The sequence below is a fragment of the Manis pentadactyla genome, chromosome 1, assembly GCF_030020395.1.
Source record: "Manis pentadactyla isolate mManPen7 chromosome 1, mManPen7.hap1, whole genome shotgun sequence".
NCBI lineage: Eukaryota > Metazoa > Chordata > Mammalia > Pholidota > Manidae > Manis > Manis pentadactyla.
In genome coordinates, this window is record NC_080019.1 from 21,209,655 (window position 1) to 21,498,012 (window position 288,358).

Here is a 288,358-nt window from a genome sequence, read left to right on the forward strand (position 1 = left end):
ATCGCTAACATTTTTTGGTTAGAGTATCACGTGTTTTTTAGTCCAGCTTTCTCCTGGTTTTGGTGAGGCCATGACTTAATATGACTCTTGGTAATTGGCTTGTCTGAAGATTTCATTCTAATAACTTCCATATGTATTCTACAGTGAGCTCCAATGCATGAGGTATCCTGAGAGAGATTTCTTTTTAAAAAACAAAGAGTCAGTTACACAAGTAATAGATTAGGGGTAAGAACTGAAAAAAATGGAACACCTGTCATGTAGATCCTGCCTCTAATCATGACTAGTCTCTGTGCTATGCATAGATTCTGAGGGAGCCTTCAACTATTGCTCCCTCACTTGCTTCTGCAATCACATTCCTAGAGGGATGGTTGGATGGATGGTTGGATGGATGGATGGATGGATGGATGGATGGATGGATGGATAGACAGATGGATGGATGGATGGGTAGAAGGGTGGATGAATGGGTAGAAGGGTGGATGGATGGATGGATGGATGGATGCGTGGATGGATGAATGATGGTTAGGTAGATAAAATTAAATTCAAGATTATTAAGGAACTTGTGTTAGCCACTGTGCTTCAGATCCTTTCTGACCTAAGACAGGTACCTCAGGAATACTGTATATTGACATATTGACTCTCAGTTTTCACTTCAGAATGAGCACTGAGAATAGGGGAAAATAATACTATGACTACACTAATAAGTCACATAATTTAAAACATTTTGAGAAGGCATTTCCAAAAAATTTAAGTGAGTTTTTAAAAATAAGATCTTTAAAATTTCTTTATGGCATTTATTGGTAACAAAACAAACTGAAGTCCAGTGAAAGGAATGTCTGACCCTCTATGGTTTCAACTTCATCATGATAAAACAGGTGTTTTTCAGAAGATCTAATGAATGGTTCATCCAAGGATATTATAAATTATAAACTTACTTGTTGAAATCCTTTGAATATGTAAAGATGCTTGTCCTTTTTTTGCTGTTGGTACAGAATTAATCTATGTCCAATGTGAGCCTATCTCTGGATAGATAGGTTCAAGTGCTATGCTAACAATATTGTTTGAAGAAAAACATGATTCTACTTCTCATGATAATAATGTTGTCTCATTTTCCTGTCTCTCATAGATCTGGATACTAACTTCCCAACAATCTGGATATTAGCTCTTTTGAGTATTGGATGTCCATTCACTGCAAAACAAAACATATAATCACATTAACACATTTTCAATTAATATGACAGAATGTATAATGCTTTTGAAATCATAAAATATTACAGGAAATAAATTACGGTTGTGTTAAAACATACAAAAGGTTTGACTTGGGTACATTTTCCTCAGGTGTATTGCCCTACATTATATATCACGTCAAAAGACTCAGCAAGAGCTGCTATTGGACCAGAGTTGAGAGAAGAAATGGCAGAACCTGGAGTCCACCAAACTATAGAGTCCTTGAGATAAGTTAGATGCAACCTATGTGTGACCTGAAGAACAACAGTATTGAAATGTTTTGCATTACAATATAATCAAATTCTGATATTGATAATCAAATCAATATAAACCATGATTTGTATAGATTGCTTATACTTAATCCATCTTTATGTATCAAATGGCTTTCCAAATAAGAAATAAAAGCCATAGATTTACCATTGTAAATTGTGGCCACCATTACACAAAGCTCTAATTTACAAATAAGGTACTATATTTTTGCCTTTAGGACCTGTTATTGTTATTAAACAAAAACATAGCTAATTGCCAAAAAACAAAGTTTTGAGAAGAACAGTCCATATTACTAAAAGGAAAGAATGACTTGATGGGTTGTAAAAGATGCAGGGCATTTTTGCTGTTTTTATGTTTTATTGTCATTTGACAAGGAGCAAGGCTTATAACAACAAAACTAAATTAGACTATATTCAGAGTACTTACAATATAATTAGCATTAGTAATTACCATTGCAAATGTATCTTAGGGAAAGGCAACCACCAACGGGTGTTCTAATCTAGTAGTTATGGAAAAATAGGGGTAGTTCTAAAGATGAGAGCTTAGGAGAAAATGATTTCTTACTGTCATTTTTTTTTTGATAATATGTCATACCAACCATACATTTCATCAGACAGAAAACAGCTGAAATACAGGAGGTAAAATAGAAGGAAAAGCGAATATAATGGTCCAAACTCTTGTTCTTGCATTTGTGAGTGAATCCAGATTTAATACTCAATCTTTGTTTCCTTGCTTTTGAAATGGGATAGTATCTATCTTGTTTGGTTGTTTAAAGGACCCAAAAACATGTATCAAAAGATATATGTGTAAAAATAATGTATTAATATTAAATCATCAACTGCTAACAAACATACCACACTAATGCAAGGTGTTTTACATAGGAAATGGGAGGAGGGGATGCAGGAGAAGGCATATATGGGAACACTTGTACTTTCCATGGTGTTTCTATAGACCTAAACGCTTCAAAACAAACAAAAAAATGGAGTCTATTAGTTAAAAAAAAAAGTATCTGATATTTCATAAGTATTCAAAATACAGGTATAGTATTATTAATGATTTACACTGTGATGTTATTATATATGGCTTTATAAAGAAATCTCACTAACAATTGTGTGAGATAATAGAAAATGTATTTATTGGTCTCTGCCCCTGGTTCCCAGCACTGAGTTCCTAAAACCCTTGTAATTTCCCAAGTGATAAGAGCACTAGAAATATCTCTTGTTCTAATACTTGGTCTTTGACCCCATCCCTGGCACAAACCCTCGTGACTCCCTCAGTGGTAAAAGCACTAAGAGCATCTTTGGTTTTAATGAGGCAAGTCTGGATAGGCTCCTGGATGTCTCCTGAGTGTCTCCTTGATGGGGGCTGGTCGCCAGAAAAACCAAGTCATAACTAGAAGCTTGGTATTTTTCAACCCCACCTCCACATATACATGTTTCTCTGGAGAGGGGAAGGGCATATAAATGGAGTTAATAACTGATCATGCCTAGTTGTGGGAGCCATCCTAGAAATCTCCGTAGTATGGAGTTCACAGAGTTTCCAGATAGAAGAATATATCCACGTTCCCGGAGGATGATGCACCCCAACTCCCCAAGGACAGGAAACCCCTGGGTTCTGGGACTTCCCAGACCTTGCCCTATGTATCTCTTCATCTATCTGGTCATCTGTGTCCCTTATGATATCTTCAGTAAGCTGATAAGTGCTAAGTAAGTGTTTCCTTGAGTTTTGTGAGCCAGTCTAGCAAATTAAACCAAAGAGGGGATCTTTGGATTTGACTAGAAACCTCTGATTTCTAGTCAAATTGGACAGGATAACCTGATGACCTATTACTAACCTACTTGTGATTGGCATCTGGACAGCTGGGGGCAGTCTTGTAGGACTGAGCCCTTAACCTGTGGAATCTGATGCTATCTCCGGGTGGATAGTGTCAGAATTGAGTTATAATTGTAGGATACCCAGCTGGTGTCTGAGAATTGCTTGTTGATATGGGGAAAAAAGCAAACTCACGCATTGAAATTAGTGACCAGGATCTTAGTTGGTGATCAGAAGTGGAATTGGGAGCAAAACCTTAAATTGTATGAAATCTATTATTTTATAAAAATTTCAATTAAATCAAGGATCACTTAATTTTAGGAAGGATAAAAATGTAAATATACATGACATAGTTTTTAATCTTTCAAAGTAAATAATTCTTGACCTTCATTTTTGTCAGACGGCAGAACAGATTCAGAAAACAATCTTTTTTATTAAAGCAAATCAAATCCTGGATGAAATATTAAATGTATTTTAACTGCATGGCTAAGCTTGTCAGAGAGGAAGAAAATACAGAGGCTAAAATTAAGGTAAAATCAGTAACCTTAGTCATTATTTGAGTGCCAAAGCCAGTTTTTTTTGGTCTGAGGTTTTCTTCTGAGCCCTGAATTTCTGCACTTCAGCCTTGTGAGGGGGGCGGGGACAGGAGGTAAAGCCTGGGGTCCACCCAAAATGAGAAGTTCAGCATGTGACCGCAGTGGAGGGTCGGGGCCCCAGAGCACTACACTATCAGAGTAGGCAGGAAGGCGTTAAAAAAAATTGAGGGAAGGGGAGAGAAGGCAAGACTTCAAAGAAGACAACAAGGAAATTTTCCTGTTTCTATGAGGCTGTGTAAACAGAGCAGAATCCCAAAGATGGTGTTCCAGTTCATGTCACCCTGTGGTTCAAAAATATCTCAAATAAATTTAGTTTGTTGGGCTTCAAGAACAATTGAAAAACCTCTCTAGAGGAAAGCAACTTTAAACAAGGCCTTTAAAATGCCTCACAGAAACATATTTTAATAACCTCCCCATATGTTACAATATAGTTTTAAATGGAAAAGTGGATTATAAAGCAGTATCTACAATATGACCCCAGGGTGTTTTTTAAAAAAGTTATATGCATTAAAAAAACGCATACAGTATTAAATACCAAAATATTAGGAGTGGGTGGAATTCTAATTTAGCTTTAGTTCTTCTTTTCACTTATCTGTATTTTCAGCAAGAGAGATTATGTAAACACATGACAATATTAGAGATTTTCAGGTTTCTAGATTGGAATATATGGTTGAAAGTCATTTTTATTATAGATAATGAATATATAATCAGAAGTTAGATATCTCTGCTTATGCTTCAATAATTTAAAAAATGATTTCAAATTGGGAAAATGTCCAAATAAAATAGATTCTATGCTTTATATGCATTTCTTAAGGGATACTTAATTTTTTTCAAAGTTTCAAAGTATGTTTTTGCCATTTTCTTTAAAAACATCTCCAGATTTCCATGTCCACAGACTGTTTTATTAGCTTTCATGCAATTTCCCTGACCTCCTCAAGGTTATATCTACGCTGTTGGCTACTTCTTGTGGATGCTTCAGTGTGAATCATTGTAATGCAACTTTGAAATAAAATGAACATGGATTGTGTAAAAAATAAAATACACATTCAGGTCATTGAGCATCTGTTGAGTCCTATTTGTTCAGGTTCATGCTAACGGCAACAGGGTGAAGTAAAGGGCACTAGCTGAGACCTTTCTGAGTCTCCATTTCCTTGTTTAAAAACAAACCAAAAAAACCCAGCAAAAACCTGCAATTATTATGTAACTCATAGAAATTTAATTAAAAAAAGAAAACCTTCCTAACACGTACCATGGCTCTGTCCCCAGAAGATTATCATAGTCAACATAAAGCAAAATTATAGTCCTAGGTAACAAATAATTAAGGATATACTTAAGTGCTTACATTTGATGGTAGCACATAGTGGGGGATCCGCATGTAAACCTACTTTGTGCACGTTAGAACTCCAAACAAAAGTATGTCCGGAAGACAGGCAGAACAAATCCTCTAGGGACCTCTTTGCAAGGAAAGATCAAGAAGCCCTCTTGGGGAAAAACTTAGTATGAGTAAAGTGAGCTGAATATTTTTATCTTGGTCCAATGAGACTGGCAGTTGGCAGGGATGGGTGATTTTATATACTCTGAGCAGCCTTTTGCTAGGATGATTTTGCTTTGACTGTCCCCTGCCCTCTTCCCTGCCCTCCCTTGCTCCTCTCGGGAGGTTCTAACCTACATGTTTGTGATTGGAAAGCCCCAATAAGAAAATGATTCAAGATGAAAAAGCTGTTTTGCTACACCATGTCCTCGGGATGCTGAAGCACAGGGCATCAGTGCTCAGAGATTGAGCAACTGAGGTACAAAGGCCAGGAGCAGAGCTTCGCCCTTCAGCTGGTTGCCTTAGGCCTTTGTGGAATCAGCCCAGCAGGGCCTGCACAGGTGCTGGTGGCACCTTCAGCAGCAGCTAGACCCCCTCTCTAGGCTCGCTGTGCTTCAGAGTGACAGCGGCAGACAGCACTGTGGGGGTTATGGGATTCTGTGCTGGGGGATTGCTTTCAAAGAGACCAGGGGTCACATACGAGTAGGTAGAAAATTCTGTGTGACTATTTTTGTAACTATATATGTACCTACATATACATGTGTGTATATGTTAGTTGGCTATTGTTTTGAAATATTAAATGTTTGCTTCCCACTCTTTACTGATTCTAGCTCCTAACTCTGCCATTCAAGCAATAGTAATGGTTTTCTTGAGGGTGAATGAAAATAAATCACATCATTTCTGATGCTTACCAAATTTGAAACAAGGAAAAAAAAGGAAATAGCTAATACAATATTCCATTCTTGAGTTTTAAAATAATCAACTTCATATTCTGTAAATGGTAGAAAATGGAAAACACATCTTTAATAAAAATAGCTATTTAAAATGCGGTGAATAATTTTGTGGCATTCCATGTATGCACTACCCTCCAGCAGAAAAACCCTAGGACAAAGAAGACAATTACATTTCAAGAAGGAGGTTTTAAAACACAAAGTAAAAACAGTACTTTCAAAAGAAAGGCTACCGCTTGGAAGAGTACAGCTTTGCTCAGAAATGCATAGCATTTTAGGAATCCAAGAAGCCAACATCTGAAGAATTTAGCACATGAAGCCATATGGTAAGACATATTATGTGTGATGTCATGTGAACTCTTTCCAACTTACAAGGAATAAGAATTGGACTAGCAGACTGGTGGCAGAATGAAGAAGGAGATCTTAATGGGCTCTTGAGAAAGAGTCAGGAGCCTTACCCCTTGTACTTTACCCTGAGGGAATGGAAAAAGAGAAGCCTCAATGATGGAAAGCACATATACTTTGTTCAAAAATCCTGGAGTACAGAATTTTTGTTGAAGGGGCTGCAACCTGTTTGATAAAGTCAGGTGGCCGATACGGTGCTGCAGCAATAGCTGTGGGCAGTGTGTAGGTGAAGGTTCTGCAACCTTGCCCGATGTGGTGTGAGGAGAGCTACTGAGATTGTGGAGCTTTCCAAGTGGGCGTGAGAACTCTGAGAAGGCTAGCTGACTGGGGAGACCTAAGGTCAGGACAGAGAGAGGACAGTTTATACATTTCATTGCTGGAACTGTGGCAGATATTAAGACTTGATGCCAATGAATGGCTCCCAAAGGCCAGGTGGCATGATTTGCACCACAGGTGGCCAGCAAGAAGAGATCACATCAAAAATGTTCCTCACAAGATGAAAGGAAATGGGAGAGCAGCCCTGTTATAAATGGGTGCCTGGCACAGAGTAAGTTAAGAATAAGGTACAAAGTCAGATATTTTATTTATTTATTATTTTATTATATATAAATAAATTATTATAATTTATATAATTATATAAATTATAAATTAATATAAATAAATATTTATTTATTTATTACCATAAGAACACAGCATTTATTACCATAAGAACACAAAAGTTAAAAATGAAGCTTATGGAATATGGAGATGAAAGAAGTCAGTCTGACTCCTCATAGGGAAATATTTTCTATGTGGAAGACTTGAGCATGAAACTACTTTCTGTGCAATCAAGAAATACCGGCTTTATCAAAAGTGTTATCAACTCACTGAACAGGGTTGGGAAAAAGGAGCGGACCTAAGTAATTTTAGAAAACAATGTTTTGGCAGGAAACCAGAAGAACAGACACAAATGGAAAGATACATAAATAACTGTAACTATATTTACAAACATGGGTGAGTATTAACATATATGTATTTCCTAGATCTGCCCATGGAGGGAGCCTAGAAATAGTAACACCTCAGTGGCAATTAGCACATCCAGTGCCCAGATTTTGGTTTCTAAAGACTGTTCCCCAATGAAAGGAACCCAGATTCCTTGAAGAAAAGGCTAGTTCTAGGGCTAGAGAAGGGATAGTACAAGATGAAGCTTGTAGTGCCAGAAAGTAAGGAAGCACTCAAAAAATAAAAGGGTAGGGGCATGTCAAAGGACTGAGAAGGCAACCTGGAAAATCTCCCAATGTCTAAAGCTGGAACAATTTGAACAACAATCACACAATAATAAGCATTAGATTATAACTCAGAGTATACAAGAAATGTATAAGAGCACTGATGTAAATAAATAAATAAACAAATGGGGAAGAAAAAAATATCTTCATTATATAAGAATTCTTAGTAATTTCTGTAGATATTCCCACCTCCAGGAGGAAATTTTTAATACTCCACTCCTACCTCAAGTGTGAGCTGGACTTAGTTATGTTTCAAAAAACAGACTGCAGAAGGTAGGAGGTGGGAAAAGAACTTACAGTGATTGGAGAAACCTGCTAAACACGGCCTTGGCCAAGTGATCAAGGTTAGTATCACCCAGGGATAATCAGATTGATAGCATGTTCCTGTTGATAGAATGGGATGAGAAGGGCACTTTACCTCTGTGACAGTCTTTCAAAAAATATATAACCTTAGCATTTAAAAAACAATAATAATGACAATGAGAATAACAGCTTCCATTTAATAAACATTTATTCTGTGCCAGACCCTGCTGAATGCATGACTCACATTATCTCAATTTCTCTTTCTACCAGTAACTGATGCTATCATTATTTTTATTATAGAGAATTAAGACACCTGATGGTGACATGTTTCATTGAGCTAGAGGCAGTTCTTAATCCACATATGGATTGGAAAACTTTTTTTTTTTTTTACAGCAACTCATTGGAAACTATACTACTGTTTATATCACTCATTTTAAAAATAGGTCTGGGTTACAGTATACTGTTGTTTGCCTTTTTATGTTTGTCTTGTATCTTCAAACTATCAGTAATTCATTTCTTTGTCTCACTGACCTAATCTCAAAGTGTCTTACAGCTAAATGAGTGTTTATTAAATAATTTTGATAATTCTCATTTTTGTCTTATAAAAATGTTATGATACTTTTTATATTTTGCTTTCTTCACTCAAGAAAAATTCATAGAAGTCCCTCCAACCTAACATAGCTCCAATTCATTATTTTAAGTGGTATATAGTATACTGTGATATGAATGAACCACAATATTCCTGTACAGATTAACATTAACTTTGCTCCTCAGTTTTTCCAAAAAAAAAAAAAGCATACTAAAGTAAGAATTCTTGTTTAGTTAGTGCTTTTGTTTTCCATGTGATAGGTTCACAAGACAGAGCACAGAATTGAAAGTATATGCATTTTAAATATTAATTAATATTGCCAAGGTGCTTTCTAAAACACTGTGAACTTCCTGTTTCTCTCAGGAATGTGTAACAGTATTTCTTTGCTCATATCACATCCAGCAAGGGCCGTTACTGTTTTGTTCTGCTTAGTTTTGCTTTTGGCCAGTCTAAAACCTGCTATTCCATTGAGCTTCCTCATATACTACAGACTTTGAGCATCTTTGCATATACTCACTAGCTGTGGTATTTCTGTTTTGTGAGTGGTTTCTCTACATATTTTGTCTATTTTTCTTATTTACATTGCCCTCTTGTTCTCAATTTTGAACAGCTCAGTGTATTAAACCTGTCTTCTAAAATGCAATTCCACTCCAAATCAATTTTAAAAAATTTTTAAATAGGTTCGTTTATGGAATTTTTATATAGAAATGCTTAAAAAATTTATAAAGCCATAGTTACTTTTGATTTCTTTATAATTCTTTAATGAGTATCTTTCCTGCTCCTAGCTTGAATATTCAGCTCTCTAGATTTCTTTTCAGATTTATTTATTTGCTTACTTAGTTTCTTGTTTTTTAGTCTGGTTGTTGAATTTTAGAAGTACTACTAAAAGAATACTTCTTTTATTATCTATTGATGCTATCATAGAACTTCTCTCCCTTAAAGTTTTGATGTAATAAACTATAGGAGTAGAATTACTAATCCTTAATATGGTATTGTCATTATATTTGGAACAGAATGTGTTTGGCCTTAGTGTATTAACAGATGGCTGGGACAACTTACTTTTCACAAAGTACTCAGTACTCATGACTACTAAGGCAAAGAATGCCAACCACTTCCACCTCGTTAGAAGGTGGATCTTTCAGGCCCAGTTGTAAGAAATCCACTCTCAGTAAGAGCCCCTGCGCCAGGTTTACATACAAGTGACCAGAACTGCTTCCATTACTTGGATCTCATTCTCTGCCCAGTGGCTAAGCAATGAAGCTTCAAAGCAAAGACAGGAAAGATGAAAATACGAGAGAAATTTTAGAGTTTTCAATTGGAAACTCTTCATGGTATGTTTAAAAGGAGGGTATGCTAGAAAAAGACAAAGTAATAAAGGCTAAAGACTTTAGAATCTATGTAAAAGATACAACTAAGAAATTTCTCTGAGCTCAAGTAGATTCTAGTATTCCAAACAAAAATATGTGATTAACCGAAGGAGGAGTCCCATCTAGAACACACAATTTGAAGCCTATAAAAAATGTGTACAAATGCATTTTACCCTAGATATTCTCCGTGACTTAGTATATTTGACCTTCATTTGCTTTTCATCTTGTCAAAAATGAAAGTGGTATGGTATGACTACAATATTCTACCAGGAAATAGTCCAAGCAAGTGCTTCATTATTCACTTTAGTCTATGTTAAGACAACAGCCTAGTGAAGATTCAAATTACCAAACTGCCTCAGATAAGAAACAATCACAAAACGATTCAAGTGTTCCCATATGTGTGTACAATAGAGAAGAAAAAAGAAGGTTCAAACCATTTGTATTATAATCTATTGAGCTCTAACTGAAATGCAATTGATCTTAATGGCCTTTAGATAAGGACATTTGATGGACAAACTTTTCAAAACAGGATGGTCAATATCTTACCAGGAAGGGATAAATATTCTTGTGACATTTCTAGCACAGAGCTAAGAGCCTGAACTTTGGTATCAAAAAGACCAGAATTCAAATACTGGCACTTCTAACTTAGCACCTTTGTAATCTTAGGAAAGATGAACTTTCATTTCTTAATCTGTAAAGTGAAGATAATAACAGTACCTACTTCAAAGGAATAGCCTAGGAATTAAATGAGAAAACATACATAAAGCACTTGATTTCAATTTGAATGCATCGTATTTCTTATATTATATGTTATTATTCCCCTTCTCTTCTTATTTGTCTTCCACCGAGATGGAGATTAATTTGTCACCATCTTCACTAGCATATTTATTTATTGGAAATATAGATAGATAGATAGATAGATAGATAGATAGATAGATAGATAGATAGATAGATAGATAGATAGATAGATAGATAGATAGATAGATAGATGTAATACACGCAGATATACTTAGTGTGCTTGCTAAGTGAATGCCACTTCCAAGCAAACAACCCTCTCCCGATAGACCACCAGATTGTTTCCTCTAGCCTTTTCCTATATATCTGTTCTGTATTTACTGCTGATGTACAACATTCTGAGGTGAAGACCATCAAAAAATATAATTCTCCCCCCATTCTTAACTGGTTTTCAGCATATACATCCTCCCAATCCATATACATATCCCAAGTTAAATTCTGAGGAATATAAATTCTTTATTTTGCTGCTGCTTCTTAGATAAATCAGATAGATAAATCCATCTGGTATATCCAAGAGGTCTACCAATACACAGCCCATCTTTCTGTCCTCCCATGACTCCCTTGTATATGAGCACGCCTCTGAAATCTCATTAAGAGTCTGTCTGGCAGAGTGCCTCAAATTTCCTTCTTCCAGGCCTTGAAGCTAGGCAATGACATCTTCTAAACAAGCATATTTATTAAGGTGAGTATATAATCCCTTTCCACACAGGGTCCACATCTTTGGAAAGGCTTAGAACTGGGTATGTTCGCAGTTGTACTTTACCACTAGATGTCGCTCTTTGTCACAGCTAAGCAAATGTGGCGCCACCTCCTACCATCCAAATGCTCTGCTGTCCAGGCACTTGTCCCATGCCAAAGAAATATCTAATAGTAACATTGACTTTGCCACCCTGAAAGCAAATTAATAAAGGATTCATCTCCTATGTAAAACCAAGATGGCTCTGAGTATCCTGTGATCAGGACAGAAGAACCTACTTATCTCTACCAGCCAGGAGCTCATTTAATAGGTATCCATCTCCAAAGGAATGCAGTACACTGGCAATTTCTGTGTCCCAGAGCATCCACCTTCCCAAGCTCCATCACGCCAAAATCATTTATTTTATCCCCTCAGATTGTACTGGTTTACTAGTGACAACTCAGATGGGCCTCTGATTTTGTGATGAAAACCAAGGTCAGTCAATACATCTTTACCATATAAAACTGCTATGCGAACATGATCGAATGGTTCCTGATTCTTCAAGATTCATTTTACTATTGCTGACAGTTCGTGGAAGTAAATTTTCAGGCTGAAAACCCAACATTTTTCTCTTTCTCAGATATGCTCACAAACTGACCTGAGAAATTCCAGCAACTATTTCTCAGTAAGTCAGTCTGCCCACAAACTTTTTTTGTGGAGCTGAGTCCATGGAAAAAAAAAAGTTCTAAACCCTCTAGCTACACACTTAGCATTTTCTGTTTCCAAAGGTGGCCATCCCTAGACATTCAGTGGCATGTTCTAACCATGACCAAGTCTTTTCTCCATTTGATACTTCTCATTAATTTCTCAAGTTTAAAAAAATTATGGTAATTAGTCTGAACTGATTAAAAACAGTAAAAACAACAAAAACTTGCTTAATTGCAAGTTCCACAGCAGTTGGCACATTCTCACACTCAGAGGTCCATGTTTATCTGACATGAACATTCTCTGAACAGAAGAATTTTAAATCCTTCAGAAATTAGCTCTTCATAGAGAAACTTGGCTGAAAGTCATGTCTGGTTGGAAATTTAATAAAGCTCTTCTGTAGCCTCACTCAATTTAGTAAAGTTATATGGTGCTGAATAAGTCTGCTTCTCTAAGACATATTTTGTCTTGGGCAGGGCATTCTACACATAATTGTAATTAGCATGAGTTCAGTTTTGTTGATGTTCCTCTCCTTTACACCATGCTTTAGGTGAGAAAAAATAAATGGTGAAGTGTACACTTGACTCAAGTACAGAGTAATTATAATGCTGAGCAGCAAATTGGATTTAATATTCTGGATTATAAAGTCTACAATGTAACCCAAATATAAGTCAGGGATCCATGTGATTCCATTTCTGGCATAATGATAAAGAATTCTAATTTGTACAAGGTCTCATAATAAAATGCCCAAATGTAAATTCTTAAAATTATTTTAAAGTAATCTTCAGACACCCTTTTCTTAACAGTGAATATTTCCACACACCCATCTGAAGAGCTCTTAAAAATTTCTTGGTTTATCAATGCTCCACAACATAAATCCTGTGAATATTTTTCATCGTTGTCCACAAAATTTAACCACACATGGTAGCTATGAAAATATCTATCTTTCTCTCTCTTTTATACAAACTTCAAGAAGGATCCTCCTGGTCTTGATCCTTCCATATTTTCTCTTCCTAGTCCCATGCTGTCAGAATATGTGTATGCCTCTGAAATGCTGCCTTCACCCTACATCTTTACCTCCTTCATGCATTTCTCTGGAAAGATATTTTCCGTCTACTATTTTTTTTTAAACTGAAGTGTAATTTTCCCAAGATCCCTGGAAGGTAGTCCCCTTGCAGAATGGAGAAAGTTATAGCCCAGAAAGGTTAATATATCTAAAGTCACACAGACTACGTGGCAGAATGAGAATTTGAACACAGATTGGTTTTTCTGATCACAATTTCCACTAACTTGAGCAGGTTTCCAAAGTAGGTATTGTTTCTTAAATTTGCCAGTTATGACTTTAAATTTTTTTTCTTATACACAAAACTAACTTTAATAAAATCAATCTAATCATACTCTTAACTGCATTTCTTTTTCTTAATTTATTTTATTTGCCATAGTTCCCTGGTTTTGAGAGACAAAATTAGTAGTGTTATGTCCTGCGTTTTTTAACATTTGGCATCTACTGTATATTGGTAGTGAATATTTTACATATATTATCCATCACATCATAATCTGGATAGCACATGAATATTGTGTACTGGTTTACACAGCTTCATGCCTAAGACAATTTATAATGCAATTTAAATTTGTGTCTAAAAGATATAATAAACATTAGGTTTATTCTGTTTCTGCTCAGAAGGACTGTAAAACTGAAGATTTTGTGTTAAATCTTCAGAAAGAAAATGTTGACTAGACTGATTGTGTTAAAGTAAGTTCGATATCTAAATGTAAGATACTTTCAAAAATACCCTGGATCTTATTTAGTGTCAGACATTGTTCTAAGCAAATAATACGTTCTATTTTATTTATTTCTTATCACAACCCTATATGACAAGTACCATTACAGTGTCAATTTTATGCAGGAGGAAACGGGCACAGACATTTTGAGGAAATTTCCCACAGTCACTAGTTAGCAAATCTTATCATTGAACTTCAAACCCAGAGAGCCTAGTGAGGTGCCTGATTCCAATATATAACAGTAACAACAGTGGTAGCAATTACAGCAATGAATTAGTTACTATTTAAGCACTTTTCATGTATATTTTCATTTATTCTTAATAATAACCCTATGAGATGTTACTATTATAATTCTCACTTTACAGATGAGAAAACCATAGTTCACAGAAGTTAAATACCGTGTACAAGATCACATGCTTAAAGAATGGCAAGATCAGGACTTGAATCCAGTCAGTCAACAGACTTCACTTTTTGCCTTTTGTCTGAATATAATTATCTGCATACATACTTAATTGATAGATCTATTTTAATTTTATCCAAATATTTTAGCACATATTATGATCCTAGCTTTGGAAATTTAAGTATCAAATAATTATGCAAGCGTTTATAAATATTTTCTATTCTTGGATATTGACTCTGCAGTGGATGTTGTAGATTGGCCCCTCTCTTCAATCTTCATTCCAGATCTAGAGCAACTGGAAATTAAAAAAGAAAACAAACTATGTTTCTGAGATTCCTTGAAATGAAGACTCTGGATGTTAATTTCTACCGACTATCTACACTTCCATAAAATTCAGAAGGCAAAAGTGATGTGGTGTCTCTTTTCTCTACCCACCCCCTTTTCAAATCTTCCTGCTAGCACAGAGAGTGGACTAATGGTGGGTGTGTCCTGCTGCAGTGCTACAAACACTGCTGTCTAGATTCTGGGTGACGAGAAGCACTCGCAGCAGCAAGAACGGCATCGCCATGATTTCATGTCCTGATTCTGGGGTCAGCCATTGGTGTGTTCTTGGATTCACAGCTCCTGTGGCAGCCACCAAGGGGTAGCTACACAGGCTGGGAGGTCTTCCTTGCCCTACTGGTGTTTCTTAGAAGACAAAACCAGGAAACACCTTTCACCCTCCAACAATTTTTTAAGTACTTAATTTATTGTATTAAATCATTTCTTCTTAAAACTTTTAGTTTGCTTTTCACTTCTTGTGTTGAGCCTGGATGGATAAAGTATTCACTTTATAATAAATATAAATGTATATATAATATTTTATATAACTATATATAATATTGCATATAAATACACTATATATTATATATATCATATGATATATAACATACATTATGTATATTATATAATATATATTATATGTGATAATGTATTATATCAATAATAAATGAATACACATATGAATAAAGTAGTTTGAACTGCATTACTGCTATTTGCTAGGAGGGCATAGTGCTGATGCCTTTTAGAGACTGTGGTGCTACTGACAGTCTTGTCTCTCCGAGCATTCAGAGCATCTCTACCTCATCTTCCTTTCCTTAGTAACTCTGTCTCTTCACTAGGTCAAAACCATTTATGAAAGCCATTTTGTCAGTCAAGCCTAATATATTCTTTGCTTCCAGTTTAGAAATATCAATGTCATTCTGAAATATAAAATAAAATTCAGGCAATAGAAGGTTCAGATTTTGATTGTTTTAAGGCACTTACAACAATAATGCTCCTAAACGAAGTTTTGTTTGTTTTTCACCACTTTTCAGCACTGGTGCTCCACCCTTTGTTGCTGCTTCACTCTTGTCCTGGAAATTCGGTTTCAGAAATGAGTGTAGGTACTGTGCTTGATACTTGGCTTTGCCACGAAATATAAATGTCTTTAAGACGTGTATAAAAAGGAGAGGTCAAGATCATGCCAAGTCCCTTGTCTCTGCCACGGTTTTGTACAAAATCCTTTGTGCAAACCTTAAGGTTTGAGAATCCTAACTTTTTCTTTTTTAAGGATATTCTTTATTAGCAAAATGTAGCCTATGAGTAGCCACTGAGGAAGTCCCAAACCCATTCAGTTAAAAAGCTCTATAATTTCATATTGAAAAATAAGTATGGGTACAGGAGCACCTTGCTGAATTGTACTCAGCTGCACACTGAAATAAATACCATACATATTTATACATGATGGTTGTTGGGAAGAATATCAGAAGGGTAAACAACATTTGGGCAAACCAACAGCCATTTGTTTCTTTGTACCTGACCAAAAATACATTCAGCTGGTATTTGTGCTACTACATAGATGGGCGCCTACAGCCCATCTGATTCTTCTGCTCTTACCCTCTTTCCCTGCAGAAGGCAGGGAGGAGATGGAGATCAGTAACTATGCCCAAGTCCCAAAAATGCCACAGCCGAAACAGAGAAGCCCAATAACAGAAAAAGTCCACGTCACCAGGAACTCAGTTAGTTCCTATTTTTTGGTTTCTGGATGGCAGTTGAGAAAGGTTTTGTTTTTTTTTTTTTTGAAGAAAAAACAAATATGTAAAAGACAATTCTACTCTCAAATTATTAACACTAATTTAATTATTCACATCAATGTGCTTCTGAGGAAAGAACTGAGACTTTTTGCACTCTGATTTCTTTCCAGAGCTTTTACAAAAATATACGTATAATTCCCATTACTACTTTCTTGCTGTCCCATTGTGTTTTTCCCCCATCTTGTAATTCATTAATTCTTCCACCAGTTTGTGTTTCTTTAAATTCAGATTGGAAGTAGGAAATTTCCTTAGCAAATCATATTTGATGCTTCAAGATTATTTTAGTTGGAATTTATTGTAAATAATCATTTGATGAAACAAACAAATGTCTATTACATTTTCACTGATAGAGCCAGTAGGATAATATCTGAGTATTTTGTTCCCAATGATTTCTTAAAAATATTTGCAAATATACTAAGCATGTGAAAGAATTATATAATGACATAGCTTCAATAATCAATATTTTCATGTATTTTCTTTATCATGTATTTCTCCATCTATCCCTCCTATTTGGGGATTTTGTAATTAGATAGATAATAAGAGGAAATCAGCTGAAAAACATTAAAAAGGGCATAACTGAATAGAAATCTTCCCACCCTTAATAATGTTTTCAACATTTTGACTCTGCTTTTTCCTCTCTAAAAATTACTGTAAAAATTTGAAGACTGTTTGAAGTGAACAATGGGATTATGACTCATATCTCAAGCTTTCTGCAGGTTTGCCTATGTTTTTCAATAAAGTAGGGTTTGTTGAGCAATAGAAGAGAAAGGGTTATCACTGAGAATCAGAGTAATATATAAAGCTCCTTACATGCCATCACTCTGCCCTCGATTTTTAAATAATGGGATTTTATAAAGAGGCTGAAAAAGGACTCTAAAGTGATAAACTACAGAGAGATACAAGATGCTATTGCCAAAAACCAGATAGCACTCAATTAGTTTTTTAAAAGGCATTCTTATCACATCTCCTCCTAATATTAGCTTTCTCAATAAACAATAGCCTGCTGCAATATTGCCAGGGTTGCCCAGCTGAGATGACAATGTGCAGTGACAGATGATCTGGACCATCCGAAACTGTTGGTGTTATTCAAAAATGGCATTCACTGGCCTTTCAGTTTTTAAGACTATTCTCTGACTCTCACATGAAACCAGATTAATATTTGTGTAGTAAGAGAGATAAGAAATGCATTTTCTACAATAAAAAAGGAACTAAACATATTTTGTGGGCCCATTTTCAGCTACTAACTTTTATCTAAGTTAGATGTGAACCAGAAAAATAACAAACGCAAATCTTTCTGCTTTTTAAAATGGCTTTAAATTTCATATGTCTCTTCAAGACCTTAGTTAAGGTTTTCAGATTGTATTTGCTACTAATGAAGGCGATATAGGTAAGAAAAAGAAAATTCTGCAATATAATGTAATAATGCCATCATTCACACTAGGTTAAGTCATTCTCTATTTTTAAATACATGAATTAGTACAGACAGACCACAGAGACATTGCAGGTTTGGTTCAGACCACTGCAATAAAGTAAATACGGCAATAAAGTGAGTCAAATGTATTTTTTTCACTTACCATGCACGCAGCACTTATAGTCACACTAATTGTTGTTTATTAAGTGTGCAATAATAAATCTAAAAAATGTACATACCTTAACTAAAAATAATTTATTGCTAAAACTTTCTAACCATTATCCAAGCTTTCAGTGAATCATTAGGCTGCTGGAGGGTCTTGCCTTGATGTTGATGGCCACTGGCTGATCAGGTTGGTGCCTGATGAAGGTCGGGGTGGCTATGGCAATTTCTTAAAATAACACAACAATGAAGTTTGTCACCTCAATTGACTCATGCTTCCACAAACAATTTCTCAGTAGCATGGATGCTGTTTGCTAGCATTTTACCCACAGTAGCACTTCTTTCAGAATTGGAGTGCATGATCTCAAACCCAGCCACTGCGTTGCCAGCTAAGTTTGTCATAGTCTAAATCCTTTGTTGTCATTTCAACAATCTTCACAGCATCTTCACCAGCAGTAGTTTCCATCTCAAAAAACCATTTCTTTCCTCCTCAGTAAGAAGCAACTCTGCATCCATTTATTTTTACCACGGGATTGCAGCCATTCAGTCATATCTTCAGGCTCTACTTCGAATTCTAGTTCTCTTGCTATTTCTACTGCATTTTCACTTAGCTCCTCAGCTAAAGTCTTGAACCCCTCAGTCATCCATGAGGGTTGGAATCAACTTCTTCTAACTTCTGTGAATAATGGTATTTTGACTTCTTCCCATGAATCATGAGTGTTCTTAAAGGCATTTAGAGTGGTGAATCCTTTCCGGATGGTTTGCAATTTACTTTGCCAAAATCAGAGAAATCACCCTCTATGGCAGCTAAAGTCTTACAAAATGCATTTCTCAAATAATAAGACTTGAAGGTGGAAACGACTCCTCAATCCATGGGCTGCAAAATGGATCTAGTGTTAGCAGGGATGAAAAAAAACATTAGCCTCATTGTCCATCTCCATCAGAGCACTTGGGTGACAAGGTGTATTATCAATGAGCCATCATATTTTGAAACAAATCTTTTTTTCTGGGCAATAGGTCTCAAGAGTGGGTTTTAAATATTCAGTAAACCTTGTTGTAAGCAGATGTGCTGTCATCTAGGCTTTGTTGTTCCATCTGTAGAGCACAGGTGGAATAGACTTAGCATAATTCTCAAGGGCCTTAGGACTTTTGTAATGGTAAGTAAGCACTAGATTCCATTTAAAACCACCAGCTCTATTTGCCTCTAACAAGAGAGTCAGCCTGTCCTTTGAAGTTTTGAAGCCAGGCATTGACTTGTCCTCTCTGGCTATCAAAGTCCTAGATGGAATCCTCTTCCAAGAAAAGGCTGCTGTGTTAACCTTGCAAGTGTGTTGGTTAGTGTTGCCACCTTCACTGCTTATCTTAGCAAGATCTTCTGGATAACTTGCTGCAGCTTCTTCAGCACCACCTGCTGTTTCACCTTGTGCTTTTTGTGGAGATGGCTTCTTTCCTTAAACCTCATGAACCCACCTCGGCTCGCTTCCAACTTCTCTTCTGCAGCTTCCTCACCTCTCTCAGCCCTCATAGGCTGAAGAAGTTAGGGCCTTGCTCTGGATGAGACTTTGGCTGACAAGAATATTGTGGCTTCTTTGATCTTCTATACAAACCCCTAAAACTTTCTCCATATCAGGATTTCTTATCATTTGCTCATGTATCATTCAGGTGTTCACTGGAGTAGCACTTTAAAATCAAGAACTTTTGCTTTGCATTCACAACTTGGCTAACTGTTTGGCATGAGGGGCCTAGCATTCAGCCCATCTTGGCTTGGACATGCCCTCCTCACTAAGACTAGTCATTTCTAGCTTTTGATTGAAAGGGAGAGACATGGGACTCCTCCATTTACTTGACAGTTAGAGGTCATTGTAGGCTTATTAACTGGCCTAATTTCAGTATTGTGGTGTCTCAGGGAACAGATATGCCCAAGGCAAGCGAGAGAGGTAGGGGAACAGCTGGTTAGAGAGGCAGTCAGAACTTACAGCATTTACTGATTATTAGGGTCACCACTGAATATGAGCATAGTTCAGAGCATCCTAGAACAATTACAATAGTAACATCCAAGATCACTGATCACAGATCTCCATAAGAAATATAATAACAACCAGTTTGAAATATTGAGTTACCAAAATGTGACACAAAAACACAAACAATGATGATCAATTTGAAATATTAAGAGAATTACCAAAACGTGACATAGAAATACCAAATGCTATTAGGAAAATGGCATGGATTGACTTGCTTAATACAGGGTTGCCCCAAACCTTCAATTTGTAAAAAAACACAATTTTTGCAAAGCACAGTAAAGAGAAGCTTGATAAAATGAGGCATGCCTCTACATTAAACTATAGGTCAAATTAAAGTTTAAGATATTTTATAATCTATTTTTTTCTTCCCAACATAGGAAATTTCTACTTTTAAAACAAAAGAAAACATTATTTTAAACCTGTTTAAACTTTGGAAAGTGTATTTTCAAGATATTTTGGCACACTGGCCAGTTTGATAGTATTGAATTATTTGACCTTATGAAAGGACATTAAATTTTATTTAGATGTTAGAACTAAGTAAGACATATTGAAATCATTGTAGCATTACAATATTTCCAATTCAAGACATAAAGCAATTACTTGCTTATGATAAAGAAAAATTTTCTTAACATTATCTATGAGGCCTTGAAAGGTCTGGCCCCTCCTCCCTTCCCGTCTCATCTGGACTGATGCTCACAGGTTTCCCACGTGAGTCAACACTCTTGTTTTCTCCTGCCTTAATGAGCTTCTCAGCCTTGTAAGGATTCTTCCTCCTCCTCTCTTACCTGGTATCATATTCTGCACCTCGAACACTCCTCTATCTTCACCCTCTTGCTGTCCGTACCCAATCCACGTCTGTAAATATCAAATTTGCTAATGGTAATCAAATTCTTATTTCCAGCTTCAGTAGCTCCTTAGGCTCCAGATTTGGTGTGAAAAGGGGCACTATGCTCTAATATGTATTGGGGGGAAAAATGAACCCTTTCAGTGATGCACTGACTGGGAAGAGCAGATTTTATACATCTCTTCCCAGTTATGCATTTAGTGACATCACATTGGTGGTCTGAAATTGGCCATATTGGGCATATGTAGCCCATGAAAATCAGCAAATGTTACGAATCTCCATGCCCTCTGGAGCTACTTTAGCCACACACAAGCGCAATGACATTCTGGAGAGGATCCTGGGTAATTAAAATGCTCTTTTGTGTGTATGTGTGTGTAGGAAAAGATTTACTTATTTCTTGAAGATCATTTAAAAAATCTATTTCTTTTGTTTCTCTATACACACAAAGTTCCAAATCCTGATCAGCAACTACATTTGGTGGCCTTGGGGTATTTAACCTATTCATTCAGATGGAATAACAAGGTTAGGGCAATGGGTGCAGTCAGAGAAAACTAATTACATTAAGGAAAATTCTGCTAATAATTATTATCTAGATTGTGATCCTATGATACTGATATCTCTAAGCCCTTCCTCATCCAGATATTGAGATCCAGAAGGAGCTACTTAACATAAGTTGGATAATAAGATTTTTTCCTCTGGAATCTGTAGGCCAGTTAGCTGTTGATAGCCAAATTAGAAAGTCATATGTGTATATTCTGTCTGACATTGCTGCTGTGAAGAACAATGTGCTATAAAGCAGAGGAAATCCGATAGCAATGGGGAGAATAGAGCAAATATGTAAAGAGAAACAGTGCTAAGAGATCTTGTAGTCAGGAAAGAGAGGCCAAGTTTGACAATCCATAACCCATAATCTCGTGTAGCTTGGCTATATTGCCTGCAGTTGAATTTTATGTACTTCCATTCTGTTCCTTAAATAAATACTCTTTTTGCTTAAAATTTTTTTGTATGTAAAATTGCCATTAGTGATTTATTGAGAAAAAATATTTCATTAACATGCAGAAATGGTATCATTGACCCCATGCAATCATCAGTTAGATATATAATAGTCATCTCAAAATTCACGTCTGAAACTGAACTCCTGAAGGTCACCCAAAGCTGCTTCATTCCATTCACATGTTTTCTTTAGCTCAGTAAACCTATCATTTTTGAGTTGTTCAGGCTAAAATCATGAAATTTTGACTCCTTTGCTCTCACATAACTACATCCAATCCAATAGCACATTCTGCTGGCTCCACCTTCTCAATATATTCAAAATTTGAAGCCTGCTCATCATCACCATTGTCACCAGCTTCTTCCAAAGCATTATTCTCTCCTGCTTGGATTACTGCAATAACTCTTAGTAGCCCCAGTTTCTGCCTCTCTCAGCCTCCCCCCTGCCCAAGTCTATTTTCTACACAGCAGCTAGAGGAATTCATGTCACTCTTCTGATCAACAGTCCATTAGATACACATTTCCCAAGGGCTAAAAGCAAAAAACTTTCAGATGACCTCCCCTTTTTATCTCTGTAAACTCACCTCCAAACATTCACCTTCTTATATATTTCTGTCTACTATATGAGCTTCCCTGCCATCCCGAAACATTCTATACTCTCTCCGCTCAGGTTCGTTGATTCTGTTGTTCCCTTTACTTCTTAGAATTTCTCTTCTGTTTCCCACTTGGCTCAATTCTTCACCACCTTCAGTTGTTTGCTCATTTAATTTAAATTGAAGCACCACCTACCCCAGGATGTCCTGTCCCCTTTCTAGTGCATTTCTGTCTCATAATATACAAGCATGTAAACTCTTTGCTGACAAAAAGTTTTGGCTATTTAGATCACAGCAGCATCTCCATGTGCCTATAATGGTGCTTAGCACATAGTAGTTGCTCAATAAACATTTTAATAAGTGAGTGAGGAAATTCATAGAATAAATAAAAATACTGTGGGGGTGAATTTGGGGAAATGGCTGAATTACACAAACTATTTGCCTCCACTGCCCTAATTCAATGGAATATTGCCAACTAGTTGTTTTGTTCTATTTAGATTCTGCATCTGTGTAGATTCTGTTTCCAAAATTTGGGGATGTATAGCAATTTAGTCAGGGAAAAAACTGTTTCCATGGATGCCTGGTAAACTGATTACAAAGAAATTGGCACTGGGTTCCAGTTTTAATATGATACCATGGCATATTATAACTCTCGATTTCCACTATGAAGTTTTTCTAGTGGCGGAATGGGTACTTTCCCATGTTCTTTTTTTTTTTTAACTGAACTTAGATAAAAAGCTCATTTTATTTGGCACCCAAGCACTCACAGCAATCTTCTCAGATAAAAACACAATGCCAGTGAGAAAAAAAGGAAAAATGTCCTGCAGAATAGAAGGGAATAATCCCTTGCAAAACTGTCTCTGGATGCAAATGAACCAACAGTAAAGATCCTATTATGGGGTTGTTTTGAGTGATTTTGTTCACATTAAGTTTCAGTGATGCCAACAGCAGTTGCCCTGAGGCTTGAATGTATCAGGACAATGACACATATTTAAGCTCATCAGTCTTAATAATGGTTGGTGTATCTAGTTTAGACCAGAATGTAAAAATGGAAACTTGAGTTTTCATTTTAGTCTTACTTTGACATTATTGATCATATTCCTAAGCAGAAAAAAAATAATTTTATTGAGGGGTCAGTGCCCTGAAATACACACAAACATAAATCCTAATGAGACAACATCAGCATTAAAAGTATGTGGAGGTCCACTGCCCAACCCCAGGTTGAAAGAGTAACACTAATTGTGTTTGTTTGAATTTCTTGTTTCCTCATATTCTGAGAGTTTGAAATCTGGTTAGATTGGTAATTGTTTCCATTGCCATATGCAGATTCTTTAAATAATGATGTATGTGATTCAAAGTGGAGACAAAATGCATAGTCAATATATTTTGCTCATAAATCTAGGAAATTTAGAGGATCTTTAGTCCTTAACTAATGTATGAAATCATAAGTGGATAATGATACCTCTATGGCCCTCCGAGGATAATATAGATTTCAGATGAGACACTAGAATTTTATACCACATGAATGTGGTACTGAGATTAGATGGTTAGCATTTGGCATATGTAAAAAAGCACATTTGACACAATTCTGTTTTTTAAGTGTACAATTGGAATTGTGTCACAAACTGAGTAGCTGGTTTTGGAAATTTTTAAATCTTCAGCTATAAAATTGAGTATTAAATTTGAACAGCTGTCTACTGAAGAGATGGACTAATCTCCTCCATCATTAATCCTCATTTTCTCTATAGAACATTCTGGAGAATATACTGTATTAGAAATTCTTATAACGTTGCAGTTACTATGAATGTGAAGATCACGTAGGACAGATGATGAAATGTATGTCTTTTAATGAAATTTGAGGCCTAAGAAGATCACCTTAACTCAGTTTTTTCATTTTACAGATAAGCAGAGATCCAGGAAAGGAAAGTGATATGGTTCCATATTAGTAGCTAAATTGCATTATGTGGCTGAAGGGAATCCTAATATGCTATCCCAAAATATGTCACTTTGGCAAAAGGATTATTTTGAGCTGAAGGCATTGAGAAGAAGCAGATGCAGGAAAATCTCTCTGTAGTCCCACTTTCTGCCTAAAAGCAGGGCATATATTTACCTTTGTGAAGGTATTCCCTTCCCCTGTCCTGTAACAGGAAGGGGAGAATTGCTTTTAATTTCACTGAGGATGCTACTTACTTGAGTCTGCAAAACAAACCTTCCTAAACAACCCTTATGTCCCATTAGTTTCCCCATTCATTTACCTTCCCACTATTTCCTATCCTTAGAAGCCCAAATCCTTTCTCCTTTGTCTAGTCCCTTCTCCACAATCACTGTCTTTTGTTAAAATGGTATGTCAACCCTCAGGTTTAACTACTTCTTTGGGTTTTTCATTTATTTTCTGTGAACTGCACCCCTCGAACTGTGCACATAAAATATTAAGATCAATAAAATATTTATGCTTTTTCCCATTAGTCTGTCTCTGGTCAGTTTAATTTGCAGGCCTTCATCATAAACCCAAAAAGGTACAGGAAAAATTTTTCCTCCCCCACATGACATACTTGATTATTTGCCACTTGGTTAAATAGCTAGAGTATTTTCCCCAGAAACAGCTTTGTCCATAGTGTGTTCATAATGCAGCTATGGTGATTTTGCTTTATTACTTGAAAAAAAAATTATACATCCTTAAAATTTTCAACACTACCCACTTCAGATAACATATTTATTACATGTTTTGTTGTGTGTGAGGAAGATATGAGATGGGGTTGCCATTACAATTCATCCTGATATCTGTTTTAAAATTATGAGAGGGATAGGGAGTCTACTGTTTTAATGTTGTGACACTAGCTATATTCCAGGATTTAATTGATAAATGGTCTTTATCTGCCTCTTTATTTAATACCTTTAACAGAACTAAATGCCTACAAAGTGTCAGACACCTGCTAACAAAGGACAAGTCGTGATGCTTATCCTTGAAGGTCTTACAATCAAATATGTGAAGACAGCTCAAAAAACAGTGAGAACAAAGAAGGGACTATAGGCACAATGACAGATGTCTGTGCCAGAATACCAGGGAGGCAAAGGTGGGAGCAGACAACTGGAACACAGCACAGGTTACAGAACTTAACAAAGGAGGCCCTGAGCTCATGAAAATTTGCTTATTAAGAGGAGGATAATAAGTAAGATATGCTACTTTAATATTGATGCAACAATCATAAATTTATCTTCAAGACTCCTAGAAGCCAACTGCCCCCAAGATACTGACCTAAATATCCAACTGACTTGACAAATCTATTAAGTTCAACATGTTCAACATACAATTCATCATCTTTTCTTGTAAATCTTGTTTTCAGCATTGTAGAGATCATCCTGTTTCTTAAGTGAGAAATCTGAGTCAAACTTGACTTCTTCCATTACCAAACCATTGTCAAGTTCTTTCCAATTAATTTTACCACCAATATATTATTTAAACAAGTCCAAGCCTTTCAATTGTCTCCAATACCACTGTAATTCAAATTACCATCATCAATCACTTCTATTACATTACTTGAACAATTATAAGCATACTTAGCATATACTAAATGCTCAATGAATATATTAGGATGTGTAAAAGTTGACTGGGCTCTGTTCACTCCCTTTGCTCACCCTCTAACTCATTTTCCAAAGGGCAATCATCTTCTCAATTCTTTAATATTACCATGTCTTTCTCCTGCTTAAAACCCACATGGTTTTCCATCACTTTTAAGGGAAAAAAATTAATAAGCCTTATAAGGTCCTGCATGAGTGGCCTGGTTAATGCTCTATCTTGTACAAAACAAGATGAGAAATGTGAGTCTGTGCACTTGTAATTTATTACCACTGTATAGGATTTGCTCTGTGATGTCAACCTCTACATTGAATAATTGGGCACTCTAAGGTGCCATACTTCAGTGGATGCAAGAAGAGGGAGAGGAGTGGGGGAAAGGTGGTGATCCCGTATGGCACATTTTTCAAAGTAAGATTTTTTATTATAATTTTCAAACACAAAGTAAAAAGAGTATATAATATAACAGATTCCTCATATTCACCATCTAATATTTTACATTCTTTTTGTAGAGCTGAAGTATTTTGTGGAAAACTCTAAACCTCATGCCCCTTACTTTTAGTATGTTTTAATATGCATCTTTAAAAATCTGTATACTCTTCTGCAAACTACAATGTCACGATCTTACCTACCAAAAACAGAAAGAATTCCTTGGTATTATCTAACTGAAAAGCCATATTTGGAAATTTTCAATTTTCTCAGAAAACTATCTTCACATATGAGTTATTAGAATTAGGATCCACACAAGATCTAGACATTGAGTTTGACTGTCTCCTAAACCTGAATCTAAAGCAGACCCCTTCTCCTATCTTTTCAAAATCTCATCCCATTTACTTAAATGAACTGGGTTAATTGTCCTATGTTCTAGATGTTTCAGTTTGATACCTTGGTGGTCTCATTTAACTTGTTTTACCAGGAAGTTTTCTGTAAATTGTAGGTTTTCTCAAAAAACCTTTAAAAATTCAGGTTTGATGTCCTCCCATATCTTCTCCCACCAAAAACGCTTAAGTGATGTGTATTGCACATAGCACCACAGAGGAGCACATAATATCTAATTGTCTCCTTAGTGATACTAAAATAGACATGGGTTCAGGTGGTGACAGTCTGACCACTCCATTATAAAATTACCAATCAGACCTTTACACAATAGCTTCCTTCTTTGATGACCTTTGAAGTAGTAATTTTAATGGTTACAAAATGGTGATTTTTCTATCAATTCTTCCATATTTATTTGCTGGAATTCCTCTGTAAGAAAAAACTTCCCTCCATCAGTAAAAGCTTCTTATTTAACCTAAAATGTAGCTCACTCAAATAAGCAGTATTTTTCTTAACTATTTTCCTGTAACTGACAATAGATTCTTGTCCAGGGTCTGGTTTGTGTATGTTTTTTATGTTTTTACAGCTTTATTGAGATATTTCACATACCATAAACTCACCTATTTAAAGTATACAGTTCAATAGTTTTTGTTATATCCACAGTTATGCTATCATCATCACAATCGAATTTTAGAACATTTTAAACACAGCCCCAAGGAAACTCATGCCCATTAGCAGTCACTTCCCACTATCCTCACTCTCCAGTATTAAGTAACCAGTAACCCAATTCCTTTCTCTATAGATTTGCCTGTTCTGGATATTTCACATAAATGGAATCACAACGTGTCACCTTTTGTGACTGGTTTCTTTCATTTAGCATAATGTTTTACAATGTTAACATTCAATATAATGTCATCTATATTGGACTAAGTATCCACACTTCATTCTTTGTAATTGCTTGATAATATTCTGTTCTATTTTGTTTTTCCCTTCATCAGTTGGTGGGCATTTAGGTTATTTCCTTTTGGGTGCTATTATCAATAATACTGCTATGAACACTTATATACAAGTTTTTATATGAGCTTGTGTTTTCATTTCTCTTGGGCTGATACCTAAGAGTGTAAGCTGGGTCACAGGGTAATGCTATGTTTTTTGAGGAACTGTCCACTACTTTCCAAAGCAGCTGTATCATTTTACATTCCACCAGCAATTTATGTTACAATGTCTCCACCTCTTCATCAATAGTTACTATTGCCTGTCTTTTATTTTAGCCATCTTAGTGGATATGAAGTAGATTTTAATTGCACTTTTTTTTTCATTTCCCTAATGACTAAAACTGCTAAGCATCTTTTCATATGCTTATCAACCATTTGCGTATCTTCTTTAGAGAAAGGTTATTCCAATTCTTTGCCTATTTTTAATTTTGCCACAGTCCTATGTGATTACGGCCCACTGTTATGACCTTATTTAACCTTAATTGCTACTAAACATCTATGTCTAGATACAGTCACATTGGTGGTTAAGGTCAACATATGAATTTGAGAGGAACACAATTCCACCCATAGTAATCACATTGTCTTGATTACTGTTGCATTATAGTTTAATTTTGAAATCATGAATCCTCCAATTCGAGTAAGTTCTCCATTGTTTTTCTATTCTTTAGTTCATTATTTCCTCCCTAATCATTTTTTTTTTAACCCCTTCTATTTCTAGATTCTTAGGGTGGTAAGTTAGATTTTTTATTTAAGATGTCCTCCCCCCTTTTTTTTAATACAAGCATTTGCAGCTATAACTTTCCCTCTAAGTACTATTTGAGTTCATCCCATGTTTCAGTATGTTATGTTTTCACTTTCATTCATCTCAAAGTATTTTCTGTAACTTCACTTTTGATTTTTTCTTTGATCTACTGGTTATTTAGCAAGATGTTATTTTCCACATATTGTAAATTTCCCAAATTTTCTTGATGTTGATTTCTAATTTAATTATCCTATGGTCAAAGAAGATATGTTGTCTGATTTTAAGACTTATAAATTTACTGAGCCTTGTTTTATGGCCTAGCATATTCTCTATCCTATTAAGAGAATGTCCTAACGGGGAGAATGCCTGAGAAGAATGCATATTCTGCTGTTGCTGAGTGGTGTGTTCTACAGATGTCTGTAAAGTCTACTGAGTTAGTCATGTTTAAGTTTTCTACTTCACTGTTGATCTTATGCCAAGTTGTTCTGACCATTATTGAAAGTGGGAAATTGAAGGCTCCAACTATTAATGTTGAATTGTCTATTTTTCCCTTCAATTCTGTCAGTTTCTGCTTCATATAATTTGAGGTTCTGTTAGTAGGTGAATATATCCTGTAGATATTTGGCAGGTATTCTTGGTAATACTAGCTATTAGCTTCTATTACAAACTGAGAAGCAATGACTCTGAAATTCCTGTAATCGATTCTGCTAGTATATTTCTCACTGATTCTGACCACTTTTTTCCTGATTAATAAAAATTAGTCACGTTCTATTATAAATCCCAAGTTTCTACACCCTAATCAAATAATTTTAACTGGGAAATATATGAAATGTACTTTGTGACAAATATATCCAATTCAACCTTATTCTGTTAAAATAAATTATTTAAAATAATCAAATTGGCATGTAAATGCAAAATGCCACTATCATATGAATATTTTAAGGCTGAAGTAGTGAAATGAATATTAAAGTTTATCAAAAATATACATTAAGCTGGGGAAGAAATCATGCAAAACAAATGTAGTCAAGAAGTGATAACAGAATGAGGGGTGGACCACCTTTAAAAGGAGTTCATGCCTGAAAACTGATGCAAGCATAGGCTTTAAGAATACTTTGTAAATACGTGATAATTAAAACACTGGAATAGTGGAGAACAGGAAAGGGGAGGCAGAAAACTCATTTTCCTTAAACCTGGACATTCTATGACCCCCTACTTAAGTAATGAAAATGCACATGGGACAAAAATTAATAGGGAGATATAAACAGGAATGATAGGCTGAAGACAAAGTTAGAGCTACACAGGGGTCACTTGTTATTTTTATCATCTGTAGCTAATATCCACAGCTGTGAACAGAAGACACGAGATAAGCCTTGAGCTTACACTAAGGTGAAGAGTTGGAATTACTATCTCCGTATAATAGTCTATGTATTATTTCCATATATAGTTCCACCTCAGTGAAAGGATGGGCTAGAAAGAAATTTGACTATGGGAGAAAAGAAATGACATAGAAACAGATATGACATAACCTGGACACTAGGCAGAAAAGACATAACAAAACAAAAACAACAAATCCATTGAGAATTTATAACTGTAGTTCTTCCTTCACAGGGTTAGGATTAAAATTTATACTAACCGCATGGTTCCAGAAATTCTAAAATTAGAAATTAATTTATAGGAATTCCATGATGGGGGTGTCTCAGAAATCTGGAAGGAAGGCATGGCAAATACTTTCTATGGGATTTAGACTCATAATCCAAAACTTACATAATGACCCAGGAAACAGTAGAACACATACAGCAGATTTTGACTCCCAAGAATTTCATATTTTAAAAATATATGATATAATGAAAATTAAAGCTTCAAGAAATTGGACTGGATAAAAAAGATGAACAAGTAATAAAACACTATTAAAATATCAAGTGATATGGAAAATAACTACATAGATTGCTACAAATGAGAAATAATTGAAAGTATAAACTTCCACACTGGTGAAACAGCAAAATATATACTGTTGTAGAAGAATGAGTCAACTAGAAAAGGTTGAAAAACTTAGCAAGAATGTATGAAAGATGATTTATGAGATATGAAGAAAAGAATTGAGAGTTTCCAATATAAACCTACTAGGAGCTTTAAAAGGAGAGAGCATAATGGAGAAGATGAATGTTCTAAAGAATAGTGGGTAAGAATTTTTAAGAACATAAAAAACATAGAAATTCAAGATTCTAGAATCCTAAAAAAAGACAAACATGTATCCACATCTAAACCCCTTTTAATGCACCTATAGGGAATCAAAGACCAGGAGAAGATTTTTAAAATAATCAAAAAGGACAACAAAGTCACATAAAAATGAGTGACAGTAAAAACGGCTGCAACCGTAGAAGAAAACTGATACTGGTGCTGAGAGAAAAATGACTATAGACCAAGAATTAAACGTCCAGCTTAACTATCATTCATTCATGACCAAAATGGAAATATAATTTCAGGTGAATAAAGATAGGATTGTTTACTGTCAACTAAAACAATGTCTAAAAGACCTACTTCTAGATAAAAAAAGGATCCTAGAAGGAAGTTAGAGATGCAATAACAAAGAAATTGGTAGAAACAAAAAAATCCAAATAACTGCTCAGTGTATAAAACAATAAGCAGGTGGATCAAACAATACTGAATTATAGTTTCCAAATCAGGAGTTTCGATTTCAAATGCATTTCTCCATTGTCCTCTCATCATCAGTGATGTTCTTGGCATTCCCAATACAATTTTTGCTCAAACTGACTTGAATATAACCTCTATTTATTTTATCTTCTCTTCATGAGCTTTTGGATAATTTAACATTACATAGCTTAATGAGTGTCTTACTGCCTTTATTTTGATGGGTACACTGAGAGCTTATATCATTTATTCTTATCTTAAATATTTTGAAAATTTTCTCCCATCATTTCTTTGATAACATTCTCCCTTCATTTTCTTCTAACTCTACTTTGTGAAATTCTAGTATTTCAGAGTTGTACTTTCTAGATTAATCCTCTAATTTTCCTATATTTTGTTACTATTTTTTCATTTCGTTTTATATTCGTTGTGTACATCATCCTTTCTATGGAGAAATTTCTTTATCTTGCAAAGGTTCTCTTTCTTAAACATTTATTAAATTATTGGTTTCTAAGCAATGTTTGGGTTCTCTGCTGTTCTAGGAGGTACACAGCACCTCCTTAAGTTTGTTCAGTCACATCTTCCTCTTACTTGACTACTCGCTTTATGGAAAACCCTGAAGGGCCATCTCAGTTTCTTTCCCAGCACACTGAAGTCCTTGGCCTCCTTTGGACGGAGGTTGGCTTCCATGGTTGCCAGGGCACCTATCACAGTGGGAGTCCTGCAGATTGGACCCCCAAGTCCTGCTCAGTTAAACCCAATCCTACTGCTTTCAAACTAACCTGAAGCTCACAGGCTCTGGCTTCTGTAGCAGCAATTGCATTACAGATGCTGAAGAATTTATCTGAAAGATCTACTCTAAATAGTTTTGTATATCTAATCTCATCTTGAGAAAGGACTAATTTGAGTATTTTTGCCTTGTTATTCCATAACCTGTGTCAGAGAAAGGGACTTAAATCAAATGCTTCTAGATAATTTGCTTGATTAAGCAATTACACTGCCCTGAGGTCCACATCACTGCCTCCAGACAAGCTTATTTTGTTTTTTAATTGGCCTGTAATTTAATTAATGCAGAAGACATCATAGAAGTAAACCCCACTGAGCAAAACCAAGCTAAGGGAGTAGGAAGTGCACATGTCCACAAATAAGTACCTAAAGCTGTCCCAGTGAAATCTAAGAATTTAAAAGAGGCTGATTCAAATGGAAAAGATGTCACAAAACAAAATACATAAACATATCTATAGCTAGCATTTGTTTTGATCACACGTTCCTCTAGGAAACACATGGCGACTAGGAAGAAAATCCTATTTTCATTGCCAGCAGTTAAAGGGCTAACCTGCCTTGGAATCCAAAGTAATAAGGGTGTTATATGTGTTTTAAACTCAGCAAGTGGCACTTTACACGAATGGTAAAGATTCACTTTTGCAGTAATGGTAACTGTTTCTATTATAGAAATACCAGTTGCTGAATACAGTTTTCAGCCAAAAACTGGTATGTGAATTAATAGATTTCAGGTCTAATTAAGAGCTGCTCTTTGAATGACATTTACATATTGGTACCTTAGATTTAATGTTTTGTTAAGCATAGTTTGTTCTGAAAAACAAAGGATCAGAAATACAAAAGTATAAACTTAGGGATCCCAAGCGATTATATATTGCTTCTTTTTAACCACTGGAGAATTATACAACCCACCTGTCATAGGCTTATCTGTTCTTTGCCAAAGAATAAAGGTGAATCTTAAAATATTCCAAGTGGCTCACCTCGATTTCCTACAACCATTTCCATCAGGAATCAGAAAAGTATTTTCAGAACAATAAAGTGCTATGCAAATTCAGGTTTTTATAATTGGTATTAAGTTCTGTTCTCTATTCCCAGAAGGTAAAAATGACTAGACATTTTGTATTTTATAAAAATCCTCATGACCTTGAAAACACTATATGTTATTCTTAAGCTTTCTCTTTACAAATAAAACTCACATTTGACTTTTTCCTAGTTAGCCTTACTTTTCAGTCTGATTTCATTCTCCGTACTGGGCAACTACAAAACTTACCATGCCATGATTTTAAAACAAGTAGTCAATTGGCAAAAACTGGGGTGATTTTTGCTAATTTTTTAATTTTTTTAACAGATAAATGTCAACAAACATCTAGTTCACATCTTTAATATTTACATTTTAATTTTTTTAAAACTTTTAGTTATGAATATTTAAACATGAAAACTGGAAAAATACTACAAGGAATACCTGTATCACCAGGTGATCAATTTGATGCAATAATTATTAGCTTTTTCTCATAGTTGATTATCACACACCCACATGCATACACACATAATTTGCAAAATTATTTGAAAATAAGTTTCAGGTGCTACATAATAGTAATACTATTGTCTCAGAAAAACAAAATAACAATTTCCTAATCTCATGCAATGTCCAGTTCATGATCATATTGCTATAGTTGTCCCCTAAATGTCTTAGTTGAAATCTGTAGGTAATTATTTTAATTTGTTTCAGGTTTAGCTCTCCAATTTTTTATTGAAAAAATAAGAATTTTATATATAAAACATTCTGTATGCAATTCTACACCTTGTTTTGCTCACTTACATGTATCCTTGTGATCTTTGTATATATACCAGTATATGTTGGTCATCTTCATTTCTCTCACCTCATGTGGTTAGTGTGAGTATGGGTTAATATATGCAAAGTGCTTAGCACAATGCCTACAAGATAGCAAACTCTCCACAAATGCTAATTGTTGTCTTTTTAGAGAGATTATATAAATCTGAAATTTATGGAGAAAAACACCCTATTGTTTTGACAGGATATATATATAAACACACACACACATATGCAAATAAATTTCTCCAAGAGATTTACAAGTTTAATGAAACATGATTGCAGATTCTGGATTGGCTATCTAAAAGCAGTAGCGACACCTTTGTTGCTTACTTATCATCTTTCATTTTAGAGGCTAAAAACCTCTACTATTCAACTTTGTGGTGTCCACTACAGCTAGTGAGGCCATGCGACATGATTCCGGTCAGTGAGAGTAGGTGAATCTCAGAGATCCTCCTCCCATAAAGGGGCAAAGTGTCACTGGGACACCAGGGATAGGATTTGTTTGTTTTTGCTTTTCCCTCCATCTTTTTGCCTAGAACTCAGACCTGTGGTCTAAAGGTACATGAGCCTAAAACCTTAAGGCAAGAAGCTTGGATACACTCTTACAAATTAAGGATGGAAGGATGGAAAATGGAAAAATATCCAACTCTTATGACACCATGGAGCTGTTACACTACTAACTCTAGATTGTCTACATGCAGATTTCAGATTATTGAAACAAATATATATATATATATATATATTTTGGTATATTTTTTGCTCTTTTCAGCCAAATGCATTACTAACTGATACAGACAGAAATCAAATCAGCATCTTAACAGATTTTTCTGAAAACAATGTTTTCATTCTAAATTCCATTTTTGATCATTTGTAGTTGAGAATACCAAAGAATATTCAGAAAAAGAATGATGATGAACACTAATACATATCCACCTTTCTGTATATGCAGGTACATTTGAAGCAAAGATCACTAAATTAGTACATCGCTGGGTGAGAAATAAATGATAGATTAGTGGAGGAATATTTAAAGTCAGTAAATATCTAAAAGTATTATACATGATAAATAAGACATGACCAAAAGATGGGGAAGGACAGAAGTACTCAACAATTTTTAAAAGTTGCCAATTTGGGGGAAAAGAAAGGATTTGTCCACAAACCTTCTCATGTAAACCCTTAGAGGTTAATTCTTGCGGTAGACTGTCTACAGAGAGAAACCAGTGTGCCCTGCTCTGTGAAGTTGTATACTCTTTGCTGTAGCACTTTTCACATGTTAGAAATATTGACTTGCTTACCTTTTAATATGAAGTCCTAAAACAGTATCTGTGGGCTCAATAAATGTACAATAAGTAATTCAATGCATATCTCTTTAGGTGTTTCTGGTCATGCCAAGTTTATACGAATAATGCAGACCCACCCTCAGAAACCTCGCAACCTGCAGAGAGGATATGATGATGTAACTCTCCAAAAAAATACTACAAGAAGAAAATCATAAATATATTTAGGTGGATGTAAATAAAATATTCTGTAAACTTCCAATATTCAAATGGAATCAAGGAAGATAGATCGGAATGTTTGTTTTAGTCAAATATGCAAATAAGCATAATTTTAAGACATGTATATGTTATTCGGAACAATGTTTTTATCTATTATGAGAACATATTTTGTAGTTAAGCCTTGATCAATATTTATGCAATAAGTAATCTGATTATGTCCACATGTAAACTAGCAAACATCTTGTAGGAATGTTTTTTCTAATAGGACAGGAACAATGCTGCAGATCCATAATACAATGAGTGTATGCTTTAAAATGCAGGTATCAAACACTACATTCCAATGGTTAGGGAGGCGTTTTGCTTGCAAAACAGGTTTGTAGAATATAATGATTTCAGAGTGATGAATTATTTGTAAATGGTTACTTTTCAACACTGCTAATGAAAATGACAACTTTCCCAATGATTACATCATCGTCATGAAAACAGCACAATTTAAAGGTTACTTTTACAAGTATAAAACACTTGCAAGGAAGAAAGAGGTTGATGCATTGACATAATTATTGATTTTTTCATGATGACTACATTATATAGATAATTTGGCCCGAATGATAATGATTTTGTTACTGTTGTTATTGCTGTTGACAGACACATACATCCAGGTGCAGAAGGAGTAGGAAGACATCTTGGAAGTTTAGGACTCACTTAGTGAATGTCATTAAGGCAAAAACCAGTTCTTAGTTCCTTGGGTTTCTCTTCCAATAGCATCTATTTGTCCATATTCCCTAACAGAAAAACACTAGGTGCTATTGTGGGGTTCTCGGAAAACAATTATTCCTCATGATCTTCTACCCATCGTTTTGCAAAAATTCAAAGCAGAAGAAGTAGAGAAGGAGGTCTAAGGGCACAAAATACATGGGAGAGTTTATGCTCAGGTGTGTTCAACTGAAAATAACTGTGTCTCAAATTAGCATTAGCACATCTACATGTTATTTTGGTGGATATCTATTGGTTCTGAAAATGCTTTTTTGAAATGTATATCTAATATTAAACTCCAGGCCATCATTGACTTCTTTGTCCATGAAAGCGAAGGGAGGAAGGGCTTGACTTAGAGGATCAAGGCAGAGGGAGAAAAGACAACCAGAGACTCCATAGCGCTTGTCATGTTCAATAAGCCACGCTCCTTTTCTCATGAAATAATTTGGGGTTCAATACAAAATAAGCAAGAATTAGAAATTAACAATGTGTTAATCAACATGTGGAACTATGTGGTTATAACATATTTCTTAAGACACTAGGAATTTTATTTGCAGTATCCTATGTCAGTTCTTTTAAATAATCCTGCCTTTATTTGCATGGTGCTTCACAAATGACAAAGCCTTTTCACAAACATGGTTATATTTAAACCTCTTAACTTTTGAGTAGTTCACTCTATTTTACAAATGAAGAGACACAGGATTTTCAATGGCATTTGCCTAGTAAATGGCCAAGCCAGGATGTTAATGAAGGTTTTCAATTCTATCTGATGTAATTTTCATTTCAACACAGTTACTTGTATTTCATGATATGTAAGATGTACTGGTTTTTACATTTTTCATTATGAAATAATTTGTCATAACCCTCAGATCACGTTCTTATTTGAAATTTCAACAACAAATACATCCAGTGTAAGCGATGTAATTTTTAAGTGAAAAAGTGTAATTTTTAAGTGAAAGGAGTATTTTGATCACCTTAAGCATTTTATTTCTCAAGACTGAATCTGTTGGTGTTCAGTTCTCCTTAAAAGAGATATTTATAGATCAAAACTACCTTTCCAGACTGCTGGTTTCTTTCCAAACAAAACTTCTTTTTGCTTTTTTTCCCTCTGGCACAAGTTTCTGCATGTAACAGCAGGAATACAAATTATGTCCAAAGCACTTACGTGGTTGGCAGAAGTATTTTCTCTTCTGCTATAAATTTATCAAACATTTTTCAAAACAGTAAATCCCTGAAAACAAGGGCTGAATTCCAAATCGGATCATCATAGCTATGCCATTTACAATGTTTTAGTTAAGAGAATCTTCAATTATCTATGTAAAGATCCTAAGTTTGAGAGCAATAACAATTTGCTATGGGTCTGAACTGGCAGACTAATTTTCAGCTTCAGCAACTCTATATTTTTTTCTTGAAAGTTTAGGCCAATTTTGCACTATGGGAAATGCATTGCTAATTAGTGAGCAGTTTCTGCCTGGATCTTTTCATTCAACCTACGGATATGCATGTCACTGCCGATGGTGGCATCGTCAGCAAATGGGAGCACAATGGGACAGATGGGAGAGAAAGGAGGAGCTTTCAGGAGTCAGAAGACAGAACTGAGTGCCTACGACATCATTTATAATATCTTTATGTGTGCAAATTCAATTAGAGGCAAAATATCGATTAGGTAGTTGATGTTACAGCTAATGCATTATGGAAAAGTAATTAAACATTTTCAATTTTTCATTTTTTAAGTATTCGCATCAGTAAAGCATTATTAAAGATGAGTTACTTAGGAAGTACATGGTGCTGATGAAGGAGAGAAATGAACTGAGTATAGACAAACAGCCAAATGAGGTTTTTTTAAATCATCAAGTATTCAACAAATATTAAGTGTCTAATACTTGCTAAGCACTCCGTCAACCAAAATAAACATAAAGGTAGACACAGAGAGTAAGACATAGCTCCTTCCCTCAAAGGGCTCTCACCTCTTGAGAACAGACTTGTCCTTAGAAATACCTTGCACCATTGCTATAAGTCACCTCTGGGTATTTACCTGAAGTTACGGAGAGATAACTAAGTACAACTCCAACTCCCAAATCTCTACTGACCAATCAACATAAAAAACTTATTAGTACAGTAGTGCAATGGTCACTATCAAAGCATGGATTTATTAAGACCTTTCTAGACTTTGCATGTTTGACTTTTGTCTTCTATGTCTAAACTGTGCTTGGAAATATTAACCAGATGGAACCTCAGAGCAGAGCTTCTGGGCTCTTGACTGTCTATCTAATGAAAATATGCCCTGACACAAGCTTGAAGAGTCATTACTAAAATCACGAAAATACAAAGGAAGTGGAGATGAGATGTCATAAAAAAGTTCTAGTTTATGAACATAAAAATAGAAGAGAATATAAGAAATACACATAGAGAAGGTAGTTATTTCTTGGGGTACAAAATGAAGTCTAGCAGCTGGTGGAAGTACAAGGAAAAAAGATAGATATGTAGCAATAATCAGTATAGTTAGCAATGATAGATAGGAAAGTGTTTGGAGTATATAAAAGAAATAAAAGAATATGGTCTCCAAGGGTAAGGAGAAAGAATAGTACAAAAACTATAGGGCTTTATAGCAGATTTTTATGGGAAAAGATGAATTAACCAGTCAACAGCAATATGCCCTACTATAGAGAAACAGAGAAGCATATTTAACAGAGATACAGACATCAATCTGTATTTTATGTAGAAGAATAATTAGAATAACCTAACAAACTGAAATTTTTTGTGAAAGTTTCTCATTATAGAGAAGCAACAATTCAGGAAATATATAAATAAAATCCATCTTAAGACAGAAAAGTATGTTTTGGAGTAAAATGACATGTCATTTATCTTGGGGTCTTGTCTGGCAAATATGTATGTTCAGAAGAGAAAGAACATTAGGCAATGAAAGAAAAGAGGAGGAAGGAGGAGGAGGAAGAAGAGGAGGAAAAGGAAAAGAAGGCAGCTTCCTAGCAGCCAAAAGAGATTATAAAATAAAAGTCTTTACACACTCAACAAACACTTCCTAGTACAGTGCCTGGAATTTTTGTTGATAGTGTATTAGTCAAAAAATAACTTCCCAGGCCCTCATCCTATGGCCACTTAGCCCTTATTTTGCACACTTTTCTAACTTTGCTGTCTGTTTCCTTAGCCCATAAGAGATTAGAGATGGAGATAAGCAAGCAACCTGATAAGAGTAAGAGCTGACCTTCAGACACTGAAGGGGGGATTAAGAAATAAAATTTGAAAAACCCTCAAGAAAACTCAAAATCAGTCACTTAATGTTGGAATACACCCTTGGAACAACTCTGGAGAAAATGTTGGGCCAGACAAATTATTGCATACACTCATGAATTTTTTAGTCACCAATATTTTCAATATATATTTATTGGTCACCTACCTTCAAGATTTCTTAACCCCTTTTCCATTTTTACCCCTTTGAGAGTCTTTTTAGACATTCATATTTTTCTGAACCACTCTCCCCCCATCCCTGCCATGAAAATGTAATACCACAAATACAGTATTTACCTTCTTATGTACTGTGGCCCCTTGGAGGGGCTCAGTCACTATAATAGCTAGGATTATTTCACCAAGCTGTGTCCCTTTGAAGGCAACATTACCCCCATTGAAGATGCATGCTGTACCCTGAGCCAGGCACTGTACCAGGCACTGACTTATTTAATGGGGAGCAAAACAGACACGGTTCCTGCCCATATGCCAACTCACTGGCTAGAGAGCAAGATAATTAATATGGGCTTGGTATAATGACAAATACAAGGGTATATTTTCTGAACCATATTGCCGGTAAGGAGGTAAGAAAAGGTTTCCTTGAGAAAATGGCACTTGAATTGAGATCTGAAGGATAGGTGGGATTATCTAGTAAGGAAGGGAAGGAAAATCATTTAAGGTAGAGAGAACAGCATATACAAAGGTCCTGTGGCAGGAAGGAGTATGGTAAGAGTAAGAAATTTAAGACCAATATGGACAGAGCAATGAGAATATCAGAGAGCGCAACGTATGACGACACTGGAGAAGGAGACGAGGGAGTTCCAGGTCATATTAAAGATTTTAGTCTCTATTTGAGCAAGGTGAAAAAAATGAGTGGCTTTAAGCAGAAGCAGTCTGTGACACAATCAGATTCACAATTATCACAGGCACACACAAAATGAATTATGTTCACCGTATTCTGTTTATGAACGCCTGAAATTATGGAAGCTGTAAAATTTTCAAGGCTTTCCATTAAAATGACTGTGGTCTGAACACTGACGCTTCTGTGGTAGATTTCAATTATCTAGAAAATTAGATTGTATGAAATAGTTAATTCTCAACAATCTCAGGGAAAACAGGTATTTTTCTATCTAAAATTGGACCAATTCATTGTGACATATGGAGTAATAAAGAAAATAAATAGTGTATGTATGCAACAGATGATTATTATGTTTAAAGTGTGGCAAGAAGATTGGTTACAAAATAATTGATGAGTAAATGCTGTTAAGCAGCATAGGATAAGCCATCCTAAAAGCTGTAATATGCTTTCCTGGACTGACACACTATGCCATGCTTAAAAAAAAACACACAAAACAGAAGTGCTTCTTTCACCTTTGAATGCATTTGTTTCCTAACATATAAGAAATTCCTATTGGAAAACAGGCAATTTTAAGAAATAACTCTAACAGTCACTCAATTTCTATTCTTTGGTACTCTAACAATAGGAGGTGAGTCTTAAAGAACTCAGCAATTTGTTTAAATTTAAGGTTCCTCTAAGTTCCAAATGCTCTTGGATCACAATGCTCAGTATGTTGGGGTTTGTCCATGTGAATGTGCATATAACATTGAATATTAGGTTATAAAAAATAAAAAAGTATCCTTTCAGGCTTTTCTATATTTTAATTTTATTTTTTTCAGATAATACCACAGTAGAGAAACACAACCGTTGTTCTTCAAAAGCAGCCTATGTTCCCCAATTGATGCTCTCAAGCTAACCAGGAAGTATATATATAATGAAAGAAAGGCAGGAAGATATAAAAGTTTGTTTTTTATGCCATTCCAGAAAAACCTCACCTTGCTTCAACCTAGCTATGGACCATTTGGGTCAGATACGTGCACGCGACACAATGTTTGACAAAATTACTTACTGCAGTTAACTTTTATTTTCCCAATGAAGTAGAGTTATGTAAAATGATCAGCAACCTTCCACAACTCCCCTGCAGAAGGCAGAACTGCTTGCTCCCGCCGTTCTGGACTAAGACGGGCCGTACCAACAGAGGCCCTGAGCCAGCCCCAAGGTTCTTGGAAACTATTCAGTGAGAAGCCAGATCAGAAAATATTTACTGAAAAGATTTACAGAAGGTCAGTGAAGATGGGGCCTCCAAGGACATTACAAATGACTCCGAGAATCCCAGGACCCGCGCATGAATTGAAGGATTGAAAGGACTGGAAGGGGATTAGACTGTCCTCTATGCCAGTCAGCCCAAAGCCCAGATATTCATGTCCTACCCCAGAACAGTCCCCACTCAGACATCCTGGCCCTCCCTCTGGCTGCACACTGAGTCATAGGATGTGGCAAATAGTCCAGCAATTATCATTCTGGCATTTCCCAAAGCAGAAATCATGGGCTTGCTTTTTTTCTGTTTTGTGGGGACCAAACCGACAAACAACAGAACAAAAGACGACAGGGAACTTTTTTTAAGTTTCTTCACCAATCCCTCTTTGAAGTCAATTAGAAATTTGTGTGGTGGCATAGAGCGCAAGTGTTTTTCATAAACAAAAGGAAAAAAAGCAGTCTTGTGAAAGGCTGCTGAACAGCTCGCTTAATGATCAGGATTCCCCCGAAAATGTTCCTGTTCTTCCCCGTTTATGAAGACCCTCCACCCCTTTCCGAAAAGAAGTGCGTCTCCGCAGGGGCGCAGGGACACGGAGGGGCTAAGCAGGCAGCGGTGACAGCCTTTCCCGGGGCTCTCGCTCCCCGGCTGGCCGGCCCTGCGGGCTGGCCCTTCCCGCTCTGCGTCGTGTAGCTCACCCAGGCACTCCAAAAGAACCAGATCTGCAGAGCCAAGAGGCACCAAAATGCTCCCATTTGTACCCTAGGACTCCTTGAAACCGCAATTGTAACTACTGTAGTTTTTAGTATGATATTTACATGGCATAAAATGTGGCTCTAAGTTATTAAAATAAGCTCTCCTTTCTATGGACAAGTGGTTAAACAATTACATAGCAAGCTAGCTAGCACATGATAGAGAAATATTTTCAGATACAAGATACCCATATTACATAATCGTAGCATATGACAGATATCATAATATATAAAAATAAAATTTACATATGTAAAATTTTCATTTTGTAGTTTGTAAATAACTGGTTGGTCATGGAAAATTTGCATTTTTATGTACCGGAATTCAAGACCAAGATTAACAGTAGCCTTCACACTGTCACACTTTTTTGTTTTTAAGCAGGCAAACTACTCAAGTATCTTTGCCTTAAGAGCTATTTTCAATGACATTAGGCTAAAATTAGCAAAAGTCAGACTTCTCTCCATCTGTGTATCTGAAGAGGAAGTTTTGTGGCTCTGACCTTCCTTCTTAAGGAAGCTATCTCACAGCGGGCCAATAGTTTCCATAGACCAAGGACGTATTTTCAATCCCTCGAAAGAGTAGACTTTATTGACTCATTTCACCTTGCTAGATTCTAATTTTTATATTGGAACTGTGTATAATATCCTAATAAACAAATGAGCAAAACTCTCCTTTATTGTTGCTTTAAATTATGGGGAAAAAAGAAATAAAGAAAACTTAATTATCTTAACATGTTTCAAAAGCTAAGGGGTATACTCCCTGTTACCATGGATATGGGTGTCCTGTTTATAATAATGGTCTTTTCAAAGAAATTGAAGCTCATTAAAACCACCAGTTACAAAGTAGTACTTCTGTTGCAGTGTCCCATTAAATTTATGAAATTTATGTACCTTCTGTATTTTACTTTCAAAGAGTCTTTAGCAGCAGTTTTTCCTACAATATGTATTTCAAATGTCATTTTTAAATGATTAATGTTTTAGTATATTTTTAAACAAAATACGGGTTCTGTTCATTAAATTCTGTTTGAGAAAACACAATTGTTCAACAGTTCGAAATATGTTTGTATTTTTAAACATAGTGAGGTCATGAAAAATAGGTTAAAAATCTGTCAGTAAAAAAAAGTCAATTGTAACTAACATTTTTGAAGTGCTCGCTGTGTGTCAAGGCTCCCTTTCAGTAATTTGTACCTATGAACTAGTCTGTATTTTGGAATGGAAGTGTATCTGGCAGCTTTAACAAAGGCTGAAATAAGCAAATCATATTTTGACTATATAGAAAAATAAAATATATTGATTAATATTCTCCCCAGAGAAAGTAAAGGAAAAGACCTGAGATGTTTTTCACTAGGTTAGTATGTTTCTCATTCACCCTAAGATCCATTTTATTAGGTTAAAAAAATTAGTTATGTTTACTAGGAATTAAAATGAGAGTAGCTAACAAATACTGAGTATTTTTTATCAGGCACTATGCTATGTTACTTAAATATCTTACATTATCCAATTCATGCAGTTCCCTTTTCAACATTTGTACTGTGCATGTAAGAAAACTGGTGCTGAAGAAAAGTAAATAATTTGTCCCAAGGCACACAACTAACACTGATGGAGTGAGACTGAACCCAAATGTTCTACTGTTCCACCCCAGAACCCAAGGTCTCAACTAACTAAATCATATACTTTTATTCTTATACACATAGTATATAGTCTTCCTTTACAGAAAATATATATTTATATATTTTCATATAACATAATATATATCTTAATACATACATATATATATATATATATATATTCTTCAGCCTCTCAGTCTGCAACCAATCGTGTAAAAACACAATGAAGGTGTCCACAGTGGATATCTGTGGACCCTATGGCAAAAAAGGAAAATGTGAGCCCAGTTCACCCCAGGTCTAAGCAATTCCTCAAAACTTAAAAATAACAAGGTTATTTTCTCCTCTAGAATAGTTAAGCTGTAATGTTTTTATTTTCTGACCACTGAAAAATACTCAGCTGTGGGTACCTAGAACCCTACCAAAGAAACCGCACTCTTACATTTACATTCTAACATCTTGAGCCAATGTAGACTGACTAAATTTAAAGCCATATATTCATTCATGTTTAGTGTTGGTTATAAGCAGTAGTGGTATCTACGTAATAAAGGACCTCATTTCTGTTCACTACTGAGTATTTACTGAGAACCTGTGATATATCAGACAGTGTGCAAGCTACTGTAGATGCCAAGATTAATAAGAAATGGATCCCACATTATATAGCTCAGAGTAGAATTTGGGAGATATATATAGATCTAAATTATAATGTATTGTGCTAGGTGTTTTCAAAATGTCTAAACAAAGGTCTATGGGAGCTCAGGGGACAGAGTGATTGCAGAAATCTGATGTTTCATACCATTGTTCCATTGGATTTAATGTATGTGAGGAAGGTTTCCAATCAAGACAGCAGGGCTTTTCTGTACATGGGAACCTGTGCTGAGGCAGGTTAAGTTCAGAGTGCCAAGGAGTTAGGAAAGCTGCAAGCGATGGGGTGGAGAGGTAAGTAGTGGGATCAGACTGAGGGAGCTTGAATTTTGTTCTCGAAACCAGTCATCTCTAAAATCTTTATTACACACCTCTACTGGCATGAATCCCTCAGTCTATGCATATTTATCTAAGTATAGTGAACTTATGGGTGTTATAAAACACATATTAATAGTACAAATTCAAAAGTAGGATATGAAAAAAAAATCAAATAGAGGGCCTGATATTTTCTTCTCCCACCCCAAGGGATCATTATGTAACCCACATTTTTTTTGGAAATATCATTGACATACAGTATTATATTGGTTTCAGATATACAACATAGTGATTTAACAATTACATACATTGCAAAATGCTCACCATAATTAGGTGTAGTTACCAACTGGTGCCATATGAAGATATGATATTATTGACTATATTCCCCATGCTGTGCTTTTCATCCATCTAACTTAATTTCATAAATGGAAGTTTATTTCTCTTTATGCCCTTCACTTACGTCACCCACCCTCCCACCCTCTTTAGCAATGACTTCTTTAGGCAACAAAAAATTAAGAGACTCAGAAACAAGAGAATGATGCCATCAGCCTTGCTTTTTAAGAGACTAGTTCAGAGAAGAGCATGGAGAATGGATTGAGAGATGAGGAGGAGTCACTAGCGATGGAGGGCTGCTGGGAACCCGGGTTAAACCTGCAGCAGAGAGCAAAGGCTGGGACTGACTGGACCCCCAGTGGGGCAGGGGGAGTGCCAGGACCAGGCTGAGGTTCTAACTACGCATCTGCCCGGGCTACTGAGAGCCAATATACACACACAGTTCCCCAGGGAACTCTTCTGCATGCGTTATATCAAGACCTGGTTAAGGAAAGAGAAAGAAATGAAATAGACAAGAATTAAAAAATAGAAGCATATAAACAAAAATTTAAGAGTTGCCTCTGGGTAGTGAATAAGTGAGTCCTCATTATATTAGTCTGTATTACTCTAGAATTTTGAAATATTTTGAATAAATAAAAACATAGCTTATTTACATGCTTATATTTTTAAATCAGCTTCATTAACAGAGAATTTTGATATCATGACTATTAAACACTAAATTCTCCTTACAGGAATGAAGCGGTTTTGCTAACTTCAGTGAAATGTTGACATGTGAGAATTTCTTACCTTCCAATGACTAAACATTTCATACATCTGCAGATAGGTGCAAAATTGCTATCAACTCCCCTCTTCTGTTACAAAATTAATGAGAGTTCAGTGAAACCATAACAAAGAATTTTCCTCTAGGCATGTTATAAAAACATTTCTAGTTCTAGTATGAATGCAAAGTCTTCCCTGAAATCCAGTGATTTAAAATATGCACATTTTTGAAGATAATGAATGCCACAAAGTAATTCTTTTGATTTTTTTCTCATATTTAAAACTCCTGTCCTACCTTGTCAAGTCCTATCTTATAATGAATGCTTTCCTTAGGGAGAATTGAGGAACAATTAATGATTAAATTCAGAGCGTTCTCATTTCTTCCGACTACTTAAGGACATGTAGTTCCAATAAATTCTGAGGATCACTGAAGTACTTAATCAATACTACTGTATCTTCTTCATAAAGGATGATTTTGTCTAAAACTGATACCTCAGATTATCTCAGGAGTAAAGGATTTGCTTTCACTATGATCTTTTTTCCACGTTGTATAATAAAGGTGTGGACTGAATTTCAGTCTCTGATTTATGGTACATTCATTTTAGTCTCAATATAAGGGAAAAGTAGACTTGAAAAGTGAGATATAAGATGGTGAAGGTGCATAGAGTCACAGAGTCACAAAATAAATAATCATTGATGCACTCAGAGTTTGTCCATTATGCTCCTTATGATAAAAATCTAGTATCTTGGTCACTTCATCTTTTCCCCCTGCCTTTTAAAGAGACCCCATGAAATTTTTTCATATTTTACAGACAGTTCTCAATTACATAATTAACATTTGTCATTAATCTTTATAATTGAAAAAATAACAATCCCAAAATATTAACAAGCTGAGGACTTCTCTTTCTAACATCAGTGGTCCTAACTAAGAATTTTATTCCCACATTTATAGACTAACAATCTCAGGTTTCAAATGTAAAATTTAATAAAATATTTAAAAAACTAATGGACTCATAGAACAAGTCACAAGAGGAAAAATGGCAACTATCAGAATTAGTAAAGCAAGAAAAACCCTGTGTTTTGTACACTCATGGAGAAAATGATATCCATCAAATCTAAGTAAAAATATATTTTATAACATGGACCCAACTATATGTATGTTTTCTTTTGTAATTCTTATTTTTCCACATATATTCCATAGTACTTGTATCTGGTTGAAAATTCATTTCGCACATCTTCTAAAAAACGTCCATCATGTTGGAAAAAGAAATGGATACTTTGATTAAAATGCTATCATGCCACATTTTCATCAAATTTAAAAATGCATGCAGAAAGAGACAGCCTTGAACACTTGAAGTTTTGAGGTTATCTAAAAAAATGACACTGCAGTCATTGGTTTGTGAAGAAGGCTCAATCACCATGTCCTGCTCATCACTCTTTGTGATGGATGCAACCACCACACGGAAGGCAGACTGCCATCAACTGCCTGGGATCTTTGGGCGAGATGTGATTCTTTAAATCTCAGTTTTCTACTCTGCAAAATGAAAAAAAAAAAAAAGTCTACCTACCTATATATCTATTTATCTATTATCTACCTATTACTTGTTTCAGTATTATTGAAATGATCACAGTGGGCAGTGTGTTTTATAATGCTTTGTGCACATCACCTAACCGCACATATTCCCAAGGAACACAACAGGCACATGAGGTCTGTCCTCGCTAGAACACTGAAGGGTTGTGTCTCTGCTTAGTGGCTCCTGAGGTCTGAGAATAGCCAAAAGTACTTTTCTACATTCCCCAACCTAACAGTAACATCCATCCTACATCTATTCATATTTACAATCATGCCAGGGAAAAGAAAGGAAGGTTGAGGAAAGGGATTAATGCCATCCTGGGATGTGTAAGATTGTAGGTAAAGTAGGAGTAAGTGCTGCAAGGAGGAGCTTTTCACAAACTCACTACTCAGAGTCAGAGAGCTGGGCAGTGAGATTGCTGAACTGAGTAAAAGCCTCCTGGTAAAGTCAGTCTAGGAAGCCTCCTAATCAGATGGTTGTGTGGGTAAACAAGGAGTCAACACTAGCACCAGAGAGATTTTTCTTCATTCAGGGATGAAAAAATTGGAAACAATCTCTGCCTCTGTCCCTCCCTCTTTCTCTCTACCAGTATGGACTTAAAAATAAATACTGCAGAACCAAAGTGCTCTGGAAGATGCAGAGGAATGACACATTCCTGACAAATTATCTATTACTGTAATCAAAATAAAATTTTTGGAAATTTTGGTACATGGTGCCCACTGATTTGTTTCAATAAAGGATACTGTGTTCTTTATACATGACAGGCATTTTCATAAGGCATGGTTCTCAATCCCTTGTATGTATTAGAATCATCTGGGAGGTCTGAAAAAAATTAATGAGGCCTAGGCCTCTGAATGCAGAGTGTAGTACTCAGTGGTGCCCAGGTGATTCTAATGTGCAGCCGGGGCTGAGAACCACTCCACGAGAAGTGGAGAACACAGCTGTGAACAAAGGGACACAATTCCAGCTGTCATGGAGCCATAGTTCTTGAGGTAAGAGGTCATAAACAGAGAAATAACATAATTATAGACAGTGATAAGAGCTATGATGAAAACAAAAACAGCATGGTGTACTGGAGAGAGGGATTGAAGAGCATGAAACAGGAAATTTAATATCAAGAACTAGGCTTGTAAAGATCTGGGAGGCAGAGCTTCATAGAACACCTAGTGTAAAGGCCCCAAGATAGTATGATTTTGATGGAGGTGAAGAAGAGAGGAGGCCAGTGAGCATGGGATGACTGGTGTAAAGGTGAGAGAGGCAAGCCAGGACAGATCAAAACACCCTCCGAGCCAGCATAAGTGTCCTGGTTTTTAAACTGAATGAGAAGGCACAGAAGATTTTTGACGGGGGAATGGCATGATCCGATTGTATGTATAGTTTTAGGCCATTTGACTTTGTGTGGGAAAATAAACTGTTAGGTGAGCAACAGGGAGATTATTAAGAGACTCTAACTGGTCCAAGCTTAAAATACTATGACTTGAACAAGAATAAAGAAAATGGAGAGACAGCAAGGAATGCTCAGAACATTTAGGAGAGTGGTGACAACTAACGAAGCTGGGAAGGAGGTTTACTAGGCTATTCTATTTTGGTCTCTGTTGAAAACTTTGGTAAAAAAAAGTAGACTACATATAGAAGATAACAGGAATTGCTACAGGTTTTTGAGGGAAAAGATTTTGACCTAAGAATTTTATATGCTTTCTAGTGTTATGAAGGGAACAGAAAGACTTCCATGGGTATGTGAGGACTTGAATAATTTTCAAATTATTTTACACAGACTTTGGCAGAAGGAGAGAGTAATTGAAACTAAATTCCAGAATGGAGAGCTTGGGTATAATAGGCTTTTCTGTATTCAGTTTGATGCCCAAACTCAAGGTTCCTGTTGGATTACACATTGCCGGAACGTTTGTGAAGACCAATCGGGCTTTTTCTTTAGCAGGATTCCTGCTCTTACTGTTTTCCAGTCCGAGGGAATGTGATTCTTCTACCACATCTTTTGACCCACCATTTAGATGGAATTTGTGGCCAGGTTGGTGACGGCTAAGATCTTTTAAGACACTCCCTAAAACTTGGAGGATAGATTCCCTGAAATCTGTAAATCTCAGCATTCCTCCGTTTACACATGAGTTTTCACCTCCTTGGGTCAGCTCAGAACCAGGATGCAGCTTGCATCCCAGTGAGACTTGGCACTCAGTGGCCTAGTTGTTCTGGGCAGTTTGGTACCACTGGAAGATATTTCTGGGTGTTGCTTCATTCAGTTAGCTTAAGTCCACAGGATTTAACAATAGACACTTGTGATGCATGTGTCACAGAATGGACATTAAAAACTGTTAAACTCAAAGCCCACAATCTAATACTTAAAATTTTATGATTGAGTCATCCCCTCTATGCTCTACAGGAGAGAGATGGACTTTATGGTCTCCTCTCTGGTGATTTGCCCTTCAGGCTAAACTGTTCCAAGCTACCAAGTATATGCTGAGATATATGTTCCCTATATATATATATATATATATATATATATATATATATATTCAACAGGAACCTTGGATTTGGGCTCCAAACTGAATAAGGAAAAGCCTATTATATACAAGCTTTCCATTCTGGAATTCAGTTTTGATTACTCTCTCCATCTGCCAAGAAAGCATTCCTTATCTCGTTTTTTACTTTTTAAAAAACTTAAGGCACTTTGACATTTGCAGAAATAGAAACTTGAAGACTGAGGCAGTATATCAGTAGTCATTTCAATTCGTGGGGTGAATTAGTCATTTTCTATATATCTAGCAAAAGCAATGATGAGTTCTGTTATCTTCCAGAACTTCTTTAAATGGCTAACTATTTACACAGTTGGATACTCCGCTGAGAGAACTGTTATTTTTTTTTCCTTGAATATAAACAGAGGACCATAGAGAAACAGATTGGCCATTTTCTTTATAAGGAAATATGAACGATGCCTTTCTGCCTCTGTTAGACTCATGTCAAATGACCGAAGTGACTCAGTTATTGACACAAGAATGATTACTAAACTGTCCCATAGCTAAAAGTATCTTTCCATTGTTTTTTCATTATCACCTTCCACTCAGACAAGTGAATATTCCTGGCTTAACTGTGATAAAAATCAATATATACAGATGTGTTTAACTTTATAAAATGTACAGTTAGTGAAATGTCTTATAATTCATTATACAACTATGAAATATACACAAAAATGAACAGAGATTATTTCTAGAAGGTGGATATCTCAGGCATTTTTTATTTATATTTGCATATTCTAAATTTTCCATAATAAGTAGGCATGACTTTTATAATTTAAAAAACCCTGATTTTAAAATTCGTGTGTATGGATTATAGGATTAAAGACAGCAGCATGAGAGGTGAGATAAGCCTCCTCCCAAAACCACATATAATGTGAAAATATATTTAATACAACTAATCCTGAAAGAGAAACAGGAAAGAAGACTGCACCAGACTGCATACACCTGGAGAAAAGAACAGTCCTCACGGAATAGGGTAACAGACCAAAGCTAAGATCTGGTGGGATTCAAGCCCTTCTGCCACCCCAGCTCACCAGCAGGAAGAAGAGAAATGGAGCAGAAAGTGGGTGAAGGCTTAGGACTGCCAAACACCTAGTCCTAGAGATCTGCTCTGGGAGCATGAACATACATTGCATAGTGCTCTGGAGATTAGTGGGGTTGAAAAGCTAAGAGAGGCAAAATACTTGGAGAGACTGAGATTTCAGTCACTTGTAGAAAACATGGATCTATATCTGGCTGCTCTGGGACAAAAGAAAGGCAGGCAGTCTGAGAGATTTCCTAACAGCTAGAGGGCAGCTAAAGGAGCAAAGATTGCACAGAGCTTGCTGCTCAGGGAAAAGAACAGGTGGACAAAATTGTCCAGGTGCACTATTGCCAGCAGGTTGGGATCTTTCAGGAGTTTCAGGAGCTCTATCCTCCTGGTTGGCTACTAAGCTTCGAGGCCCCCCACTGTGATACACAGCCTGCGGCACCTCCCTCTCAGCTACCCAGCACTGGTTTGCAAATAGGCAGCCCCTGCCCTGGCATCAGGTCATCCAGAGGGAGGCCCCGCCAATGGCAGTTACAAACACAAAGCATAGAGGCTTACACCTGTGTGCTTGGCCCACTGGTTCTGGCAGTAGAGACAGGCACAGCAGCCAGGAAGCAGAAAACAGCTCTTCCCTCCCACCAGGCACCAGTGGCACTCTCCTGCAACCCCCAACATTGCTCAGGAGGATGAGCAATTCCAGAGAGTAGAGCTTCTGGCACTAGAGAACATCACCTATAAATAAGAAATTTGAAAGGAACCTGGTTCAAACCAAAATCCCACAAACACCAGAAATAGGGCCAAGTGAAACTGGACTCATCAATCTTCCTAAAGTGATTTCAAAATAAAAATCAGAAACATGCTCACAGAGCTACTGAAAAATATTCAGGAACTCAGAGAGGAATTCAGGAATGAGATACAAATGTTCATTATCTAAAATGAAGCAACAATGGAAGGACTTAAAGTACATTAGGTGAAGTAGAAGAGATAGTAAATGGAATACAAATTAGAGAACAGGAATACAAAGAAGCTGAGGCACAGAGAGAAAAAAATGATCTCTAGGAATGAAATAATATTGAGAGAACTGTGTGACCAATCCAAGCGGAACAATATTTGCATTATAGGGGTACCAGAAGAAGAAGAAAGAGAAAAATGGATAGAAAGTGTCCTTGAGGAGATAATTGCTGAAAACTTCCCCAATCTGGGGAAGGAGATAGACTCTCAGGCCACGGAGGTACACAGATCTTCCAACACAAGGGACCCAAGGAGGACAACACCAAGAAATATAATAATTAAAACACAAAGATCAAAGATAAGGACAGAATTTAAAAGCAGCCAGAGAGAGAAAAAAGATCACACACAAAGGAAAGCCCATCAGGTTATCATCAGACTTCTCAACAGAAACCTTACAGGCCAGAAGGGAGTGGCATGATACATTTAACGCAATAAAGCAGAAGGGCCTCGAACCAAGAATACTCTACCTGACAAGATTATCATTATTTGAAGGAGGGATTAAACAATTTCCAGATAAGCAAAAGCTGAGAGAATTTACCTCCCATAAAGCATCTCTACAATGTATTTTGGAGAGATCGCTATAGATGGAAGTGTTCCTAAGACTAAATAGCCCAGAGGAAATACAACTACAGTAAGAATAGCAGAATAATTAATTACTAAGCAGATGCAAAAATCAAATCAACTACCCCCAAAGTCAGTCAAGGGATACACAAAGAGTACAGAATATGATACCTAATATATAAAGAATGGAGGAAGAATAAAAAGGAGGGAAAAACAGCCTTTACATTGTGTTTGTAATAACACAAAATTAGACTGTTAGATAGTAAGAAAGTTACCCTTGAACCTTTGGCCACCATGTATCTAAAGCCTGCAATGGCAATAAGTACATACCTGTTGATAATCACCCTAAATGTGAATGGTCTGAACGCACCAATCAAGACATTCAATCACTGAATGGACAAAAAAACAAGACCCATCTATATGCTGCCTACAAGAGACTCACTTTAAAGCCAAAGACATACACAGACTAAAAGTGAAGGGATGGAAAAAGATAATTCATGCAACTGATAGGGAGAAAAATGAAAGAGTTGCAGTACATGTATCAGAAAAAATAGACTTCAAAAGAAAGAAAGTCACAAGAGACAAAGAAGGACATTACATAATAATAATAAAGACGTCAGTCCAACAAGAAGATGTAACCATTAAAAATATCTATGCACCCAACACAGGAGCACCCACATATGTGAAACCAATACTAACAAAATTAAAGGTGTAAATAGAATGCAATGATTCATTTTAGGAGACTTTAAGACACCACTCACTCCAAAGGACAGATCAACCAGATAGAAAATAAGTAAGGAGACAGAGGCACTGAACAACAGATTAGAACAGATGCACCTAACAGACATCTACAGAACACTCCACCCAAAAAGCAGCAGGATACACATTCTTCTCAAGTAAACATGGAACATTTTCAAGTACTGATCATATACTAGGCCACAGAAAGAGCCTCAGTAAATTCAAAAAGATTGAAATTGTATGAACCAGCTTCTCAAACCACAAAGGTATGAAAACAAAAATAAATTACGCAAAGAAAACTAAAAAGCCCACAAATACATGGAGGCTTAAAAACATGCTCCTAAATAATCAATGGATCAATGACCAAATAAAAACAGAAATGAAGCAATACATGGAGACAAATGACAACAATAATTCAATACTGCAAAATCTGTGGAGCACAGTGAAGGCAGTGCTAAGAGGGAAGTATATTGCAATACAGGCCAACTTCCAGAAAGAAGAACAATCCCATATAAACAGTTGAAACTCATAATTAACAAAACTACAATAGAAGAACATATGAAGCCCAAAGTCATTAGAAGGAGGAACATAATAAAGATTAGAGCATAAATGAATAAAATCGAGAAGAAAAAGAAAATAGAAAGAATCAATGAAAGCAGGAGCTGGTTCTTTGAGAAAATAAACAAAATAGATAAATCCCTAGCCTACTTATCAAGAAAAACAGACAGTCTACACATATAAACAGAATCAGAATTGAGAAAGGAATAATCACTACAGACACCACAGAAATACAAATAATTATGAGAGAATACTATGGAAAATTGTATGATAACAAACTGGAAAACCTAGAAGGAATGTAGAACTTTCTAAATATATATAACCTTCCAAAGCTAACCCAGGAAGAAACAGAAAATCTGAACAGACCAATTACCAGCAATGAAATTGAACTGGTAATCAAATAACTACCTAAGAACAAAACTCCTAGATCAAATGGCTTCACTGCTGAATTTTATCAGACATTTTGTTAAGACCTAATACCCATCCTCCTTACAGCTTTCCAAAAAGAAGAAGAGGAGAGAATACTTCCAAACTCATTCTATGAGGCCAACATCACTCTAATATCAAAACTAGGTAAAGACACCACAAAAAGAGAAAATTACAGACTAATATCACTGATGAACAGAGATTCAAAAATCCTCAACAAAATATTAGCAAACCAAATTAAAAAACACATCAAATCAATCACCCATCATGATCAAGTAGGATGTATTCTAGGGATGCAAAGATGGTACAATATTCAAAAATCCATCAATGTCATCTACCACATCAACAAAAAGAAGGACAAAAACCACATGATCATCTCCATAGATGCTGAAAAAGCATTCGACAAAATTCAACATCCATTCATGATAAAAACTCTCAACAAAATGGGTATACAGGGCAAGTACCTCATCATAATAAAGGCCATATATGACAAACCCACAGGCAACATCATACGTAACAGTGAGAAGCTGAAAGCCTTTCCTTTAAGATCAGGAACAAGACAAGGATGCCCACTCTCTCCACTGTTATTCAACATAGTTCTGGAGGTCCTTGCCACAGCAATTAGACAACACAAAGAAATAAAGGGCATCCATATTGGTAAGGAAGAAGTTAAACTATCCCTGTTTGCAGATGACATGGTATTGTACATAAAACACCCTAAAGAATCTACTCCAAAACTACTAGAACTAATACCTGAATTCAGCAAAGTTGCAGGATACAAAATTAATACAAAGAAATCTGTTGCATTCCTATATGCTAATGATGAACTAGCAGAAAGAGAAATCAGGAAAACAATTTCATTCACAATTGCATCAAAAAGAATAAAATATCTAAGAATAAACCTAACAAAGGAGGTGAAAGACCTATGCCCTGAAAACTACAAGACACTCATGAGATAGATTAAAGAAGACACCAATAAATGGAAATACATCCCATGCATCAATAGGAATAATTAATATTGTCAAAATGGCCATCCTGCCTAAAGCAATCTACAGATTCAATCCAATCTGTATCACAATACCAGCAGCATTCTTTAATGAACTAGAGCAAATAGTTCTAAAATTCACATGGAACCACAAAAGACCCTGAATAGCCAAAGCAATCCTGAGAAGGAAGAATAAAGCAGGGGGTATTACGCTCCCGACTTCAAGCTCTACTACAAAGCCACAGTAATCAAGACAAGTTGGTACTGGCACAAGAACAGAACCATAGACCAATGGAACAGACTAGAGTGCCCAGATATAAACCCACGCATATATGGTCAATTAATATGTGATAAAGGAGCTATGGACATACAATGAGGAAATGACAGCCTCTTCAACTGGTGTTGGCAAAACTGGACAGCTACATGCAAGAGAATGAAACTGGATTACTGTCTAACTCCATACACAAAAGTAAATTCGAAATGGTTCAAAGACCTGAATGTAAGTCATGAAACCAAAAAACTCTTAGAAGAATACATAGGCAAAAATCTCTTGAATATAAAGATACTTTTTACTGAATGCATCTCCTGAAGCAAGGGAAACAAAATAAAAAATGAACAAATGGGACTACATCAAACTAAAAAGCTTCTGTACAGCAAAGTACACTATCAGCAGAACAAAAAGGCATCCTACAGTATGGGAGAGTGTATTTGTAAATGACATATCTGACAAAGGGTTAACATCCAAAGTATATAAAGAACTCACATACCTCACATACCTCAACACCCAAAAGCAAATAACCCGATTAAAAAATGGGTTGAGGATCTGAACAGACAATTTTCCAAAGAAGAAATTTAGATGGCCAACAGGCACATGAAAAGATGCTCCAGATCACTAATTATCAGGGAAGTGCAAATTCAAACCAGAATGAGATATCACCTCACACCAGTTAGGATGGCCAACACTGAAAAGACTAGGAACAACAAATGCTGGTGAGGATGTGGAGAAAGGGGAACCCTCCTACACTGCTGGTGGGAATGTAAATTAGTTCAACCATTGTGGAAAGCAATATGGAGGTTCCTCAAAAAACTAAAAATAGAAATACCATTTGACCCAGGAATTCCACTCCTAGGAATTTACCCTAAGAAAAGAAGTTCTCAGATTCAAAAAGATATATGCACCCCTACGTTTATTGCAGCACTATTTACAATAGCCAACATATGGAAGCAACCTAAGTGTCCATCAGTAGGTAAATGGATAAAGAAGATATGGTACATATACACAATGGAATAGTATTCAGCCATTAGTAAGAAAAAAATCCTTCCATTTGAAACAACATGGATGGAGCTGGAGGATATTATGCCCAGTGAAGTAAGTCCAGCAGAGAAAGACAAATACCAAATGACTTCCCTCATTTGAGGAGTATAACAATGAAGCAAACTAAAGGAACAAAACAGCAGCAGACTCACAGACTCCAAGAAGGGACTAGTGGTTACCAAAGGGAAGGGGTTGGGAAGGGCAGGTTGGGAGGGAGGGAGAAGGGGATTGAGGGGTATTATGATTGGCACACATGGTTTGGGGGGGTGTCATGGGGAAGACAGTGTAGCACAGAGAAGACAAGTAGGGACTCTGTGGCATCTTACTCCACTGATGGACAGTGACTGCAATGGGGTATGGGGACGGGACTTGATAATATGGGTGAATGTAGTAACCACACATTTTTTCATGTGAAACCTTCATAAGAGTATATATCAATGATACCTTAATAAAATAATAAATAAATAAATTTTGTGTGTATGTTTAGTTTCTATATACCCTGCCATTATAATTACAGTAGTCCTCCCTTACCTGGGTTTTGTTTTCCCAGGTTTCAGTTACCTACTGTCACCTGCAGCCTGGAAAAAGATGATCTTCCTTTTGGTGTACCATTAGAAGGCCAATCATAGCCTAACCCTACACATCATAACCACAATGCCTATGTCACTCACTTCATCTCATTATGTATGCATTTTATCATCTCACATCATCACAAAGAGGGTGAATACAGTACAATAAGGTATTTTGAGAGAGACATCACATCCACATAACTCTTAGTAGAGTATGTTATTACAGCTTTCCTACTTTATTATTAGTTGTTGCTGTATACCTCTTACTGTGCCTAACATAAATTAAACTTTATTTTAGATACATACTTATAGGAAAAAATAAACTATATTTAGGGTTCAGTACTATTCATGCCTTCAGGCATTTACTGAGGGTCTTGGAACATATCCCCTGTAGGTAAGGAGGGACAAGTGTCTTTTGTAAAAAGAAAGCAAAGCATAAAAATACGGTATAAAGTTAAAACTAGTTATTTCTTGGTAGCCTATTTTATATGTGATCTTAAGCACTCAGCAGATATTTGTTGAGTAAATGAATACATTTCCTTCTTTATCCTTTCAAATTTTAAACAGTTTTTGGTAACAAGCAAATGCTGCATTCTTTGTGAGAAAATAATATCAATAAAATGTAACACTGATTACATTTGGCCCATAAGAACTCATTTTGCCTCCCACCCCAAAAAAAGATTTTATTGATTACTTCCACCTAAAATTACCTATAAAAATATTATATCTATTTACAAGGATTACCATGCAAATGATTATGTATAATTGCCGGCTTCTTCTTTCTGAACTACTGTTTGAGTCTTTTATTCTGATCTACTTGTTTTACAGTTTACCTGTTCAACATCCTACATTACTTCAAATATTTTGAAAACATGGGGTGAAAAATCTGACACTCTGGTTTCATGTCATAACTACCATTTCTAGCATTGCATTTTTAGGTATATTGTCTCTATGATTCAGCGTTCCTGTGGTACATGGCCCACTGGGCTTCTATGAGGATGAAACAAGACTAATTACATAAATTCAGGTGAATTACTGAGCACAGTACTATACATATAGGACACATTTAATACATGGGAAGCATAATTATTTTTCTTTTATTTTCCTAAGAACACAGTGTCTGAAGCACAGTTCTACTTGACTGAACAGGTGATGATTGCTTCAACTTTAAAGAATTCTGATCAACCTCAAACTTAGAGTGAGGAACCAGAATCATGTACACCACTGTTTAAGGTGATTCTTAAATAGGGAAAACAGATTGAAGAACACACTTGGTTGTTTTCTACAACATGGAAGAACTGTTTTACTACTAAAATATATAGACAATACATTATATAACCAATTGTTTTAAAAGATAGAACTAGTTCTATTGACTTCTCCCCATACCTCTGACAATGCATAGTGAGGTTTTTGCAAATAACTAGGCACTGGCATCTACTATAAAATTCCTCTCCCCCACTCTTCTATACTTTTTCCTCCTCTGCCTTTAAATTTTATTCTTAAACTCTCTAATTGGTGCCCACTAGACAGACTGTCAGATGTCTAAGTTAAAATGCATAATCATGAAAAGTACAAATGTTTGATGGTGCCAAAACATTCTATGCTTTGCATATTTTCAAGTTCAGAGTTCCCAAGAGTCCACCTGTACACTCGGTAGAAAGAAATCCACTGTGTTTAGCCTGCTGTATGATTTTCTTACGCATCTGCATTGCTACAGGTTCCTCGTACATAGCACCATAGTACGCACTTCATGATACCCACAGAATGAATGAATAATAAATACATAAATGAAGTTTAACCTTTTCTTTAAATAAGGTGAGATGGGATAGTTCATATTTTGCACAGACATGTCAAATTTGCTCTAAAAACAATAAAGCAGGCCACACCATCAAAAAATGGACAGTATACAATTATGACTTGAATGTTTAAAAACATATATGTGGTAGTCATGGTCACTGAGTCCCCATGAATAAAGGAAGTACAATTAAAATTGTTCAAGGACCTCTCTTGTTTGCAACATGCCACAAAGTTAAAATAATTTAAATAAAATTATAAGTGCTTTATATAAGCAGCTGTCAATGTATTTATTAAATAACTCCAGTATCCAGGTGTTTACATACCAAATGAAACCTGGGAGCCTCTACATTTTTAAAATTCATCTCTCACATTTTCCCACAATATGCAAACAGTTAGAAGCTAAATTGTATTTATGGGTTGTTTTAAAGTCTAAAATATCTATATTTATATAGAAATATCTATGCTCCAAATTTTAAAGGCTTTAATAGGAAAGATAGCTATAGTTTTAGTACATGATTTATATACTCGTTTAAACTAATGTTAACATTAAAGGCATTTAAAATGTTCTATGCCTTCCAGGGTAAGCTTATTTAACAGGTTAATTTATTCTAATATTATATAATCAAAACAGGATTCCGGCAAACTATATTTGAACCAAGATTAACATAATGACATACCTTTAATAGAAAGTCTTATCAGCTCCCTACAATTATCAAATGTTCTAATTTAGCTGACAGTCAAACAATAGAGAGGACAATTATAAAAATTCCAAGTATTGTGAAAACATTTTTACCTCATTATACTTCAGTCTTGGGGTTGGGGAGATGTCATCATTCTCCCCTATGGATCTTAAATAATTTTCAGTTTAAAGTTTACATCTAAAAAGGATCAGTTTTGTTTTATGTTAGTTTTCATGATGAAGTACTATTTCCTATTATTAAATATCTGTAGTTAGAGAAGAAAAGGAATTGAGCTAAAAATAGTCATGCAAATAAATATTTGAGTGGCCAAAATTGCACAGTCTAAGCTTTCTGAAGAGGTTGGGAGCCAATTTGTCCAGGGGAGGTAAGAGCTCTGCAGGGCCAAGCTGCCTGAGACACAGGCCTTTGCCTCACCTCCAGTCCCAAGACAGAGAAAAGGGGAGAATAGAATGAAAATATCCAAAAGACAAAACTAACAGCCAACTTTGAAGCTTGAGGAAATCAAAGAGAAAAATATGGCTAGTACAAAGATAGATGTGGTGGTGCCTACCTTGCCCAGCAAAACTACTTTTCACAAAAAGTCAGGATGGTTTGGGGAGAATGTGTGTGGTGATGGTGGTGGTGATGGGGAGAGAGGTGATGGCCCCGATGAGGCTCTGAACTTGAATCATCACCTAGCTGTAATTACGGTCATGATCTGGACCAGGCCACTTAGCTTCCATGCCCTCGGATTCTCAACTCAAATGACCCTCTTTAAATACCTTGTAAACCAGCTCTCTGTAAAAACAAAAAGGGAATTGGGCGAAATGGCATGTAGCATCCCTGCCATGGCTTAAAAATCCTAGTTACAAGTAGTTTTACAAAATAATGGGAAAAAATGCCAAGATAATAAAAAGTTAAATTAAGGAAAGTAAACTCTTAGTAGCATTTTCCTTCTTACAAATTTTATAAACTTCCTATAATTCACCTTTATATTAAGTTTATACAAAAAAATATACATGTAAAGGACACTACAGTGGATCACTACAGAATGAAGTAGTGCTTATTCCTTAGTAAACAGTGCGTTATTTTTAATTTTTATTTTAGAAGGGGCAGTTAAGCATACTGTGTGTTTGAGTTGAGGGAATTCCCTTCCTGAGAGCATGAATTAACTTTCGAGGTGTCTTCACAGTTCTCCAAAGACATCTGGAGTCTCTGCACCAGGGCTCAACGTTTCTCTTATCTTGCAAAGCCCTTTCTATGCACAGGCTCTTCAGACTGCTTAACAGAACAACTGAGAACTCAATAGACACTTGTTTTATTTTACATAACTCATCACTTTATATCTTCTATTGTAGCCAATTGTGTATATGTGTCATTTCCCCCATCCTCAATCATAAACACAAGAGGGAAGCGATTTTATTTACTTTTGAATTGCTTTTCACATCTATCACAGAGTATTGAACACAAGGCTTCAATAAAGACTAGTGGAGTGACTGAATACAATCTTATTACCTCGGATTTTTGCTTCTATAATGTTTAAATTATATTTTATTCATTAAATGAAAAACTAAATATTAGAGAACTGTGCAATAATTATATATACAGTAATCTCTAAAGGAATCCAGACAGAATAAGCAAAAGTAATTTTGAGATATTAATGATGTAAAAAATGTATTTTTAATATAAAAAAGTTTAAATGCTGTGGTAATACTTCATGTATGCATTCATAAAACAAATAGTTAATGCATAAATGCCTACCACACACTTAAGAAATTTAGTGTGGGAATAAGGATAGTTAAATAGAATATGGTTTGAAAAGCTTACAGAGCTATCAGAAAAAGAGATATTCCAAATAAGTATTATATTTTCATGTCTGAAATGTAATTTTAAATGTGAAACCATCTTAAATGGTTTTGAAAAATAACATTATAAAGTGGTCTCATTTATTTCTCCTTTTCTTGAAATGCTCTATTTTATTTTGATATGACAATGATACTCTTTTCACTACAGTTCAAATAATACAATCTCATCAATGAAGAACAATGTAAAAATAGATAAAACTTTTTAAATTAAAGAATATGGCATACATATAGAAGTTCAAAATTATATTCTTCAAGTCCTTCATTTTTTTAATTAAATAAGGAATGTATAGTAAAATTTGTAGAAAAATTAGAAAATTCAGCCACTAAAAATTAAATAAAGTCCACTGGAGTCATACGACATAGAGATTAAAATTCATATGTTCTTATATTCATTTTATACAACTATGTGAATATATATGCCATGTTATTCTGCAATCTTTCTTATTGGAAATTTATTTTTAATATTTCCTTGTAAGTAAATACCCAGTAACATAATTTTCAAGGTCATTTAGGATTACATCTTATTCATAAACCATAATATATTTAGCCATTCCTGTTACTGGAAAGTAACATTGCTCATCATGTGCAGTGATGATAATATTGTGATTATTATCATATATAAACCTGAAAGTATTATTTTTTTAGGAAAAATTATTATATACAGTTCATTGAATTCTCAAAGAAGGAACCTATCATTCTGTAATACTGATTCCAAATAAGTCACCACATTTACTGCAGTATAGAGTACGGTGGTAGGTGTTCGCTCTAGGTTCAGAATATCTGAGCTGAAATCCTGGTGACACCACCCATTAGCTGGATGACCTCAGGCAAACTGTTTAGCCTTTTTAGATCATAATCCATCCTCTGTAAAATGAGCTCAATAATAGCATCTATCAGACAGGTTATGAAGATGAAATGAAAAAATTACATAAAATGTATAGCCTTTACTTTAGTCTTATAAGAATACAAAATGAGTAAATACTAACTTTATACTAACCATACCATTTTACAATCATATCAATCATAGTAGATAACAGGACTGCTAAGCTTTTCAACTCTATTCAACAAACTTCTTACTCAAGAAACTCAAAAAACTGATTTTCAGTTTTAAAATGCGATTTACATCTATTACATACAACTTCAAGATCTGTGTGTTTCTATACTGTATGTGTATACATAGGCACATGTACATAAAATTATTTGCATATGTATTTCTGTCAGAGGATCTCACCAGGATGGACCCTGGTGGTCTTTAGAGGACCCTCCGTTCTGTCTGCCATGGTGGCCGCACTGACTTGCAGTACCAACAGGGCACAAGGGCTCCTTTTTCTCCAGTCCTTCCCAGCATTTGTTATTTCTCGCTTTTTTGATGATAGTAATTCTATCAGGCATGAAGTGGTACTCCACTGTGGTTTTACTTCACATTTCCCTAATGACTAGTAACATTGAGCATCTTTTCCTATATGTGAGCAGATATGAAATATATGGAGTGCCTTTCAAGTCAGGATTTTTTTTTGGGGGGGGTGTTTCATTTTACAACAATTAATCTTACAAAACACCTCAAAGAATGGGTACAAAACTCAACTTAGTTTTAACAAAGGTAATAAAATGTGTGTATGTTCTAAATAAGTTAAGGATAATCAGGATAAGTCAGGACAGCACATTTAAGAAGGCAAAATAAATTACCACAAATCAAATAGCTACGAGAAAATACAGCAAATAAAGGAGATAAAAATGATGGATAGAAATCCAAGTAAATGCTGAGATGTGTATTTAAAAAGCCTAAAACAAGTGCAAAGATATAAGCAGAACATATAGTAGCTACGATTATATTCACAATAAATCAGATATATTTGATTATCATATCTTACTCTGAGTTCCATAACTTAAAAGAAATAAGAAAATTTGGAAATTGTTTAGAGAGAAGTGTGAAAAGACAATAAGGATTAGAAAAGAAGACTTCTGAGGAATAATACTGTAAGCAGCCATTTTTAGAATGAAGTAAGATTCTTATTAATCTATGCATAGCCTTGATTTTGTGGATAGTGTAAACTTACAACTGCAATGAAAATTGTGTAAGAAAGAAAGTCTTACGTAGCAAAGTAGAAAATTCTGACAGAGCAGATCAAAAAATCAGATTTGACTGTCAAGGACAATTGTGTAACTGCCAGCTTCTAAAGATGGGATCCTCATTTGGCTAATGTACATCTTGTCTTGCCTGAAGGCAGTGGAATAAACTGCATGTCATAAAAAGATTCCTTGTACTTTCATAATGGGTAACAAAATAGTGATCAGGCCAGGAAATCAGGTTCCAGTATTAATTACGTAACTTAAGTAACCATATGTTATGATTGCAAGTAAAATTTACTTTATGAAGACTGGATATATGAAAAAGAAGTAGTAGAGGTAGAGGTCTTTGCTCATTACTCAGAATCTGAACTAATTAGAAACCTTACATTAATACAAGTTCAGTTAAGAATGGACTGTGGGTTTGAGACAGTAATTTAATCATTCATTTGTATTTCCTAAATGATTTTCTTGAAAGATAATGACTAACCTACCCTTTTCAAAGTATTCCTAGTAGAATTCCAGGGGTTCCTTAATACAATCTACAGCTTCCAGGTTGCAAATACACCAAAGTCACAAAAACTTAATGAAGGATAGGGATAAGGTCATTATATTTGTGACAGGCCCAAAGGGCACAGGAACGCAGAGGCAGACAGGTCATAAGGGAAGTTAACTACAGACCTGCTAAAAGACTAGCTTTCCAAAATCGTCTCTCTGAAAATAAGTTTGACAAGACATGTGTTCCTGGAAAAAAACATGAAGACCTTCTTTTTTACTTTGTGGTTGTCTAAGGTTATAAAATTACAATTCAGAAGAAATACTTTGTGCATATTAAGTGATTTGAAATTATGACATATGCAGCATTCCAGTTATAGTCAAGCCACTGTGCTAGGAACTATGGGATATAAAAATATGGATATCCTGAATATTTTTAAAGTATGTATGGCCCTGATATTACATAATTTTTGAGCAACCCATGCTGCCTATAGAGCATTTAGTAACTCTGTTAACTACTCCTCAGTTCTTGCTGAGAGTACACTGCTAAATCTAGATTGTGAAATCAATAAACAGGAGTGCCTATATTGTGGAGTATTAATGTTGGAACACATAATAAATTCTCAGAGCTATCTTCCCTAAAATGTTTATAGTTGAGGAGTTAGTGATTTTCAGGAAGCACTTCTGTAGTAGACATCTTTTTCAAGGCAAATGCCACGAACTCTCTTGTCAATCAATTTAGTAATAACTATAATTCAAAAAGATGCAAGGCCTTGGTCACTTACTCAAAAGGGGAGAGATACACATAAAACCTCAGCAGATGGAGTCCTCAACTTACAACATAATGCCACTCGTGTATTTCCTTTCTACTTGTTCTATTTGAACTAAATGTTCACAAATGGGCTATGGAGAATGAACACACATCTTTTAGAATTATATGGGTCATATTCTGGTAATTTTCAGGTGGAAAATTGTAAAGAGAAAATAAATTGCGGTCATATCTTAATTCTTCTTATAAAACCTAAAGCTTTCACCTTTCTATTTCATAATTTTCTTTCTCTCTTTCCCTTCTCTTCTTCCCCTAGGTGACCTGTCAGAACTGAGCACTTAAATATACCACTGTATGGACCAGCCTGATGGTAATTCATTAAATCTGTGACTCTCTGCAGACATGCTTTAAAATGCTCATTTACAACTTAAAGAGAAACCATCTTTCAAAATATTATCAAAATACTAAGTTCACTACCTTGGTTCTTTATATTTTGTTTGTAGCTCTATTTTTTATAGATTTACTGAAGTACAAGTGAAAGATTGCCCATATTTAAAGCATACGATTTGGTGAATTTTGACATATGTATATTTCTATGGAACCAGCAGCACAATCAAGATCATATGCCCTTCCATCACTCCCAAATTTTGTAATCCATTGCATCTCACTTCCACTCCCCACTCCCGTCCCAAATATCTCCCGTCCACAGATCTACTTCTGTCATATGGCTTATTTTGCATTTTCTAGACTTTCATATAAATGGAACCACACTTTTGTACTCTTTTTTTTTTGACTGTGTTCTTCTACTCAACATAATTGTTTTCAGGTTCAGCCATGTCATTACATGCAGCAATGCTGTCAAAGTTTGTTCTTTATATCGCTGAGTAGTATTCTGCCTGGCCTGGATATATCACAGTTTGTTTATCCTTCCACATGCAGAAGGGTATATGAGTTGTTTCTAGTTTGGATCTGTTATAAAAAAAAGGGATCTATGAATGTTCATTTACAAATCTTTGTATGGACATATACTTTCTAAGAAAGTGTCAAACAATTTTGTGAAGTGTTTTTACCACATTACATTTGCACTGGCAGAATATCAGTATTCCAGTTGCTGCACATCTCTGCCAGACTTGGTATTGTCACATTTGAAAGTTTTATTTTAGTATTTTTAATAGGTAAGTAGTGGTATTTCTCACTGTGGCTTTAATTTGTATTTCCCTAATGACCAACAATATCGATCATATTTTCATGTGCTTATGTGCCATTCTTCATCTATTTGATTTTTCCAAAATACTGTTAATTCATAGAAGAGTAGTCTCTTCAGATAATAATGTTAGCACATGCAGATATCAAAATGTGAAAAAAAAAAACCTTCAAACTATATACCTTGAGCCATGTACAAAAAAAAAACCCTCAAAGCAGATATATGCTCAAATATTAAAACTAAAAGTATAAAATATCTAGATGGAAAACTTGTGACCAGAGGTCTGACCAATATTTCTAGGCTGTAACAGTAAAAGCACAAGTCATAAAACAATACAGTAGTATACTAGACTTTATCAAACTTTAAAACTTCTGCTCTTCAAAAGATATTATAAGAAAGAAAAGTCACAAAAATGGGAGGAAAATATTTGCAAAGCATATATATATATATGTATATGTATAAACATAATTTTATATATATATAAATTATATATATATAAATTATATATATATATATAATTTTATAATTAAAGCACTTATTAAGTACTCAGAATATTTGAACAGACACTTCAGCAAAGAAGATATACAAATGACGAATACATGAAAAAGATGAATATCACTATCCACTTGAGAGATGCAAATTTTTTTTTAAAACCACAGTGGAATACCAATACATACCTATTAGAATTGCTACAATTAGAAAGACAGGTTATAGTAGTACTGATATAGCTGTGGAGCAAATATAACTCTTAAATCTCTGCTGATGGAGAATATAAAATGGTACAGCCAATTTGGAAAACAGTTTAGTCAGGAGAAATACAAGTATATATCTACGCATAGTTCTGTACACGAATGTATATACCAGCTTTCCTTGCAGTCATGTTTTTTAAAACAACCCAACTGTCCATCATTAGGTGAATGGATAAACACTGTGTGTTTTCACTATTCTAGTGGAGGCACCAAAGTGTAAAATAGCCACTGTTAAATTGCAGGCATAAAACTTAAGACCTGGAGGGAATATTTTATAGGGAGGGCCTGTATATCGCCCTACATCATTTAAGTGATGAATAAGGGTTATATAAAGTAAAGGGTCATTTCTTCTTTATTATAAAAGAAAGTAATAATATTAAGCATCTTACCTATATATTTATATCCTTCTTCTCCATTCACTATGGGTCTCAGCCAGGTTGATCTAACTTGCACATTACTATGCACATGGGCACCTTGAGGAGGATAGAGCGTAAACAACATTTCAATTGCATTGGACTTCTTGATGATTTCAGAATATTTTACAGTGTCTTCTGTAGAAAGAAAAAGAACATTTAAACATTTTAAAATTTTAGAAATTTTTATAAAATGTCTAACTTTTTAAGGGACAAAAATAATTTCATCCATTATTCTAATAATTTCAATGCTAATGGTTAAATTGACAATGGATTTTCTTTATCTAAAGGTACTTCACCAACAATCTTACTGTTCAGATAATTTTTAACAAAAATTAAGAGTAAGGGATTTACTAACATCATCTTCAGACATTATCAGTTTAAAGCAGTGTTGTCAATAGCTATAGAAAAAGTAAGATAACAGTAAATAGCATTCATATTATACATACTACAATGTTCCTATATATTTTTTTAATTGTCATTTGACAGTGAAATCAGATTAATCCTACAAAAATGTTTAGTAAATTGAAGTTCCACAAAGTGGAACTACTGAAAAAATAAGCATTCCTACAATATGATATTTAACAAAATATAATAATGCATATACAGATATTTATATACCACTTATGTGCAAGAATTTATTCCAAGAGGGGCATTAATGCATTTAATTTTTATAATACATCTATAAGATAGAGGCTATCATCATTTCCATTTTACATGAAGAATTTGAAGCCCAGAGAAATTAAATAACTTGCCTAAATGTTGAAGTCTGTAAGTGATGCCATTAGGATTTAGATTCTTTAAGGAAGTTCTTTTTTTCAAACAAATGCTGTAAAACCAATATGACCTGCATTAACTAGTAGATGGGAAAACTGGAATTAAAAAATAATTTGAATTGTAGAGTGAAAAATCTCTGGTTATGCCTCCTGGACCTCCAGTTTGTAATTCAGCCTTTCAGTTGATAAATCAGTGTCCTAAGCCTCAACAAGGCAGTCTCCTGGGCAATAAATTCTGTGACTCTACCCAGAAACATTTCAAAGAAAAGAGAACTACTGATATAAATCTCCATTTATAACTGTTACATTTTCTTTTTTCTTCTTAATTCCTTTCCTTTCCTTCCTTCCTGCCTTCCTTCCTCCCTTCCTCCCTCCCCCCTCCCTTCCTTCTTTCCTATTTTTCTTTATAAATTTTATTAAATATCATATTCCGTGGCATAGTAAGTATAAAGCAGGATGACATATGATTAAAGATTAAGAAAGTAAGTTTTTGGTGAGCAGTGTGCCAGGAATCAATCTGTTGTCTCACTCCAAGTCTCGTCTTTAGTGCCCTGTTTGTGAGACTAAAACACTTCTCCCTTGCCACATGGCAACATTTTAAGCATTTTCCATAAAGGGCAATGGAGGGAACTACAGGATGAAGGGGCTCTTCCTGGTTCTAGTTGCCTCTCTTGGCCAGCTCCTAACAGTGCACACTGGCCAGCAAGCAGGGCACCTACTCAGCTGTGTTCCCTGGAACCTCAGCATAGACATACTGGAAACTTCTAGCAAGTTCTGTGGAACAGCGTCATCCCATGAATGGGTTCCCACTGGGTTCCACAGAATGACACCTCCTCCTGGACCCAGAAACTCAGAAAGTGGCTTTCCTGACATGTCACCTTAGTGAATTTCTCAGGCATCCACTGGGCCACAGCTATGTCCTCTCCAAGAAGATCTGGATCCCTTGAAGGAGGTTGTGGGGTGGGAGTAGGGGATATTCTAAAATTTATTCTTTCCTTAGGTGCTCTGCTTCAGATCTAGAGGGAGTGGCTACTCCCTATATCTACTCTTAAATCTTCAGAGCTCTTTTTCACCCCTTAGTAGACAATCATGGTTAATTCTTTGCATTAACCTTTTCCTGCTCAAAATACTGTGTAGCTTCTATTTCCTAATTGGATCCTGACTGATACAGACAGATCAAAGCTCTAATTCTTAAACCACCATTAACAAGCTGTGAAATATTAGACAGATCCATTTATTTCCAGGTTATAACATTGACCTTTATTATTATTACGATTAAGTGATATGAGATATGAAACATTTATAGCACCCCACCTATAATGAGTCTAGATGAATGTGTTATTAGTTTTCATCCAGTACTGTTTCAATATTAATAAAAATTATGAGAGAGTAAAAAGCAATAAACAATTGCATCTTTCAATTATAAAATCTTAGAGGCTTTTCTGCCCCTTTTTAAGAAGGAAAGTTCAAAATTATTTCTAACTAAAAAATCAGGTATCTCCAATGTGCTCAGATATGTGAATAGATATTATATGTGTGTGTGTGTGTGAGTGTATATTTCTAAATCTTCCTTTTGATTTGTCAACAGATGAAAGGAACCTAGAACTATCATCAGGTAGGGATGAAGAGTAATCCTGCTTCACTTTTTTATCCAGTCACACTTCAAGAAGCTGAGCAGGAGAGATGGTCAGGGTGTAGAGGTCTTTTGAGTTGTAAAGGAGGCTAAGGATACAACGTTACATCATGAGAAATCATGTTGCTTTGCAATCCTGAATTTTTTCATAACTCACAAAATAAGGAAACAAAATAGATAAGAGTTCTCTCTTTGAAACCACACACAAAAAAAGGAAATAGGAAAAACTAGCAATAATAACAGCTATTCAGTGTAAAAGGATCACGCTGTACTCAAAGTTCCTCCTTTCCTCAACATTCACGTCTTTCTAATTATTTTAGCTTTAAAGAAAGATATTTAGTAGCATTACTTGATAGGATTATGCTTATTAGTTTTAATAAAGCACTTTATTTTCCATAAAGGCAAATGTTGACATTTCGGGTAAAATAAAATGCTTACACTAAAATCCAAGTAGTGGTGAATGTAGAACTGCCACTTTCTCTTACTGGCTTATTCTGATTGAAGACTAAGTAGAACACACATGAAGTTGGTGGAGTGGAATTTGTGAGGATAACTGGATACAATGATAACTGTAGGGACAGACACACACTGAAGGTTTCCTGTACAGAGGCTTGCTAACACCACCATTTGCCATGAGGTAACACAAAGGGAACTTTGGAGCTTAAATAAACAATGCATTATGATTTTTCAATGAGTGTACTTTCCCTTATAATATCAAAGTTGATTACAAATAAGCATTTCCACTTTAGAAAACATAACAGCTTGTAAAACCTGTTCTCTCCTTTTTATTTTATTACATATGTCATCCCAAGATAAAAACAAGAATTTAATTTTTGTTGGTGATACTGACCATTTTTGTTACTTATAGAGAGAACACCTTCCTTTTAATACACAGCTAAGCCAATATTGCCACATTGGATTTAGGTATAGTTATACTGTCCTCAAAACTCAAAAAAAATAAGAGCTTTTCTTTACCACCTCCTTGTCAAACCATATATGAAAATAAAAATCTGAAGATCTTAGATACAGCCACAGCCCACACAAAACTTCCATAACTCTCTTGCTCCCAGGTCCCCAAGTAGTTAATTACCTTCATTAGAGGAGCAGAACTGATTGACAGCAGAGGCTATGAAGCCGCCCTGCTTGGGTGTGAATCTGAACCTGCCATTTCTGACCTCTGTGAGCTGAAGTTAGCCAGCCTCTCTCTGGCTCAGTATCACAGTAAAACTGTCCACATTATAGTGTTGTCGAAAGGACTTAAACGGGTTAATTTAAGTAAAATCTTTAGAAGAACACCTAACCAACATTACTGAAGTGTTAGTTGTTACTATTATTAAGATACTATCCACTTAACAGATGCTAGTAGAGCTTCTGTCCTATTTAGATAATGATGGTGGTTTCCTGTCTCCTCCCCCATCCCGCCTGCGCTATGGAGAGGTGGGTGGAAAGGTTGACAATCGTCCTGAATCACTGCCCTTTTTCAGTCACTCCTATACTGTTTTGGATGCTCTGAGGGTCAGTGGTTACTCCTAGATATTGATCAGAAGTTTTGATTCATCAGTTGCTCATGGACTACTAACTGGGGTTACAGTGGCCTTGTTATTAGCAGTAATAAAAAGCATATTTTGTTGAATCTAAGACATTACAGATGTTGACAGCCCCAAGTGTTTATGTACTACTCATAAATATAAGGGACTGGAAATTTGACTATGGCATGTCATTGATTATAAGATGTAGCTCAGTTTCAAAGACATTAAAATATGAAAATAAACATCATGGAGTTAACAAAATACAGTAAAAATCAAGGTTGACAACTCCACTTGGCTAACAAATGGCATCTCAAAGTTGAAATGCCAAAACCTGTCCTGTGCTGGGGTTCCCTGTCTCAGTAAATAGCATCTCTCTAATGGAAGAATCTAGAAAACAAGGCACCTCCTGGACACTTATCTCGCTCTCCACTGCCACCACCCTAGAAAAACTATCACTTATTTTTGTATAGCCTCTTAAATAGTCTTTTTGGCTCTTTTGATCTTGTCTCTAAATAGCAGCCAGAATAATATTTTTTAAATATTTTTAAAATATATTTTCCTGTTCAGTGGTTTCTTGATACTCGTAAAATAATGGCAGCTCCTTACTATGGTCTAAAAGATTCTGAACATTCTGGCCTCTGCCCCGTCTTCCACCTCTAACTCTAACAACCTGAGATTTCTCTCAGTTTCAATTTTAAACATACCTTGCATTCATAATACCTGCTTCATAATCTGTGCCTAAGGTGCTCTGTCTACCTGGCCTCCCAAACCCGCCTCCACTGCCTCCTAACTTACACAACACCATTGTGTCCCTCCCCAAAGTCTCCTCTGACTCTCACCAACCTAGGTAAAGCCTCCACATTAAATGATCTCAGAGTTACTGTTCTCTGCACAGTATAATCACAAGTAATTATATTATTTATATTACTATTTGATTAAGTTCTATGTCCTTCACAAGACTTTAGTTCCTGGTAGGCGAAGTCCATGTCCGTTTGCTAACCATTCTACCTCCTAGCACCTAGCCCTGTGCCTGTACTTACACAGGTCAATGAAAGGTGTTTTAACTAACAATTAAATACAACAATAACTGATAATACTTAAGGAAGCTTAGCATATGGCAGGTAGTATGCTAAGCGGGTTATATACATGAGCCAATTTAATCCTAAAATCACATATGTCTAACTTGCTGACAGTCTTACAGTTCATTACCGTACTCATATCATAGCTCAAGATACTGAGGACTACAGAGGATGCAGAACGTTTCCTTGGCCTCACAGCTGGTAAGTGGTGAAGCCAGAATCTGATCTTAGTTCTGTCTACTCCAAAACACAGTCTTTTAACCAGGATATCACATTGTTGTTTTTTTTTGATATCATTAATGTACATGGTTCCTGGTATCAAGAGACTGTTAGTGGCTTCATGGATTGCCAGTCACCTGGTGGCCTCTCCCTTTGACATCTTCCTCCAAACGTTTTAAAGCCTTCAGTCGTCCCTGCACAGTCAGCTAGTCAGCACTGTGGTTTCTCTCAAAAAGAGAAACAGCCCACAGCTTTTTCCAGCCAGTTTTCTGATGTTGGTCTTCCCCACAAGAACTCATTTTGTAGGGGATACTGATGAGACCTCAGGTCAAAACCACTGTTCATCAACTGATAGTAACCCTCTCAGTTTGCTAAGGATGTAAGCTAGTATAAAATCCCACAGTGGGCCCTCCTTAGCCACTACTACTTTCTCCTGCCTCTCAGATAAGTGAGGTTCATTACACTTAATATTCAGTATAAGTTTTCAGCTAACCCAGAGATGATCCTCCTCTCCTCTCACAAACAGGGTTCTGTATTACTGAGCTATTTCAGAGCTTGAATGTGAATTTAAGGCAGTGGTTCCCAGAACTGGACTTTAAGAATCACAGTGATTTAAAAAGAAAAAAAAATTATATATGGGAGCTTATTAATTTGAGTCTGTTTGTCTTCAGCAAATATTCTGGTTCCATGGTTATTTTAACATTACTTTATGGTTTTAAAAGCATTGCATGTTCAGGGCAGGACATTTTAGAAGCACAAAAAAAGCATAAGGAATAATTATTACTCTTAATATTTGCCAACTCTAAACCCATGTGCATGATTTTTATTTTCCCACAACTCCCAACAAACCACAATAGGGCAAATGTAGTTAGTTAGACACTTGGTGGCAGATCCCTCATAGATCCAATAAATATGTAAAATATTTACCATTAAAAATAATAAACTGATCATTACTTTTTTTTTGAGCAGCTACTTTAAAAAAATAAAAACAATTACTAAAAATGTAAAATTAGTAAGTAGACAAAGTCAGTTTTATATTATAAGTAGGAAATTTAAAAACTATTATATTAGCACAGTTCTTTCTTTCTGTATTATTATTAGAGAATATTTTAACACTAAAAATGCATAAGCAGCACAATCTCAGATAAAGAATAGTACTTTACATTGAATGATGAGAACCTTGAGCTTCTAGGACTTTTGAAAGTATCAATTTATTCCTAGTAGGCCTGTCAACACAAATCCCAGGACAAATTCAACACTTAAAAATGGCACATGTGTAAACTGTTAAGTTCAGGACCAGTCCTAAGTGTTATCAGGGAGAGTTTGGTAGCTAACAAAGCTCAAGACCGACCCTAGGTTATTAAACCACAATGGCAGACCTCATTGCCGAAGTCAATTATCAACAAGCATTTACAAGTATAAATAGCCTAACCCTTTACCTTTGCCTCATAAAAGCACTATTACATTACTAACTTTATCACCAAAATTTAAATATACTGCATAGCCTACATATCAACACAAAATTCACAGGCTAAAAAGCAATGGTTATAGATAATGGCATTTTTTCCCATTGTGAATGTTATGCACTCCTTAAAATGCTAATTTATCTTTCACAGGCTGCTGATCAATTATATAAGGTTTTCAGTATGGGATTATCAACTGTGAGTTTGAACCATCTATAACCCACTCTGAATGACCAGTTAGTTTCTAAATGTTGTGTTTTGAATATCTTGTCAATCTTAGAGCACTTGATGTTGCATTAATTTTCTCTGAAGCGAATATCATACTTTTTGGTTATTCTATATTAAACAAAAATAAAAATAAAGCTTAAATAAAGCTTTTATATTCATTAGTAAATTTAAAAGAAGGATACCAATTTATCAATATGAAAAAGTATATATATCTTGAACAAGGGATAGTGAATCTAAAGCATGCACATTCCTAAGTTAATGAAACTTTCTTACATTTGATTTCTCTTAAGCTGAAATATAATATCTTAAAGATCACTGATAAACGAACAAAACAGTAAGATACAAAATTAAAGAGCAAAATCATTAAGAAGGCAGTTAAACAATATGCCACTGGATAATATAACCAGTAAAAGTAAATGCAAAGACCACTGACTTCTCATATTACAATTAAATACTGACATTATTTAATTTAAGGAACAGCAAAAATATTCATTAACACTTGACTGAAAGTAAAGAATACAAAATAATGACGTGAATTTTAATTTAAAATGTGTTAAAATGTAGCAAATATTAATAAAAATTTGTTAAATTATAGCAAACAGTGCTACTTTAAATCCCCTCAGTTCCTGAAAACAGGCACATACTGTGCATTTCTCTAGAATGATCTCTACTATATAATTCAAAGATTAAATGTGGGAAAATTGTGTCCTTTTACAATCCAACAAAGTTCTACTGTAAAATAAACATTAGGTGATTGCAGCCATTTGATCATTCAATAATCAAAGTGAAGTTATTTAAAAAGGTTCACTTTCTCAGAGAAATAAACTGAGCTCATAAAAAATATGCTAACATATAAAGTTTATTTCCATGTTAATTTTTTTTGCTTTTTGGACTTAGAAGCAAATTACATACATTTTCAGGTGTTTGATAAGGAAAGCTAGAAGATTTTTTTCCTCTTTTCATGGAATTTAGATAAAAACAGACCATGTTACTATATATAAATAAATCATAGAGCTACATAAAACTCTAAAATAATTTTGGTTAATAATTCCAATAGAATTATAAGGACTCTTTATGAGGGCATATTCTTTCTTCTTAAAGCATATATAAAAAATAAAAGGTATGTTAAAACCTATAATAAACTGCTCAATGATAAATTTGTGTTATAAGAAACCATCTGTTATTAAACAGCAAAGAGTGAAATGACTTTGCTAAATATAAAAATCCTAAATAATACCATGAAATTTCAACAGCATATTTAAAAACACAAAGATTTAAGCTGGAAATGTAATCAAATAAAATATAATCTACCTCAGTAAGTGTCCAAAGATATTTAATAAAGCTAAAAAACCAACCTCTTCATAAAGAAATCTAGTAAACCCGAAAGAGAAGGATACTTAACTTAAAACAAGTACATAATAGCATACAACTCTAAAATTAGTGAGAAAACAACAATGCCCATCATTATCATCTAATGTCTTGAAAGTTCTAGCCAATGCAAAAATCACGAAAAATATATCATAAAATCATATCCTAAATGACAGATGTATAAATATGAAAAATACCATATCATCATTATGTTCAGGTGAAAATTATATACTGATAACACTCAAAATCTGCTGAAAATTATTATAATTGGAGCAGGTAAAATATGGCTACTGGTTATAAAATAAATATATAAAAATTAAACAGTCTTGTGATATACAAGAAAAACTTACTAGAATACATAACAAAAATAACACTACTTAAAAAAATTTTTTTAAATCATAAACAGATGAGAAAAAAAAGCCTATGATTATGTGTTTGTGTATGAGTGTGTCTGTGATTGGAAGTAATGCAAATATTGTTACATAAATGATTGGAGTGTTATGATTAATTTTAAGTACTCCATTTAAAAATATGCCCTTCATTTTTTTCTGAAGGTGTGAGTCTCAGATGGCCAGATTAAATCCATTAACATGACTTTACTCTGACAGACTAAAGACAAATGGTCCTCTCACCTTACTTTAAAAGCTCCCACTTTGAGAGAAATACAATATAGCACAGTGGCAGTTTTTATTGGGCTCACAATACATAATTCAAAAGATACTTCTTTTCCCTTTGTTTGGAAGAGTATTTTAATAAAGAAATTTACTTCCTAGGTTGGAAGCATAAAAATTCCAAATAAGTATTGCTACTCTAAATTGTTCAATTAAGTCTGAATCACCCAATCCCTTATTTTTCTCGACATATATTTGCAATCCTTTGGGTCATCTTCCTATAGGTAACATACCCTTAAGTGTTGGGGGAAATCCAACCTATCTTTAGCTTATTCATTAGTAATACCAGTTTTAAAAAGTGTACTGAGGAGAAAATTGGAGTTACTTACACAATTCGGTATTTTGAGTATTATTGTCCCATACTGTCTCAATTCTCTGGCAAAAAAATTTGCAATAATTAGCAGTTGACTATAACATGCTGAGCTCTATCTTTTACTCAACAATTATGTCAGTCTGCCATGCAAAAAATATTATCAAAAACACTCCCAAAGATGTAAGTTCCCTTTCACGTGCTTAGCACTCACTCTAGATTCAGAAAGCAGAAATAATACCATGCTATTTCATACAGTATAAAAAAACTAAGAATCTTTCCAGATGGATTTTCCAAGTGAATACCAAATGAATGGGTTTCTTAAAACAATTTTACGTATTAACTTTTTAAAGAATAGATGCTGTCTTTTAGAACTGAACCATTCTCTAGCTTCCTGCAGTTCATTTGTCAGGCTAATTTAGATTTGTCAATACCAGTGAAGGGGATTATCACTTGAAGCCTGTTTATTGATTACAGAAAAGTTAAGATTAAAGTAAGTACCTTCTGAAACAAGGTTGAGTACAAGATACTTAATAAGTACAAAAACTTATTTTAAAATGTCCAATTTCCAGGTTTCATTTATTTACAGGTATTAATAGGTAATAATATCTCCGGTTAAAGGTAGTTTAGTAAAAGCAAATTTTATTTCTCCTCTCATCCCATGTTATCCCCCAAATCATTTTTTAAGCTATCAAAATATAAATGTATTTATATATTTAGTAAACCATGAATATTCCCACAACCTCCAATAACTTTGAAGAATATTTGACAGAAGAAATAAAATTCAGACATATATGAAAGAGAATGTCTAAAGATGATATAAACTTCCTCAGATCTCAAACAAGACATAGGTATATCTGAAAGGAAGAATCACAGTCTCGAAGAATCCCTCCAAAGACCTTCTGACAGACAGGACATGTTTGTGTGGATGGAACATGGGAGAAGCAAAAAACGTAACTGAGAAACCCAGTCCATCCATATTTCAGAATGATAGCTGAGGTGGAGATGAGGGAAGAAAATCTGTATCTGTCTCACATGCAAAATATATATTCACTCCATCCCAATGTCCCCTAAAATGCTTACCATTGATAACATTAAATCAAAGTCCAAAAAAATCTCAATCCCTTCCCTATGGTAACCACCAGTCACTTCTTAGGGTCTAGGAGTCTCCCACTATTTTGTTCATTTTGTTTGTTTTATTTTTAGATTCCACAAATAAGTGAAATTATATGGCATTTGTCTTTCTCTGCCTGCCTTGTTTCACTTAGCATAACACTCCCTAGGTCACAGGGATAGTAGTGCAACATGGAGAATATAGCAAAAAATTCTGTAACATCTTCCTGTGCTGACAGCAACTGCACTGCACTAGCTGGGGTGAGGATTTAATAATGTGGGTAATGGTGGAACGGCTGTGTTGCATACATGAAACCAACAGAAGAGCATATATCAACTGTACTTCCAATTTTTTAAAAATGTCCAAAATCTTACCAGCTCAAAGTCTTAAATCTCGTATCTTAATCACCTAATTTGGTATGGGTGAAGCTCTGGGTATAATACATCTTGGGGCAGAATTTCTCTCTACCTATGGACTTCTGAAACCTAAGATCAAATGGTCTGCTCCCAAAAGACAATGATGGAACAAGGTAAGGTAACAGTTATGATATTCCCATTCAAAAGGGAGAACTGGGAAGAAAAAAAGGAGTATTTTTTAATTCAGCTGTATATACTCCATTATCCAAGGGTTTGAAACTTGAAAACTCCAGGATTTCAAGGGCTGGAAATAATCATCTGTGGTTTTTCAGTTCTGGCCTCTGAATCATCTTTCCTTTTTCATGAAGGATAGCATGAATTTCTAGCTGAGTGGTTTCATCTGTCTGTTTTCTGTCTATATAAGTCTGGATGTCCAGTTGTCTTATTTCACGTCATACTGTCTCTGTCTCTTTTGGTCCAAGCTGGTAGTGTTCTGCTGACATCAGATTCCCAAGAATCTTGCAGTTCACCTATGTATATTATGGAGATTCACTCCATTAGACAAAAAATTTCTCCACATCTTTCCTGGAAAATCTCATCCCCTTTCTTGACTTCTACTTGGATAGATGACTATGAAGTTCTCTGAATCACACATTTTTTTCTCATCATAGAACTTTTGTGTGGCTGAATTCACTTTTTTACCTTTGAGGCATTAGCAAAAGGTTGTCCAGCCACACAGTCAGCTTTTCCTCTAGAACACATTTTCCTGAGAGTGGACCTCATAAATTTAGCATCTTTCACAATCAGTATGAGTTGAGAATTTCCCAAATCATCTCGTCTTGATTACTTTTGGTTTAAAACTTCTTCTCTCAGTTTATATCCGCTTGCATTTTACTATAAGCAGCAAAAAGCAACCAGGCTGCACTTTCAACAACCTTTGCTTGGAAATCCCAGCTGAATGCTCAAGGTCATAGCTTACAAATTCTACTTCCTATATAACTGAAGGACACAATTCCACTGAGTTTTCTGCCACAATGTAACAAGGATCTCCTTTCCCTTAGTTTCTAATAACATCCCTCATTTTCTTCTGAGCCCTTAGTAGCAGTACCTTAAATTTACACATTTCTACTGAACCAGGCATTCTCTAAGGTGATTTAGGTTTTCTTACCATGCTCTTTACTTCCTTCTGAGTCCTTATAGGTAAATCATTAATATCCATAATTCAATTAACAGTCTCTCTAAGGCAATCCAAGCTTTTTCTATCAGGGTCCTCAATATTATTCTAGCCTCTGCCTGCTGCCCTATTTCACATTGTTAGATCATCTTTACCAGTCAGTGTTAAACTATAGAGGCAGAACCAGTAGGAGATATATAGATTCATTGCAAGTAATTGACTTGTACAATTGTGGGGACTGGTTAGCCAGGTCCTAAATCCACAGAGCAGACTGTTAGGAAGAGCAGGTTGGAATTCACAGGCACAGGCTGAGGTTATTATTCACAGACACAATTTCTTCCTCAGAGGAAGCCTCAGGTCTGTTTTAAAGGCCGGAAAACTGATTGGATCAGATGCCCAGATTATCTAGGATAATCTCCCTTAATTTAACATCAACTGATCATGTGCTGTGATCACATCTATAAAATACCTTTGCAGCAACATCTACATTTGTGCTTGACTCAATAAATGGGAATTGTAGCCTAGTCAAGCTTACACATCAAAAATACCATTACAAGCTTAATGAACTTAAGGATATAGAAAGTATCCTTTGGGAACCTAAATCATTTCCAATAGGTGTTTACAGTTGGCTGGAGTTTTTTGAAAGCAACATTCAACAGACAAAGAAAAATACTTATCAGATTTGGAGAGAAGCTGTAATCTAAGAGTTTATATGAAGCCAAGTATAAGATACCCCCCCACCCACCGCCAAAAAAAAATTCTCAGGAAATAATGTACCCACAGCATCTCCGAGGAATAAAACAAAACAAAACAGTAAAACAATACACTTTGTTAAAATAGAGCCAAACAATACTGAATCGAAGACCTAAATGGAGAAGCCCATGGTAAAACATTAGGAAAGAAAAAGGGAAGGAAGGAAAGAAGGGCATCAGGGAGAGAGGGAGGGAGGGAGGGAAGAGAGGAGACTGGTAAGTACTGAGCCTGAATATATGGAACTACAGGGGCACTACCTAAGACTTACAGAAAAAGTACATATGTTAGAAACCCTGAAAATATTTTTTAAAAATCATAAGCTGCATTTTTGAAATTGGAAGATGTTTGGAAGGAGAAGTGAAAGGAAGTTTGAACGTGATAACTTTTGCATCTTATTAGTAGGATGTGAGTAGATGATTTTGAGAAATTAGGAAGTACTTTAAGTATTTATATTTCTTAAGGTATTCTTTAAAAGGTCCAAAAACAATACAGCAGAATCCCTGATAAAGCTAAATATCCAATGGGTAACATATCTGATATTTTAACCAGACATACTGCCGCCTCTACCAATTTATAGGTTTGGTTACCAATGAAAAGAGGAAAGACCACACATATATATATTTATATTGTTTTCTCTCATTCTTCAAATGAATTAAAAGTATTTAGAAAGAAACTTTCATGAGATACTTTCTCTATAAATATATACATAGCACACTTTTTCCATAACATAAATATATCATTGTATACTGTTTTCTAGATCTAAGTAAACATTTATTGATCAATTATCTAATAATGGCATTTAGGAGAATAGCGATGTATAGATGATATATTAACTGACATTTGAGATAGGATAAACAGCAAAATTCCAGTATTTTGTGCATATTGTTTCTTGGAAATATAAGACAACTTGGGTTATTTCCCCTCGGGTTTTTTCCCAAAGGAGCAAGATTAATTGCTTGAATAAAGATAGGCTTACATAATTTACAAGTGTGTATGGGATCCACTGTGCTGTATTTAATTTCTTTCACAGGATAACAAGCTTAAAGGACAAAATAAATTAGAGACCTGCTACCTCTCTATTTTTATGGAGCCTCAAAGAAGATTTTGTAAAAAGATAAATAGGGAAACTAAAACAAAATAGATTAGCAGACACTAAGATCAAAAGGATTGGAAGAAATAATAAACAGATTGTTTTTAATGGTCTATGGCAAACTGACAGGAGATATTAGTTAAATTAATAACAAATGTGAGCCCAACATATTGTATTCAGGAAAAAAGGGAAAAAATTAATATAATGTAATTCAGAAAATACACTGAGATTATCTTTAGAAATGGTAAAAAGTAAAGAAGATAGATAAATTTAATTACATTAAAATTATGAACTACTGTTTAAAAAAAGACCACCTTTACCCTTAATGTACACTACTTTTCAGGTTGGAAATACCCTTTATAAGTTCCACATGCTAACATGATACATAATACACTCTGATCTGATAATAAGCACAATTTTCATTTTTTACTTTTAATACTAAAACAGTCAGTAGACATTTTGTTGACAACCAGCTCCTCCTTGTTATCAATATTACCTGTAAACATGCTTTCAGGGGCACTTTTTTCCTGCACTTCAACACACTCTTCTTCTTGACTGAGAGATGGTGGCTAAATAGCCAACATAGCCGTCAAAGCAGGGTAAATCTATATTCTTGCAGAAGCTCATGTAATTGTATGTCTGTGTTTAGATATGTGTGTTTATATAATTCTCTGAGATTTAGACTATTTAACAAAGGATACAGGATATGTACATGGTCATTTCTAATATACATTATGAAACATTTTAGTTTGTACTCAATTGATACTCCAGATATATAATTGCAAAATTAGGATTGAAATCAATATATTAAACCAGCGACATGGTAGTTAAAAATATGATTCTGATCAAAGAAAATGACAAGATAAAATATACAGCTCCCCTTTTGGGTCAAAATGATAACTTACAGGAACCCAATTTAATAGTTTTGCTAAACATTGCCTGTGCTTAGGGTAATTCACATCATTATTGGGTAGTAACACAAAGTTTCATGAGTTCAGAATTTTTATCTGCACTGTTACTTTACTTCCCTTTTATTACAGACTAACAGCTGTTTATCTGATGATTTACCCTACAAACTGGGATCTTGATTCAGATTTTTAAAGGAAGATTTATGTTTAAAGCAGCATCAACATGTTTCACTTGGGACAGCAGTTGGGAATAAAAGGGGAATATCTTGTCTTTTTTTTCTAGAGAAATACAGCTGCTAGTTCATTTAGGTTGTCATATGATCTAATATTGACCTAGTTTCAAAAAGAAAGTGGTTTTCCCTATACTGCCATGAGACTTAGATCATTGTTGAAAATTAAAGAATATTTTTTATTTATTCTTCAATAGTGTTGGCATGTATGCATTTTACCCAAAAAACTTTTTATCTAACGTTCAGAGAAATCACCAGACTAAAAAAAAAAAATTGTGAGAATTTTATATTCTGACATGACATATTTTGGATAAAATATCATGTTACTGACTTAAAATATTAGAAATACAGTTTAAAGATTTATTCTTTTATTAGTCATCATGAGAAATTTGGGAATGATTATCTTATTTGGTGCCTCTCATAATCCCTGAGACGTATTTAAAAGAAAACTGTCTTTAAAAAGAAATTCATTCTTGTTCAATGAAACAGAATGGATTCTTTGTGTCAAGCTAACTGGCTCATGAAATAATTGAATATATGATACTATATATTCAAAAAAGCAAGCTGGCTCCAAATGAGTAATACTTTAACTTTTGTACAACAGTAGAAAGCTGTGTCAATGATGCATTTTTGCTTTTTAAAAAGTTTATAACATCCAAGTGCCATTTTAACTGGATAGTAAATTGCACAGGCATGAAGGAATACTTGAGAAATTGTCAATAGCAAATTGCATTGTAGAATCTCTTCCATGGCACCAAGACCTTAATTTTAATAATCTCTGAATGTGGTTGAAGGAAATAAGGGGTCTTAAACTTACTTAATGACTATACAGTTACAGATTTGATGTTACAAAATCAAATTCATGACATGCATTCTTCTAAATTGTACATATAAACGTACTTCCATGAAAGATTCTTTTTAGTAGACTGTTTCATAGAGATACAGGGCAAAATATACTGTTTCTAATTTCCTTAAAATAAATCAGGATAATCAGTAATAATTCCATAGAATCAGAATTATGAAGCCTGAAGATAGTTTATATTTTACATTTATTAGAGTGAAATTCAAATGTTTGCCAAGAATTTTAAGTTCCAAAAACAAAATGTTAAACCATGTTATTAAAATAGCAGATATCTAAAATCACTATTTATTTACTTACTGAGTGATTATTATATGCTAGACACTGTGTTAGGTATTAGGGGTAAAGAAAGAGATCTGAGTAGCATTTTTCTTCAAGGGCCTGCTATTGTATAAAGATATGAGGTACACAAACAAAAAAGTAAATGAACAAATCCATACAAATTTCTACTCTTGTAATAAAGGAAAAAGACAGTGATCTGAGAGAAGATAATATGGTAGGCAGCAGTAGGAGAATGAGCCACTTTGGTTAAGTTTGTAAAAAGTTGTTTCTATGCAAATGAAAGCACAATAATATTTACAGAACACAAATATCAAACACCAATAATGTAAAACTCAAAATGTCTCAGATCTCATAAAAATTACCAGGCATGCAAAGAAGCAAGAAAATATTATCCATACTGAAGAGAAAAATCAATTGATCTAAGCAGACCCACAAATAACAGATTGTAGAATTAACAGACAATGACATTAAAATGATTCTTATAACCATATTCCATGTTCAAGAAGTTGGAGGAAAGATTAAACATGTTAAGTAGCAACATGAATGATATAATAAAGACTAAAATCAAACAGCTAGAGATAAGAGATAAGAACTATGTCCAAGATGAAAAGTGTACTTGATGGGATTAATGGCAAATTATGAGTTATGTAAGAATGATTAAAACTGAGGACACAGCAATGGAAAATAGGCAAAATAAAACTGGAGAAGATGACTGAAAAAGTATAAACAAAGTATCAGCTAGCTGTGGGACCAACTTCAAGTCACTAACTTATGTGTCACTCAAGTCCCTTAAGGAGAAAAGCAAAACAGAGAGAGAAAAGAATATTTGAAGAAATAAGGGCCAATTTTCTAAATCTAATGAACACTCTAAACTCTGGTCCAAGAAGCTCAATGAACCCTAAGCATCAGAAATATGAAGGAAACTGCAGCAAGATACACATAACCAGACTGTATAAAACTGGTGATAAAAAAATCATCTTTAATGCATCCAAAGAAAAGAAGACATATTATGTATGAAGGAATAAAGATAAGTGGGAAACAATAAGATTTCAATACTCCTCTTTAAATAATTGATAAAACATATAGACAGAAAACTATTAAGGATATAGAAAAGTTTCTACCACCATCAACGACTTAATTTAATTGACATTGATGAAACATTTCCATCAACAGCATCAGAATACACATTCTTTTCAAATGCACATGGGACATTTTCTGTAACAGATTAAATTTTGGCTCAAAAAAGTCTCAATAAATTTCAAAAGATTCAAGTCATATACCATACGTTTTAGGACTACAGTGGAATTAAGTGAAAAAATCAGTAATAGATCTCTGGAAAATCCTCAAATCTTTAGAAACTATATAATATATATCTAAATAACTCTTAGGTTAAAAGGAAAATATTTGGAACTGAATGAAAATGAAAATATAAAATAGTAAAATTTGTGGGCCATCACTAAAGTAGTACTTTGAAATTTATAGTTCCAAAAGCCTGTAATAGAAAAGAAAAACTTCTCAACGACTCAAGTTTCTAACTTAGGACTAGAAAATGAAAAGTAAATGAAATCCCCCAAAACAGAGAAGAAATGAAAAAGTACAGGACAGAGCAGAAAACAGGGAAATACAAAACAGAAAATTAAAAGAGGAAATCACAGACACAAAAGTTCATTCTTTGAGATCAACAGAATTGATAACAAAAAAATTTTCTGATAGCCAATAAAAGAGAAAAGATAAAAAGTGTCCAATATCAGGCATGAGAAAAGTAACATCACTGTACTATCTATAGATATTAAAATATGGGGCTACTGTGAAAAATGTTATGCCAATAAATTCAACACTTAGATAAAATCAACAAATTCCTTGAAGACACAAATTAGCAAAGCTCACACAGGAAGAAATAGATAATGTGTATCTATGAAAGAAACTGAATTTACAGGTAAACATTATCCCATAAAAGAAACAAAAAGAGGCCCAGATGGCTTTACTGGTGCCTGCAAAATATTTAAAGGAGAGACAATAGCAGTGCTCTGAAACATCTGCCAGATATTTGAATAAGAGGGAGTACTTCCCAATTCACTGTATGAGTCAAAACTATTCCAATTTAAAACCAAGTAAAGACATGACAAGAAAACTACAGAACAATATTTCTCATGAACATAGAGGCAAACATTCTTAACAAAATTTTACAAAATGGAATTCAACAATATATAAAAAGGTAATACATCATGAATAAGAGGGATTTATTTTAGAGATTCTTGATTTAACAACTGAAATCAATCAGTTAAATTCAACACAATATATAACTACATATCAACTCAACAGTTGCAGAAAACTATTTATAAAATCTAATATCCTTTCCTGGTAAAACTTCTCAGCAAAGCAGAAATAGAAGGGAACTGCCTCAACCTAATAAAAGACATTTACAAAATGCTGACAGCTAACATCATATTTAATGGTGAAAAACTGCATACTTTCCTTTTAGGGTCAGGAACAAAGCAAGGATAAAAAGTGACACCATTTTTTTTTAATATTCTCACCACCTCTATTTAACAGAGCTATGTTTCTAGTTAGTGCCATAAGGCCAGTAAACAAAAGGCACATACATTTGGAAGGAAACAGTAAAACTGTCTTTATTCACAGACTACATGTTTGTCTATGTAGAAAATTGTATGGAATCTGCAAAAAGCTACTAGAACTAATACATGATCTTAGCAAGGTTGCAGATTACAAGACCAATATAAAAAAATCATCTGAGTTCTTATATATATGCAACACAATATCAGATGTGGTTTTAAAATATTGCATCATAATATATGAAATAGGTAAGATAAATTAAACAAAAGATAGGCAAGAACTGAACACTGAAAGCTACAAATGTTTATGAAAAAAATTAAAGAAAACTTAAACAAATGGATATGCCATATTAATAGATCAGAAGACTCAATATTGTTAAGACATCAATTCGCAAATTGATCTATAGATTTAATGCAATCCTAATTGAAGTCCTAATAGGAATTTTTATTATAGAAGATGATTCAAAAATTCATATGCAAGTGCAAAGTACCTAGACTAGCCAAAACAATTTTGAAAAAGAGTAAAGTTGGAAGATTTGTACTATTTTTTAAGTCTTATTACAAAGCTACGGTCATTAATACAGTGTGGTATTCACATAAAGATACACAAATAAATCAAAAGAACAGAATACAGAATCCCAAAATAGACACAGTCATATATGATCAAATTGATATTTGACAAAGATTCAAAGACACTTTGGTTTAGGGAAGATAGTATTTCAACAAATTTTAACATTTATCAAACTTTATATACATTTAAATATGTTCAGTTTATTATATGGCAACTAGGCCTCAATGAAGCTGTTCAACAACTTATATGAAATGAATTATTTTCTAGAAAAGTTTAATTTGTAAAAAGACATTAGAAACTAAGTTTTAAAGATAAAGGGTCTATAGAAAGCTTTAAAAAAACAGCTAATTGGGTGCACTGAATTGAAAGTAAAAGCCCCTTGTGGCTACATCATAGGTTGTGGGAGGAAATTAATGATGAGATTGAATTGATAGTCAAGGCCTAGATAACATTTAGCCTTGTAGACAATAGTTAGTAATTGTTATAAATACAACGGAGGGCCATATAGTGTTTTATTCTGAGTAATTTCATCATTGAATTTATGTACTTAACAGACCACTCTGATTCTTATGTGCTGAAAAATAATATTGGAAGCATAGAGATTGGCTGAGAGCCTTTTTGTAGTAGCCCAGGCATGGAATGATGCGCTTTGTAAAAGGAGGGAAAGAGGGCAACCCAAAAATGACTTTAAGGAAACAATTCCATTTACCATGTCATAGAAAAAGGCTCATTCATTCTGGCATAGTTGATTTTTAAAGTTTATACTAAATCTAAAGAAATCCAAAACAAGGCGTTAGAAAGCATCACCTGTTTTTCTGTTGGCTTCACAATAGAAAAAAGACATAGCAGAGGTTGGTTGGCAGAAGGAAGAACACAGATATAAAAATGTTATCAAAACAATAATTTACGGGAAAAAAGATTGGGATAAAGTGCACCATGATACCAAAATTGTGTTTTAGAGATGGCATTAGGAATTCTACTTTTTCTATGACTTTACCATTTTCTACTGCAATCATAATTTTTTTCTTAATAGTGAGAAATGTTCGCATGTATGTTAGGAGGAAGAATGAAAAATCAGAAATTCATTTTGACTTGTTACTTCATTTCCTTTTCCCCACCTATATATGTCATAGTTAGTTGGTTCAAAAAACATAAATTCAACACTATTGTGTATACATTAGCACGGGCAATAAGAAGGGAAGGAGTACAAAGATGGATATACCATGAGAAAACATAAAATGGAATAGGGAAGCAAATGTTGCATAAACAATTAACACAAAAGTCAAATGTAATTGCCACTGGAGAAAATTTATAAAATCCCACTGGGAAAACAAAAAAGGAAGTGTTGGAAAAATGTTCAGTTTGGTGCTTGAAAGTGCTTAATAATTCAAACACTGTGCTAATCACTTCACTAAGTTTTCCCGGCCATCTGAGAAATAATATGATTTCTTTACATCAAAATAAGATTGACAAAGAATATCAAGGGAACTTTCTTAAGCAGTGAAAACAGTGTAGTATGTTTAGTAAATAATTTTGAATATATGAACAAAACAAGTTAAGGAAAAAGAGATGATGAAAGCTCTTACCTAAGATTTTTATTAAAAAATATACCAAATAAGGAAACATAGGGCCCAAGATTAATGAAATGTAATAGGAAATGAATGAAATTATTTAGAGTATTTTAAATTCTAAAGTGTAAGATTATTTTCTAATTTTCTTAATGTTTTTTGAGTTTTCTCTTATTTTCTTAGTGTTTTTTGAGTTTTAAAAAACCAATCTTTTGGTATTTTAAAAAGTCATAGAAAAAGTAGAACTCCTAATGCCATCTCTTTTATCCGATGTTTTTACAGTCAGGTGAGCTCGGTGTCAAGCATTTTGAAAGCTAATTCAGAATTTACTATTTTAGGAGCAAAACCTTTTCTCCAACTAGCAAGGAATAGGGAAATCTAATAATTTATTTATAGGTTGCAAAAAAACAAATCCAACCTATAAAAACTATTTAGTTCCCATGATCATCTGCAAAATACTAGGATTTGGGATTATGCTTTATCACAGATTAAACAATTTATCTTTTGGGTGCCATTGGCAGCCATCCAGTCTAGTAAATGGCTAACATAAGTCATAACAATAAACCTAGATAGAGGGTTTCTGTTATTTTATTTTCAGCACCACTAGATTATAATGCAGTGGATGCATGAGACCCTGCCTGATGTTCCCATATGTTTCACAGAATGGTTTTGACTATATTGAAACAAAAAAGTCTGAATAGCTCAAGTAATATTATACCCCCTATTCTAAAAGGCTATTGTATGAATATATATTCAAGATGAATGTAAAATAATTGTTGATTCTCTTCATTCAATGGGATAAAACAGACCAATGATGAAAGCAAAGGATGCTCTGTGTTGAGGTATTTATCACATTGTCTACCCTTAAGGTCAGATACAGCATTCTCAACTATTCATCTCTCTCTCTGGCCAATGCCTGGCATTTAATAGGTACTCAATAGATGTTGGCTGTTGATGTAACTAAAACAAAAACCATGTGGAAATAATTGCAAAAACAAAATAAGAAATATCTCCCCATTTTTCCCCTAACTTCACAACATAATTTAACTTAGCTTCAAGGTCTTAGAAATGGGTAGGTACATAGCAATTTTTCTATTTGTATAAAATGTCCACTCTAGAGCTATTATATAAATGTTTGAATTACCCTGAACATTATATACCTGAGTACAATTACACTGCTCAAGTTAAAAAGATCTCTAGGATCAAAGATGTTTTTTGGTACCAGATAGTGTTATCTAAGAGATCAAGAGTACTTATATTGAAAGAAAGGAAAAAAGGAAGAAAGGAAAGAAAGATCACATGACTGAGTATATAAATTAACCAGTGAATACAGAAAGCTGTAAGACTTTTTAATACTCACCATTACCATAGTCACCAGAAAAATCTTTATTTCTAATGGAATAAAGATACATGCTTTAAAAAATAATCAAGTATTGATTTTCAAAATTCCTGCTGGACCCCTTGACATACATACCATTGTTATACTACTATGAAAATTTTCTCTATTAAAAAATCAATGATTAAATGTATTATTAAAGTAGTGTTTCATTCCAAACAGGTAAAGGCTCAGATGGAAAGTTACTGCTCATGGTAAGGTAACATCTAATGACCACTTTCACCAGGATATGACATCAAGAATTATTTCCCCTTGATAAGAATAAAACAAAAATACCCATTATGTTTATTAATATATGTCCTTTTTATTTGTATCAGCCTAGATTACAAAATGGCAGATAAAAGAAACATGGAAAGAATATATCACCTTTGATATTATTTTTGATTTTGAAATTGATTGGGTTAAAAAGAAGAAAGATTCTAGTGTGACAAGTTTCTTGTCAGTGGTAATTTGGAGCCAATAAAACTAAGGGAATAACTTAGGTCTATTCATTGTGAGGCTATACCAGGCATTGTGGATCATTTTCAAGAGGAGAGATTTCCATTAGAAAAGATGGAATTTTATCAAAACTTGGATTAAGTCCCAATATAAATAGCTTATATGTATCATTCTTTAAGTTTGTTTATTACACTATTAAAGAAAAGAATTGATGAGTGATAAAAGACTGGAGATTCTAGAAAAGCCATATGTCCAAAATATACATGGTCAAATGGCTGTAGTATGGATAAAGTTAAATATGAATTGCCTTAGAACTACTTGAAGAAACCTAAATCTAAGCTAGAGGGAAAGTATAGAAGCCTGATAACTGTTTAAAAACAAACTTCTATTACTCAAACGTCTTATTTTTAAATAAAGTATTAGAAAATGAGAGAGTAAAGATCCTATCCTATAAAAATCAGTTGTTTGTATCTCTCTCCTTGTCTCTGTCTCTCTGTCCCCCTGCTCTCCCTGCACTCTCTCTCTCTCTCTCTCTCTCTCTCTCTCTCCCCCCCACCCCCTGGGGCAGCCACTTTATCTTTCAGATAATAAAATCTCTTGTGTGGGAAAAAAAAAATCAGTTGTTTGTATAGACTTCATCTATTACATATATATTATGCATCTCTCTGGAATAATTATACCTAAAGGGTTTATATGTAACATCTATTAAATCAACTATGAATTCTTTGGAGATCTTGTTAACATCAGTATTCTGTATCTGTGCTGCCAAATGCACATCATGATTTGGTAAGTCTGGAATTTGGATTCAGTATTTCCCATATAAGCTCACATGACATCAATGTTGCTGATATCAATAAACACTGAGTGGAAAGGTTCTCACAGGCTGATACCAGCCAATGCAGGGGAAAGGTCTTTTTCAGAGATAGACCAAAATCTTAATAACACTTGTTCAGAAAGAAAATGACTCAGTCAAAATAATAACAAATAATGGTACAGAATGGCAGACTAGTTGCATTGTCTCACTGACCATGCATTTAAATGACTATACAGACATGGGAGGGAGGAGAATTCAGGAGCTCTAGAGGGACAGATGAAAATGAAAACTACTCATTTTTTCCCATCTCCACAATAGCACCTACCACCTATATACAGTATACTGAAGTTAATTTTCAATAAAGCAATAGCACTGTTTCTTACTATTTGAATTTCTGTCTTGTTTATTTTGCACATGTCCTATTCTACATTTTCCACTCAGAACCCATTAATTAACATGGAAATAAGACTCTGGTGTGCATAGAGAATAGAGATGTGGGCATTTTCAACTGAGGCAAAGAGCCACAAATTACTTCCAATTCTCAGAGCTGGGTTTACAACACAGTTGGATAGCAGCAAAATTAAATCAGAAATTAGACTGTTGAATTATTCTGGATTCAACTCTAGAAGGCAGGCTGCTAGTCTCTGTGGGAGAACATGTGAATCTGAGCTGCAGAGAATGATTAGGCAATGAACAACCCACTGGGAGAAAATGGATTTGCAGGAGGAAGGGATAAATAAAAGTTCACCATCTCTTTTGTACAAATTTTAAAGCATCCCTTTGGTGTGAGATGTTGGAATTACTGCATTTAAAAAAAAGTTAGTAATAACTTAGGAAAATAGCATGATCTCCATTACTTAGGGGACAACCTCTAGTTAGGAAAAATAAAAGACATCCACGTTACGCAGATTCAGTTTATATATGCAGGCAAGGTGAAGAATACTAAACTGGACGTGTCCAATGACAATCTGAACCTGATTCATTAAGTCATGAAGACAAATGATGATCAAACAAAGCACTTTCAAATGAACTGCCTTAAACATCAGGAGTATGGCTTACCGCTGCTATTAGCCATAATTGGGTTTTGGAAGGAAACAGAAGTTGAATGCAATATAGGTAATTAAAGAACAAGCTTTTGCTAACACTGGCAATCAAGGGGTTGTGATTTTACAGACTTGGAACCTATTATGGTGCCGTGAAACTAGTCTATTTTTAAACAGGCTGTGTATTTCTCTTTCTTACAATGCTAAAGTATAATCCTGGCTAACAGACATCATTTTCTATTCAAACTATTTACTATCAATTTAGGGCAAAGAAGAGAATTTTTAGAATCCAGAATTACCATGGAAACCATATTCTTAATCCTCAAGGACTGGGAACAATTAGTTATGAAATCATGATGGCTAAATTACAAGTCCCTAAATAGCGCATTATTGTAACTACTATCTCAGTACTAAGCATATTGGCTTTTATTTTGTTTCCCTTTAAAATGAATTTATTGTTCTTTCATAAAATGCTCGTAATATATTGACTAGGCAACTTAAAGTAAACATGCTATTTCAAAACATGATGGCTGAGAATCAAAATTAAAATAATGAATACAAAAGAATGATTACAATTGTCATACAAGATGCTCAGCATTTCTGGAGAAACAATATAGACTTAGTTTTGAAAAAAGTTCAGAAGTGAAACATGAAAATAACGCCAGTAGATCAAATAAGTAGGAACCTTTTTAGAAATTTCCTAATCATGCTACTTGGGGAGAAAACTTGAATATCAAAAGAGTAGCTCTTCAGATAAGAAATTAGAATAAGGTGTATATTTCTTTCTGGGTTGGGTGCAAAAGTAGAACTATAATGCTTCTGGTATTCATATTTCTCCCTCTTTTATTGTACATGAATATGCTAGTTGGTTAATTAAAACAAACTATTGATCTCAGACTTTCATACCTACCAACCCTTTCAGGGTTGTGCTCTACATCACATTCTTAATCAGGGGGCACTTAATTGCTCTTAAATCAGCCTTATTCTGAGATTATAATCTAATTCCACCAACTGGTTTCTAGACGAGATCCTCACAAATAAACCTAAACTTCATCTTAAAATCACTGCAGATCCAGCACTCAGATCTTTCCTGCCCCATGAACTAAATTCTTGACAAAATACCTTGTATACTTCTAGTCGTATCTAGCATTAGAACCTATCCTACTTTGATCTTTCTAGAGCTCTCTGGATTAGGCACCCAGCCCCTAAAGTGTCTCTCATGCCAGATTTGTCTGATTTCCATGTATTGATATCTGCCTACTGTCTTCTGTCACACCCTCAGACTCCATATCTTGCTAACATATGGCAAGCCACTGAGCCTTTCTCATGTAGGTTTAAATTGTCTAATTGTACCTCCAACTATTATTTTTGATGGAACCTTTGGAGATTGCTTTGCCTGACCTAGGAGACCTACATCATCTCTAGGTTCCAGTTCTATGTGATCAGTACTACTTATTAAGCTTCCTGGGATGATGGAAATGTTCTGTATTTATGCCACCCACTATGGTAGCCACTAGCAACATGTGGCTCTGGAGTACTTGAAAAATGTGGTTAGTGTGACTAAGGAATCGAATTTTTAGTTCTTAAAATTTTGATTAATTGGATAGCTCAGGTCCACATGCACCCCTAACCTCTTGATAGTTTACAAATAAAATACAATATAATGTTATATATTATAGTTTAAATGTATACATAGAGATACAGACAGAAAAAAATTATTAATTTTCTTTTTGTCCTTCCCCCATTTTATTATATCTGTGATACTAACAAGTCTGTACAAGTATCTGAACTATTCATGTAAGAACTGACAACATATTCAATATATGTAAAGAAACAGGAGAAAGGATATTTAAATGCTTATCTTCATGTACTTTTTTCATGCTATTTGGTGTAATAAGAAGAAGTTCAATCAAAAGATAGTTTTGATTTTTGATTTTGATTTTTAAATTAATTACCTAGTGGAACATGTGAAATATGTGGCTTGACAAGCACAGTTTGTATAAATAATATAGAAGCTTTTAATTGGTCTTCAAGCTCCATATAAACCCTTGTGACATAGTCACTAAAAACAGTCTTTCTCCATATAATGGGATGATATTAAGAGCCAGGAGACAAAATGTGTAACTAACACTCCCAGACAAGTACAAGTAAAAAGCTAATCCACTCCATTCTAAGCCCAAAATGATCCCCCGCCTCTCTCCCTCTCTTCAGGCCTCCCTATTCCTGAGACAAAACAATATTAAAATTAGGCCAGTTAATAACTCTACAAATGGTCTCAATGTGTTCAAATAAAAGGAAGAGTCACATGTCTGTCACTTTAAATCAAAAGCTAGAAATAACTAAGCTTTCTAAGGAAGGCATAGGTAAAGCTAGTCTTCCTGTTTCAAATAGCCAAGTTATGAACGTAAAGCAAAAGTTCTTAAAGGAAATTAAAAGTGCCACTCTGGTGAACACATAAATGATAAGAAAGAAAATGATAAGAAATGCTGATATGGAGAAAGTTTTAGTGGTCTAGACAGAAGATCTAACCAGACATAATATTCCTTTAAGCCAAAGCCTAATCCAGGGCAAGGCTCTAACTCTCTTTAATTCTGTGAAGGCTGAGAAAGGTGAGGAAGATGCAGAAGAAAAGTTGGAAGCTAACAGAGGTTGGTTCAGAGGTTTAAGGAAAGTAGCCATCTCCATAATATAAAAATGTGGGTGAAGCAACACATGCTGACGTAGAAGCTACAGCAAGCTATCCAGAAGATCTAGCTAAGATGATTAATGAAGGGGCTACACTAACCAACACATTTTCAATGTCAGTGAAATAGCATTCTTTTGGAAAGAAGGTGCCATCTAGGACTTTCAGTTAGATAAGTCTGCCTGGCTTCAAAGCATTAAAGGAAAAGCTGACCATTTTGTTAGAGACTAAGGCAGCTGGTGACTTTAACTTCAAGCCAGTGTTCATTTACTATTCTGAAAATCTGAGGGCCCTTCAGAATTATGCTCAATCAACTTTGCCTGAGATCTATAAGTGGAATAAAGCCTGAATGACAGCAAATCTCTTTACAACATGGTTTACTGAATATTTGAAGCCCACTCTTGAGAACTACTGCTCAGAAAAAAGATTCCTTTCAAAATATGACTGCTTGTGGACAATGCACCTGTTCACCCAAGTGCTTTGATGGTCATGTGCAATGAAATTAATGTTGTTTTCATGCCTGCAACACATCTATTCCACAGTCCATGGATCAAGTCTTTCAGGCCCTGTTACTTAAGAAACACATTTCATAATACTATTGCTGCCATAGATAGTGATTCCTCTGACAGATCTGCTCAAAGTAAATTGAAAACCTCCCAGAAAGGACTCACTATTTTAGATGTCATTAAGAACATTCATGATTCATGGGAAGAGGTCAAAATATCAGCATGAACAGGAGTTTGGAAGAAGCTGATTCCAACCCTTGTGGGTGACTTTGAAAGGTTCAAAACTTCAGTGAAATAAGTAATTGTGGATGCAGTGGAAATAGCAAGAGTACTCTAATTAATTGTGATGTAACTGAAATGCTGCGATCTATTGATAAAACTTCAATAGATGAGGACTTGCTTCTTGCTGATGAACAAAGTGGTTTCTTGAGATGGAATCTACTGCTGGTGAAGATGCTGTGAAGATTGTTGAAATGACAACAAAGGATTTAGAATATGATATAAACTTAGTTGATAAAACAGTGGTAGGGTTTGAGAGCACTGATTCTAATTCTGAAAGGAGTTCTACTCTGGGTAAAATGCTATCAAGCACCACTGCATGCTAAAGAGAAATACTTCATGAAAGGAAGAGTCAGTCTATGCAGCAAACTTCATTGCTGTCTTTTTTTTAAGACATTGCCACAGCAACCCCAACCTTTAGCAACCACCACCCTGATCAGTCAGTCAGTAGCTATCAACATGGAGGCAAGACCCTCCACCAGGAAGACTATGACTCACTGAAAGCTTAAGTGATAGTTAGCATTTTTTAGCAATAAAGTAATTTTTAATTATTTACATTTTTAATAGAATTATACAATTAACAAACTAAAACATAGTGTAAACGTAACTTTTATATATACTTGGGAAATAAAAATTCATTTATTCACTTTATTGTGGTATTTATCTTTTTCCACAGTCTGGAACTGAACCTGCAGTATCTCTGAGGTATGCCTGTAAACTGATTAGTAGATAGACAGATAGATAGATAGACCTCAATAGAAATTAGAATATATTTTGAACTGAATGATAATGAAAATATCAAATCATACACAAATAATAGAGAGAAATATTTGCAACCTAAATAACAAAGTATTATTGATAGAAGTTACTAAGTTACCCTAACAAATCAATTAAAAAACAAAAAACATAGAAATAGTAAAAATAAGTTATCAAGAAATTCACTGAAGAAATACAAATGGTTAATAGAGATTTGAATAAGTCAACCTCATTTACAACCAGAGAAGTATATTGACACAATTGAAATATAGCTTTTATTCATCAAGTTCCACAAAGTAAACCAATTGATAGTATTGAGTAAACTGGAATTGAAACCTAGGCTGACTCAGTACATCCTTTTTGTTGCTACAAATGTTGCTTCAGTAAAACAACAGTATAATGTGGTTGTGAACAACGTTAATAGGCACACTTCTACCCTATCAGCTGGGACACATCTTCACCCTCATTTGTCTGTTTGTGCAGCTCCCTCCCACCAGGCTGCAAGCTCCCTGAGTGAAGGACCTGTGTTGCATCTATCAGACGAGATGAGAGCCTTTCTTCATGCTTGGCTCATAGCTGAGGTGTCTTAAAAACAATAATAGTGATGTTCAAATAATGAGTGCTTAATTTGCACTAGTAGAAATAGAATAACCTGATCAATAACCTTATCTGTTTTAGTTTCTTCTCCATGGGTCAGGCCACATTTGTGATGGTATACTTAATTCTATTCATTACACTTTTTGTAGAATTTTTATCAAGTGGAACATGAGCAAAGGAAGGCTACAAGAAAGAGTGTGGACTGCTTATTGAAGAAGAACTGGGGATGCTTACCTGGAAAAGAGTAGAAATGCAGAGGGCCACATTAGCTGTCTACAAATGTCAGCAAGAATTCCAGAGGAAAGGATAGGTGAGATTTGCCCCTGTAACCCCAGAAGGTTGAATTAGGAGAAAAGGGTATGCATTCCTAAGAGAGGTTTTCACTCAGTTTAATGACATATTATCTCATAATTAGTGATGATTGGCAGTGAAAATATTCTGTCACAGCCAACAGTGTGCTATCCCTGGATATGTGGCCAGGCAACCACTTTTCAGACAATTCGAGTAGGTAGAATAGATGCCCACAAGAATCCCTTCCAACACTGATATGTTATGACCTTAAATTTTGGAGAATATCTGAATAAAAGTATCAAGAACAAAATTATTAGAGGAGAGGGAATAAAAGGCATGATGAGAATCCTTATTTTATTTGCTTATTTATACTAACAATAAATATGTATTGAGTATATACTATGTGCTAGGCACTGTTCTAGGTTTTGGGGATGTATTAGCAAACAAAACAAAGATGACTGTTATGGAATGCAGAATAAATAACGTGATAAATAAGTATGTTTTTCAGTTAGGATCTCTGTAGGAAACAGATGGCATACTTAAAAAGTTTAATATGAAGACTACTTTTAGAAGGTATGAGCAAGGTTTAGGGAGCCCAACAAGGGCTGGCGCATAATCCCAGGGCTAGCAGTTTCAGGGAGCTGCTATGCCAGTTGACCTGATGCAACATGCAAAGGGCATAGTTATTGGAAATAACTTTCAGTAGAGCAAACTGAAAGCCAATTGTCGGAAGCAGAGCAGGGAAGGAGTTTGAGAAACAAATCCCCCTGCCTCGTTGCCCTTCTGCTCCCTGACCTTGTGCTTCTGCCTCCCCCTGGCTGCACTCAGCGGGAACCCAAAGGACTCAGGGAGCGGTCAGAGTAAACATAATTGAGAAGGTATCACTGAACTAAAATTTGAAGGAGATAGGGGAAGTCAGCCGGGTAAACATTTGGGTAAAGAGTATCCCAGAAGAAGCATGGTTGGTGCATGGCTGCTGTTCAAGTAAAAAGCAGGCAGCTGGTGAGATAGGAGCAGAGAGAGTGAGGAGGGAAGCAGGAAGAGATGGAGACTGGGCTTCAGGGGGTCAGATGGTCCTTGGTTTTAAGCTACTGAATGGGCTTTGCTCCATACCAAGCTGATGGGGAAACTGATGAAGGGTTTTGGCCAGAACAGAGACCAGCCCTGACATATTTTTACAGGATCATGTGGCTGCTGTGTTGAAAACAGACCGTGGCAGAAACAGGCAAGGGTAGGACGAGGGCAGCGTGTGAGGATGCGATCGCAGTAATTCCAGTGAGATGATGCTCAGACTAGGTTGTGGCAGCAGAGATAAGTAATAGTCATGTAATACAGAACCAGAAGATCAGGTGGTTATTTTGGGTATGTTGAATCTGAGAATCTATGAGACTTTCAAGAAATATTAAATCTTTCAAGGATTTAATAGTCTGTTTTTTGTAACCTTAAAAAAAGAATAAATTATGTACTAAGCAAGTAGGTAAATGAGCCTAGAGTTGGGGTAGAGGTCTGGGTTGGATAGAGGAACCCGGGAGTGGTCAGCATCTAAGTGATATTTAAAGCCATGAGGAGGGAGCGATCACCCAGGCAGTGAGTACGACTAGAGAAGGAAGCGGGCCAAGGAGGCTTGGAGAACCGCACCCTAAAGTTGTGGGGAGAAGAGGAGGAATCAGCAAAGGAGAATGCTCAGGATGAACCAGTGGGAGAGGGCGAAAGCCAGATGGCTTTGAACAGCAACAATAATAGCAGCAAGTATGTCTACCAAGTGACCAACTGTAAGAAATCCAAGTAAGATAATAACTGGTGTTAGCAAAACAAAGGTCACTGATGACGTTGACAGGAGCTTTGGCGGAGTAAGGACGCGGTGGGCATGGGGAGTGGGAAAGCCTGACCAGAGTGGGTTTAAGAGAGGACGAGGGGAGGAATCAGACAATGAGCACAGACAACTCTGTCAGGAAAGTCTGCTGCCAAAGAAGTGGTTACTGGCAGGGGCAGAATGTTTTTTGGAGGGGAAAATAGCAGCATGTATACATAGTGATGGGAAATATCCAGAAAAAGAGGAAATTTGATGATTTGGAGAGAGAACTGCTAGAACAATGTCATTAAGGGGATGAGATGGGGCTGGATCTAGGGCACAACTGAATGGACTAATTTTAGATCAGAACATGAATCAATTGAGAATCTACAGTAGCAAGAGGAAGGCAGGGGAACTGACGGAAGTAACAAAGGCATAGACATTTCTTGTGAGGAATGATGCATTAGACTACTTGACAGATAGTAGGAAAAAAATTCAAAATTAATCTCAGTTACTTATTTAAACTGGAAGAGCACACGTTCTCTATTAGGAGTGAGGGTTTATATTACAATGTGAAACTAAATTAATTTATAGATATATTGACTTTATCTTGAAGGTCAGAAGTGATCAAAATATTATGAAGGCTTAAGGGATAAGCAGTAAAATTAGGATGTGTATGAGATATCACCTCACACCAGTTAGGATGGCCAACATCAAAAAGAGTAGGAACAACAAATGTGGGTGAGGATACAGAGAAAGGGGAACCCTTCTACACTGCTGGTAGGAATGTAAACCAGTTCAACCATTGTGGAAAGCAGTATGGAGGTTCCTCAAAAAACTAAAAATAGAAATACCATTTGACCCAGGAACTCCACTCCTAGGAATTTACCCTAAGAATGCAGGACCCCAAATTCAAAAAGGAAATATGCACCCCTATGTTTATCACAGCACTATTTACAATAGCCAAGAAATGAAAGCAACCTAAGTGTCCATCAGTAGATGAATGGATAAAGAAGATGTGGAACATATACACAATGGAATATTATTCAGCCATAAGAAGAAAACAAATCCTACCATTTGCAACAACATGGATGAAGCTAGAGGGTACTATGCTCAGTGAAATAAGCCAGGTGGAGAAAGACAAGTATCGATTTCACTCATCTGTGGAGCATAAGAACAACGCAAGAACTGAAGGAACAAAACAGCAGCAGACTCACAGAACTGAAGAATGGACTAACAGTTGCCAAAGGGAAAGGGATTGGGGGGGTGAGGGGAGGTGAGGGGGAGTAAGGGAAGTAGAAAGGGAATAAGGGGCATTACAATTGGCACACATAATGTGGGGCGGGGGCATGGGGAAGGCAGTATAGCTCAGAGAAGACAAGTAGTGGCTCTATAGCATCTTACTACGCTGATGGACAGTGACTCTATTGGGGAATATGGTGGGGACTTGAGAATGGGGGGAATCTAGTAACCACAGTGTTGCTCATGTGATTGTATATTAATGATACCAAAATAAAAAAAAATTAGGATGTGTGAATTTCAGTGTACTCACTGAGCCACTTAAAGGCCGGAAGAATCTAAGACTAGAAGTTTGTATTAGTGCATTCTTTGTAACCTGAAAAAAAGAATAAATAGCTAATTGTCTTCAAAGGCCCAAAAAGAAACATCAACTTAGAGGTAGAAACAGTCAGATGACAGATACTTTCTTTCAGACTAGATTTTGTCTAAACTGTAAGCAGAGAAAATTCCTTAATTTTTATTTTTCTTTAAACCGATTACAAGGAACTTCATGAACCAGCTGCAGAAAAAGCAAACAGAGGGTGGGCCTCCCTGCCCAGCCGATTCAGGGATCTGCTCAATCAGATCAGCGGCCTTGAGTCATACTGCTCTTTACTTACATTCCTATTAGTACAATAAGAGCAGCCTTTCATTTGAATAACCTATTACAATTTAGAAAGCATTATACTACACTGAATGGAAATTAAATTGAAAGGAGTCTCATAAATAGAGGAAAGATAGAAATCTGGCCTCTGGGAAGACAGTTGGATCCACAGAAGTTTATATGCCATTGGCACTGTCCTATATTCTCTTCATTTTTATTTAATCATATACCAAAGACAGGAATTTCAGGGGAAAATAAGCAGCAATAGATAGCACACCTATAAGGACTGTTTTATGATATATTGCTGTGTTCATGAAGTTAAAACTAAGAGTCTGAATGCCCTTCCTGCCATCTTTGATAAATCAATTGATGATGCTCATTCAAGGCTTATCTTAGACTACTTTCTATTAAAGCTATTTTTTCCATGTCTCAGCTAAACCCAGCTAGGAGTGGCCACTAAGCATTTTCTGACGAACGGGGAGGCTGTAATCTCCCAGGAGCCTTCTCACAAGAGCTGATATGCACAAGAGGAAGGGAGCCTGTAAAGAAGAAATTCCTCTCTGCTGAGAAGAGGAAGATGAATGAATAAGCAGGAAGTAAATATTTATTGAACATGTACTGTGCACCATGCACTGTGCTGGGAACTTGGGATATACAAGGAAGCAAAAACAGACACGGGGGTGAGTGACATGGTCAAATGGCACACACCTCTTAAATCAAAATCTTTTACGACAAGGATTTATGATCTGTAAGCAAAAGTGGAATGTCTGAAATACTCTCACCCATTATCCTGCTCTCAGGCCTCTGGATCTAAAGAAAACAGAGCCAATACTTGTAAGGGCAACAGGACTACTGGCATCTTCAGAGGAGTGCCACAGTTACACTAACGCCAGGAGCTGAAGACACCACACACAAAAGTGAGCACATCGTAGGGCTGGAGGGTTGGAGACGAGCAGCTCCACGAGCACAGTAGAATAATTTAGGTTATCAAAAAGTGATAGAGGGGACGAATCAGGGAAAGGGAAGTAAAATATTACTGGGATGAGGGCATCTACTTTGGATGTTGAATTGATGAAAAGATGGATTTGTTCATTGACTTAACAGTTTAACAAATATTACGCATCCATGGTTTCCACGGCTGAGCGTCCAGGTGAGACACCTTAAAGCTGTAGGTCCCTCCCCACACTGACAGGCAATTGGATTTGAAGCGGTTAGTAGCACTGGCTCTGGAGCCAGGCTACAGGGTTCACATTTTGGCTACCACAGTTATTAGCTGTGTGACCTTGGGCAAGTTACTTGGCATTTCTAAGCTTTGATTGTCTTGTCTGTAAAATATAATGCACCTTCCTAATCAGCTTGAGGATTATATTAATTAGTTTATATAAGGCATTTAGAACATTCTCTGGAACATAGAGCAAAAATATATTACTTTATTAGATGGCTTACAGTCTTGAAAGAAACAACAAAAATGGGAAACAAGATAATTCCAGATAGCAGAGATGTTATGAAGGGATTGAAAGTGACAGAGTGAGCCAAGCAAAAGAGCCATGGCAGCCTAAGGAGGTACTGAAGAATGGAGGCTCTGGCATCTCACTGCCTGGGTTCAGATCCTGAATTTACACCTTCAAATGTGGGACTCTGGGAGTATTTCTTAAGCCATGTGTCTCTGTTTATTAATCTCTAAAATGAGAAAATGATCTAGCTCATGGAGTTGTTTTGGAAAATTAGGTAAGCAAACACCTACAAATTACTCAGAATAGGGCCACGACTAGTATTGTCTATTATTATTGTTGTTATTATTTTAGATAGTGGAACAAGCATGTGAAAAGCCTCTGAGGCATGTTCAAAGAGCAGAAAGAAGGACATTGTGACTGGTAGTGAGCAAGAGTTCCAACAGTCTTGAAGAAAGATGGGCAGCAGGCCTAGTGGCTATAGGACTTGTCTTTCCTGTCTGGATAATAGCAGATACAACACTGTAGCCACCCAAGATGTTGGCTGTGGACCCCATAGATTCCTGCATTCTGACAGTCTGGATGTATTTCCCAGCCTGGAATAAGAGCTGGTAGACCTCCATGTAGCAAAGGGCCACAGGATATTATGATACACAGGGTACAGAATATGCAGTCTCTGTACCAGGGCACAAGAATACATACATAATCAGTGAGAGGGACAGTTTTCCCATTAAGTCACTAAACAGACAAAGTTCTGGCTCCGTGAGGGCTGGAGAGAAGCCAGCATGCTGGTACACCTAGAGTTCTGCAGCTTCAGACCACCAGGAGACACACTCATGAGCAATTTCATGGAATACAGCAGCCGGGAATAGCACAGTACCTGGGCCTTCCTCAAGGGATTAGAGGATGGAAGGAGAACACAAGTGCTCTTGTAAGAATCCCTAACAGTCCTTCCAGGGTCTCCCAGGGAAATACTGGGTGAGGTTTCCTGAGATGTATGGAAATCCTGGCAATCAGTTCAGGTTATAATTAAGGGAATTTGGTGTATTAACATTAATGTGATTTCACATGTACTCACAGGTGAATGGTAAGTGGGGTTATTTGGGATATAAATGCTTGCTATTTTTTCCAAATACAATGTAGCCTCGTAGAGTGCAGAGGCTGTATCCCCTAAACTCTTAGTAAAATAGTCACTTAATAAAAATTAGTTGATGATGATAAGGTGAGCCTTAGTTTCAAAAGAATCAAACAAGACAAGAATTTCAGATCTTTGAAGTGAAGAATCATTCTATTTTATCTTGCCTCAAAATATGGACAAGTGTTGCTAGAGAGAAAATAACACAGCAGGAATAAAAAACCCTTTAGAGTGTAACTGGGGTAATTTATATTTGAATCACTTAATGACAATGACCCTATTAGCTTAAGTATGAGTTAGAAATACAATACAACGAATTGTGCATTTTTCAGGGTGTTCAAACCAAATGGCAAGGTGTACAGAAGGAAAAACATTGCTTCAGAAGTAGATGTCATAGGTTCTAAGTCTGTCACATGGCCTAAGTTAAGATATTTTGGGCATTTCACTTAAGTTTTAAAACAGTGATGATCATAATCATAAACTTCTATCATTTGAAAGTATTTACTACATGCCAGTCTCTATTCTAAAGGCTTGGCATCTATTAGCTCATCTGATCTTCAAAGCAACTCTAAGCTAGGCGCTCCATGGGAAACAGGCAAAGAAACATGCACAGGTCACACCAACGAACGTTAAATGTGCAGTTAAGAATCTAGGGAGTCCCCTCTTTTTTTTCTTCCTTTCCTTTCCTGAACAAGTTGAGTCCTAAAAGCCATTAGGTGAGACTGAGCAGGTAGGCAGGCTGGGAGAACCACAGTGCCCTGGCCCAGCATGGGGTGATGGAGCAAAGAACCTGACCAGGACAAGGAGTGTAATCCCCACAGAGGGGCAGTCTGGCACTGGGAGTGGGCCTAAGCGAGGTAAGGAAAGCAGCCGTGAGCAGGGAGCCCAAGACAAGGCCCAAGAGATGGTACCAAAACTTGATATCAAACAGCATCCTCATGTCTACTACACCTTTTGGAAAAATGACTGCTACAGAGGCAACAAGATGATACCCAGGAAAATTAAGTGCACAGAAACATTAGATAACATATAAAGGACAAATGGCAACAGATCTGTAATTTAAGACCCTTGTCAGCTATTGAAGGGTAGTCATTATATGAGTACAGACATGTAAAAGCCTTCTGATTAAACATCATAAGCATTGTTAATATGTCATCAGTAGATCCACCCTTAATCACTGTGATTTAAAAATAGTGCTTTTAAAAGATAGTTAGATAGAAAGATATTTTAAACATTTTTTTATTAATACCTGATTCTTGTAACATATAAAACTGTAAAAGTTTATTGGTATTACTGTATTTGTATACACAATACAATACTAATGCTTGTATTGACATGTGAAAAATATATGGTTACCACGTTTTATGTATTATTGTATTAGATAACTGCAAAACTACTTATCTACTACTAAGAAAGGCATTCAGAAATAAATACATTAATTTGCCTTACAAATATTTATCAATAATCTAGTGCCATAAGGAATATCCTGACTGCAAAAACAGGCATTCAAAAAAGTTATGCTAAAATGAGTTAACTCACTTCAAGATAATAAAAATGTTCTCTATGAAAGCACTGCTAACTTTTCAAAAATCTAGTTGAATTTGGGATGGACTGGGAAATGGAAATGATGAATTGTGAAATTTTTAAATTTATTTTCATATAAATTTCATTTCAGGTCAAGAACATAAACACATTATGAAAATTTATTAGTAAAATCTTTCCAGATAGATCGTTACCATAACAAGAAACTTCACACAGCTCTTTTTGAGGTTGTCCCTTAATATATAGACAAGAGACTGCAGGAATACAAGAGAAGGTGAGAAGTTTCTCCTTAGGTACTGAAAGGAGGCAGAAATGATCCCAAAGTACTCTGTTCTATGCTTTAGTTTGCAGTGTTTTATGAACTAAGTACATTCCAGAAAAAAAAAAAAGAGGAGGCAGAATAGGTAGACTAATAATTCCCAAGAAGAGAAAAAAATAATAGGAGAAACTTTACCTCAATAGGTAACATCACTTGATAATGAATGTGGAAACCTGGAAACATGGGTGGTCTTTTCTATAGGACAGTGAGGAGGACCTTTTTGATGGCATGAATGGCTAAGTAAAAACAGAGCAGTAATTTAAAATATTTTTATTAAAACTACAGATCAAACAAATTGCAATGATTTATAATGAATAGCTCAAGATCTCACCCAGCTAAGAGACTTCATGATCTAGCCCTCTCCAAATGCATTTGGAATAGAGAGTTAATTGGATGTTCTGTTGAGAGTCTGTGCTATCGAAAAAGGCTTTTATCAACATCAAATGGGCATAGCAACATAATTCAACAAGCAAGCAAGTAATGGAATGGAATTAAACAAAGGAAAACATACACCCACAAAGGTGAACTTTGCGTTGGAGGGCTTCAACTGCTTTTCTAAAAGAATTCTCAATTAAACACAAAATGTCCATCATAGTCTTCCCAGAAAGTACATTATTTGTTGGAAGTCAGGAAGCTGCTCCAATGCATTCTGATTCCTTATTTTGTTACATAATAATATGCTTAAAAAGCAACACATTGTGAGCTTGGGAGCTGTTAGGCATTTATTTACCATGGTGGGTTAATTTCATTCAGTGAGGTATAGAAACTCAATAATGAGTGCTACAGTATATAAGCTAATTGCTAGGATAAAACCAAATGAATAATTACTTAACTCCAGAATGAGGCCTGCGGGAATTTTTCTTTAATAAAGGTTTAATTCACCAGTGATAATGAATGCAATCTCACATACTACTGAATAACACCATTAGCATAATGGCTGTGATACAAAAACTATAATTAGAACTAAACAGAAACGTTAATTACAACCACCAAGGTACTGAATGAAATACTGTTGTTTAAGAAATTGACCTGCTTTGCTGTCATGCTTTAGGGGCTCAAGGATATTTCTGTAATTAAATATATATGTATATAAATATACATATGCATATATATATATATATAACCTTAGAATAAGGTTTTCTTTATCATTCTACTGGAATCCTCTTAAGTGTAATAAACACGTTAACAAGAAATTGTCTAGAATTTAAAATACAAGTTAACATAAAAATGATTAAAATCTTTGTTTTTCATCTTAGTTAAATGCAAACATCAATATTTGTGTTAAAAATTCCAATATTAGAGAGTAGGTGTCTCCAATTTTGCATTTTACTGGTTGTTTGCTCTACAAACACTAGAAAAGCAATTACTAAAAATGAACAGATTAATAAAGTGTGAAATATACTATAAGTTGGAAAAATAAGTTGCATAATCAATGAAAAAGTCCAAGTACTAATGGCTCTAAAAAGACTTAGCTGTGAATAATTTGAGTTTCACTTACCAGCTATATAAATATGTATATAAAAGAAGATTTATGTATCTAGATAGATATATGTTGCTAAGCATCTTGAAACCAATCACTATGCTCTTGCTCTATTCAACACCAAAAACAATAACAAAAACAATAACCATAACAACCCTCTACTGCTATACAGACATTTTCGATTGGAGGTATTATCAAAAAGATAAAGTCATGTGCCTCAAGTATATTTTTGACAACTTTAATGGTAGTTTTCATAATAAAAGAATCTTCAGTATTTTAAGAAAGAACTTCAGTAGAAGTAAAAACATTGTAAGGGTCAAATCAGTAAGACTGGAAAAATGTGTTCCTGGCTACTTTGTATCTTTTCTCTCCATTATTCAGTTTTTATGGAACAAATATATTTTCCACTATTTTTCTATCAATCCCTTCCCTCTATTACAATGCATTTTCCAATAGTCCAACAGAATTTGCACCTGGAAAGTGCCTCTTTTCCCATTATGTGCTATCCCATGAACAATCTATTCTTTAAGGAAATATTATGTGTTTATAATGCATACAACAGAGTATCTGTCCTTCATAGTACATATTCCAAATTTCTGTGATCTGGATGATTGCTCTCCACAAGTGGAATGCTAACCATATCATCCATGTTGACAATCCCCCATAAGGGAACAGAAGGAAGAAAGCATTAGCTTAGAGGTATGTATCCTTTCCCATGCAGCTCCACATCCTCTATGCTAACAAATTGTGTGAGTAGAACTGATTGCTGTTTGCACATTTCTCTTCTGCAATCCACCATCCTGCAGAATATGCCTCTAACGATTGTACCTAAATGGCTAACTTTGACTTTTGAACTCCAGACTCATGTTGGAGATTCTAATAGTGTCTGTAATTCCTAAATAGGTTTTTTGACCAAAGAGAGCTTCTTTTATATCAGGGAATGTCATCTTCTTGCTCAACTTTGGATGGGTTATATAGAATGTAGGGTGGAAAGGGAGAAAGAGACTCTGATCAAGCAAATGAGATGAGTCAACTCAACTCAGCCATAAATGGGATGAGTGATCACCCTCATTACTTAGACACCTAATTTCCTGGTGAGCATCTCCAGCTCAGGGATTTATAAACTAACCCCTGCTTGGTGTTGTTCTGCACAGGTCTCCTTCCTCCTACAGTCCCTAGATCAGTTAATGGTAATACCAAAAATTCAACCAACCAAGCAGGAAATCCAGAAAATTTTCTCTACATTCTTAGATTCAACTGGATAGGAGACTTTAAATATGTTTTTTTAATTTTATTTTTCCTGTCATCCTCAATAATTCTCTCATTTTTTCTCATTGAAAAGGAGGGAGAGAAAAAGAAAAAGTAAACTTGAATAAGTCTTTATTTACCTTGAATTAAAAGAACCCTTTTTAGACCCATTTAGACCCTCAAATAGCCAACACTAGGATTTTTAAATACTACTTTATTTTGGACAGCATAATGTTACCATTTTTGGAAAATTGCCTCCAAATGATGGTCATAAATGTGGATTAAATACTATTAGTCCACCCAAGGAGGTAGAGAAATGCCTGCTATCATAGATTAACTCAGCAATAAGCAACCTATGACTTGCCTGTCTTTCTAAAAGGAGGAGGGTCCTAATGGCTCCCATAAACCAGCACTTCTACTCTGGGTAGATTTCTGCAGTTAGAGAATGCATACACAGTCTGAAAAAGATTCACCTTGCCATGGACCTTGAACCATTCTGCACACACAGAAAAATTAATTAATTCAAGGCTGTTGCGGCAGTGAACACTGTACTTCAGTGAGTAGGGAAAAAAACAGGTGGGTGGTAGTGGGGAGGACTATCGAGAATGAAATTTGGAAATGGCAAGAAAACTACATTCTACTTAGAGCTTACCGGCATATAAATTTCTGAAAAAGAGAATCACAGTCAAACACAAACCATCTGTTTTGTTGTATAAAAATTAGCAACCATGGTTCAAGCATGGGGCTCAATCCAGATACAATGCTTTTCTCCTTTTTTAATTTTTTGCATTTTCCACTTCATTATATATAAAAACTCCTGTCCAAACAGAGCCTGGTGCTACACCCACAATAAGATTCAGCCTTCTCTGTACTTTTAATTAACTCAGGCCCAGCAGTCATTTTTAACAGCTAACATTTTGTGTGAGTTACAGTATGCACACTGCTGAGACATAAATGCAAAGTAATCGCTCTAATAAGTAGATATAAACATTTACAATAATTGCAACAAGTCTGCAACAAATAAAGGGATAGAAAGAAAAATAACCAGCAGCAAGCCAGGAAATAAGTCTCAATATAACTGCATGGGTATGAATGTCATTCAAAGCTCTGATCCTTTGTTGCCTTTAGTAATTTCAATACCCCAAAGTCACTAATTAGCTCGTACTTTCAATGCCAAAAAATGAGAACCCTGATTAAGAAACAAAAACAAAAAACCAAGACTTCAGTCTTCATGTTTGTGCCAAAGATACCAGCAGAGAACTCAAGGCGCTTGGGTGACTGAGAAAATTATAATACCTCACTCCAGAACCAAACAGGTCAAGCCTTCAGTACTCTACCCACAAAGAACAATAGGCCCCAAGATGGGAAGAAACTGGAGGGGTAGGAAGAGCAGAGAGAATGCTAAAGGAGCAAGAAAAGTGAGGCTGGAGAGGCAGGCAGTGATCAGGGTATGGAGAACTTGGTAAATCAAGATAGGAACAGATGTTATTCTGAGGACAGTGAAGCCTTACTTACTTATGTATCTTAAAGGTTACTTTGGCTGTCAGAGAATGGACTGTATGGGAAAAGAGCGAAAGCAAGGAAACCATCTATAGGCTATTGTAGTAGGATGTTTGACCTTCAGGACTGGGACTGTGGATAGGGGCAGAAATAACAGACAGATTAAGGACAGGTATTACAAGAAAAAGTAAGAAGGGAGAGACAATGATCCAGATTAGGATTTAGGCATATGGTAAAGTAACAATGCCATTCACAAAGACAGGACATGTAGGCAAGAGGGAAAGAATAAAAGCTTATGCAGAATTCAAATAAAATTTTTCAGCTTTCTGGTCTATACCAAGCACTCTTTACTGTATACCATGGATATTGTCACTGCTTTTTACAGCTTGTAATCTACCATGACACAGAGAGATATATATGAGCAATCACTGGAAAAGAACAGCTAACACATAAAATGTGTTCAGTATGAGCTAAGCACTAATCTAAAAGCTTTTACTAAACCTCACATAACCTCATGTTTCAGGTGAGAATATTGGGGTCCCAAGAAGTAAAGTGACTAGCCCAAGATCACCTAACAGGTAAACATTAGAGCCAGAATTCAAACAGAGACAATTTGTCTCCAAACTCTATGTCTTTAACCTTTTATAACATACAATTTTCAGAACACACATGTATACATGTGTGCACACACACACACCCTGAAAGTTCTATGGTAAATGTACAATAGAATAAAGATTGATGCCAACTGGTTAAAAAGCCACTCTGAGGAAGGTAGCACAGAACAAACCCTAATGGAGGTTTTTTACATAAAGGATGTGGTTGCTAGCCAGCCAAGATGGTTAGTATAAGCATAAAATGGGGAAGATAAAGGCACCTTAGAGAAAGAAAACTTGAGAAATTACTTATCCTCAGAAAGAGGTTCGTTTAAATCTGGACTTGCCAAAAACAACTGACTCTGAAAGCAAATGTCAATTCTAAGCTGGTACAGCCATCTAATTCATTTCAGTAATGGTGAGAATTGGATAGCTCATTACTTACATGATCCCTGAGCATTAAGTATCCTACCACCTCAAGGGAGAAGATACTTAGCTACATGAAATTAAGCAAACAGAACAGGTTTGTGGCACCACAAGACCTGCAGTTTCCATCTACAGGCCTTCGTACAGGGAAGTGGGAACATCTTTGAGGAATAGCCAGCAAGGTCCTTTCTAAAGGGAGAGTAAGACTAGGGAGGGTGGAGTTTGGGGAACATGGGCAAATGGGAGGATACTGACAAATTCTAGACCCAGGAATAAAAATATACAGGCTAACACAACATAATAGGTTAGGGCATTATGAGCTCTAAGAATCTTGCATGGGTCTCTACGATAGGCAGACTAATGATCCCCCAATGATGTCAACATTGTAATCTCCAAAATAGTACATGTGCAACCTTACATGGCAAAAAGAGATCTTGCAGATGTGATAAATTAAGGATTGTGAAATGCAGGGACTATCCTGAATTACGAAATTGGGCCTGATGTCATCATAGGATCTTTACAAGAGGGAGGAAAGAGAGTGAGAGTCAGAGGAGGTGTAACGATGAAAGCAGAGATCAGAAAGGAACAGGTTTGAAGCTGGCTTTGAAAAAGGAGGGAAACTACACCAGCTAAGGAATGCAGGAGGTTCCTAGAAGCTGGAAAAAGCAAGGAAACAGAGTTTTCCCTATAGCTCCAGAAAGAATTCACCCCTCTGGCACCTTGATTTTTGGACTGCTGACCTCCAGAACTGTAATATAATAAATGTGTGTTGTTTTAATCCAGTAAATTTGTAGTAAGTTGTTACAGCAGCAATAAGAAACAAAGTCTATGGCTTTTGTAACTTGCTTACTTTATTATTTTTATTGTTCCTTTTGTTCAATATACATTCATTCCTTTTTGTTTCCAACTCTATTGAAGAATAATCAACAAATAATAATTGTACATATTTAAAATGTACAAAACTATTATTTGATATACATACCTATTGTGGAATGATTACCAATATCAATATAATAAACATGCCCATTATCACATAATTAACTCTTTTTTTGTGGTGAGAACACTTTAGATCTACTCTTAGCAACTTTCAAGTATACAATGCCATATTACTGTCACCATACTGTGCACTGGGGCATCAGAATTTATTCTTCTTGTAACTGAAATTTTGTACCATTTGACCTACATCTCCTATATTTGCCCACTCTTTCCAGGCCCTGGCAACCACCATTCTATTCTGTTTCTATGACATTGGTTCTCTTTTCTCCTTTTCCTAGATTCCATATTTAAGTGATACGACACAGTATTTGTCTTTCTCTGGTTTATTTCACTTAGCATAATGGCTTACAGGTTTATCCATGTTGTCACAAATGGCAAGATTGCCTTCTTTTTACAGATGAATAACATTCCATTTTATACACACACACACACATATATACATCTTATTTTCTTTATTGAAGGGCATTTAGGTTATTTCCGTATCTTGGCTATTGTGAATAATGAATGAATGCTACGGTGAACATGTGGGGGTGCAAGTCTCTCTTTGAGTGCATATGGTGGTTCTATTTTTAAGTTTCTGAGGAAACTCCACACTGTTTTTCATAATGGCTATACCAATTTACATTTCCACCAACAGTGTATAAGGGTTCCCTTTTCTCCACTATCTTACCAACATTTGTTATTGTTTACCTTTTTGATAATAATCATCCTACAAGTATGAGGTGATATCTCACTGTGGTTTTGATTTTCATTTCCCGGATAATTAGTGCTATTGAGCACCTTTTCATGTACCTATTGGCCATTTGTACTTCTTCTTTGGTAAAATGTTTATTCAGGTATTTTGTCTATTTTTAAATAAGGTTATTTCTTTTCTTACTATTGAGTTCTTTATATATTTTGGATATTAACCCCTTCTTAAATACACACTTTGCAAATAATTTCCCTAATCTGTAGGTTATCTCTTCACTTTGTTGATTATTTCCTTTACTGTACAAAAGCATTTTAATTTGATTCAATCCCTTTGTCTAATTTATTCCTATATATTTTTTATGCTATTTCAACTGGGATTCTTTTTTTAATTTCTTTTTTGGATAGCTTGTTATTAATATGCAGAAATGCAAGTACAGAACTTTATTAAATTTGTTCATTAGTTCTAACAGGTGTTTGGTGGTGTTCTTAGGGTTTTCTATATAGAGATCATGACATCTTCAAACAGGTCATTTTATTCCTTTTCTGATTTGGATTTTGTTTCTTTATCTTGCCTAATCACTAAGGCTAAGACTCCCCGCACTACATCGAATGGAACTGGTAAGAATAGACATCTTTGTCTTGTTCCTGATCTTAGAGGAAAGCCTTTTAACTTTTCACCACTGAGTATGGCATTAACTGTTGGTTAGTCATACAGGGTCTTTGTTACATCGAGGTATATTCCCTCTGTTTTTATCATGAAAGAATATTGAATTTTGTCAAATGTTTTTCTACATCTATTGAAATGCTTATGTGATTTTTATCCTTAATTCTGCTAATGAGGTGTATTACATTCATTGATTTGCACATGTTGTGCCATCCCTGTATGATGTATAATCATTTAATTTTGTTCTTGAATTCAGTTTGCTAGTATTCTGTTGAGAATTTTTGCATCTATATTTAGGAGATATGGAAAAACTCCTAGAAACATACAACTATCAAGACTGAATCACCAAGTAACAGAATATCTGAAGAGACTAATAACAAGCAAGGAGATTGAATCAGTAATTTAACATCTCCCAACAAATAAAATTCCTGTACCAAATGGATTCACAGGTGAATTCCACTGAACATTTAAAGAAAAATTAATATCAATCATTCTCACTCTTCCAAAAAATTCAGAGAAATGCACAATTCCAAATTCATTTATAAAGCCATCATTACCTGGATACTGAAGCTAGACAAGGACACTACAAGAAAAGAATACTACAGGCCAATATCCCTTTTGACCATTCATTCCTTTATTCATCAAATATTTATCAAACCTCAAAGCTTATCAAGGCCTCCTTTGAGGCCTAAAATATAATGCAAATAAGACAAGGTATTTTCTCCCCAAATGTTCACTGTCTAGTCAAAGGAACAGAAACAAATAAATGCAATCAAATCTTAAGTGATACACTGGAGCAATAGTAGGGAGACACAGAAAAAAAACAAAAAGAGGTTCTGCTAGCAGTGCTGGGCTAAGGAGGGGCAGTGGGAGAAGTGTTCAGAAAGGCTTAATGGGACATTTCCCCTTTGTCTCTCCTTTTTCATGTTTGTGAGAATAACTAAAAATTCTAAGATGGAAAAAAATATCAAATTAGGTGAGGAGGTTGCATAAATAGGGGGACAAGAGAGTATATATACTCCAGTTTCCAATCAGCCTTTCAGAGACTGAAATGCCAAGGGATAAAATAATGAGTGATTATGGCTACTACCTCCTTGGCTGGGTCCTGAGCTTCCTGGGAGGAGATGGGGGAGCTTCAGAGAGGTCCTGGACCTGAGAAAGTCTCTCAGGATGAACAATACAAACACACAGAGTTTTTAAAAAAATTAATCCTTCATTTTCATCCCCAGAAGGCCACATATAGAGGGGAAATGTCACCTTTTTCTGAAAGTTTATCTAGGTAAAAACAAAGTTGAAATTTTATTTCATTTTTAAAAAGAAAACAACTACCAAAAAAACCCTACATATTATCAGTTGCCAGTCTTTTTGTATACCTTGATTAGTAATCATTCCCTTATTTTTACTTCTTTGGGTTCAAGTCTCCTTGTTATTCCCACATGATACTGAATGGTTTTTGTTCTACTATCACCAAATTGAAACTAATCACCCAAAGTTGAATGTCACAGAATAATAAAACCCACATTCTAAGGACAATTCCATACACTTCCTTGGAAAAGTTCCTAAAAGTGGTTAGCCCAATATCCCATACCCTCTCCAGGTCCACCTGTTTAAACAGAGTACTGCTTAAATAAAACTAGGAATGCACAGTAGAATGTCTGCAGCAATGAGTCAGTGATCCAGGGTAATTTGTTTTTTCTCTCCTCTCTTCACACGAGAATGGAGGCATATGCTCTTCCACCCAAAGCCAAGTGAGAACCCGTAAAAATTGGGTGAGTTTGCAGGAAAGAGAAACCAACAATGTATCTCTGCTTATGCAGCACAATTGCTCTGTGACTACTGGACCAAAGGAAAAGGAAATGGGGAATTAATGGGAAAAGAGGCCAGAGTCAATGGTGGAACTGCTACCACTTCCATTATTTGGTGTGGCAAGAATTTCACATCTCTGGCAGATTATGTTTACCATGGAAGGTCAGGCTTGGGCTGCTTTGTGAGTATTTCAACCTAGAAAACTGCCTCCTGGGCAAGGGGATCCCAGTAGCCAGAGGCAGAGCAGAAACTAAGAGATAGCCATCCTGGAGCCATCTTCCCTATCAGGGAACTGAAATAGGGATCATCTCACAGGGTGCTGTGATGGACACACAGGAAAGAACAAGTGGTTGGAAGACAGTCAAGTAAAAAATACCTTCATGTCTTTTCTTTAGTCCTTCCACCAGTTCTCCCCATCTCCCACTCCATGCTCTGACTCTGGTAGAGCTAGAAGAGAAAGAGAAGAGGACACAGCCAGGAGAATGAAGGAAAATGCAGGCCATGCTCACTTCCCACTCATGTTACCAGCCAACACTTGCCTGGCCAGGTTAGAAAGGGATAGGAAATGTGGAAGAAACAAAACTGAAGTCTGGTACTGGAATAAACAGTACTGGCTTTTTCATTAAATATGTGAGAGGACAAAAAAATAGATCTTCCTGAGAAATCGTTAAGAGACAGAAAGAGTACATATTTGAAGGTGGTAAATGAAGAAATAAACAAAAAATAGATATTCCCTGCAAAGTTCAAATGGTTCAATAACTGGTGTTGACCAGCATGGATGGGTATTTAAAGAACAGCTTTTACAAGCTGGCTAGAAATAAACTTTGAGATGTGATTTATCCCCTCAAATGGGCAGAGAAAAAAACATATATACTATTCTCCCAAAGTCCTTAAAACACAATTTATGGCTCCTGGGAAGGAGAATGGGAGCATGTTCCCATGGGAGCATGGGAAGCAGGGAGGGAGGATGTTACTCAGAGAACAGGAAAGGGGAAGTTCAAATGCTAATCTATCAAATACTATTCTCAAAGTTAAAAATGCACACGCATGTGCATATAGCTACTAGTTTTCCTAGAAAATAGTACAATCACCACAGTTTAACTTCTTTAATTTTCTTGAGAAAATATTTTTCATCATAATAATAGGAAAAAAATATTTTGCCTTAGTAAAGGAGAATGCAAACATAGTAACTATAATTTGGAAAGATACTAAACCTATATTTATTGGCTAATCAAATATATTGTAAAACCAGAAAAGCACAGCAATATTTAAAATATAGCTGATTACCCTTTGGAGGCAGATGACTAACAGCTTACCTCAGCAGAGCAAAAATTGCTACTAGAGTTTTTTTGTTTTTTTTTAAGAAATGGTCCTTATTATCTAAGTAACAGCTGTATACCCCACAGGCAAGAAGTGAAAGCTCTTAAAGGAATGATTTTTAGAAATCCAAAGTTTATGTTACAGTTATGTAATGTTAATTTAAGTGGTGGCTTGAAAATAAATTCAAGATATCTACTCCATAATCCACAGTAATAAAGATAGGAAATACGGACTGACAAGAATAGTGGACAGATAATTGTATTTACTTTGGGGTATAATTTTTATTTCAATATTCAAACCAGGGTAATTTTTTAAAAAGCCTCAGAAATTGCCTTCAGACTATCCGAGTTTCTTCTGTCTGACCCTTGCCTGCTCAACAACTTTCTGTAACTCACTGCGTCCCGAGAACACACTGCTCTTTTCCAGGCGACCCAAGGCAACAGCCTGAGCTGAGCAGGATTTGCAAACTCTGTCTCGGAAAAAAGTAGTTCAAGTGAATAACCAATTAATAAGTTCCTGATTGCTCAAATAAAATTTGGCTAAGAAATTTTTTTTCAATGATTTTCTTTCAGTGTTTCACAGGTTAAGAATCTAAGATAACAATAAAGAATGACTAAATGAGAAAGTTTCAACTATCAATAAAAGGAGATATCCCTGCAGAGTGAACACTTTACATTTGCCCCTGTAGAAGTTTGCATGATTATTTAGTACTTAAACCAGCAAAGTGCCAAATGAGTTGCAGGCTTAACTTAGTATCTTTAAATAATATAAACCCTCTCTCTGTATAGGAAGGAGGACAATCTTCTGTTAGATTCAGTTAATTGAACCTTGAGATAACTAAGTAATTAAAAGGGTATTTAAATATATGAAGAGAGTTCAAATAGACCCACATGACTGAATCAGAAATGGCTAAAAGCATCTTCAGATATGAAGACACACCACCTTGAGTGAACTTTTAGAAGCCATACAAACTTGAAAAGGTACCAAAAGGCTAAGATAGGTAAAAAGTATCTAGGAACCAAAGAAATGTTGACATCAATCTCAAGAGAAAATTATCAGGTTTTTAGGCACACTGATGGCTTATATATATTTAGGGAAAAGAAGGGTTGAAATCAAAGGAGTCCACATAGGATCAGTAAGAAAAATTCAAATTAAATTATTATTAGTTCTTTGTTTTAATACTATTTCTGTATTAGAAGAGAAGAATACCCTAGATACATGGCCTTGATTTCATTAAAGTATTCAACAGAATCACATGATATTATGGAATATAATGTAGAAAGATACAGAACAACGAAATGCTGTCAACCTGGAGAGCAATGCTGCTCCAGGGGTTCTTCCATTGTATCCCTATGACCTCAAAGAAAACAGGGAAGTCATGACTGTCCACTTTTGGAAGACAAAAATCTACTTAGATGTATTAGCATGAAATATTTACATTTCTTTCACTTTCATATTACTTCTGTCTGCAGTGACTTTCCTCTCTCCTCCCTGGTTTGTGCAAATGAAAAGTTCCTATGTTTCCGTCAAATCTCAGTTTGACTTATATCTTCTAGGGTGCCTTCCCCAAGGAGCTGAAGTATTTTTCCCATACCAAAGTGGTTGAACTAATAACATTACATTGTAAACTAGTTGTTTACTTGCTGTTCAGTCATCTAGACCATGACTGTCTTGAAGAAATGATTTTTCTTTCAGTTCATCTTGATATCCTGAGTATCTAAAACACAATATTTAGTGTTTGATGATTAAACCAACTTGCATGATTCCAGAAGAAGTTGAGCAGTGTGGTGAGAAGCTCCTATCAAAAATTGCAGAAGAAACTACAGCTATTGAGATGTTAGAAAATTCCTGGCAACATAAAGGCATTTACTGCTTAACTGCTCCATATTCCTACTGAAATGACCCATAGAATGTAAAAAAATAAAATTAAAATGGGAGAAATCTAACCAATAATAAAAGGGGACCACCGACATGAGATTTTTTTGTAAAAAAAGTACAGACGGAATTACACTGAAAACAGGAGATAAGATTTCCATATGATTCCCAAATTCTCCTGCTGAGAAAGCTTAGAATCAGCCAAAGAAAATCCATGTAAAAGCCAACTAACATTACTTAGCTTTGAAAAGTAAAATACAGGATTGATGGGCAGCACATGGCCAACACAGAGGACCTAGCTAGCCTGCTGTCTGCCACTAGGCAATCAACAGATTTGGGAGGCTGTACTTGGGCTGCACTTGTCAGCAGATGTGCAGCAGGGCCAGGGAAGCTGACCTGAGCATTAGCTGAGAGCCAAAAGTAGACACATGGTGAGGAAGCCAGTTCCCAACACACCAGTTTCATTACAAAAAGAATTTGCTCTATAAAGAAGTTCCCTTGTTAGTTATAGGGTAAAGTCCTTATAATACAGTTATGGAAATTCTGTAACTTTAATTCCCTTCCAGTTCACCTTAGGCTGCTATATCACTGGTTATGTAAATTTAGTCCATTAGTCAAAAATCTCAAGATAGGATGAAGGACTTTTCTGTTGCAGTTTAGGCAATGAGAACCCATACAACCATTTATGGGCAATTACTAGCCCTGAATAGACTCTGTTCAATGAATAGTTATTGTTGTTTTTTTAAGTATCTAAGTATATGAAGACAGAGAATTTTGCCAAAATAACTTACAATTGAAAGCAAAAGTAAAATTTGTAAATGTTTCACCTTTGTGATCACAATAAAATTCAAAGGAAAAAAACAGATTCTGAAACCAGAGATGAAAAATAAAATGGTGAAGCAACAGACTAAGAAATAGAAGAAAAAAGAACACAGTGAGCAAGAAAAATTGAAGAAATGCAATTGCAGAAATGAAATATGCATCAGGAGCAATGAATAGCAAAATTGGCACTATTGAAAATTCGAATTCATTATGTAGGGGACAAAAGAGAGAAAATTTCTGAGCATGTGGAAAGGCTAGAAAATTGGTATCCAACAGATACCTGTGTGTTCCTAAAGGAGAAACCAGAAAAAAAAATTGAATAAAAATAAAAACAATTAAATTAGAAAGGATTTTCCTGATCTATAGAAATACCTGTATCTGCACATCTAAAGGACTTACTTAAACCAAAGAAAATAAATGCAGAAAAAAATACATGGCCATATGGCAATAGAATTTTAAAAATTTTAAAGACAAAGACTCCCTAACCATCCAGATTGAAGTAGTTTGAGGGGAGAGGGGAGTGAAGGTGGCTTCAGAAGTTTCCCACCAAATATTAAATGCTAAAATGAAATTAAATGACATTTATAGAGTTTTTAGAGAAAAGAACTATAACCCAAGATTTTGATATGCAGCCATATTGTAGGTCATATATAAAAACAAAAGAAAGATTCTCTAACTACTAGAGCTCAGAATCTAAAATACTGGGTATTTTTTCTATAAATGTTATTTGAAAGCTTACACCAGACAACCAAGAGGTGAATTACAGGAAAAAATTAATAAAAACTACAATGACCAACAAAATACCAAAATATAAAAAAGAATATGTATCAGGCCAGAAACATTGAGATATTGCAAAATATCATATATACAGGGAGCTGAGGGACATGCTCATTTCAAAACACCTACACTTAAAAAAAAATACCACCTAAATTAAAAGATAAATATCAAAGTGGGAAAAAAATGCATCTGGAATTTTGACCGAAGTCTACTATTCATTGTATACATACAGACCATTTCCAAATTAAGGAAAAGATGACAATTAAATAAATCAGAAAAAGACCCAAATGGAACACTGACCAAAGAATTTCAAGCAGAGTGTAAGCTTATAAAAAAAATTCACTTATACTAGCAATTGAATAAGGCAATTTAAAACAATACTGTGAAATCACTGTTCATCTGTAAGATCAGAAATAATGGAAAAAAGAATATTATCCAAAAATGTCCAGGTTAAAAAGAAAAGGATATTCTCATACATAACTGGTGGTAATATATGAGTTGTTAGTCTTTCTGCAGAGACACTGGACATGAATCAAAAGCCCTGAGATTTTTTTTTTTTTTGAGAGGGCATCTCTCATATTTATTGATCAAATGGTTGTTAACAACAATAAAATTCTGTATAGGGAACTCAATGCACAATCATTAATCAACCCCAAGCTTAATTCTCAACAGTCTCCAATCTTCTGAAGCATAACGAACAAGTTCTTACATGGTGAACAAATTCTTACATAGTGAATAAGTTCTTACATGGTGAACAGTACAAGGGCAGTCATCACAGAAACTTTCGGTTTTGATCACGCATCATGAACTATAAACAATCAGGTCAAATATGATTATTTGTTTGATTTTTATACTTGATTTATATGTGAATCCCACATTTCTCCCTTATTATTATTATTATTATTATCATTATTTTTAATAAAATGCTGAAGTGGTAGGTAGATGTAAGATAAAGGTAGAAAACATAGTTTAGTGCTGTAAGAGGGCAAATGTAGATTATCAGGTGTGTGCCTATAGACTAAGTATTAATCCAAGCTAGACAAGGAAAAGCCCTGAGATAATTTACTCTGTGACCCAAAAATTCCACATTAAAATTACTGAACAAAATGTACACACAATGGAATGCAAGAATGATATAGGAAAATCATTTATCCATTCAGCAAACATTTATTGATTACAATTGTGCACCAGGTACTATTCTAAATGGGGACCTATGGTAACAAACAGGGCAGCTTAGATCGCTAACCTCATGAAGCTAAGTTGTAATAGGGAAAAAGGAACCACAGGCACATTGTTGAAATTGCTGAATATACTGCCTGAAAGGTACACAGGAAAAAAAAACAGAAATTCCTGAAGTAATAGAATACCAATAACATGAATATAATTTTAAAATAATATTTTTTGACACATATATTGAGGTAGCATTTTTAAAGGATGCACCATACTAAAAAAGGGGAATTCTATAGTCACATTTTATAGGCAAAGACTCTTGGAGATTCCCAATATATATTACCATGCTGAATGTTTCAAAGAGTTCTGAAACTAAGATACTTCCTTCATTCTCTTCAAGTTCTCCAGAACTTTTATTAGTTAAAATGTAGCTCTATAATTTTTACCAATCATATAAATGCATTTGAAATACTATCATCAATACTAGCATAAAGAAGCAAATATGAATTGCCTTAAATCACACCATCCTGAGGTCACTACAGTAAACATGTTGCTGCTGACCTTCTTTCTTACATCTCTCCGTGTCTACATAGTCACACAGAGAAATGTGTACTTAGAAATTATTCTAAAATACTGTCTTCATTTGCTTTCTCTTTCTCCCTTCTCTCTCACCCTTCCATCTCCCATGCTGAAAATAATATTAAAGATCTGGTTGTTACTTTTTTCCATATTCACTAAGCATGTGCCATTTTTTAAGTAACAGGATGCTGAATGGGACTGGCCCAGTGACTCTGCAAGTGGGCTAAAACCTAATGCACAAGATGACGAGCAATAAGCACCAAAACATTTCAAAGGTTTTAAGGAGAGGTCCTGGAAATGTTTGCACATGACTCACTAAGAGGGGAACAAAATTGAGCCTGTGAATCTTAGTCAACCCTGATTTGAGCCTATTTATGAAGCCAGCCTTTCCCCTTCCTAAGAGAGGAGGGGATGCTGCCTTACCGCTCACCAAGCCAAGTTCAGGAGTGGAGAGTGGGGAAGGCAGCAATAAATTTCTTGGGAAGATTAAAGGAGGCTTGCGGAAGATGATCCTGCCATGTTATTTTCTGATTGAACTTTGTAGACCTATGGAAACTAATCAACCCAATCAGTACTACATCTCCTTCTATTATAGAAGAGTTTTTGAGGAATATGATACAGTCCTACAGAAGTTTGGGGGAATACATCATAAAAAAAGAGGCTTCTGGGATTCCCCTGATGTCAGAATAAGGAAAGAAGACTGTGACTGTAACCGGAATAGGGTACATTTCCATGATATGGGGCAAGATGGTAAGTTTACCATAAACACAAGTAGACTAAATCTGTCTTGGAAGGATCCCCTTTGAGGGTGCCTGGCAGAAGGAGAAAAACCAAAATACATCTTTTGGAAAGGAGCTAAGAGAAAACTATAAAATGACAAATTAAAAGTGCATCACTCAAGTTAAGATAAGGTGGAATATAAAAGGCTACAGTAGCAGGGTACTTGGGAGAGGGGTGCCACTGAAGTCTCCCAATGCATTCCCAAGAGGAGGCATCAGCAACAGTAAGACATCTGTTCTAACAGAGAGTATGCAGGAGTCCAGAAAGAACTCCACACAGCATCACCCTTTGCCTGGTTACCTCTCCTCTCCCCTCCCAGCTCTGACACTGGGAGAATCAGAAGCAGCCAGCAAGTGAGGAAGGCAGGCAAGAACAAGATGGAACAGCGAAAGAACAGATAACACTGCACCACTTCTCTCCTCGCCCATCTTCCCCACTGCTGCCTTGCAGAAACAAGGATCCAGCCTGAACGAGGGGCGAGGGAGAGTATTTAAATTAGGGAAGAGATTGAAATTTTGATATTTGTTTAAATTGGATTTTTTATTAACTTAAAAAAAACTGGAAAAGCTAAGAGATCTGAGATCAACATAATGCAGGGACAAGGAAGGGATGTCTGATAAAGTCTGGTCATCAGTGGAGACAAGTAAAAGTTATACCCTTATTGCATTCCTGCGACTATCACATTTAATAAACAAGATATATATATTGTGTGTATGCCATTATTAAATTTGTAAAATGTGGTGATGTTTTATAGATGTTATATATTTTGTCATATTTTCCTCTTCTTAATAATACACTCTGGAAAGCTTCCCAAACGTAGGTCTAATTCTTTCATAATGGTTACTTTTAAGTCCTTGGTATTGAGGTATCCCAGTTTTCTCATCAGTCCCATATTACAGACTGTCATTACATTTCAATATTATTTTCCTGCTACAAAAAAAAGCCCTGCAATATGGATTCTTATTTTATACTAACACTTATTTTTATGAGATCATTTTCCAGGAGTCTGCTTGCTAGGAAAATGTATGCATATTATATTCTAATATATTGCCAAAATGAATTCCACAAAGAATACAACAAAGTTTCCACCAGAAATATATAAAATTGCCAACTTCTTGGAATCCCCACTAGCAGATACTACCATTCTTTTTCATTTTTAATGACCTGATAGGTGAAAAACGTTATCTTGGTGTTATTTTAATTTGCATTATCTTGACTACCCCTGAGGTTAAACATGTTTATTGGTTATGTGAATTTGCTCCTCTGGAAAATTCCTTATAATAGCTTCTGCCTATTTTTCTACTCAGCTATTTGTCTTATCAATTTAAAGGATTATTTTTATAGTCTAGAATTTAAATATTTATTTCCAAGTGTTATTTGCAGATCAATCATATCTTGACCATACATTATTTTTTTCACTCTTAAAATAGCCTTTTTTTATTCTGGAATAATTTCAGATTTATAGGAAAGTTACAAAGGTAGTACGGAGAATGCCTGAATGCCTCTCATCTACTTGCAGTTTTCTCTGATATTATCATCTTTCATCATCATGGTACATTTGCCAAATCTAAGAAATCCAATATTAGTATATTACCAATAATCAGATTTCAGACTTTATTCGAATTTCATCAGGTTTTCCATGAATGTCCTCTTTCTGTCCCAGGATCCAGTCCAAGATACCACATCACATTTATCTGTTATCTCTTTCATGTCCTCTGGTTTGGGAGAGTTTCTATATCCTTTCTTGTTTTTCATTACCTTGGGAGCTCTGAGGAGTACTGATAAAGTGTTTTAAAGAAGGTCCCTCAATTTGGATCTGTCTGATATTTTTCTCATGATTAAACTGTGTGACGGGTTTTTGAAAATAGTGCCACAGAGGTGCTCTTCACATCATACAGGTCAGGTCATACCTGGTACCACATCACATCACTGCTGATGGCAACTCCATCCCTTGGGTGCCACAGTGCTTGCCAGGTTTCTTCCTGTACAGTTACCATTTACCATTTCCCTCTTTCCAGACCCTGTTCTTTGGTAGCAAGTCATTAAAGTCATATACTTTTTATAATAAAATATATAATTTCCATTTAAACCTCTCAGGTTCCTACCTAGAACATTTCCTCGTGCTCATGGATAAACATAGCCTTCTCAACACGACCCACAGTCCATGGAGAATGTGACCCATGCTATCTTTCTCAGCCTCATTTAGACATGCCTGTTCTCTTCTTCCTTTCTCTCCCTCACTTCTGGTTTCACTCAGTTAATCCCATGTTTTTTTCAGATATCTCCTTATGTACTTTATCATAAATGTATTTCATGAGGTCTGCAGTTTGGATCTGGTGACACATCTCTGGGCTCCCAGGGCATACTGTCCTCCCTGTGACAGACCTTACTGTGTGCTACAATCCTCTGTATCTTGCGCTGGGCTATGCATTACCATAGGACAGCAAGAATGTCTTTCCTCTTTCCTTTGTGTCTCCAGGGGCCAGCATAGTACCTGATATATAACATGTACTTGATAAATATTTGATGAATAAGTAAATAAGTACTGTTTCAGAATGCCATGGTCTCAACTATAGTAGCCCTCAACAAATGTGGTTATTACTTTTAATTTTTATTCATTTATCCATGCATTCATCCATTCAACCAATATTCATTACATACCTTTTTTGTGCCAGATACATGTTAGGTGCCTAGTGAATAAGACAGGCACAGCCCTGCTTTTATGGTTTTATACACATGTACCACATGAAATCATAAAACTTTTTTACAAAAGCTAAGACCATTCTCAAAAGTCATTCAAGGGCTACACATTGTGGTTGTCAACACTAACTGATCAACCCCTTAGTTTCCAGAGGAACATGAGCTCTTAAGTCCTCTTATTCCAACAGATCAACTTCCCCTAGGAAGCACGAACAAGTAGTTTATAGGGTTTGGCGAGGTGAGATGGGACTGAGGAGTAGAAATGTGGAAGGAAGGAGGTGAAATGGCTTCGAAATTGGACATTTCTGCAGCGTTTTGCAGTGATTCTATGCAAAACCTAGATCTGCACATTTATTTTATATGCTAAGCTAAGAAATTTGGCAATAGAAATGACAGTGGCTTTATTAAACCCTTTATTACAGATATTTATTTAGCTTAACTTGAGAGAATTCACAAATATAAATTTTAATGGAGAGCTTTTGACCTTTCATATTGTTTTAATTTATTTCTCTTTTAAATTGTTTGAGTATTTTCATTTGATTCTGTGTTATCAGTTGAATTATTCTACTAAGTCAGAAGTAGAGCTTACAATTATGAAATCCAAGCATACTTGTGACTTATGACCCAACCACCTCATATTACTGCTGACTGGGTGAACCCCAGACCTCCTAAAATATTAATTGTGTAATTTCCACTGAGGCTCTTGCTATTTCTCATAAATATGTGTTTCAAAAAAAAAAAGAAGTCACTATAGTCATACAGTGTTCTGAATAACTTTTATCTCATAAAGCTGAACTGAAGGGCTTTTAATAAATAAACCCTTAGCTTTCTACCGTATGATTGCTTGGATTGCTATGTGAATATAGCCAAGAGGGATTCAGTCTAAGTCTAAAATACCTTACTTAGGGTTTTATTTCTTTGTCTATAGAATACTTCCAGGTTTTCTGTAATATAAATAACCCAACCATATCCTAGATGCCATTCTCAAGTACAGAGCAATGCAGACTAACAAACAACCGGTATCCCAAACTCACTCAAGCTAACCAGTGGACCATAAGTCTTGAGGTAGTAGGCAAAGTAAATCTAGTCTCTTCATTCCAAAGAGAATGTTTTAAAGATTTACAATTTCCCATTTTATATTTTGCTTCTAAAGGGGATGGAATAATTTAAAACTTGGACAACATAGTGAGGAGAAGGAGCTGGGTATTTCTCAGTATAATGAGCCAAATCCTGACAGTGAAAAAGCCTTCTGCAGTTAATGTACCCATCTTATTTAGAGTGCCCAAGTTATCCTCATGTTCTTGTCAACATAGCTTTAAGAGTTATTATTCATGCCCTTAAAAAAATACAAATATGCAAAACAAACATTCTCTCTGAAAGAGTAAGAGTAAAATGAAAAGAACGAAAAGAGGGACCACATTTATCCATTTAGTTATAATAAGTAATGCAAGATTTCCAAATGGAAGTACTGGAATAATTAAACTAATTTTCCAAAAGTATTCTAGTGTATTCAATTATAGGTTTTAATTACTTTAGAGAAGCAACTCACAGTGCTAATGAACAAGACAGTAGTAAAAATCATGATGGAGTTAGGTTTCATGTTTCTGCATTCTATAAGCTTTATTAAACAATGTTAATAAAATATTTGATGAATACTAAAAGCCTTTTGGGATAGTAAAATGAATATTACTATCATGACTCTGGGAACTAGGTTGAAGTATAATCACAGTCAGTTAAGGTAAGTAGATTTCACTGCCAAAGGGAACATTGGTTGTTGAAAAGAAGCCTCTGGAGAACTGCTTGGCATTAAATAGAAATAATACTAAAATTAAAATTAAAGCATACAGAGTTTATGATGTAAACTACAGGAAAACAGAAATAATAAGATAATGTTGCTGTTCACTCTTTAACTTATATTCCATGAAAAGATTCAGAAGCGTATAAGAGAATATAATAAATCCCTTATCATATCACTTTTTTACATTATATTTACGTGTCACCCAAATGCATATTATATTTCTCTCTACAGCATATTTGAAAAGAAAGAGAAGAAAAGAATGATAGAAAAAAAAAATAAAACCAATATTTCTTGGACTAACATCATGATAACCACCTGGGAGATATAGTTAAAAATACAGATTCCTGCTGGTAGTCACCCAAATCTACAGAATTTATTGTTAGGGCTAAGCCCGGGATTTGTTCTTTAAATGGTCTACCCAACATTAAGGTTTAAGATTTGCTGAATTAGATTGTTGAGAGAAAAGACACGCTAACTATGTATTTGGATTCCTCCCTTTTCCTCCAACATTATCATGATAATGTTTGTAAAGCATATGAATATACCTCCTTTAATAAATATCACACACTGAAAAACTTTGCCTACTTGACATTAAAAAAAATCTTTTGGAAACTTGCATCCAGGAGCTATTGCTGTTAAACAAACAGCACTGAATATAGGGACATACAGTGATGAGCGTTTATTTAGCTTGCATCTTTTTCTTTCTTCTTTCTTTCTTTTTCTTTCTTTCTTTCCTTCGTTCTTTCTTTCTTTCTTTCTTTCTTTCTTTCTTTCTTTCTTTCCTTTCTTTCTTTTCTTTCTTTCTTTCTTCCTTCCTTCCTTCCTTCCTTCCTCCCTCCCTCCCTTTCTTCCTCCCTCCCTCCCTTCTTCCTTCCTTCCTTCCTTCCTTCCTTCCTTCCTTCCTTCCTTCCTTCTTTCTTTCTTTCTTTCTTTTCTTTCTTTCCTTCTTTCTTTCATTCTTTCTTTCACTGCAATGGTAGGATTTCTTTCCTTCTTATGGTTGAATAATACTCCATTGTGTATATGTACCACATCTTCTTTATCCACTCATCTACTGATGGACACTTAGGTTCCTTCCATTTCATGGCTATTGCAACATTGTATTTGCTATATTCCCCCCATTGTCAAATCCCCATCCTAAACCCCATTCCAGTCACTGTTCATCCGCATAGTAAGATGCTATAAAGTCACTACTTGTCTTCTCTGTGCTACACTGCCTTTCCCATGCCCCCAGCCTATGTTATGTGTGCTTATCATAATGCCCCTTATTCCCCTTCTCCCTACCTTACCACCCATCCTGCCGAGTCCCTTTCCCTTTGGTAACTATTAGGCCATTCTTGGGTTCTGTGAGTCTGCTGCTGCTTTGTTCCTTCAGTTTTTTCTTTGTTCTTACACTCCACAGATGAGTGAAATCATTTGGTATTTGTCTTTCTCCACTTGGTTTATTTCTCTGAACATAATACCCTCTAGCTCCATCCATGTTACTGCAATGGTAGGATCTGTTTTCTTCTTATGGCTGAGTAGTATTCCATTGTGTATATGTACCACATCTTCTTTATCCATTCATCTACTGATGGACACTTAGGTTCCTTCCATTTCATGGCTATTGTAAATAGTGCTGCAATAAACATAGGGGTGCATATGTCTTTTTGAAACTAGGCTGCTGCATTCTTAGGGTAAATTCCTAGGAGTGGAATTCTTGGGTCAAATGGTATTTTTATTTTTAGTTTTTTGAGGAACCTACATATTGCTTTCCACAATGGTTGAACTAGCTTACATTCCCACCAGCAGTGTAGGAGGGTTCCACTTTCTCCACATCCTCGCCAACATTTGTTGTTGTTTGTCTTTTGGATGGTGGCCATCCTTACTGGTGTGAGGTACCATCTCATTGTGGTTTTAATTTTCATTTATCCGATGATTAGCGATGTGGAGCATCTTTTCATGTGTCTGTTGGCCAACTGAATTTCTTCTTTGAGCTCCTCTGTCTGTTCAGCAAATCTGCCCAATTTTAATTGGATTATTTGCTTTTTGTTTGTTGAGGTGCATAGCTCTTTCTATATTTTGGATGTCAACCCCTTATCGACTCTGCCATTTATGAATATATTCTCCCATAATGTAGGATGCCTTTTTGTTCTACTGATAGTGTCCTTTGCTGTACAGAGGGTTTTTAGTTTGAAATAGTCACACTTGTTCGTTTTTGTTTTTTGTTTCCCTTGCCCAGGGAGATATGTTCATGAAGAAGTTGTTCATGTTTATATTCAAGAGAATTTTGCCTATGATTTCTTATAAGAGTTTTATGGTTTCATGACTTACATTCAGCTCTTTGATCCATTTTGAGTTTACTTTTGTGTATGGAGTTAGACAGTAATCTAGTTACATTCTCTTACATGTCACTGTCCAGTTTTGCCAACACCAGCTGTTGAAGAAGCTGTCATTTCCCCATTGTATGTCCACGGCTCCTTTATTGTATATTAATTGACCATATAAGCTTGGGTTAATATCTGGACTCTCTATTCTGTTCCACTGGTCTGTGGGTCTGTTCTTGTGCCAGTACCAAATTGTCTTGATTAATGTGGCTTTATAGTAGAGCTTGAAGTTGGGGAGCAAGATCCCCCAGGCTTTATTCTTCCTTCTCAGGATTGCTTTGGCTATTCAGGGTCTTCTGTGATTCCATATGAATTTAAGAACTATTTGTTCCAGTTCATTGAAGAATGCTGTCAGTATTTTGATAGGGATTGCACTGAATCTGTAGATTGTTTTAGGCAGGATGGCCATTTTGACAATATTATTTCTTCCTGTCCATGAGCACGGTAAGTGTTTCCATTTATTGGTTTCTTCTTTAATTTCTCTCATGAGTACCTTGTAGTTTTCAGAGTATAAGTCTTTCATTTCCTTGATTAGATTTATTCCTAGGTATTTTATTCTTTTTGATGTAATTGTGAATGGAATTGTTTTCCTGGTTTCTCTTTCTGCTAGTTCATCATTAGTGTATAGGAATGCAACAGATTTCTGTGTATTAATTTTGTATCCTGCAACTTTGCTGAATTCAGATATTAGATCAAGTAGTTTTGGAGTGGATTCTTTAGGGTTTTTTATGTACAATATCATGTCATGTGCAAATAGGGACAATTTGGAATTTGACTTCTTCCTTGCCAATCTGGATGTCTTTTATTTCTTTGTGTTGTCTGATTGCCATGGCTAGCACCTCCAGAACTATGTTGAGTAAAAGTGGGGAGGGTGGACATCCTTGTCTTATTCCCAATCTTAAAGGAAAAGCTTTCATCTTCTCACTGTTAACTATAATGTTGGCTGTGGGTTTGTCATATATGGCCTTTATTATGTTGAGATACTTGCCCTCTATATCCATTTTGTTGAGAGTTTTTATCATGAATGGATGCTGAATTTTGTCAAATGCTTTTTCAGCATCTATGGAGATGATCTTGTGGTTTTTGTCCTTCTTTTTGTTGATGTGGTGGATGATATTGATGGATTTTCGAATGTTGTACCATCCTTGCATCACTGGGATGAATCCCACTTGATCATGGTGTATGATCCTCTTGATGTATTTCTGAATTTGGTTTGCTAATATTTTGTTGAGTATTTTTGCATCTATGTTCATCAGGGATATTGATTTGTAGTTTTCCTTTTTTGTGGTGTCTTTGCCTGGTTTTGGTGTTACAAAGATGCTGGCTTCATAGAATGAGTTTGGAAGTATTCCTCCTCTTCTATTTTTTGGAAAACTTAAAGAATAATGGGTATTGTGTCTTCTCTATATAAAATTCGGTGGTGAATCCATCAGGTCTGGAGGTTTTTTTCTTGGGTAGTTTTTTGATTACTGATTCAATTTCATTGCTGGTAATTGATCTGTTTAGATTTTCTGTTCCTTCATGGGTCAGTCTTGGAAGGTTGTATTTTTCTAGAAAGTTGTCCATTTCTTCTAGATTATCCAGTTTATTGGCATACAGTTTTCAATAGTATTCTCTAACAATTCTTTGTATTTCTGTGGTGTCCATAGTGATTTTTCCTTTCTCATTTCTGATTCTGCTTATGTGTGTAGACTCTTTTTTTCTTGATTAGTCTGGCTAGGGATTTATCTATTTTGTTCATTTTCTCAAAGAACCACCTTCTGGTTTCATTAATTTTTTCTATTGTTTTATTCTTCTCAATTTTATTTATTTCTTCTCTGATCTTTATTATGTCCCTCCTTCTGCTGACTTTGAGTCTCTTTTGTGCTTCTTTTTCCAGTTTCAATTATTGTGAATTTAGACTTCATTTGGGATTGTTATTCCTTCTTTAAATAGGCCTGGATTGCTGTATACTTTCATCTTAGAACTGCCTTCACTGCATCCCACAGAAGTTGGGGCATTGTGCTGTTGGTGTCATTTGTCTCCATCTATTGTTTTAATAGATTGTTCTCTGTTTTAATTTGGTCATTGATCCATTGATTATTTAGGAGCATGTTGTTAAGCCTCCATGTGTTTATGATCCTTTTTGTTTTCCTTGTATAATTTATTTCTAGTTTTATAACTTTGTGATCTGAGATGTTGGTTGGTACAATTTCAATCTTTTTTAATTTACTGAGGCCCTTTTTCTGGTCTAGTATGTGGTCTATTCTGGAAAATGTTCTTTGTGCACTTGCAAACAATGTGTATTCTGCTGCTTTTGGATGTAATGTTTTATAGATGTCTGTTAGGTCCATCTGTTCTAGTATGTTGTTCAGTGCTTCTATGTCCTTACTTATTTTCTGTCTGGTTGTTCTGTACTTTGGAGTGAGTGGTGTGTTGAAGTCTCCTAAAGTGAATCCATTGCATTCTATTTCCGCCTTTAATTCTGTTAGTATTTGTTTCACATAGGTAGGTGCTCCTGTGTTGGGTGCATGGATATTTATAATGGTTATATCCTCCTGTTGGATTGACCCCTTTATCTGCATCTTTATTATTATCAATAATAAATATTTAATTAGTTCATGCCAGTCTGTTGACAGTCAGCTGCACTAGGCCAGGCTTACCTAGGCAGCTAAAAGCTAAAGACTGTTTTTCAGTCAGCTCCATATCTTTAGTCCTTCTTGAACAAGATAGCTAGGTGTGGCAAGTAAAGTCACAAGCACAGGAAGACTGATACAATCACACAAGCATGTCAAATCTCTGCTGGTGTCACATTCACTAAATGGCCAAAGCAAGTCACATGGCTGAGCCCAAAGCCAAAGGGTAAAGAAGCACAAACCATCCACGTTGATGCTAAAGGTAGTTACACAGCCAAGTTCTATATGAAGTATGTAGGGAAGTATATGCCTACCATGGAGATAATAGAAAGGAAATGATGATCTAACAAGCCTAAAAGTCATAATTTGCCTTAATACAATTGGAATAGTTGCCAACCTAGTGCTAACTAGGTAGACAAGGGAGACCTGAGAAAGGATCTACTTCCTCACCATCACCTGTCTGAAATGTCACTATTATGTTTATTCCTTTGAGTTATGTCTCTCTGATATATATGAATCCTCTGGTACAACTCAAGCTTCCCAGAAAGGAGGTAATAATTCTGAACAAAGCAAAACATTTTTATGTCTTTTTTTTTTAAATCAGAGGGCATTTATGGTAGCCTCAGTAGTGTATGCATAAGTCGTGTGCACCAGATATAAGGTAGCAGCCAAGAAAATAGAAAGGAAGTAAAGGAAGTCAGAGGAACCATGAAAATAAGGATCTAGAGAATTTGACAGCTAATTGGATGGTGTGAAAGATGTGGAAAGAATCATGATGAGTTTTAGGTTCCAGTGGATATTGACATGGAAATGACCCATGGAATATTGAAAATGTGAAAAAAGAGCTCAGCCAAGAGGTCAGACCAGAGAAAGAGAGGGAGACGGATGTGAGAGTCTCAGACACTGAAATGACACGAAAGCTGAGAAAGGTGATGGAGTCATCTAAAGAAAGCACTGGGGAAAAAGCACAGAAAACAAGGAGACACTCTCAAGGAGTTCCTGCATTTAGGGAAGAACTAGGGAAGGAAATAGAGACAGAACACCTCAACCAAGCTTCCTTGTCCGAGTGAACCATGCAATAAGTGCTGGACAACAGATCCCATCACTTGATCCAGAGAAGATAACACAGAGGTGACACTAACTCCCTATGTTGTGAATCCTCATCAAACAGGGCAAGAGACCATTTACAAGACACTACTGCTCTTCTACTAGATAAAAATCACTTCCCTAAATCCAGTGAAAATTAGATGTAGGTGCCATCTACAACACAGAGAAAGGATTATACAAACTTGTGATTAGTTTTTTGGTGACTATTTGAATCATTTTGGGAAACTGGAAAATACAGTCTAATTATTCTTCATGCAAGGGAGTGATATTTGCTTTTCTTTGAATCAGACCATACCCTTGAAATCTGCTTTCTTAAAAATATCCCATTATATTATATATTTGTATCATGCTTTTAAAACATGGTCACATTTGATAGCTGATAAACAATATGTAGTAGACTTGGTAAGACATTCCCACAAAACGGTAATGGTATGGTAATAATAGCTAACATTTTTAAAGCTTTTATCTATATGCCAGGCACAGCTCAAAGTGTTTCTATATACTAATTCACTTATTCCACACAGCAACATTGTACAACTGAGATGGGTACCATGTGATTGTCTTTTGCATGTACGAAAATCAGAGTTTAAGTAATGTACCCAGGCTCTCAGAAATAACAGATGCAAAACTCAAACCCACACAGTCTGGCTCCATAGCTCAGCTGACAATACATCTCTTTTTACCTGGAAAATTCACTGTTTTTCCATTGTCCCAGTGTAAATATTAATGGCATGTCCTTTGACTCTCAAAGTGTCCCATTTGGGATGATTAATTATGTGGTTAGCCTACCCAGAACCCAAACCCTTCTCAAGCACACAAGGCTGCCTCGGCAGAAAGCTAGCAGTGCTGAGGGTGAAAAAAGAAAATGAAGGAAGTGCTACTAAGAGCAGCAGGCAGATGAGTTAAAATGTCCCACCTTAAGGGGCTAGCGAATGTATCAGGTGTTCATTTCCTTATGTATAGAAAATTAATTTGAATTCTCCAGGTGTCACCAACATGTCAGTGTAAATACAGTTTCATTAGTGTTAGTATACAAATTCTAATTGTTCCAGCCTGATCTGAATGATTCTAAGATGCCATGATTTCCTAGATGTCTTCTCAGTTATATTAGAGTCTCCAAAAGATATATTGCGTAACTGTAGACACAATGAATTCATGTTCTTCCACCTTGTCTCCTCCTTGGAAAAGTGTTCTCATAGCAGGAACATCTCTCCTTTCCCACATGCTGCATAAGAGCATGACTATCTCTAATACCCCAGCCTCCCTTGTTGCTCTAAGTGGGCACAGCAACTGTCTGCTGGTGGTTACTATGAAGCCTCCCTGAGCTCGGGGATGACGCTGGCTAAAGGCAGATTAGCTCACTACCCCTCTCTGGTTGTTTCTTTTACTTACCTGGGCCTATCAGAGTAAACTTTGACCCAAAATCTTACCAAGTTATTCATGAATAGTTCTGTCTGTTCATGGGCATAACACCTCTCTACACAAGGCCTCAATCTGTCTACTGGAAAAGAAGAGGTGACAGGAAATAGTATGTCACCATGATTTTTCTCATTGCCATCTTTCTTAGCACCTATTCATTAATAAGAGAAGGAAGAGAATTAGAAGAAGAACAAGAAATGGAAGGGATAAAAGAAGATAGGAAGGAAGGAAAAGAAGGAAGAAGGGAAGGAGGGAAGAGGAAAGAAAGGATGGGAAGGAGGAAGGGAAAAATGAGGGAGGAAGAAAGAAAAAACTTTTCCCTTCATTTTTCTACCATGCAAAAATTACCTCACCATGCTCACCATTTCCATAAAGAATAACTCAGTTTCTGTCTCAGAAACAGAATGAAAAATGTCCTACTTTTTGTAATTGTTTAATTCAGTTTAAATATGTGAATCTTTCAGGCTTCCTCAGAAAGGGTCAGAGGTTTTAGGTCACAGTGCATTTGTATGTCATTGAACTACAGAGTCTCTATGTCAGTTGACCCTTTAGACAATAATTTAAGTTTTTTCCATAGATAAACTATAATTTAAATGCTTAATAACAACCACATAAAAGCCTTCACTAGATTAACTGGCTGTGTCAAAGACAAACAATAAATTTCAGCATCTCCATTTTCCAATTTGGGAAATGAAGATAACAGCTCCTGACTATCAGGTCTATTAGCCCTTTGGACTCGTATCTTCTGCCCTCCTCTGCAACTCCAGTCCAACTCATCAGAGTACTTGCTTTGTTCTCCAGACGAGATGGGCCTGGAGAGTCTGACTGGCGCTGGGGATTCTCCCAAGAGTCAGCAGACCTGAATTCCTCTGGGCTGTAGAAGAGATTGGAGGCTGAGGTGCGGAGTCGTGGAACAAGGATCAGAATACCACCCCTTACTCCGAGAGAGATGAGACCCCTGGAAACAAAGGGCTCCTCTTCCAGAGAGCCAAGGCAAGCCTGCCTTTCACTGGAAGTGTTAAAAGGGAGCAAAGGAGTGAGCCCAGAGTTTCTGGCTCCCGAGGCTGAGGGCCTCTACTGCTGAGATGGCCGGGGAGCAGCCAGGGTTTTCCCAGGTATTCCTGGAGCCTTACCAGCCACTGACAGCTTGCAGGCTGGTAACTGACAAACCACAGGGCAGGACAGCCGCTCCCCCTAACACTGTCCAGACAGTCACCACCTCAGTTAACCAGCAGCTGGTTGAAAAAGAGGAAAATCACTAGTGAAGCCTGATTTAGTAACCTAGAAGATAGGGGGAAATAAACTCAAGATATGAAGAGGAGAAAAAAAATAGACTTCAATATCTCCAGAGAAAAGATAAACAACATGCCAACAAACCCAAGAAGTTTGGGTCTTATAATATGCAAAGAGAGGTTTTATAAGAAGAAAGTAATTAGAGAGTTAGAAGGGTAATCAGTCAAGTGACAGAAAAGAATTTTGCTGAATTAATGCAGATTTGACTCTATCAAGTTCCAGAGTTCTAATCAAGATGGTGAGAAAACACACAAAAATAGGCATAGCCTGGTGAAATTCCAGAACTCCAAAAATAAGGAAATGAAAAAAATCTTACACGTTCCAGACTAGAACATGTAATTACATACAAAGGAAAAAGAATCAGGCAGTCATTGCACTTCTCAACAACACAGGAAGTTAAAAGGCAGTAGCATAAAATCCTTAAAAGCCAAAATAAAGGAATGTTGTCTTATACATTTATGAATAATCAAGGAATGGTTCACATGTAGATAAAAAGTATATTCATGGAAGTATAAGGATTTTGAGAACGCATACTTATGTATTCTAACTGAGAAAAATGACCAACAAAAAATGAATCAGGAGAAAAAACACAAAACAGAGGAGGATGAAAAGGAGAGTAGAGAGTGGTGAGCAATAACTATGAAAAATATGCATCAATATTTCTACATTGATGAATGGATGGATGGATGAATGGATAGATAGATAGATAGATAGATAGATAGATAGATAGATTTAAGTTAAAATGGGCAATAAAAAGGAGACTGGGGTTATGCATAAAATAAGTACTAATAAGAAGGAGACTGGGATTATGCATAAAATAAGTGCTAAATAAGAACCCTGGAAAAGGAACACTAATACTGCAGAGGAAATTCAAATAATCTGGAAGTAAAGATATTTAAATATTTCTGCAAAACCAAAGAGTAGGGAAGAGAGCAGAGTAAAAGCATTGTAGATTGGTGGAGATACTTTCTTTCCATACATGGTTGCAGACAAATATATGCTGGATTATAATTAAATAGAAAAGAAGAGTTAAATTGATTGAATGAAACATTGGAATCTGTCAGTTAACAAGTAAAAGAAAAAAAATGGCTTGACTGAACCAGCAAAAAATAGGGAAAAAGGAGACAAGGAAACACGGTAAGATATATAGTAAACATGACTGACTTGACTGAAAACACAAAATTCAGTAGTATGTAATTTACAAAAAAATAATTTAAAAAGTGATAGAGGAATATTTAAGATAAAATTTTGGACATAAAGATACCAGGCAAATATAGAAAAAAAAAAGTGTGGCAATATTAATTTTAGAGATAGTGATACTTAAGATTAAATTCACTAAACAGAATAAAAATAAACAGAATGGAACAGTGAAGGACAAAATTTACGAAGAAAATATAACAATTATTAATTTGTATGTACCAAACAATACAACAGCTAAATACATTAGTCAAAATCTATCGGAATTAAAGAATAATTAATTGAAAATTGACAAAATTTAACAAATTCAATGATGGGAAACTACCCATTCTAAGAACCAGATAGATCTAACAGACAAAAATGACTGCCAAAGATAGAACAAAATTGTGTTTAAAATAATAAAACAACTTGGATATAGATATTTCCCTATGCTCCAAAAAAATTTTTAAGAGAAATCCAAATTTATATTTTATTTATTCTCTGAATATATTCCAATTAAAAATATAAAATGAATTAAAATACTAATTACTTATAAATAAAAGCCACACATCTAAAGTAACTCTTGGATCAATCCAGTTATTCCATTTCTATAGGAAGTGAACTTATCCTTTCTTACTTTTAAAATAATATGTTAATTTTGTTATTAAAAAATTTAATTTAAATTAATTACATTAAAAATTAACACAAGCACAAAGTATAAATTACAAAAACAGAAGGTAATAAAGTAAGATTCCCTCACCCTTGTCATCCCCAGTCTCTTAGGCCACCTCTCAGAGGCAGCTTATTAGTAATTTCTTCTATAATCCTTTGACAAATATTCTTTGCCTATGCATTCATATATGTAATATGGAGTTTTTCCTATCCTCCCATATATACTCTTTTGTTTCCACAAATTTCTTAGAAAAATATTTTAATAAATCATCAAAAAAGGCCTTTTTCATAGTGAAAAAGTTCAAAGATCTATACAAATGGGAAAAAATGGCTCCTCCTCAAATACTTTGCAGTCAGCTTACTTTACACAAATGGAAATCGAATCTACACAAAACGAAACCTACTTCTTTATGTAATCATGACTAATATATATTTAAATTATACATAATTAAATAATATCATAATGATGAAACACTAAATAAAATTTTAACAATTTGATATTGATGATTGACCACATTCACAAACATTGGAACTAGGGAATTCCATGAAAAAATATTTTTATGAGAATATTTAAATACATAAACCATGAATATGAAGGATTAATATCCAGAAATAAAAAGATAATCATCCTAGCATATTTTTATTTTTTCTTATTTCCTATATACATTTTGCCTATTGTTATATTTCAACTTAAGGGGATCAATTATTATAAAATTTGCAGTAATCAATTCTATTATTAATTTTTATAGTCTCTCAGAAAAAGTAATTATGTGTAAGTTAGGTTGTTGGACATTTATAGATGAGCACAGCAAGGAGAATTCTAATTACATGTCAAAGTACTTTCCTATCTGACTCCTAGAATTATGATCCCAGCAAGAACTAAATTAAAACAGTGATACAAAACTAAGGAATTCACCAGATCTTATTCTGGGAATCACCAGATCAACTTACTATAAAAAGATAGTGATTATCACCTCCATCAAGTAGGAAACACTAAACTAAGCATGAGTTGGTTACACCCACCAAAGCAGGTTTCACAGTTGAGTTCTTTCCTTGAATAGGAAGATGACAGACATAAGTGAATAATGTTTATGAACCTGTAGATGTATTGCTTTATATATGATATGCATCCTCTATTGTTATGGACTCAATGTTTGTGTGCCCCCAAAATTTATATGTTGAGTAATACTATCCCAGTGTTATAGTATTAGGAAGCGGGGCCTTTAAGAATTTAGATGAGGTCATTTGGATGAAGATCCCAGGATGAAACCAGAGCCCTTATAAGAAGAGAAAGACACACCAGAGATTCCTCTCACCACCATGTGAGGATGGTGAGACGGTGGCCAACTTCAAGCCAGGAAGAGGGTCCTCACTAAGAACCGAATTTGCCAGCACTTTGAGTTTGGTCCTCCTAGCCTCCAGAACTGTGAGAAATGAGTATCTGTTGGTTAAGTCAACAAGTCTATGATATTTTGTTATGGCAGCCTGAGCTGACTAAGACACTCGATGTATTGGTGAAATAAATCTGTATTTTTAATTTCAATGCATTTGTCTTCAGAAACAGTTACAAATAATAATTTCTTGGATGAAAGCTAGCAGCTACCAGTTTTTAAAATTCATTATATACAGCATCAAAGGAGACTGCAGACTAGCTATGATTCTGTTTTATTTTTCTTTTAACAATAAGAATAATGCCCCTTTTTAATATTTAAACATTTGCTCTGATTAAACAGTCCATTTCTGCTGACTCATAACAGACACTGGCCTGATACTGTTTATTAACTTTCCTATGAACATATGGTTTATAGCAGGTGTCTGATTAACATAACTAGTCAATGAAGGCTCATTGCTGGCCACATAAGAGAGTAGCTTTGCCTGGCAGCAGGGCCAGTTCCTTTATCACCTCATGTATTTGAATTCTAATCAGATTTAATTCCCTTCTAACTTTTACTTTTGTTCAGTGATTCATACTTAACAGGCTGTGCAAGTGTCCTAAATTCACCAGATCATTGCAGAGAACTATTTAAATATGCCTGCATAGAATGGCCTCAGGATATATTAAAGCTGTTTTCACCTTAGAAATCTTAAAAACAACATGCAAACTAAATAAATACAAAAGCAATAAGACGTCCTTTTAGAGTCTAGTAAACAAAGGTGATGCTGGTATGGTGCCAGGGGCCAGATTATACTCAAAAGTGACACATTTTGTAATAGATCTGTAAGAGATACCCCATGCTTGAAATCATGTCCCCCAACAAACCAAAAAGAATACTCATAAATGAGAAATTATTTCTTGGACAATACTATTGGATCTCCACAAGCTTGCCCGGCAAGGAGTTTTGGGAAGTTCTGAGAAAAGCAGACATTTGCTGAAAGGATAACTTTCTTGGCTCCAAGACAAGAGATAAAGTGACTGAATGGTCTATTTTTATCATCTCTAGGATTTTGAGGCATGGGCTACCTGTTTCATTTTTTCTTATTCCACTGATTTTAAAGGAAAATAGGGATGATTTTCCTTTCATGTCTCTTACCTTAGTAATTGTCCTCGTTCTGCTACGGGCTGGTGACACCACCTTCCTTTCTGTAAACATAAAAGGTTCTACTCTGTGAACTGGATTCCCACTATATTGCAAATCAACAGACAATTGGAGAAGAAAGCAGACAATAAAATAAAAATATAAACATATGTTTAATATAACATCAGACAGTAATAAGTAGAATAAAGGAAAATAAACATTAAAGATATGGAGGAAGATAGAGGGCAGGGGACAGTGAGACAAGAGGAGAGTTAAGAAAGGCCTCTCTCAGCAAAAGATATTTGAGTGGAGATGTGAGTCAAACTCTTACAAAGTGATGCATGAGGAAAGAAGAGTCCAAACAGAAGAAATAGAAAGTACAAATTATTTAGTGTATTCAAAAAAGTAAAGTCATCAGCCTGACTGAAGTAGAGCAAGCAAGAAGGAGAGGGGTAGAAATTGAGATCAGAAAGGAAGGAAATGTAACATCTGGTTGATGTTTGAAGTTTATTCTATGTGAGATAAGAAGGAACTGGAGAATTTTTCAAATTTTATTTTTAAGTACTTCAGACATATAAAATAGAAAAAAATGAACACCTGTGTACCCAAGCCCAAGTTAAGAAACATTACATGGAAATTGAGTCTTCTTCATACCTCTACAGCAACAAAAGAAACAGTGTACTTAGAAGTAAGTCTATTAAGCAAGATGAATAGAGATCTAGAGAGGTGATGTACAACATTTTACCTATAGTTAGCAATACTGTATTGTGTGCTTAAAAATCTGTGAAGAGGGGAGATCTCATGTTACATTCTCTTACTATAATAACATAAAATCAAAAAGAAAGAAGTCTAACAAAATCTGTAAGATCTTTCAGGAGAAAAATTAGGAAAACTGTTGAAAATTATGAGATATAAAATATAAATGTATATTTTTATAACCTTAATAAAATTATATATTTTTATACAGTATAAAAATATAAAAAAACAACTTACTGATATGTAGAAAGATTTAGATCAAAAAGTTAATTCTTTACAAATTATCTCAATATAAACTGTATTTTTAATGGATCAGAAAGAGTAATTCCCATATGTGGAGAAAATGAAAGTTTCTGTGGCCAGGATTCTCACCTGAAACTACTTGATGTAACTGGCCTGCTGCTAGGCTACTGCTTGCAGACCCGTAGGAAATAAGCTATTAGTGACTGAGTCACTGTATAAAGAGCTCTTCCCAGTGCTCTGGGTGGAGGCAGAGATGAAGGAGGATTACAGACCTGCAGACTGCTGGATGCACATGTAATTCTAGTGCCTGACTTATCACTGGGAGAACAAACTGGGTAATAAACCCTTTCGCCCCAAGTATGTTCCACTGTCATTCCTCCATCTCACTGAATCCCCAGTGAACTTGCCCAGGGCTGAAGCCCACTGGCAAGACAGAGAGAGGTGTTGAAAGTTCGAGGACAGAATCATGTGAAATGATCTGGGAGTGGAGGAGATTGAATTAACTCAAAAAATTGAATAAAACTGCCTAGCAATTCTAAGGGTCCACTTGACATCTGTGATCAGAAATGTAAAGTGAAATAAGTCAACATGGTATGTTTTTTTCTCCAGCCATGCTGTGCTCATCTGCTTGAACTGGACAGAGATTTGGTTCCAGCAGATGAAGCCTTTTTGAAATTAAGTATGAGGAGAGTAAGAAGGTTACTATGTATACAGGGGTACCACGGAATGAATCTAAGATGAGGAAGGTGGCAGGTAAAAGACCGGAGGGGTGATGAACTCTGTAAATACAGTAAAGTTAATGGACTGAATGGCCCCATGAGGTTGCAGATTAACTGAAGGCGGAGAGGAACCAGAAGGACATGAGGAAGTGGTGGCCAAGGAGTAAGAGGCCTGAAAGAACATATTGAAGGCCTGCAGCTACTGGCGTAATGACAAAATGTAATTACAACGAAGGAAGCAAGTAGCTGCAGGAATAGGATCATTAGAAATGAGGACTAAAGAAAATGAGAGCCTGAGCCACACTCGAAACTGCGATGTGTGAGCACCCCCAGAAGCTGGAAGGAGCACAAGACTGCCGGGAAGAACAGGCCTTCACTTTGTTGAGTACCTACACACGTATACACGAAGGTCCTCACGTTACTACAGATGCAATGTTAAGTTAGGGAGTTAGCCATCATCTGCAGAAAACCAGCTTAGAATATTGTAGTTGGCAATAGGCCTCTTTGTCTTTCAATGTAACTAAAACCACTGTGGAGAACATGGTATTAGCAGTGTTACTTTAACAATGAGTGGTTCTAGGTACCTACAGAAAACACAAATAATGGTGTAAGCAAGAGGTCTGCAGTAATTATATTAGCCATCATGTTATCCCTTTCCTCTGTCTATCCTCAGAATTTTTTTCCCAAGGGCAGATCAAACAGATTAAGATTAACCTTCTAGAAATTAGCCAGCTTATGTGGGCCACTAACCCAAGACAGGGGTTTTCATTCTGTTTCTGGCTAAGACAGCCTAGGGGTGAGGTTCACCTGCATGGCATATGCGCAAGGGCTGCGCTTGGGCAGAGCTCCCAGCACTGCAGGGTAACTACAGCATTTCTCTCTCAACAAAGCCTTTACAACTGCAGTGAGTGAGAGCGGTGTTAGAGGGATTATTTTTAATCCATCCAAATTTATTTCTTTCTTTGAAAATTTAGGCACATGAACTTTCTTAGAAACAAATTATCTGGGATTCACTTTACAATTTACTCAAATTCATGAATATGTTATGAGTCCTTGGTTCAGAGTCACTGGTTTAAGTGATTGTTTAATCTTAAATGTAAATCTCAATGTTAGAAAATATGCACAGTAAATTGGAGGTATACATTCAAACCTTCTGTCTTCTCTGATTAGTACTATAAATTAAACAGAAAAAATGAAGAGAAAGAGAAGGTGCTGATATCTGCCCTTTACAGGCAGTTATTAGTACTTATGGGAGTTACTAACTATAATACATATGCTATGCAAATATGCTTACATGTATGTACCTATTTTTATCTCAAAAGATCACAAGAGCCTACAAGGATACATTTGAAAATTAAGTTTTCTATATCCAAACCACTATACAACATTAGCTGAAAGGATCTGGCCATTCATCACACTAAAGAATATATAAGCGTTGGTGGATAAAGACTCATTGGCAGGAATGCTTCTAAAGAAGAGAAACACAGTATCTTTATGGTAGGAAAACAGGATACTTATGTTGAAATGCCTGGAAAACTATTCCCTAGGAGAAGCCTACTCTATGAACATCATCTTGCATCACAGGCCAACGTGACTCATAAAAATCACATCTACACAACATGGACACAGTCATAGAATTTTAAATTTTGGAAATTGAAATACCAAAATAAACTCTCTTGGGCTTATGCCTCTAGAGGTAAACTTTAAGAAAACAAGCCTTTATCACTGTCAATTACCTTCTATGCTGCCAAACTGCAGCTTCCTGTAAGAGGCTTGGTTTTGCAAATCTGAATTATAAGCTTTCATTTTAAAACCACTTATAATCTACATAGAGTGTGATAGACTTCACAGCATGGGAGCATCATGATGCCTTCTTAAGCAGAATATAATTCCTTTTTAAAAGCTTGATTCAGAAATGATAAAAACAAAGTCTTCATTCCTAAAGGTGACTTAAGAAGTGGACTGAGTGAGAACTGCCAAAGGGACGAAAACTACTTCAGGTCCTTTGGGAATTTTCACTTCACTGTGGGAATTAACAGAACTCTGGATCAAGTGAAATGCCAGAGAAAACAAAGCTCTTTAATGCTTTGTTTACGATGTTGGAATAATTATACTATAGAAAATTTTGCATTTCATAGGAATATTTGATGAAATACTTTATATGAATGTTTATCAGAAACTTGCATAGCAAAGTTATTCTCACCAGAGAGTTTAACTTCCTGATATTATAGTAATTTAATCATATAAAACAAAGGCCTGCTAGTGGATCTCTGCATGTTAGGAGTATTGGGTGTGTAATTTTAATAAACAGTGATCTAACAAAAAGAGCCTTGCTCTCTAACAGACTTATGAAAGTAATTATACCTTTATTGAAGTTACACCACCACTCTCAAACCCCTACTGTTCCTTCCTTTTCTTAAAGATGGTTATTTTCTACTTAAAGAAAACAGACAGGCTTTGGAAGAATAGTTGGTGCTAAGTAATATTACAAAATTTAATCAGATTCTCTGTGCAGCTTATATAACTATGGTACAAATATTTCAAGCCAAATAATAAAAGACTCAAAGGTTAAAGAAAAACCCAGAATGGCTAATTAGAGTAACTTACTAATTGGAGTAACAACTCACATGGCTGTAGGACAGGAAAGATGGGAAAGAGGAAAGTTTTCACTGGCCACAATCATTCCCAAGGCATATCGTTAGCGCAGGCTTTCACAGGCTCTGTACAGCCATGGCTAGGGTGAAAGAAGGCATTAGCGGGGCTAAATAATGTAAGATAAGACAAAATGTCCAGAACCATCTTAAGTTATAAGTGTTAGGGGAGAAAGCGGGCAGAACTGTAGGAACAGCTGCCTGGGTTAGGGAGCTGAAGCAAGGTGATGATAGATCTTGCAGGGTTATTCTTGGCCTGTAGGGTTTGGTCTCTAGTTTATTTAGGGGTATTCAAGCTCCAGGGGAAATGTTTAAATAGATCCTACTGACTCATGATTGATTTATATCCAAAATCTTATTTACATTGTGCATTTGGAAACATCCATTTCCAACAGGCAGATGACAGATTAAGAGACTCAAAAAAAGAAGAATCCTGTAGGGAAAAGCAACCACAGTCAACTAGATCTCAATGAGTGGTCTAGCATCTTTTAGTTAGCAGTTTTAGTAAAATTATACCTCCTCCAGTTACCCACCAGAAGAGAGACTTTCCTCTATTCAGTGTTAGCAGCTGCCCTGAAAATTCTAATTTGCTTTGCACACAGTTTTTTTTTTATGTGTTAAACCCTTGTCTTCTTTTATTATCTACTTAACTCATCCTACAATGATGAAACAGTGTCTATAACCTTCTTTGGTTTCCAAACATAAGATATAATTAATATCTGTATCATCGTGGCACTCAATACATGTATGATTGTATAAATATTTACAACACTGTAATTAGCTATATGTGTACAAGTTCCTCTAATTATTATGAAGTTTCTGAGACCTTTTGAACCACATTACATTTCACAGAACCTATTAAGTGCTCAAAAGGTGATTGTTGAATATACACGCAACACTATCAAAAAAGATTCTTGCCACAACCAAGGAAGGCATCTAGTATGCTCTAATGCATTTCCTTTCAGTTTGTGATTTATTCCTGAAATTATCAATCAGAGAAGAGGATTTGTTTTTACTTCTTACATGACTGAGAGCGTTAAAGAATATCTACTAAAATACCAGGGGAAAAAATGGTATCTTGCTAGACAAGGGCTATAGACACCACTGATGAAACGTCCATGTCTTTGTAATACATACAGTCTGTAGATTCATGGGACCTTAGCAATAGACCCATCAGAGCAAGTGAGACAAACATCAAACACTTCTCAACTGATCCATTTCATATAACACAAATATATTCTGCTAAAATAGTTCATGACAGGGACTCTTTCTCTACTGTGGCAGATGTGATAGTAGAAAGAATACTCTCATTATTTAGTCATTAGGATAGGTGCCTAAATCATTTTTACCACTTAATTTCTAATAACGTGATTTTGTGGTAAGAATTCTACTCCTTTACTTGCCTCCATATTTTTGAGCATTCTATCCTTCTCTAGTGAACAAATGCAAACCACTAGATCATAGACTCAGCTGAACTGGATCGTGACGAGAGTATGAAGACCTGAACCAACATCAATATGCCTAAAATGAGGATTATTAATTATCTCCATAACCAGCCATCATAGGACGCTAACTTGAATTGAAGAGGTGAGAAAATATCCCTACCCACTGATACTGACAGTATATATAACACACTTGACAAGAAATAAATAGAGAGAAGCTGAAGCTCTGCCTACCTGAGGTTCACAAAGTTGGGGCAACCATATGCCAGCTGGAAATTAAACATTTGGGGTAACCACAAGCCAGCCAAAAATTTAATGTGAAGATTTGGAAATGAGAAAGGCATAGAGAGGCTTGGTAGCCTCTACACACATCCAAGCTGACTAGGAAACAATGTGAATGAACAGGGAAGACCCAAGAGTGCCTGTGGAAAGTAAAAGAAAAGGCTGTGCTCCCCACAGGCTGTGCTCCCCAGCCCACCTACAGATCCATTGGCAGAGGGTGGAAACCTTAAGGGCTCAAGGTGTTTAAATAAATCTTCTATCCAATCATAGGCTGATAACTGCTATTCAGATAGAGAGATGACCTTCTGAGAAGTCACTCCAAAAAAAACATTAAAAGAATAACTAAGCAGAGAAATGAATAGTCAAACATCTGTGGGAGACAGATCAGATTTCACATATTAAGTCCAGGCATATTATAAAATAAATAAACCCTTTGAATGGGAGAGGAAAGAATCCATGTTTACAATTACATACTATCTAAAATGTCTGGCATTCAACAACCACAAAATATATGAAATATTCAAATAAACAGGAAAGTATGACCAAAACTCAGGGAAAAAAGCAGTCAATAAAAAAAAAAAGACTCTGAGTGTACTCGGATGTGAGATCTTGCAGGAATTTAGTTCCAGTTTGCCACTAACTAGTCAGAGTCTAAAATAATTCACATTCTATCTCAGGTCACAATTTCCTCAAGGGCATAGTTAAGTAACATATAAGTAACTTCTGTGTTGCTGATGTTAAGATTTTTGTCTAAGGCTCCACAGTGAAAATGGACTTGTTTTCATTGTTGTTTCCTGTTCATTTTTATTGCACAAAATAAACTAAAACTCAGTTTTATTTACATGTTGGAAAAAATACTAGAAAATCTTCAAAGTTCAATTTCTAAAATTTAGGCAGATGTGAGAATAAATAATATTGAGTCACAATGTATTATTTTTCTTATTTTCAGATATACCATTCTACTGTTACTAGTTTTATTCATTGAGATTTAAATGAATAGCAAGTGAGGTTCTCATGTTTGCAAAATCTTTAGTTTGTAAGATCAGCCTATACACATGCAGCCTAAAGTTACCTCTTTCTCCCAAAGGAAGATTTTCAGACAAAAATCACATCCTCAGTCACAATTTTTTTTGTTACCATAGTGATAAGAGTGAAAAAAAAAAAAGCTAAAAATACCTGCATACATACAGTTTTAGGAATTTGACCTACTTGGTGTCATATACTGAAGAAGTTAATCAATTGAATTAACTACATATGTGTTAAGTGAAATATTCTAGAAGATGAATAAATGCGTAGGTTGCACATCTGGAGCTATTATCCACAATCAAAGAAGTCAGTATGAATGAAGATGACTGACAATCTAAAATGCATAAAATCAGATTTTCTTAAAAATGGAATATATACCAGAAGCAAGTAGAAAATAATTAACTTAGCTCCATTTCCCATGAATTTTCTGTTTTCTTTCCATTATTTAGAATATTTCCATTTTAAATGAAAGCTTCTTATGCACCAAAAGAATTTTTTCAACTGGATAGAGAAAGTAATTGGATATATTTAAGATTATGTTAGACTGGCTCCTTTCTATAAAGGAAAGCTTTCCAATTTTAGGCATTATCATAAAAACAATATGTTTGGGGACTACATTTTCTTTTGAAAATTCTAGTTTTAATTAAGACATTTAAGTGACTCAATCATTTCCCAAAAACCTGCTATATTGCAGGTCATTCAGCTAGGTCTGTGAACAGATCAACAAAAGGCAGTACTTGCTGTCAAGAATGTTTTAATCATCCCCCTAATTATGTTTTTATAACATTGATTTTTAAAGTGTCTCCCCATGGTAAAACTGAAAGAGTACTGAAGTTGACTTGAACAGATCAGGGATAAAGTTCCAGCTCCATGAGATTAACAATGTCTCTAAGTCTCAGTTCTCTCATCTGTAAATTGAGCATAAATGAGCATATCACCTCATCTAGCACACAGCTCACTATGACAATCAAAAGAGATAATCTGGTAGCCAATGATTCCATAACATCTTTCTACGCTGACAGACAGTAACCGCACTAGAGAGAGTGAGGATTTAATAATATGGCTAACTGTTGAACCACTGTGTTGTGCATTTGAAACCAACATAAGATTATGTGTCAACAATACTTTAATTTAAAAAAATGTTTAAAAAAGAGATCATATAGGTGGAAACCAATGAAGGACATTAAAAAAACCTCTATAAAAATGAGTCATTATACAATACGTTCAACATTTAAACATTATCAAAATAAAAAAGCACAGTAGTGCTAAATAAATTGTCCAAAGACATACAGCTAGTAAGTGGCAGAGCCAGGAAATAATTAAACTCAGGTGAGCTGAGCCATGCTCTAAATCTAAGCCTTTATGATATACTCCAAAATAATCAATAGAAGAAAATATCGCTATGAAACTATCAATTTTTTAAAAATTTTATTTTAAGCTATTAATGCTAATCAGTATAAGTTTCTGAAATTATTGATACTATTTTGCTTCATTTTTTTCTTGGCACAGAGGTAAAGAGTAAGGTAAATTTACACTAAGAACTAATGAAGTAAGAGAACCTCAGATCTATAGTGAAGCTTGAACTTAATCACACCTTCCCGCTAACATGTGAGCCCTTTCTCCTCTGTTAAGAAAGGTTCTGATATGTTTTCTTCTGTTTGTTCACCTTTTCTTCTCAATTAAATCATAGATATGTCGTCCACCATCTCTAAATATGGCAGCAAGCATTAGTATGGTCATGGAAAGAAATGCTGAGAAGAACCTTATGGAATTTAGGAAAATTTATTGAGATTTCCCACCTCTTGGCAACAATTTTCACCCACTAATCATTAGAGAAGGTAGAAATGTTGCTCCAATTAAATTATTAAATAGTCTCATGCAATACTATGCATTTATTTACTGTTGAGAAAAAAAATGATGCTCTAACTGTAAAGCTGTATTGTATTGTAATAGTTTACAATGTTTAAACATTTAAACTTGGCTGTGTCCTTGAGTAACAAATCTAACTATTGAGGAAAAGCTTTTCAGGAACAGTATTTAAAATAAGGTGGTTTATAATACACTCAGTTAGATGTAACTTTGCATCAAAAAATATACCAAAATCTTAAAAAGCTAATATCACCTCCACCCCTCTAATAAAAACTTAGCTTTTTTTAACCTGTCCTTTAAATCTCTTCTTTCATATATATTAAAATAAGATTTTAAAAATTCGATGAAAAGGATTTTTTAGGTACTCTTAGTAAAGGGAAGAGAAACAAAGAAGGAAGGAAGGAACTAAGGAGGAAAATAGTAAGTAGAGAAGGAAAGGGAATGGTAGAGGAAAAGAATAAAATACCTGAGAAACTACTTGCCTCTATGGACCAGGTCCCAAACCTTATCAATTTGCTGCTGGGTTGGGAAATGACCACAGTCGTTGAAGTACTTAAGGAGCTTACTTCTTTCTAATCCTTGCCAATATTCTCTCTTAGCAAACATTATTTCATAGACTAAAAGGGGGAAAAAAAAGATAAAAGAAAATATTTTCTTCATAAATAATATATCAAGTACAAACTACCTAAAAGTTTCATCTGTATTTGTAGAGACCTTAGATCCAGGTTTATTTTTATGTCTAGTGATAAGCCTCCCTGATTAGATGAGCACTCTGTGAACTTCCCAGGGAAGGTTAGAAGGAAGTGGGCGTGCTTCTCCCTCCCACATTCCACATGGTCAAATAGGGACCTGCCCAAAGAGAACACTGGCATCCTCTGGCCGGCTTTATGGGACCACTGTCCATGGACCGAACATACATCAAATCACTCATAAGACAAAGCTTTCATCTCAGGATTTCTTGGAACCTGACTTTTACTGACCATTTTAATATTTATTTTTTATTAGTTCTCTTGATTTTTTCACCTCTTTTTGGCTTCTATCCACATTCTAACTACTGAATTGGTGATTCCCTTTTGGACAGTTTATTCTACTTCAGACTTTGTCCCATTTGAACAATGTCTACTTTTTGCTCACTGACTCCATGGATTTCTACTTCCTAGGTAAGGGACCACTCCTGGTTCAAGGTAACCATAGAAAAAAACCACTCAATTGGGCCAGCCCTCATCTGTCTCCCATACTGGACATTAACAGGGTTTAGATAATGATGAAGAGAACTGATGTATACATTTTATAAATTTTTCTTTTCAAAAAGATCATATTAAGTCTTTACTCTGAAGTATGATGGATTAGCCCCATGAAGCTGATTGCCAATCAGATGATGTCCATCAGTGATAGGGACTGCCTCAGTACAGGTTTAGCTCTGAAATAAGGTCTAACGACAAAGGTCATTAGTTCTTAACAGAAACTAACCACACAGACTTCAACTTTCTCTTTATTAACTCATTCATTAAATTGAGGTGGATGGTCATCACACACTAATATACTCAAGACATATTTGGTGATTGCCTAAATTCAAGTACCTATTCTGAATCCTGAAATACAGCAGTAAAATAAACAAATTCATATATTGTATATCTATGACTTCTTTCTCTTTTCAAATAAGCAAACTAGAGCAGTTGCTATTAGTGCCCCCATCCATATTATCTTGTCCCTTACATTTTTTTGCATGCTTACCTAATTTTCAATTGCCACCTCTCATTTTTTCTTATTTTTTTTTAAAATTGACATACACTATTATATTAGTCTCAGGTGAAAAACACAGTGGCTCAAAAATTAAATACATTATGCAATGTTCACCATAATAAATGTGGGTACCATCTGTCATCACACAAAGTTATGACCATATTATTGACTATATACCCTGTTGTATTTTTTGCCTACATGACTTATTTTATAACTAGAAGTTTGCGCTTCTTTATCTCCTTCAGCTATTTCACCCATTTCCCACCCCCCCCACCCCTTCTGACAACTTTGTTTTCTGTATTTATGAGTCTTTTGGGAGGGTTTTTTTGTTGTTTGTTCATTTGTTTTGTTTTTTTGAAATTCTACATGTAAGTTGGTGGGAATATAAATTGATATTGCTACTGTGGAAAGCAGTATGGAGAGTCCTCAGAAAGTTAAAAATAGAAATACTATATGCCTCAGTAATCCCACTTCTGAGTATATACCCAAAGAAAACAAAAATCACCAATTCAAAAAATAAATGCACTCCTATGTTTATTGCAGCATTATTCACAATAGCCAAGATCTGAAGGCAACCTAAGTGTCCATCTACAGATGAATGGCCAGCATCTCATTTCATTACCTACTCCTTTTGACTGCAGGACTCTGTTCTGTCCACATGTGCAGCAATCATTCATTCAGAAGTGCCAGGGAACTGAGGCCCCCATTGGAGCTGCCCTCTTCCACCGATTGGGGAAAAGTAGTGGATAAAGACCCAGCACTTGAGGCAAGTTGGCTACACTGTTCCCTAGAAAGATTAAGCTCCACTTGCCTACATGGTAATCTACTTGATAATGCACTTTTTTTTAACTTCCATCACTTTTCTCTCACTTCTCTGTTCCACTAAGAATATTTCCTGGGATCAACTCCCAAAGCACTTAGTTGTACTTGAATTCTTATCTCAGGATCTCATTCTAGGGAAAACCAAATACAAAGAATGACACTTCTACTTTTATGTTTAAATAAATATATTTCCCTGGGAAAAAGTACATGTACCTTTATTAGTTTTTCCTTGAATTAATCTGTTTTAGCTGTTTCTCACCAGATCAGACTGACGCATATATTAAAATTATGGCTTTGTAACTACATTAATAGATAGAAATGCCCTTAACCTGTGTATTATGCCCTAAAAGCAAATGTTCAACAAACACTAGCAGAATTAGTATTCTAAGCAGGTATAATTAAGGTTAATATAAAACATAAATCATTAAAATTAATGATAATTTCGGTCATTGAAAGATGCTAATAAGGTGCATACATATCTGACAAATATCATCCAATTAGCAATCAACATATGGAAAGGATAGAGAACATTGTAAAGAACATGAAAGCAACTGCTTATTTGTTTTATCTGTGGACTCCAAAGTTACTTTAACCGTCAATGTAAATGCATACCTTGCTTGATAATTCTGTAAATCATTCATTCAGCCAATTCTCTTCTACTGTTCAGGAATGTTGGACAGAGCACCCTCCATCCTTACCAGACTCCTTTATGTCCTTGATTGAGAATAGGCTCAGTGATGTGTTCAAATATTTCCAGTCATAGCTCTTGGTTCACAACCCTACACGGGCTTCCCAGCTCTCTCAAGGTAAAATCCAGCGGTTGAAAAAACCTGCCACGATCTGCGCTCCCACTGGCTGCTACCTCTCCCATCTCATTTCACTCTGCTATGGCTCACAAACTCCGCTCCGGTAACACTGGTCTCCTGGATTCCTCCAACACTAACAGCCGCCAGCTTTCTGCCTTTGCACTCACTGCTTTCTCTGCCTAGAACATTCTTCCTCCACGTATCCACCTGGTTCAACCCTCACTTTCTTTGAGACTGTAACTAGAAGTGATACTCGGATAGAAACTACCAGAGTCCAGGCTGGAAGACAAAACCACATTAGTTTGTTTTCCAACTGAGAGGTTATTTTAAGATGCAAAAATAGTGAAATCTATAGTGACAAACCAAGGAGAAGAAATCCTGGAAAGAAAGTAAAACTAAGAGAGAATCAGCAAGATTCTATAAGGCTAAAAAAGAAATTTGGTGACAATTTTGGGGATGAAGACAAGACTAGAAAGTAAAACAGTGGGAGCATTTTGTAAAGGGCATGTGATTTGGAAGTCATTAGCTAGAAAACTGAGGGGGGGAAATGGTCAGTGTAGTAACTGTAAGGTCCTAGTATATATTTTTATAAATATTGTAATATTTGTACATTCATACTAGATTATGGAATATAAAATTACTACCCATAAAGGAGTATTAAGAATCCATTTTTATTAACCATAGTTAGTATTTCATTGCATAGTTGAAAGTTACTACAAAAGTAAATGTTAAAACTTCTCATCACAAGAAAAATATTCTAACTGTATATGACTGATCTTAACTAGACTTACTGTGATGATCATTTCACAATATATACAAATATTGAATCACTGTGTTCTTACACTTCAAGCTAATATTATAAGTCAATTATACCTTTAAAAAGAAGGCAAAAAAGGAGTATCCTTCTTAATTTTGTACTAGTGGGTGGAGAGTTTATGTACAAAAGTCTTAAAATCTGAGTGTATATGAGAATATTCTGTCTCTCTTAATTTTTAAAGGATTTTTAAGTAAAAGGAGGCCCAGCAGCTCTCTAATGAGAGAAGGGTTTTCTCTTTGCTGCTCTCTCTCATTTTCCTTTTCCCCCTTCTTCTTCCTCTTTCCATTTCGCCAACACTTCTGCTCCTTCTCCTTTTTCTTTGCAGTCCAGACTGTTGGACTGGGTGAACTGACTTGAATTCCATGACTTAAATAATACCACTCTTTTATTCCTCTCTCTGACTTTCTTCTTCAACCTCTAGCCACAAAAAAGGAGCCATTCTAATTTAAAGAATTCTGGTTATTTATGACTATCTTTTGGCACATAATTTTAACAGAAATAATAAACTTAATGAGTACTATCAACAAACACTGTTGAGCCCTTCTGATAAACCAGGCATTTGCTAATCATAGATATTCATTATGAACATAAGAAACACAGTCCCTGTCTTTACAGAATTTCTAGTGCTCACTGTGAAATAAACATTTTATCACTAGCTGAAACTACCAAAAATGAATCACTATCACATTATAAAGCAATAAGATGCTGATTCCAATTAAATATAATTTACTTGCATCATTTTATTGTTGTTTTATTTTGTTCTGTTATAATTTTCAAGAATAGTTTTAGGTTCCAAACAAAATTGAGAAGGTACAGCAATTTCTCTTATGCCCTCTACCCCTACACAAAATAGTCAGCCCCCATTGTCAGTATCACTCACTGGAGTGGTACATTTGTTACCAAGGATGAACTACATCGACATCTCATAACCACTAAATCCCATAGTTTATGTGATGATTCAGTCTTGCTGTTGTACATTCTATGGGTTTGGACAACTGTATAATGACATGTATCCACCATTGTAATATTGTACAGAATAGTTTCACTGCCCTAAATATCTTCTGTGCTCTACCAATTCATCTCATCATTGGCAACTATTGGTCTTTTTATTTCAGCCATAAGTTTACCTTTTCCAGAATGTCATATAGATAGAATCATTCAGTATGTAGACTTTTCAGATTGGCTTATTTCACTTAGTAATATGTATTTAAGGTTCCTCTGTGTTTTTCATGGTTTGATAACTCATTTCCTCATAAGGCTAAATAATTCCATTGTCTAGATGTGCCACAGTTTATTTATCTATTCACCTACTGCAGGACATCTTGGTTGCTTCTAAGCTTTGGCAATTATGAAAAAGCTGTTACAGCAGCCATGTGCAGGTTTTGTATGGATATAAGTTTTTAACTCCTATGGGTAAATATCAAGGAGCATGATTTCTGGGTCATATGGTAACAATATGTTTAGTTTTGTAAGAAACCGATAAACTGTCTTCCAAAATGGCTGTATCATTTTGCATTCCCACCAGCAATTAATGATTGTTCTTGCTCCTCCACATCCTCACCAGCATTTGGTGTTGTCAGTGTTCTGGATTTTACTCATTGAATATGTGCGTAAATAAAGTTCATTGTTGTTTTAATTTGCATTTTCCTGATAACAGTAGTATAACAACAAAATGATATATTCTTATCATTTATACATCTTCTTTTGAGGTCTTTGTCCCATATTTTAATCAGATTGTTGTTTATGACTGCTAAGTTTTAGAAGTTCTTTGTAAGAACTATTTGTTGATTTCCACAAAATAACTTGCTGGGGTTTTGAATCGGGTTGCTTTTAATCTATAGATCAAGTAAGGAAGAACTGACAACTTGACAACATTGAGTTTTCCTATCCATGAACATGGAATAGCTATCCACTTACTTAGTTCATTAATGATTTCTATCATTCATTGCTGGAGGGAATGAAAAAATGATAGAGCCATTTTAGAAGACAGTCCTTTATCAGATGTCTTTTGTAAATATTTTCTCCCAGAATATGGCTTGTCTTTTAATTCTCTTGACATTGTCTTCTGCAGAGCAGTTTTTAATTTTAATGTAGTCCAGGTTATCAATTATTTCTTTAATGGGTCATGTTTTTAATGTTTTATCTAAAAAAGGCTATCACATCTCAGATGATCTAGGTTTTCTTTTATATCATCTTCCAGGAGGTTTATAGTTCTGCCTTTTACACTAAGATCTATAGCATTGACTTAATTTTTGTGAAGGATGTAAGGTCTGTGTTTAGACTTACTTTTTCATTGCATGTGGATGGCCAGTTGTTCCAGCACCATTTGTTGGAAATACTATCTTTGCTCTCCATTCAATTGCCTTTGACTATATTTATGGGAGTCTGTTTCTGGACTCTCAGTTCTCTTCCATTGATCTATTTTTCTATTATTTTTGCCAATACCACACTATTTTGATAATTGTAGCTTTACAGTATATCTTAAAGTCAGGAAGCACTAGTCTTCCAACTTTTTCTTCAATGTTAAATTGGCTATTCTGGATCTTTTGCCTCTACATATAAATTTTAGAATCAGTTTGTCAATTTCCACAAAATAACTTGCTGGGATTTTGAATGGAGTTGCTTTGAATCTATAGATCAAGTGAGGAAGAACTGACAACTTTGCAATATTGAGTTTTCCTATCCATGAACATGGAATAGGTATCCACTTATTTAGTTCTTTGATTTTGTTCATCACAGTTTTGTAGTTTTCCTCATAGAAATCTGGTACATGTTTTGTTACATTTATACCTAAGTATTTCATTTTGGGAGGGTATTAATGTGAATGGTATTGAGTTTTTAATTTCAAAGTCCACTTATTGATTTTTGCTACATAGGAAAACAACTGACTTTTGTATAATAACCTTGTGTCCTGCATTCTTGTTATAATTGCTTCTTAGTTCCAAGAAGTTTTTGTCAGTTCTTTCAGGTTTCCTGCACAGATGATCACATCATATTTTAACAAATACAGTTTTATTTCTTCTGTCAGTATGCCTTTTAGTTACTCTTCTTGCACTACTGCATTAGCAAGAACTTCCAATATGATGCTGAAAAGGAGTGCTGGGGGGCTATATGAACATCCTGCCTTCTAACTTAGTGGAAAAGCATTAACTTATTCACCATTAAGAATGATGTTAGGTTTCTGTAGTCTTTATCAAGTTGAGAAAGTTGCTCTCAATTCCTAGTTTACTGAGAGTTTTTGTTATGAATGGATGTTATAGTTTTTCAAATGCTTTCTGCACCTATTGACATAATCATCTGATTTTTCACTTTTAGCCTGTTGTGATCGCATTAATTGGATTTTTTAATATTGAACCATCTTTGTATATGTGATATAAATCCCACATTGTCATGGTGTATAATACTTTTTAAAATTTGATTTACTGTGATTTTCTTGAGGATTTTCACATCTATATTCATGTGGTTGTTTTTACAGTGTCTTTGCCTAGGTTTGGTATTGGGGTAATGGTAGCCTCATGAAATGAGTCATGAAGTATTCCCTCTGCTTCTATCCATTGAAAAAGACGGTAGAGAATTGGTATAAAGTTTTTCTTAGATCTTTGGGAGAATTCACCATCTGGGGTTAGTGCTTTCTGTTTTGGAATTTATTAATCATTGAATCAATTTATTTAATAGATAAGCTTATTCAGATTGTCTATTTCTTCTTGTATGAGTTTTAGCAGATTATGTCTTTCAAGGAATTAGACCATTTCACCTAGATTATCAAAGTTGTTAGCATAGAGTTCAAAGTATTCCTATATTATCCTTTCAATGTTGATGGGATCTGTGTCAATATCTTCTCTTTCATTTCTGATATTAATAATTTGTGCCTCCTCTCTTTTATTTTTAGTCAGTGTGGCTAGATGCTTATCAATTTTACTGATATTTTCAAAAGAGCAGCGGTTGGATTTGTTGATTTTTCTCTATTGATTTCTTGTTTTTAATTCATTGATTTATTCTCTACTTATTGTTTCCTTTCTTCTGTTCATTGTGGATCTAAAACTGCTTTTCTTTTTCTGGTCTCTTAAGGGAGAAATCTAAAATTACTGTTTTTAGAACTTTCTTTTCTAATATGCATTCAATGCTATAAATCTCTCTCTAAGCACTGCATTTATTGCATCCCACACATTTTAATAAGTTATGTTTTCATTTTTTCTTTCAGAATATTTTTTGAATTTCTCTTTAGATCTCTTCTTTAAATCATAGATTATTTGGAAGTGTATTATTAATCTCCATGTGTTTTGGGATTTTCCAGTTATCTTTCTGTTACTGATTTCATGTTTAATTCCACTGTGGTCTGAGAGTAAACACTGAATGGTTTCTATTATTTTAGAACTGTTAAGTGGCATTTATGGCACAGAATATGTTCTGTTTGGTGAATGTTTCACATAAGCTTGAGAAAAATATGTACTCTACTGTTGTTGGATGAATTAATCTAGTGATGTCAATTACATCCAGTTGATTGATGGTGTTATGGACATCACCTATGTTCTTACTGATCCTTTGTCTGCTTGATCTGTCTATTTCTGATAGTGGGGTATTGAATTCTCCAACTGTGATAGTGTATTCATCTATTTCACCTAGCAGTTCTGTCAGTTTTTGCCTCATGTAATTTGATGCTCTGTTGTCAGGCCCATACACAATTAGAATTGTTATGTCTTCTTGGAGATCTGACTCCTTTATCATTATGTAATGCCCTTCTTTATCTCTGGTAACTTTCCTTACTTTGAAGCCTGCTCTTTCTAAAATTAATATAGCTACTCCTGCTTTCTTTCGATTAGTGTTAGCATGGTATATTTTTCTCCAACCATTTACTGTTAATCTATATATGCCTTTATAGTTAGAGTGGGTTTCTTGTAAACAACATATAGTTGAGTGGTGTTTTCTAATCTGCTCTGGAAATTTCTGGGTTTTTTGGTGCATCTGGATTCATTAACATTCAAAGCAATTATTGATACAGTTGGATTAATATTTACTATATCTGTTATTGTTTTTCTATTTATTGCCCTTGTTCTTGATCTTCTTTTTGTCTCCTCTTTTTCTGCCTTTTGTATTTTTAATTGAGCTTTCTATATGATTCCATTTTATCTCCTTTTAAAGAATAACTGTTATACTTTTTTTTTTTACTTTTTTTAGTGGTTGCCTTAAGAGTTTGCAATAAATGTTTACAGTTCATCGAAGTCCAGTTTCAAATAACACTATATCACTTTATGGGTATTGTTAATATCTTAAAATAACAAAATAATACTAATTTCTCCCTCCCACCTCTTATATACTTGTCATTCACTTCATATATATTAGCATATATAAGCATAAATCAGCTATATACATAACCATGGATAATTCAGTACATTGTTAGAACTATTTGGATAAACTTACTTGTTAGATCACTTAGGAATAAGAAAAATAAAAGTTTTTATTTTACCTTATTTCTTCTTCAGTGTTCTTTACTTTGTGTGGATCTGAGCTTCTGAATTTTATTATTTTCCTTCTCTCTAAACAACTTCTTTTAACATATTTTTTGAGGCAGACCTACTAGCAAAAAATTCCCTCAATTTTTGTTTTTCTGAGAGAGTCCTTCACTTTTGAAGGATAATTTCACAGAGCACAGAATTCTAGGTTGGTGGGTGTTATCTCTAAACAGTAAATATTTCACTTGATTCTTGTTTGCATGGTTTGTTATAAATGGAGTGTAATTCTTATCTTTCTTTCACTATAGGCAAGGTGTTTATTCCATCTGGTTTCTTTTTAGGATTTTCTCTTTATCTTTGATTTTCTATAGTGTGAAGATGATATTCCAAGAGTACTTTTATGGAATTTATTCTGGTTGGTGTTCTCTGAGCACCCTGATTCTCTAGTTTGGTGTCTGAGATTAATTAGGGAGAAATTATCAGTCATTATTGTTTCAAATATTTCTGTTCCTTTCTTTCTTCTTCTGGTATTCTTTTAGGCCTATGTTATTCCTTTTGTAGTTGTCCTACAGCCCTGAATATTTTGTTCTGTGTTTTTTAAGTCTTTGTTCTCTTGCTTTTCAAGGATTCTATTGATATATCTTCTAGCTCAGAGATTCTTTCCTTGGCCAAGTCTAAACAAGTAATAAGCCCATCAAAGATTTTCTCATTTCTGTTACAGTGTTTGTTATCTGTAACATTTCTTTTTATTTCTTAGAATTTCTATCTTTCTGCTTACATTGTCCATCTGTTCTTACATGTTGTCTACTTTATCCATTAGAACTATTCGCATATTAATGAGTTGTTTGACCCCCAATCTGATAATTCCATCATCCCTGCCATTTCTGATTCAGATGCTTATTTTGTCTTTTCAGATTGTGAGATTTTTACTTCCTTTCTGTATACCTTGTTATTTTTTCCTGATAGCCAGACATGCTATATCAGGTAAAATGAACTCTATAAATAGGGCTTTAGTAATGTTGTGGTAAAATATGGACGAGGGGAAGTATTCTGTAGTTCTATGATTAGTTGTCAGTTTCTTAGTGAGCCTGTCCCTGGATGTGAACTTCCCAAGTGTTTCTCAGCTCTCCCTCCACCTAAGGTGGGAGAAGATGGCCAGACTGGACCGAAGCTGGGTCCATTTGGCTCTGAAAATACTCCAGTGGGTTAGACTCTGGTTAAGCTGTTTCCCTGAGGGCATGGCTTGTTAAGAAGAACTGAGCGCTCTGGCATATCTCAAAATGGCTCCTTTTCTCTGATATTTACTGTAGGAATGTGGTCAAGCTCCTGCAGGTAAGGATCACAATATAGTGGTGGCCCATGACTATGTCTTTCTGGAATTTTTCACTCTCCAGAGTATTCCATACTAAGCCTCCAGCCATTCATCAATTACAGGTCATTTGTCCTGGCCCAGCACTGGTTCTCACACTAGTTTCTGCTTGTGAATCTGGGCTCTGGTAAGCCTTGACTCCCTGTATTTGCTTATCTGCCTCTCCAGTCTTGGGGGCAACAGTTTGCCCTGTGTTCTCCCCTTTCTTATAGATCCAAGAAGACTTACTGATTTTTTAATCTGTTCAGCTTTTTTACTTGTTGTTAGGAAGATGTTGTGACTTCCAAGCTCCTTACATGTGGAACCAGGAACTGGAAGCCCTCATTTATAGCTTTGATAGCCATCCTGATCCTAAGCAATACTGAATTTATTAAATATAACAGAAATGAAGATCTCTGAAAGTTAAGATATAAATTGGGGGACTTGTTCTGTGTATAGAATTTCAACACTAAACAATATAAATGGATATGAATTGTTTAGTCTGCTTGGTGTTCATGAGTTGTTCTTCTGTTATCAATTTGTAGTTTTCCTTTGGGGAACTACACCTCCTCTAATGGATATTTCCTCTGTGCAAACTCTCAAGCAAAGTTCTCTGCCCTCCTAAGGTAAAGTGTTGGACACATGACTCAAGCTAAACCAATAGGTGCTTTCTCCCTGGAATTTAAATATAAAGCATAGGAACAAAAAGTCTTAAAGTGACAGTGGCTTATCTATCTCCCAGAGGCAAACAGAGATTGCCCCCTCCTTTTTTTTTTTGCTCCTTAGATCTTAAAACAGTTCTCTTCAAGTTCTGTTTAAAATCTGATTTTTTGGCTCTTTACTATAGCTTTCTTTTAAATTTCCTTTTTGCTTTGGTTAGCCAGATGAGTTTTCTGTTGCTTAAAAACCAAGATCCTAAAAAATTAATCCAAATATATAAAACATCACCTTAAAATGCAAATAGCTTATATCAATATAAAATATGGTATACCTTTAGTGTTTATGAGTAATTATATATAAATCACATGTAAAATTTCAGTGCTTAAATTCATTCCAAACCTAAAATAAGAAATGACTACATTACTTACATTTTTTTCGGTCCATCCATTCCTCTAGCTCTGCAAAGTTTACGATTTGTCTTGTCCTCCAAAGACCAAGTCGATATTTAACACGATGCATTAGTCTGTGATACATTTTTATAACTGCTCCCAAATTTGGCCCATGATACAAAGCCTACAGAATAGCAATATAGACAGTAAAGCTCCTTATACATTTCTGCTATTTATATTTAACCTGATTTTGCCCCTTTCATTTCACTAATCTAACCCAGTTATTTAGATTATGGATATATTTATTAATGCATTATGACTAGGTTGGTTAAATATATGCATTATAGAGTGAGATAATCTCCCTGAAGTTCAGAAAGCTTCATTAAGAGTTTTTTTTTTTGTCATATTTCCCATATAGAAGAGACATTTCAATGATGGATACTTTCAAAGGATATTCTTAGTTTGGTATCCAGGTTGCTAAAATGTGAAGCCCACACAGCCAGATAAAAGAATTTTATTAAGGCATTATTCTGTAATGGATGATTCTTACCTAAATCTCTACTCTGGGTGCTCAAATCCCTGTATTTTCTTTCCTATGGAAATTGTATATTCATATATTTTACCTACTTTTCAGTTGTGTGATTCTTTAAAGGTTCCTTTTAGCATAATATTTTTCTTTACTTTTGTTTAATTTTGTGGGTCTTCTCTGAAATTTTTAAACTATTATTAGCCCTATATTTCTTCATCAATATTATAATCAATGAAATACTATTACTTGATTTTGCCTAAATGTAAAAATTAATTAGCAAAATTTCACTACTTTATTTTCTCTTTTCTTTTCCCATCTGAATTTTATCAGAGTTCAGGAAGATTCTGAATATTTGCTAATGTCTTTCAACATTTAATAACTTTCTCCAATGTGTGTTTTTAATGTCTTTTGTACAATAAAATCTTGTCATGCTTTTTAAAAAATAATGAATTGGTCATACTTTCAGAGCATTCCCTACCATATGAGTCTTAGTGGGAGGCAGAACTCACCTTCTAGAATTTGAAGGCACAAATGAGATGCTCATGACTCTGTTGCTACAGACACAGACACATGACAAAACTCAATCCATTATCTACACCACCCCAGGTTTTTAACAGAAACTTATAATGCCTTAAAAGTGAAACAGTGGTAAATATATTTGTGTAGTAGAGTAACTGGGGCAGCAATATCCATTTTTCAAGATCAGCCTTTGTGGAGGCAGGAATACCCAGGATTCAGTATCTTCATCTAATTCTTTCTGTGCAGGATTTAGATGGAGTCCTGGGTGCTATCTGTCCTTCATCATTTTTTCATATTTCTGAGCTTAATTCTCCATACCTCTGCCCAATATTTTACTCAATATCTTTCTGCTTAAATCAACTGGTAGATTTCTTCCACCTCTAAGCACCAAGCAATGTTTTAATAGTATCCTTAGAACATGAGTCAAAGGTCCCTGCCTGAAGTATGATTTTTAGATGAATGATGACATAAACTGAGAGAGCAGGGGCATTGGACAGCCACCCATTTGAGTGTACCCCTCTTAATTTAATAAATTCTCTTTTGGAGACACAATCTATCTTATGAGAGAATCATTTTCAGATCTGAAGCATTCAGAAGATTGCCTGGGAGGCTTTCATGGTTAAGAAGTTGGGTTAGAGAAAATGATAATATTCCATTCATGTGGTTCTTATTATGTTATGCTTCATTGCCCAGTCCTGTGCATCGAAATATGCCTCTGCTATGGTGTCATGTACATCTCAGTATGTAAATCTTTCACCACATTTCTAAACCTTTCTCAAGATAGAATTTATCAGAAAAATATACAAACTAATATTTACAAGAGCAGTACTAGAATATAAAAGACTTGCAAATTATTCATTATAATTTAATTTTCCAATCCATGTTGATTTAAAGGGTAAATGTATCATACTTGCCATATATCAACATTTAAAAATTGTTTCTATGATGTATTTTCACTCTGTCTTTGATATGGTCGTATCTCTTTTTAAAAAGTAATGAATTGATTGCTAGTTTGGAGAACTCCACTACTATATAACACTTAGTAGGACTTAATTTCTTTGATTGCTAGCAAGAATAGTCATTTTCATGTTTACTAACCATTTGTTTCCCCTACTGTGAAACACTAGTTCATGTCTTCTACCTAGTTTTTCTATTATTACTATAGTGATTTTTATCAGTTTATAAGAGTTTTACATGTTGAGATTTTTTTAACCCTTGTGCAATATTTTATTAAATGTATTTCCATAGTTTGACTTTTTAACTTTAAAAAAAGATATTATAGGCCTATAAGATGTCTTATGTACATTTATTTATTGAAGTCTAAATACATAGGGCATTAACTAAAAGGTTCCTTATTCAAAACCCTTATAAAAACAAAAAGGAAAAAAGGTTTTTAAACGACTAAACCTAAACTAAAACATAATGAAATAAAAACTGAATATTATGAATAGTTATCTTAAGCGTGCACATGTAAATACACACAAATATGCAAGCCACAAATAACATTGTATGATTTTTAGATTCACTTATTCACCCACTAAAGAATTAGTGACACTCTTAGCCATACACATGTAATTACAGGACATGTCTCTCTCCTGGGTCTCCTTTTTAAGCTTCTTGTCTGTGCCCTACTATTGTTCCCCATTCTGATCTATTTTATTACTACTGAGGCTCATGTTCCCTTATTCTACCTCTAACTGCTTATTGTAAATACACATTCTTGGTCAACTGTATCATTGCATCTTGTTTCTCTCCAATGCACCTCTGCAAAATGAGGAGAAAGGAATGCGAAGCACTTTTAAAGTGTCAGAAATATAGATTGTTGACTGATTCGGGAATAAAACTTTTTATGATCACTGATGAACAATCAAAGAATCAATGAAGAAATAAAAGAGGAAATAAAAACAATACCTTGAGACAAATAAAAATGAAAATACAACATTCCAAAATCTATAGGATGCAGCAAAAGCTGTTCTAAGAGGGAAGTTTATAACAACACAGACCCACCTCAAGTAACAACAAAAATCTCAATTAATCTTATACCTAAAGGAACTAGAAAAAGAACAAACAAAACCAAAATAATAAAGATCAAAACACAAATAAATGAAATAAAAACTACAAAATGAGAGAAAAAAATCAATGAAATTAAAAGCTGATTGCTTGAAAAGATAATCAAATTAATAAACCTTTAGCCAGATTCATCAAGAAAAGAGAGACAGGGCTCAAATAAATAAAATCAGAAATGAAAAAGAAGTTAGAGCAAATACCCCAGAAATACAAAGGATCATAAAAGACTACTATGAACAATTATATGGCAGCAAATTGAGCAACCTAGAAAGAATAAATAAATCTTAGAAACATCCTCCAAGACATAATCAAAAATTACTAACAAATAGAAGTCCAGAACCATAGAGATTAACAGGTGAGTTCTATCAAACATTTAAAGAACAGATATTACCTATCTTTCTCAAGCTAGTCCAAAATATTGAAGAAGGAATGCTTCAAAACTCATTCTATGAAACTAGCACTGTTCTAATACCAAAACCAAAGACACTACAAAAAAAAAAAGAAGAAAATTACAGGCCATAAACCTTGATGAACACAGTTGTAAAAATATTCAATAAAATATGAGCAATCTAAATTCAGCAATATATTAAAAGGATTATACTCCATGATCAAGTGGGATTTGCTCCAGGGATGCATGGAAGCTCAACATCTACAAATCAATCAAGGTAATATACCACATTAACAAAACAAATGATAAAAGTCATGTGACCATCTCAACAGATGCAGAAAAGGCATTTGACAAAATTCAACATCCATTCATGATTAAAACTCTCAACGTAGTGGGAGTAGAGGGAACACACCTTAACATAATAAAGTCATATGTGACAAACCCACAGTTAACATCATACTTAACAGTGGAAAGCTGAAAGCTTTTCCTCTAACATCAGGAACAAGACAAGGATAATCACTCTCACAACTTATTCAGCATAGTACTGGAAGTCTTAGCTAGAACAATTGGGCAAGAAAAAGAAATATAATGTAACCAAATTGGAAAGGAAGAAGTAAAATTATCACTATTTGCAGATGACATGATACTCTGTATAGAAAACCCAAACCTATTTTAAAAAGATATTAGAACTATTAAGTGAATTCAAAAACATTGCAAGATACTGACTCAATTTGCAGTAATATGTTGCATTTCTATACACTAATAATGAACTATCAGAAAGAGAAATCAAGAAAACAATCTCACTTACAATTGCATCAAAAAGAATAAATACGTAGGATTAAACTTAACCAAGGAGGTGAAAGACCTGTCCTCTGAAAACCATAAAACATTGATAAAAGAGACTGAAGAAGACACAAATAAATGGGAAATTGATTAACATGCTTATCAACTGTAAGAATTAACATTGCTAGTGGCCATACTACCCAAAGAAATCTATAGATGCAATGCAATCCCTATCAAAATACTAATGGCATTTTTCACAGAACTATAACTGATAATCGTAAAATTTATATGGAACCTAAATACACCAAACAGCCAAAGCAATCTTGTGAAATAGCAAGACTGGAGGTATCATGTGCCAGCATTTCAAGCTATACAACAAAGCTAAAGCAATTAAAACAGTATGGCACTGGTGCAAAATGGACACATAGAACAATGGAACAGCACACAGAGTCCATAAATAAGTCCATGTTATATGGCCAATTAATCTATGACAAAGGAGGCAAGACTATACAATGAGGAAAAGACAGTCTCTTCAACAACTGACACTGAAAAAACTTGACAGCTGCATGCAAAAGAATGAAACTGAACCACTTTCTTTCACCATACAAAATAATTAATTCAAAATGGATTAAAGACTTAAATATAAGATCTGAAGCCATAAAATTCCTAGAAGAAAACAGGCAGTAAGCTCTTTAACATCAGTATTAGACATACTTTGAATCTGTCTCCTCAGGCAAGGACAATAGAGAATAAGTAAATAACTGGGACAACAAACTACGAAGCTTTTGCACAGCAAAAGAAATCTCAAGAAAAGAGAAAGGCTACATACTGAATGGGAGAATATATTCACAAATGATATATCTAATAAGGAATTAACATTGAAAATATACACCCATTATCAATAAAAGGAACAATCTGATTGAAAAAAAATTGGGCAGAGAACAGGAACACACATTTTTCCAAAGAAGACAAAAAGACAACAAGCAGGGGGAAAAGATTCACAACATCACTAACCATCAGGGAAATGCAAATCAAAACCACAATGAGATACCACCTTGTACTTGCCAGAGTGGCTATAATCAAAAAGATAAGAAAAACAAGCATTGTAAAGATATAGAGAAAAGTGAACCCTCATGCACTATTGATAGGAATGTAAACTGGTGTAGCCACTATAGAAAAGAGTATGGAGGTTCCTTAAAAATAAAAAATACAACTACCATACCAATCTAGCAGCTCCACTTCAAGGTATTTATATGAAAAAAATGAAAAAACTAATTTGAAAAGACATACATATATGTTCATCACATCTGTATTTACATTATTTTATTAGAGCATTATTACATAGCCAAGATATGGAAGCCATCTAAACATCCATGAATAGATAAATGGATGTGCATGCACACACAGACATACCCACACAATGGAAAAACTACTTGACCATAAAAAAGAATGACATCTGGCCACTTGCAACACATGATGGAATTATGCTAAATGAAATAAGTCAGAAGGAGAACGACAAATACTGTATGATTTAACGTAAATGTGTGGTTTCCAAACAGCTAAACAAATATACCAACAAAAAAAACCAAAAATCACAGATACAGAGGACAGAATGGTGAAGCCAGAATGGAGGGTAGGTGGGGAGTGAGTAAATTGGGCAGAGGGGGTTAAGAAGTACAAACTTTCAATTATAAAATAAATAAGTCAGGCGGAGCCAAGATGGCGGCGTGAGGAGAGCAGAGGAAATCTCCTCCCAAAACCACATATATCTATGAAAATATAACAAACACAACTCTTCCTAGAATAAAGACCAGAGGACACAGGACAACATCCAGACCACATCCACACCTGCAAGAACCCAGCGCCTCGCGAAGGGGGTAAGATACAAGCCCCGGCCCCGCGGGAGCCGAGCGCCCCTCCCCCCAGCTCCCGGCGGGAGAAGAGGAGGCAGAGCGGGAGGGAGACGGAGCCCAGGACTGCCGAACACCCAGCCCCAGCCATCCGGGCCAGAGCACAGACACAGTGCATGCACGGGGCCCTGGATACTAGGGAAACAGGGCAGCAAGAAAGGTGAGCGGGTACCGGAGGTCTGGTGCCGGAGGACATAAGAAAAGCGAGCAGCCATTTTTGTTGTTGTTCTCGTTGTTGTTGTTTTGTTGAGGTGAGTGCTTTTTGGAAGTCTTAAAGGGACAGGGACACCAATACTAGGGAAACAGGGCAGCAAGACCAGTGAGTGGGTGACTGCCGCTGGCGCCAGAGAATAAAGAAAAACGAGTGGACATTTTTTATTTTTATATTTATTTTTTAATATTTATTTATTTATTTATTTTTCTTTGTGGTCGTTGTTTTGTTTGGCAGGTGCTTTTTGAAAGTCTTAAAGGGGCAGGGCGGGACACTTAATCCAGAGGTAGGGAATCCGGGGATCTCTGGGCACTCTAATGACCTGGGCTGCAGGGAGCACGGAGGCCCCTTATGGAGATAAATAGCCTCCCAGCCGCTCCCCCTCCAACGGACTCCACCACTTTACAGCAGGAGCCCAAGCCAGGCCACACCCACAGCAACAGCGGAGATAAACTCTTTAACAGCCGGACAGGAAGCAGAAGCCATGTCTGGCGTAGCTACCCAGCACAAGCCACTAGAGGTCGCAGTTCTCCCAGGAGAGGAGGGCCACAAACCAAAAAAGAAGGGAAGTTCTTCCAGACGTCACTCGTCCCAGCTCTGCAAACTACTCCTATCAACATGAAAAGACAAAATTACAGGCAAACCAAGATCACAGAGACACCAGAGAAGGAGACAGACCTAACCAGTCTTCCTGACAAAGAATTCAAAATAAAAATCATAAACATGCTGACAGAGATGCAGAGAAATATGCAAGAGAAATGGGATGAAGTCCAGAGGGAGATCACAGAAGCCAGAAAGGAGATTACAGAAATGAAACAAACTCTGGAAAGATTTATAAGCAGAATAGATAAGATGCAAGAGGCCATTGATGGAATTGAAACCAGAGAACAGGAACGCATAGAAGCTGACATAGAGAGAGATAAAAGGATCTCCAGGAATGAAACAATATTAAGAGAACTGTGTGACCAATCCAAAAGGAACAATATCCATATTATAGGGGTACCAGAAATAGAAGAGAGAGGAAAAGGGATGGAAAGTATCTTGGAAGAAATAATTGCTGAAAACTTCCCCAAACTGGGGGAGGAAATAAACGAACAGACCACGGAAATACACAGAACCCCAAACAGAAATGATCCAAGCAGGACAAAACCAAGACACATAATAATTAAAATGGCAAAAATCAAGGACAAGGAAAGAGTTTTAAAGGCACCTAGAGAGAAAAAGGTCACCTATAAAGGAAAACCCATCAGGCTAACATCAGACTTCTCGAAAGAAACCCTACAGGCCAGAGAGAATGGCATGATATCTTTAATACAATGAAACAGAAGGGCCTTGAACCAAGGATACTGTATCCAGCACGACTATCATTTAAATATGACGGAGGGACTAAACAATTCCCAGACAAGCAAAAGGGGAGGGAATTTGCTTCCCACAAACCACCACTACAGGACATCTTACAGGGACTGTCCTACATGGGCGCACTCATAGAAAGAGCACAGAACAAAACACCCAACATATGAAGAATGGAGGGGGAGGAATAAGAAGGGAGAGAAGAAAAGAATCTCCAGACAGTGTATATAACAGCTCAATAAGCGAGCTAAGTTAGGTGGTAAGATACTAAAGAGGCTAACCTTGAACCTTTGGTATCCACGAATTTAAAGCCTACAATGGCAATAAGTACATATCATTCAATAGTCACCCTAAATGTAAATGGACTGAATGCACCAATCAAAAGACACAGAGTGATAGAATGAATAAAATAGCAAGACCCATCTATATGCTGCATACAAGAAACTCACCTCCAACCCAAAGACATGTACAGACTAAAAGTCAAGGGATGGAAAAACATATTTCAGGCAAACAAGAGTGAGAAGAAAGCAGGGGTTGCAGTACTAATATCAGACAAAATAGACTTCAAAACAAAGAAAGTAACAAGAGATAAAGAAGGACACTACATAATGATAAAGGGCTCAGTCCAACAAGAGGATATAGCCATTCTAAATATATATGCACCCAACACAGGAGCACCAACGTATGTGAAACAAATACTAACAGAACTAAAGGGGGAAATAGACTGCAATGCATTCATTCTAGAGGACTTCAACACACCACTCACCCCAAAGGATAGATCCACCGGGCAGAAAATAAGTAAGGACATGGAAGCACTGAACAACACAGTAGAGCAGATGGACCTAATACACATCTATACAACTCTACATCCAAAAGCAACAGGATATACATTCTTGTCAAGTGCACATGGAACATTCTCCAGAATAGACCACATACTAGCCCACAAAAAGAGCCTCAGCAAAATCCAAAGGATTGAAATTCTACCAACCAATTTTTCAGACCACAAAGGTATAAAACTATAAATAAATTCTACAAAGAAAACAAAAAGGCTCACAAATACATGGAGGCTCAACAACATGCTCCTCAATAATCAATGGATCAATGAACAAATTAAAATAGAGATCAGGGAATATATAGAAACAAATGACAACAATAACACAAAGCCCCAACTGCTGTGGGACGCAGCGAAAGCAGTCTTAAGAGGAAAGTATATAGCGATCCAGGAACACTTGAAGAAGCAAGAACAATCCCAAATGAATAGTCTAACATCACAATTATCGAAATTGGAAAAACAAGAACAAATGAGGCCTAAAGTCAGCAGAAGGAGGGACATAATAAAGATCAGAGAAGAAATAAACAAAATAGAGAAGAAAAAAACAATACCAAAAATCAATGAAACCAAGAGCTGGTTCTTTGACAAAATAAACAAAACAGATAAGCCTCTAGCCAAACTTATTAAGAGAAAAAGAGAATCAACACAAATCAACAGAATCAGAAATGAGAATGGAAAAATCACGACAGACTCCACAGAAATACAAAGAATTATTAAAGACTACTATGAAAACCTATATGCCAACAAGCTGGAAAACCTAGAAGAAATGGACAACTTCCTAGAAAAATACAACCTTCCAAGACTTACCAAGGAAGAAATACAAAAGATACAAAGAATTATTAAAGACTACTATGAAAACCTATATGCCAACAAGCTGGAAAACCTAGAAGAAATGGACAACTTCCTAGAAAAATACAACCTTCCAAGACTTACCAAGGAAGAAATACAAAAGATAAACAAACCAATTACGAGCAAAGAAATTGAAATGGTAATCAAAAAACTACCCAAGAACAAAACCCCCGGGCCGAACGGATTTTATCAGACACACAGAGAAGACATAACACCCATTCTCCTTAAAGTTTTCCAAAAAATAGAAGAGGAGGGAATACTCCCAAACTCATTCTATGAAGCCAACATCACCCTAATACCAAAACCAGGCAAAGACCCCACCAAAAAAGGAAACTACAGACCAATATCCCTGATGAATGTAGATGCAAAAATACTCAACAAAATATTAGCAAACTGAATTCAAAAATACATCAAAAGGATCATACACCATGACCAAGTGGGATTCATCCCAGGGATGCAAGGATGGTACAACATTCGAAAATCCATCAACATCATCCACCAAATCAACAAAAAAAAAAGACAAAAACCACATGATCATCTCTATAGATGCTGAAAAAGCATTTGACACAATTCAACATCCATTCATGATAAAAACTCTCAGCAAAATGGGAACAGAGGCAAGTACCTCAACATAATAAAGGCCATATATCATAAACCCACAGCCAACATTATACTGAACAGCGAGAAGCTGAAAGCTTTTCCTCTGAGATCGGGAACACGACAGGGATGCCCACTCTCCCCACTGTTATTTAACATAGTACTGGAGGTCTTAGCCATGGCAATCAGACAAAACAAAGAAATATAAGGAATCCAGATTGGTAAAGAAGTTAAACTGTCACTATTTGCAGATGACATGATACTGTAGATAAAAATCCCTAAAGACTCCACTCCAAAACTACTAGAACTGATACCGGAATACAGCAAAGTTGCAGGATACAGAATTAACACACAGAAATCTATGGCTTTCCTATACACTAACAATGAACCAATAGAAAGACAAATCAGGAAAACAATTCCATTCACAATTGCATCAAAAAGAATAAAATACCTAGGAATAAATCTAACCAAAGAAGTGAATGACCTATACTCTGAAAACTACAAGTCACTCTTAAGAGAAATGAAAGGGGACACTAACAGATGGAAACTCATCCCATGCTCGTGGCTAGGAAGAATTAATATCGTCAAAATGGCCATCCTGCCCAAAGCAATATACAAATCTGATGCAATCCCTATCAAATTACCAGCAACATTCTTCAATGAACTGGAACAAATAATTCAAAAATTCATATGGAAACACCAAAGATCCCGAATAGCCAAAGCAATCCTGAGAAAGAAGAATAAAGTAGGGGGGATCTCACTCACCAATTTCAAGCTCTACTATAAAGTCATAGTAATCAAGACAATTTGGTACTGGCACAAGAACAGAGCCACAGACCAGTGGAACAGATTAGAGACTCCAGACATTAACCCAAACATATGTGGTCAATTAATATTTGATAAAGGAGCCATGGACATACAATGGTGAAATGACAGTCTCTTTAACAGACGGTGCTGGCAAAACTGGACAGCTACATGTAGGAGAATGAAATTGGACCATTGTTTAACCCCATATACAAAAGTAAATTCAAAATGGATCAAAGACCTGAATGTAAGCCATGAAACCATTAAACTCATGGAAAAAAACATAGGCAAAAACCTCTTAGACATAAACATGAGTGACCTCTTCTTGAACATATCTCCCCGGGCAAGGAAAACAACAGTAAAAATGAACAAGTAGGACTATATTAAGCTGAAAAGCTTCTGTACAGCAAAAGACACCATCAATAGAACAAAAAGGAACCCTACAGTATGGGAGAATATATTTGAAAATGACAGATCCGATAAAGGCTTGACGTCCAAAATATATAAAGAGCTCACATGCCTCGACAAACAAAAATCAAATAATCCAATTAAAAAATGGGTAGAGGAACTGAACAGACAGTTCTCCAAAAAAGAAATACAGATGGCAAACAGACACATGAAAAGATGCTCCACATCGCTAATTATCAGAGAAATGCAAATTAAAACTACAATGAGGTATCACCTCACACCACTAAGGATGGCTGCCATCCAAAAAACAAACAACAACAAATGTTGGCGAGGCTGTGGAGAAAGGGGAACCCTCCGACACTGCTGGTGGGAATGTAAATTAGTTCAACCATTGTGGAAAGCAGTATGGAGGTTCATCAAAATGCTCAAAACAGACTTACCATTTGACCCAGGAATTCCACTCCTAGGAATTTACCCTAAGAACGCAGCACTCAAGTTTGAGAAAGACAGATGCACCCCTATGTTTATTGCAGCACTATTTACAATAGCCAAGAATAGGAAACAATCTAAATGTCCATTGGTAGATGAATGGATAAAGAAGATGTGGTACATATACACAATGGAATATTACTCAGCCATAAGAAGAGGGCAAATCCTACCATTTGCGGCAACATGGATGGAGCTGGAGGGTATTATGCTCAGTGAAATAAGCCTAGTGGAGAAAGAGAAATACCAAATGACTTCACTCTTCTGTGGATTATAAGAACAAAGGAAAAACTGAAGGAACAATACAGCAGCAGAATCACAGAACCCAAGAATGGACTAACAGGTACCAAGGGGAAAGGGACTGGGGAGGATGGGTGGGTAGGGAGGGATAAGGGGGGGAGAAGAAGATGGGGGGTGTTAAGTTCCACATGCATGGGGTGGTGGGAGAAAGGGGAGGGCTGTACAACACAGAGAAGACAAGTAGTGATTCTACAACATTTAGCTATGCTGATGGACAGTGACTGTAAAGGGGTCTCTAGTGGGGACCTGGTATAGGGGAGAGCCTAGTAAACATAATATTCTTCATATAAGTGTAGATTAAAGATAACAAAAAAAAAAAGAAAGAAAGAAAAGGGGGATTACTCCATGATAGGATAAAACTAACTGTAAATCAATGATTAATGCATGCTTTAAATATCCTTAACTTTGATCACTTAAAGGGTGTCAGATGATCAGCTATGGAGGTTCACTTTTCTGATAATATTCTTTTCTCTTAAAAAAAAAAAAAAGTAGTTCCTGTGTGGTGACCTCCAATGAGTTCTACACAATGGTATCATAAAGGCAGATCAAAGTGTGGGCAAAGGGTCTGTTTGTATTTATACAGAGGATCAAAGCCTAATTTGGCTACCCAGAAAATGAACTAAGATACGATATGAAGAAGAACTTCCAACATCAGCACTCTCTGGAAGAGTCATACTAGAAGATGATCATCAAAAAACCTCAACAAAGATCCAGGCGATGCTGCAGTTGTAGCTGCATTCATCCCACCGGTTCCTAGACTTGCCATGGGAATGAAGAAGGAGATATCTAAGCTGGCCTGTGCATACAGTAAAACAACAAATTTGAGTGGATCTACACTGTTGGAACTCAACCAAGAATTAGGAGAAGTGCAAGTTGTAGCGCTCCAAATTCTTACAACTACAGACAGATGGGATGTGAACAGTTTCCAGGAATGTATTGTTTTAATTTGTCTGATTTCTCTCAGACTGTTCAAGTACAGTCGGACAATATCCATCATATCATAGACAAATTTTCACAAATGCCTAGGGTGCCTAACTGGTTTTCTTGGCTTCACTGGAGATGGCTGGTAACTGTAGATCTGCTTTGGTTATGTAACTGCATTCCTATTATGTTAATGTGTGTGCGCATTTTAATTAGTAGTTTAAAACCTATACATGCTTAAGTTACTCTACAAGAAGATATGTCAAAGAAATAATCAATCTTTCCATGTTTTCTTCCGTCTGCTCCCTCTATAGCTTTTCTTCTTCCTTCCTAATTACAACCCTTAAATAGAATTCGTGCCTCATATCGAATTTACCGAGTATCATAATTTCCCCAAGTGGTAAAGATACCTCAAGACAAATGCTGGCCATAGAAGCCACAGGGCATAAATATGCAAAGAAGTAAAATGCTAACCTTTTCAAACAATATGGCTTCTCTCACTTACCAACTTTACATTTCCCTGTATTTTCCCAGAAGATGACTGGTTAGCCAGAGACGGGTAAGATTCCTCAAGGGAGGAACAACCTAAGACAGGCATAGTCACAGGGGGTCCATCAGGTGAGAAATTGGGGATCAACAGAGGTAAGGCTTAGAACCTCACCCCCCCTATTTTGAGAGAAATCTTCTGCATCTGTGGATGTTTTATTGCCTTTGTCTAGCTTGGATTAACACATAGTCTACAGGCACACACCTGATCATCTACATTTGCTCTCGTACAACACTAAACTAAGTTTTCTACCTTTATCTTACATCTACCTACTACTTCAGCATTTTATTAAAAATAATAATAACAATAATAATAAAGGGAGAAATGTGGGATCCACATATAAATCAAGTATAAAAATCAAATGAATATTCATATTTGACCTGATTGTTTATAGTTCATAATGCATGATCAAAACCTAAAGTTTCTGTGATGACTGCCCTTGTACTGTTCACTATGTAAGAACTTATTCACTATGTAAGAATTTGTTCACCATGTAAGAACTTGTTTGTTATGCTTCAGAAGATTGGGGACTGACGAGAATTATGCTTGGGGTGGATTAATGATTGTGCGTTGAGCATTGACTGCCCTATACAGAATTCTATTGTTGTTAACAACCATTTGATCAATAAATATGAGAGATGCCCTCTCAAAAAAAAAAATAAATAAATAAATAAGCCTTGGGGATGTAATGTGTAACATCATGACTGTTGTTAATACTATTATACTTGGAAGTTGCCAAGAGAATAAATCCTAAATTTTACTTTGTATGATGCTAGATTTGCTGTTGATCATTTTGCAATTTATACAAATATTGAATCATGTTGTACACCAGAAACCAACATAATACTATATATCTATTCCTGACAGATAGATGATAGATAGATAGATAGATAGATAGATAGATAGATAGATAGATAGATGTACAGGAAGGTAAGATCTTTATGGAGAAAGAAAACGAGTTCATTTAAGGCTATGTGGGTTTGATTTAACTATGCACCTTTCAAGTTGGGAATTTAATACCTGAATCTGGAGTGAGAGACATAGGTCAGGATAGGATTTTAGATTAGATTATGGAGCAATGAGGCATAAATAGTTCAAGTAGCTGATATGGTATGTAGAAGCATGGGTGTTAGAGTCAGCAGGACATGGGTTTGAATTCTCGCTCTGTCACTTAGCAGCACTGTGACTGAGCAAATGCTTTAATTTCCCTGGGCTTCAGTTTCTTCACCTATAAAATAGATGTAGCAGCTACCTCATAGAATTATTGAAAGATTAATTACATGAGATGTTTACTTTTTGTCAGTTTTCCATGCATTATCATATTTAATCAACAGAGCTACATGTGTGTTACATACAAATATTAATACATGTATAAATATACACACAGAGATAGGCAGATAGATTGCCTTATAACATCATCAGTGTGTTCTCAGAGAAATGTATTTAGGGTGCCCACTACAAGGCCATTCAAGGCGCCTCCTCAAGCAGAAGAGTCAGGAATTAAGAGTGGGCACTCCTGATCTATTCTTCTGTTTGTAGTTGGTTTCCCACATTCCTTAACACTAAATTCATTAAAACTCCAAATTCTATAAAACTTAAGCCCTCAAGGTGAGGACATTGTTGGATTCTCTTAGATATTTGTTTGCCAAGTTCCATTCACTCAGGTCCTTCTCCATTTCCCCAGCCAAAACAGGTCTTAAGATTTATTTTTTAAGTCAAGATTGGTATTTCTAAAAGTTGTTTAGACATGCGTGTGTGGCTCTTTTAAGCTGAACATTTATGCTCTGCTAGAGTACCCAGGACTATGGGAAATTGAGGGAAATTCCTTTAAACAGATAGCAAAGGAAATGCAAAATTAGTGAAAAGATAATTTTGGTCCTCACTTAGAGTAATAGTCCTAGAGCTATTGGGTTAAGAATAAGCCAAGCCTATCAAAACAAAAAAGGCAACTTACTGTATGGGAGAATATACTTGCAAATGATATAGCTAATAAGGGGTCAATATCCAAACTATATATGTAAAGAACTCATACAACCTAACACCATAAACACAAGTAATCCAATTAAAAAATGCACAGAAGACTCAAATAGACATTTTTCCAAAGAAGATACACAGATGGCAAACAAACACATGAAAATGATGATAATCATCAAGGAAATGCAAATCAAAACCACAATGAGGTATTACCTCACACCAGTCAGAATGGCTACTCCCCAAAAGACATGACACAATAACAAGTGTTGGTGAGGCTGTGCAGAAAAGGGGGCCCTCCTACTGTTAGTGGGAATGTAAACTGGTCTAGCCACTGTGGAAAACAATATGGAGGTGCCTTAAAAAACTAAAAATAGAAATACCATTCAACCCAGCAATCCACTTCTAGTAATTTACCCAAAGAAAATAAAATCACTAATTAGAAAAGATATATGCACAGCTATATTCATTGCAGCATTATTTACAAGAGAAAAGATATGGAAACCACCCAAGTGCCCACCAATAGATGAATGGATAAAGAAGATATAGTACATATATACAATGGAATATTACTGAGCCTTAAAAAAGGAAAAGATCCTGCCATTTTTTGACAATATGGATGGACACAGAGGATATTATGCCAAGTGAAATAAGCCAGAGCAAGACAAATACTGTATGATTTCACTTAAATTTGGGATCTAAAAAACAAAACAAACAAACAACAAAGAAATAGTCCCATAAATATGGACCAGACTATGTTTACTGGGAGTGGGGGTGGTTTGGGTGAAATAGATGAAGGGGATAAAGAAGTACACACTGCAATTTGCAAATAAGTTAGGTGTAGAATGGAAGAACAACATAGAGAATATAATCAATATTATAATACCTTGACATATAATAGTGTAATGACACTTATTGTAGCAGCATCTAGTGATACATGTAATGACTGAGTCACTGTGTTGTACATCTGAAACCAGTATAATATGTATATCAACTTTATTCCAATTAAAAAAAAAGAAATCAGAAGAAAAAAAAGAAAAAGCCAAGCCATTTGTCCTGCGTCTCCAGCTCAACAAAATCTAAAGCTGTCAACAGAGTAGACTATTCATAACATTTTCTAACTCTAAAGAATGTTTATTAAAGTATAAACAAAGTTCAATCAAAATTTATTTAGAAAAATCATAGATATACCCACCAGGTAATTATTCAAAATTCTACCGCATAAATCTACATAAGAAAACTTTTAATATATGTTTTACCTTGGTCATTACTCTTTGGAATCTTTTGCGTTCAAGCCAGCCTCTGATATATGCCTGCATGACAGTGATCATTTTAACTGTTTTTTTGGTGATTTTATGTTTTTTCCTTTCCTGGAACACTTGGAAGATTTCTATGTGTGGTCCAATTCTTCTTACTTTATTGTCAATGTTAGCACTTTTATTTTGCACATTTATGTTAGCACAAATAGATTTTGTCCTAAAAATAAAATTAAAAATATTTATTACAATTAATAAGAACAATAAACACTCCTGCAAAACCTCAAATTCATTTCAGTGACAAACATATTGAAATAGGAAGAGTATTATAATTTGTACATAGAATTCATGTGCATCACCTGAATATGTCAATAGGGTGGCTATGGCAGAATCAATGTAATGTATAAAATTGACCTTCTTAAGAAAATCCAAAAGAGAGTGAATCTGTCATAGCCTAACCACAAGTATTCAAAAGAGAGAGATAGTATATAAGGAACAAAATATTTTCATATAACAGAGCAAGTTAGTCAAGATAATTTCCTATCCCAAAAGCTATTTTAAACTAAAGAGGACTTCAGAATTATTTGGCACTGATACTCTGCTTCTCAAACATCACCTGAAAAGTAATTTTCATTTCTGTATGTTCTCAACTGAGAGTCAGGATAGCGTATAGGTAAGGTCATGGACTAGGGAACCGCAGAAGCAAGCGATCGTAATGGAGACAGCGACCAGCCCTGCGGTGTGGATATGGATGGTCTTTGTAGTGATGATAAACATGGAAGAACCCTGCAGACTTTCTACCATGAACAGACTGTCTATAACCTTGATCTTCTGTCTGCTTTTGTCCTTTTATAGAGTAGTCTTTTTTTTTTTCAGTCTTGCAATGACTAAAGTCTAGTTTCCTTAAAACTTTTGGCATACAAAAGTCCTTTCTTTCTTCTTAATTACTTTTATTTCTGCATCTTTTTCATGGTTGAAGTTGCAATGAGATGCCCAGGTCAATTCACACACCAGAATTGAACATTCCCCTAAAAATTTCACTGTATACATACTTTGAATCCCAGGCCCAAACTTTTTAATTCTCAAAGTGAATATCAGCAACTTCTGTTTCTGTGTTGTTTTTTTTCTCTGAGTCTGTTTGATGTCTGCATTATGCTGGTTCTTGAGGGTCCTCTTCTGGTTTGTACACAGCCATTATTCCTCTTCCCTTAGTGACTGAAGCATTGGGAGTCTGATTTTGATCATTGGACCCAGCCATCTAATCTCTGTTGGGTGGTAGATGACACAGAATCCAAGTTCTTTTTCATCTATCTTCCTGTTAGTCTTGAAGCTTGTGGTATATCTTCTGATATGCTCTATATTGTATATCATTTGAACACCAGTATAGCTAAAATCATTCAGGAGATAATTTTGAGCATATTAGAAAGGAGATAACTCCAGATTAAGAGAATTCATAACAAGTATTCTTTGGAGATCTTTTTTCACTCCCTGACCTTCCTACTCCCAAGCAGTCACAGCTGACCAGTGAAATGAGCGTGGACACAGAAAACTGTCCCATATTTGCTTCTGACTTACATAGCTAAACATGTAGAACTAAAGGTGTTATTTCTCTTTGTGATTGTGTGTATAAATGAAATTTCCTTCCAAATGAAATGACAGAAGTCAGCCTTATACAAGGCTCTTGAAACTGTAGCTCTTTTGTATCTGTGGCTGGTTCTTCCTCTCATTCCCTCTCTTGAGAAAACTTTTTTGGGTTAATGAACCAAAAATATATCATTTTGTGCTGTGGAGAAATATCTTTTTAAATAGACAAAGCTACCATTAAAGTCAAGGAAAATGAAGCACATTTCTCTGTTTAAATTAAGACTGATTTTGAATAGCTTAGAAAAGGGGGAGCTCTGCCTTCTCAGAGGCTTTGTGCTTGGTTAATGTAATAATTTTTATGAATGGGACTTGGTATATGAGATAAACTGGGAATGCAAATGAAATGGAAATAACTCGTGGTCTGCCTAGAGTTTCAAGACCTATTGTGAAATCTGAGTGCATGATTTTTTCTTTCTCTCAGAAGAAATAAAAGAAGTGTTACAGAAATCCCCAAATGAGCCAAGTTTACATCCATAGTTCAAAAACATTCTAATAACAAAGTATAAATAAGTTTTAAAGTGATATGTGTGATTGATTGTAAGGTGATATGTGATGCATATTGTTGAAGCACGAGCAATGGTTACTAGAGCGCTTCTCATCTCCTAAATTGCCTTGAATATCACAGAGCTCTTAGTCACCTACTGAAAAGTGTGTGTGTGTGTGTGTGTGTGTGTGTGTGTGTGTGTGAGAGAGAGAGACAGAGAAAAAAAAAGGAATGAAATTAGTTATTTTAGGTAAAAGCTATAAAAGCTATAGTTGGTATGAGTTTTTGGAACTATAGTAAGTAAAAGAAATTCAGGTCAATTTTAATGAGCTTAATCATAAACTACAGAAATGCTTGTAAATCCTAGACTATAAAACGTACATAGGTGGTATACAAAAAGAGTTAGATTAGAATTTGATTTACCTGTTGACAAGCTGATTTTGAATACACAGTCTGCTCTTAATTTGACAGAGGAAAATTTATTCAGTGCCTTCAAATATAGTTTGCCTCAAAAACAAAAGTTCTTTTATCACAAGAATATTCCTTTTATCATGATTATGAATCATTTTTGCTTCTTTGTGATTTCCTTGCAAAATCTGATATTCCTAATATTTAACGTTACTTGAAGCTGCATTGCTTTCTTTTTACTCTAAGTCACCTATGACCTTTGCTATACACGTCTCCTCTGACAATTCTTTCCAATATTGTTCTTCCTAAAGTCAAGCCCCAAATTTAAAAACAAACTGTCACAATGTCTTTTTAACCTATCTTTTGGGTATCCCACCTGTCTACAAGACCATACCAAAGATTTTCTTCTTTACTATATAAGGAGGAATGCTAGAAATCATAAGGTATGTTTGGCATAGCTGCTGGAAAAATGAGCCAAAGATGCCCTTGTATATTGGCCTCCATGTTGTTTACTTTGCTAAGACCATTAGCTTCAAAGCCTACTGGCTCCAAACCCAAAATCCTTAGACATCCAATTGTTTTAAATATGGCCCAAATAAGCAAATTTTTAGCCATTTAGGGCCTGCTTTGCATATCCCACAAAACTGCAAACAGCATCTGCTAGCTGTAGATAAGCCAACTCTGGAGCTACAGGAGACCCCAAGCCACCCCTGCTCTTCAAAGCTGCCAGCTCCACAGACGCCCGCCTTGCTGCTGGGTGGTGACACCTAGCCACGTAACGCTCACCCTGACTCCCCTCTCCCATGGGAGTTACCTTACCCTCTTCTCCTTCTAGGCAGTAGCTCCATGTCCTGGTCTCCGAAGGTCTTCTCCTGTGAGGGATTCTCGCACAGAGCTGTCCCAGTGATGCCCAAATAAAGCTTGTTATGAGCTATTGCCATCTTGTGGCCATGTCTCCCCCTTGATCAGTCCCAAGATGCTTGAACTCATTACAGTGGCCCATAGTTTTATTTAACTCAGCACTATATTGAGAACTGTCCTATTTATCAAAGTCCAAATTATGAAAAGGTGTGCCTAACTGAATAAATGTACAGCCTCCATTAAGTTAAATATATAATGACTAAAATATTAATATAAATATATTTTAATATAAATGTATTAGAAGGATCCTGTGGTAAACTGATTACTCTGATGGCCAATGCCACCATATAAGCCTGTCTTCACAATGTGATTTTACAGCTCCACTCATCAAGAGGTGGAATCTTTCTACCCACCTACGAATCTAGGTTGGCCTTGTGAACTGTTTTGGCCAAGAGCCTCCCATGGAAGTGATGCTGTGCCCGTTGTCAGTATTTGCCCCAAGAGGTCTTCCTCACACTTGCCCAAAGCCCCTAATATTCATGTCCCCAGCAGTTCCATTCTAAGAACCCTGTGTCTTTACCAGAACAAGCTAGAAAGCCTCTAAAGGTGAGAGACCCATATGGAAAAGAGACAAGTTACACACATTTGAATGAGTCTGGTGCTATCAGCTAGTCTGGACCAGCATCTGAATTGCCTCATGAAAAACTAAAGTTTTTTTAAGCCACTAAGGTTTGTGATGTTATTACAGCAAAAGATAACCAATACGCATACTTATGTTTATACTCAAAAGCAAATACAGTAACTGCCAAATTGATATTTTTTACATTATACTGCAGAAGTAAATTATCTCTGTCAAGTAGTGACACTTGTGGTGAACACCTTATGGGATAAATTTTTTAAAGACTTGGTTTGTCAATGTCCTTACTATGAATTATTTCAAGGTAATTAATGACTAAATACTTATGGGATGAATATGGATGTTCTTATCAGGGACTCCATTCCTCTCCACTCTGATATTGTTGGTTATCATAGAAAACATATACAAAAATATAGATCATGCCATTCAGTTATGTCCTCTACAGGTAGCGTCTACCTTTCCTCACACTTGCTAAAAGCCCCTAAGACAAGTTATAACTCATAAATTGTATCTTCTGAAAGAAACATCCAAAGAATGATAGCTTCATGAGGAATGCATTTTTTAACAATTTATAGTAGAAGAAAAAGACTTAGAAGCACAGGTTTCTCAATTTAAACTGATATCATAGCCATGAACCTGCTGTGACTCTTTTCATACAACTTTATGTGGTAGTCTGCTTACTCCAAGACCAGCAGAACAAAAATTAATTATCTAGGATTGAATAAATGGATTAAGTTATGATTAACATTTACTTTTAATAAAAAATATGAGAAAACTCCCTTTCTTGGTGAAGATCTACTTATAGATTTTAACCTATTTGGCTTTACTTGTACAAACTGGAATGAAATATCCTAATGGCATGTAAATGGTTCCAACTAACCCCTCAGAACTCAAGAAAAAGAATCTTAGTGAAAATGCTAATATAGATCATAAGTTGTGAAATCATCAGAATTAATGATTCTATAGAAATTAAGACCACATATTATTTTATCTGCAAAACAATGTAGCACAAATGGTTAAATATAAAAAGATATGCCGGTTGAGTTCATTATGCGAGTATTTATAAAGTTTTAGTAAGAATCACCATTTTTTAAATGTTTTTGAGACTAAATATTTTTCCTCAGTGAAAATAAACCTCCAGTAAAGGTATTAGACCAACTGCTTGCAAAGCAAGTATGAAATTCAAAAAACAAAAGTAGTAAAATGAACTATACACAAAATTAGTCAAGGGATACACAGAAAATGATATTATGACATCTTAAAGTGTAGAGGAGAAAGAAGAATAAAAAAGCAGAACTTGTAGAATGTGTTCAAAATCAATTAACCATCAACTTAACATAGGCTGATATATATTTAGGAAACTATATATGAACCTTTATGGCAACCACAAACCTAAAGCCTATAATAGAGACACAAGAATCACCACTTTTTCTACAATCTAGTTTGTATTCACTTTCCACAGTAAGGATACCATATTTCAAGGCCAGTTATACACCTAGATGTGGTGATTCCTATTAAGAAACATGGGCTCACTTGTTAGGAGAAAATCACGGCCGCTAAGTAGATAACCTAGATAACCAGCTTCATATCTCCTTTATTGCTTAAGGAATTCCCACCAGATAGAATGTCACTTCCTGACAAACAAGGAGTGCAGGCACACCTCATTTGTTTTGCTTGGCTTTCTTGTGCTTTGCAGATGCTGTGGGTTTTTACAAATTGAGGGTTTGTGGCACCCGTGCATCAAGCGAGTCTATTGGCACCATTTTCCAATGGCATTTGCTCACTTCATGTCTCTGCATCACATTTGTGATTCTCACAATATTCCAAACTTTTTCATCGTTATTCTATGTGTTATAGTGATCTGTGATCAGAGATGTTTGATGTTACTACTGTAATTGTTTTGGGCTGCCACAAACCATACACATATAAGACTACAAACTTAATGGATACATGATGTGTATGCTGTGATTGCTCCACTGACCCACTATTCCCCCATCTCTCTCCCTCCCTCTCTTCCGGCCTCACTATTTTCTGAGACACAACAATATTGAAATTAGGCCAGTCAATAATCCTACAGGGGCCTCTCACTGTTTAAGTGACAGCAAGAGTCACACATCTCTAGAAATGATTAAGCTTAGTGAGGAATCTAAAGCTTGATAATCTAAAAGCTTGGCCTCTTGCTTCAGTTAGCCAAGTTGTGAATACAAAGAAAAACTTCTTGGAGGTAATTTAAAAAGCTACTCCAGTGTACAAATGAATGATAAGAAAGCAAAACAGTGTCATTGCTGATATGGAGAAAGTTTTTCTGGTCCGTATAGAGCAATCCAGTCATAACATTCCCTTAAGCCAAAGCTTAGTCCAGAGCAAGGTCCTAACTAACTCTCTTCAATTTTATGAAGGCTGAGAGAAGTAAGGAAGATGCAGAAGAAGAGAAGTCAGAAGCTAGCAGAGGTTGGTTCAGGAAGTTTACGGAACAAAGCTGTCTCCATAAAATAAAAGTGCAAAGTGCTGATGTAGAAGCTGCATCAAGTTATCTAGAAGATCTAGCTAAGATAATGACTTCGCTAAACAACACATTTTCAATGTCAACAAAACAGTCTTCCATTGAAAGACAGTGCCATCTAGGACTTTCATCGCTGAAGAGGACAAGTCAATGCCTGGATTCAAAGCTTCAAAAGATAGGCTGACTCTTTTGTTAGGGGCTAACGCAGCTGGTAATTTTAAGTTGAAGTCAATGGTCATTTACCACTCCAAAGATCCTAGGGCACTTCAGCATTATACTAAATCTACTCTACCTGTACTCCATAAATAAAACACGAAAGCCTGAATGGCAGCATATCTGTTTATAATACGGTTTACTGAATATTTTAAACCTACTGTTGAGGCCTAAAGTCAAAAGGATAAAATAATGCCATGACTTCAAAAAGACTGCCTTTGGAAATCCCAAACCCTCAATAATGAACATGATTAGGCTAACTGATTTAAGGGTTTTGTTCTTGTTTGTTTCAGTGCTACTGGAAAAATATAACCATACCATCTATACTGACTCTATTACAGAAATGTTCAACTTCATGCCAGGTACAAGAATGAGAAGTAAGTAGATGAGATGGGAGAAATACATTGTGACTGTCAGAGAGAAAGAGGCCAAGAAACCTCCTCTGAATTAGAGAATCAATAGGAAATATCCTTCAAGTAGAGGATTTTTACTCTCCAACTATAATTTTAAATTTGTCTTCCTTCACAATGTCTTAACACAATTCTGATATGGAAAGAATTATAATTTTTACATACTTTTAGTCACTAAAGAGTCTCTTTAAAACTCTTTTAGAGAGTATGAAGATAAAAATGTGAGTCATTAGAGGCTAGATATAAAACCAGGTTTCATTAGAGACCACCTCCACTGTCTCATACCACCTCCTACTAAAGTCACCTTAAGAAAGGTTGAGAGAAAGACTGGGGCTGAATAGCTGAATCTGACTTTTTTCACTTGAAGTCTGACAAATCTATGATCAAGGTATCAAATCAAATAGTGTTCAATAAGAGGAGAAATCATTAGCAAGATTACATGTGAGAAAAGATACAATAAGTTAATTAGTAAGTTAATCATGTCTGAACATTTAGAGACTGAGCTTGGCAAACATTTGAACAGGGACTTTCCTTTCAGCTGCTAATGCTTATATGATAATATATATTAAACACTAAATCAGTTTTAGAGTTTGGTTCAGATATTGCTACTAATTAGTTTTGGCTGATATTGAAGTATTTTGTATGCTCCATTTATAAAAGCATGGTTTGCCCATCTGTTCATAGGTGGAAAGTGATTAAAGGATACTTATTTTGGCTGTTGTAAAAGCCAAATACTTTTTAAGCTGCAAATATGTGACAAAACCAGTTCAGGTTGCCAAGTTCAGAAATACATTAACAGAGATTTGTGATGCCTCCCTCCCCCAATTCCTCTTCCAACCTGCATTATCAAAACGTAAATATCACTGCTTTCCTGATTAGGCTAGCATGCCTGCTTGGTCCAAATGCTTAGCAATTTAGTTATAATTTACACAATCTACCCTGATTTGGATCCTCTGCTCCCAAGCTGTGTTGAGGGCTTTCGTTTCCTGTACCTGCAGCCTTGAAGTAGAAACATGTGATGCCCTCGTGCTTTGAATGCCAGATTTGACAGCAACTTGGTTAACAAGTAAAACAAGTTTGTGGCCTACTCAAGTCCCCTGTGTGAGGCCTGTTCAGTTTGAAAACAGTGCATTAAATTCCACATGGGTGATACAGATTTTAAAAACAGGGATGTAATACATTTCCATGAATAATATTGTCTTGATACTGTTTAGGTCTCCATTTCCAAATCTTCCCAAGGGTTTAGTACTTCAGGCTAGCAAAACCTGTCCATTTCACAAATCAGACCTGGGTTTCTGGGGCTTTTTAAAATAAGATGCAATCAACCTCAAGTAGCAGATACACCACTTTAATTCAGGCAAAATTTTTAAATAGTTTAAGTATCTGAATGAGATGGTTTCTATTCTTTCTATACTCCTTTTTGTATCCTGATCATTCCTCACAACACTAGTCTACCCTGATCAAAAAAAATAATAAAATCAAGTGCCCTCTTATTTCTGGGTTGTTCCCAGTTCCACAGCAATCTAACAACATCATATTAAAAGGCAGAGGCAAAAAAGGCTATTTAAAGCTTCTGAGGGTATGTGCCTCAAACAGCTCACTACCCGAAGTGCTCTAACTAGTATCTACCCGGAAACTCAAATACGGGCTGGGAAGATTTCTTCTCCCTGCCCCCACACCTGATGTTCCTCCAAATTAAATTCTCCCAGCCCATTATGTCGTATTTATGGAAAGATGGGTTTTGCTGTTACTCCTGCTGCTTGGTTTCAATTTTCCAAGAGTTTTCCCTCAAAACAAGATAGAGTTTTTAAATCCCAAATCAGTTCAAAAACAATTATTCTTTCCCTCACATATAAACATTTTGAAGGAACATCATTCATTATAAATTAAACTGAAATTATCACTTCTTCATAATAAAAAAATCAAAAGCAGAAAGGAAATAGCTTTTGTTCAAGTCTAACTTATTCTGACCTTATGGGTCATGGTAATATATGATGCACTTTCAGGGAAATCTCTTTAATACAAACATTTAAAATTCTTTTCTACTGTACCTACACGTTTTATCTGTGAGACACCGAAATAAAAAATTACCCTTGAAGATGCCTGAAATGAAAAGGGTGTTAATGTCAGAGCTGTCATGGGAGCTGATATTTCTGAGGCACACCAACCAGAGTTGTCAATTTTTCACAAACTTATCTATGGAATAGGGAACACAATGAACTGCCTGCTCTTCCTCCCAATACAGTAATTTATTCCTCCTGGGGTAGCCCTCTGCTTCCAGTCCAAACTCTAGTCAGTCATGGAGGAGACTTGGCTACCCACTGGCACATGTCCCTGTCTTCTCTATTCAGTAAGGGCAGACAATGAAAACTGGTGCCTATTCACAGATTCCTCGTGCCTAGAATAAGGCTTCAGAGAGTTAAATAAGTTTCCACAATAATTCAGGTGATTCTAAAAAACAATTTCTCATATTACAGTCAATATTTTATTCCCAACCACATACACGTTTTTAGAGACTTCATTTCTAGGAGTTAGGGAAACCCTCAACTAGGGACATGCAGGGTGATTGCCAAAGAGCAAAGTCTATTAGAAAAGCAGGAAATGTGGACGGCCTTCACAGCAACTTGGAATAGAGTTAGAATGGACTTTATATCCCCCCTCTCTCTCTGTTTCCACCTCCTTACTCTCCTGTATGAGTTATTCCATGAAAAACTAATTGAAAATCTGATTTTCACTGCTTGAGATATTCATTTATCCTCATTTTACTTGTGGGCAGGATTATTGTGATTTAGAGATGAGCATTAATGTGTGTCTTCCTCCCATGATTCTGCCTGCTGCTCCTCAGACACTTCCCCTTATCATTACATGTGGAAATCACACCTACACGAGGCCTTCCCATGGAATCAGGCCCAGTTCTTTTTCCCAGTTATGTATTTCCCACGGAAATACAAAGAACTCCCAACAGAATGGACACAAGGAGGACAACACCAAGACACATAATAATTAAAGTGGCAAAGATCAAGGACAAGGAAAGAGTTTTAAAGGCAGCAAGAGAGGAAAAGGTCACCCATAAATGAAATCCCATCAGGCTATCATCAGACTTCTCAACAGAAACCCTACAGGCCAGAAGAGAATGGCATGATATATTTAATGCAAAGAAACAAAAGGGCCTTGAAAAAAAGGATACTGTATCCAGCACGATTATCATTTAAATATGAAGGAGGGATTATACAATTCCCAGACAAGCAAAAGTTGAGGGAATTTGGCTCCCACAGACCACCTCTACAGGGTATTTTAGAGGGACTGTTCTAGACGGGAACACTCCTAAGACCAAACAGATGTCACCAGAGAAAATAAAATCACAGCAAAGAAAGAAGACCAACCAAATACTAACTAAAGGCAAAAAATAAAATCAACTACCCACTAAAAGCAGTTAAAAGAAACATGAAAGCGCACAGAATAAAACAACCAACATATAAAGAATGGAGGAGGAGGAATAAGAAGGGAGAGAAAAAAAGAATCTCTAGACAGTGTATATAACAGCTCAATAAGCGAGCTAAGTTAGGCAGTAAGATACTAAAGAAGCTAACCTTGAACCTTTGGTAACCACGAATCTAAAGCCTACAATGGCAATAAGTACATATCTTTCAATAGTCACCCTAAATGTAAATGGACTGAATGCACCAATCAAGACCCAGGGTAACAGAATGGATAAAAAAGCAAGACACATCTATATGTTGCTTACAAGAAACTCACCTCAAACCCAAAGACATGCACAGACTAAAAGTCAAGGGATGGAAAAACATTTCAGGCAAACAACAGAGAGAAGAAAGCAGGGGTTGCAGTACTAGTATTAGACAAAATAGACTTCAAAACAAAGAAAGTAACAAGAGATAAAGATGGACATTACATAATTATAAAGGGCTCAGTCCAACAAGAGGACATAACCATTCTAAATATATATGCACCCAACACAGGAGCACCAGCATATGTGAAACAAATACTAACAGAACTAAAAGGGGAAATAGAATGCAATGCATTCATTATAGGAGACTTCAACATGCCACTCACCCCAAAGGATGGATCCACCAGGCAGAAAATAAGTAAGGACATGGAGGCACTGAACAACACACTAGAACAGATGGACCTAATAGACATCTATAGAATGCTACATCCAAAAGCAACAGGATATACATTCTTCTCAAGTGCACATGGAACATTCTCCAGAACAGACCACATACTAGCTCACAAAAAGAGCCTCAGTAAATTCCAAAAGATTGAAATTCTACCAAGCAACTTTTCAGACCACAAAGGTATAAAACTATAAATAAATTCTACAAAGAAAACAAAAAGGCTCACAAACACATGAAGGCTTAACAACATGCTCCTAAATAATCGATGGATCAACGAACAAATTAAAATAGAGATCAAGGAATATATAGAAACAAATGATAACAACACAAAGCCCCAACTTCTGTGGGACGCAGCAAAAGCAGTCTTAAGAGGAAAGTATATAGCGATCCAGGAACACTTGAAGAAGTAATGACAATACCAAATGAATAGTCTAACATCACAATTATTAAAACTGGTAAAAGAAGAACAAATGGGGCCTAAAGTCAGCAGAAGGAGGGACATAATAAAGATCAGAGAAGAAATAAACAAAATTGAGTAGAATAAAACAATAGAAAAAAATCAATGAAACCAAGAGCTGGTTCTTTGAGAAAATAAACAAAATAGATAAGCCTCTAGCGAAACTTATTAAGAGAAAAAGAGAATCAACACAAATCAACAGAATCAGAAATGAGAATGGAAAAATCATGACAGACTCCACAGAAATACAAAGAATTATTAAAGACTACTATGAAAACCTATATGCTAACAAGCTGGAAAATCTAGGAGAAATGGACAACTTCCTAGAAAAAAACAACCTTCCAAAACTGACCAAGGAAGAAACACAAAAGTTAGACAAACCAATTACGACCAAAGAAACTGAAACGGTAATCAAAAAACTACCCAAGAACGAAACCTCCGGGCCAGACGGATTTACCTCAGAATTTTATCAGACATACAGAGAAGACATAATACCTATTCTCCTTAAAGTTTTCCAAAAAATAGAAGAGGAGGGAATACTCCCAAACTCATTCTATGAAGCCAACATCACCCTAATACCAAAACCAGGCAAAGACACCACCAAAAAAGAAAATTACAGACCAATATCCCTGATGAATGTAGATGCAAAAATACTCAATAAAATATTAGCAATCAGAATTCAAAAATATATCAAAATGATCATACACCATGACCAAGTGGGATTCATCCCAGGGATGCAAGGATGGTACAACATTCGAAAATCCATCAACATCATCCACCACATCAACAAAAAGAAAGACAAAAACCTCATGATCATCTCCATAGATGCTGAAAAAGCATTTGACAAAATTCAACATTGATTCATGATAAAACTCTCAGCAAAATGGGAATAGAGGGCAAGTACCTCAACATAATAAAGGCCATATATGATAAACCCACAGCAAACATCATACTGAACAGCGATAAGCTGAAAGCTTTTCCTCTGAGATCGGGAACTAGACAGGGATGCCCACTCTCCCCACTGTTACTTAACATAGTACTGGACGTCCTAGCCACAGCAATCAGACAAAACAAAGAAATACAAGGAATCCAGATTGGTAAAGAAGAAGTTAAACTGTCACTATTTGCAGATGACATGATATTGTACATAAAAAACCCCAAAACTACTAGAACTGATATCGGAATACAGCAAAGTTGCAGGATACAAAATTAACACACAGAAATTTGTGGCTTTCCTATACACCAACAATGAACCAATAGAAAGAGAAATCAGGAAAACAACTCCATTCACAATTGCATGAAAAAGAATAAAATACCGAGGAATAAACCTAACCAACGAAGTGAAAGACCTATACCCTGAAAACTACAAGTCACTCTTAAGAGAAATTAAAGGGGACACTAACAAATGGAAATGCATCCCATGCTCTTGGCTAGGACGAATTAATATCATCAAAATGGCCATCCTGCCCAAAGCAATATACAGATTTGATGCAATCCCTATCAAATTACCAGCAACATTCTTCAACGAACTGGAACAAATAGTTCAAAAATTCATATGGAAACACCAAAGATCCCGAATAGCCAAAGCAATCCTGAGAAAGAAGAATAAAGTGGGGGGTATCTCACTCCCCAACTTCAAGCTCTACTACAAAGCCACAGTAATCAAGACAATTTGGTACTGGCACAAGAACAGAGCCACAGACCAGTGGAACACATTAGAGACTCCAGACATTAACCCAAACATATATGGTCAATTAATATTTGATAAAGGAGCCATGGACATATAATGGCGAAATGACAGTCTCTTCAACAGATGGTGCTGGCAAAACTGGACAGCTACATGTAAGAGAATGAAACTGGATCACTGTCTAACCCCATACACAAAAGTAAATTCAAAATGGATCAAAGACCAGAATGTAAGTCATGAAACCATAAAACTCCTGGAAAAAAACATAGGCAAAAATCTCTTAGACATAAACATGAGTGACCTCTTCTTGAACATCTCTCTCCCCGAGCAAGGAAAACAAAAGCAAAAATGAACAAGTGGGACTATATTAAGCTGAAAAGCTTCTGTACAGCAAAAGACACCATCAATAGAACAAAAAGGAACCCTACAGTATGGGAGAATATATTTGTAAATGACAGATCTGATAAAGGCCTGACATCCAAAATATACAAAGAGCTCACCCACCTTAACAAAAAAAATTCAAATAATCCAATTAAAAAATGTGCAGAGGTACTGAACAGACAGTTCTCCAAAACAGAAATACAGATGGCCAACAGACACATGAAAAGATGCTCCACATCACTAATTATCAGAGAAATGCAAATTAAAACCACAATGAGGTATCACCTCACACCAGTAAGGATGACTACCATCCAAAAGACAAACAACAACAAATGTTGGCGAGGTTGTGGAGAAAGGGGAACCCTCCTACACTGCTGGTGGGAATGTAAATTAGTTCAACCATTGTGGAAAGCAGTATAGAGGTTCCTCAAAATGCTCAAAATAGACTTACCATTTAACCCAGGAATTCCACTCCTAGGAATTTACCCTAAGAATGCAGCACTCCAGTTTGAAAAAGACAGATGCACCCCTATGTTTATCACAGCAGTATTTACAATAGCCAAGAATTGGAAGCAACCTAAGTGTCCATCAGTAGATGAATGGATAAAGAAGATGTGGTTCATATACACAATGGAATATTACTCAGCCATAAGAAGAAAACAAATCCTACCATTTGCAACAACATGGATGGAGCTAGAGGGTATTATGCTCAGTGAAATAAGCCAAGTGGAGAAAGAGAAATACCAAATGATTTCACTCATCTGCGGAGTATAAGAACAAAGGAATAACTGAAGGAACAAAATAGCAGCAGAATCACAGAACCCAAGAATGGACTAACAGGTACCAAAGGGATAGGGACTGGGGAGGATGGGTGGGTAAGGAGGCATAAGGGGGGAGAAGAAAAAAGGGGGTATTATGATTAGCATGCATAATGTGGGGGTGGGAGAAAGGGTAGGGCTGTGCAACACAGAGAAGACAAGTAGTGATTCTACAACATTTTGCTATGCTGATGGACAGTGAGTGTAATAGGGTTTATGGGGGGGACTTGGTATAGGGGAGAGCCTAGTAAACATAATATTCTTCATGTAATTGTAGATTAATGATAACAAATAAAAAAAAAGAGAAAGAGAAGGGGGATTACTCCTTGATAGGATAAAACTAACTGCAAATCAACGATTAATGCATGCTTTACATATCCTTAATTTTGATCTTTTAAAGGGTGTCAGATGATCAGCTATGGAGCTGCATTTTTCTGATAATATTCCTTTCTCTTAAAAAAAACAAGCAGTTCCTGTGTGGTGATCTCTAATAGGTTCTTCACAATGGTATAAAGGTCATGTCAAGGTGTGGGCAAGGGGTTTTTTTGTGTTTATACAGAGGATCAAAGCCTAATTTGGCTGCCCAGAAAATGAATTAAGGTATGATATGAGGAAGAACTTCCAACATCGACATCCTCTGGAGGAGTCATTCCAGAAGATGATCATCAAAAAACTTCAACAAAGATCCTGGCGCTGTTGCAGTTGTAGCTGCATTCATCCCACCGGTTCCTGGACTTGCCACTGGAATGAAGAAGGAGATATCTAAGCTGGCCTGTGCATACAGTAAAACAACAAATTTGACTGGATCTATACTGTCGTAACTCAACAAAGAATTAGGAGAAGTGCAAGTCGCAGTGCTCCAGAATCGTGCGGCTACAGACTATCTACTGTTAAAAGAACATATGGGATGTGAACAGTTCCCAGGAAGGTGTTGTTTTAATTTGTCTGATTTTTCTCAAACTATTCAAATTCAGTTAGACAATATCCATCATACCATTTATAAGTTTTCACAAATGCCTAGGGTACCTAACTGGTTTTCTTGGTTTCACTGATATAGCTGGTAATTGTAGGTCTGCTTTTGTTATGTAGCTGTATTTATATTATGTTAATGTGTGTATGCAATTTAATTAGTAGTTTAAAAGTTATAGATGCTTATGTTACTCTACAAGAATATGTCAAAGAAATAATCAATCTTCCCATGTTTTCTTCCGTCTGCTACTTCTATAGCTTTTCTTCGTCCTTCCTAATTACAACCCTTTAGTAGAATTCATGCCTCATATCAAAAATTACCAAGTATCATAATTCTTCCAAGTGGTAAAGATACCTCAAGACAAATGCTGGGCATAGAAGCCACAGGGCATAAATATGCAAAGAAGTAAAAAGCTAACCTTTTCAAACAATATGGCTTCTCTCTCACTTACCAACTTTACATTTCCCTGTATGGCCCCGGAAGATGACTGGTTAGCCAGAGACGGGTAAGATTCCTCAAGGGAGGAACAACCTAAGACAGGCACAGTCACAGGGGGGCCATCAGGTGAGAAACTGGGGATCAACAGAGGTGAGGCTTAGAACCTCACCCCCCTGTTTTGAGAGAAATCTTCTGCATCCGTGGATGTTTTGTGGCCCTTGTCTAGCTTGGATTAATGCTTAGTCTATAGGTACAGACCTGATCATCTACATTTGCCCTCCTACAGCACTAAATTATGTTTTCTACCTTTATCTTGCATTTACCTACCACGTCAGCATTTTATTTAAAAAAATAATAATAATAATAATAATAAGGGAGAAATGTGGGATTCACATATAAATCAAGTATAAATATCAAACGAATAGTCATATCTGACTTGATTGTTTATAGTTCATGATGCTTGATCAAAACCGAAAATTTCTGTGATATGACTGCCCTTGCACTGTTCACCATGTAAGAACTTATTCACTATATAAGAAGTTGTGCACCTGTAAGAACTTGTTCATTATGCTTCAGAAGATTGGAGACTGTTGAGAATTAGGCTTGGGGTTGATTAATGACTGTGCATTGACTCCCCTATACAGAATTTTATTGTTGTTAACATCCATTTGGTCAATAAATATGAGAGATGCCCTCTCAAAAAAAAAATGCTTTTTTTTTTTGGATACTGACTCAGTAAAAACTGCTCATAGAAGATATCTAAACTTACACAAATCAATGTTACACTATTAGGCAACAAAACTTCAGAAGAGGAGACCAAAGGAAATTTATTATGTGGTAAATTTTGAAATTGTTCTAAGATAAAAATGAGAAGAATCCTTTCAAGAAAAAAATGAAGAAATACAATAACTTTAGAGATATAAAGAAAACATTCAAGTACCTACGTAAATTACAAGACTCTGACATGTGAATTTCATAACTTAGAGATGCCAGTAAATGTACCATGTTCCATTATATCAAAACAGAGAAAATTTAGAATTGATAGTGCAATATTATCTTTCAGTAACATATTAGTTAGTCACATCATGTTGCTACTACCCTTTTAGTTGCCACAAAACAGGAAGGAGAGAATATATGATCATTCCTCATATAGATGAACTATCTGGATGCTTTGAATCCTAAAAAAAATTTTTAAAGAAGGAGTATAAGAGTTCCAAAATAATACACTTTACTTCATAGATGGTACATTTAAATAACATTTCTGTCATCCAGAATTGAAACAAATTAAATACTGAAAAGGTGAAAGGTTAATGACCAGTCTCTAAACTGCTCACGTATTTAATATTATCAATCAACAATAGAATATTTTTCCTCTAAAGACCCATCAATCGTTCAATTCTACCCTTGGAAATCAGTCAGTCATTTTAAAAAACAATGATGTGCTTTAGAAATTCAACAAAAGAAAAATTTATCACTGAAGTCATGAACCTGCAAGGGATTAATAGCTCACTGCTGAATGACATCAAAAGAGAGTAAGTATTGGGTGAGGGGGATAAAGGGGCACAAAAATTCTCAAACATAATATAGGTTGGCCATGGGGATAGTAATAGAGCATGGAGAACATAATCAATGATTCTGTAACATCTTTCTATGCTGACAGATAGTAACCGCACTAATGGGGGTGAGAGTTTTATAATATGGGTAACTGTTGAACCACTGTGTTGTATACTTGAAATCAATATAAGATTGTATATCAACTATACTTCAATAAAAAAGTTTTTAAGAAAAAGATGGTGTTTTATTCATGGAATACAATGGGTTACCTACAGGAAAAAGGAGATATTTGCAATACAGTTACTGGTACCAAACAAATTCAAGTGTTCCTCAAGGAAGACTGTTTATATATGAAGAAATAGTATAATAGATTATAATCAGTATAGATCCTTACTCACAATTTTTGCTTATATAATGAGAATGAACACTGTTTGTTAATACATTATTTCCCTTTACTTAATAATATAAACTGCTTTTGGTACTTTACATTAGTGATATCACATAAAAAGAGAAAAATGAGTTAAGAATAAAGAAGTTAGTAAAAAGATTAAAAGAACAAGGCCAGGAAAAGACAAGATTTCACTTTATTGTAAAATATCATTTAACCTTTACCTTTATCAAGGTAAAAAATAAACTTATATACTATAATTCAGGTACACAATATATTTTTTTAAAGCTGAAACTTAAGAGTTATATTTATTTAGCTTTAATTCTTTCTGTTTCAGAAATCTTCATTATGTATTTTACTTTAAAAGACAATAAAACTCCTAAAAATGTTCTTTTGGCAATTCTAATTAAACTGATTGCTTGGCTTTCTTTGTTTAACATACCCTTTCCCAATAAAATGGTTTTAGGCTTACTCAACCATATTTTAACTAACAATTTCAAAATTTTTCACTTAAACTGAAATATTGAGGAAGTAGAAACCTTCATTCAGAAACCAAAAAACTTTGTTTTATAAATGCTCATCTATGAAAATGATGTTCTAAAAATGTTGGGCAGAGGTGTGTATGAAATGAATATTTATAGCAGAACTAGAAAGGCAATAAGATCATTTCTCTCATAAAAATACATAAATATATTTTTAAGAACTCAAAAATAAAACAGTCACTGTGTGTAATCTACAGCCTACTAACTTCAACCTCAAAGTGCTGGATTTGAACATTACAGCTCTTTGTTTAATAAAGCTGCTAGTGAAAAGTCTTATGTACATCTGTACACACATTTGTACAAGCAAATGTGTCTAAGCACTACTGTACCATCTTCTCCCTCTAAGTTTTGAGATCTTAACAGCTGAAAAAACAGGAAGATGAACAAGAAAAAAAGAAATGTGAAAATGTACCTTTTAGGCTTATGATCACTGACAACTAAGACAGAAATAATCATAATTCTGCCTTATCTATCATTATTTATCTACACCAGGCAACAGGCTCCATTACCTCCCAAGAATTGGAGTAGGCGCTTAAATTTGCAGTAATTTCAAATCAAGTACAGCAGTAGCATTTTTTATTTCCTTAACTTCCCATCCCCACCTTTTAGCAGTCAAGAGACTGCCTCCTTGAAAAATACTGCTTTGTGGGCATCTAAAACCAACTGTAGAGGGCTCCCACAAAGCTTGTGGGTCTGCGTAAATGAATTCCAGCATCTTTTTTTCTATAACTAAGAAGAGAGGGGAAAAAAATAAACCAAAGTCTCTTGTATTTGCTGTAGTTTGGCAAGGGTAATATTTGTGTGACATACTTTTACCCTTGAAATACAAAAGTACTTTTGAAATAGGCCAGAATCTTATTGAAGTTAACTGATGACTGATGGAAGGTTATAATATACTCTGCCTCATGCAGACTCTGTGGAAACCTCTACCTGAAAATATTTGGGAAATTCCTCTCTAATAAGAAGAATCCTTTAGGCCAAGCTTTAAAGGGTCGCAACATTTGGATTCTAAAATTTAATGGAATTTCTATGGCAGAAATGGTAGAGCATTTCAAAAAACAAGAAAATCTTAATATTGTTTCACTAAGATGTCTTCAATGTAATGTGTCTGTGATATATTTATAGTTTTATATTGTTTACCACTTTGCTTAATATATTTTTTCTCTTTCTTTTGCCAGGATTCTATTCTATTTTAATCACTAGAGCTACTCTTGGATTTGCTAATTCACTGAGAAGAAGTTTCAGTCTACTTCTCTTAAGTAATCATCAGAAAGGCTATTACAATGTAAGGTACAAATGGCATAAAATCAGCATGACTCAGTAGGAGTAATGAGAATTGAGGGTTAGATTCTAGTAACAGTTCTGTTTTCTTACTTTTGTGACCTTGAAGAAGTCATTTAATCTTTTTGAATCTCAGTTGTCTCAACTGGAAATTGAAAGGATTGAATGAAGTGATCTCTGAATTTCTCTTCAGCTATCATCCTCTAAAATGTTTGAGATACCCCTGCAAAAATTAGCTAGATGTTTTGAAAAACCTTGTCATGCTCTTGATGCCTACAACAGATTGCAGATGGTACAGAAAAATGCTCAGCATTCAGATTAGCTGGCTGGCTCCAGTAAAATAGCTATCACAAACACTTACTTAGCTTTCAGACTGTACAATTTTTTATCATTGAAAGGAGTGGACTAAATTTTAATTTATGAGGAATTTAATTTCCACCTATGAGGAAAAGACTTCCCAGCCAAATTAACCAGGTAAAGAATATTTACAGGAGAAAGATTTACACACAAAGATAAGCTGCTTTTAACACCATCAAATAGTTGGGGGGGTTGGGGGGGAAAGGTGCTTTTGTTTCTTTAAAGGAAATCTTTTTGTGGGAAAGTTTTTAATAAACTCAATTTCCTACATAGACATGGCTGATTCAGATTTTCTATTTATTCGTGTGTCAATTCTGGTATGTTGTCTTTCTTCACTTCACCTTAATTGTTGAATGTGGTAGGCATGAAAGTATTAATGTAGTCCCTCATCCTTTCTGTGTCTATAGGATATTTAGTTATGCCAACTCTTTCATTATTAATATTGTTAATTTGTGCTTTATCTCTTTGTTTTTAATTTGTGCTTTATCTCTTTGTTTTCTTAATCAGTTTTGTTAGGAGCTTACAAATTCTATTTTTTCAAAGGACTAACTTTGGCTTTGAAAATTTGCTTTTTTGTTTCTCTGCTTTCTATTTCATTGCTTTCTGTTCTTATCTCTATAGTGAAGGTTACATATGCAGTTTAAAAGAATGGACATTCTACAGTGGATAAATATAATCTATAAATGTCAGTTAGGTCAAATTAGTTGGTGGCCTGTTCAAATCTGCTATATAATTATCATTTTTACTGATTTTCCTATGCATTACTAAAAAGAGGCAAGGAATAAATTTCTAACCATAATTATGGAGTTCTCCATTTTATTCTTCAATCCTGTCACTTTTTGTTTTATTTATGTTGAAGCTCTATTACTAAGGCATACACTTCAGGATTCCAATGAATTCACCCTTTTACAATTATGAATTATCCTCCTCATCTCTGGAAAGAGTCCCTGAAGTCTACTTTGATGTTAATATAGGCACTCCATCCCTCTTCCACTAGCTTTTTTTACATTGTTTATTTTTTCCTGTCCTTTTACTTTCAATCAGTGTTTTAATATTCATCCCTTAGAGACAGCAGAGAATTGGTGCCTGCTTCTTCATCTAGCCTGACAAACTCTTCCTTTTAACTGCAATGCTTATTCTGTATTTTTAATATAAATGTTGGTACAGTTGGGTTTAAGTCTACCATTTTTCCATTTGTTTTTTTTTTTCACCCCACACGTTCCCCTTTTCCTGTCTTCTTTTGCATTAACCAAATAGTTTTTGGTATCCCATTTTAGTTTTTCTATTACCTTTTAGGTTTATCTTTTTGTATTAGTGGGTGCTTTGGGAATTACAATATGCATTCTTATCACACTCTACTTTTAATTAATACCACTACACATAAAATGAATCTTGCAAGAGCATAACTCTATTTCTTTTGCAATTATTGTCATATATATTTGCATCTACCTAACTTATAAGTACTATAATAATGCTATCATTTTGCCTTAGTCAATTTGAAATTAGAAAAAATATTTTTATATTGATTAACATATATTTTCTCTCTCCAGTGTTCTTTATTTCTTCTTGTAGGTTCAAATTTCCATGAAGTGTCATTTCCTTTCAGCATGAAGAACTTCCTTTTCAACATTTGTGAAGTGCAGATCCGGTGGCAATAAATTCTCATTTCTTTAATTTAGATGAAAATTTAGTTTTTCATCCCCAATGCTGTGGGATAGTTTCACTAGATATAGAATTATCAGTTAACTGTTTTTCTTTCAGCACTTTAAATATATAATTTCATTGCCTTCTGGCCTCCATCATTTTGAATGAGAAGACATCCATCATCCTTAGAATTGTAACCCTCTGCACAGTATGTACTTTTTCCCCCTCTGCTTATTCCCAAGACTTTTTCTTTGCCTTTGATTCTCAACTCATTAACTATGATGTGTGTACATGTGGTTTTTCTTATATTTACCTTGCTTAGATGTGATGATCCTAGATATGTAAAAATGTTTTACATTGAATTTGGGAAAAATTCAGCCATTATTTCTTCAACTATTTTTTCTGCCTCATTCGATTTCTCTTCTCCTTCTGAGACTCCAGTTTACACTGATATTACCACTTGATATTAACTTACAGATCAGTCAGGCTATGTTCATTTTCCCTCAATTACAGTTTCCTTTTCTTCAAATTAGTCTCTACTGATCTACAAGTTTACTGACCTTTTCTACTGACATCTTTAATATGTTGTCCAACCTATCCAGTGAAATTTTCCTATCAGATATTGTATTTATCATTTCTAGAATTTTTATTAAAGAACCTAGGCTTGAATCTAGCTCCATCACCAACTAGCTGGATGACCTTAAGTGGGAAACCTGAGTTTCTCAGTTTTATCAGCAAAATGGTGATGGTAAGAATACTTACATCATTGTGGTGTTACGAGAGGGAAATGAAAATACATAATACAAATTCAAGTACATAATAAACACAGAATAAGTTCTATTACTACATTTGTTATGAGACTAGCTGTTAGATAATATCCAATCTTAAATTAGGTATATACTTATCATATATTTAAATAATTGCATTGTTTCATAGTATATTTGGCCTAGAATCGCCATGTAGTGTAACTCCATGACACATGAACCTTAAAGTGGGATATATTTTGGAATTTAGAAATTTTCTCAAATTCTAGGAAATTAAAGCAGTATGTATATCATACATTACATAATATCCAAGCAGGGTCTGAGTCAATGTCCTGTCATCAAACTAGTATTACTTATTATAATAATTAGTATTATTATAATTATCCTGTCATAATTAGTATTACTTAGCTAATAAAATTAATGTTAGTATGTAGGCAAACATGAATATTCACATTAAGTAGTGAGAGTAAAGACTATGAATAATCATAACCGTATGTCACTTCAGGTCAGGTTTTGATACTAAGAGTTTGGCACCACCTTAGGTGACATCAACTTTCAGTTTCTGGAGCTTTCTGGATTTTGGAGTTGTGAGTGAGAGATTACAGACCATGAATCACATATTTTGAGTAATTGAGAGGAGGAATGAAGAAGGATGTCAGGTAAGAGATGGTAACATGAAAAATATATTTAAATAAACAAACTTGTATTTACTAGGGAGTTAGATTTCCAAAGAGCTCCTTCTGACAGACCTCAGTCTCTAAGGCTTACCCTTTTGTTAAAATGCATCTACATGGACTGGCACAGTGCTTTGCATCTCACCAGTACAAAAACAATATTTGATAAATTAACAAATGAATGAATTACCAGTCACTAAGAAAACACAAGAGTGAAAATCCCTTTTTGGAAACTTCACTGTTAACTTTCTGCAATCCATTCTTTCCATCTCAGCAATACAATATATCTCATAAAGTTGGTGGTTTTTTACAAAAGTTTGTGAATCTATGTTTGTTTATTCTAAGAATCCCTCATAGAGTCATTAAAAAGCATGCTTTTACCATAGTGAATTGTAACACATAGTTTCTAATGAACAAATAGCTGAAATACAACAGTGCTGTTAACACTGCTTTTGCTAGCTACTACATAATAATTTCAGCTGAGTCTACTGAATGATCATTAATATTCTAAAAAATTAATAAGAATTTTTTCTCCTTACTTCAGTCAAATTAAAATAGAACATTGAAAAAGATATGTTAAAAACTTGAACTTTAAACAACCAACATTTCTTTAGACCTAGATATTTAAGTCAGGATAAAATTAAAACAAAGCACATTAATTTATACTTTTCTGATATCATATAGAAGCCATACTTGAATTGTGGCTTCAGTTCTAGCTTGATAGGCTGTTGCTCTTTTTTCATAAAGGTTTTCTAGAATAAGAGAAAGAAGAGTTGATATAAGTAAGAAAACAACTTCATAGCCTATAAAATTTTAATTCCACTGATGTTCTATTATATTATCAAAGGGACAAAGAACTGTTCCATTATAATACATATTAAAACCTATAAACACTGATATAAGTTTGTAGGTATACTTAGAGGAGTATCATCACTGAACCCCCTCCAATAACTTCGGCACGCAGGAATACAATTCCTACCAAGCATTTCACTGAGCAAATAACCATATACATCTATTACTGATGAGAATTCTTTTATGTACTTACTCATTTGTCCTTTGACTTATAAAAATGACTTATGGTAGCTTACAAAAAATAAAGTACATGTGAAAAAGGAAAATAAGAAAATCAGGTTAAAGTGAAAATACAGAAAAATGTCAAATGTTTTCTGATATTGTCTGATGTTACCACATGTGTTTAGTTCTCAAATTCCTCGCTATCAAAATGTGTGGACAGAATGGTGCTCCCTCAAAATTCATATGGTGAAGCCCTAATCCCCAACATGACTATATTTGGAGATAAGACCCTCCAGGAGGTGGTTAAGGTTCAAGTAGGTCATAAAGGTAAGACCTTAATCCAGTAGGACTGGTAGCCTTACAAGAAAAGGGAGAAAAGCCAGGAGCATTTGTGCACAGAGCAAAGCCAGCCAAGGACGGAGCATGGAACAGCTCTCCAGAAGTCCAGGAGAGAGGCGTGTGGGGACACCAACTCAGCCAGAATCTTGATCTTGGACTTGAACCTCTGGAACTGTGAGAAACGTGATTTCTGTTGGATAAGTCAACCAGTCTGTGGTATTCTATTATGGCAGGCCTGGCAAGCTAATAACACAAGCTAACAAAGAAAACACAGATGCTCTAACATTCACAATGTCTATAAGAGAAGCAAACTTATCATCTGTGAAAAATTTCTTCCATGAGTCCTTCAGAAGAAGCCTGGTATAATGTAATGGTCAGATTCAACAGCATCTCTTCAACAATTACACTAGAGTATTTAACATAGGTTTTATATACAATCCTTCATTATCAGTCAATGGTAGAAAGAACTCAGGATGATAATTCTACAAGACCTCAGAATAACTGGGCTACTGCCTGTCAGGTCATTTGACAGGATCCAAAGGTTAAAGTGATACCAAGAGGCATTGATGGGTTGTATATCCGTTTTATCATCTGCTACGACAATTATTTTGCAAAATAGCTTTTGAAAAAATGGTCTCAGATAAGAGGAATTTGAGGTAGTCTTGATAAATGATAGAAGGTTAATGATTTTGGATTGTTGTGTTTTCTCCCCTCTCAAGCTCTGTAAGAAGTCAGTGACAGAAACTGTCTTGGCTGTTGGCATATGGTACACTCATGAATACCACAAGGAAAATGCTTATTTTAAGTAGTTTTTGAAGTTTCAAATATGTATTTAACCCTATTTGACACTTGAAGCCAAAGAAGTCTTATAAAAAATTCCAGAATATATACACAGAATAATGTAAAGATGAAATGTGGAAGAAAAGTTGTGTCTGTACTGCAGAAATACTCAGTAGTATGACACAGAGTGATTGTTTTAAATATTTTAAGCAAATCATAAATCTCTCCTTTATAGTTAAGCTTCACTCTCATAGTGCTCTCCTAGGTGCGATCTAACTTACATATGTTGATTTGTATTGATGACTTTCACTTTTTAAGAGGGAAGATTAACTCTTCTTCTATAGTTATGTTAGACTGCAACAATAACCTTAGAATTAGTTTGCATCATCTCTCAACTATTTGTTACTTTTAGAATTCCCTGATCATGTTTTCTTTTTCAAAGTAAACCATCCTAAAGAATAAAACTATACTTTAAAAAAATTTATGTGCAACATGTAGATGATAATAAAACATGAAGCAGGACCTGTATTTTAAATATTGTCCCCAAGATGTTCCATGTCACATATCCATGACTATAAAAATATTAATAGCTCCAAAAATTAACTTTTTAACCAATATTCTCTGTACTTTTGTACAAAATAATGTGTTTGACTTGAAACACACTGTCCTTATGTGATATTACTATTGACACGTGCCAACTTAATTTTTTTAAACAGCTTCCTTCATAGCCAGACTAACTGAATTGGCATGTTCTCCTTTATGAAGGGTGTCGAATGTGAAAGCTGCTAAGTAAAACAGTCCCAGATGAACATTCTTGAGGATTTTCCTTACTAAGATGTTCTGTGATTTTTTTTTCCAGTTACTTTCTCCCAACTTCATTGCCTTCACTAAATCCATTGTGCTTCGTTTCCTACCTAACATAATTGGAAATCAGTTTCCTTTGGTCTCCTTTTTGAAAAATCAATTGCAGTCCTCTTTTAAGGGGTCCTGGATTTTTTTCTAAATCTTAATTTGCTACATAGTTATATATTCAAATCTCAAGTTAATTCTGCCTTAATGTTTCAACTCCATTCTCTCTCAAAATCTTCCCTCTTTCCACAGCTGCTGCCTGCCTGCTTCTTTAAATTTCTTCAAGCTCCTAGTCTCTCCATAACAATGCATTTGGAGTAACACATTCTAAAATATCCCTAGCTGAACATGCAGCAATTTATTAAACCCTCATATCAAAATTTCCAAACCATTTTTCGGATTCCTGTCCCCCACATATTTTCTCAAATCCCAACAGTTTAACTGGTCCAAGCTTACTTCTGATCATTTACACAATATCATTACATCTAAAGCTTCTTTCTAGAAGCAGCTGTCTAATCCATCAATTCCCCCCTCTTCTTTCCAAATCTCTTCTGGAATTTTTTTTTTTTTTCCTTCTGACAATGTTGCTTATTTCTCTTATAGTCTAATGATTAAATTCTTGATTTCCATTTTTTGGAAATAAATTCTTGATTTCCAAAAGCCTTCCATTTTGCATCTCAATGATAGACATATTTCTATATTAATACTAGTAGTGTGAAATTCTGGAATATGTTTGCTTTAAAAATGTAATCTGTAACTGGCATTTTATACCACTAATACTTGCCCCCAACTACTGTTAGAAGGTATTTTCTAGGTAGCAAGGAATTCTCATTGTTTTAAACAGCTTTGTGACCCTACCAGAAGCATATATAAACACACCATTAAAGGAAAATTATAAGGTTTGTTTAATAATAGGTGACTGTGAAGAGAAGATCATTAATAGCATATACATATACAATTATAAATTGCACATTAAAACATGTGAAATAAACTGAAAAGATTTTTCTGCCAGGCTTGAATATTATACTTGTGTTTCCCCAGCAGAAGTCACTCATGTCACTAGCACCTTCTGTGAAACAGCAGTGAGCTGCATTCCTTCAACTGCTACTGCTTCTTGTATAAAAAATGGGTTAAACAGAAAAATGTCAATAACTTGCACACATGTAGAATCAAAAGCCACAAAACACATCAGTCTCAGATTTTTCACAAGTCAGTATCTTGCGTTATTCAATATAGAGCTTCCAAGAACGCACACAAAGCATAAGAGGATTTTGAAGCCTTACATCCCCAGAAAGTTGTGCCAAGCCTTACATCCTCAAGAAACCCATAGTTTCCCCAGATCCTCTCACCGGGACAAAGAAGCCTCCACTTTGTAAGGAATTTTCAAGTGTGGTATTTCCTTTAGTTTTTCTTAAGAGAAGTAGAAGGATCGCGAAGGTAATGCTAGCCACTCTGTGATGGTCATGGCCTCAAAAAGCCATTCAAATTTCAGATGAGTACACTGAAGCCAGCAAAAGATAGGTTGTTCATTTGCCAGTCACTAGACAAAGTTTCTTTAACCTCCAAGGGAAATCAAAACTATAGGAATTTGCTTTTTTAAATGTGCAAATTTGAGCATAACATAGGGGGCAATAAAAAGACTGACGAGAAGGTGGGAGCTGGATAGAGAAGCTTACATCGCAATGTTAAGTCCCTCTGAGGGCTGAAATCTATTTGTAAAAGATATAATAGGGCTGCTGCTTCCAGGAATACCTTCATAGTAACAAATCACAACATAGCACTACAATGACTTCTAAACACAAAAAATAAAAGATATTTTAAGTACACATCTAACCTGATGGGGAAATAATAGAATTCCTTTCCAGACCAAAACAACAGGAAATGTTGACATTACTGTTGTATGAGTTCCGGAACTTGTCCCTTACTGTGGGGATTGAGTGGCAATTCCTGACAACCTAGAGCCTGGGTTTTAAGAAGCTGCATGCCCTGCAGTTGGGACACAAGCACTGGAATCCACAGCACGAAGGAATGTCAGAGTTGAGAATACCCTTCACAAAACCTGGGTACTGGAAGTACAATATCCTTACAGTATAAACCAGGATTTGAAAATTTCCCTGAAGAGAGAAAGCAAAAGAGACACTGTGTGACCTCATGTCTGTCATGAACTTGGCTCTGGGATTCTGATGACAAGACCTCATTCACATGGATTTGGGCCTCAATTCACTTTACATGCAATGCCCCACAATTACCCCCACACACACCAAAAGAAAAGCAAAAAATTTAGAATAAACTGGCCCCAGGTTAGTAGTGCTCTAAAGCACCTGGTAAAAGCAAATACTAATCATTTCTAGGAGAATGCAGCTTAAACTCATGTTTCAAAGAATTCTCACAATAAAATGCCAAAAAAAAATGAGCTCACAATTTAAACAGTCATTAAACATAAGAAAATAAACAGTCAAGAAACAAGCTACATATTCAGAACCACAAAGGCTGCAATACTATAAAGTATACAGAATATAGAATAAGAATAAGCTCCTATATGTTTACAGAAATATATTAAAGGAATAAAAAATTATCAAAATTGTCCCTGATTTGGAAAATACAACTGTATGATGTTCTTAAAAAATAATGGTAGCCTAGAAATATGTGAAAAAATTCTCACCTTTGTCATTAGGAAAATGCAAATTAAAATCACAAATATTTCATACCTACTCAATTGGAAAAGGTTAAAATTTTCACATATCATTTTGCCAAGTACACAAAATAATAGGGACTCTCATAAACTGTTGGTGATAATGAAAAACTGCTATTGCTTGGTAAAATTAAACATATGCCCACTGGCCTGCCCAGCCATTCTACTCCAGGCTGCTTATAGCTAGAGACAATCAATTATTTAGGAAGTCAAAAACTAGTTATTGAGCTTCCACTGTCCAGGCCCTGCCTACCTGCCTCCAGGTCTGAAAAAATAATATTCTGACATCTATGTAACCATTCTCGATGCTACAGGATGTAGGTTGGTATTGAATTCTTGACCTAGAGAAACTCCTGTGTCTATACTTTACTGGAGACATTATAAAAGAATGTAACAGAATTGTTCATAATAGGAAATATCCTTTTTTAAAAAAGCCAACTATCTCTCAGCAGTAGAGAGGATAATGAAATTGTAGTGTATTCATAGGATGTACTGTAGTGTATTCATGGATAACATTCAATGGGATGTTGTACATGGGTGAAAATCAATGAACCACAGGGGTACAAGTCAACACTGATGAAGACTGACGGATCACAAAAATACACTGTTGAACAGAAAGAGAAGATATTCAGATTCCATACGCATAAAGTCAAAGACAAGCAAAAGTAAAAAAAACACTAATTAGGAATATGTATATATGTGCTGAAATTATAAAGAAAAACAAGGGAACACCTAATATTAAGGAGATTAGTTTCCTCAGGATATGAAAGGAAGGAAAAGGCATAATAGAGTTCTATTCCTTAAGTTTTTTAAGTATTTGTTTCAGTATTATCCTTTAAAATATAGATGGATATGTATATGTATGATATACTGTTTTGTATGATTAATATATTAGGACAATACAAATTTTAAAAACAATATGGTAGCAAAATTCCTTGAGCTTAAGATGAACATCTCTCTTCTGGAGAAAGAGAAGAATGAAAAGATCTTGGAAACCTATGGTTTACAAGGTATCACAACTTCCTAGAAGATGACACGGCTCCAGATCTGTCCTATGGCTTGTGTGTTCTTGGAAATTCTAAAAGGGAAGAATGTCAAGCAATGAACAGCTTGCTGGCAGGTTTGAGTTGTTTTATTCTAAGGTTTTAAACTATGAACTTGTAAATAAGTGTGGCTGCTTTTTTTATCAGCGAGAATTAAAAGGACAAATTGAGGAAATGTGTTTCTGTTTTATAATTTGAGGGCATTTTAATATGCTTGTGTTCATACTGATGTTGTAGTTGATGCTTATGTATAAGAGGCTTATTTGATTTTGAATGTTTGCCTTTTATATTTAAAGTAACATCCAAGATAGTTAATTTATGACTAAACAATTCAGTTATAAACTAGATAGTATTTAAAAATTTTAAATTCGACCTTTTTCATTTGTGTCTTTGGTTGGGATTTATTTGAATGTGAAACCATTGTAAATGGTGAGTTTAGTTATAATCATGAGATCTGTACATTATGTAGTAGATCTGGAGCAACCTCACAGAACAAGTTATTGTAAGTAATAATTAGAACTTACTATGAGCTTTACATACATTTTCTTCAATCTTCACCAACATTCTATAAAATATTTTAATACCACTTTTCCTAAGGAGTTGAGAAGTTTAACATCTTCACTTTGATTATAAAAGTAGGAGGTAGCTTGGATTCAGACTCAATATATTATTCTATCCAGAAATTGGTAATACAGGCAGAAGATTTTTAATTTATGAAAATAAAATACAGTGAACAAAGACAGTATCGGAGTTTACATTTGAGTTTTAATTGATTGGCACTCAGCAATTTTGTTTTCCACTTTTATTTCTTTTAGAGAAAACCCAATGATTTTGTAGGGAGTCAGTGGGACTTAATCATTATGGAATTTAGAACTGCCAATCAAAATGCATCAGGGTCAAAGGCTGCCCCTCCCACTTGTTTGGAGGATTTTATGAAAAATACATTAAAAAGTGCTTCTCAAACTATAATGTTTTCAAAAATCACTAAAATATGATACCTTAGAAACTCAGGGGACACTTGGATGCAAGAATCAGCTTACTGAAATTGCCCAGAATAATCCATTTGGGTGAAAGTTCTACTATCAAAATATCAAGCACATTTCCAAGGCCAATTTGACAGGTACTGTAGTTCTATTTCATTATTTGAGAATGAGTTTCGGATATCTTTGATTAGTTATGATCTCACTACTCAGTTTTTCACAAGAAAATGCATTCCTATTGTACTACATGACTCTAAATCCAACATAGAATATCTGCACTTCTGGTATTTGTCAGGAAAAAAATTACCTTGATATATTGTCACTATTTATCAAAAGCTCACTTCAAAGGCAAAGTATTATGGAGAATTATCTAAAACAGCATTTCTCAAATTTTAATATGCTTATAAATCACTACTGATTTTGTTCAAATACAGATTCTGATTCAATAGGTCCTGAGATTCTACATTTGTATCAAGTTGCCAGATGGTAGTGATGCTATTGGCCCATGGAATGGGAAGGGCCTTAGGATATTCCCCCATTCCTTAAAAATCTTAAAATCTATCTCTGATTTAAACTGAACCTGCAGAGACCTGAATATTAGGACTACCTCCCCCACAACAATCCCCACACTCCCAAGTCTTCCAACGCCTATAAAAATGTTTTCACCAAATTTTGCTTTAGTGTTATCATGAAAATGAGATTTGATTGTAGTACATTACTGCATTTTCTGGTGACATTATATTTTGGTTACATTATATACTATATTTATTTCACAACACCCAAATCTAATATAACCTCTTCCTAATCATCTGCTTGCACATTTTTCTGCTTTGCTTTTATGCAAATACTCTTAATCAAGTGACTATTACAGCTTCATTTTTTCAGCTGTGTTAAGCCACACAGCTAAACGTGTAGCTTACTTTTTACCAACAGTGTATCAAATTATGAACCTTGTACACTTACCTAAATGTTTATCTTTCCTATTATTTTCCATAAACCCTATTTACATAATATTTCATTTTTGTATATTCATATAAACTATCACAAAGTCACATGAAAAGGTTTTAATGAAGTCTTTAACAATTTAATAAAGGTATTAATAAGAGCTCTAATTCACTAAGCTCTTATTACAATCCACTCATACTATGCTAAGCCCTTTTCATATATGATTGTCTCATTTTAGTTGGTTATTGATTTGTCTTTTACTTGTGCACTTTTGTTTTTGAGGTAGAAGAAGCAGTGAAAATCCAAAATCAACTCTTCTTTGGAGGACAATTTAAGAATATATAAGACAAAGCAAAGGCAGGGAGCATACCAACAATTCCACTGCAAAGAACTCATCCTAAAGAAATTAAGAATATACACAATAAACTACAAATACAGTGCACTACCTTCCATTACAGCATTTTCAATTGCCAAAATAACCAAAAAGGACTTATATCCATAAATGGAATACTGCTGCAATGGATTTAAAGGTAAATGAAAATATGTCAATAATGAAAGGGGTTCAGAACGTATTCTGAAAGAAAAAAATGAGGTTATAAAGCACTGGTGTTATAATAACTATGGTTGATTTTCTCCTTATTTTTGGCTTATCTAAGTTTTCTTCAAAATACAGTATTGCAGACATAATTATAAAAATCATTTTAACACACGGTAAAAGACAAATGTTAATAGGCTTCATAGGATGGTCATAAATAAGTGGTAATAGTATAGAAAGAACAGAGGAAGAAGAATAAATAGACCAAAAATAATTTGCAGTTACAAGTTGCCCTCTGCGGTTGGTTCAAGGATAAAACCAGAATCAGATCAGGAATCAGTCACTGAAGACAGCATCCTGCAACAGCCTTTTGTCACTGACAGGATCTCTGTCTGATCATTTCCTACAACTGAAAGGGAGTTTGTGTAGCCTCCTGATTACCACTAACCAGGTCCCACCTTCTGTGACCTACTCTTTGATACTGGGGTCTCTATGAATCAAGGTTTTGGGTTTGTGTTCCCAGGATGGATTTGGTCCTTTCCAGCTAACCACGCCTTGCCTGTGGTCTCAGAGGGGCCTTCAAATGAGAGTGATGAAGGAGACCAGGAAAAAGAAAGAGAGAAAACAAGGAGAGAACCGCCTGACAAATGAGAATGGCCACTGATTTCAGAGAAGAGAAATGGGGCGAAGGGCCACTTCAAAACAAAGAATTAAAGATTGTACAATTCTTTTTGGTCAACATAGGAAAAAGAATTACAGAAAGATTAATGCAACATCTTAAATTATTTTTGTCTTTTTCCTCTTCCTAATAATATTATCACGGTTGTGTCTTTCACTGCTTTGGGACCTTGGTATCTTTGTATTCCTTTTAGAGGAAATGCCAAACTTCCCATTATTCACTTATTCAGCAAATATTTTCTGAACATCTATCTACTTTATGCCAGAAATATACTAGGCACTGAGGCTGCATCGGTGATCTAAAAGGTCCTCAAGGTGCCTTGTGGAGCCTACACTTTAGTAAGGAAGGCCATGGATAATCCAAAAAAGAGATACATAAGGTATTATCAGGTTGGATTACATTGTGTGGTAAAAAATAAGGTCAGTGGTGATCTTTTAGGTGGGGTTAAGGAAAGAACTCCCACAGGATGTGGCATCTATCAGAGATACATTTAACCACATCTGCCTGATCATACCATCAGGAATCCTATAAACTTGGATGGAAATTCTGCAATTAATTCCAGAATGTCTTGCACCAAGAATCAAGAACAACAAATTTACACACGATCGTGACATTTTCCTTATGCAACTAATAATATATATCTATGTTTGTATGTTTATACATATGTATGGGTATATGTGTGGGTCTGTCCTTACCTCCTTATCTTCCCATTCACCTTCATCTACTACTACTACCATTTCTATTACTATTACTACTACAGGTCTCTGATTTCTTATTTAAGACTCAAAATCCAAAATTACAATAACTTTGTGACAGAGGTAATCACACTTATAGAAGTGAGCATTTCATAGTATATATATATAAATGTCGACTCACTATGTTTACACCTGTAACTAATATGTCAGCTATATACTTCAATAAAAAGTTTTTTTTAAAGCTCTGAAAACCAATTTTTTCATAACACATATGGAGGCAAAACTTAACTCACCTGAACTTTGGTGTCCAAACCTGACCTGAACCAGCCAACAAAAGGCCTACATAGTGGCCTCTATTTCCCACTTAATGAGAATATTCTTATGCTTTACTGTAAAACATTAATGTCTTCATTACATATCTGATAACAGATGCACTTATCTTCTTACCTTTCTAAAGTTTGAAATTTTCTGAATTCCTCAATGTGTCTGGCCCCAAGAGTTTTGAATAAAGGATTTTGGCTCTGCACAACTACCACAAGCTACAATTTCTACTGTTGCTACTTGTATTACAAAGCTTTGCCTTTGAGTAGCTCTGTATTTGTTATTCCCAATCATTCTAATATCTCATTAGCCTAAAGGTGCATAACTGAAGAGAAAACTTTGCACCTGATCCGTGTATTGTTTAACAAATAAACTTCATTTATTAAACAGTTTTTTCTGATCATTTTAAAAAGCAAATTGTAGAAAATTTAAATCAACACAATATGAACAGCCACAGCAATATCCAAAGCCTGTGGCCATCACCCTGGAGAGCAGCACTTTCTACGTCTACTTATTCCTACTACTGAAGTTTTCATTCATATGCAGCATCCATGTCTGGTGCATTTTGTTTGATGAAAACAAGTTAATTAGTGCTGAACCTTCTCTACTTCATAAATTTATTCCTAAGAACATTAAAAGGAAGTCAAGTGAGACATGTTCAGTAACAGATGTTTGTCTTTTTTGGCTGCCTTTTTACAGTTTGTTCCCTTCCATTACTTTTTAAGAAATTTAGTGAATGTTCCCTTTCCTAGAGAACAAGTGTACCTAGCTTCCCAGGAGGTTGGGGAGGGGGTTTCCCTAGGGCAGGCACAGGCTGTTCACTCCCTTAATCTATTAACTGCTCAAATGCTCTCTACAAATGTTTCATTCTTTCATCCAGCTTAGCTCAAAAAAGAATGCATATATTGACTGGCAGTTGTGGACCTAGAACTATTATGGGCACTAATGTAACCCTAATGGGCACTAACTAATGTAGATGGGCCTTGTGCCCCTCATGTATCTTTCCCATAGCTCACAATAAAGGGTCGATATGACTGAGAGAATTTGGTTGAATGTTTTTTTCTTCCAGGAAAGAAAGAGAGTGAAGCTTCCAAAAGTAAAAAGACATGAGGGAAGACAAAAGGTGGGGAGAGGGTTCACATAGAGGAAGAGGGAGAAATTCGTGAGAATATTTGATATCTTGATCTAGGCAATGGTTACATCAGTGTATACATGTATCAAAATTCTTCAAGTTGTACACTAAAAAAAAAAAAAGTAAAAACCCAATGGTCTTTTATAATAAAAGAAATGAGAGGTATAGACTAAGTTTTTTTCCATAAAATTACATTGATCCAAATTTACAATTATCCTATTTATTTACCTAACCTTCTACTTTTGAATATTATTTAATGTGGGTGGAATTGTGGTGTAGTTTAATTGGTAGTCCATTGGTAAATCTAAGTAACATTACAATCCAAATCTTGCATTTGCCAAGAGTGCTTTCTTTTAAAACTTTGTAAGAATAGCTGAATATGTCTTGACCAATTTATTGACTATACATATTAACCAATGTATTGCTAAAGGAATTTTGCATGGAATACCTCTTCCCCAGTAAGCATCTTAACTAGGAGAACAGTGAGAATTTTTATCTAGAAGGAAAAATTCAATAAAATAAAATGAATGATAGTTATAAAAATACACTTCAGGCCCCGATAATAATGCTGCCAAGGCAACATAACTATCGAGATATGGGTTTTTAACTGCAAAAATGCACATTAAAAAAATATAAATATATATATAATATTTTTTATATATAAGCAAATATGTCACTTTATCATAAAGATTCAAGTTTTAATATTTCATAGGAAAAGAAATATGCATTTCAAAATTAAAATGTGAAGGTTAAAAATAATGTACATTAGGCATCATTACTCCTTGTACCATAACCAAAACAAGTGAATTTAAAAAATAGATAAGAGTAAATTGCTGGAATGATGTTCAAATTGTCAAAAAACATCATAGTCATTTAGCTGTTAACTCAGGACCTAAATTAATCCCAAGCCTACCACAGAATTTTCAAAAAGTAATCTAATTTCTACCCAAAATCAGAAGAATAAAATTTAAGAAATCATTTCAATAAAAAATAACTTTAAAGTTAGTCATTGTGATGATTTTTTCTAATTCTTAGAAATATCAGAAAATCCATCCAGATGACCTGTTTCTATCAAATGCAGGCCACCAGGGGAGAAAATCATGCATATGAAAATAATTACAATACCTTCTCAAATGTTTTAGGAGAAGGAAGGAAAAGAGCAGAGAGAAGAAACTGTGATGTGGAAGAAAAAAAATGAGCAAAGATGTTTTACATATCAAAAGTTAATTTACTATTTGTTATTACATAAGAAAACCTTTCAGGTGAATGACCACAGTATTCTGACAGTACAATTTGGTAAAGAATTTCAAAAACATGTCTAAACTTCCAAGTAAAAAGAATAAGTAGTGATTTTACAGCATCTTACTACACAGATGAACAGTGACTGTGAAGGGGTATGTGGAGGGACACTTTGTTGGGGGGGGACTTGGTGAAGGGGGGAGCCTAGTAAACATAATGTTCTTCATGTAATTGTAGATTAATGATACCAAAATAAAAAATTAAATTAAATTTTTAAAAAAAAGAATATCTCCTTAGATTCTTATCATTTTATTTTACCAAAATGGGTCAAGAAAGTTCTCTAGATAAAAATGATAAGAAATCTCAAGTTAAAATTTAGTCAGCACATTCTTTGGACAAACTAAGCATTTGTGAAGAATATTGTTATACATGAGATTTTTTTTTCAATTCTAAAAATTACATTTCTACAAAACTTTTCTACAAATAAATTTTGTTTCATTTTGTTTTGTTTTGCTTAAGAAAGAAATCTGTAAGTATGTAAAACATATGACCAGTGACTCTTGTTTTCTCCTGTCTTAGGAGGACTCCCCTTTGGTGGGCGGAGGAGGAGGCCGAGTTGCCTGGAGAACTCCCAGAATGCTCCTTGGAACACTACACAATTCATAATGCAACCAGTTATTAAACTGAATTCTATTTGCTTGTAATCCCTTATTTTCTAGTTTCAGGGTTAAGTAAATTCATCTCATCCAGAGTTACAAAGAAAAAGTGATGTAAAGTCTCCCTACAAGGCACTTCATGACGACAGGACTTGCTTATCTCTTGGGTTTTATGTCCTGCCACTTTCCCTTGGGGACGCTGCACATTTGCCGCACTGAACTTCTCTCAGCTCTTGAATTGCACCCTGCTCCCCCACTGCAGACGACCACAGCTGTTCTTTCCCCTCCACCCCACTGCCGCTGAATGTGATCACCGCCACCACAGGCAACCACACAACAAACGGCAGAGTTCCTGTCAGAGAAACCTCCCTAGGACCAATGTGACCTAGTAAATTAGCTAGCTGCTCACTGAGGAGAGTTTTGCCTTAACTGCCAAGTAATGAATGAAAATTACTTCACTCTTTCCTCTGTTCTCAAATATTTGCTAGACGTTTGCATAATTTTTTACATTAGCTGTGCTTGACTCTGATAGGTTTTCCACTGCTGCCATTTTGATTGGAAAGAATTCCACTTCTGGAATTATACCAAAGGAAGTGAAAGCAGGGACTCAAACTAATACTTGTCTATCCATGTCCATAGGAGCATTATTTCCAATATCCAAAAAGTGGAAGCAATTTGAGTGCCTATCAATAAATGAATGGATAAGAAAAATATGGTACAGGTATCTATCCCATGCTTTTTGAAAGTTTGTGTTATGCTACTTTGCCTTTATGAAAGACTTACACTTTTGTCAATCAAAGGAAATCCTAAGAGGATTTCCACGTTAATGAAAAAAGACAAAAAGTAAAAGTAGCATTCAGCACTTTGCAAAGCCCTTACAGGCAGCACACACCCTGAGCAGCAAGGGTGGCCCCAACAAGCTCCTTCCCCTACACTCAGGATCTCAGCATCAACCACCAGAGCTTTGATTGTATCTGTGCTTTATCTCAACTTATTTTTGCCTCTGTTAGAAAGATGTGTGCCAAGATATCAGGAAAATCTAAGAGAGGCAATTTTTGAAGTCTGAGAACACTCAAAAAAATTTTTATATAAATTAATGGTAATTGCTTCTTTGCTTTATGCCATTTCAGCTTACAAAAGGTTTCATAGGAACACTCTTTTCTGGGAAGTGGGAGAAACCTGAATATACATGCAAAGGAATGTTATTCATCTTTTTTTAAACAGGAAGGAAATTCTGACACATGCATGAACCTTGAAGACATTATGCTAAGTGAAATAAACCAGTCACAAAAGGACAAATCGAAATCATAGACAGAAAGTAGAATGTTGCCAGGAGGTCAGGGAGGGAAGAACAGGGAATTACTGTTTAATGCGTGCAGAGTTTCCACTTGGTAAGATAAAATAGTTCTGGGGATAGACGGTTGTGGGTGGATAATATGGGTGTAATAATGTCTCCAAAATTGTACACTTAAACGTGATTAAAATAGTAAATTTATGTTATGTATATTTTACCACAGCAAAAAAATGGAGGAAGAAAGATTACTTTGAACTTGGTAGTTAATTCCTTCTAAGACTTACTTTAAAGGATAAAGAAAAGGGGGAAATCCTCACTAAAAGAAGCCAGTTAGACTTTCAGTGATGAAAACTGAAAATGCAGTGAGTTGCAGAAAAGAAAGCTGGAGGTTTGAATTTTATCCCCTCTTATCCATTCACTCCACCCCCAATATAGTTGATTTGCAATGGTAAGATAAAGCCTCTAACTAGAGTGATGCAAAAGGCCTATTAATGCTCACCTAGTGTCCACTCCAGTCCAATTCAAACTCCTTAGATGGGTGCACATACAAAAAGCATCATATATTTTGTCAAAGGCACGGTGAGTAGCCTTTTGTGGTCCTAATTCCTAACTCAGCAATGAATAAACACCCCCCTGTCTTGCATTCAGGGCTTTCCACAATCAAGACTATCCTTGCCAGATGTATTCCCCAAAGAAATATGTTTAAATGTACTTCCTCATTCAGTTAGGAACAATTCCTCATTTGTTAGTGTAACACAGGGTAAAGTTGGAAGGCTTAGAAACAGCAGCTCATTTTGTCACTTTACTGGAAGACAATGCAAACAGCCTTCTATGGGTATCACTTTTGTAAGGACATGCATGCATTAGAAATACATATACCTTTGGTCGGAAGTAACTATTTATACTGTGATATATACCACAAAAGTGGTAATTCAACTATATGTACAGTTTTATAAATACTTACAGTACAGGAATCCCGAAATACTGATGAACCAGAGAAATTAGACAAAATGGAGTCATGAGCAAAATGAGAGGCCCTTGTTGATATAATTCCTCTCCAATCGTAGAATACAGTTTCTGCCAGAAAAATCAATGTAGGTTAAACCAATATTTATCCAGGAAAAATACACACTAATCATATTGCTTAATGTTGCAAAGACGAAAATATCATCTTGATGGCCTTACTATTCTGTATTAAAATCGCATCTTGTCCTCTCATCACAGAGAGATGAAAAAGTGATCGCATTGCATAGAGAGCCTTCAATTAATTGACTCCCACATACAGTAAAGCTCTTGTGTTTTTATTGCATACACTCTGCCCATCAGAAAACTAATAGATTCATTTCTTTTGACTCTCTTTTTTTCAAGAATGTTGACTTCTTTTTCAAAGGAGGCTTAAAGCAAAATCATATTTGTGAATAGCACTTTCAAAAATAAAAGGAAAAATTCTCTCACTGTTACATATGTACTTGAAAATAAAATTCAGAATTACTATGAAGGCACAAGTTATGAAATTGCAAAGTAAATGAAACTATTAAAAATGCTTAAGGTAAATACGTTGAAAGAACAAAATGATAGCCAGCATATGCCATTTCTTCTGTCTCATGATAATTGCTATGTGAGATTTCTGCAGAAAAAAAAAAAATTTTAATTATGAGATTTTTAAAAATATTTTTTATTAAGGTATCATTGATACACACTCTTACAAAGGTTTCACATGAAAACCTTTGTGGTTACTACAGTCACCCATATTATCAAGTCCCTCATACACCCCATTGCAGTCACTGTTGATGAGAAGGAGATTTAAAGATTTATTTTTCCATGTATTTCTCAGAAATATTAATCACTTTAAAAAGGGAAAAATTCAGTTCAATCTTGCCTTCCAAATTACTCAAACTTTTTTCACATTTCCAAATTTTTTCTAGTATTTATTCACATATATATATTCTTTCCTTAAATTTAGTCATCCATGGACCAGTTTCATGTAAATTTAGAGAAAATTCAGAAGTAATAAATTATCTCATTTCATTGTTCCAATTTACTTACAGGATTAAAAGTGTCCTATAGTGAGACAGAGTAGGAAAATAAAAATGTGATGCTATCCAGAGACATCCTAATCATTACAAGCATACACACATCCTATCCCACCTTAATTTTATAGGTTTTTCTTCCATTTCAGTCAAAAAGAGTCTGCCCTCTATCAAAAAGGCAAAAATCTCTAGAAAGGCAGTGTAATAGATCACATATTTCAATCACAATTCAATATGAATAAATAAAATTCATCACTGGAAGCAAATGCCAATAATGGGGAGATTATAGAGAACCTGAAAATATTAGTATCTGAGAAGAGAATAGCAGAGGGAAAACCAAACACATATTCTTTAGTTGGGGGCTTTTATAAACCCAAGGGGATATAAAAGGATAGCATGAGAGTCATTAGAGGTGTGTGATCCCCACATTTCTTATGAAGTTTTTGACTAGTTTGAAATATTCCTTGACTCATTAGCACTATCCATGGCCCATCCACTTCCCTTCATGAACTTCTACTATAAGTGTTCCCCCATAGTTTAGATACCTGGGCTTCTCTTCCCAAGCTCCTTCTTCAAATTATAAACTCTTCCAGGACACAGACAATATCTTATGTGGAAATGCTCTGTGCTTCTGGTACATTAGCAATGTGATTAAGGTACCTGTGTGTAAATAGTGCTGAGCAAGAATGAGCCTCACGAGGTTAAATCTCACAGGCAACAGGGAGTCTCCCTGATCACGGAAGAGCCCAACCCAAAATGAAACTAAATGCTACACAACTTATTTTCCCTAGAGAATCCTGAGCATTTCAAATATTTAATCCTGTTTATCCACAAAACAGACTCATGTAGAAGACCGTGCATTATTTTCTCTAGTATATAGGTAACACACTAGAAAATAAAACTATAACTTTTCTACTTCAGGAAGCAGTAAAGCCTCTACTAAAATCCTTCAGGTAATCATTCACACACTGATATATGCTAATGTGCCTCCTCAGAAGCCAGGCACAGAAGGTGACATGCAACAAATTCTGGTTTATTTCACAAAGTCAGTCGAAAGTTATAAGCTGATAGTTTGAAGAAAGCCAAAGTCATACATCAGACAAAATCTTCACAAACCTTCATGGAGCCAACAATCTGTCAGATAAATGCCACAGAGAAGTGAAGATTCTGAATTCTCACAGTGTGTATGTGTGTGAGAAAGAGAACAACAGGCTGTATATTAACAGGTGAAAAAATAAGCAATCTTATCAGTAATCCCAGCTTATCAGCCAACAGGATAGAATAAAATATTCTGAGATTAAACATTCTGGGGAAAATGCAATATCAAAATTTGGGAAGAAACCAAAACTGTCCCATCAGGTTAGCAGGGAATTGTTAGCTAAATAGCAGCTAACTGTGAACATTAAAAAAATTGTTAACTCCCCATACTGATGCCATCCTGCCTTTGCATTTCCTCAATAATTCAAATTTAGACTCTTTTTGAAAACTATTATTTTACCACTAGTTTATGTTATTCTATCTTCTGCATATGTTATTTCCCTATCTAGACTTGAAAGTCTTCAACTTGTTTTGTAGTCCTCAAAAAGCTGAATAAAATGCTGTGCCTCAAGCAGAGGTTCAGTGCGTGCTCCTGGACTGATGTGACACTGATTGAAAAGGTCAAAAGGCAAAACTGTTAAGAGTGAAAGGCCCCATATGATGCCACCGATATGAATATCTGAAGGAACGGAAAAGCCCTAAAATTGAGTTTTAAATCCTAATTTTTTCAGGAGCTTGTTTTTTTTCTAGACCATCTTCCTTCACTCTCTAGCATCATCTTGATGTTTATGATGGTAATAGTTTTTAAATATATTTCAGTTGGGGGTGGCTTTTTATTTCCCATTTTTATTCAGATCTATATAGTTAGTAATAAGCCAATCATTTATGGCAGTGAGAGATAGTTCTAAAATCTAATAAGCATGATTATTTTAGAAACTTACTCAGATGGATCACAGAGAACTAACGAGATTGTATACTGTGGTAATACTGTCAAGAGAATGAGGAAAGAAAAAAGGGAGAGAGGAAGAAGGAAAAATTCCTAGCTAGCTAAACCATTCTCGTATTTTAGTGGGGCTGCTATAGGGGCAGCCTCCTCCTGTAATCTTTGCAGGGACAAACATTTCCTCCATCCTGCAACGGGATACATTTGTCCAAGTCAGTTAATATCAGCAAAAGATGCAAAGACAACAGAGGTTAAACTTTTAAATACAATGTTTTAGTCAACCAAGAAACCAGATATTCATAAAAAACAGTCTATACAACTCCCTCCAACAGAATTGAAAAAGTCCAAATGAAAGTGTGATGTGTGCTTATGGGGACAGGATAGGGCCCAAGACACCACAGTCTGCAGTGGTCCTGGGTCCCTAGAGTCTCTTTACGCCAAGCTTGTTCTGTTTCCCTTTTACCAATTCCCTTGCATCAATTAATTCTTTGAGTTAATTGCACATGCAGTTTTAATCTATGGGTAATTACAAACAATTAATAGTTAGGAGACAGAATTAGCAGTTCTTAGTTTGATTATCTATATAATTAAAAGGGGTGGTAAACTAGAGTTGACAAATAGCATCTTAATCACTTGAATAATCGAACCCGAGAAGCTTGCTTGGACAGCTGAATTCCATGTGTTATATTAGCTCAAATTTCAGAATCAATGACTGAAATGTCCATTTAAATAAATTCATATTGCTAATTTATAGTAAAAAATAAGCAATATATATTCTAAAACTACTTAAACTATTTTCTTTCCTTCATTTGTTCATAATGAGCTGTTTCCAAAAGGATTCAATAAAAATAAAGATGCAACAGACTAATTTATTTATAGCTACTAAATATCAGTTAATATTCATGGCTCCCAAATATTATGCTACAAAACATCTTAGAAATATGGAAAACTCCTTTTGTACTAGGTTCTATTTAACAATTTATTTAAGTGAGTGCTGAGAGACAGCAAATACGACATACCCTTAATCCTTTTTTTTGGCTATCTGATGTGTTTGTAGAAGAAGAAGGCTAAGCTAAAGTTGAGTTAGAAAAATATATGAGAACTTCATTCTGATTAGGATATAATATAACACAGCATCACCACTGCATAGGATCTTTTGGAATTACCAAGTATTTGAACAAGTTACTTCCAAGCCAGTAACAAATAAAAAAATGTTCAAAAAGAGTCATGATTTCTGGTTCAGTATGGCTTACCTTCAGCTATGAGGCAGCCCCTTCTACAGTGACACTAAAATACTGTAATGATAAAGGAAAAGATGAAAATCTCCAGGTCACAAAAAATTAACTCTAACCATTCACTAATTTGCAAATGATAAAAAAATTTTAATTAGGATGGGGGAAGTAAACTGAGGAATATGCTCAGAGACCTTTATATAATAGGACTCCTAGCCCAACTGAAAGATATTAGAAAGAGACTTGATACTTGCCCCCACTCCAAAAAAAATAATACAGAAAAAGGAACAAAAACCATTTCTTTACAATGTAGGTGCTGCTCTTGAACCACTTTCCTCTCCATACTCCCATCTACCACAATCCATTTGGACACTATGAGTGCCAAAAAACAACTAGGCAAGGAAGTAATCCGGACTGCAGCACCAGGATTTGATACCATCTCATTGTGAGGAAAGAGCTCTGGGCAGAGGGTGGGACTGACAGTTCTTAATAACAATGCACAACGGGGGTTGTAATTTTCATGTGCTTAATAGCTAAAAACAATAAAAATGAAGGAAAGGAACAGGAAAGGCCCAAACTCAGCAGACACAAACTCTTCCAGATGGATGTTTACAGGTTACTGAAACTAGGCAGAGAAGTGGGCTTTGACATTGGTTCATCAACTACAGAACTAGAAAAGGTCATCCAGGCACCCAAGTGAACACGGAGCAGAGTTGAGAAAAATCCATGCTCTCAATTCCTAATCCCTCAGTTTGCATAGATATATTTCTCCTTATTCAAGGTGAAGTAAACACACTGCGGCCCACATTAATCATGGCAATGCTAGTTAATATTTATTACAAAACTAGATTGCTAAATATTTTACATAGATTAGTGGACCTAATCTGTACAATAACCCTAGGACATGGATGTTGAGCCTATCCCCAGTTTAACAGAGGAGAGAGCAAATTAAGTTACTTTCCCAAGTTTAGACAGCTGGTAAGCGGTTGTGACAACCCAGTTCATTCTGAATTTGTAGCCCACGTGACCATGACACAAGAGCAAAAGATGCCTGTGGTAGACTGAACAATGGCCCCAAAGATATTCACATCCGAATCCTTGGAACCTGTAAATGTTAGCTTACATGGCAAGAGGGACTTTGCAGGTATGATTGAATTAAGAGTCCTCAGAGAAGCAGATTATCCTGGATTATCCTGGTGGGCCCAGCATGTATTTATAAATGTCCTTACATTTGTAATATAAAAGAGGGAAGCAGAAGGAGATTTGGCCTCAGAAGAAGAGAAGGAAACATGATGACAGAAGCGAGAAACAGGAGTGATTTGAGGAAGGGATCATGAGCCAAGGAAAGCAAACAGCCTTCAGAAGCTAGAAAAGGCAAGGAAACAGATTTTCCCCGTTGAGGTGAGGAATCAGTCCTGGAGACATCTTGATTTAGCCCAGTGAAACTGATATCAGATTTCTAGCCTCTAACTATGAGATAATAAATTGGTGTTGTTTTAAGCTACCAGGTGTGTGGTAAATTGTTAGGGCACCCATGGGAAACTATCATAGTCTACAAATCTGAAAATTTAGTAAAAGAGTTTATGTCTAAAAATATTCCACTAGACCCAGAAAAAAATTTTAGAAAAATGTTTGTATTCCTACTATAACAAGCCGACTCTAAAACAGGCCAAAAGCAATAAGGGAACATACATTAAGACTTTAAAAAATAATACTTGTAAGGCAAATAAAAATGGAAACAAGTGATTTTAAAAAGGCAAGAAATACAAAGAAACCAAAAGCATAATTGCAGAATTAAAATGTACTTCAGAGTTAGTAGGGGTGTAAGAGACAGTGCAGAATATTAAATGACTGGATTTGGCAAGCACTCCTAGAATGCAGAAGACAAGTATCCAAAGATGAAAATTTTGAGAGAGAAGATTATAGATTAAAGAAGACAAAAATAAATAAATATCCATCAAAGGACTCATACACATTAGTGAAGATGAAACCAGAACAATCAGAAATGAAGAAAGCGTACCCTATTGAATAATAATTTCCTGAGCTGAAAAAAAAGACTTGAAGCTGCTGAGCTTTGGGCTTATTTCATCTTAAGAACAATTAATTAAAAGAGATTTATGTGCAAGTACATTCTGTAAAACTACAGGAATAAAGGAAATTTAAATTACAAGAATAAAGTTCATATATATTAAGAAAGAAAAAAGCTCAAAGGCATAAAACTCAGGTTGTTATCAAATTTCTTCTGTGAAACAGCAAAAGAATCAATAAAAGAGTGCCACCAACAGAATTTCCTGGAAAAAGGAAAAGCTGTAAAATAGGAATTATATAACCAAGCTATCTTCAATGTATAAAGACCAGGAAAAAAATATTTCTCAAATACACTAACACCCTGAAAATCTGCTCAGAAAAACTTTTTGTTTAAATAAATAAGCACTAATCTGAAGGCCAAGACATGAATTGAAAGTAAGGATAAAAGACTTGAGTAACCATGCTATAAGGGGAAGAGCAGGTCTTCCTGTGACCAGTGGACTCAATCCTAGTAGGATCACAGCTAGTCAGGTGGATTCTGTAGACGGGACTTGAAGCTTAGTCCGGCCAGGCTTTACCTTGTAATTTCTTTTCTCGCTACTTTCTTTTGTTCTCCTTTCCTAGGAGCTAAACAGTTTGTTTCCTAGGGTGCAAACGTGAACTTACAGTTCAAATGGAATCTTATTCTATGATTATCAAAAACAATAAGCAGTAAGCAATGCAGTTTTGTCATGTATTTTCAATGGCTAATCATTTGGAACATGTACCCAGAGACCCAGTAAGACCAGGAGAACAAAGAACATAATAAAAATATAATGGCTATTTTCACCTTTACAGAACTTAAATAATGACTGTTCTCCTTTTTAAAAATTCAAATCAAATCACCTGAATCATGAGCTCGCCCCTCAGGAAGCTCCTGTTTACGTCACAGGGACAACCTCTAAGCATTCCTACAGCACTCTGTTATTTAACTAAGGGAAAATAGATCTAGAAAACAGATTGTAAGAAATACACATTGTATTTTATCTTACAGTCTTACAGATTGTAAGAATTTAAGTGAGTACCTCTGGGTGATAGAATACTAAAGTATTTTCATTTTCCACGATAGTGTTCTGTATTTCCCAAATTTTCTGCAATTAATTACAACTAATTGCAATTTTAGAGAAAACACATTTAAATAAGGCTATATAATTTTAAGTATTAACAATAGGCAAAAATTATGTACAAAACTATGAACAAAAGCAAAGTCTAGAGAAAGCATCACAGAACTTTAGGGATATCCACCTCTGTGGAGGTGTTAGATTGAAACTTAATTACTCCTTTTGTCTAATGAGAATATTTTGAACTTATAAAGGAGAAAATATTTGTTTAAACTTCTTTTATTATACATACAAAAATGTTTCCTTTAAATTTGCCTTCAGTAATCACAGTATTTTGGGGGGCTGTGGAGGAGGGAAAGAAGTAGGAAAACCACAAAATATTAGAGAGTCAAAATTCATATTCCCATCCCAGAAAATAAGAGAAACAGTCTGCTGTGTTGCAGTAGTTTGAAAAAAGTTTGGTCTCAGGCTTAGAAAGTAAAGACTCTTGATTAACTAAAGCAGGAGCCCAGATACCAGATCTGTCACAGATTTACTCATGCAATGCAGAGGCAGCTATCAGAATAATCTGAATAATTTGAATACACGATCTGAAAATGCCTCTGGATGGCAGCTCACCTGTCATCCTGACCAAGAAGCAGTCTGATGAATACAGCGCATGTTGGCAACAGGCTGCAAACTCCAGGTGGGCAGAACTGGGCCCCACAAAGCCTGCAACCATAATGCCTGGCACAGAACATGTGCTCATGGTTTTGAACAAATGAATATTAAAGTGAACTGGATGATGCATGTTTTACAGATGACAAATGATGTCATAGATTTCTAGGCAAAAAAAACAGGTCCAGAAGAAAAGTGGATATTGGGTGATAACTGAATGGGAGTGTTCTTAGTAGACCCCATCCAGACCCCTGCAAAATGAAGCAACAATTAACTAGGCTTTTGTTTGTCTCACATAATTCTAAATTTTTTAAATTAATTATTCCAGGTTTATAATGTATTGATGTTAGGACCATATGGATCTTATATTAGTGAAGGTTTTGATGCCCACACTCATAAATGTTTGGTGAAAAATTAAAACTTGAAAAGACTTTTGGAGAAGTAATTTGTCAGTCAGAAAAGTCTTTTAAATATTCTTATTTTTGGTGTAATACCAATTTCTAGGAATCCTGCATAAGAAAACAATCTGAAAAATGCCCAAAGATTTATTAACAAAGATATTTATTATAACATTATTTATAGTAATTGTGCAGAAAAGAGTTAACATAGCAAACTTGAGACTGCTATTCTTAGGACATGCTTGCAAGGTTGACCATCTGTGAACTTGGCACGTAAACAGTTTCCTACATTGATGTAAAAACTTTTCCTAAAAGATAAGGGCAACTCACTATTCCTAGAATGTGCCAACAATATGGCTTATGCAGACTACCTATACCCTTCTGGAAATCTGGAATATTGGTACATGCTAAGCAGAGATGTCCATGTGACCAGCACCCAGCAGAAATCTTTGGTGCTAAGTCTCTACTAAATTTTCCCAGTAATCAATGCCTTACGCCTGTCATGACTCCTTGGGGGAGGAATTAAGTGCATCTGTGTAGTTCCACTGGAAGAGGACTCTTAGAAGCTGGCTCCTGGTTTCCTCTGGGCTTCATCGTGTGTCTTTTCCTTTTACTAACTTTGCTTTGTATCCCTTCACTATAATAAACCTTAGTTAGGATTATGACTATATATGGAGCCCCATGAGTCCTCCTGCAAATCACCAAAACTGGGGGTAGTCTTTGGGACCCTCAACACAGTAATAAGATTAGGAATAACATAAATATCCAATAATCAGAAGTTAGTTAAGTAAATTATAGAGCATACTTGCATTAGATTATTTTTCAACAAAAATTTTGCTCACGCAGTTTTTTACATTAAAACTATAATACAGAAAATTGAAATTCTTACACACTAAAAGACTGAAGAAAAATACGCCAAAATGCTGAAAGTAATAGCTTCAGGTTTGATCAAAAATTCATCTATATTCTATTCTTTTCTTTTGTCCTGAATGGACTGAAAGCTAGGTTCATGTGTCCTAAGTATCTGACTCCCACACAGCCTCCTTTTAAGGAAAGGTATCCTCCTACTTGCTTTTTCCTCATACCGGGTGCCATAGGTCCTAACCCATGGTTTATTTGTGAAACCAGACTTGCTGCCTGAGTTTAAGATGATTGGATTAGGAGCCCGAGACAAACATGTGAGTTGGTCTTGTGGAAACACACTGAACACGTTTGGCTTAATCTCTGCCCAGTTTGGTCTCTACACTACATGGAAACAATCCAGCTCAGACAAATCTTGTATTTTAACAGTTTAAATGCTAATTGTTAGCTGAAAGGTTAAGCAGCTTCTTATTTCTCTCTGAGGCAGACTGATAATCCGAATGTTGGAAAGTCTGGTACCTAGAATGATTGTGGAGTTGAGGGGATGATTTTCCATAACACCTTCACAAAAATGCCCCAGCACCAAGGTAAATAGGCACATGCCAGCCCCTTTCAAGTATAATGAGAATGACCGAACCATTCAGTGTTCCAGAAGTTCCATGATGAAGATATATGTTTTGTAATATGAAAAGATGATTTAGCTTTAGAAAACGAAAACTATCTAAAAATATTTCTTTGCGAATCTTTGGTATTTCATTTATTCACAGGTTATGCATGAGATAGAATTATTGTGCAAATTCTGGAATGAGCTGCCTTCTTAGAAAACAAAAACAAGAATCTAATCCTAAGAAAGGTTTTTACTTTTTTAGTTATTTCCATCTGTCTTTGATGTTTGGCTTGTCATAGATTGAAGTTCATTAATGTATCATTATCTTTACTAAAAGCTCATTAAAGAAATATATTCAAGGAAGGAGAAAAGATTCTGGTGACAAACACAAAAGGATAATTACACAACAGCATTTTAGCCTGTTCATGCCTCTATTCTTATTCCAAATGTTTCACTCTATTCTTTTCTGTTGTTCTAGTCATAGCTAGAAGACAGCAACCTTGTCACCTTCCAAAGTATAGAATATATATGATTGGTGGGAACTTAACCAAATTGCAAGTAGAGTATTCTAGAGGATTAAGTTTAAAATTTATGTGTGCATGAAGTTCACAAAGAGCAAGTTTATAAGGGTATATAGCAAATAACATAAATAAACATAACAAACAAGATTAGTGAGTCAAGCTAACAACAAGAACTTTCCATTATTATGATCAACATTTACAATGAGTGGGTTTATGGATTAGCCAATTCCTACCTGTCCTTTTCGGTCTTTCAGTCACCATGAGAAAGGAAGCAAAGATAAAACAAAAATCAATGTTCCTACTTGTTGTATTTATTTAAGTAAAAGTCTAAGTTCTGAGTGGATAATTAAAAATTATGATATTAATGTGTTAAATGTTATCTATGAAGTTCAGTAGCCATGTGGGCCCTGTTTCCATTATTACTAATAAGTGAAAATTGACTACACAGATAAAATATTTCACAGATGCTCTGTCTTCTTACTCCTACACATCACAGATCAAATTCAACAAAATTTGATTCTTTTGAGAAATATAATATGTGTTATTTTAACAGCAACTTTAAGAATATTTGAGGACAAAATTAAGTTGACTTCTTCATTTATCTTAACTACTATGTCCATATGTAAATCTTTTTTCTAGTTGAAGTGCTCTACGTGTCTTAACCTGAAAGAGTACTGAAGTCCATCCCCATTCATTTGCCTATGCCAAGGTGTTCACTTTTGATGGTTAATTTTATGAGTCAGCTTGTCTAGGAGACACAGTGCCCATTTATTGGTCAAACATATCTGGATGTTGTTGTAAAGGTATTTTTAGATGAGATTAGATTGTCCTCCACAATGTAGGTGGGCCTCATTCAATCAGCGCAAGGCCTTAAGAAAAAGACTGACCTGCCCCCCAAAAAGAGAGAATTCCTGCCAGCATACTGCCTTTAGACATGAGCTACAACATCAGTCCTTCCCTGGGGCTCCAGGCTGCCGGTCCAAACTGCAGATTCTGGACTTGATAGCTTCTACAATTGCATAAGCTAATTCCTTAAAATGATCTCACTATGTGTAGGGGTGTGTAGGGGAGAAAGAAAGAAAGATTTATTTTAAGGAACCATATGTGGAAGGAAAGAGAGAAAAATCTATTTATTCATCTATCTCTTTATCTACACATCTATCTCTATCTATTTAGACCTCTCTATAAATATGTAGATAGGTAGAGATATAGGTATATCTATCTTGGCATATGTATATATGTATATCTTTATCTAGAGAGAGAGAGAGAGATCCTATTGGTTCTGTTACTATGGAGAATCCCGACATTGCTCCCTTATAACCCACCCTAATCAATCCCCACCTTCCAAAAGCACACCCAACTTTCAACCCAAATTACAACTCCACCATCATTTTTTCTTCACTCATAAAAGCATACTGGAATTCAAAGTAATGTGCCTGGCATGATTACAAATATAACCCTGAATCCGTTTTAATTATTAAAAATTTTAACAATTTTCAAAGTTTTGTCTTTTCAGTATTAAGAAAAATATGCCCTGCAATCCACTGATACGATACACCAATGTGAATGCTCATGGAAGCTGAGTACTTGTCTCCACCACGGCGACAGAACACAACTCATTGCTTTGTATTGGGGGTTACCTTTCCTTCTGTTTTAACTCATCCATAAGAACATAAATTCTTTATATGATATGGCTGATACCTAAAATTTATTTGTATTCCTATACAACCAACAATTTGTGTGATCATTCTCCAAAAAGTTAAAAAAAAAAACTTGAATCAACATCTCTTTGCCTTCAAAATTGAGATATCTTCACTTCCATGATAAGTACTTATGCCAAATGCCTTTATCCCTGTAGAAGATGGAAGCAAAAATGATATAAGAATTTCATCTCCACTTGAATGAAGACTGTCAAAATATGATTAAAATTGGAATTTAAAACAAATAATTCCTGCATATTAGTTGATATGTTATTATTAAATTTTAGATGAGATAATGATATTTTTATTATGCTTTAAAAAAAGACTCCTTAGATTTTATAATAGAACTGAAAAGTATTTGTGGAGGCATACCAGAATTTGCTTCAAACAATCCAAGCTGAGAAGAGATCTGAGTGGGTATACGGATGAAATAAGACTGGCCAGGCATTCATAATTGAAGCTGGGTGATGGGTATATATGGATTTATTATCATACTCTCTTTATTTTTACGTATTTAGATTTTCCATAATAAAACTGGTTTTTATCTGTTTTTTTCTAAAATGCATAAATTTTTCCAGTGCCAAGAAAAATTTGAATTAATTAGCTAATCATCAGAAAAGGAGAGCAGACCATGGCGTAAAACTTGAATAACAATATTTTTCTATCTGGAAAGATCTGATTTGAAAAGAACTGCACAATAAGGTGCAAGAAAGCTCAGCTAAGCAAAATCCCCATCAAGTTCTCACAGTGGCTTTGTTGAAAATATTGTAAAGTCCTAGGTCATAACCATTCTCAGATAGACCAGAGAATCAGAAATTTGTTTACTGTCTATCTTCCTCAGAAGAATAAAAGCCCTACAAGGCCAACAACTTTTGTCATGTTTAGCGGTTTATTTCCAGCAACAAGCAGAGCCCACACAGCAGGTACTCAATAAATACTTGTCAATTATTCCTATACATAAAATATATGCTTTCCTGACATCACAGGATCATAACTCTTAATTGTAAGTATTAAACTATTAGGACAAAAACGCATTGCAAAGATTAGAGTTTTAGTTATGCTATGTGTGCTCCTTTCTGAAAATTATCAGTAACTTCATCTACTTAGCATGTTAAAATTAACTTCTACACACACCATTTCATTTTAGTCTCATGTCCAAGGACAGACAGATAAAAAAAGAATTACTTCTATTTTAGAAAAGAAAAAACTGAAGTTCAGAATATTGATGTGCTCATATTCCAACCCTGGTTTTTAACTCATGTTCTTTCATTCTCCCAAATGAAGAATTATCTATATGTTTTTTTTAACTTAGGATATATCTGATTAATCAAGCATTTTTATTCAGTATTATTCGTTCTGATAGGCAATGAAACAGATTCTGAGCTAGAAAATCAAACCCATTAGGTGGGCTTTTAGGTGCAATATTAAGGAATATTATTTCAAACTCTTAAAAGACATGTAGAGTTCACCTTTCACTTTAAATATAGATAGCCCCCCCCCAATAAAAAATCCCTAGTCTAACAATGAGAACAAGTCAGAGAATCTATAAAACAATAATATTTCTGAGCTGATCAGAGAGTTGAGGTCACAAGACAATCTGATGGACCACAATACAAGGCTGACAAGCTCCTCCAAGGAGAGACAGAGACAGTTCACCATGGGAGGAAGAGATGATCACCACAGATGTGGGCAAGGAGAAAACAGCTGAATTTTTAATAAATCTTTAAAGGCCAAATGTGGACTCACTTGATAGTATAGAAGCCTCGGAAGCCCAGATACATGGGGCATAAGCAGCCGCTCTCTACTCTTTTCTAAAGGCTGTCACGGAGGGCTGATGAGAAAGACTGGGCTAGGGCAGGAGATCTGAGAGTCTTCCTCTGAGGCAGGTGTGTGTGTGTGTGTGTGTGTGTGTGTGTGTAGCCTTGTTTTGCAGGTAGAGCAGAGAACCTAAAGAAGCATGTCTCCAAACCAGACACTGCATGAGTGCGGGTGGGGGCTGGCTGCTGCTGGGGGAGGGGCAGATAACTCAACTTAGGCTACCAAGTCATTACAACCCTGATAGCAAAGCCAGAAAAGGGCAAGAAAGGAAAATGACAGATATTTGTGACAAATGTAGATGCAAAAATCATTAACAAGATAGAGCAAATCAAATCCATCAATATATGAAAAGCATAATATACCCTGGCCAATTATGTGTAGCCCAAGAACAGAAAGTTGGTTTTACATGTGAAAATTAATCAGTGTAATTCACTGTAGTAATACACTGAAAGAAAAAAGTAAAATAATCTCTGAAGTATATGCATAAAAACACTTTACAAAACTCAAAAGAGACAATAGAAAATTGGAAAATAAGGAAACTTTCTATCCTGACAAAAGGAACCTACAAAAAACTATAATCTCATACATGATGGTGAGATATTGATGCCTTCTGTCTAAAATTTGAAACAGCACAGGAGGTCTGTAATCAGTCCTTCTATTCAGCTTTGTGCTAGAGTTCCTATTGGTGCTATGAAAAGAGACAAGACATATAAATTGGAAATAAAAATAATAAAGCTACTTTTATTCAAAATGACATGACTATGTATATAGAAAATTTTAATGAATCAAAAATAAAACTAGTAGAACTAGCAAATGATTTTAACAATATTGCAGCTTACAAAGTCAATTTTATTCTATACAATAGCATGAACAATTAGAAAAAGAAATTAAAAATCAGTAACATTTTCAGTAATTTCAAAAACTCAAAGGATTAAGGATATATTTAACAAACAGCATGTTAAAACTTTAAATATAAAATACACATTTTATAAAAAATAAAATATTGCTGAAGATTAAAGAAGACTTAATTAAGTGAAGATTTACACTATGCTGTGGATTGAAGACAATGTAAAGATTGTTCTAAATTCCTCAGTTGATTTATAGATTCAAAGCAATGCCAATTAAAATCATAGCCAGCTTTTTTCTGGTAATTGACGAGATAAGTTAAAGATTTGTTTGGAAAAACAAAGGAACAAGAATAGTCAAAACGATCTTGAAAAGTAACCAAGTTGGAGAATATACACCACATGACTCAAAACTTACATAAAGCTACATCAGTAAAATAATGTGGTATTAGCAAAGAGACATGTAAATAGACCAATGAGACAGAGTAGAGTCCTGTAATAGACATGCACAAATACAAAGATTTTTGACAAAAGTACTAAAGCAATTAAATGGAGAAAGAAAAATTTCTTTAACAAATGATACTACCTTAAACCATACATATAAACTAATTTGAAATGAATGATAAATTGAAACATAAAAACTAAAACAAAAAAGCTACTAGGAAAAAATACATATATGTTCAAAACGCTGGGACCAGCAAAGATTTTTAAAGAAGACATAGCACAACTCACAAATGAAAAAAATGAAAAGTTGCACCTCATCAAAAATCCTTCTGCTAAAAAGAATAAGCAAAGGGGGTAAAAAGCAGTCTACAGACTGTGAGTAAATATTAACAAAACATAACAAAAGACCAAATCCAGAAAATGTAGACTCTTGCAAGTCAATAACAAAAAAACTAATCACTCTATTTTAAAAATGGGCAAAAGACACAGATACTTCACCAAAGAAGATACACAAATGGAAATACATATGTGAGAAAGTGTCCAGCATCAGTAGTCATCAAGCAGAGGAATGTAAATTGAAACCCAAATGATCTATTCCCTACACCGAAATGGCTAAAATGAAAGAGATTAAAAACAAAAAATGTTGGAGAATGTATAGCAACTGGAACTGGTAAACACAGTTGACAGGAATGAAAAATGGTACCACCACTTCGGAAACTCTCATTTCTTAAATAGTTAAACATACATCTACTCTGTGATCCAGCAGTTCCACACCCAGGTATTAATCCCAGAAAAATAAAAACAGATGCCCACCCAAATACTTATAAACAAATGTTACTGGAAGCTTTCTTTATATAGCTAAAAACTTGGAAACAATTCAGATGTCCATTAACAGGAGAATGGATACACTGGTATTATCGAACAGCAGTATTACTCTGCAATAAAAACATCAAACAACCGATACATGCAATGTTTTTAGATAAATCTCAAAAACGTTATGCTAAACAAAATAAGCTGGACAAGAAAACTTACATACTTTATGATTCCATTTATATAAAATTACTAAATTGGTAAAATTAAACTATGATAATAGAAATAAGATTAATGTTTACTTTTAGAGGCAGAAAGTGGGTCAGGTGTAGATTACAAAATGGCTGACAGAAATTTTCTGATGTGATAGAAATGCTGTGTCTTCATATATGTTCCTCAAAACTGACTAAATGGTACAGTTTGAGATATGAGCATTTTACTAAATGTGAAGTATATTTCAATAAAAAATAAAGACAAGTTAAATATTCTATGTATCTTATATTAGTATCTTCACACAAGCAATTTATATTATTAATGTTATGGTGCCAAATCAAATTTAAGTTATAGTCATAAAAATTTAAAAGCTCTTCCCAAATATTTTAAAAGCACTTTCTAATTGAAAGTTCATCTTTAGAATAAATAATTTACCAAATAAATTAAGAGCATTTAAAATCTAAATAACCAAGTAGTTTTTCTGGGAATGAGCTCTTATTCTCTCACTGGCAAATGCACTAAATTTAAAAATCATTTTTTAAATGATGCATTGACATGGTCTTCTATTGAAGAGAATCTGAGGTCCTGTGTGTATTTTAAACATATTCCCAGTAGAGTTTTAACTATGAAACTTCTGTAATATTATTTATTGATTCAAGCTATTAATGTTCCATGGAGGATTATGCCTATTCAAAAAGGCAGTCACTGTGATAATCTCCTTCCACAGAACCTGGGCAGCAACCAAATGGAATACAACTCACTCTAAAACAACCTGAAGACTGGCAAAACAGACCTTCAAACTAATGACAAAGAGAAGGCCACATCAAGAAGGGTAAAAGGGCCAGAGATGTGATCAGATTCCAAAGCCTCCCCCTATCCCAACCCCCAAGTGGGAGGGAGGGAGGCACAGTGAGGGCAAAGGGACAAAGCCCTGCACCCAGGAATCCCAGCCCTGGGGATGTGCACTGGCAAGATGAGCTCCCATATGTGACTTTGAAAATCAGCAGGAGTTAACTACAGGAGAGTATTATTTGAAGAAATAGTAACTGAAAATATCCATAAGCTGTGGAAGGAAATAGACATCCAGGTCCAAGAAGAAAAAAGAGCCTCAAACAAGATGAACCTAAGAAGATCCACAACAGATCCACAAGAAGACACCTAACAATTAAAGTGGCAAAGCTTTAAGATAAAGCAAGAATCTTAAAAATAGAAAGAAAAAAATATTATGTGCAAGGGAACTTCCATAAGGTTATCTGATTTTTCAGCAGAAACTTGCAAGTCAGAAGAGAGTGGCCTGATATTTCAAAGAGTTGAAAGGAAAACAACCTACAACTAAAAATACTCCACAGGCAAGTTTATCATTCACAATTGAAGGAGAGAGAGAGTTTTCCAGATAACCAAAGTTAAAGGAGTTCATCACCAATAAACAAGCCTTATATGAAATGTTAAAGGGACTTGTTTAAGTGAAAAGAAAAGGCAATAACAAAAAGAAAGAATATTAGAAAAGGAAAAAATTTCATTGGTATAAACAGAGTAAAGGTAACAGATCAATCACTTATAAAGCTTGTATTAAGTTCTAAAGACATAGGTTGTAAACTCAATTACAGACACAAAAATTAGTCAATGAATATATAAAATAAAAAGTAAATTATGCAAAATAAAAAAAATAAATTATTTATGTATATAAAACTTGGAGGGGGAATAACACAAAAAAGTAATGCTTTTTAGAATGTGTTCAAACATAAGCAATCAGCAACCTAATATAGCCTGCTATGTATATAGGATGCTATGTATAAACCTCATGTTACCCACAAACCAAAAATCTATAAAAGATATACAAAAAATAATGTTAAAGGAATCCAAGCATAACACTAAAGAAAATTATCAGTTCACAAGTGGAAAGAGCATGTGAAGAAAGGGACAGAAAAGAACAACAAAAACAACCAAACACAATTAATAATATGGCAATAAGTACACACCTATTAATAATTACTTTCAATGTAAATGAACCAAATGCTCCAATCAAAAGACACAGAGTAGCTGAATGGAAGAAAAAAAACACAAATCCATCTATATGCTGCCTAACAAAAGAATCACTTCAGACCCAAAGACACATACAAACTGAAAGGGAAGAGATGGAAAAAGATATTCCATGCCAATAAAAGTGAAAAAAAGCTGGAGTAATAATACTTATATCAGACAAAATAGACTTCAAAACAAAGAATGTAATGAGAGACAATGAAGGGTATTACATAATGATAAAGGGATCAAGAGGATATAATAATTGTAAATACACTCAACATAGGAGCGCATAAATATATAAAGCAAATAGTAACAGTCATACAAAAGAAATTGAAAGTAATAAAATAATAGTTGGGGATTTTAATACCCCTTATACCCATGAATAGATCATCCAGACAGAAAATCAATAAGGAAACAGTAGCTTTGAACAAGACATTAGATCAGATGGACTTAACTGATATACACAGAACATTCCATCCAAAACAGCATAATACACCTTCTTTTCAAATGTACATGAAATGTACTCCAGAATAAATCATGTTAGGCCACAAAACAAGTATCAAAAAATTTAAGATTTCAATTGTTATCAAGCATCTTTTCCAACAACAGTAGGGAACAGAAATCAGTAATAACAGCAAAAAACAAAACACTGAATAAAACACAAATATATGGTGGCTAAACGACATGCTATGAAACTAATAGGTCAGTGAAAAAATCAAAGAGGAAATCAAAAAATACAAAGGGACAAACAAAAACAAATGCAGCAGTTCAAAATCTTTGGTTTACAGCAAAAGCAGTTCTAAAGGGAAAGTTCACAGCAATACAAGCCTATCCCAAGAAACTCAATGAACAATCTAACTTTATACCTAAAGGAACTAGAAAAAGAAGAACAAAGTTCAAAGTTAGTAGCAGGAAGGAAATAATAAAAATTAAAGTGGAAATAAATGGAGCCTTTAAAAAAAGGAGAAAGATCAATGAAACTAAAAGTTGGTTCTTTGAAAAGATAAAATTGTTAAACGTTTAGCAGACTTATCAAGAAAAATAGGGAGGACTCTAATAAAATCAGAAATGACAGAGAAGTTACAACTGACATCACAGAAATGCAAAGGATTATAAGACTTTCTACAAAAAATTATATGCCAACAAATTGGACAACCTAGAAGATATGGATAAATTCCTAGAAACATACAATCTCCTCAGATGGAATCAGGAAGAAATAGAAAATCTGAAAAGACCAATTACTATTAATAAAGTTGATTCAGTAATCAAAAAACTCTCAACAAACAAAAGTCTAGGACCAGATGGCTTCACAGGTGAATTATACCAAATATTTTTAAACAATATAATACTTATTCTTCTCAAACTATTCTGAAAACAGAAGAAAAAGAAATGCTTCCAAATTCATTTTATGAGGCCAGAATTACCCTGATAGCAAAACCAGGCAGACATTACAAAAAAAGAAAATGACAGACTAATATCCTTGATAAACATAGGTTAAAAAGTCCTCAACAAAATATTAACAAACTGAGATCAAAAATACATTCAGAGTATCATTCAATATGAGCGAGTGGGATTTATTCCAGGGACACAATTATGTTTCAATATTCCCAAATCAATCAGCATAATATTCCACACTAACAAAAGAATAATAAAAACCATTTGATTATTTCAACAAATGCTGGAAAAGCATTTGAAAAAATTCAACATCTATTCATGATAAAAACACTCAACAAAGTGGGTACATAGGGAACATACCTTAACATAATGAAGGTCATATGTGACAAACCTACAACTAATATCATTCTTCACAGTAGAATACTGAAACCTTTTTCTCTAAAAGCAGGAACAAGACAAGGATGTCTATTCACATCACTCTTTTTCAGAAAAGTACTGGAAGTCCTATCCACAGCTATCAGACAAGAAAGAGAAATAAAAAGCACCCATATTGGTAATGAAGAAGTAACAATTGCCACTATTTGCAGACGACATGATACTATATATTAAAAAAATCTCTAAAGACTCCATAAAAACTATTAGAACTAATAAATGAATTTAGTAAAGTTGTAAGATACATAATCAATATACAGAAATCTGTTGTATTGCTATACACTATATATGAACTAGCAGAAAGAGAAATTAAGAAAACAATCCCATTTACAACTGCATCAAAAAAATAAAATAAAATACTGAAGAATAAATTTAGTCAAGGAGATGAAACACTCATACTCTGAAAACTATAAGAAAGTGACTTAAAAAACTGAAGATGAAATGGGAAGCTATACCATGCTCATGGATTGGAAGAATTAATATTGTTAAAATATCCATACTGCTCAAGGCAATTTACAGTTTCAATGCAATTCCTATCAAAATACCACTGGCATTTTTCACAGAACTAGAACAAATAATCCTAAAATTTGTAGGGAACCACAAAAGACCCTTAATAGCCAAAGCAATCTTGAAAAAGAAGAACAAATGTGGAGGTATCACAGTCCCTGAGATTTCAAACTACAGTACAAAACTATAGTAATCAAAACAGTATGGTACTGGCAGAAAAGTAGAAACAGATTCACAGAACAGAACAGAGGTACCACAAATGAACCATCTGCAACAAAGGAGGCAAGAATATACAATGGGGTAAAGACAGACTCTTCAACAAATGGTGTTGAGAAAACTGGACAGCTACATGCAAGAAATGAAAATGGACCACTTTCTTACAACATACAAAAATAAATTCAAAATGGATTAAAGACCTTAATGTGAGATCTGAAACCATAAAAATCCTAGAAGAAAACATAGGCAAGAAACTCTTGGACATTGGTCTTAGCAAATTTTTTCTGTATACATCTTCCCCAGCAAGGGAAACAAAACCAAATATAAATAAGTGGAACTACATCACACTTAAAAGCTTCTGCACAGCAAAGGAAAACATCAACAAACAAAAGGCAACCTACTATAAGGGATAAAATATTTGCAAATGGTGTATCTGACTAGGGGCTAATATCCAAAACACATAAAGAATTCCTACAGCTCACCACCAAAATAATAACTAATAATGATTTCAAAATGGGCAGAGGAACTGGATATTTTTTGAAAGAAGGCCTACAGATGGGTAATAGTCAAAAGAATAGATGCTCAACATCACTAATCATTGGGGAAATACAAACTAAAACCACAGTGAGATATCACCTCACACAAGGCAGAATGGTTAGTATCAGAAAAGAAGAAATAACAAGTGTTGATGAGGATGTGGAGGAAAAGGAACCCTCATACACTGTTTGTGGGAATGTAAAGTGATACAGCCACTATGGGAAACAGTATGGAGATTCCTCAAAAAACTAAAAACAGAAATGTCATATAATCCAGTAACTCTACTTCTGGGTATTTACACAAGAGGAAAAAAAACACTAATTCAAAAAGATATATTCATCCCTATGTTTGTTGTAGTATTGTTTACAATAGCCAAGATATGGAAGCAACCTAAGTGTTCACTGATAGATGAATGGATAAAGAAGATGTAGTACATATATACAATGGAATATTACTCAGCCATAAAAAAGAATGAAATCTTGTCATTTATGACAAATCATATATAGACCTTGAGGGCATTATGCTAAGAGATATAAGTCAGAGAAAGCCAAATACCATATAATTTCATCTATATGTAGAATCTAAAAAAAAACAAATGAACAAACAAACAGAAATCCAGAAAGAGACTCATAAATACAGAAAACAAACTTGTGGTTGCCAGAGGAGAGGGAGTTGGGAGATAGACAAAGTAGGCAAAGGGGATCAAGAGGAACAAATTTCAGTTAAAAAATAAATAAGTCACAGGGATGAAAAATATATGAGGAATATAGCCAGTACTGTTGTAATAACTTTGTATGGTAACAAATGGTAACCACACTTACCACAGTGAGCATTTTGTAATGCATAGAAATGTTGAATTACCATGCTGTACAACTGAAACTAATACACTATTATGTTGATACATTTCAATAATGAGAAAAGTAAAGAGCTGCCAATGCTTGAATTTTTTAAAGTTATTCATTTCCAATTCTAAAAATAGTAATCAAAATTTAGTATTTAATAATTTAGTTAACTTCTACATAAACAATATCATCTCATATTCACCATGATAAATAGATAAAAGTATTTGCTCCCCCATTATAAATAAAACAAAACTATGGTTTTCTCTTCTTTTACTATTCTTCCTCATCTTGCTTGAGATAACTACTTTCGTCTTTGATTCCTTAAATTCTAGCCACATTTTCCAGTTCAATCCATCTCCATTTAACACTTTTTACTTAGTTAAGATCCTTATTTTTCCAAAATACATTATCCTTTTTACCCAACTTTTTTAAATTTAGAGGTCAATATTGTGATAGGAAGGCAATTTTAATGGAACCAAGAATATAGTAACTTTTTGAGCAACCAGATAACATCCTTGATGTTTCCTTCAGAAAATACTTGTTCTCATTTTCACTGATGATTAAAAACCTAACTCTGTCCAAATAAAACAACAGAAAATAATTATAACTGAGAAAATAAAATAAAATTGCTGTAATCTTATTTGGCCATTTTACTTATTATTTTCCTCTATATCAATTTACTAACTCTAAAGGAGATTGTTTTTAAAAGACCTGTATTAGAATCACACAAAATCCTATCTATTTTTAATTATGTATTATTTTGGCAATGCTAAAAACTGAAAAAAAAAATAGTATCACTTTAAAAATTTATGTTCTACAGATAAGTTGTGGGAAAACACTCTCATTCACATAATTAGATGAAAATGATTAAAGCGGCAATTCAGATCATGAAAAACCTAAGAATTCTTTTTAAAAGTCTGTGTGTTTTCTCTTTTGATAAGTAGGAAAAAATGGACTCGTTTGTTAAACACAATAAGAGAAAATGCATCAGTCATTTAAGCATTTTTTCAATATGTTCCCAAACCAAACTTTGCCCCATAGTGGAATTTAAGCCAAAAATTTGAAACCCAGAAAAAGAAAACTTTATAACATTCAATTACCCTTATTTCTATGCTTTAGCTTTCTATTCCTTAAGTCAGATAAGCTTGCAAAATATCCTATGATATATGTGTAATTTACTATAGTCATGAATTATTAATTCCAATTTTCAAAACATATGCAGGAGAAACCACTTTAGCTGTAAAAATAAAGGGATTGTAAATCTGGTTGGGAAAAGGACTTTTAAAAAAGCTAAATTAAAGTGATTTTGGTTTTTGTATTCTAAAAATTAGTTCAAAAGTCACTGTTAATAAATTAACCAACATTAAAATTTTGGCTGTCTATGGACAAATTTAAATTTTTAGTGTGTATATTCAAGAAGAAATATTCCAGTGAGTAGAGAGAGAAAAAAAAGCACCTTCAGAAAATGCTTTCACAGATTTTTGCCTTACAGGATTGATGGTACAAGTAATTACTATGACATTTAATGAATGGCACTTTGAAGAACTGCTAAGCCCCAGTAAATCTTCAAATCAAACCATCTTGGCTGTTACTTGTTTTTAAGCAATAGAACTGTAGTTTATTTTGCCAGCATAGTTTGACTACCTCATGTTTAAAAGATTCATATGTATGAAATGCTTGAAAGAAACATCCCTTATATACAATATTTCCCAGTGGACATATCTTAGCACAAACTGTTAAAAATGAAGGGTCATAAAACAGAAAATCCATTTTCATACCCATTGGTGTGTAATCAAATAGATTCTTTGAATTGTTGCTATAAATTAATTCCAACTTAAAAGCAATGAAATAGTTTACCTTTTGCAAAGCAGTCAGCAATGACAGAAGTATTCGTTTCCCCCTTTAGCAAAGAAGGGATATTCTGTGATCTCAACAGTCATTGCCTTCATCTATCTAAACTATAAACCCATCTCATGGACTGTGCAGGAAATTTTGGAGCTCCTTCAAAGCTCAATCATCCAAATACAACAGATTCTCATTGGTTTACAGTGTATTTTAGAACACTAGAATATTGTTCCAGGATATTAAATTTTAGAAATGACTGACTTTGATCTCCCTATGTATTAGGACACAGTAAGGAATAGTTCTCCTCAGACCTAGGAAAGATTCAAAAATATGTTGAGAGGCAAAAACATGCCTACCGGCCCATAAAATAGAAATATGTATCACCCTTTGCCATATGCATTGTTGAGAGAAAACACACCAGTTTTGTTTTGTTTTGTTTTGTTTTTAGTTAGGAATGATTCATATGGTGGTTACCTAGCAGAACTCACACACAACAGAATACCTGCCTTAGAGGCGCCTATGTTCTAAGACATTTACATTCAATAAAAGTAGCCTGCAGATCAGTGCTTACCTTTTTTTTTTTTTTTACTCTCTTTTCTTTTACTTTTTTTGAACTTTTTTAAAAAATCATAAGTATTATTTACCACTGCTACAATCAAACAGGCAAGCAATACTTACTAAACCACAGGAATAACAACACAGCCTGGTTTTCTTCAGGGCCAAGTGAATGTTACACCTAGTATTTCAGTTCAATATATAGTTTGATTGTCTAGAACTCCAGCAGTTCTATATTTCATATTTACTAGGTGCAGTTAAACACTGAATGCTTACTCTGTGCCAGGCATGTGTAAAGTGTTGGGAACCCAAAATGAACAAGACACAGCCCCAAGCATTGAGAAATACACAGTCTTTTTTTTTAACAGATACCTGATTACCACTCTGTGCTAATGTCTAATAGATTGATCTTGTGCAGGCTCATGCAGAGACGAAACCACTCTACTAGCGTAAGTCCACGGATGGCTTCCTAGGTGATGGGACACTTGAACTGTATACTAAAGGATGATGAATAGGTTTTACAGGGTGTGGAAGAGTTTCTGTCCCTCAGTGGAGGATGACAACTACGAACGTGAGGAGTTAGGATTCAGGGTCCCACATTCTAGGGCACTCAAATCCTCTTTGGAGATCCCTGAGACCTAGTACAGACCACTGCTTGGCCAGACAGAAGAGTGTAGATGAGAGAACCCAGTCAAAATGCATGAGCTGCCCATGCTCTGCAGACCAGACAGGACAAAATTGGGCTGTCAGGAACTTCTCAAGAGACTTAACAAATTGTTTAACATTGTGAACTTTTCTTAGCTGCTCTAACAAGAAACTCCAAATAAGTCTTTCCAATGGATAATCCTTTAGATTCTTAATTTAAACCTTGAGTTTAAGGCTCTGCCTTCCTACTGTTATATCTCTCAGTGTGATTTTACAATAACTGATAAAAAATGTCCAGGTATCCTTTGTATTTAATGGCCCCTTTGGTAGTAAAGCAGTCTAGATGCATGGCAACCAGCCATCTCAATTTGTCCAAGTTGGCCTCTGCTTTAGCACTGTAAGTCACAAATTCTGGGAATTTCCTCAGTCCAGGGCACATGGGGTCTTCCCACTGGTCACTCTGAGACTTCCCACTCCCAAGCCTCTAGCAGAACAGGTATGCAGCACGGTTTTTCCTAGTGAACATGTTCTCTCAAGAATCTACTACTCTAAAGTGTAACACACATAGAGAAAAGCACATAAAATGTTATACGCACAGTTTTAAACAAAGAGTGGACCACTTAGTACCAGAAACAATAAATATGCCACCACCCAGATCTCTTCCTTCCTAAAATGCTTTCCCTTCCCCGAGAGCTAACCACTTTGCTGAATTTTCTTGTAAATATTTATTTGCCAATGGTATAATGAAATTTAGTTTTACCTTTTTATATGAACTTGATCTACCAAAATATTTTTATGTTTTGCTTTTAGTGCTCAAAATTATGTTTATAAAACTCATTCATATTGCTGCATGTAGATGTAGGTTGTCCACTGTGCTACACACTCTTCCCTTAGATTGCATTTACCACAATTTATGCATCATTATACTGTTAATGTTTCCATCTGGAGGTTGTGAATATTCTTGTGTGTGCATCGTGGTCCTTGTGCGAGGGGTTCTCTAGGGCTGTACTTGTGAAACTGCGGTTCATGGATTAGCAGAATCCTCACCTGGGAGCTCGGTAGCAGGCAGAGGCTCAGGTCCCACCCAGATCTACTGAATGGGAATCTCCGCTTTACCAAGATCAATTTGCACATTGAAGTCTGCGTGAATAACATGCAGTACAGGGAAAGAAGCACTGCTCTGCCGTGTAAGCTAAGAAGTAGGATCACTGCAATTAAGCTTTATCTGAAGCAGCAGGGTATGAGAGTGTCCAGCCTTCCACATCTTCACCAACACTTTGTTTTATCAGCCTTATGGATTTATAACTATCTGGTGGGTGTGGACAGGAATCTCCCAGATTCCCTTTGCAAATACCTAATCTCTAATGAGGTTGAGCATCTTTTTATAAGTTCATAAAGGATGTGAATGTCCTGGTTCCAAACTTGTTTTTCCAGACTTTTGTCCAGTTTTCTATCAGGTTATTTCATGTTCTCCTTAGTTTGAAGAAATTTGTTATATACACCAGGTTTTATAGAATTGGTGGGTATATGTATTGTAATTGTTTATCCCCTCTGTGACTTATCTTTTTACTCTTTGTGGTGCTTTTAACAAACAGAAGTTCTTAATTTTAATATAGATAAGTTAAGCAGTTTTTTTATTTATGTTTGGTAACTTAGTACCTTGTTTAAGAACCCCTTTACTACTCCAAGGTCCTAGATATATTTCCCTATACTGTCAGTGAAAATTAAAATATTCACATCTTTTAACTTTTTTATTGAAATATAATCCATGCGGAAAACTGAACTTGAGAATTCAGCTTAGTGAATTTTCACAAAAATCCATGTTAATGATGACTAGATTAAGAACAAGAAAGTTTCTAGCAACCAGAAGCCCCTGTAAAGTTCCCCTTTAGACAGTACTCCCAAAAAGTAAGATGATGTGAGATAATTGTCCAATTTTGCCCTTTTCTATGAGGATGATTTTTCTAATACAATGTATTGGAAAATCCCTTTTTTCCCCATTCAAATTTAGTGCCACCTATTTAGCATATCAAATATACATGTAAAAAGTAGATCCCTGGCAAATTCCCAGTCCCAGTCTAGCCTAGTGATTACTTCTGCGCGGTCCTTGCAATAGGAACACCGCACTCCAGACCGCCTGCCTGGCACGTGACACTGCCTCTGTTCATCCATCCTCTCCGAATGTAAGCACCAGGTATTCCATGCCTCCCAGCCTCAGTAGCATGCCCACTGCCACTGCACAGCCATATGCCTGGGTGCCTGCTCCTGGGTGAGGTTTACATGCAAGCCAGAAGGTTCCTGCTTGCTTGCCCAGTGACTATGGATCTTCTCTGGCCCAGGGACACAGTGAATTTCTCTGCCTTCCAATGGGCTACAACTCCATCTTCTCTGGTGAGGTTGAATCCCAGTCTTGGGTGGGAGACCCCTTCCAAGTATTTCTATCCCTGCATATTCTCCCTCAGCCTTACCATACCCTGTAGAATTATCTTACATCTCTTATATCATAGTTTTATCAATCTTTACAGTAAACTTCCCTTGTTTAAGTCAGCATACAGTCTGTTTCCCAATTGAACCTAGACTAAAATAAATCCTTTATATTTGTGAAATCTAATTTTTTTTAAATCCTCTGAAATACAAGATTAGAGTTCCTTGAATGCTTGATAGAATTTGCCAGTGAAGCCATCTGCCCTGGTAGGTTTTGTGAAAATATTTTCCAAAAAGAGTTACTTTCTTTATGGTTGTGAAAGTCTTTTCTACTTTTTTGTCATGTCAGTTATGGTAGGATATATTTTTCCAGAGACCTTATTGTGTCTAAATTCTCAATATTTTTGGTATAGCATCCTCTTTCTCATTTTGGTTAAGCCTGTGGTATCAACAGTGATATGACCTTTTATATTCTTAATATTGGTAAAAGGATAGAATACATATATTATGCTAACAGAAGTTAAAGGAAAGCTAACAAAACTTTCATATCACCTTTTCTATATTCCATGTTTTAAATGTGTCTCTTCTATGCAACATAGACTTGATTTTTCAACCGTCCTCAGAAATTCTTTAACTTCTAACTGGAGTATTCTGTGTTCAATGAGTAATAATGTTCTATTTGTATCAACCTTCTGATTTTTGCTTTCAATTTTATCACTTGTTCCTTTCCTCCCTCATCTTCCCTCATTTGTTTTAAGTATTTTTTGCCAAGCTATTTTTAACCTCTACCAGTTTGAAAGTTAGACAGTTTTAAAAGTGGTATTCTAGATATTAAGAAGTACATACTTAACAATAACATTACCCTCTTCTAGGATAAAACAAATCCCCTAGATTGTTTAACTTTTATGCTAATTTACTGATAATAGAGAGATTATAGATAATCACTACTTAATATTTGAATTATGTCTTCAAGACCCACTAAATGCTATAATTTCTATTTTAAATCAGCTTATTTTTACCTTCCCACAGATATTTATGACTTGTTAAATTGATATTTTTCCTTGAATTTCAGTCATCCCTTCTAACATCATTTTTCTTTTCCTGAAGGACATCTTTAGAAGTTCCTGCACGAGTGTCTGTTGGTCAAAAACACTCTCAGTTTTCATTTATCTAATTATGTCCTTATTTAGCTTCCAGAAATGTGTTTGCTATGCCTACAGACTTTGAGATTGGCAGTTATGGCTGTCAAGCACACATAAGTTATTATTCCACTGACTCAGGCTCTCATTGTCACTGTCAGGGTTTGCATGTCCTTCTACCAGTGACCTGGGGACATTTCCAGTTGAAAATCATCTTAGACTAAGTCACCACTTCAGGCTCCCTCACTAGGCTAGACTATGCATACACAAGGTACAAAGCCACACAGGACCCTGTATGTGGCCACAACTCGGGGAATTTTTTTTTCACATTTTCACTTCTATTCAGCAGCAACACTTTTCTTTTTTTAAACAGTTCCTATAATTGACTGGAGAAGAAATGGGTGTCATTCTTGCTGGCTTAATGCTGGAGAGACTCTTTTATAAAAATCTTCAATACAGACATGCTCTAAGCTTTGACTCTGTCCTCCTGACCTACATGCTTGCTTTTCTCACATTTGCAGCATCAACAATACATTCAAGGCAAAAAAAGGTTTGGCACTCCAATACTTATAGATGGACAATCAAAAATTGACCTGTGGAGTTCCCTACTGTCTTTTTAGTTCTTCAGTTTAGACTTAAAGATCACTTTTAAAACATAATTTATTTAATATATTTTATTATTTCAAAGGGAATGATTTATCCAAATATGTCCCCCCAGTAAGTAAAATAAATACCTCATTAGAAATGACAAATTATTAAAATCAAAGTTTGATAGATTTTGTTTACACACAAGAGAAAAGCAAGATGCTATTTCCTTTGCTATATGGTTTACACTTTTTACAGTCTTATATAAGCATTTATGTGTCACTCAAATAGATAATTAAGCAATGTTGGACTATATTTATATCTCCTACAATAATAATCACTGGCAGGTCTCCAAACACATTTTTCCCAATATAAGAATGATAAAAATTTAAGCATGGTATTACAATAAGGAAATCAATATGTTTCAATGGTTCATATATCCATTATAAAAAGCATAATGTTTTGATTTTTAAGAACACAGTTCTTCCACAAAAACCTTGTTTATCTGTTAAAAAATAAATTGTGAGATAGAACAATCGGCTAATCCATTCTCTACCAAAAGATACTACATTCCGGGTTGAACTGGAATGTCCCTCAGAAAGATACACTGAACTCTTAAACCCCTGTACTTCAGATATGACCTTTTGCGAAACAAGGGTCATTGCAGCTATAACTAGTTAAATTAAGATGAGGTCATCCTGGAGTAGAGTGGGCCCTTAATCCGGTATGACTCATATCCTTATAAGAAGAGGAGAAACATACAGGTACCCAGGATGACAGCTGTATGAAATCAGACACAGAGATTGGAGCTCTGCTCCCACAAGCCAAGAAATGGCTGGGGTTATCACAAGCTGGAAAAGATAAGAAAGGATGTCCCTTCAAGGCTTTAGACAGAGCAAGGCCCTACCAACACCTTGGTTGCAGACTTCTAACCTCCAGAACAGTGAGGAAATAAATTTCTGCTGTTTTAAACCACTGAGTTTGTGGTAAAATGTTATAGCAGCTCTTTAATAAACCTTATTAAAATGTTATTGTTAATTTTATATCTTACCAGTACCTTTTGAGGAAGTTGTAAGGCTATCTTTAACATAAAAGTACAGATAGTTAATAACATGCTTTGTGTTGAACATTAACGTAAGAACTGTAATTTTTTCAGGGTAGCTTGTTTCTTGGCATTTGCTTGAGTTCCTCAAAATATTTTCATGCCTTCGTATTTATAAATTGTGGAGAAAAAGTAGTCTTTGTCCCTTCTTCTTTTGAAAATAATCCAAAGCCAATAATAAAAATAAAAAATCAGAAAATAAAATTCCTTAGGGGAACTAAGAAGCCATCCCTAATCCTGAAGCACATTATATGAAAAGAACTTCCAAATCTAAATAAAGCCAAATGGAAGTTCAAGAAGAGGAAGTTAAAGATGCCCACACATGCTGACCTCAGATGATGCAGAGAATAGCTCTCAAAGAAGTAGCCACATCCTGAGATGCAAATCCCTTTGGTAAAATGGAAACAAGGTGCTCACTCTGACAGCAGAAGTGCCCTGGACCACATTTCACAAGGTCCGAAAATGTTAGGAAGATGGGACTGAATGAGGAATCACATAGACAAGGTATATTTTCAGGACTCAACCTCCAGTTGAAGTGGGGGTAAGGAGAAACAGTCAACAATGTGACCTGTGCTTTAGAGTGGAAATAAAGTGCCTGAGGAGAAGTAAAGCCAAAAGAATTTTCACACACACCGATCTGTGTCATTAAAGGTGTTGCCCATTAACCTGGAACACTACCCTGGCCACCCTCATACACAAACTTCCTCCAAATGACTGAACCAGGAAAAACTCACCACAATTAAAGTGAGCAATAAAAAAGAAAAATAACAATAACCAGCATAAAAGATACATTAAAACACTGCAGAAACAAATAAAACAGAAAGGTATTTTTTTAGGTGACAGATGAGTACCATGAGAAAAACACTGCCAGGAAAAAAATATCGTCCAAACAAGATAAACATTTTAACCAAACAAACTGCCTAAGAACGTTTTCGGAAGAAAAATGATAATTGCATCTATTGAAAGAACACTCTAAAATGGGATATAAAAGCTGAAGAAAGATATGGTGAGACAATAGAGATAACCACTTGGAATTGACAGAGCTCAAGGAGGAAGTAGTAAAGGAAAAAAATCATTTCAGAAATGAAGACAGATTATGGGACATTGAAAACACAGTTGACAGAAGAGGAAAACATGAAACATAATAAAGAACTTAAAACAATTATAAGAAAAATGATAGACATAGGAAACAAAGAACATAAAATATGAACAAAAATATATTAAAGACATAGTTTAACAAAAAAATAACTAAAATAATATTACAATCTTCAAGTTCAAGGACATACTTTATATCAGGAAAAAAATTGTCACAGTATAATGCTCACCAAAACATAACTCAGAAACATTACAAAAATTCAGAAATAAAGAATTTTTTGAACAGCCTGGCAAAAAGAATGATATGCCTATAAAAAAAAGCAAAGCTCCAAGCTAGAAGGCAGTAGAGAAATGTCTACAGAATACTCAAGAAAAATGAGTGTAACCTAAGATTTTTATCCTAGCCTAGACGACAAAAATCAATAAATAACGTAACTAACCGAAATTTTGAGAGGGAAAAGAAGCTTATTTCACAAGACATGGTTGTTCATATAAGTAATTGATTTCAACACATTTTTTAGGGGGAAAAGTATCTTTTGGAATTAATCACATGATCAAAAATAGTTATATTTAAAGTATGAAGGTGTACACTAAGAGAAAAGACATATCTAATAAAATTGGGTGGCAGATGAAGGAGAAGGATGGAAGAACAAATACATACCAATCTCATTACTGTTCATGGGAAAGTCATAGTAGTGCATAAAGAAAATATGCGTTCAACCAATGAAATATTAACTGCTATGCAAATTTGCCTTCTATCACTAGCAACTAAAAATACTGATGAAAGACTTACTATAAACATATAGTAATTAGGGGATGGTACTTTTCCAAGGCTAGATAAACAGATCAATGGAACAGAATCAGAGTGTGGAAGTAGACCTACACATATGTGGACATTTAATATATGACAGAGGTGACCCCAGAGACCACTGAGTAAATGAGGGACTTTTCAGTAAATATTTCCAGTATGATCGAGTGTCTCTATGACAGGGGAGGGAATGAAACTGGACCCATCTATCACACCTTGCACAAAAATCAATTCCAATAAGCATAAAAACCTAAATAAAAACATAAAAACTGTAACAATTTTGAAGACAATAATGGACATTCATTTAATGACCTTTGGGTAGTGAAGAATTTCATATTTACAAACAAGATACAAAAAATAGTCATAAAATAAACATTGATAAATACGGTTTCTATTTCACAAAAGACACCACAATACAGCACATAAAGTTAAGCCATGTGGTTGGAGAAATTTTTTTCAACACATTCAACTAATAAAGATGCAGTCTGTGTCATTTTATAAGGAATTCTGAAAATGCCATAAGAAAAAGGAGACAACCCCCCAAAAATGAAAAAAGTAATTGAATAAGAGTTTTAAATGCAAATGGCCAAGAAGCATAAAAGAGTGCTCAAACTAATCAATTATCAGAGAAATGCAAATTAAAATAAAAAATTTTTAAATACTGAATCCCAACTGACAGGCACAAATTTATGATAGTAACAACTCCAAGAGTTGAAGAGGATGTGAAACAATGAGACTGCTCATTCTCTATAAATATGAACATAAATTTGTGCAACCTTGCAATAGCCCATAAACCAGAAAATTCTCTCTGGTGCATACCCTAGGGAACTCCTTTCACATGCACACCAGGAGACATGCATAGTACTGTTCATAACAGTCTTAAAGGGAAAAGAACTCAAATGTCCATCAAGAATAAACTAAACACCTGATGATATATCCCTAAAACTGTATACTGTCCAGCAGTGAAAATGAACAAGCTACAGTATGCAGCAGCATGGACAAATTTTACAAGCAATGTTGAGCGAAACAGGTAAGGTACAGAAAATACATCCATAAAATTTAATTTATAGTTTTTCTAAACAGATGCATATAATTCTCCAACACTCAGAGTGGTAAAACTAGAGAGAAAAGTGGAAAATTGTTATCTCAAAATTAAAGCTAGTAGTTAATGCTGAGGAATGAATGAGTGTTCCAATTGGTAAGATACAGGTGGAGGTGGGTGACTACTGGGTGCTGACAATATTCTATTTTATGATCTGTAGTGCTTACACAGGGTTAACTTTATAATTATTCATCACATACCAGATTTTCTCTTTTCAGCAGTCTGTCTTCCTGTCACATAGATTTCACTTGCTATTTAATGTTGTGTTCCCTTGAGCGTGGGGACACTTGCTGGACAAGCCGCAGACCCTCTTAGGCACACTGGCTGCACACATACCCATCAGACCCTCTTGCCCCTGCACCCAGGCCCACACTGGGGGCAGAGGGCGGCTCCAGTCACTGGGCTGGAACCCCTGCCAGGCAGGGAAGGGGGAAGCAGTTGGAACCAACTGGGAACCAAGGCTCCAAGCTTACAGTGCATGTCCGATTATCCTATCAGACTCACTCACAAACCACAAATTTAAAAGTCTAAGTATCATGAATTTCAAGACGATGACCACAGAACATTAAATCCCAACTGCTGATCCCCTTCTGGAGGTGGGGTCCTGTGTGAACGCAGGCTTGCTGGCCCAAGAAGCTCAAACATGTTTCTTGCACATTTCTGCATGTATGTTATATTGTGTATGTGTATTAATTACACAATATTATACTGTGTATTGTATGAGTGTAGGAAAGAAGAGGACAGATCATACTTCCATTTCCTTCTGCAAGTCCCTAAGCTGTGGGTCAGGGCTGAACAGAAAGTAAGTGAGAAGACATGAAGTTATTGTACCATTAACATTTTAAATAGGCTATCAAACTGCAACTTATTTACCAAAATGTTCTTATAACTGAATGTAGGCCTGTGTGTTTAAAGGCTGTTTTATAAATTAAATATTTATAATTAAGATCATGGGCAATTAATTCCACAGCATGCTAAGCAATTTAACATAATTGTCCTTGGCTACAGTCTTGATGCCAAGAACCTCCTACTCTCTGGTTCTAGTTCCTTTCTTTCCACTCACTTGTAACTGCAAAAATGTAGTATGTTTGGTGGCAATTTATAAGATCTAATAAAAGTGGATATAACTTAATTTGGATTTCAGAAAGGAAATGGGACAGAAGGAAACCAAGTAGGGACTCTACCTATGTTACTCTCATTTGATTCTTTCACAATAATCTGAAAGGCAGATACAAGTATCTCATTCCTACAAAAGAAATCCAAGGTTAGCAATGATAAACACCTTAACAAACCATTCAGCTAGTAAGATATATCAGTTTTATCTGACTACAAACCTCTGTGACCTTTCTTTGCTTCCGTTTTTTCTCTTCTTTCCTTTAAACATTCATTGTCCATTTACTACGTGCCAAGTGTTATCACAGAAATGAGTGACTAAAATCCAATGAAACCCAAAATCCAAAGCTGTGCTGTCAGTAACATGTGACTACGAGCATTTGAAATGTAGCTGGTATGAATTGGAATGTGCCATAAATTAAATTATATACCAGATTTCAAAGACTAAGAAAAATAATATTTAAATATGTTACCAATAATTTTTCATACTGGGTACATATTGAAATGATAGATTTTGTATTTTTAGGTTAAATTAAAGTATATTTAAAATCTACTTTCTCTGTTTCTCTTTGCTTGTTTAATATGGCTACTAGAAAATTTTAAATTGTGCCTCATATTTTATTTCTATTGTACATCACTGATCTAAAAATGTCCTCTCAATCTTGCTTCAGGATATATAAATGAATTACCTACCTATAGTTTTAAAATGTTACATTTCAAGATTATTTTTAATGATATACATAATCCACTGTGGAACATACCTTCCTGCCACCATCAATTCTTGACTATACAGTCAATCTCTCTTGAAACTTCAGAAATTAGATTAACTAAAAAAGAAGCTAAACCCTGTTGGTTTTCCTTGTCTTGATAGAGTACACAGCAAAGAAAGAAATATCTGGATTCAAAACAAAAGTATTCTTGTAATAGATTGAAAACAGCCTTTTTCCATCCCACAAGTATCTCTTAGAGATTTGCTGAACACCTTTAATAGCATAGCATGAATTTCTCCCAGGATTAAAAATTGTGATTGTTTAGAATCTGAAACATTAAAAATACTTTTCACATTTTTCTAAAGAAGATGAGGCAAGATGTGTTTGCAGACAATAAAACACTTGTGTTTTTATGAAATATCTATTAACAGGAACAGTGGGGAATCTTATAAGAAAGCTATCTTTCCTATTATATTATTACATACTGAAAAGGCAATAAAACTAATTTATAATTCAACATAAAGCCTAACAATTTAAAATTGTATAAGTTGCAGTAACACTGATAAACCTGTAAGACTGATTGAAAATGTAATTCTCCAAAATATGTACAGTAGTGAGAAAAACAAATTTAGACCATATGGGATCAGATGGACCAAAACTCAAAAGTCATACAAATTCACACTATTCTTTAGTTCATAACATTGTATGTCCCCAAAAATTCTCATTTATAAGCCTATATTGAATCACTGTTTTTCCTTGAAATAGAGCCTTAAAATATCACAATTTTATATTTAAAGGCAAAATAGTCATAGATACCTTTAAGACAACATGAACACATATAAAGCAATACAATAAAATGGAACAAGAACTATGAATCAGAAGCCATTCACGTAAGACCTTAACTAATTGCACTTTTTGATGTTTAGTTTTCTCATCTGAAAGATGGTAAAAGTTAGACTGGGCATGCCTGAAAACCATGAGAATTATGGAGGAAAACTATAAAAAGAAACTTATTACCATGGAGGTAAACTATAAAAATTAACTTATGCTATTATTATATTTTTGTAAAGTTATTCCATTATTTTATTACAAAGATCTACCCCTTTAATTATTGCTTACAGTAGCCACGTGGCAAGAAGTAAAAATATTTTAAGTATCTTAATATCAGCTGTTTCAAATTATTTTTGGTACCACTATGGTATAAAAAAATAACTGAAATTACATCAATAATGAAAATAATCAGAATGTAATTAATGATTACAGGAGAATTTGGGGAAATAAGTGACCACAGAGTTAGAAGGGCAAATGTACATAAGGCAAGCATCTATCTCCCACTCCATCTGTTATGATATAATGAATTTCTGCATAAAACTGAATCTATTTAGAATGTTTCAATTTATTATTAAATTATTATTAAATAATTTATTATTAAATTTATTATTAAAAAATAAGCTAAGAATCCCTCCCTCCCTTCCTTCAGCTGCCTTCACATGTCAGTAGGTGGGAACAAAGAATATGGTTTTTCTTCCTCTGATACTGGGTGCCATGAACTGAACTGTGTGTCCCAGAACTCATATGTTGAAATACAACCCCCAGTGTGATGATTTTTGGAGATGGTACCTTTGGGAAATATTTAAGTTTAGATAAGTCCTAAGGGTCGGGCCCTTATGATGGGATTAGTTCACAGTTAGTTCTAAGAGGAGACCAGTAAGCAGACTCACAGAACCCAAGAATGGACTAACAGTTACCAAAGGGGAGAATGGGTAGGAAGGCAGGGATAAGGGGGAAAAGGGGGTATTACGATTACCAGACGTAATGTAGGGGGAGGGCACGGGGAGGGCTGTACAGCACAGAGAAGACAAGTAGTGACTCTATAGCATCTTACTACACTGATGGACAGTGACTGTATTGGGTATGTGGGGGGACTTGATAATAGGGGGAGTCTAGTAACCATAATGTTGTTCAAGTAATTGCACATTAATGATACCTAAATAGATAGATAGATAGATAGATAGATAGATAGATAGATAGATAGACAGACAGACAGACAGACAGACAGACAGACAGACAGACAGACAGATAGATAGATAGATAGATAGATAGATAGATAGATAGATAGATAGATAGATAGATAGATGGATAGATAGATAAAGAGGAGGCCAGTGGTCTCTTTAAATGCAGGCTCTGAGGAAAGGTCATGTGAGGAACAGCTAGAAGGCAGCCATCTGCACACTCAGAAGACAGGTCTCAGCAGAACCCCACCATGCTGGCACCCTGACCACAGACTTATGGCCTAGAGAACAATGAGGAAATATTTTTGCTGTTTAGGCTACCCAGTGTAGTATGGCATCGTGTTATGGTAACCCAAGCTGACTACTACAGTGAATGACCCCAGGTGGGGCAAGCAGCTGAAAAAGCTGGAGAGTTTGCTGCATTGACTCATGGGGCAGAATTCTCTTACAATCACTAGGAGAAAATGAAATGGGCATTTATGTCCAATTAATGAAATAAAACTATTATATTGAACTTCACTAGAAAAAATTAAAATTTTATAGCCACAAAGGGAACAAAATTGGAAAGAAATAAGTTGTTAATCATGGGTATAAGAAGGTGATGGCATTAATGGACAAGTTTTTTCTTTTCTCCAAATGTTATATGGCTATACATATTTTTTAATAGAAAAAAACAAAACCTAAAAAATGTGCTATTGATCTTAACACAGTGTGAGTCCAATGCCAAGAGTTTTGTTTATGTTAAGCTATCTTCACAGGGGAATTAGAGCAATTTATAAAGTACTTTTTGAGATCCCATCTGTCTACCATCCAATCACCTATTTTTAAAGGAGACTGTGGTCCTCAAAAACCTTGTCCATTTTATTGATAGACCTTATCACTCTAGTTAGATAATATTTAGAAAATGTTCATTGTCATAAATAAATGCTGAAGCAAAATCAACTAACAAATATTAGGGACTCAAAGAAAGTGCTCAGCCAGAGCTGACAAACATGCAGAGCAAGAAAATATAACAATTAATAGAAATTTGTGAAATAGAAGACAATGTGCTATAGAGAAAACTAGTAAAGCCAAAAGTTGGTTTAAAAAGAAAAAGAAAATTGCAAACTTGGCAGACCTTTAGCAAAAGTGACCAAAGACACAGAGGAATGCAGGAAGAGAAAGAGCGTAAATAATCAATATTGAAAATCAAAAAGGAGACATCAGTACAAATATTATTACAGACAACTTGACAGCAATAATTTTTTTTTCAACAATTCAAATTTAATACCTTACAGTTAATACTTTTGACACACTTTAGACATATCCCCATAAACATAATTTACTAAAACTGATAGAAGATCAAAACAGTTTGATTTCATTTATTTAAATTACTTCATTTAATTTTATTAAAGACATTTAATCTGTGATTTTTAAATTCCTTGTAAAAAAATCTCAAGGCAGGGGGTTGAGCCAAGATGGCGGCGTGAGTAGAGCAACAGAAATCTCCTCCCAAAACCACATATATTTATGAAAATATAACAAAGACAACTCTTCCTAGAATAGAAACCAGAGGACACAGTACAACATTCAGACCACATCCACACCTGCGAGAACCCAGCGCCTCGCAAATGGGGTAAGATACAAGCCCCAGCCCGGCGGGACCCAAGTGCCCCTCCACCCAAATCCTGGCGGGAGAAGAGCAGGCAGAGTAGGGAGGGAGAGGGAGCCCAGGTCTACTGAACACCCAGACCCAGCCATCCAGACCAGAGCACAGACACAGTGCATGGGTGGGGTCCTGGATACTAGGGAAACAGGGCAGCAAGACCACTGAGGGGTCCCTGAGGCCGGCACCAGAGAACAAAGAAAAGCGAGTGGCATTTTTTTTTTAATTATTTATTTAACTTTTTTTATTGTTGTTGTTGTTTTGTTTTGGCGAGTGCTTTTTGGAAGTCTTAAAGGGACAGGGCGGGACACTTAGTCCAGAGGCAGGGAATCTGGAGACCTCTGGGCACTCTAAGCCCCTGAGTAGCAGGGAGCACAGAGGCCCCTCACAGAGATAAAGAGCCTCCCGGCCGCTCCCCCTCCAACGCAACTCCACCACTTTGGAATAGCAGCCCGAGCAAAGCTACGCCCACCGCAAAAGCGGAGATAAACTCCATTGCAGCCGGGCAGGAAGCAGAAGTCCTGTCTGGACGCAACTACCCAGCACAAGCCACTAGAGATCGCTGTTCTCCCAGGAGAGGAGGGCCACAAACCAACAAGAAGGGAAGTTCTTCCAGCAGTCACTCATCCCAGCTCTGCAAACTATTCCTATCACCATGAAAAGGCAAAGCTACAGGCAGACAAAGATCACAGAGACAACACCAGAGAAGGTGACAGACCTAACAGTCTTCCTGAAAAAGAATTTAAAATAAAAATCATAAACATGCTGACGGAGATGCAGAGAAATATGCAAGAGATATGGGATGAAGTCCGCAGGGAGATCACAGATGCCAGGAAGGAGATTACAGAAATGAAACAAACTCTGGAAGGGTTTATAAGCAGAATGGATAAGATGCAAGAAGCCATTGAAGGAATAGAAACCAGAGAACAGGAATGCATAGAAGCTGACATAGAGAAAGATAAAAGGATCTCCAGGAATGAAACAATACTAAGAGAACTGTGTGACCAATCCAAAAGGAACAATATCCGTATTATAGGGGTACCAAAAGAAGAAGAGAGAGAAAAAAGGGATAGAAAGTGTCTTTGAAGAAATAATGGCTGAAAACTTCCCCAAACTGGGGGAAGAAATAATTGAACAGGCCACAGAAATACACAGAACTCCCAGCAGAAAGAACCCAAGAGGACAACACCAAGACACATAATAATTAAAATGGCAAAGAACAAGGACAAAGGAAGAGTTTTAAAGGCAGCTAGAGAGAAAAAGGTCACCTATAAAGGAAAACCCTTCAGGCTAACATCAGACTTCTCGACAGAAACCCTACAGGCCAGAAGAGAATAGGATGACATATTAAATGGAATGAAACAGAAGGGCCTTGAATGAAGGATACTGTATCCAGCACGATTATCATTTAAATATGATGGAGGTATTAAACAATTCCCAGACAAGCAAAAGCTGAGGGAATTTGCCTCCCACAAAACACCTCTACAGGGCATCTTACAGGAACTGCTCTAGATGGGAGCACTCCTAAAAAGAGCACAGAACAAAACACCCAACATATGAAGAATGGAGAAGGAGGAATAAGTAGGGAGAGAAGAAAAGAATCTCCAGACAGTGTATATAACAACTCAATAAGCGGGCTAAGTTAGGCAGTAAGATAATAAAGAAGCTAACCTTGAACCTTTGGTAATCACGAATTTAAAGCCTGCAATGGCAATAAGTACATATATCTCAATAGCCACCGTAAATGTAAATGGACTTAATGCACCAATCAAAACACACAGAGTAATAGAATGGATAAAGAAGCAAGACCCATCCATATGCTGCTTACAAGAAACGCACCTCAAACACAAAGACATGCACAGACTTAAAGTCAAGGGATGGAAAAACATATTTCAGGCAAATAACAGTGAGAAGAAAGCAGGGGTGGCAGTACTAATATCAGACAAAATAGACTTCAAAACAAACAAAGTAACAAGAGATAAAGAAGGACACTACATAATGATAAAGGGCTCAGTTCAACAAGAGGATATACCATTCTAAATATGTATGCACCCAACACAGGAGCACGAGCGTATGTGAAACAAATACTAACAGAACTAAAGGGGAAAATAGAATGCAATGCATTCATTTTAGGAGAATTCAAGACACCACTCATCCCAAAGGATAGATCCACCAGACAGAAAATAAGTAAGGACATGGACGCACTGAACAACACAGTAGAACACACGGACCTAATAGACATCTACAGAACTCTACATCCAAAAGCAACAGGACATACATTTTTCTCAAGTGCACATGGAACATTCTCCAGAACAGACCACATACTAGCCCACAAAAAGAGCCTCAGTAAATTCCAAATTATTGAAATTCTACCAACCAATTTATCAGACCACAAAGGTATAAAACTAAAAATAAATTCTACAAAGAAAACAAAAAGGCTCACAAACACAAGGAGGCTTAACAACATGCTCCTAAATAATAAGTGGATCAACGAACAAATTAAAATAGAGATCAAGGAATTTATGGAAACAAATGACAACAACAACACAAAGCCCCAACTTCTGTGGGACGCAGCAAAAGCAGTCTTAAGAGGAAAGTATATAGCAATCCAGGCACACTTGAAGAAGGAAGAACAATCCCAAATGAATGGTCTAACATCACAATTGTCAAAACTGGAAAAAGAAGAACAAATGAGGCCTAAAGTCAGCAGAAGGAGGGACATAATAAAGATCAGAGAAGAAATAAACAAAATAGAGAAGAATAAAACAATAGCAAAAATCAACGAAACAAAGAGCTGGTTCTTCGAGAAAATAAACAAAATAGATAAGCCTCTAGCCAAACTTATTAAGACAAAAAGAGAATCAACACAAATCAACAGAATCACAAATGAGAATGTAAAAATCATGACAGACTCCACAGAAATATAAAGAATTATTAAAGACTACTATGAAAACCCATATGCCAACAAGCTGAAAAACCTAGAAGAAATGGACAACTTCCTAGAAAAATACAACCTTCCAAGACTGACCAAAGAAGAAACACAAAAGTTAAACAAACCAATTACGAGCAAAGAAATTGAAACGGTAATCAAAAAAATATCCAAGAACAAAACCCCCGGGCTGCACGGTTTTACCTCGGAATTTTATCAGAAACACAGAGAAGACAATACCCATTCTCCTTAAAGTTTTCCAAAAAATAGAAGAGGAGGGAATACTCCCATACTCATTCTATGAAGCCAACATCACCTTAATACCAAAACCAGGCAACGACCACACCAAAAAAGAAAATTACAGACCAATATGCCTGATGAATATAGATGCAAAAATACTCAATAAAATACTAGCAAACCGAATTCAAAAATACATCAAAAGGATCATACACCATGACCAAGTGGGATTCATCCCAGGGACGCAAGGATGGTACAACATTCGAAAATCCATCAACATCATCCACCACATCAACAAAAAGAAAGACAAAAACCACATGATCATCTCTATAGATGCTGAAAAAGCATTTGACAAAGTTCAACATCCATTAATGATAAAAACTCTCAGTAAAATGTGTATAGAGGGCAAGTACCTCAACATAATAAAGGCCATATATCATAAACCCACAGCCAACATTATACTGAACAGCAAGAAGCTGAAAGCTTTTCCTCTGAGATTGGGAACAAGACGGGGATGCCCACTCTCCCCACTGTTATTTAACATAGTACTGGAGGTCCTAGCCATGGCAATAAGACAAAACAAAGAAATACAAGGAATCCAGATTGGTAAAGAAGAAGTTAAACTGTCACTATTTGCAGATGACATGATACTGTACATAAAAAACCCAAAAGAATCGACTCCAAAACTACTAGAACTGATATAGGAATACAGCAAAGTTGCAGGATACAAAGTTAACACACAGAAATCTGTGGCTTTCCTATATACTAACAATGAACGAATAGAAAGAGAAATCAGGAAAACAGTTCCATACACAATTGCATGAAAAAGAATAAAATACCTAGGAATGAACCTAATCAAAGAAGTGAAAGACCTATACCGTGAAAACTACAAGTCACTCTTAAGAGAAATGAAAGGGGACACTAACAAATGGAAACTCATCCCATGCTCGTGGCTAGGAAGAATTAATATCGTCAAAATGGCCATCCGGCCCAAAGCAATATACAGATTTGATGCAATCCCTATCAAATTACCAGCAACATTCTTCAATGAACTGGACCAAATAATTCAAAAAATCATATGGAAACACCAAAGACCCCTAATAGCCAAAGCAATCCTGAGAAAGAAAAATAAAGTAGGGGGGATCTCACTCCCCAACTTCAAGCTCTACTACAAAGCCATAGTAATCAAGACAATTTGGTACTGGCACAAGAACAGAGCCACAGACCAGTGGAACAGATTAGAGACTCCAGACATAACCCAAACATACATGCTCAATTAATATTTGATAATGGAGCCATGGACATACAATAGGGAAATGACAGTCCCTTCAACAGATGGTATTGGCAAAACTGGACAGCTACATGTAGGAGAATGAAACTGGACCATTGTCTAACCCCATATACAAAAGTAAACTCAAAATGGATCAAAGACTGAATGTAAGTCATGAAACCATTAAACTCTTGGAAAAAAACATAGGCAAAATCCTCTTAGACATAAACATGAGTGACCTCTTCTTGAACATATCTCCCTGGGCAAGGAAAACAAAAGCAAAAATGAACAAGTGGGACTATATTAAGCTGAAAAGCTTCTGTACAGCAAAATACACCAGCAATAGAACAAAAAGAAACCCTACAGTATGGGAGAATATATTTGTAAGTGACAGATCCGATAAAGGCTTGACGTCCAAAATATATAAAGAGTTCACACACCTCAACAAACAAAAAACAAACAATCCAATTAAAAAATGGGCAGAGGAACTGAACAGACAGTTCTCCAAAAAAGAAATACAGATGGCCAACAGACACATGAAAAAATGCTAAACATCGCTAATTATCAGAGAAATGCAAATTAAAACCACAATGAGGTATCACTTCACACCAGTAAGGATGGCTGCCATACAAAAGACACACAACAACGAATGTTGGTGAGGTTGAGGAGAAAGGGGAACCCTCCTACACTGCTGGTGGGAATGCAAATTAGTTCAACCATTGTGGAAAGCAGTATGGAGGTACATCAAAATGCTCAAAATAGACTTACCATTTAACCCAGGAATACCACTCCTAGGAATTTACCCTAAGAATGCAGCACTCAAGTGTGAAAAAGACAGATGCACTCCTATGTTTATCGCAGCACTATTTACAATAGCGAAGAATTGGAAGCAACCTAAATGTCCATCAGTAGATGAATGGATAAAGAAGAGGTGGTACGTATACACAATGGCATATTACTCAGCCATAAGAAGAAAACAAATCCTACCATTTGCAACAACATGGATGGAGCTAGAGGGTATTATGCTCAGTGAAATAAGCCTAGTAGAGAAAGAGAAATACCAAATGATTTCACTCATCTATGGAGTATAAGAACAAAGGAAAAACTGAAGAAACAAAACAGCAGCAGAATCACAGAACTCAAGAATGGACTAACAGGTACCAAAGGGAAAGGGAGTGGGGAGGATGCGTGGGTAGGGAGGGATAAGGGGGGGGAAGAAGAAAGGGGGTATTATGATTAGCATGCATAATGGGGGGTGGGAGAAAGGGGAGGCTGTGCAACACAGAGAAGACACGTAGTAATTCTACAGCATTTTGCTGTGCTGATGGACAGTAACTGTGAAGGGGTTTGTGGGGGGGACCTGGTATAGGGGAGAGCCTAGTAAGCATAATATGCTTCATGTAATTGTAGATTACTGATAACAAAAAGACAAAGAAAAAAAGGAAAGAAAAGAAAAGGGGGATTACTCCCTGATAGTATAAAACTAACTGTAAATCAATGATTAAATATGCTTTAAATATCCTTAATTTTGATCATTTAAAGGGTATCAGATGATCAGCTATGGAAGTACATTTTTCTGATAATATTCCTTTCTCTTAAAAAAAAAATCTGTTCCTGTGTGGTCATCTCCAATAAGTTCTTCGCAATGATATAAAGGGCATATCAAAGGGTGGGCAAAGGGTTTGTTTGTGTTTATACAGAGGATCAAAGCCTAATTTGCCTAACCAGAAAATGAATTAAGATGTGATATGAAGAACTTCCAATATCAACATTTTCTGGAGGTGTCATTCCAGAAGATGAACATCAAAAAACTTCAGCAAAGATCCTGGTGCTGTTGCAGTTGTAGCTGCATTCATCCCACCGGTTCCTGGACTTGCCATTGGAATGAAGAAGGGGATATCTAAGCTTGCCTGTGCATACAATAAACAACAAATTTGACTGGATCTATACTGTCAGAACTCAACCAAGAATTAGGAGAAGTGCAAGTTGCAGTGCTCCAAAATCTTGCGACTACAGACTATCTACTGTTAAAAGAACATATGGGATGTGAACAGTTCCCAGGAATGTGTTGTTTTAATTTGTCTGATCTTTTTCAAACTATTCAAATTCAGTTAGACAATATCCATCATATCATTGATAAGTTTTCACAAATGCCTAGGGTGCCTAACTGGTTTTCTTGGTTTCACTGGAGATGGCCGGTAATTGTACGTCTGCTCTGGTTATGTAGCTGTATTCCTATTATGTTAATGTGTGTGCGCAATTTAACTAGTAGTTTAAAACCTATACATGCTTATGTTACTCTACAAGAAGATATGTCAAAGAAATAATCAATCTTCCCATGTTTTCTTCCTTCTGCTACTTCTATAGCTTTTCTTCTTCCTTCCTAATTACAACCCTTTAGTAGAATTCGTGCCTCATAATGAAATTACCGAGTATCATAATTCTTCCAAGTGGTAAAGATACCTCAAGACAAATGCTGGGCACAAAAGCTACAGGGCATAAATCTGCAAAGAAGTAAAAAGCTAACCTTTTCAAACAATATTTCTTCTCTCTCACTTACCAACTTTACATTTCCCTGTATGGCCCCGGAAGATGACTGGTTAGCCAGAGACGGGTAAGATTCCTCAAGGGAGGAACAACCTAAGACAGGCACAGTCGCAGGGGGGCCATCAGGTGAGAAATTGGGGATCAACAGAGGTGAGACTTTGATCCCCTCCCCCCCTGTTTTGAGAGAAATCTTCTGCATCCGTGGATGTTTTGTTGCCCTTGTCTAGCTTGGATTAATACTTAGTCTAGAGGCACACACGTGATCATCTACATTTGCCCTCTTACAGCACTAAACTATGTTTTTTACTTTTATCTTGCATCTACCTACCACTTCAGCATTTTATTAATAATAATAATAATAATAACAATAATAATAAGGGAGAAATGTGGGATTCACATATAAATCAAGTATATAAAGATCAAACGAATATTCATATTTGACCTGATTGTTTATAGTTCATAATGCGTGATCAAAACCGAAAGTTTCTGTGATGACTGCCCTTGCACTGTTCACCATGTAAGAATTTATTCACTATGTAAGAACTTGTTCACCATGTAAGAACTTGTTCGTTATGCTTCAGAAGATTGGAGGCTGTTGAGAACTAGGCTTAGGGTTGATTAATGATTGTGCATTGAGTCCCCTATACAGAATTTTATTGTTGTTAACAACCATATGATCAATAAATATGAGAGATGCCATATCAAGAAAAATAAAAACACTGCATTACTGATGATCATCACAGCAACCCAAGCATGGGTTACTGCTATTTAGATGTCAGTTAATGAATTTTCTCATCCACCTTCCAAATAAGGATGGTGCATTTTTATGATGTACAGCTTTATGATTACTCTGACCTCTAAGATCAATAAAGAAAATTTTTTCATAGAACATTAAAAAAAAAAATCTCAAGGCAAGGTGACTTTACCAGTGACTTTCCCCCAATATTTAAGGAAAAAAATAACACAATTTTACACAAATTCTTCCAGACAACAGAAAAAAAGGGAATAATTTCCAGCTTACTGTACAATGTCATCACCTCAATACCAAATCCTGACAAGAACATGATAAACAAGGAAAATTACAGGGCATTTTTCTCTTCAATATAAAGGAAAAAACCCTCAACAGGGTATTAGAAAATTAAATTCAAACTAGTTTTACTCCAAGGTTGAAATTTAGTTTAAAATCTGAAAATCAATTAGTATAATTCACAACATTAAGAGAAAAAAAGGATAGAAATTATAAAATCATAACAGATAAAAAGAAAATCATATGATAAAATTCAACATTAATGCATAATAAAAAAAACTCTTAGTAAACTAGGAACTTTTTAATATAACAAAAAGAGTCTATAATAAACATTATATATCATATTCACTGCTAATATGTAATAATTCCTTCTGAGGTAGGAAATGGTAAAAGAAATTCAATCACCATTTTACATTGTGCAGGGGAGTTTAACCAATGCAAGAAAGTAAAATAAAAATTAATAGAAGGTCTAGAACAAGGAAAATGAATAAAGGTATACAAAATGAACAACTGTCATTATTCATGGGCAACATGATTGTGTATATAGAAAGTCTAAAAGAATCAACAGATAAACCAGATACTACTAGAAGTTGTAAGTTAATTTATAAATACCATAAAAACATAAGTTCCATATAAAAAGATCAACTGTATTTCCATATTCCAGAAAAGGGGTTGGGGCTAAAATACAACTTTAAATATCATTTAAAAAAGAATCAAAAGCAAACATCAAATGCATAGGAACATATCTTTAAAAAGTATATGAAGAAAACTATGAAATAATACCGAGACAACTTAAAAGGCCTAAATAAAAAGGACATATGTTATTTCCATCTGTATTTCAAAGTACTTACATGTTCTTGTCAAGTCTTAATCCAGCTGGAGGCAGGTAAATCTATATGAACATTATTTTTATTACAAAATGATCATTATGGGGGCAGATCCAACATGGCGGCATGAGTAGGACAGTGAGAATCTCCTCCCAAAAACATATATATTTTCGAAAATACAACAAATAAAACTAATCCTAAAAGAGAGACCAGAAGACACAGGACAACAGCCAGACTACATCTATACCAGCGAGAACCCAGTGCATGGTGAAAGGGGTAAGATACAAGCCCCCGCCCGGCGGTATCCGAGAACACCTCCCCCCAGCTCCCGGCAGGAGGGAGAGGGAGCCCAGGACTGCCAAACACCCAGCCCCAGCCACCCACACCAGAGCACAGACACAGTGCATGCGTGGAGGGATGGAAACTAGGGAAACAGGGCAGCAAGACCTCTGAGCGGGTGCCGAAGCTGATGCCCCTGTGACAAAGAAAAGCGAGTGCTTTTTGAATGTCTTAAAGGGACAGGGACTTAACAGCTAGACAGAAAAAACACAGGTCACAGCCCAGTGGCTGGAAATTACAGGGAAAATCGGGCGCACTAACCCCCTGGGCAACAGCTCTGAGACCCCTCACGGAGGTAAACAGCCAAACAGCCCCCCCGTCCATTACCCCTCTGGGCGCTGCGAAACCAGAGAAATGGCCAAAGGCAAACCACGCCAACAGAAAGGAAAATTCCTACACTTCAGCCAGGCAAGACACAAAGACCAAGCCTACACGCTATTACCCAACACAAGCCACTAGGGGGTCGCAGTTGTCCCAGTAAAGAAAGGCCAGTAGGAAGTGAAAAGTTTGTCCCTCCCAGCTGACAGTCAATAGCACCTGTCAACATGAAAAGGAAAAAAATATGATCCAGACAAGAATAACCCAGACAGCTTCGGCATCTGCTACATCTTCCCATGAGAAGGAACCTGGGGAAATAGATTTAACCAGTCTTCCTGAAAAAGAATTCAAAACAAAAGTCATAACCATGCTGATGGACTTACAGAGAAATATGCAAGAACTAAGGAAGGAGACTACAGAAATAAAACAAGCTCTGGAAGGACTTCAAAACAGAATGAACGAGATGCAAGAGACCATTAATGGACTAGAAATCAGAGAACAGGAACACAGAGAAGCTGATGCAGAGAGAGATAAAAGGATCCCCAGGAATGAGAGAATTTTAAGAGAGCTGAGTGACCAATCAAAAAGGAACAATATACGCATTATAGGGATACCAGAAGAAGAAGAGAGAGAAAAAGGGATAGAAAATGTCTTTGAAGAAATAATTGCCAAAAACTTCCCCAAACTAGGGGAAGAAATGACGTCTCAGAACACAGAGGTACACAGAACTCCCATGACAAGGGATCAAAGGAGGGCAACACCAAGACACATAATAATTAAAATTGCAAAGATCAAAGACAAGGACAAAGTATTAAAGGCAGCCAGAGAGAAAAAAAAACGTTACATACAAAGGAAAACCCATCAGGCTATCATCAGACTTCTCAACAGAAACCCTACAGGCCAGAAAAGAATGGCATGATATACTTAATGCAACGAAACAGAAGGACCTCGAACCAAGACTACTGTATCCAGCACGAATATCATTTAAATATGAAGGAGGGATTAAACAATTCCCAGACAAGCAAAAGTTGAGGGAATTTGCCTCCCACAAACCACCTCTACAGGGCATCCTACAGGGACTGTTCTAGATGGGAGCACTCCTAAAAAGAGCACACAACAAAACACCCAACATATGAAGAAGGGAGGAGGAGGAATAAGAAGGGAGAGAAATAAAGAATCATCAGACTGCATTTATAATAGCTCAACAAGTGAGTTAAGTTAGACAGTAAGATAGTAAAGAAGCTAACCCTGAACCTTTGGTAACCACAAACTTAAAGCCTGCAATGGCAATAAGTTCATACCTTTCAATAATCACCCTAAATGTAAATGGACTGAATGCACCAATCAAAAGACACAGAGTAATAGAATGGATAAAAAAGCAAGATCCATCCATATGCTGCTTACAAGAGACTCACCTCAAACCCAAAAACATGCACAGACTTAAAGTCAAGGGATGGAAAAAGATATTTCATGCAAACAACAAAGAGAAGAAAGCAGGTGTTGCAATTCTGGTATCAGACAAAACAGACTTCAAAATAAAGAAAGTAACAAAAGACAAAGAAGGACATTACATAATGATAAAGGGCTCAGTCCAACAAGAGGATATAACCATTATAAATATATATACACCGAATACAGGAGCACCAACATACCTGAAACAAATATCAACAGAACTAAAGGAGGAAATAGAATGCAGTGCATTCATTCTAGGAGACTTCAACACACCACTCACTCCAAAGGACAGATCCACCAGACAGAAAATAAGTAAGGACACAGAGGCACTGAAAAACACACTAGAACAGATGGACCTAACAGACATCTACAGAACTCTACATCCAAAAGCAACAGGATACACATTCTTCTCAAGTGCACATGGAACATTCTCCAGAATAGACCACATACTAGGCCACAAAGAAAGCTTCAGTAAATTCCAAAAGACTGAAATCCTACCAACCAACTTTTCAGACCACAAAGGCATAAAACTAGAAATAAACTGTAAAAAGAAGGCAAAAAAGCTCACAAATACATGGAGGCTTAACAACACGCTCCTAAATAATCAATGGATCAATGACCAAATCAAAATGGAGATCCAGCAATATATGGAAACAAACAACATCAACAACACTAAGCCCCAACTTCTGTGGGACACAGCAAAAGCAGTCTTAAGAGGAAAGTATATAGCAATCCAAGCATATTTAAAAAAGGAAGAGCAATCCCAAATGAATGGTCTAATGTCACAATTATCGAAATTGGAAAAAGAAGAACAGATGAGGCCTAAGGTCAGCAGAAGGAGGGACATAATAAAGATCAGAGAAGAAATAAATAAAACTGAGAAGAATAAAACAATAGCAAAAATCAATGAAACCAAGAGCTGGTTCTTCGAGAAAATAAACAAAATAGATAAGCCTCTAGCCAGACTTATTAAGAGGAAAAGGAGTCAACACAAATCAACAGTATCAGAAACGAGAAAGGAAAAATCACGATGGACCCCACAGAAATACAAAGAATTATTAGAGAATAGCATGAAAACCTATATGCTAACAAGCTGGGAAACCTAGGAGAAATGGACAACTTCCTAGAAAAACACAACCTTCCAAGACTGACCCAGAAAGAAACAGAAAATCTAAACAGACCAATTACCGGCAACGAAATTGAAGCGGTAATCAAAAAACTACCAAAGAACAAAACCCCCGGGCCAGATGGATTTACCTCGGAATTTTATCAGACATACAGGGAAGACATAATACCCATTCTCCTTAAAGTTTTCCAAAAAATTGAAGAGGAGGTGATACTCCCAAACTCATTCTATGAAGCTAACATCACCCTAATACCAAAACCAGGCAAAGACCCCACCAAAAAAGAAAACTACAGACCAATATCCCTGATGAACGTAGATGCAAAAATACTCAACAAAATATTAGCAAACCGAATTCAAAAATACATCAAAAGGATCATACACCATGACCAAGTGGGATTCATCCCAGGGATGCAAGGATGGAACAACATTCAAAAGTCCATCAACATCATCCACTACATCAACAAAAAGAAAGACAAAAACCACATGATCATCTCCATAGATGCTGAAAAAGCATTTGACAAAGTTCAACATCCATTCATGATAAAAACTCTCAGCAAAATGGGAATAGAGGGCAAGTACCTCAACATAATAAAGGCCATCTATGAAAAACCCACAGCCAACATTATATTGAAAAGGGAGAAGCTGAAAGATTTTCCTCTGTGATCGGGAACTAGACAGGGATGCCCGCTCGCCCCACTGTTATTTAACATAGTAATGGAGGTCCTAGCCACAGCAATCAGAAAAAACAAAAAAAAACAAGGAATTCAGATTGGTAAAGAAGAAGTTAAACTGTCACTATTTGCAGATGACATGATATTGTACATAAAAAACCCTAAAGACTCCACCCCAAAACTACTAGAAATGATATCAGAATACAGCAAAGTTGCAGGATACAAAATCAACACACAGAAATCTGTGGCTTTCCTATACACTAGCAATGAACCAACAGAGAGAGACATCAGGAAAACAACTCTCCATTAACAATTGCATCAAAAAAAATAAAATACCTAGGAATAAACCTAACCAAAGAAGTGAAAGATTTACACTCTGAAAACTACAAGTCACTCTTAAGAGAAATTAAAGGGGACACTAGCAGATGGAAATGCATCTCATGCTCGTGGCTAGGAAGAATTAATATCGTCAAAATGGCCATCCGGCCCAAAGCAATATACAGATTTGATGCAATCCCTATGAAACTACCAGCAACATTCTTCAATGAACTGGAACAAATAATTCAAAAATTCATATGGAAACACCAAAGACCCCTAATAGCCAAAGCAATCCTGAGAAAGAAGAATAAAGTAGGGGGGATCTCACTCCCCAACTTCAAGCTCTATTATAAGGCCATAGTAATCAAGACAATTTGGTACTGGCACAAGAACAGAGCTACAGACCAATGGAACAGACTAGAGAATCCAGACATTAACCCAGACATATATGGTCAATTAATATTTGATAAAGGAGCCATGGACATACAATGGCGAAATGAAAGTCTCTTCAACAGATGGTGCTGGCAACACTGGACAGCTACATGTAGGAGAATGAAACTGGACCATTGTCTAACCCCATATACAAAAGTAAACTCAAAATGGATCAAAGACTGAATGTAAGTCATGAAACCATTAAACTCTTGGAAAAAAACATAGGCACAAACCTCTTAGACATAAACATGAGTGACCTCTTCTTGAACATATCTCCCTGGGCAAGGAAAACAACAGCAAAAATGAACAAGTGGGACTATATTAAGCTGAAAAGCTTCTGTACAGCAAAAGACACCATCAATGGAACAAAAAGGAACCTACACTATGGGAGAATATATTTGAAAATGACAGATCCGATAAAGGCTTGACGTCCAGAATATATAAAGAGCTCACACGCCTCAACAAACAAAAAACACATAACCCAATTAAAAATTGGGCAGAGGAACTGAACAGACTGTTCTCCAAAAAAGAAATGCAGATGGCCAACAGACACATGAAAAGATGCTCCACATCGCTAATTATCAGAGAAATGCAAATTAAAACTACAATGAGGTATCACCTCACACCAGTAAGGATGGCTGCCATCCAAAGACAAACAACAACAAATGTTGGCGAGGCTGTGGAGAAAGGGGAACCCTCCTACACTGCTGGTGGGAATGTAAATTAGTTCAACCATTGTGGAAAGCAGTATGGAGGTACATCAAAATGCTCAAAACAGACATACCATTTGACCCAGGAATTGCACTCCTAGGAATTTACCCTAAGAATGCAGCAATCAAGTATGAGAAAGACCAATGCACCCCTATGTTTATTGCAGCACTATTTACAATAGCCAAGAATTGGAAGCAACCTAAATGTCCATCGATAGATGAATGGATAAAGAAGATGTGGTACATATACACAATGGAATACTACTCAGCCATAAGAAAAGGGCAAATTCTACCATTTGCAGCAACATGGATGGAGCTGGAGGGTATTATGCTCAGTGAAACAAGCCAAGCAGAGAAAGAGAAATACCAAATGATTTCACTCATCTGTGGAGTATAAGAACAAAGGAAAAACTGAAGGAACAAAACAGCAGCAGAATCACAGAACTCAAGAATGGACTAACAGGTACCAAAGGGAAAGGGACTGGGGAGGATGGGTGGGTAGGGAGGGATAAGGGGGGGGAGAAAAAGGGGGGAATTAAGATTAGCATCCATAGTGGGGTGGGAGAAAGGGGAGGGCTGTACAACACAGAGAAGACAAGTAGTGATTCTACAACATTTTGCTACACTGATGGACAGTGACTGTAAAGGAGTATATAGGGGGGACCTGGTATAGGGGAGAGCCTAGTAAACAAAGTACTCGTCATGTAAGTGTAGATTAATGATAAAAAAAAAAAAGCAATTCCTGTGTGGTGACCTCCAATGAGTTCTACACAAGGGTATAAAGGGCATATAAAAGTGTAGGCAAAGGGTCTCTTTGTGTTTATACAGAGGATCAAAGCCTAATTTGGCTACCCCAAAAATCAACTAAAATATGATATGAAAAAGAACTTCCAACATCAGCACTCTCTGGAAAACTCATGCCAGAAGATGATCATCAAAAAACCCCAACAGAGATCCACGCACTGCTACAGCTGTAGATGCACTCATCCCACCAGTTCCTGGACTTGCCATGGGAATGAGGAAGGAGATATCTAAGCTGGCCTGTGCATACAGTAAAACAACAAATTTGACTGGATCTATACTGTTGGAACTCAACCAAGAATTAGGAGAAGTGCAAATTGTAGCACTCCAAAATCTTACAACTACAGACTATTTACTGTTAAAAGAACATATGGCATGTGAACAGTCCCCAGGAATGGGTTGTTTTAATTTGTCTGATTTCTCTCACACTGTTCAAGTTCAGTTGGACAATATCCACCATATCATAGATAAGTTTTCACAAATGCCTAAGGTGCCTAACTGGTTTTCTTGGTTTCACTGTAGATGGATGGTAATTACAGGTATGCTTTGGTTATGTAACTATACTCCTATTATGTTAATGTGTTTGCGCAATTTAATTAGTAGTTTAAAACCTATACATGCTTATGTTACTCTACAAGAAGATATGTCAAAGAAATAATCAATCTTCCCATGTTTTCTTCCGCCTGCTACTTCTACAGCTTTTCTTCTTCCTTCCTAATTACAACCCTTAAATAGAATTCGTGTCTCATATCGAAATTACCGAGTATCATAATTCTTCCAAGTGGTAAAGATACCTCAAGACAAATGCTGGGCATAGAAGCCACAGGGCATTAATATGCAAAGAAGTAAAAAGCTAACCTTTTCAAACAATAAGGCTTCTCTCTCACTTACCAACTTTACATTTCCCTGTATGGCCCCGGAAGATGACTGCTTAGCCAGAGACGGGTAAGATTCCTCAAGGGAGGAACAATCTAAGACAGGCACAGTCGCAGGAGTGCCATCAGGTGAGAAATTGGGGATCAACAGAGGTGAGGCTTAGAACCTCACCCCCCCCCCGTTCTGAGAGAAATCTTCTGCATACGTGGATGTTTTATTGCCCTTGTCTAGCTTGGATTAACACATAGTCTACAGGCACACACCTGATCATCTACATTTGCTCTCTTACAACACTAAACTATGTTTTCTACCTTTATCTTGTATCTATCTACCACTTCAGTATTTTATTAAAAATAATAATAATAAAGAGAGAAATGTGGTATCCACATATAAATCAAGTATAAAAATCAAATGAATATTCATATTTGAACTGACTGTCTATAGTTCATAATGCATGAGCAAAACCAAAAGTTTCTGTGATGACTGCCCTTGTACTGTTCACCATGTAACTTAGTCACTATGTAAGAATTTGTTCTCCATGTAAGAACTTGTTCGTTATGCTTCAGAAGATTGGAGACTGACGAAAATTAGGCTTGGGGTGGATTAATGATTGTGCATTGAGCACTGACTCCCCTATACAGAATTTTATTGTTGTTAACAACCATTTGATCAATAAACATGAGAGATGCCCTCACCAAAAAAAAAAAAAAAGTACACACTTCCAATTGCAAAATAAATAAGTAACTGGGATGTAATATATAGCATAAGGAATATAGTCAATATATTGTAACAACTCGGTATGGTGATAGCTGGTACCTAGAATTATCATGTATATAAATGTTGAATCACTGTGTTGTACACCTGAAACTAATGTAATACTGTGTGTCAACTACCCTTCAATAAAAAATAATTATCTACCAAAAAAAAATCAAATGAATATTCATATTTGAACTGACTTTGAACTGTTTATAGTTCATAATGCATGAGCAAAACCGAAAGCTTCTGTGATGACTGCCCTTGTAATGTTCACCATGTAACTTATTCACTATGTAAGAATTTGTACTCCGTGTAAGAACTTGTTCGTTATGCTTCAGAAGATTGGAGACTGATGAAAATTAGGCTTGGGGTGGATTAATGATTGTGCATTAAGCATTGACCCCCTATACAGAATTTTATTGTTGTTAACAACCATTAGATCAATAAATATGAGAGATGCCCTCACAAATATATATATATATGTATATATATATATATATATATGTATATATATATATATTACACACACACACACTTCCAATTGTAAAATAAATAAGTAACTGGGATATAATGTATAGCATAAGGAATATAGTCAAAATATTGTAACTTGGTATGGTGATAGCTGGTACCTAGAATTATCATGTATATAAATGTTGAATCACTGTGTTGTACACCTGAAACTAATGTAATACTGTGTGTCAACTACCCTTCAATAAAAAATAATTATCTAAAAAAAAAAAGATCATTATGGTATGGCTTGTGAGATTAAAGCTAAAAAAAAAAAGACAAAATTAAAATAATGGACAAGATAGTAAGAAATTCAGAATAGAGGAAGAACAAAACTAAAGCACTTTAAAGTCATTTTATTGTCCCAGAAAGGATAACATTTTTATTAAGTTTTACTATGTTTATATCAATATTTTTAGCAAAGTTACCTCAAAGAAAGTGAAAAGACTAGCCACAACATAACTAGCAAAGGATTAGTATCAAGAATTTAATAGCATTCCTCCAAATCTAAGGTGAAAGCAAAGGGATAAGATTTGGGAGGGCCACTGAAGTAGATGTTAGTTGCTATCAATATTGTAGTCCTTTTGCTGTGGGATAATTTTGTGTCCATTATAATATTAAACAATACAAATAATGAATTAAATAGGGCAATTCACTGACAAGTGATGATAATGCATCCTGAAACAAGGATATCTATTAACCTAATTCAGGATACCTGGGGCCCGACAATAAATACATGCCTACACACATTAATCTAAATAGATGATGATAGATAGATAGATAGATAGATAGATAGATAGATAGATAGATAGATAGATAGATAGATAGATAGATAGATAGACAGACAGACAGACAGTTAGACAGATAGGAAGGAAAGGGGAGAAAAGTTATGCCAGTTTTTGTTTCTTTGAACTAGGAAAGTTCTAGGCCACCAGGAATAGGTATGAGCCCTAAAAGCAAACTAAAATAGAAAAACCCCTATGGAATTAGACTTTTGTTTTCTGTTTTTATTATTTTTATGCTTTTCTTCCCAGTTTCAGCCATATTTTTTAAGTTACGTTCCAATATTTCACTAACATTTTTAGGTGTTTTGTACCCAAAAATCTCTCCTTGCATAGTTGCTCACAAAATTCTCAGAAATACACACATATACATGCACAGAGTTGTATATTTTTAGCTGTATCTTTTATTCAAAATGAAAATAGTATATTTGGGCTCCATGGGTGAAAATACTTATTCTAATAAATTAGATAATTTTCCTCATTGAATAATATAATATGAAAATTGGTACCATTCTTTTAGCAATTTAACAGTAGTACTTTCATTCATCCAACAAAATTCAGTGAGCACTTCCTATGTGCCAAGGATGATTCTGGTTCTAAGAGATTTAGTAATGAATAAATCACTCAGAACTATCTGCCTTCATGAAGATTTGGACAAAGCCCTGAATTGCAGGACTGATGCTTATGACATTTAAGGCAAAGCATTTTCCAGTCAAAGAGAATGACATGTACAAAGTTCCTGAGTTGGACACATTGGGTTTTAAGTGCTTATTAAAAATGCAGGTAGAAATGATGATTAAGTAGTGAACATGAGTTGGAGTTAAGGAGAATAGCCAGGCTGGAGATATGTTTGGAGTCAGCACCATGTAAATGGCATTTAAAACAATGGATTAGATAACCAAGGGAATGAATATATAGAGGAAAAAGTAAAAAATTGATCACCAGGCATCCTAGGAATACTGGGGACCCCAAGATTCCCAGTGAAAGTATTTTTAAAAATATTAGGAGTTTAGAAGGTGGTCCAGTTGAATGGTGGTGCTCTTCAAAGCAAGATTTTAGAAATACTTCAAAGGTGTCTAGGCCATGACTATCAGAGGATATATGTAGTGTGATGGAAGGCAAAAATCATCAGAGGAAAAGAGTTTAAGGAATTGAGAAGCCAATGAATTAAAGAGCTTATTTATTTGGATACTGAAATCAAATAGTTATTACAAGACTAATGCTAGAGAAACTTACAAGGATCTAGGGTCTGAATTCTTTAAAGTATGAGAGCATGGATACAAATAAGTAGATTTCTGTAACAAGGAGAGATAGTGGAGGATATAATTTGATGACATGAGGTTCAAAGTTGAGAGTTTTAGGAAAGAGGAAGGGAGAATGCCCTGCAAACAACATGACATATAAGGACTCTCCACCTCCAATCCCACAGATGCGAGGGGTGAGAGAGAAAACCATCACCACTTGAGAGAGCAGCAGAGGAATAAACATCCTCACAGTTGGAGACAGAGCACTTTTCAAGCATTATTTAAAAACTCTGAGGTTGGTATTGTCATTATTCCCCACTTAACCAATGAGGAAACTGAGTCACAGAGCAATAAAGTATTTGGATGAGGCTACCCAGCTAGAAACTGGCAAAGCCAGAAATAAAACCTCATTAGAGCAACTAGAATAACTCCAGTGCCTTCATTTCTCATCACTGTGCTATACAGTGTTCTGGCCTTGTCCCAGGTTTTGCTTTCCACAGTTTCAGGTACCCACGGTCAATCACTGTCCAGAAGCAGATGATCCTCCTGATGAAAGTTCACAAGGTCAAATGAAGCCTAACACTATGTCACAATGCCTTCATCACTCACCTCACTTCATCTCATCATGCAGCCATTTTATCATCCCACACCTTCACGAGAAGGGCGAGTACAGTTCAATAAGGTGTTTTGAGAGCAAAAGACGACCACATTCACATTACTTTTATTATAGTATAATGTTATAACTGTTCTATTTTATTATTAATTATTGTTGTTAATCTCTTACTATGCTTAATTTATAAATTAAACTTTATCATAATTATGTATGTACAGGAAAAAACATAGTAATGGAGGGCTTGGGATTATCTGCAGTATCAGGCATCCACTGGGGGCCTTGGAATATATCCCTGATAGAGAAGAAGGGGCTACTATACTGCTTTAAAAGGTAAGCGCCCAAGCAGTATGATATACATATTATAGTACTATATATAAGTCAGGTGAATAGAAGTTTTTGTCTTAATTCCTATGTTCTAATTACCTTTCCTTCTGCCTTTAATAAGAATAATTTATTTATTCTAAAAAAGAACTGGGCAATTTTAAGGGCCCAGTAAATTACCATAGACTCCAGAAAAAACCACAAGATCTACATTTTCTCACAATTTAAGCTACATTCTGCTATCAAATAAACCTTAGTGACTGTTTCAGACATTCAGTGATGCTGTAACTTACAGAACAGTTATAATAATGATATGGAGAAAAGCTCTGCTGTGCAAATTTTTAGACTATCGCCTTAAAATGAACTAAAAAATTAACAAGCACAAAAAGTATTCATTATTTCTCACCCAAGATGCAAAGCCAGGCAGGACCACACCTGGATTATTCATAAAGGAAATCAACGTTTTTCACATTTTAGTAACAGCTTACATAAAGTAAATTGCTGGCCACAAACCTTCAGATATTTCTGCCTTTATAAAAAAATGCTGCAATTATAAAAGAGTGGTTTGGCTAAAAATAAAATAAAACAAAATTTCACATACAACAAAGCAGTGATAAAATTTCCACTCTTATTTGATTAAAAATACATTTCATTTTAAGGAGTAAAAATGAATAGCTATACTACAGCACTTGGAAATATTTTTACTGCAATCACTTACACTGTCAGCATATTCAACCTTCCAACTACCCATGAAGTTACATGAGTACTCAGAGAGGTATAACATTAATAATCTGCCAACTATTTGGCTTTAAAGCATATAAACTAAATACATAATATTTTACTTATTTCTATGGTATCTCTGCAGTCTACATATAATCAGTATAAACAAGAACTGTAAAAAAAAAAGTAGTGCCTGGTACTGTTCCTTTGCATGTTTATATTCATTGCCACTATTATTGTGTTTTACTTTTCCAAATCCATTTTTCTTTTAGCATTTATCAAGTTTTAGCCTATTATGCAGTAACAGACACAAGATACATTTAGAAGTATATGCCATTTGGATAGCCTCTTTTAGTTTATCTTCATTCATTCAACAAATATTCATTAATGCCTACGAGTCACTATGATACATATAAAGAGTCTTTAGCCGAATATTTTTGCACAGATAGAACTTTCAGCAAATTTCAAAACATATCATGTAGATGTTTGCTGCCCATTCTGCCAGCCTTCCACTCACAATAAATCTGTAGGAGTACCTGGGATTCTCTCAACAACATTTTAGAAAGATGTTCTATCTTTTTTTTAACACTAAACAAATAGGGGTCAAATCCCTTTTTAGTAATCTCCATGTACACAGAAAAAGAAATCTGAAATAAATTTCTACATTCAGAATAAAGCCATGAGAATTACCGAACACTTCAGTGAGCTAAGAAGATCCCCTGCAAGGGGGAAGACACATGTGATTTATCTGAGGTTGATGGTATTTGAAGATAGAGGCTTTTATCAATCCTTCGGATGATCCTGAATAAACTCTAAATGCCACAAAATTGTAGAACTTTCACTTAAAAGGTAGTGAAGGGCTATAAACCTCAACTTTCAGGGTTATATGATTTTAAGATTATCTATTAAAACTATTTCACCCATTAGAACCCACGCCTAATGAGGAATTTTTGACAGCATTTTCTTCTCCACAATACATATTTAATTCTAGACGCAAATTGAGACCCACATTATTTCACTACCCTGGAACCTCTAAGTATCTGATTTAGCCTTAAAAGAATTTAAGCCATGGATCAATATACCAATTTATTTTATTTTAATTTTTTAGCATGGTATAATGATTTAGAGGGCAGGCTGTGGCCTGGTTGCTGGTATTATACAATGAAATTTTAAAAAACAAAACCTATTCCCTGTGTTCAAAATTCCGATATTATATTCGAACTATCAATAGTTTTGGGGAATACTGGTTGGATTAATGAAAATGTGTTCCACAACTCTCCATATGATGCTTGAATTCCTTCTATAATAATCCAAACAAATAAAGGCTGATAAAATCATAGTTGTATCAGAAATTTAAATGCAAGAATGCCTTGAAAACCCAAGGAGGAATTTATTCTGCAAATTTTCAGAATTTTCCTCCAAAACCAATGTCTCACTCCCCAAGAAGAGTTTTCTCTTAGTGACAGCCTTGAGTTCAAAAACATGAACAAGTTAAAAAGAGGGTAATTACAAAACAGTTCCTTTGAATCAGTAGCCCCCAGCTCTTCAGGTAACTCACCATGTTCAAGAGAGTTTCTCGATCATACTTACAGGACTTGAAAGAATCATCTATATTTTCTTTTGGAGAATTATGTATTTTTTAAAACAGCAATAACTCAACTACAGAGAAACTTTTAACTTTTAAGAATGTATCCTTTTAAATTTCTAAAACCTTCAATATTCACATACATTTAAAAAAATCTTACATTCAAATAAAGGAGCTGAAAATTAGTCAGTAGTAGTTGTTTCTGAAATCTTATCTTATTTGAAATGAAATATAAAGGTATGTTTATAATGTTCAATTCTAGCCATTTGAGTAAATGTTCAATTCTAGCCATTTGACTTTGCATTTTAAATAAATGTAAAATAATGAAAATCACTGTGTTACCACCAACATTTATGCAGTAAGACTTACCATTTTCTTTTGGAAGCCCCATGGAAGAGGAGGTCATGGGTCGCAAGCCAAGATTAATGACAGGGAAGGCATATGATGAGTCCAACATTCTGTTTCCAAAACACAAAGTTAATGTTTTAAGTGATTAAAAGTCCCTATTTTTCAACACAAACTTTCAAGACTAACGTTATAGGATTAGATGCCAATAACAGAGAGAAAATTACTTTTCTTCTATCAATAGAGCCTATAGCTGTTATACCTTCAGTGCTGTGCAAAGTAAGAAGCACATAGTAGTCCTGCTGCAAATATTTATTATTGAAAATATACAAACATGTATATATTACTGTATTATTATATAATAAATATACAATATTGAAAGATGAAACATGAAATTTTGCTGGCTCTGAATATAACAAATAGAAACATTTGCTTTCTGAATGAAAAAATAACAAAAAGCAGAAACATGAACGACCATTGTATCTACTTCTTCTCTGTTGTGCAAGAGATTTTTAAGTAACATAATTTCCTGTCATGACTTGAAGGGTTTCAACCAGGTCAGCTGAATAAAATACTAGGTAACATGTAGAAACTTTAAAAAGTGTAAATAAATAAAAGGAAGAAAATAAAAATTACCCCTAATTCACCCCCCTAATATTTTAGTAATAACTGCAAACCCTTAAATGCTTTCCACAGGTTAAGCACTATTCTAAGCCCTTTATGTGTCTTATAGCATTTAATCCTCACAAGACTCTGTTATTTACTATTTGATACCCATTTTATAAATGAAAAAACAGAGACATTTAGGAGTTAATATACAGTTCAGATTGTCCCCATCTGAAATGGGTAGAAACAGAATTTGAATCCAGGGAGTGGGACATCAGGAACTAAGCTCCTTATTACTACTTTATATACCAACTCCATTTGTCATGATTAAAATGTAATTTATTCCTTCTCTCCTCTATGTTTATGTGTATGTAAATGTACATGAACTTTTTTAGTTTATTTTTTCATACTTAATATATCATGAATCTTTCTTTGTAAATATACAAAGATGCACATTGTTATTTGGCTCATCACCTAGTATTACACTGAAAGGACTTAACAGGTTTTATTAACCAGTCTTCTTTTGTTGGAAATCTGGGTTGCTTCCACTTTTTTGTTGCTTATAAACAAGTATGAAAATCTTGAACAGTCATATTTGTATACCTGTCCTATGAACTTATTATTATAAATGCCTAGAAATGAAATTGCTAACTCAAATATGCATAAGTATTATAGAAATTTTTAGTATTGGAAGATATTTTGCCCATCAAAAAACTATATTCTATGAGGGAGGAAACTAACTATCCTGATCAGAGTTTTACACTTGGCTTGTAGTAGGCATGCAAAAAATAGTAAGCAAACAACTGAATTATAGGACCCATTGGTTTAGCTGTCACTCATATGGCCACACCCAAGGAGTTGACCAGAGAACTTAGTTATCCATAACATGATAAAACCATATTGTCAAGAGAAAATACAAGAGGCTAGAGTATGCAGGAAGCTTTACAAAACTTCATTTAAAATTCTGGAATTTATTTGTATGCCACCAAGAACAGTGCCAAAATACGCTTATCAGTCCTAGTTTGCTTTGCTTTCTTTGATCTCATCTATGGTTAAGTGGTATTTAAATCTCCGAATTAGAACTATTAATTGCATTTGAATGATTCCCTATCAATGAAATATTCTAATAGAAGTAGACCACAATTCATCCTCTTAAGCAAAATATATTACAAACATTAAGGTGAAATGGCAGAGTGGTTTCAACACAAATGTGAAATGCCATGAGGGATTTGATCATTATTTTATAATATTCCCATTCTGCTATTAAATTGATCAGAATAACCTAAACACAAATTGTTATGTAACACATGAAAAACTCCCACTGATCATAACACTAGGAGAAAAAGTACAGGCTCACTTGCCTGAATTACAAAAATGCAGTTGCCATACCTTCAAATGTACCACATATTAACTAAAATATTAGCTTGTAATATATAAGATCATAAAAATTAATTTTCTGGATGTAAAATTAACATTTAAAATGCAATCACATTTATCATAATGTCATAAAAAGAGTTTGTTAATATATGATAATCATCTTTGAAGTTTGAATTTCAAGGTACATTAAGAAAATCAAGTCCCTAAACTTAAATTTGAAAATGCAGAAGTATTCAATTTTGTTTTCCCTTTGCAAATCAAACAGAGAAATTTGGGAAAAGGAAGAAATCACACATTTGTAAGATTCGTTCATATTTCTTCACGTATTGCCCAAGGAAATTTCTTTTGTTGGGCCAACATTTTTATGGCCTACCTAAAAAATACTGTGCGCTACCTTAATAATTAGTATTCACCAAGGCATCTTCAGGGAAATTTTCAGTAGTTTATATACAACTACTCTCATAGGTATCTGTTTGTCTTGAACAGAAACTTCTCAATGCACAAAGAGTTGGGCAATTCATGCTAATTAGTCCCAGAGCCTGTCCCTGCATTAACAATCGCTTCCCTTCTTTCCTGACTGATTCTATTTTATTCTATTTTCTTTTCTGTTACTTATATCCTCATGCTAAGTTTCCTCATCTTCATTATGCGGTGAATTAGATTTCAATAATAACTTCAGTCTATTGACATAGTATTCACCTAGTTAAGCACAGGTCTTCTAAAGCCCTCAGTCACCATGTCCCAAAACACTTAGTTGTCTTTCCTTCTGCGTTGCCATCACACTTCCAATATTAATGAAATGAAGCTAACAAGAAACAAGTCACTGCCATAAGCAAGCTAAAATATAAAGACAAGGCAGCTCTGGTGGATTCAAGTTCAGGCCTTATGTGTCCTGGGCTGTCACTGGAAGTACGTGTACTTGCTCTTTAATTTAAAAAGATGTTGGCCGTCCTCATTAGGCAGGACATGTTTTCATTAAATATAGGACATTAGGGTGTCAAGAGACCTTTATCCTCTACCAGCTGCAGAACAAACAAGTCTTTGGAAAATACTCAACTCTCTTGAGAAAGACATGCTGAAAGATATATACCTGATCAAATTTATTACTAAATAAGTGTTCCACTTATCCCTCAATTACTATTCTTCTTCCTCGGATTAACAGTCCCATCTAAATATACTGAAAATGGCAGGTTTTCAAATTAGTTCAGTTAGCTTTTCTAGTTATTAAAAGCTTACTTGAAATTCCAAAGTATGTGGTTAAATTGGTGTATTAACTATTCTTTGAACAGTACTATACCACTAGACCAACCTGGATCGTGGTTTATTTAAGTAAAGGCAGAAAGTAAATTAAAAAAAAAAAAACGGTAAATTCCCAATGCAATCATTTCTTTTTCTTTGCAATTAATGTCTTCCCTTACCATGAATAAAACCAAACCTCTGGTATTAAAGCTATACATACATTCTACTCTTCCAAATTTCTGTATCATATTACACTTAAGAATCTAGTTTCTTTTGAGCATAAATCTTCTAGTGTTCAGCACAGTTTACATGGAAGATCCATGACATTCTTTATAGCCATGGCACCATTTTCTCAAATTTCTACTGTTATTTATAACTGTGCCAATTGTCCCAAATTTCTAACTATGTTACATAATAAATTAATGTAAAACAAACTGCTGAAAATCATATTTAACAGAGCATTATTAATATTCTGCAAGTATAAATGTTCTACAAAATGTATTGAGGGGCCTTTAGAGATTCTATCTGTATCTTTTAAGGTCAACAATCACATCTACAATTGTAGTTACCTTGATAATGATGATGCTATTTAGTGGAATAATTCAAAAAATTAAATGACCCATCTCCAGACACCTTTGGAAAATAGAAGCAATGCTCAAAATTCCTGTTTTCAAACTATGTTCTATAGGATCAGCCTCACCTTCTGCTAGAAAAAGACTAACTTTAAGTTATTATATTTAAAAAGAAAAATTATAACTTAACTGTGTTCCATAAGTGCTACAGATGAGTCATTAAAATTGCAAACTTGTGTAATATTATCATAAAATATGGTATTTTTCTCAAGAAAGCTATAAATTGGATTTAAGCTTATGCACTGTAAAACCCAGATGGTTTGCTTAACTACTTAGACATCCTCCAGTTCAAAAGTTAATTGAACTGAAAACTAAAATTTTGATAATTGATATGATTTGAGGGACTCAAGCAGGAGGATAAATTAGCCTCATGCAAGGGGTGTTAATAGACTTGAGAAACCATGACAATTGGTCAGGAAATGTTGGCAAAGTAGAAGAAAGGTATATATTCTCTATAGATTAGCTAATTATACATTACCTGGGCTTTTGCTTTTCTTTCTCCATTTTTTTACTCACTGATTCAATATTAGTCACTATTTTACCCAGTTTAACTTGCTCTGGAATTTAAAAAAAACTGTAATTGTATACTTTTATACTTTTCAAGTTCTAAGTGCATTTTTTGAATTAAACTGCAAATCACAGATTTTTTTAATAACAAGAGGTATAATATTTTCCAAAAAATTACTAACACAAAGATACTCTAAAAACACATTTGAGTGGTTTTTATCACCCTGTGCTCCTCAGATGTTTTGCAATTACTAAAATTTAGGACTAAAAGTATAGAGTAAATGAACTGCATATATCAGAAAGGAGATAGCTCCCAGAGAAATGTCTGCACCAGGACAGCACATACCAATGAATACAAACAGCCTCATTTATACATATCAGCATCATTACCCTCATTATCATAACAAGCCTTAGTTCTTATAGGAGAGTCTACAATTTTAAAATAATTTAGCAATCATTAGTTAATGTAAATAGGAACACCAAGGGCTCCAGAAATCTCGTCCATTTCATAGAGAGTAAGAAAGATGTCCAGAAAAGGCAAAGGTTCTGCTTTAAACAATCTAGTTTCTAGGGTCTCAAAAGAATGTACATAAATATTTTTAAATACCTATTATTTTCTATTTTGTACAGAGAGTGGGACTAACATATAGATTGAAATATCATAACAAAATATTAAGTCATATATCTATGAAGCGCCTTCCAGTTACTAGCTCTGGTATAGTAAAAATATACTAAAGATACAGAGAACATGAGATGAAACCGTCTGTTTTAGAAATTTTTACAAACTCACTGGTATGTCAATGCTAACAAAAAGAGCACAGTCAAATGCATTATGTAATTTTAGATTTAAAATAACAAAATATAAAAATTTTGGAGAAATGGAAAACAGAATGTTAATATTTATTGACTGTAACATACCAGAGGTGTTGGTTAGCATTCCCTATGAATTATCTCAGCCGTAAGCCTCAGAACTGTTATTTTGGGATTTTGTTTGTTTGTTTTTAGTGAAGTACTGTGACCATTCTCTTTTATATGTGAGGAAAGCAGCTTACCTAAGATCTTGTAAGTTACAAGGTATGGAGCCAGGGTTCGACTCTGTATCCTGAAGTTCACCCTTTCCTTACTCTCCTCTTTGCCCCCAGACCTCATTGGCCTGAGGCACCTAATCAGGGAAAGAACTTAACTTCTGCCTTGCTTTCTTTGGAGGGTGACTACAGAGCTCAAAAGACACAATTACGTAAAGACACATGGTGCGTTGAGAAATATATTCAGGTGAAGAAATAGAGAAAAAAATTTTATAAATTTGAGTCTTAAAAATAGCCATATGCTAAGTGTACTGAGAGTTATATAAGGACTATTATATTTCATTTACTCTCAGAACCACCCCATAAATCAAGAACTATTATTTTCCTCATTTTATAGATGAGGAAACTGAAGTGGAGAAATAGAGATTAACCTTCCCAAGGTTGTGTAGCTGGAAGTACATAGTCAATATTCAAACCCAGACAGGCACTCCCTGGAGCCTGCATTCTTAATCACTATGATACCCAATATGCATATTAGTTCATTTTCTTTATTTAAGGACTATCTACTTGTGAAAATAGCTCTGCTAACTCCTCAAGAGGAGAGATGTAGGACATAGCAATTAATAAAATATGATTGTCACTCTCAGTGGACACTATGACTAACAGTGAAAAATCACTGCAGAAAAGTGAAGGAGCAAAAGGATGGGGGGAAAGGTCATGACATCTGACACAGATATCTAGGGAGTCAGTTTTACAGTGATGCTAAAGGAAGTAAGCTTGTGTTACTATAATAACTAATAACACAACAACAGTAATACATTTAAGTGCTAAACTGAAATCCTTCCACAGTGCCATATAACTAAATCATATTAAGACAGCATCCAAAATAAAAAATAAATGCAGTTATACTGCTAAAAAAAAAGTAGTATAGAGTTCAAGAAGATTTCTAGATGGGCAATTCAAGCATGTTAAAAAATCCAACATTGATTCTAATTACTCTAGATAAACCTCTAGATGGGGAACCAGACTTACTGTGTGACTTTGGTCAAACTGTAACATCTCTGAGTTTCATAACTATTCCATTTATGCAAAATCTAGTCTCTAAACTGATTACAGCTATCTCACCTGAAGGTTTCAGCCCCAGGCAGGTTCACTATGGATTTGGTGAGACTGAGAAATGACAACAGAATATTCTTGGGATAAAAGGGTTTATACCTGGCTGTCCTCTCCTGGAAGTAGGTTGAGCCCTAGAATCATGTCTGCAACCAGAAGTCTGCAGGTCCATAATCCACCTCCACCCAGAGAAGGGTAGGGGAAGCAGAGCTCTTTACATAGTGACTCAATCAGTAATAGCTCATTACCAACAGGTGTGGAAGCAGTAGCCTAGAAGTAGGCCAATTACATCATCAAGTAGTTTAGGCTCAGGTGAGGATCCTGGCCATCAGAACTTCCATTTTCCCCACAACAGCAAACTCCAGAATTTCAGTTCTGGAATTTAAATTAAAAATAACTTCAGATTATAATAATTAGTAAATGAGAGACAGAAAGGAAGACTGGGAAAAGAAATGCAAGTCAAGTGATGAATATTTGGGGGTTTTGTAATGAAATCAAACAAATGGAATGTATAAGACATTAGAATTGCCAACCAAAGGACACTAGTCCTTCACACTATTTACCATGCTATCCTCAGAGTTCAGCTGGAATTAATCATTCATTCACGTGTAATCTATCATCCACTTAATTTCCTTCACTTCTGGAAAAAAGACTATTTCATCTGTCTCCTTCATGGGTTCATTTGCTTTGGCCACCTCCAGCTGTTATGTATACAATTAGCTGCTTTCTAATACTTTCCTTGAATGATCTGGTCCACTCCCCTGGCTATATTTATCATCTAAATGTGGATGCCTCACAAAATATATATAACTTGCTCAGACCACTCTCAAGCACCAAATTTGAATTACCAAATTCAAATCTGTCAGACATTGCAACATGTCCCTCTCACAATTAATGACATTAGCATCTATCCATAAACTGGGAGCCACTTCTACAATTCATTCTCCCTCAACCTCTTCAAACAGTCAGTTATTAAGTCCCTTCTATCTTTTCCCACTCCTACTGCCTCAATACAGACCTTTATCATCTCCCCTCTGGAACACTGTGGGGAAAATGGAAGTTCCTATGGCCAGGATCCTCACCTGACCCTAAACTACTTGACGATGTAATTGGCCTACTGCTAAGCTAATGCTTCCACACCCACAGGCAATAAGCTATTACTGACTGAGTCACTAATAAGGAGTTCTTCCCAGTGCTCTGGGTGGAGGCAGAGATGAGGATTATGGACCTGTAGACTAGTGGATGCAGATGTGATTCTAGTGTTCAACCTATCACCTGGGAGAATAAAACCAGGTATAAACCCTTTAACCCCAAGAACGTTCCACTGTCATTCTTGATCTCACTGAATCCATAGTGAGTTTGTCCAGGGCTGAAACCCTCAGGCAAGACAGCTTCCTCACTTGCATTCTTGCCTCCAATGTCAATACTCTCCAATCTATCCTCTGTACATTCCATAAATAATTTTTGTCTTCCAAATCATAAGACTTTAAGTTATGTCATTTTTTAAATTCACTGTAATCTGAGAAGATGGTTTGTATAATTCCAAATTCTTTTAAGTTTATTGACTCCTACCAGTGTATAGTCTATTTTCATAATGTTCCATACTTATCTTAAAAGGTATGTTCTCTTGTTCTATATTCATATAATAAATTAAGTTTCTTAATTTAGTTGTTTAAATCAAATACTCTATAGCCTTATTGATCTATGTGTATGTACATGTATATATAAACATATATGTATAGGTAACTTATTTTTTGCTGCATTAGAAAGTAAACTGCAAATGGTATGACATTTCACCCTTAAATACTTCATCACATATCTCCTAAGAACATCTTTTACATATTCACAATACCCACCCAAGAAATTTAAGTTACAATATTATCTAATATATTATCTGTATACAAATTTCCATAATTGTCCCCAAAACATACTTTCTAGCTGTCTGATTTTTCCAATCCAGTATCTACCAAGGATTACATATATCTCATAGACCTATTTTAACCTAGAAATGTCCTGTCCAATATGGTAGCCACCAGTATATGACTACTGAGTGCTGAAGATATGGCTATTCTGAATTAAGATGTGCTATAAGTACAAAATACACTGAATTTCTAAGATTGACTACAAAAATGTAATATATCTGATTAATAATTATACATTGATTATTGTTTAAATAATATTTTCATATATTGAATTAAAATATACCATTGTAATTCATTTCACCTATTTCTCTTTATCTTTTTTAATGTGGTGAACAGAAAATTTTAAATTACATTTGTGGCTTGTATTGTCCTTCAACAACACTGACCTATAATATTCCTTTTTTCCCTTTTTCATCTTTTTTGACACAGAAATTCTTGAAGGCAATCTGGATGTTTCTCATTGTTTATGACTAGATTAAAATCAAATATTTTTGACAGAAAAGGTACATAACTGATACCATGTCCTTCCTGTTACATCAAAAGGTGTTGTTAAATTTGATCCTTTGATTCAGGTGGTAACTACCAAATATTTTCATGATAAAGGTACATTTTTCCCTTTGTAATTAAGGAATCATTTCTGGCTGATACTTTGGCTGTTTTCCAACCACCTTTCATAACAAAGGTTTCAACATCCATTAATAATTCTTGCCTGCGTCAGTCATTACACTGGTAATTGCAAAATGATGGTTTTGGTAATTCTATCTTCCTTCTACACTTATAAACTGGAATTAATTTTTAACAGAGATTTATTTCCCTCTTTTCCTTTTCCTCCTTTTTGGAGCACATTATTTCCTTTTTTAATGCAGTATCTTATGATCTATTTCCATCTTTGTTTTTGATTTTCATAATGCCAAAATTGGCCAGTCACTTCCTGTACCATGTTGACCTCTATTAATAGTCTTGGGACACTCCTTCCTTTCTAACACAATTAAAGTTCTAGACTCACTTTGTCCTTTACCTGTCTTGCCAATGGGTTTCACCCCCAGACAGGTTCACTATGGATTCAGTGAGACCAAAAAAATGATAGTGGAATGTTCTTGGGGTAAAAGGGTTTATACCCAACTTTATTCCCACAGTGGCAGGTCAATCACTAGAATCCCATCCACTCAGAGCGAGTCTGCACGCAGCAAGCCGGACTCTGCCCCGGGCATCTCTGCCCCCGCAGCCATCGCAGTCTGTCCTCCGCTGCCAACCACTCCAGCCTCTGCTCTCCTGCTGCCTTGCAGCCCTGCCGCTGTGCAGCAGCCCAAAGCACTGGGCAGAGCTCTTTAACATATAGAGTCAATAACAATGTATTGCCCACGTGTGTGTAGTGAGTTAGTCGACCAGGGCCAGTTGAGAACCCTGGCCACTGGAACCTTCACTTTCTCCACAATGTCCTGGACCTGGGATCAAATCTCCAAGAAGCAGTGGTCATCACCACTTCCAAGCTTACCCTGCTCGCCATTCCCTAGTGTTTCCTAATTAGAAAATTATGGTTAGATTTATGTCAAACATTCGTAATGTACTCTCCAGAACTCTTAATCTTTCAGATTTTCCTCTTTGTACTTCATTTTGTAAATTTAAGATATCCTTTCTAGTTTATTAATTCTATCT

General features: G+C 35.3%; 1 protein-coding gene across 1 annotated transcript; it reads right to left on the reverse strand.

Annotated features, from left to right (window-relative positions):
• Positions 1 to 797: 797 nt before the first annotated feature.
• LOC118924893 (IQ domain-containing protein M-like) lies at positions 798 to 180,588 on the reverse strand. The gene is made up of 6 exons (XM_036910126.2): positions 180,467 to 180,588; positions 177,115 to 177,331; positions 160,423 to 160,567; positions 148,831 to 148,965; positions 67,271 to 67,432; positions 798 to 1,186 (listed from the first exon to the last, which is right to left on the reverse strand). Exons 1-6 carry the CDS (start codon positions 180,586 to 180,588, stop codon positions 1,077 to 1,079), a joined length of 891 nt encoding a protein of 296 aa, XP_036766021.2. The 3' UTR covers positions 798 to 1,076.
• Positions 180,589 to 288,358: the final 107,770 nt, after the last annotated feature.

What these genes read in the sequence shown, in the direction of transcription:
- LOC118924893 (XM_036910126.2), bottom strand. Translation starts at nt 180,588, where the DNA reads ATGGCAATAGCTCATAACAAGCTTTATTTGGGCATCACTGGGACAGCT. An exon ending in ATGGATGGACCGAAAAAAAT is followed by an intron (nt 148,966 to 160,422) that starts GTAAGTAATGTA and finishes TCCCCCTTTTAG; the next exon opens with TCTATGAAATAATGTTTGCT. An exon ending in TTGGGACCTGGTCCATAGAG is followed by an intron (nt 67,433 to 148,830) that starts GCAAGTAGTTTC and finishes TTCTTTCTACAG; the next exon opens with AAGACACTGTAAAATATTCT.